The sequence below is a fragment of the Acomys minous genome, assembly GCF_964271855.1.
Source record: "Acomys minous genome assembly, chromosome: 6".
Lineage (NCBI taxonomy): Eukaryota > Metazoa > Chordata > Mammalia > Rodentia > Muridae > Acomys > Acomys minous.
Window position 1 is genome coordinate 11,175,758 of NC_140487.1, and position 288,358 is coordinate 11,464,115.

At 38.3% G+C, this 288,358-nt stretch overlaps 2 protein-coding genes and 1 long non-coding RNA gene across 6 annotated transcripts in view; all 3 read left to right on the forward strand.

Annotated features, from left to right (window-relative positions):
* LOC311599778 (uncharacterized protein) overlaps nucleotides 1–15,356 on the forward strand; it is a gene marked incomplete at its 5' end in the record, with an annotated part of 40,106 nt that extends 24,750 nt beyond the window's left edge. The window contains 3 exons of the mRNA XM_084785769.1: nucleotides 13,631–13,709; nucleotides 13,952–14,095; nucleotides 15,250–15,356. Coding sequence (XP_084641895.1) covers nucleotides 13,631–13,709; nucleotides 13,952–14,024 — 152 coding nt within the window. The 3' untranslated portion in view covers nucleotides 14,025–14,095; nucleotides 15,250–15,356. The remainder of the gene's footprint in view (nucleotides 1–13,630; nucleotides 13,710–13,951; nucleotides 14,096–15,249) is intronic.
* Nucleotides 15,357–17,414: 2,058 nt separating this feature from the next.
* On the forward strand, nucleotides 17,415–18,767 carry LOC311599780. The gene is made up of 3 exons (XR_014780007.1): nucleotides 17,415–17,570; nucleotides 18,275–18,337; nucleotides 18,495–18,767. It is a non-coding gene; the product is annotated as an uncharacterized lncRNA (long non-coding RNA).
* A 45,530-nt stretch (nucleotides 18,768–64,297) lies between these two features.
* On the forward strand, nucleotides 64,298–182,643 carry TFEC (transcription factor EC). 4 transcript variants are annotated; one of them, XM_084785763.1, is made up of 7 exons: nucleotides 64,298–64,510; nucleotides 152,402–152,653; nucleotides 174,828–174,942; nucleotides 176,093–176,149; nucleotides 177,084–177,159; nucleotides 180,053–180,200; nucleotides 181,089–182,643. In XM_084785763.1, exons 1-7 carry the CDS (start codon nucleotides 64,313–64,315, stop codon nucleotides 181,464–181,466), a joined length of 1,224 nt encoding a protein of 407 aa, XP_084641889.1. In that variant the 5' UTR covers nucleotides 64,298–64,312; the 3' UTR covers nucleotides 181,467–182,643. The 4 variants fall into 4 exon arrangements, with proteins under 4 accessions (XP_084641889.1, XP_084641891.1, XP_084641890.1 ...); XM_084785765.1 differs by lacking the exon at nucleotides 64,298–64,510 and adding an exon at nucleotides 120,021–120,142; XM_084785764.1 differs by lacking the exon at nucleotides 64,298–64,510 and adding an exon at nucleotides 120,757–121,278.
* Nucleotides 182,644–288,358: the final 105,715 nt, after the last annotated feature.

Consider the following 288,358-nt stretch of genomic DNA (forward strand, 5'->3'; position numbering starts at 1 on the left):
CTTGTCGTCTTCCCTCTCTTCATCCAGTCCTGCTGTCTATTCTGTTACCCTCCTGAGTGAGACTCAAGCATCTACCTTGTGTGCTCCTTATTACTTAGCTTCTTGAGGTCTGTGAACTGGGCGCTACCGCCTTCTTGGAGTAATTTGTATTCACTGCTACCTACTTTATACGTCTCATGTTTTGTCAGCAACTGGGATTTTTTTTAATTACTTATTTTTATTTTTTATGTACATTGGTGTTTTGCCTGCATGTTTGTATGAGGGTGTCAGATCCCCTGGAACATGAGTTACAGACAGTTGTGAACTGCCAGGTAGGTGCTGGAAATGGAACTTGGTCCTCTGGAAGAGCAGCCAGTGCTCTTAACCACTGAGCCATCTCTCCAGCCTCAGCAGCTGAGGATTTTAATGAAAGGATGTGACAGCTTACAAATCTGATTCTCCTTCACCAAAGGTACCTGTTGTTAGCTTAGTGAGTTCTCTGATTTAGTCCTATAAACTTGATATTTTTTTTTTTGAGACAGGGTTTCTCTGTGTAGCCTTGGCTATCCTGGACGCACTTTGTAGACCAGGCTGGCCTCAAACTCACAGCAATCTGCCTGTCTCTGCCTCCTGAGTGCTGGGATTAAAGGCATGCACCACCATACCTGGCTAAACTTGATATTCTTTCTAAGGCATGAGCATTACATCTTCTATGTCAGTGGTTTTCTTTCTTCTTCTTGTTGTTGTTTTTCCAAGACAGGGACTCCATGAGTTTGACCAGGCTGGCCTCGAACTCACAGAGATTCTCCTGTCTCTGCCTTCCGAGTGCTGGGATTATAGGCATGTGGCATGAGGCCCCCAGCTCTCAGTGGCTTTCAATCTTCTTAGTGCTAACACCTGAAGCAGCCAAGACCCACAGGTTGAGAACTGCTGCTCTACATGCTTATCTTGGAAGTCAGAGAGTCACCAGAGATCTGCTTATGTTCTTGAAGTTAATTCGTCCACTGGTCATTGCTGAGGATCTCTACTTGTGACACGCCCTGCTCTACTACTCTGCTCAACTCTGCTGTATTCATCCTCCCTCTTGTACACCGAGCTTCAAGGTTAGCCAGTATTGAAAATTTAAAGCCCTCTCCAGTTAACTCCGAACATATGCATAGCATTGTGTGTGTGTGTGTGTGTGTGTGTGTGTGTGTGTGTGTGTGTATGTGTGTGACCTTTGGGAGTCTCAACAACACAGCAGTTTTGCATAGCCAACTGTGGATATGTTCTCAAGTCTTTTTCTTTTAAGATGTTTGGTTAGCTTATTTTTCCCAACTGTTACTCTAAGTGTGGTCAACCATACCTCTGATTATTATCAGCAAATGTATCAAGGGAAGTAGAAATGCCACCACCCTTCACAGTGGCTGTGAGATATTGCAAATAGACAGCATTGTGAGTGAATCTTTCAGGAACCCACTGGGTAGCTCAAATCGTACAGTTTTCTGAAATGGAGGAGTTTGGATGAGCATCTAATGTTTTTTCTTCCTCCAGTGACTTCCAGGCTACAGATTTTCCTTGTAATTATGGTGCAATAATAGTAACTTTCATTCACCAGATGTAATTGTTGTCTTGGAAGCTTACTGCCTCCATCTGCTATCTTAGGCCTAGTCCTGGAAGCTTCTAGCTTAAGTACAATCTTATTTAGGCCTAGAAAGTTTTCAGCCTCTGAGACTTACTGCTGAATAAGCTCACCCTTTCTATTTCTTTCTGAATTCTTGCTGGCTGGTTCGACTCCACTGTTTGGCTCAAAACTCCTTTCCAAGCTGACTGATTTGAACTGGCTTCTTTTCGCTTGGACTAAATTGCCTTGCTTGGCCTCATAGTGCCTTTGGAAATATGTTATTATGGCTCTTTCTCGTTCTCTGGCTCACTCTGTCTTCGCCTGTGCTGTGGTTAATTTATCAGTATGTCTTGGTAATGTTTATTATTAGCCCTATAATTTTTATTATGGTGGTATTTTCTAACTGCTAACAATCAATCAAGACACAAACACCTGTTAAATTTTAAAATAGCCTTAGTTAATTTGGGGCAGGGGAGATATTAATCTGCTAAACTACTTCCCATATTGAGGCAGGTATCGCATACCCTGCCTCAATCCCATACCATCTGCTTCTGATGATTTCTATGGAGCCACCTCCCACCCATAGTCCCAAATACTTGCCAATGCTCTTCATCTGAGCTGAACCCTCCGTGCACGCAGGCCATGTGCTTCTCCTCCACTTAACCCATGGTGTTGGCCTCTCCTTCCTGTTCCTCTCCTCCCATCTCTCCTCACTCCCAGGATTCTCTCTGTCTCCCAAAGCCCAGGAACCTATCCACAGCTATTTCATTTGCCCTGCCCAGGTGTGATGACCTTTTATTGGTCAAACAGGTTAGGCTCTTAGGCAAGGTACAGTTTGGGGCACAGAGACAGCAAGCAGTAATTAGCACCAAAATATATCAGACCAACCTCCAACATACTTGTGTCTGGCTTATTCTCTTTCTTCAACCTGTCTCTGTATAACTCTTCTGGGAAAATGGCCTCCTCCTTTTCCCCTTCTGAGCTGCTTTCCTAACTTCCTGCATTTTCTGGTCTCATATCTCTGGCTCATTCTATCAAATCTTTCATTGGTTTGTCACTTTGTTTGCTCCTCAGTTAGACATCACTTTTAAAGTGGTGCCTTCTCCTACAAGCTAACTTTACCTTCATTCTTTGGGATTAAAGGTATGCACTAAGGGCATGTGTGTATTCCAGCCAGAGGGATTAAATGTGTGTGGACTGTTTTGATTCCAGCTGGATCACATAGACCTGGGTCTTCAGATGTGATCTCTTGCCATATCAGCCATGTTTCTGGACTACAATTCCTCTACATTATGGGTGATTGGTTTGCAAGGCTAAATATTAAAATGCTTCAAAGCATATCACTCCCATCAAGATCCAGTGGCTTTTTAGTGATAATTTTCTCATAGAGTGCTGCAAGTGGGTACTTACATGGGTACTTTTTACCTCCAAAAATTTGGTTGTGATAATTTTGCCAAAGTTTTATTGGTTTTGAAGGAAAAAAATCAACCTCTTTAAGTCTATCGTTTATTGATATAAACATTATATTCCTAAATAATAAAAAGGGAGTAGTCAGAATGAATACTCACAAACAAGATGGCCACGGTTGGGGGAAAAAGAATGCCAATAAAATAGAGATTGAATATTACTAAGCAAGTACCACATTTCTACAATGCAATAAACTTGCACAGTTTTGGAAGAATTATGCTGAAAACTTTGACAAGAAAACTAGCCATGACATTTTCTGTAATAGGTTTTCAGCAACATTTGCCTACCCTTTGTTTCCTGGAAATAAAATAAGGGGTGGAAAGAAGAAAAATGAGGCTGATGATGCTTCTAAAACTGTCTCTACTATGCGGACCATTTTATGAACAGGTGATGCTTGTTGAGAATGGAAATATCTTTTAAATAACAACGATTTCTCTGGTTCCTTTCTTTCTTTTGAGACCTAAGCTTAATAGAGAAGGCACAGAGTACTTAAAAATCCAGAGAAATCATATTCTATGATGTCAAAATTAGAAGAAATAATTCCATAATGTAACATAGTTACTAATATGATATAATATTGTTTAAATTCCAACATGAAAGACCCATTCTCTTCTAAATCTCAGCTGTATTATATGAGGAACCCTTGGCTTAGAATATGAGCCATGTTCTAACATGTTCACATGTTCACATACATAGACGAACACAAACATCCCTTGATAAATAACTCATTCAAGTAGCATCCTAGGTTTCCTGTTGTTGGTAGAACGAATAACTCTAGGTCTGATGGTTTAAATAAGTACACATGCATTGTATTACAGTCCTGTAAGTCAGAAGTCCTACAGGGCTTGCACTGCCTAAGAATCTGTGTGCTAGCAGGCTGCATTCCTTTCTGGAGGATACAGGAGAGAGTAGATGTCCTTGATTTATCGGCTTCTATAGATGCTTGGGTTCTTTGGCTCATATATGCCTTACTCCATTGTCAAAGGCAGCAACTTAAAATCTCTCTGACTCAGCTTCCACCAAAATAGCTCTTTCTCTAATCACATCTGGGAAGAATTGTTATCATTTGGAAATTACATGTTGTGCAACAGATGTGGTACAAGGAAGTTTATTATTGTAAGAAAGGCAAGGGAGAGAGGGAGAAAAGATAATAGTCTGAGTGAGCCATGGGAGTGACAGAGAACCAGAGGGACAGGCAGAGAGAGAAGGGGGGTACCCTTTAGAAAGTGTGCAAGAGAGGAGTGCAAGAGTAAGAGAGAGGGCCCTCAGTGGTGGGTCGATCCTTTTATAGTCTGGCACCCATGTGGTGGCAGGTGATGATGTCATAGGTTGCTAGGCAGCCTAGAGCCAGAGCAGATTGTCTAGCAGGCTAGCAGATCAGCCTATGAGCTAACAAGAATTTTGGTGCTTCTCTGGGAAAGTTGATAATATTGGACCAATCTGGATTGTTGAGGATAACTAACATCCATTTCAAGTCATTAATCTTAATTATACCTAACTTCTGTTTTTCATGTAGAATAACGTATTCACAGGGGCTGGAAGCTAGAACCTGGAGGGAGTTATTCTGTCAATCATAGTAGAATGAAAATTTAAGCTATTGAGTGGTAGTGTAAGGACTAGACAAACTCCATTTTGAAAAATAAATTCCATTTTATGTTAAACCTGGCCAAAAGCTGAACCTAGATTCCAGGAAAAACCACAAAGTAGTCTAAACAGAAAAATTCCCCTAGCAACACAATCAGCTCACCTTGGGAAAGCACTCAGAGTCAAAATATATACTCTTTGCTAGTTAAGCTGACCAATAGATGGTCTGGCACATAGCAACAGCCAATTAGAAGAAGCCAGGTCAAAGTTCTTAACACTGCCCTCCCATACATTCTTAGCCATTTGAGGTCTGGCGTGACTGCTTCAACCAATCTTTTCTAAAGGTCAACTTGCCCCTACAACTTTTAGCCAACCAAGAAATGCCAAGGCTTATAACTCCTTGCTTGCAGTTTTTCTGTCCAATCATGTACTGAAAAACCCATTTATTTGTCTAAAACCTATAAAAACCCCTCTCAATTAAGACTTGGGGCTACTTCCCTGCAACTGCTGTGTCAGTGCATAGGAGGTGTGCTCTGAGCTTGAGCTTGTAATAAAGACTTCCTTGTGATTGCATTCCTAGTCTGTTCTGAGGTCTATCACAATGTGGGCAGAACAGTAGCAACCTGTAAACACACAACCAGTCCAAATTCCTGAGACCAAAGCTTGCCTGTCATTGTTGTGTTAAGGATGGGAGGTGAGGATCAGTGCTGGAGGGCTCACTTAACATGCAAAAGACCTTGGGTTTTATTTCCAGTATTTCAGGAAATAACCAGACTAATGGATAGTCAAAGAAGAAGAAGAAGAAGAGGAAGCAGAAGAAGAAGAAGAAGAAGAAGAAGAAGAAGAAGAAGAAGAAGAAGAAGAAGAAGGAGGAGGAGGAGGAGGAGGAGGAGGAGGAGGAGGAGGAGGAAGAGGAGGAGGAGGAGGAGGCAGCATTCATTCTTGTGCTAGTGTTTCTAGTGTTGAACACTACCTGGGGTGGGATGGGGTCAAGAAAAGAAAACTAAATGAGTCACTTGAAGTCACTCATCTAAATTTAACTTAGTCTCAATCAACAGATGCTGACATGCAGCACTTGGTTTCTCCATGCACAATAGATGTCATAGCTGGAAAAGGGTGCTGCCTGATGGTTGGTGGTTGAAGACCCCTGGTGGCGATGTAAAGTTAGATCATCACGTAACTCCATAGCACTGATACAAATGGAGGTCATCCTCTCCATCTTCCACTTACTATCCTGTTTTTTGTTTTTGTTTTTTCCCCCCTGTTTTGTCTTTCTGATGAGGACAGGAGATAGAAACTGTAGGGGCAGCTAGTATAGGGACCCTGATCTCAATGGTTTCAAGAATGTCTTAGTTCTCAAGCCCAGAGTTTCAGAAGCTCTGGTTTCTTTCCACCTCCTAAGTGAACACTCCTGCCTGGTGGCAGAATATGGGGGTGAGCTGAAACCCCAGTCCAGTCACCAGCTCCTGGTGTGGACCTTTGTAACAGGATCTCTGGGTTTCACTACAGAAATGGATTATGTTCACTCTCCATTTTTTATCCCATCTCCTTAGAAATGTTATAGCTACCCCTTCAAAGGGGGAATGAATGTTTTACTACACATGATCAGGGCTTTGCTGTACCACAATTCTATTTTCTCCTGGTCACAAAGATGGAATTTACCGCTGGCCTTCTTTGGAGACCAAACATTCCAGATGGCTCAAACCATTAGTATTAATCCAGTGAGGCTTGTTATTCACTTGGCCAAAGGACCACCCCTCATAAAAGCTGTTTTTTCTATAGCCAGGCTAACAAGATGGGAGAAGTAATCATCCCTTCATAAGATAATGTGCATTTCCCCCTAGAATCCCAGCTCTCTATCAGTCTCTACAGAACTGCCCGGAGACCTGTGTCTGCCCTCCTAACTTTTTCTTTTTCTTTTTCTTTTCTTTTTTTTCTCTTTCTTTTGGATGCTAGGCAGAATCTAAGCATGATTTCCTTAGTACTTTGGAGATTTTCATTCTTTATCCAAAGCTTCATCCTTTTGGCCTTGTAGCTGATTGCCAAACCTATATCTAACTCAAAGCTATGATTTTTTTTTCTCTTCATTTTCCCTATCTCCCTCCTTCTGGCAACTACCAAGATTTACAGCTAATACAAATTTCCTCAGGCTGGGCGTGGGGGCATGTACCTTTAATCCCAACACTTGGGAGGCAGGGGCAGGTGGATCATTGTGAGTTCGAGACAAGCCTGGTCTACAAACTGAGTCTAGGACAGCCAAGGCTATACACAGAGAAACCCTGTCTTGAAACAAACAAACAAACAAAATTTCCTCTAGCTTTCTTTTGATATTAACAGGAGCCCTGAGAAGGGACCCCAAATCCTCCAGTCACATTTCCTTAAAGGTTATTCTCTTGTCTTCACAGAAAACACTCTTATTATAGACACTTTCTACATCTTTATACCAGTTCACCAAGCCAAATTTTCACCATGTTTTTTTTTCTAGTAAGTCTCATATGTATATTTCCAATTCCTTGCATTTGAACTCAGCATACTTGAATGAAAACTCAGTGTGGAAAAACTTGAAAATCCTGCCCCACCACACAGACAAAACACAAAATAGCCAGGCTACACTTTAACACAACCTCAAGTGTCCTGGGCTGGGAATCCAGAAGGGAAGAAAAGAAGGGCCTGCCACGAGGGAAAGAAGCAAGCCAAGTCAGGAACCCCAGGCTGTGCTATAACAGATGAATCTACAACCTATTTGAAAGGCTCTGAGGAAGGTTATCTAGTCCAGACTGAGAGGAAGACTCAAGACAACAGATTCCTGGAGACAATACTATTCAGCAGTAAGGATCTCCGGCCATGTGATTTGTGTTGTGCCCATTCCATGATCCCTAAGATTTGATGTCCCATGATCTGGAATGGACTGTATTTTAACAGTCTTTAAAATGGTAATCAAGCCTAAAATGTGTCTTTAAGGTGGGTCTTAATTCCATGTCATTGGTGTCCTTGAAACAGGAGAGATTTAGGGCTTGGAGGATGGCGAGGACCCATGTTTGGCTCCCATAACCCAAATCATGTGGCTCACAATCACCTGTAATCCCAGTTTCAGGGAATCAGCCAAAAGAGGATGCTGGATCCATTGGAACTGGAATTACAGACCATTGTGATGAGAACTAAGCCATCTGAAAGAACAAATGCTCCTACTTGCTGAGCCATCATTCTAGCCTTCCCTCTTAAAAAATAACCTACTAAATCCCAATCTGTATTGGACATAAACTCATGGATATGGGCCATTTGCTGAACCATACATAGCTCACATACTAGGGACCATATCCTTAAAGAAAACTGAGAAGAAACACATTTTTAAAAAAGAAACTCCTTGTCTGTTACAAGGTATATATCCTTTGAGAATCTAAGTGTTCCTTTACTTAATTTGATGTCCATTCTTTTCAGTCCACTCTCTATTATAAACTTTAGTGGTACCTTCTTTCCTGTGCTTATACTTCAAGATGATCTGACATTTATCCTAGCAAGTCTTCTTGGTTGGACCTTCTATACAACAGGTTTAACTAGAATATCATTATATGTTAAAGTCAACATCTCTATTTCTCAAGTATTAATATTTATTTTGGTTCTTTAAAAATATCTGTATTTTATGTGTATGAGTGTTTCACCTGTATTTGTGCCTTTGGACCATGTGTGTATAGTACTTGCAAAGGCCAGAAGAGATCAATAGATTCCCCTGGGATGGGAGTTACAATGGTTATAAGCCTCCATGTCAGTGCTGGGAGCCAGGCTCGGGTCTTTAGCAAGAGCATCAAGTGCTTTTAGCCACTGAACCATCTTTCCAGTCTATTCTAGTACTTTTTTAATGACTGATAACTTTTTTCATACCCAAGGCAGGCCTGATTCATCTTTTTCACTTTCTATCGTCTATATTTTAATCTTTGATTCTCCCATGAACAAAGTAGCATTAATTCATATGCTGCAATAAGTTACAAATCCCTGGAAAGCAGCAGTTGTACCTGATTAATTTACTGGTGTGTTTCCAGGACCTCATTTGTTAGCTGGCATAGCTGTCTATCAACATACTAGTGAGGCAACTATTCTTCTGAATCCTATATGGAACTTTCTTAACACATACACTCAAGCTGGTACTACTTCTCCCTCGCTATTCTGGAGTTGGAGCCTGGGGAGGAAGGAGGGATGTAGGCATAAGTATGGCGAGAAGATTACTTACATGATTTTAATACCCTATACTATCTGATGAGGGCAGAAGTCGTTAGTTCTTTTATTTCAAATTCCTCCTCACCTCAGCCAAAGGATGAATGAATACCAGCAGCCAGTGAGAGAAGTGCTTGAGGGAAGGTGAGGCTTTTGTATTCCTAGGACTGATCTCTACTGAGATTTCCTTGTCTTGCCATGTGCTTTTCTCTAAGTGAGGAGTCCAGGAAGGGTGGGAGGACCAATAACTTAAAAAGTAAATGTCCAGGTTTTTAGTTTCAGCTTTTACGCTTTACGCTTGCTAGGAATGAGAGCTAAAGTAACAGATCTTTTTAGCTTCTGTCTCCTCACCTTTAAAATGTGAATAAGGATGTGAATTTGAAAACATAAGTAAATATGAATATTCAAGAAACGAACTGGTATGAAGGACTTTTGTGCTTGAAGAATGTAAACTATGCGTTCTGTACTTTAAGGTGACAGACCAGAGTAACTCCATTTTGCTTAAAACTCCCATTTCTATATTTGGGTGACCTACTCCTGAACTCTGGATCTAGAAAAACCCACAAAAGATACACTTGGCACAGAAATGTAGAATAACCAATCAGCTGGAAAACAGCAAAGTACTGAAAGTCCACCTGTTCCCCCAGATCTCCCCAAAAGTTATTCCTTAGAAGTTAATGGTCTGTAGTTTGTCACTGGGCTCAAACTGGACTAGTACCAATTAGCTTAAAAGACAATATTCCCCAACCAACGTCATCCAATCATATACTGTAAAATTCATTTCTTTGTCTAAATCATTTTTAAAAAACCACACACTTTCTAAGTTTTGGGTTCCCATTCCCAGTCTAGTGTGTTGGTGAGGAAGGGAGTCCCTGCCTGGGATTGAATAAATAGCCCTCAAGCACTTGCATCAAAAGTGGTTCCTAAGTGGTCTTTGGGGACCTTGAGATCTGGGCATAACAAAGGCATGTTTTACATACAGTAGGGCTACTTGTAGAAGAAAGAGAGTGATGTTTCTAGTAATGGGCTTTCATGATCAGCTGTTCTTTTCTTTCTTTTTTTAAAAGATAGAATATAGATTTATTTTAATTTTTATTGTTTCTTTGTGAATTTCATGTATATAAATCAATCCTGTTCATCTCCTCTTCCCTTCATATCTTCCCTCTGCCCTTGTAACATCCCTCCCAAAAGAAAAGCAGCAACAACAAAACAAACAAACAACAAATAAAAATCTTACTGTGGAAGCTGCAGTGTGTCATGACGTTTCTTACAGTATACTCTTTTAGCCACATATCTTTACTTGGTAATGTTCGTTGCAATGAGTCATTGGTCTTTTCGAGGCCTCTGGCTTCTGTTACACCATCAGTCCTGGATCCTGACGTGGACTCCTCTCAGATATTCAGTTGTTGTCTTGTGTCATGGTGATCTTACAGCTTTGGATCTGCAGGACCAACCTCTTCACACTCTTCAGCAGTCCATAGATGAGACAGATGTTGGGGTTGGTCACCTCCAAGCCCAGGATCTGAGCCTGGCTGGTAGCTGACTTGCTCAGTTCCCCAGCTCTCCCACACCCACATCACCAGGGCCAGCTCTTCAGCACTGTTCCAGCCAGCTTACCTAAGTGCCACAGCTAGAAAGGAGCAAGGCCAGCTTTCCCCCTGCTCATGCCCTTGAGGGCAGCTCACAGTAACCCCCCCCCAATCCCCTCACCAAGACCAGCTCTATTGTGCTGCCCAGGTGAGGTGCAAGGATAGCAAGGGGTGGGGCCTGCTCTCCATCTCTTTGTGACCTCAGGGCCAGCTCCCCCACCTACTTCAGGAAAGGGTGTGAGGTGGTAGGGGGGTGGTATCTCCGCTGTTTCCATGCCACTCCATGGCAGATGAGGGGTAGGGACCACTATCCTGAGTGCTGCAGCTAGAGAGGGGTGGGGCAAGCTCTTCACAGCCCTTGGACATCAACATGGCCCTAGGCAACAATCCACACCAGGGATGTCTACATGGCCATTGGTGGTGAAGTGGGTCATGGGCATCAGCACACCCATGCTGCTTCATGGCCATGGACCCAGACATGGTCCTCAGCAGCAGCATGGCTGGGATACCACTAGGTGGAAGCACAGGCTACCCACATCAGGCTGTTCCTCACTGCCAGGTGGAAGCACAGGCTACCCCACATCAGTTTATTTTTCACCACTGTCACCACTCCAGTTCCACCTCTCTTCATAGTGCTCAAACCCTTCAGATGCTCTTTCTCTCCCTTGGGGCAATGGAAGGGTCTCTGGATCCAGGTTCCTACTACGTATGTGGGGTACTCCCAACATTCTAAAGCCCCGACTTGAGAAAAATAAAGTTCCTTGCATTCATCTATGGCATTGCCTGGAAAGGGTAAGAACACAGCCACTTCCCTTGAATGTCACAGTGGGGGTAAATCTCAAAGAGATCTCTCAGAGAATGAGTGGACTCCCATGATTTGCCAAATAGATTCCAACTCGGGGCTCAATTGGCAGATTGGAGGTAGATATGTTCTATGCCTTGATTAGGACAGTGTTTGCATTAACGCATGCATCTGCCAAAGCTTACTGTACTATAACTGTGGAACTGGAGTGTTTTATTGCATGAAACTTATGTTTCATTTAGTTTGATAAAATAACAAAGTAAGCATAGAATTTACTGCTATGACAATGGTTATCAGGAATAAAAAAAAAGCATAGAATGTCTAAAACTTAATGATATGTGTGGGAAAGAGTGTAAGCTTTGTCACAGGTGAAAGCAGTCTTGTCGGGCTTTGCCCATGGACACACCATGGATACTCCCTGAGATTAACCTTGAGATAGACTGGGTGGAGCCACCCTGGGCCTGGAATTCAGGAAGGGGACCTGGGGACTCCACCTGGACTATTATGTTTTTAATCGACCCTCAATGGGAGTCGGAGACCGCCCCTTACACATGAGAGACAGGTAGGCGGAGAGGAGAGTGGGGCATCAGGTTGAGACTGGATCAGGGACAAGGATCAGTGACCGGCTGGACCGGCATGCAGACCAGAGACACCTAGGGACCCATCCCGTGGAACGGATACTGGAAGGTTCACTCTTTTTTCCCTTTAATCTTTTTTCCCTCTTGTGTAAGCTAGTTGGGTTGTATAATAAAGTTTAATTGTTAAGAAACAGAGCCACCAGATACATGTAAGAGGAAACAAGAAAATACTGGTGTGGGAAACCAATATATTAATCCTGTTGTTTATTATGCGAAATATCAGTGTTTTCCTCTATTTAAAAATTGAGAAGGATTTTTGAGGGTGGGAAAGTGTGTGTGTGGTGCCAAGGAGGAAAGGCTTTGAATACAGAATTTAATGGATTTGAAAATACACAAACTTTGAGTTCTCTTGGCCTTAAATAAAGAAGGGGAGACTTTGGAGAAAGCTGCCATCTCAGAGCCTGGAGACATGTTGGCGTAGGACTTCGCTGTAGTGCCACAGGATGGGGAAGATGACTCTGTGTTTCCTCCACAGAGTCCTTAGGGGAAGAGGTTCTCATGCTACAAGTCTTTCAGGAGTTCTCCCATGGGGGACTCTCTCTGCATTTGGACTCCTTTCTGTCACACTTGAGGATACTGATGAAACAGGAACATGTGAATTTTAGGAACCTCTTTACCTTGGAGATAAAGGAAGTTGGGACTCTCACTTGACTTGTGCACTTTTAGACAGTTGAGGTAACTTTGGTGACGTGCTATGACGATTTAGAAGTTTGGATTTCTAGGCAGGAATAAATTCTGCAACCAAGAGGGTGTCTCAGATGACAAGAACTGATGAGGAAGGAGAGAAAGGTAGCCTGCTAGTGTTCTTAAAATTGGATTGAAAAATTAAAATAATTCTGCTTGCTTTAATTTTTTTTTAGGGTAGTCTCCTCTACTAACCTTCAAATTCGATACATCACTAACCTCAGTGTTTGCGGAACCCCTTCCCCCAGAGAAGGAATAACTGAGCAGTTCAATGTGTGAGGTAGAGCTTACTCAGTTTATGAAGATGAAACACAGGTCTGAAAACTTAACAATATGGAAGAACATTGCTGCCACCTAATGGAAAAGAGAAGTAAAGTCATTATTCTGCAGCATGCAATTTCCTTCGCCATGCAAGGACATCCATATATGACTCATAACTATTTATAGTAATACACTTGGATTAAAAATTAACTTATTAATATTACTTTAAATTTATTGATATTCATGTACTTTATATATGTGCTAAATATATATATGGTTGTGGAAATGCTGTGAATATGGCAAAGTATGAAATTAGCTTAATTGTGCTTTTTATGTTTATATATTTAAACAAGATATTCTGTTGTGGCCCAAGTGACATTGAATTTGCAAAATTCTTCATACAGCCTCTAAAATTTTATGATTGGTGATGGGAAACACCCATGACTTTTTTTTTTAAATATATAATTTGTTCTTTTACAACTTTACTGAGGTTGAATTTAAGAAAAGTTTAGTGATCTAGTAGATGACTCATAGATATTGATCTATTTTGTTTGAAGTACTTTATGAAATTCTCATAAATCTATGAGTTAATTGAAGAGAAGCATAATGAAAAGGGACACTTGCTGGGAGAAAACAGTTGAAAAGTTATAAGAAAGTATGACAGGTACAGGATGTCTGTGTGTGCGTGTTCATGTATGTGTGGCGGTGCATTTGCCACAAAGATAATAAGCTATTCAAGATTTTTTTCTGTTTTTAAATTATAATTATTTACAGCACTGGCAGCATTGATTTCCCACCCACTTTTTCTTCACAGGTGAAGAATACTTGGCAGGTTGTCTAGCTAACCAATGCTTTTGGATCAAACGAATTTGTGACCTCATAAACTCTAGAAGGTAAAGGAAAGGGGATGGAGGGGCGGTTTGGGATACAGGGATAGTTCTGTAATGCAGGGGCAACTCTGGAATACAGAAACAGTTTTGGAATAGGGGGCAGTTCTGGAATGCAGGGCTGACGTTCTGAAATACAGGGACAGTTCTGGAATGGGGGGGGGAGCAGGGGGAGGGAGCAGTTCTGGGATACAGAGGTGGCAGTTTTGGGATTCCTGTCCAGTCAGACCTTGCCTGGTGTAATGCAGTGATAAAGAACACCCCTACTCCAAGTGGAAGAGCGGTGCAGCATCAGGAACCCCAAGACGAATGAGAGGATAGCTGGAAAATGCAGAGAAACAGAAGGATAACTCAGCAAAAGAAGTGAGCAGTGCACGGCTCTGGGAGCGCGAGTAAAGTAAGCTTGGTTGCCCTGGTGCAGATGGTCAGCTGCTCCACCTGGAATGCATACCCACAGCTCTCTCCAGGCTGTATGCCCCTGGGGATTCTGGGAAGACAGAGATTTCTTTGGCAATGGAGATGAGGGGCATTTTGTCACTCCCAGGACTTGGAGTGCTGCAGGTAAGCACCACTCGGAAAAGAAGCTATTGTTTAAGACCAAGTTGACCCTGAGGCCTGAGAGAAAGGAACAATCACAATTGAGGTCAACCTGTCATAGCCTCAGAGAAAGTGACAATTCTAGGTCTTTGTTTTGCTTTTTTATGACAAGGTCTCCCGTAGCCCAGGCTGGCTGCAATGTTGCTCATGGTGACATTCCTTGAAGTCTTAAGCCATCTGTCTCCACCTCTGGAGTGCTGAGACTACACATGGGCAACCGCATACTCAGCTTAAAACTTGGATTTGGTTTTTAAGGGCGTGCTCAGTTTCATTTTCCTTTCTACACTTCTGATTTGGCTTGTGTATTTCTTCATTATTGGTCAATCTGTTTCATCATCTCTTGTTTGTTCTTACTATATTTCTTTGCTCTTTGGTGATTATGTCATTTCCCCCTTTCCATTCTACCCTCCAATGCCTCCCATGTACCTGTCACTCTCTTTCAAATTTGTAGCCTCTTTTCATTGGTGTGTGTGTGTGTGTGTGTGTGTCTGTGTGTGTGTGTGTGTGTGTGTGTGTGTGTATGTGTGTGTGTCTGTGTGTATCTGTGTATTCCTAAATATATAAATACAATCTGCTCTGTCCATATAATGCTACTTGTATGTAAGTGCTCTCGGGGATGAACTTCTGGTGTTGAGTAAGCACTTGGTGTGTTTTTCTTTATAGCTGTTCTTCTTCTTGTTTTTTGTTTAACCTTGCTGCTTCTTTATTTGTCCTACTTCTCTGTCTCCATCATTTTCCTCATTTATTTGCTATTTCTGTATTTGCCTTAAATAAATTTTAATTTCATAGTACAAACATTAGGTTTGACATTTTCTCTTTCGTGGTCATTTTGTGGTGTAGTTAGAAGCTTGGATGAATAATTGATTATAAGTGTGAACTTAAATATATCTTATTTGTTTTTTGTTTTGGTGTTGTTACTGTTAGAGCAGATATTTTTTCTCCTCTATAGGCATACTGGAGATTGGGTCTTTGAGACCAGAAAAAAACCCATGTAAAAGATGAAGAGATATCCAAAGGACACACACCAGTGCAATGACGATAAACAAGGCATCATGGCTCTTCCCAAAGATCACAGATCACACGTCCTCAGCTGCCAGAGGTACTGGGGGGGGGCGGGTAAAGTGGCAGATGAAAATTCAAAAGCTCACTTGTAAAGGCTATCAGTGTCTTCATAGGTGATTAAAAACAAGCAGGTGGGTGGAAAAAAAAGGACCTGGAAAAGACAACCACATGAACATAAAAGCAAAGATATATTTGAAAAATAATAAAATGAGTGAAGACTCTGTAAATCAAGTAAAATAGGTAGTAGAACGTATCATTCTAGAAAAGTTATAGAAAAAAAATCTCTCAAGGATGGAGGAGAAGATAAAGCATGTTCTGCATTCAGGCACCAGTTAAGGATAATTAAGATAAATGAAGGAGTATGGCTTCTGTTTCTAAGAACTCTGGGATGTGAGAAAGAGATCAGTGCTAGGCAATGGAATGGAAGAAGGGCCAGCAACCTGTTTATTGACACTATAGCAGAAAATCCCCCAAATCCAGGAAAGGAAACGAGCACCCATTCAAAGGAGGTACTTAGAGCTCCAAATAGACACGGCCATAGAACAACTTCCCTATGTCACATTGTAACTAAGATGAAAGAAGTATAAAACTAAGACAAAAAAAAAAAAAAAGAAAGAAACATTATTGAAAGTGTGAAGAGGAAGATCCCAGGCCACTCACAAAGGCAAACACCCAGAATAACATCAAATCTCCCAAGAGAAATGACAAAGGCCAGGAATTATATATTTCAGGCCTTGAAAAAAAAAAACCATTGTCCAACTAAGATGGACAAGCACACTCTCAGACTGAGAATAAAAGCACTGGAGTCCAGTTACCATGCAAAGGAAATGCTCAAGTAAGCCAGCATAGATGTTTTAACATCTGATGGAGTAGAGATATTTGAGGTGATCTGAATAAGAATGGCCCACGTAGGTTCACATACCTGTTTGTTTGGTCCCAGTTGGTAGACTATTTTAGAAGAAGTAGGAGGTGTGGCTTTGTAGGAGGTGTGCCACTGCGAGTGGGTTTGGTGGCCCAGTCTCTGTGTCTCTCTCTCTCTTTGCTGCTTGACAACCAGGATGTAAGCTCTCAGCTCCTGCCCTAGCACCATGCCTGCTGGCCGGCCTCCACACTCCTCACTGTGGTGATTATGGACTCACCTTCTGTACTGTAAGCAAGCCCCCGATTAAATACTTCCTTTTATAAATTGCCTTGGCCATGGGGTCTCTTCACAGCAATAGAACAGTAGCTAAGGCAAACAGTTCAAACCAAAGGACCAAGAGAGCCAAAGAAAATGACTGTATATGAGGGAAGTGAAAATTCTACCAAGAAGATATAACAATTGAAAATAAGAGTGGCAAATGTGGGGCACTTTGCAAACACGAATGGACATAAAAGGACAAATAGATCCTGCTACAGTAACAAAGAGGCACTTCAATTCTCATTCTTGTCTTTGTGACAAAGTGACACGGCAAGGGTGATGGTACAGTCAGTAAAGCACGTGTCTTGTAAGTGCAAGGAGGACCTGTATTTGGTAATTAGAACTTACTTAAAAATACTAGGTATGGTGGCATGCACTTGTAATCCCTACACTTGTGACACAGAGATAGGAGAATTTCTGGGACACACTGAATGACCAGATTAGCCTAATCAATGATCTCCAGGCCAATAAGAAACCCTGTGTCAGGAAAGAAGGTGGACAGCATTGATGAGGGTGATACCTGAGATTGTCCTGACCTGCATGTGTGTGTACAGGTATATTCACCAACCAACTGATAAATACACACATGTGTACACACACACACACACACACACACACACACACACACACACACACACACACACATGGACATACCCACATAATCAATAAAGCAGAACAACAATAAAACAAAAGCAAAAACACGTGTAAAAGGAAGGAGGTGCCTATTTTGGCTCCCAGCTTGAGGTCTCAGTCCATCATGGTCAGAAAGGTTATGCACAGCCGGTCCATACATCCAGAGTCAGGATGAAGAGAGCTGTAAGTGCTGGCACTAATCTTTGTCTCCTTTCTCCTTTTCCTTCTGTTGAGGACCTCAGCCTAATGGGGTGATTGAGGGTGGGTCTTCCCACCTCAGTTAACCTACTCTAGCAAGTCTCTCTCAGAGGATTGTTGACATCATGATTCTAAATCCTGTCACAACAAGAAGATTAACCATCATGAAGTGTAGCCTGAGAAGTGGCTCCAGCTTGGTGAGGATGCCTTATGCTGTGCTGTCCACGATGCAGTCTGCACACAGTGTTTCCTCTCACTGCATTTAGGCCAATGTCTAGTGATGATATTGGTGTTGGTGCTGGCCTACTCACATTATTCCTTAGCATTTAAGATGCAGTGGTGCACTTGCAGCTTGCCCTACTGTCTCCTCACATGGATTATAACAAGGTGCTCCCTCACCAATCCACAATTTAAGCCTGATACACACACACACACACACACACACACACACACACACACACACACACACACACACACACACGCTGTGGAAAGTCCGTTTCAACCACAGTCCATTTAGTTCTACATCTGTTGCATTCTTGTGACTGTGTCACATGATCTATTTTCTTCTAAGACCCCCAAATTTTAGGACTCCACACGGCAGTCATATGAGAGTAAGTCAGCACTCTCTGTCACCCAGGGGCTTTCTAACAAGAACTAAGACTAGTGCTTGTTTTTAATATTACTCAGTGCTAATAAAGAGGAACTACATTAACAAGAATAGAGAAATGAAAAAACACCGATGGTCCTGAACGGCAATGTGTGTGTGTGTGTGGGGGGGGTGTTGGGGGGCGGTGAGGAGCACACTCCTCTGTGAATCTAATGTAATTAATGTAGATCTATGTCTTGAGGAAAGTTTTGTTTTCAGGATATTTTCTTAATTTATTCTGTCTCTATACATTAGATGAAATTCCCCATGCGGCAACAGAGTCAATTCCAAGTAGAAATTACACTGAACACGAAAAAAGTAAGAGTTTTTGTAATCCATTAGTCAAAGTATTCATTTGATGGTAACATTGTCCAAAAGGAAATGTTGAATTCTATAATGAACATGGCCTCTCTCTCTCTCTCTCTCTCTCTCTCTCTCTCTCTCTCTCTCTCTTTCTCTCTCTCCCTTCCCCCAGGACCTAAAATACGAAAGGAAACTGACTGGTAATGGCTTGAAAGCTAAGGACCACTCAGGAGAAGGGGCTGTGAAATGGGAGTTGTGGTGTTTCAAGTACAGGCACTTTGCAGCCGCTCACCAGCAGAAGCTCTTAGTCCCCAGAGTCCTACAGGAACTGACTTCGCAGCACTGCCTGACAAGGAGCTCACTTTTATGCAGCCCCTGCAAGCCCCTGCTGGGAAAGCTCTTCCCTGTGGTTCCTGCTCTCTAGCTTGTCACCTGGGTGACCTGGGGCAAAGTACTTAGCGTCTTTAAACTTTTATCTTCTAAGTTTTAAAATAGGCATGAAGTATTGTCAGACAGAGAGGTACTGTGTATAAGATACCTACATGGTGGGCGTGGTGGCATATATCTGTTTGCTATCAGTCCTCAGGCAGCCATAGGAAGATCCTGAGTTTAAAACCAGCCTTGACCACTCGGCAAGACCTTTTTTGTTCTGTTTGTTTTTGTTGTTGTTTCTTTGTTTTTTGTTCTTTTAATAAAAGCCCATTGCCATGGCAATTATAATAATGGTGTTGTATTTCTAACATTCTAATGTTTATCACATTAGATAAGAAATCCTTATGTTTTCTTTAAAATACATATGATTTTACGTGGAACTTGAGGCTTAAGAACAATCCCTAGCTCAGGAATTATTTGCAGTTATTTGTGAAAGAGAATGATGGCTTCAGTGAAAACAGCAGCGTGCGTGTTTCTCAATCTTTCCCCAAAGGATTTTTCTCTGAGAATATGGCCTGCAACTGTTTATTACAACATGATTCTTTATTAATGATAGAAATGAAGGATCCAGGAGGGGCTAAGGTCCATGTGGCTTAGTTTTGTTTTTAAGGTTTTAGTGTTTAAACTCTGGAGCACTGGTATTTTTAATAGTAATATGTGGATGAATTAAAATTGTAACAAGCAATACTTTTCGTGGAGTCAAACAATATAAATACATATAGGAAAGAAGTTAATTAGATAAATGGCTTTTTATAGTGAATGATAGCTAGGAAATTAATGTTCTGAGCTGATTAATAAATGCTATAGAACCTGTTTTACTTTTCTTATCATAAAAATGGGTGCATAGTGGGACCACTCATAATTTTATTCCTGTGAGTACTGGTGGTAGTAGTTTAGATGTCTACAAACTCCTGTCTAGATTGTTTTCACCCCATGAGGGAGTGATTTTGAACTGTCCCTTGGGCAATGATTTTGCAGTTTTGGGACTAGCCTTAATATACATACGTATGTGTATATATATATATTGTTTGTTTGTTTGTTTTGTTTTTTCATTTTTTGGTTTTTTGAGACAGGATTTCTCTGTGTGGCCTTGGCTGTCCTGGATTCACTTTGTAGACCAGGTTGCCCTCAAATTTATAGCAATCTGCCTGCCTCTGCTTCCTGAGTGCTGGGATTAAAGATCTGTGCCACCAAACCTGGCTATAAATACTATATATATATTTTTTTTAAAGATTTATTTATTTATTATGAATACAGTGTTCTGCCTGCCCACCTGCACACCAGATCTCATTATAGATGGTTGAGAGCCACCATTTGGTTGCTGGGAATTGAACTCAGGGCCTTTGGAAGAACAGCCAGTGCTCTTAACCTCTGAGCCATCTCTCCAGCCCCAAATACTATATTTTAAAGAGGTCACTTTTCTATTTGGTCAACTTTAACTAAAATTTGGGGAAATTACTTTATAAATTATGTGGTGTGTAAGCCCAGATGTTCTTAATCTTGCTGACCTTATGTAACAATGGGAAATTGTGTTGCAACATTACAAACCAATAACTAATGAGCATTTTGCAAAACAGTATGTTCCAAACTGCACATCTTAGGAAAGATCTGACTGATAGATTTGTAGACCAAGGTTGTATGGACTTCATGAGCCTGCATCAGTACCTGCCAGCTATCTCCTTTTCTGCAGACAACACTTCCAAAGTCTCCATAGTTCTCATAAATAAGGCAGGCTTGGCAGTGTGTATTACCAACGCTGGGCCCATAAGGCCAGGTGGATTCATGGACCTATTCCAGCAAGCCTATCCAAATTGACTGGTTCCAGGTTCAGGAAGAGACCATGTCTCCAAAAATTAAGGTGGAGAGTGATCAAGAAAAGACACGTAGTGGCACACGCCTTTAATCCCAGCACTTGGGAGGCAAAGGAGGCAGATCGCTATGAGTTCGAGGCCAGCCTGGTCTAAAGAGTGAGTCCAGGACAGCCAAGGCTACACAGAGAAACCCTGTCTTGAAAAACCAAAAAAGAAAGAAAGAAAGAAAAGACAGAAGACACCATCCTTTCCCCTCCTTGATACTCATGTATACACGCACACTGACAATCACACACATATGTGCATAAACCCACATGAATAAACATTACATACCCCATACAACACACACACACACACACACACACACACACACACACACACACACACGAAGAGAAAACATATTTAAAATCATGTTTGTCCTTTGTTTAAAACCTTCTATTTCTTTCTACCTTATAATACAGTTTATGGTCCACACAGGACGTGGCTCATCCCTAATAGCCCCATGTCTTGAAATACAAGAACACTCACGCCTCCTGCCCTTGCCCACACTGCGCCCATGAAGCTTGGACAGCTGTTCCAAGTAGCTTCATGGTTTTCACCTCTTGTTTTAACTTTCAAATTCATCCTTCTCCCCACCTCCTTCCACATAAGCCTTTGCTGACCACTGCTCTGTCCACCATAGAAGAGCTGACCACTGCTCTGTCCATCATAGCAGAGCTGACCACTGCTCTGTCCACCATAGCAGAGCTGACCACTGCTCTGTCCATCATAGCAGAGCTGACCACTGCTCTGTCCACCATAGCAGAGCTGACCACTGCTCTGTCCACCATAGAAGAGCTGACCAGTGCTCTGTCCATCATAGCAGAGCTGACCAGTGCTCTGTCCATCATAGCAGAGCTGACCAGTGCTCTGTCCACCATAGCAGAGCTGACTACTGCTCTGTCCACCATAGCAGAGCTGACCAGTGCTCTGTCCACCATAGCAGAGCTGACCACTGCTCTGTCCATCATAGCCGAGCTGACCAGTGCTCTGTCCATCATAGCAGAGCTGACCAGTGCTGTGTCCACCATAGAAGAGCTGACCACTGCTCTGTCCATCATAGCCGCCTGACCAGTGCTCTGTCCATCATAGCCGAGCTGACCAGTGCTCTGTCCATCATAACAGAGCTGACCACTGCTCTGTCCACCATAGATGAGCTGACCAGTGCTCTGTCCACCATAGCAGAGCTGACCACTGCTCTGTCCATCATAGCAGAGCTGACCAATGCTCTGTCCATCATAGCAGAGCTGACCACTGCTCTGCCCATCATAGCAGAGCTGACCACTGCTCTGCCCATCATAGCAGAGCTGACCACTGCTCTGCCCATCATAGCAGAGCTGACCACTGCTCTGCCCATCATAGCAGAGCATGCGCCTGTTCTGTTCACAGACTTCTTCTCCAGTGCCTAGATGATAGAAGGGGACTAAATACATTACAAAGAGTAGCGTGGTGGAGCACGCCTTTAATCCCAGCACTCGGGAGGCAGAGGCAGGCAGATCGTTGTGAGTTCGAGGCCAGCCTGGACTACAAAGTGAGTCCAGGACAGTCAAGGCTACACAGAGAAACCCTGCCTCAGAAAACCAAACCAAACCAAACCTAATCAAACAAAACAAAAACAAAGAGTATAACACTTTGAGAGAAATGTACTTAACAATGACGCTTCTCAGCGTTTCTGTGAAGCAGAGCTAGAGGTAGGGAGCTAACAGAGGTGTTGTCATAGGCTTTGGCATTGTCAACCACCTATTACTAAGATGGTTGTTACTCATTGTAATCTCAGACCTTTTACTAAGAGATTAGGAATTAGAGAATAGAATGTTTCCATCCTTGAATAATGGTGACACAAATTTATTTGCTACTCAACTTTGTTATGTAGTTCAGAGAAAATTTTTTTTTTTTTTGCACATGAGGAAGTAAGTTTAGCCTGCTTCAATGACTTGTTCATTGGGATTCAGAAATGGTCAATGACAGGTCTTATTTCTGCCAATAACTACTTGGTATTTCTTTGGATAAGTAAACCCCCGACTGTGTCTGTTTTGTGTTCTCTAATGTTGCTGTTTCCCACTGCAGAGAGAAGACAGTCACGCACCACAGAGAGCAAACAACAGCGAATGCTATTATCTTATCAGATGGCACACTACTTTTGAGAAGGGAACAAATATAATCCTATCCCTTGAGTGAGTCAGGATTGGCACTAACTCTAGATCTTAGTAGTTTTGAGCAAATAGGTTTTTTGTTCTTGTTGTTATTTTGATTTTTGTTTTTTTGAGACAGGGTTTCTCTGTGTAATCTTGGCTGTCCTGGACTCGCTTTGTAGACCAGGCTAGTCTCGAACTCACAGAGATCCTCCTGCCTCTGCCTCCTGAGTGCTAGGATTAAAGCTGGCTTGAGCAAATGTTTTATTATTATTTTAAAAATTGATGTTAAGTCCAACACAGCTTGTCAGGGGTGGGTTTTTCATCAGAGTCACCTGGTACCTTGGTTGATGACAGCTCCTGGTATCAGCACTGGTGATCACTAAGAGTTCAGGACAGGAAGTCTGTGACGCCTGGGGCTGTGAAGGAAATGCTTCAAACCCTTCTTCTGTTTTGACCAGAACCAGTCCCATGATTACTTGAATTTCAGGTAAATTAGAAATGGAGTATAATTGACTATCAGTGAAAATGGTAGTATTCATAATGATCAATATGTCCACACGTTGACAAACATAAAAGAGTGAAAATGGTAGTATTTGTAATGATCAATATGTCTACACGTTGACAAACATAAAAGAGTGAAAATGGTAGTATTCGTAATGATCAATATGTCCACACGTTGACAAACATAAAAGAGTGAAAATGGTAGTATTTGTAATGATCAATATGTCCACTCGTTGGCAAACATAAAAGTAGTCAGTGATAGGTTTAATTCTGCTGCTAACTAGTTAGACTTTCTCTGATCTGCCTCCCTTTTTCCCTCCCTTCTCCTCTCCTTTGTTTCCTTCTTCTTCTCCTTTTCACCTCTTTTTTCTTGCCCCTCCTCCTCTTCCCTCTTCTTCTTCCCTTTATCTCTCGTATTTCCGCCCCCTTTCTCCTCCCTTTCAGAAGACAGTCCACCTGTCCTACATGACCACTTGTGGTGAAACATGTATTCTTCACTGGGTTTCCCTGGCTGACTTCTGCATAAGGGGTCGGTCAGATCTGGGAGACTCAGACCCAAGTTGCGATGCCTGCTGGCTGTCACCCAATGGTGCCAATGTTGTCCTCTCATGACACAGTGAAATGGGTGCTTGCCACTCTAACTTCTATTTGTATATTTATGATGTTAATAAAACAATAGTTTATGAAAGAAGAAAGAAAGAAGTGCTCTTGCTTTTGCAATGTCCAGCTACTCAAACCATGATTTGTTAAATGCTACTCATTCTTTGTAGGGTAGCCGCGAATATGAGAAACGAATGCAATACCAAAAAGAGGAACTAAATTGTGGCTTATATAGCTTGGCTTTATTTAGAAGTGCAAGTAAACAGAATGAGTGTGCAAAGAGCAGGCGGAGAGCTTGACTATTACAGATAATAGATCTAAGTCATCATCAAAGGTAATTTTCCTTTTGAATTGCTAGAACTATAAAGTATAGGATTACTCATATTCATAAACTAATGTCTACCTTACCTTTAAATATTTATGTGCTATTAACTTGTAACTTATGCTTGTTCTATAAGTTAAGGACCTACTGATCATGTTTTCAGTGGCCTTGTATGTTCATTACTGACAACGTTTTATTGTAGTACCGCAGTGATGGCTTTGATATAGAAAAGGGAAAGGGTAAACTGAGCAACTGAAACTTCTAAGCATATTTTTGCACATGCAGAGATGTGGCAAATTTTGTAGAGAATTGGAATAAATGTATCTCTCTGTATGTAGAATTATTCTTTGTGATTAATTAATTAAAGTCATGGCACCATTTGGGTAATATAGGGTTTATTTGAAAGGCAGGAATAATCTTGACTGCAACAGGTGGCAGTGAAGAAGTCTTGAAGACGGCAAAGAGGAGCAGACAAAGTCAGCAGCCACAGAAAGGCCTTTATTATGGGCGAGGCAACACATAAGTACCGGGGGGTGCCCTGGAAGAAAGGCCCTCAGCAGAGCAGAGGGCAGGCTGGGGAGGCTAAATCCAAAGTTCTCCTTGAGGGCTGGGGTTTGGTACCATCCTCTAAGAGTTCCCTCCCCTATCCTTGATGGCTGATTGGCCCATAGCTATTGTCTAACATGTCCTGACGCCACCTTAAACTTGTTATTGAGTCTGTGCAGCAGAAGGCGCCCTGCTGGCAGGAGAAAAGGCTATAAGTCTTTAAGTGCTAGGCTTTGTCTCAGGCTGGTGAGGAAGAAGCCAACCATGCTCTTAGTTTCCCATCTTCATTACCGAGTTCTGGTCTCTCTCCCTGTCTACCAATCATGGAACTACCTACCTGCTAGACCTTTAGCAGCATCTCGTGCTATGTTCTGTATGAGTCGAGTACTATGCTTTCAAAAGAAAGGACGACACTAACATTTTAACTTATTAATTTTTTAAGTGGGGGAAGCACATCAAAAATTAATCAAGTAGTTTTGTATCTCAGAACTTAAAACTTTTCTCATTTGCATATCACTAAACTTTCCATGAACACACTTTTCAGCTTTTTAGGTATTGGATCAAAGTTTATTAAAAAGTGGAAAGTGAATTTTATGAGCATAGTTAGAATGTGAGCTTATTAAAGTTGTCAAGAGGTATATTTACTTGCTTCAATTATGTGACTCCAACAGGAAAAGGAATTTATATCTCATGTTTTTGGACAGCTATGCAATTTGTCTTGTACAGTTTAGATATTTCTTTTGCATAAAGTACACAGTTTCAGCTGATATTTCTTGCTAGCATTGAGGAAAAGTTACAGAAACAGCCATAAAAATACTCCATTGGTTATAAAATCGAACAGAAATATTTTTGTTGCAACACACCAAAGATGTGCAGGTGATGTATGTAAGATTGAATTTTAGATTTTTTTATGTTGATTTCCTTATAACCTTTACCACATCATAGCTTTTTTTAAAAATATTCGTAGTTAAATTTGTGCCATTTAGGTGCATTTGCTGATATTATTTCTTAGAAGAATGTTATGAGTCATACACAGAAAGGTGAAATGTGAATGCGAGCCACACAGTATACTAGACAAACTCAAATGTGGAAAAGAGAGAAATGTCCACATTGCAAAGTAAGTTTAATTTTGATACACTGATATGGAATTTGATGAGCATCACAGAATGTCCTTATGGAGATGACTTCAAATGTGGCAAATAAGCCACTGGGGAAAATGTCCTCCTTTTGACCACTGACAGAATTCTGCCTTAAAAGGATAATCTTGGGTGCAGGGACAGGGAAAGCAAGTCCTCAATAGTTCCTGCCTCGCAAATATGTCTGTCAGATATATTGGGCCAGAAGCAGAAGATGATGCTCCAATGTGTTAACTCTCTGGGCAGCAAACTGTCTCTGTCATTTTTTTTTTTTTAAATTTGGAAGCCCCAAACCTGCACTCCTTGTTTACTCAGGTAATTAATTTTATTCTTTCTCAAGTCTCTGATGGGGTTGAAGACCAAATAGTTTAGTTTCACAATTAAGCTTAGTTGTCTAGGGGTTAAGATGTTTTTAGGTCTAGATAGATGTTTTAAGGATAGAGACGAGATATGATAGATATTGACAGAAAGGAAACCTTTTCATTGCTTGCCTCCATTGCTTCCTTTTGTCAGTGACTTTCATTGCTCTATTTGTCCTTGAAACTATGAAGTGGTGATGGTTAGATTCCCTTCTTCCCGTTCTGGAGTTTGTTTGTTTGTTTGTTTTTTAAGTCAAGTTGGTTATTTGACAATTTCATGTGTATTTAGTGCATTCTGATTTTATTCTCCCACATTCTCTTATCACTCTCTAACCTTCATTACATCTTCACTTCTCCCTACATGGGTGGTTCCCGCTCTTCCAGATGTTGTGACCCTTTAATACAATTCTTCCTGTTGTAGTGACCCCCAGGCATACAATTATTTTCGTTGCTACTTCATAGCTGTAATTTTGATACTGTTATATCTGTGTGTAATACAGTGTAAATATATGTATTTCCTGATGATCTCAGGCAACCCCTGTGAAAGAGTCATTTGACTTCGTAAAGGGACTGTGACTCACAGGGTGAGAGCCACTGCCCTATGTGGTCCTTTCTCAGATTCATGATTTTTTTTTTTTTCGAGACTGGGTTTCTCTATGTAGCCTTGGCTGTCCTGGACTCGCTTTGTAGACCAGGCTGGCCTAGAACTCACAGCCTGCCTCTGCCTCCCGAGTGCTGGGATTAAAGGCGTGCGCCACCACGCCCGGCTAGATTCATGATTTTTGATTTTGTTTTGTTACTTGTTTAGATTAATCAGAGTCGTGTGTATCTTTTGGAGCCTGCAGGGGTCACCAATAGGTACACACACACAGCGAAAGACAAGGATGCCACCTTTCCTTGAACCTATTCAGAGAAAATAGCTCAGCAGTGGGAAGCAGGGCTCCTTGGGACCCTTCTCCATCTTTGCCTGGCTGTTGAGGGGCCCACTCTTGTGCATTCCCAGTGCAATCATCCCTAATTTAGAATTTGTGATTGAAATGCCAGTGCATTGCTCATAAGGTGACATTTTCCAGCCCTTATCAGCCCCCTACTCCTGCAATATTCTGTGAGCCACAGAGATGATATAAATGCCATGTTTAAGGCTGAGCATTCAGCCATCACTTACTGTGAATACACCGTGCAGTCATAATGTCTCATGGCAGTTCACTAGAGAGAAGTCTTTGACTGATTGAGGGTAATTGTTCATGATTATAGATATGCATATTTACAAAGTGATTGGCTCTGTCAACTTAGCTAAACAATAGAATTAAGTTTCCTCTAAAGTCCTATGGCCTTCCCTGCCATGGGATTTGTTTGATAGGTTTGCAGTAACATGTGTGGATTCCCTCCTGTGGAATGGGCCCTAAGTGAAGTAAAATGGTATTTGTTTACTGCAGCAACAAGTGGGCCTATCTTGCCTGGTTGGTTGGTACTTCAGTTGATAGCTTCACATCTAGGTAAGACCATTGGTGCCTTCTCTCTTCCTAATTCCATGTAGCACCTTGAAACTTCCCAGTAGAGAAGAAGTTTCCAGTTCAAATCCAGCTTGGCTTCTATATATGATGCAAGCCAGATGCACAGTGCCTTCAAGAAAAAGAGTCATAGCTCTGTGGGCAAGCAGCAGCAGTGACAAAAGCCTCTAGAGTAGCGTGAAAGATAGCCTCCTTGACCAATGACTTGTAAGGAGTTGCCCCAAATCCAGCATTGGCATTTTTGTTTAATAACCGATAGCATAAGGTAGAGGCTTTTTCCCACAGGACATGCAGGACATTTCCTTTCCAATGAAAGTTTTTTAGTTTGATTATAAGATTGTAGATTTCCATATGGTCTATACATAGCTGCTTTGTTTTGGTTGAACTTCCCTTTGTCTCCCCTAGCTGCTCACTTCCTCTATTCTTAAGCCTTTCAATGCCCTGTAGTCTCTACCCCCTGCCCCACCCCCCTGCATATCACCTACACTATACTACCTGCCCTCTGTCAGTGCACCTCACTGCCAGTGGCCTATTTCTATACTGTTGGCCTCTAAGGACCTCTAACTTAGGCACATAAAGTTAGAGATTCAAACGAGGATCCACATAGGAGAGAGCGAGCATCCAGCATGCTTTTCTGTGCTTAGGCTTTCTTACTCGGTATACTTTTTTTTTCTAGTTTCATCTATATAAGAATCTTGAAGTCTTGTGTTACTTGTTTTCATACAGGTTATGACAGTTTCAGCTTTAAGCAACGTGAGAAGTTTCGCCAGTGTACAGTTGCCTTATGTGTCTTATGGGGGATGGGAATTCCATTCCACTGAGGTGTGGGTTTGATTCATTCTGGCACTCGGATTTACCTCAATCCCAAATCACTTCTTTCTTGAGAGTATTTCTGCCACTGAAACTATTTCGGACTTGCTTAGATCTCCTAGGCTTCCTAACAAATAAAACATTTCTTTTGAGCTCTAGGGTCTGTCTTTGTGGGTAGAAATACCCTGGCTTTAAAATATTGCCTGTAATTCACTGAGTTCAAGGTGTTCGCTGCAGGTGTGTCCGTCTAACAGTTGTAACCCTGTGTAAGTGTGCAAAAAGGAAAGTGCTCCTGGGCTGTGATCTGAAGGCTCCTGGAAGCTGTGCTCCAGAGAGGACTGTTTTGAGGGCACAAGTAGGGGCAGTGTTTATATACAGCTTCTTGCAGAGGTGGAATATAAACATTTCATCCTGTTTTCTTGGAAGTATTTTGTTATTACACAGTGACCATCATTTGGGAAGGGAATTTAAAAAAAGAAAAGAAAAGAAAAGGCCAGGTCACCTAGACTTTTAGGAAGAAAAGAGAAACCAGTGTGAAAGTACTGGGTTTGTTACTTACACATATTATTATTTATTTATTATTTTTCATATGAAAACAATAGCATCATGAATTCTTCTAAAGGTTGAGGAAGACAAGGAACAGTGGTTATTATTTAAGATATAGTTTTACTTGTATTTTGTTATACTTAGCCATGTGTGAATTTTCATCGATGACATATATACATATATGTAATTATGTATATATACATATATATCTATCTACCTTCACACACAAAACATATACATACATATTTATGTAGATAAAGATACCTGGTGATAAAATATATGTATTGAGATACCTATAGAGAAATAGAAAAACACACACACATTCACACAGTGAGGGTGAGAGAGATTTTAAGAAACTAACTGGCACGACACTGGTGAGCTGTAAGGCTGGAAATTGAGTAAGAGATAGAGTTGCAGTCTGGAATTGCATATCTGTTCTGCTAGCCAAAGCAGCATAACAAAAGTAGGCTTTCTGTGCTGTTGTCCTGAGGCAGATTTACTTGTGCTTTGGAGAACCTTAGTAAATTTTCTCTTACGGTTTCAATTGATTGAATGTGGTCCAGGTTCATCTACAGTCTAATGTTTTTTGTTTTAATTTTAATCACAATTAAAATATTTCTACATTGAAAGCCCTAGGTCAGTCATTGATCAAATAAACTGGGAACCATCGCCTACCCAATAGAGTAATATAACTTCAGCCCTGAAAAACCCCAGCAGCAATAAAATCCTCACTCCTATAAACCAATGTTATAGAATCAAAGTCCATTTTATTCATAATTTAATTTGCAGTAGATAGAACATAACTTTTAAGTAACTATATGAATAAGCAGCTATATTGCATCCTTTAATGCATGTCTATGGTTAATAATCCAGCGATATCTGGAGAGACTTTGTACCAACTCTCTTCTTTTGTCCACTGCCAGAGCAGCTGCGAACCCATAAACACTTATCAAATACCAGGGCTAAGGAAGCTCATCTGAAGGCCCCTTACTTCTCGCCTCTGCTGGCACTTCTTCCCTTCCTGCCCAGCCCTGTGCTTAGCGTAATTTGGGCCACTGTGCTCTGTTTGCAGAACTATACACAGCAAAATGCTGGCAGAACCTGACGGTGGTTTCCCCACTTCTCTCCCTCCTCCCATTCCCATTCCAAGTGCCAGGATCCCGCAGCTCCCTAATAGAAGCATCAATCATGTACACAGCAAGTGGTGATGTGCAGAATTGAATTTGGCAAGACATCTATTCAGTTTCTTGATTTAGACTTCAGAAATTTCAGTTCACTAAACATGTTTTCTCTATCTGCTTCCAGCTGGGAGACCCGGGATGGGTACTTGTCTCTTTCATGTTGCACTTCATTCAGCTTTTCATCCCGCAATGAGAATTATTACTCACACATCTCCTCTGCTCGGCTAGCTCTGCGTGGGTTCTGAAGGTCTGTTATGACAACCTCTCAGTATTGATTAGGGAGAGTCTCAGACATAACTGGGTAAAAAAAACTGTGACGCGACCCTGTGCAAACCTCAAAAGTGACCAAAATATTGTCCTTTCTTGGTTAGCATAAGTTGACTGTCCCTTGTCACTCTTGGCTTGGGATTTACCATCTAGACGTGTATTATGGCTCAAACAGAAGCTTAGTTTGCTCTTATGTTGCTAATGTAAAGTCAGGCAGTGGCCTTAGATCATGAGAGTGTCTTTTATCCTTAGGTCACTATTATACTTGTTGGTTGCATTGGCTTTGTCAAGTCACTACTCCAGACACTGCCATCTTCCTGTATGTGAGTAATCGAAAGAGGGAAACTTAGAGCTTGGTGCCTATCTCCAGGAGATAATCTTAAAGTTTGAATGCATTGTTTTCTGTCACATACTGTTAGACTGAACCTAGTCATGTGGCCAAACGTAGCTGCAGAGGGGTCTGGGTGTAGAGCGACCAGCTAGAACTTAGAGGAGTCTCCAAAAGAAAACCCAAGACTGTGGGGAAAACTAAACACTGAACAATAGCTATGAGGTCTGTGATACATTTGTATCAGACATTATTTTTTGATAATGAAGTATTTATTTTTATAAATTACAGAACTAGAGCTAGAGCTTAAGCAAACGTAGAAAATACGAAGAAATCGGTTAGAACACAGCTAGTACTCAGAAAGGGATTAGAAACAGGAACCGAAAAATCCACTGTCTCCATCTCTGACTCTCTTACCTTTCTCAATCATTTACTGTCTGCTGTGTAGTTTCTGTAAACTCTCACACACACAGACACACACAGACACACACACAGACACACACACAGACACAGACACACACACACACACACACACACACAGACACACACACACACAAACACACACACACAATCTTAAGAGTTCCTGAATTGACCTTTGGCAAACCCAGCACTATGCAGGGTTCATTTGGGTTCTGGTAATCTCACTTCCAAATTTCTGAATGGAGTTGCCTCACTGAGTCAGTTAGGGTCATGCTTCTACTTTAGGTAAACGGAATAAGGACAATAGTATGGAATTATTATTGGTAGGGGCTCAAAGATGTGTTGGGGACTATTCTAGAAAAATGAGATCTTCTTTAAAGTACACCTACCGCCTCCAGTGTGGTTAATATTTGTCATTGCTCATCCGGTTGTCTGGGGCACATCTGCCCTACTGCATTTCCTGATGCCAGGCTGCTGGTGGGAAAGGAACATGCAGCCTGGTCCAGGTGCTGTTTGCTTCCAGACTTCCTGACAGGAACAGAGGAAAGCCCAGCATAAAAGGGGAGGTGGAAATGAGTTTTCCATTGGATGTTACAGTTAGCTCTTTTAAAATGAGACTGATGGTGCCAGATAGCAATGGAGACCCAGGCGCTCCGACAGCCCTTTGGTTAACCACGGCATTAACCACAGGGGTGCAGGTGAAAGCCCAAAACTGACCAGAAGGCAGGTCCAGTGAGATGCAGTTCTCATGCGATACAGGTCAATGGCTGCCGAGGCAGTTCTCCATGCCGGTGAACAGCAGAAGTTTGCAGCCAAGCTCAGGGCATTCGGTGAAGATTCTTTAGGGAGCCCTTCTTTCTCCAGAATAAATGACGAATCTCAGAAAGTCTTGGTAGAAGAATCGAGTAAGAGTGCAAGCAAACCTTTGTGAATCGGGGACATTATAGCCCTTTGGGCAGTAGGAGGGGTTTCAAGGGTAAATGCGTTTGATTCGCTGGGCCTAGGCTTGCCAGGAATACTTGATCTATATGTAACAGAATGGCTCTATCATAAGAGGGGGAAGCAGTTCTTAATGGGTGGGGCAAGAACTCTAGGTACAGTTAAAGGTCATTGGTTGGAAGCCAAGACACCAAAACATCTTATTAGCATAGGGTGGGTATCTCCAGGAATCCCCAGATATGCTGAATGACTTCTTACCAGGAAAGGGTTGGGTAATCTCCTTGAGGGTTATGTGACACTGCTTAGAGGCTTTGGGGTTCCCCAGATCAGGTGGAGAGGGAGCCCTGCTGAGAAAGGGAGTGTGTTGTCTTATGCTGAGCTCCGAGGCTATCTGGAAATGCCAGACTTGGAACTTAATAGCAGTATCCCACAAATATTCTCAGAAATTCATCACTTTGGTATGGCCCTTGTCTGTTTCTTGAGCTCCGATTCATTAGTGTATGTATTCACAGACATAAGAGAAACACAACAAAGCTTGGCTTCTGAAGACTCAGTTCCCAGTCATCACTGCACACAGCATCTATGTTTTCTTCACAGATTGTAATTGGGAGAGAAAATGAGCAGTTCCGGCCCTTAGGATGCAGTCATCTGGTAGAATGGCTTGACATCAAGGCTGAGCCCCAGGGTTCGCCTGCTTAACCTAACCGGCACCAACACCTGATAAGGTCACACTCTGTGACTCCAATAAGAGGAGATAAACTGAGATCGTTTTGTGACAATATTTGAAAATATTTACAAACCTCAGAATTGAACAGACAAATGTCTGCACCAGGCTACTGCCAGTTATCAGTTATATCTTTAGGCTCACATTTGTTGCTTCAAAGAGAAGTGTTAATACTTAAATTTTGAATCACCAACAATTTTTATTTTTGTTTGAAACTTCATACATGTATATGATGTATTTTAGTCAAGTCCATGCCACATTCCCTCACCTTCAGCTTCCCTCCCAATTTCAAGCGCTCTCTCTGTCTTTCTGTCTCTGTCTCTCTGTCTCTGTGTCTCTGTCTCTGTCTCTGTCTCTGTCTCTGTCTCTCTCTCTCTCTCTCTCTCTCTCTCTCTCTCTCTTCTCTCCTCTCCTCTCCTCTCCTCTCCCTCTCTCTCTTTCTCCTTGTCTCTGTCAGCCCCTCTCTCTCTCTCTCCTTTCATCTCTGTCTCTGTCTGTCTGTCTGTCTGTCTGTCTCTCTCTCTCTTTCTCTTTCTCTTTCTAAGCTCTGGTAGTGTTTTCTGTATATACCTGGGTACAAAATATTCTACGGAAGAATGAGTAGCCTCAGTAGGCCGAATTCCTCAAGAATACTTATATACTGCTGCTCCGCCAGCAGCCAATTGTTAGTTAGCCCCTCCTTAGCTAGGGCGGGGCTTTGTTAACCCTCTCCTGTCCACACTGGAATTTTGTCTGGCTTGATTTTTGCTCTGGTCTTGGGCATGTCCTGGGTCTTGTGCATGTAGTGAGTTCATGTGTGCAACTGTTGTCTCCAGAAAATATTGTTAAACTGTAGCTGTCTACTGCTTCTGGCTCTTAAATTTTTTCTGCCCCATTTCACTTGATAATCCCAAAGCCTTGGGAGGAGGGGGTTGATATAGCTGTCCCATTCAGGGCTGAGCATTCACTTTCACTAATTCTCACAGTTATAAGTCTCTGCATCAAGCAATACCCACTGCATGAAGAAGCCCCCCTGCCTCAGTTGTACTAAGTGTGGCCTAGACTAAAGCTCTGATTTGTATAAACTGTAATTAAACAAACTCATTATAGTTGGAAGAACTTCATAGTTCATTGCAAAAGAATGTTGTTACAGATATTGCCCCCCCAAACCACCCCAAAACCTTAGTTCTTAAAAATTATTTAATATTTGGAATCAACTCTTACATAAAGTTCTTTCTTATTTTCTGCATTGACACAATAAGGAAAAAATAGTAGTTAAAGTATTACAACTCTTTCCATCATTTTGGATATTGAAAAGTGGTCAGGCATTTTAAGTTGGGAAATGGTATTTTAATTTTTTTTACTTTTATTGGCTACATCCTGCCTTACTGATCTGTGCCTTCTGTGAACTCCTGGGTCAGCTTCCACAGCAATAACTTCCCAAGCATGCATTATTCATTAGCTATATGCATCTGTTTGTATGCCTCTGCAATTTACCTGGACTTAAAGGACTGTAAATGGGTGTGAATCATGTAAGAGATTTTTTTCCCCCTAAGTCTCCTACAGGGGTTGATACTCTATACAACATAATTGTTTTTAGAATGAATGGCTGACCTCTGGACAGGGGAAATTTGGTGACAGCCCAGAAAGGACACTGGATTGCTGGTTTACATCTCCTGTCACTGTGGTAGCACATGGGGGGGGGGGCACCCTATAAGTACTTCTTGAATAATGAAAAGACTGCAGTGCCATGGCCTCCAGAAGGCAGAACACTTGCAGAAGGCTCTTAATGGGAAGAGAAATGGAGAATAGTTTTCATCTGCCTTATCATGTGAGCTTTGAGTCCCACCTGTGGGCTGTTATGCTTGTCACTGGGAGGCCTGTCTAGTGCTAGCCTGCTGGGTTGTTGCTTTTCTTTATACAACATATGCCGTTTTTCATTATTAATTTTAAGGATGTAATGCTTTGAAATGACGACGTAGACTTTGTTCGCAGCGGGAATCTGGGACCTGACAAAGGATCTGCTACCTATGTGGGTTTGTTCTAGGCTTTTCCAGGGATGCAGAACTAGGCTTCTGGGATGGAGTTACTATAGAGACAAGCTGATCGAAATGAGCTATTGATTCTGTAGAATACAACAACATATACATAAATGGTCTCTCCTCTCTTGCAAAGAATGTTCAGTTATAGCATCTCATCCAGCGGCAGTGAGCTTCTTTCCCTGACTGAACCGTGACTTTGGCCTGTTCCCTTTTACACCATGCTTCCCTTAGTAAACTTGCTTCTTTTCCTGTGGCTCCTGATTCTTTGTCTCAGTCGTTATTATCAGACATGGTTTTCTGACATTCTTTTACCTCTTATGGCAGGATTAGCACTTCCTTTTCCGGAGTCATCTGCTTCACCTAAATTGCTATGCTAATATTTCTAGAATATTCCTTCCGTTGCTTCAAGTCTTAAGGATACTCCTAAGGATTCTTTTTGGGTCCTTACCCTTTGGAACTGTGCCACCCAGCCTACTGGATGTCTCAGCCATTTTGTCCTGTGCTTCTGGGTGCCTTGCCCAATACTTCCGGCTTCTTCCTTAGCCCTAGGGGTGCTCACTTGCATATCTGCATCTTCTCACCTGGAGAGTTTCCAGTTGCCTCTCTTTTGCCTCTCATTTGCCTCTATTCACCTGCCTAGTTCTTGAATGTTTTTTTTTATTTGCTTTTTTCACTAGCTTTATATACTGTATAAAACCTTCCTAAAGGGGTATAAGTAATCACATTGTATGAATCAATTGATATTCCATAATTTATCATTAAATTGTTTTCTAGTGGTTCCTTAAGATAGTATTGGCTGTTCTAGCCCGGATTATAAACTAAAGAAATGTAAGATCCGGCGATTTAAACTTTATTTTAAAATTAGCTTTATTCTTGACATAATAAATAAAAAAAAAAAATAAGACACTAGTGGGATAAAAGGTGCTCTTTAATCAAAGGACGCTGAAAGGGAAGAGGCTTTCCACTAAGGAGGCTTGTTGAAAGGCCAGGACCGGTTGCGGCGGTGAGAGCAGCCTATTGTTCCTGCATGGGGCGTGGAGTGCCGGGCGGTGAATGGAGGCTTCAACTCTGGCTAGATGTGGCCATTGTTCCTGAAACCCGCATTAACTCGGAGCAAGAGAGAATTCATCAGAAGGCTCTTGTGTTTTCTTTCCTCTCTTGCTCTGGGGCAGAAACTGTTCTACTTCACAGGGTGAACTTGTTACCTCTTGCCCCTAGAGGCAGAGACGCACTCGCCTGAGCGCTTCCATTTTGAGACACCTTGTAGGGATCCTTCGATTTCTTTAGAGGAGGAAGCTCTCAGCAGTCAGTCTGGTGCACCACTGCCACAGAAGCCCGAGGATGCTGTTTCAGGCAGAGGTGGAAGTCTCCCACAGTATGGACCCAAAAGGAGTTTGAGGGAGGGAAAAAGACAGCACTTGGCAAGCACAGCTCTCGTCGAACATCCTGTGTAGCAATTATTATTGTATTTCAGTCTCGTAGCCTTTGCTTTTTCTGTGAATTAGGAAAGAAAACCTTAGGTGACCATTTAAGCCTTTGCTTGAAAAAAAAAGAAAAACTTTAATTTATTAAAGTTCAAATTAAACAAATCTCCTGCTGTTACTAAAGTTTTCTGAACTATTTTGTGTAAATGTTATTCATCCTTTGAAACCAGTACAATTAAAAGTTGTGTTAAGAGTAATCCCTTTCAAGGTTATGAACTTTTTCTCTAAGGATTTTTACCTCGTTTCAGCTCTTTGATTTTTTTTTTAAACGTGTCTTAGAAAAGACGATATACATATTCTTTAATTGCTTCTTAAACCTGCAAAGTTATACTCTTGTCTCCCAGACGACACCTCCCCCCCACCCCAACCCGCCCCCCCGCCCCCAATCTTTAAATGATTCAATTTCTCCATAGATTAGTAGTTTGCTAATTTGGAGGTTGAAAGGAACTCAGGAATAAAAATCATTTGACAAGGGATCCCAGGATTCACTTCAAAAAACGACGCAGCGGCTTAACAAGGCCCAGTCTGAGATGAGCTCTTCTCTGTGACGTACTGGGGACATCTAGTGGACGGACGTCGGAATGGACCCGAGAAGGGTACAAACAGAGCTGTGCTTTTTTTAAATAGATGCATAAAAACCAGTTCCCTTGTTGAGAAGCTCATAGATGCTCAAATATGAGTAATTTTTCAGTTTGTTATGTAGAACCTGTTGCGATTTGTATTTTATTAAGTAAGTGAGCTCAGTACAGTTTACAGCAGTGTTAGCTTTTAGTTTAATATAAGATGTCCTATGCAGAATAGGAGATCTTGCCTTATCAATTTTGTTGAGGCAGATTTACATATCATGAAGAATGATGTATTTAGCTAGTTATTTGAAGCTGATGAATATATTTCTCAATCTTCCTATTTAACACAAAAAGTTCAAGGGTATAAACATGACAGTTCTTCAGGTTTGGCAACCTAGATTTGTGTTTGAAGATAGCATGATCACTTTCTATAGTAACTTATACTATTTAAGAATTTTTCACAGATATCATGTAAAGTAATTCTCAATAAAGTAGGACTTAGGATTTAGTTCAAATATGAATTGGCAGGAAGGTAAGATCACTTGTGAAATGAAGGGGCCTAGATTTCTTGATATTTGACAGAATGCTACCCAGCATCTAGCACCACCATCTTCTTTACCTACAGCCTTTCTAATCATTAAGTAACCTCACAGGATACATCACTAAACTCAGTGTATACCTGCAAACAGTAAGACTCAAAGGTATGGATTTGCTTGCTCAGACTTAGAGAGGCTCCGACAGATGAGCCTTTGTTCGCATCCTGGTCAATCTGAATTCATCTCACAAAGATGAAATGCGTGAATTGAATATGCCAGGAACCCCAGGAAGATGATGCTGTGTGTTTATTTTCTTTGAGGCCCAGAAGCCCATTGGGAAGGGTTCTCTGACTACAAGACAAAAAAAAAAAAAAAAAGACACAAAACCATAAATACGACTCAGAGTTGAATATCTCAAAATTAATATATACACTTAAAGAGATGTATTAGAATAACTGAGCAAATTCTTCAAGTTTGGGGTAAAGGTCATCAAGAAGTTTTCTGATAATTGCTAGTCACTCTTAGGTCTGTGTTTATGAAAAATGTTTAGGAGACAGTAGAGGCACAATAGGACATACAGTTAATCATTTTAAAGATTAAATTAGCTAAAGACAACTTTATGGAAGAAACAATTCTAAACAGGAAAACTGATTAAACTTTGAAGGCTATGACATGAACTTAAAATTTTTTACTAATTCTAATTTGCCACAGGAGTGGATGATTCAATGAAAAAGATTACTCATGAAGTGATCTGAAATTGAGAGGTGGATCAAGGAATTATACGCAGTGATTTGAAAACTTCCACTTAGCTTATCTTGTTTATAGTGATGGCTTTTACTTGGAAAATTTTAAATTGAATTTGCAACAATTGAGCATTCATGATGTCATCAGACACACTAGCTTTAGCTATTTCATTTAAGCCACTGTTTAGTTTCATAAATAAGATGAAAAGCTGCTTGAATGAACTGCGAGTTTATGCTCAAGAATCAACTGATTTCTGAAAAGTGGAAAGCTTAGAGTAAAGATTTTAAACAATGTAACACTATCCTGAAATTTCTATTGAGAGCAAACACATATCAAGATTATTTATTGGTAAAATGTTTCCATTAGCATCTTCAATATATTTAAAATAAGTCCAATATGTAGTACATTCTATGAGAATAAGTCATGGTGAAGTAAGAAACCACTTAACTGGTATTTGATTGCAGATATTTCCTTAAGTAGACATTTAGGTGGTAGCTGTTATCCAATTTATAGCTGTCCATTGGCTTCATGAAATAACTGTATTTTATTCTGTCGGCATATTTTCATGTTTGATTTTCTGCAACTCCAATTACACATCCATTTAAGACAGTACTTTTGAATCATTAAATTGCTTGTGCTTGATTTCATTTTTGAGGTTTATAGCAAGTCATGCACATTACCAATGCCATTTTATTATAGTTTCCTTCCTTTTTCTCTTACTAAATTAGATACATGCCTCTCAATAAGGGCAAATTCCTACACATTGCCTGAAATCTTCTCCACATAGCTTAGTGATACAGAGACTCCTATACAAAAGGCTGATGTTCTGTGCCAAAAAGAATGTAACAGCCTCGAAAACAAGCCAGGGAGCTGGATAGTTACAAATGAGGTTTAAGCAAAATCTTCTAAACTTCACTGCAGGAAACTTTAAAAAACTAATTTTTCTAAGCAATATAAATATTTTTGCACTAGTTTTAGTGGTCATACCTATTACAGAAAGGTAGTAGCTAAAAACATTATTTTAGCTTAATGGGATTAAAAATTAGAAATGCAAATTGGCCTCTAACTCTATCTATAAACCCTCATCTCTGTTTTTATGGAAATACCCTTTTTAGTGGTTTAAGTCTATGAAGAAAAAACACTGAAGATTTTTAACTAGCCGCTTTTCAAGGGACAGAAAGGAGCAAAGAAGATTTAGCCGTGAAAAGAGCAAATAAATAGGTGCTCCAAGATTAAAAAGGGGGTGGAAGTGCATGCTGAGCTGTTGAAAGGACTCTCTGTGTTTAAAGGAAAATATTGTTTGGTGCTTTCACCAGCGCATGATCAAAATAAGAGGTACAAATTAGTTCATGGCTGCCGAAGCCACAAAACATCATGCAGAGCGCTATCTTTGGGAACGTTTTAATGAGGAGAGGAGGTCATCAGAGTGTGACATTGCTTTTCAGAATTCTTCAAGAACAACACAGACTTCCTGTTCCAAATGTGGGAGAGAATAAAACAACCTTAGTAGTAATCGTACAACTTTTGAACCGTGTTCCTTGGAAATGTTGGAGCGCGCTCATTTTTGTAGCTTTAGTTAGCGATCTCAAAGGAAACGCTTCCATATTTTTCCATGTGCCCCTATTTCAAACGTGCAGTGAAACGGCAGAGCTTTAACATGGATTATATTTATAAAATAAAGTTTTATTCAGGCTTCTAAAGAGATTTTAATGTTTTCATTGCTCCAGGTGAAACGGTACACCGTGCCTCTGCTCATTAACATTTCATATCAGTGTAAAGAAAAAAAAAATGAGGATCGCCACAGACAGCATAAAAGGAGGGACAGGCTGACTTTGAAATTAAATTCACCACGATCTTAGTTTTGGTGCATTTCAAAACGTGATTTTAAAATGTATAAGTTGGTAATGACATCGTAGGTCAAATATTCACAAACCAGTATTACGTCCTACAGAGACCACCGTTATTTAAATGTGCAACATATCTATCTGAACCGGAGTTGAAGAGGTTTTCCTGATATTTAATAAATAAAACATTTATTTTTTGTTTCAGATGTCAATATTACAGCATAATTAGTACGTTTTATTGCCACTCCACTGCAAACCAATGGCATACCGTCTGCTTTTCATTAATATAACTGCATTAGGAGAAAATAATTATGTATATATATACATATATATATCAAGTATTTTTAAAAATCTATAGGACTTCTCATTTTTCTCATAGCAATACTTTACAGTCTTCAAGTTTACTTGCATTTTTTTCACTCCCAAATAAGTGGTTCACAAATAACGCACTTACCCTTGATACGTGAAATTAATTGTCAAAGGCATGAAAATAACTCCAGAGTACTACAGATAGAATTTGAGCTGGGATTGGGATGGAATGGTGTCACATTTATAATGATTCTGTTTAACATGTAAGGAAAAGGTGATTCAATTTGTGTACACTTAATTAGCATAGGGGCATCCCATACCTAGTATATTTCTTTCCTTTTCCTCTTAAAAAAATTTTTTTTTGCTATTTTTTTTATTTCTGCTGTGAGAACAGTCAAGCACAGACTCCCTGCCTTACAGATGACAAAGGATAAAAGCTCTCTCTCTAGTTTTAGGGCTTTTCAACTATTTAATCAAAAAAGTTCTGAACTTACCATAGATCATTTACTTAACTCATACCTTTATACTAATTTTATTTTTTCTAATGTATGCAGGCTTTGTTCTTAAATATTCTTATTCAGACACATTTAACTTGCCAGCTTTAAGATGTAGAATTTTTCTACAGAGACCTAGCAAGGTAGTTATTTTTAGCTTAGCTTTTAGTGTGGTTTGGTTTGCTACCTTTTGGGTTGGATTGCAGTCCTCTGTGAATGGTTACATATTAGTATGTTGAATAGATTTGTTTTAGCTTTTTTTTTTTATATATATGATTGCTGTTTATGACCTCTCTTCCTTTTCAGCTGTTCTGTGACTCTCACTGTATTCTAGTTCATAAAAATGACCCTGAAATCCCTATGATGCCTTAGGCATCTAAAAGCAGCATTCAGGCTTAAGTTTTACCATAGCACCAAAAGGTAAGTCCCAGAAACAGAACAAAAGGGTCAGAAATATCCATTTTTTCTTTCTATTATTTTAAAATACATCAAGGTTGAGAAAAAAAGAATACATTGTTTGACAGAGTATCAAAAAATATCATGGACAGTTCTAATTTAAGTATGAAAATGCTGTTTTTCAGCAAATATTTATTGACAAGTACTTTTTTAAAAAATTATAGAATTATTTTTTTGTTTGTTTGTTTGATCACTAACTAATGTTAGTAGTTTTTGTTGTCAAGGGTCTAAAAATGAGTCATTGTGATTCTATGAAAAAATTAAACCCCTCCTTATATAAGTTGTTAAAAGCTTTAAAATTATAATTGCCTAAAATTTTTGTAAAGATCTTTTTTCAAATCGATTTTCCTTTAGATACTACAATAATGGACTTAATGTCTCCCAGTATAAGTTGAAATTTTTTAAAGAAACATTTTAAAAGAAAGTTGGTAAGTGGATAAGTCATTAACATTAATATTATACCAGAAAGATAGTAAATAAGATGAAAGACAAAAATTAAATTTTTTAATAATAGCCCATATTTGATTAATTTTATATGAACGTCCATTAAATATTTACTGTAAATATAGAAGAATTTAATATTGTTTGCCATTTTAAGTAAGAATTCTCATTTTTTTCCATACTAGTATTCTGTATCTTATTTAAATGCTGACTTGATGCTATGGTCTCCAAAACCACTTCAGCAGTTCTTTACCTCAAGACTGTAATGTTAATTAAAGCCATTTTTAGTCGTTTTCACAGTTTTAATATTTGCACTGATTGTACTAAAGGGATAATGAGTAAACTGCTAATTGTATTTACGAATCAAGGCAGTGGCACCAAATTGGCAGTAGTCACTGTATCCCTCACTACTCTGCACACTCAAAGATGTAGGGCGTGCCCAGGAGGGCAGTAAGTCTTACTTGTCTTACATCCTGGCACTCGGGGGCTTGAATGTGTTAGCTGGAGTTGCAGCTGTGGTCTTTTCCTACATTGTAGTTTTCACTCAGTGAAGATGAGAATGAGCAACTACTTCATCTGAAGCCCATGTCAAAACAACGAAAAGTCTCTCAAATCCTTAAAACACAGAGATATGTAGTAATTTTGGACGATGTTTTATCAATAACACACTAAGGAGTGTGGCTTATGGGTGATTTAAGTAATGAGTGATTTTGATTATGTGTAATTATTTGATTGATGCACGAATGTTATTATTAACTTAAAATGATAGTTTTGGCCTCTTTGCAATGCGTCCTTGTCACCTGCTTGGCATGTTTTCCTGATCTATAGCAAATGATGCCACGCTTTAAAAAATTTTTTTCATTTTGGTTCTCTCTCTCTCTCTCTGGTTCTCCCTCCCTCCCTCCCTCCCTCTCTCTCTCTCTCTCTCTCTCTCTCTCTCTCTCTCTGTGTGTGTGTGTGTGTGTGTACTCATGGAGGCCAGAAGAGGGTGTTGGATCCCATCCATCTATAATTAGAGGTAGCTATGAGCTGACCCAGAATAGGCGAAGGGAACGGAATTTACATAGTCTGCAAGAGCAATGCATGCTCCAAGTACTCCATGGCCCTAACAATATTGTTTATTTAAAATTATAATGTCAAAATAAAAATTATTAAAAATTAATTTTCCTACTTTGGGGGGACTTTTTCAATTAGGAAGTATTTGTATGCGATTAGTTAAAATGGGATTAAATACACATACAGTTGTGATATATCTGAAAGGTATATGTGTACTACACACATGCACATATACATATATGAATGACGCATACATGTATTAGCTTAGGAAAGAGCAAGCCTGTTGTAGAGTTTCTTTTCATGACATGTTTGTGACCAAGGTAATAATTTTTTTTCAGGATAGTGGGATTTTTCAGTGAATCTTAACTGATTAAAAGCAAAATCTCAAGAAATGGGTCCAAGTTACTGATACTAGATTGAAGTCTGCAGAGGAGTTCCCTCATGCATTGCTCTTATTCGTCCTCTGCTTGCATGAGACCATGAATGAGGCTGATGACATATTGACTCAACTTGCAAGCACAGCCATATCGGTTTGCACTCTATTGTATATTGAAGAGTTTTTAAAAACAAGTCAACTTGATTTAAAACCTTTTTCAGATCATGGCCGTTAATATCCTATGTACAATTTTGTGTTTGGATTTATTCATGGAAGCTGTAAAAATACATAAAGCAAAAGAAAAATCCATTCCTATAATGATATACAAATAAATTTGTGAGAAGCACCATCTAATTTCCAGATGTAAAATCTGAGATGCTTCAAAAACAAAACTAGTTTTGAGCACTGATGTGAAGTGGGACATTCCACATATGACTTCATGCCAAATGCAGGCATTTGTGAAATACCAATTAACATTGTATTCAAACTTTTGTTTTACCTCTGAAATATATTTGTATGTATGTGTGAATATTCCAAAACTTAGTACATTGAAATCCTAAACACCGTTGGTTCCAAGCACTTAAGAAATTGGACGCTGTGCCTCAACTACAGTTTGAGAAGTTGTGCTCTAGGCAAAAGGTTTGCAATAGGAGTGAAAATGAAGGAGCATGTGTGAGGATAGCGTGTTAAGTGAGAACAGTAGGACTACGGCAGCCCAGTTTTACAGTTGCTAGAATGTTAACCCTAGTACCTGCATTATACAGATGGAGTTAGCCACCATTTAGTTGGAAATATGGCTTCAGAGAGTCAGTTACAGCCAGACTGAAAGTATTTTGCCTTATCTCCCATATATCATTGTGCGATATTAGCCCTTTGGTTAAGTTCTCATTCTTATGTTATAAGTCTATTTTTTTCATTTATGTGACAAGTGTTTATTAAGTGTCCATCTATGATAAATCAGTTTTAGGGGAAGGAGAGGAGGAAAAAGAGAGAAGGAGGGACAAGAAGAGATAGAAAGAGAAAGGGAGTGTGAAAAGGAGGAAGGAAGAGTAGCATGAAAGAAAGGGGACATTAGGCTGGAGAGACGGCTCAGGGGTTAAGAGCATTGACTATTCTTCCAAAGGTCCTGAGTTCAATTCCCAGGAACCACATAGTGCCTCACAACCCTCTATAATGAGATATGGTGCCCTCTTCTGGCTTCCAGGCATGCATGCAGGCAGAGCACTGATATGTAATAAATAAATAAATAAATAAATCTTTTTTTTAAAAGAGAGGAGATATTAATAATTTTCATATTGATCATGTGATATATAAAATTAGAGATAGCCTGAAACGGTGATGCACATATGTTAATATCAGCACTTGGGAGGCACAGAGAGTTTTCTGTGAGTTGAAAGCCAGGTTGGTCTACGAAGCAAGTGAATTCCAGGCCAGCCAGAGCTACCCAGTGAGGCACTGTCTTAAATCTACAGCGGCAATGGCAGAGATGGGCTGCATAGCTACTATAATAAAACAGGCTCTTGTATGTTGAACTAGGATACTAAATTTTGAGCAGTACAATGATTTGTATGAAGTGGAACTTCTAGAAAAGATACCATAATGAACACAAAGAGCTAAAGCCACAGGAAGAATGGGTTGACCTTTACATGGAGAAACGTAGACGGAAGAAAGCCTTGGTGAGTGTTTGTGTGAATTGCTGAAGGATCATGAAACACGAGACTTGGTTGGTCTGAGAGCTATGTGAATATGGACATGGTTCAAATATACATTGTTATTGGTTACCACACTATACAATAGGTCTTTTGCTGTTCACCTAATTGAATTGTTTGTGCTTTCTCCATCATCCTTTTCCTGCTTCTATAAAACTGTCTCTTTTTAACTCTATGTGAGTTATATGGCCTGTTTCTTTCAGCATTTTAATCAAGTATTGTAATTGTGTGTGTGTGTGTGTGTGTGTGTGTGTGTGTGTGTGTGTTTAAATCTAGCTTATTGTGGCTTGTATATGTGTGTTCATGTTTGTACATGCGCACATGTACTCTCACACATGGAGGCCACAGAACAAACTCAGGGCACGTTTATCAGGCATCATGAAACTGTTTCCGAGACAGTGGCTTTCTCTAGCCTGCAGCTGGCCATCAGGTCCCAGGGACCCTCCTGTTTCTTCCTCCACAGAGCTGAAATTACATGCTTGTGCCATACTTGTTTTTTATTTTTATTTTTATTTTTTTGAGTTGAACAAAAGTCCTTGTGTTTTCTGACTATGTATCCTGGCTCTTATTATTGCTTTTTTACTCACTTCTTCCTGTGGAAATAAATATAAATAAAATGTATGGTAATTTGAGACTGTTTCCTGGAAAGTCAAACATTTTAAGCTTGGTATTCTAACCTCTGTTCCCTTACACACTTCTTTACACAGCTTTCAGGAAGGCTTCTCTGTGTAGTGTTAATTTTCTTGCAGTTTACCATTTTCAGTTCCTTTTCTCTGATTTCGATCCAATTCTTTCCCTTCACTTCCACATTTTCTTACACACTCTTATGCTGTCTTAGAAAGTTGTCTAGGGCATCAAGGAAAAAGAGTCAGGCCTTCTGGAATGCACAGACTAGCCAGCATGTGGGTAAGAAAAGGGACTGCTAGCAACCCATGTTAAGTGTGGCATCAACGAAGTGACAGGGAACACACACACATACACACACATACGTGCAAATGCACACGTACTGTGCTACAGTTGGCAAGGAAGGCAGGGAAAAGTGAGTCTGGAAAGAACTGCACTGGGAGAGGGGAGGAGCTGAGCTGGCAGTGGAGGAAGGAGCACATCAGCCGAGGTCAGGGGGAAGGAGGGGGAGGGGAGTGGCCTGCCCTTTCAATTTAGCTAAGAACTTGCCTCAGAAATTAAGAAATGTAGTAAAATTAGGAACCATAATGCAGCGAGAAACAAACCATTCCAGGAGCTTGTCTTCAAGGCCTTTCTTGTTCCTTTACCACTCTATTGATGAGTTCTGAAAATAAATTTTGTTTTCTTAATCTTTGCATGTCTTCGTGTCTGTATGTGCACGTGTGCATGTATGACCATGGGCATACACGTGTCATGGTAGACATGAGGAGATTAGAAACAACCTTGGCTGTCAGTCTTCACCTTCCTTCTTGTTTGAGACAAGGTCTCTTGGTGTTCACCACTCCACATCCGAGCTAGCTTTCCAGGAGCTTCCCTCATCCCTACCTCCTGTCTTGGTGCAGGGTGCTGGGAGTAAGGGTTCATGCTATTACACGTCTGTTGGTTCTGGGGATCTGAAATGGGGTCTTCATGATTGAGTACATGCTTTACTCAGCCTAATTATCTTTAATATACAAATTACACTTAGTGTTCTCTGTTCCGCTGGGGGGGGGGGCTGGAATAGGGTTATATGCCCATATAAAGGCAACTGACCCCCCAAAATAAAAATATGAGCTGGGCTTGCTCCACTTCTGTCTCTCAGGGGTATCTATCTCTGAACAGTCGAGATTTATACAACCTTTCTAAATAAGATCAAAGCCAGCCAGAACCACACTAAAATCATTACATTGCCTACTGAAAACGGAGTAACTCAGAGGACATAGCTTCTCCTAAGCACAAACTACACGTGCGCTGGTGTAATATACAAAATCGTCAATACAACTGAAGCTGACGCTATCTCATTTGTAGTCACAGTCCACCAACCGAGGAAGTCAACCCATGTTAAATCCATACCCCGCAGCACATCGTATATGCAGCAAAATATTGAGAGCTAGTAGAGAGGAAATAGTGATGAGAGTTAAAGGGCTGAACCTGTGAAAAGCCGAAGGCCATCTCATGCGACAAGGCGAGATGCAGCAGTCCAAGGGAAATAATTATTACCCCCAAATCTTAGACTTACCTAAACAATCAGGTGAGGCAAAGTACATTCATTTTAAACTTATAAAATGACTCATTTCTTATAACTGAATGCTAAGGACTAAAATTCCAGATGAGCGCCATCCAAACAGCTGAGCTCTCTGCCTGTTTGAACTTCTTGTTATGGGCACACAGTCAGTGGAAACCCTCCTAGATAGACACTGGACTTGGCCTCAGCGCTACAGACTGGGGAAGAACAAAGTTGCATTGGTGCTAGTTTGGGAGGTGCTTTTCTGTGTGCTAACAGAAGCCTAGACGGAGGGGAGGGAGGGTGAGTGAGTAGTTGGATGTGCTGTAGTCTTAAGTACGAGATGGGAAGACAAGAATAATGCGAGCTACCAGAGATCTGGGAACAATGTTCCAGAGAAACGCGTTTGTTAAACCCAGAAAACGGAAGTAGGATACTTAAGCTTCTAATTCAGAGGTCGGGAAATGTTGTAGCTTAGGAAACAATAGTACCTGGCAGAATGTTGAAAAGATGGGAAAAAATATAAAAATAGCAGAGGAAAGGCGTAGGGAACGCAGGGGAGACAGCAGGCAGAAGCGCAAAGTTCCCAATACCATCATGTCATCTGAGCCAAGCGACAGCCAATCTTTGGGAGTCTTGTTTCCGTGTGGGCTGGTGCTCAGATGTCCCTGTTGTTGGAATGCCCCTGTCGAGAGTCTTGGCTTTTTGCTTGCTGACATCACAATTTTTATGTTTTGAATCCCAACACACCTCTTTTTAAAAAGTTTATCCCCACAGTTAACTGAGTACACTGTGAAGTAGTGGGTCAGAGGGATATGCTAGGGAAATAAAATTTCTAACTCTTGCCTGCTTTCTTTTTTTCTTCCTTTTTCTAATGCTCTTTTTACCTCATAATCTGATAAGAAAGAATCTTAGGCCAAAAACAATGTCTCAGTTGTTCCATTGTGTTCCAGTCTCCTGGGTTGGAAGCTATTGTCACCTTTTTTTTTTCTTCTTCTTTTTAAAGACACAGTCTTTTGATATAGTCCAGACTAGCCTTATGCTTGGTTTCCTGTTGTTGGAATTACTGGTGGGCAGAATCACACCTAGTCCACTGGAGTTCAGACCTGGGCTCCTTTTCAACAAAATATTTAATAATATGCCCTTTGATATCTACTGGACTAGGTGCTTGGTAGGCTTTCAATGTGGAAACTAATACTTGAGTTCTAGAAAAGTTTACCTATGATTTCTGTGATCGTCTCTTCATTTTCTTTCCAGATTCCTAATTTGCTTAATTGTCATCCCACAAATGAACATCGTTCATGTTTTCCTCCTTCTTTGTCTGCACTCTGGTTTTACTTTCGCACTTTGAAGTCGCCCTCACGTTCTCATCCTTGCTCTTTTCCTGTTTCCGTGTACCCGGCATGGTGGTCTCTTCAATCAGCCTTTTTTCTGAAGCAGCCAACTCGAAGCTTTATTTGAGAAAACATTTTCCTCTAATATTTTTTTCCCTTGTGTCTTTCCTACATGGATATTTTTCTCCTTTCTGAATGCATTTCTGCAGTGTATGCACCCCTCTTGTGAGGAGGAGGTGTAAATGCAAGGTGGGAAGGAGGTGTGGCTTCAGTGTTCTGCCCCTGAGGTGGCTTCAGTGTTGGGCTCCTGCGGCTGAGCAGTGCTTTCCTTGACCCACAGCAGGCCTGGGCGTCCATTTTCCCTCAGTTTATTTATGCTCACTCCTGACGGTGTTCAAAGCCACAGCCTCAGGTTTGATGGTAATTGCTCTATGTTGTTAATGTCCAACTGACTATTTAGTTCTAAAAAGCATCAATAACATCACCAGTTCCCTAAAGAGGCTTCTTCTGTCATTGGTTTCTCCAGTTAGAATCAAATCTCAGCCATTTCTCTCCTCCAGTCACTCTCAAGACTATGTCAAGCAGTTTCACCCGAGTAATTGTCACAAAATACTACTTGGCCACTCAAAAAAAAAAAAAATCAGCTTCTTTCTTTCCTTTTTTTTTCCCCACTGAATTAAAGACAAATTCTCCAGTTTGCTGCTGGGTTCTAGTCTAGCTTTCTAGTATCCTTCCCAATGGTTTCATGTCATATTTTTGTATGTTCCCTGGAAAAGAATTTTCTTATTTATTTTTGCTTAAATAGTTCTATATAAAAATTTTACCTTTTCTGTCAAGGAACTTTGGGCTGCTATTTAATCCACCTTTCATACATTTTTTTGCACTTACTGCTCTTTTTATTTTTTAAATTTTGGGCACACATCTGTGTAGGCCCATGCGCACACAGTGAAAGTGGTTACCTTTGGAGACCAGTATCTGACATTTCATCTTCTGCAGCTGGAGTTTCTTTCTTTCTTTCTTTCTTTCTTTCTTTCTTTCTTCTTCTTCTTCTTCTTCTTCTTCTTCTTCTTCTTCTTCTTCTTCTTCTTCTTCTTCTTTGTCTTCTTCTTCTTCTTCTTTTTTTTTTTTTTTCCGAGACAGAATTTCTCTGTGTATCCTTGGCTGTCCTAGACTCACATTGTAGACCAGGCTGGCCTCGAACTCACAGAGATCCACCTGCCTCTGCCTCCCGAATGCTGGATTAAAGGCGTGTGCCACCACCGCCCGGCTTGCAGCTGGAGTTTCAAGCACTTATAAGTCACAGGCAGTTGTGAACTGAATGGTGTGGGTGTTGGGAACCAAATGAGGGCAGTACGCAGCAGCAGGATGAACTCTTAGCCACTGAGCCACTTCTCTAGCCGTAAGGCTTGCTGCTCTTTAGGGCAGCTAAGTAACTGACTCACCTGTATCCCAACCTGTCTGAAATAACATCTTTGTCATTGTGAGCCTTCAATGTTCCTAAAGGTGTGACACTACAGATGATCTGCAGAAGACACAGTATACATGCTTAGGAATGACCACAAGGTCCTTTCTTATTTGTTGTGTGCATTGCTGTCTACGTTCCTGTGTACAAGAGGTAGTGGTTAAGATCTGATATATCCATTCTTCGTTTTCCTCCACAACGGGTTACACAATGCCTTGCATCGATCCTATTCTTTTGTTGTGAAATAGTAATATATGCACATACATATCATATAAATAAGTAATTGTTCTCCTATGATTCCTTTGAAAATGTCAGAAAAGTTGGGGGAAATTTTTCCATTGGTAATAGGTCTTTTCTCTCTTCAAGACAGAATCAGTTGCTCCCCTTAACATAGTCTAATTATTTTACTGGAATCATACTTATAGAGCTACTTGCACTTGCACTAGAAATAGAATCCTGGCGTCACTTAATGAGATTTCCCCCCCCAAATTCACATTACTTATTCTGCAGACTTTTTCATTTAAGTAGATTATTTAATATTTTATTTGTTTTATTATTCACATTTTTTGGGGTAAAATATTTCCATTCATATTCAACGCTGGTTGAATTATATGCCAGAGTTGGAGTGTGCAGATGTTCTCACAGTGCTGTTGCTTCTAAGTGTGCAGCTGCCTGGTTTGTCTGTAATTTCCACCTCCATAGCACATTCTCTCTTGCTTCCCAGGAAGGCAAGTTAACAACTCACCAGTTGTTTAATGACAAACCCCCAACCCCCGGCCAGCTTTCCCCTCTTCCTGCTTCTGCACCTAAAGCAAAGGTACCCCTTGTAAGCTTTGTAATCATGTTCTATGATACATTTTGAAATTCATTTAATTGTATCTTAGCACTTGGGGATGCTTTTCTATTTAATCTGTCAACATCCTTTTGCATAGTACTGTACATAAAAATTTCTGTCCTTTTCTTCTTTCCTTGTCGCTCACTGATGGGTCACTACTTTCAACCAGGTTACAATGACTGCTCTCCAGCTCTTTCTGAGTTAGTTGTTTAGGTAATGGGCTCTCATGGTATGTGTAATGCCATGTTTGTGGGTCACAGAGACATGTGAACTGTGGAATTCCTCCCCCAGACTCACTTTTATGAGTTAGAAAACAATTCAGTAGTAAAGTGTAAAGAGTTAGAGAAGACTTGACCTCGGCAATAGTCGAGAAAGGGCAAAGGCAGAGTTTGGGTTTGAAGAGGGTATCTGAGCTGGGTAAGGACAGTGGTTATACTCAGGAGTAGTGAGACATGAATGAAAAAGCTAGTGCTAGACCATGAAGTGTGGGGTTATATCAGTTAACACCAGGCTTGAGGCAGTGATGCAGCCTCTCCACTGAAGCCTTCAGACTTTCAAAGGGAGGTGACATAATGAAAAAGATGCTTAAAAACACTTATTTCAGGCAAGACACATAAGGGCAATTGTAAAAGACAAACAAGCAAACAAACAAAAACCCTCAGGATGGAAGAGCAGACAGCTAACTGAGAGGATTAAAATATAAGTACAAATAGGATGCATTTGTGAAAAAATTAAAATATGAAGTAGGAGACATTAAGATTAAAGGTAGAAGAAAAGAGAACTTGAATCCAAAGGATAGAAAGAGAAGCTTCACAGTTACCTTCCAGTTTTTGGAACAAGCCCCAAGTCTAAATGTCAGTACGTGTTCCAGTGCAGTTCCCCTGCTGAGGCCACTAGGTGGGGATCTTTGTCAGTCATTAATGTGGATTTTTCAACGATAAATTCAGCAATAGTAAAGGGGGAAAACACTTCAAGTTTTTGTTTCATACAATCCTGGTCATTTAATGTTCAGGGCTATGGATATTATCTGTAAATATTTCATCATATCTTTTATTCCTTTGGATAGGGCTCATAGGTAAGACAGGAGATGGAGGCACACACCCAGATATTCACATGTTGTTTGGCTCATTGGCATTTCCAAGCCCGGTTAGGGCTGGCTTTAATAGATATTGACTAGAAATTTCCTATACTTAGTCCAGTGTTGATCATGGTGAGGTGAATAAGAGAGAGGGGCAGGCAGCTTGGCTGAAGGACCAGTCACATGCCATCACCTCCAATGACTGATCTCACATGGTTCCCTGTGTCGTAGAACTGCATCTTCTACTTTGCAGTGTGCTGAGCACAAAGTAAAACCCTCAGTCACTTCCTTTACAGTGAACTAACCAACCTGGCAGGCGAGAAGAAAAAAATCTGTGAAAGGACCTGCTTACAAATATTTGAAGAAATGACTGGTGAATAAACGAGTGTCCCAGCATATTGAATTATTGTTTCCTTAGAGACGTTTTAAAAACATGTGCCAGGTATGCTGGCTCACGTGGTTCCTTGGGCCCCATTGGCAAAAAGAACTCAAGCTCCGTGGGTAAGGCTGTTCTGTAGAGAAATGCTTTCTGAGTTCCAAACATTTAACTTACCAGTGAACTTTTGTTAACCTATGATTTTCAGAAAAGTTCTTTGAAAATGAACTAATAGCAAGTTCATAGAAGTCACCTTTGAGGTGCCGAGTCACACAACATGTAATTAACAGCAGAGGCTTGCAGCACAAACTGGGTTCTAAGTTATCCAAATAGTTTTAATGCTAAGTTCTTTAATGATCTTTAATAAACCCTGCAATTGTGACAACGATTACAACTTCAGTGGCTTCAGCAAGGCTGGGAGTTCCTCCTTAATTTATATCCAGCATTTCCCTTTAGAGAAGACATTGTGAGTACCTTGATACAGCTACACATGTGTTACCTGTTCTGAAAATTAGATTGTCAATTCTCTCTTTTGTGGAAGAAAGGGAGGTTATTTCCTTTCCTCCCAATAGCTACATTTTAATGAATTTTTTACTTTACTGATTTATTCTTAACTGTCTTTTTCTTTCCATTTGACCTTTTGGGCCAATCAGGGCTTTTAGCCAAGGATCAAAGAAATCTGAGTCCTGGCTTAGGCAAATCCCAGACTCATCTCTTTTACCTGATTTCCCTGCCTTATCTCTGCCTGACAAAGATAATCATCACATAATATTAATCATTTGGAACCCTGACATCTGGAATAGTTTGTAAAGCACAATTTCTCAACAGCAAGTCAACACATTTTAATGCTGAATGCTGCTCCCTCCTAAAACAGCAACGGGCTTTTATTTATTTTCTTAAAGTGAAATCCACATAACATGAAAGTCACAATCTTAGCCATCCTAAATTGTGTAACTCAGTCACTTCCAGCACATTCACGTGGAAGTACAACTATGAAATATGGCATCTATCTATCTATCTATCTATCTATCTATCTATCTATCTATCTATCTATCTATCTCTATATGTATATATACATAATATATGTATGTATTGATTATGGCTGAGTTCTGAGAAGTGTATCCTTTGGCAATCTTGTTATTGTGTGAACCTAACAGAGTGTGTTCATCCAAAATAAGGCTTCTATATCGCCTTCGCACTGGACTGCTATCGTTTAAGTGAACCTCCACTAATGGAGACATCAGTGTGCAATGCACATTGTAATTGTAGAACAATTCATCACCAGAAAAGGAACCTTAGCAGACACCGCCCCCCCCATCTCTCCCTTCTTCTTGCTCCTGACAATTACTAACCTGCTCTTTTCCTCTGTGTTTTCATATTTTCATTATTTCATAATATGTTTTTTTTTCCCAATATGAGGCCACAGATGGATTCTGTGTCTGGCTTCTTTCACTTTATATGATCTCTTCAATGTTGTACCAGTTATGGTACAACATATGTCCTTACTTTATTCTTTCTTATGGTTAATAATAGTCATTACAAGTAAACACTATATTTGCTTGCCTGTCCATCTATTGGCGAGCTTCTGGGGTTATTCCAACTTTTGGCCATTATGAATATTGTTGCTATGAACATTTGCATCTGGGTTCTTGTTTTAATACTTAGTGCCATTTATATTTGTTATACACCTAAAAGGAGAATTTTTGAGTCATATGGTAATTCTCTGATTTTTTAAAAAACATATTTTTAACATGCTAATATTGAAAAATGGCATCATCATTAAGCTTATTTAGTAGGTAAGAGCTAACTACGTAACCATCATATTTGTATGAAGTACATTGGAGTGATATAGTAATCTACTATTTTATTTTTCCTTTCACCAGAATTTTCTGATCCTAAAGAAGTTACTTAGACAATGCAGGTAACATCAATAATATTTCTTTTATCAAATTTATCAAAGCATGCCTCCCTATTCTATGCTTACATTTAAAAGTATTCTTTGGGCTCTAACAGTGCATCAAGATTTATTTTAGAGCTTTGAAATACAGAGAAAAAAACAAAAAGGATTTTGCCTGAATGCAATTGCTTTTAGGAAAGGAAATTATTTTACATATGGACAAAGCTGTGACAAAAGACACAGAGTTGGTGAAACATTTTATCCTAGGCTACAAGAGAACCCTCAAATTCTAATGTGCGTGAGATCCACAGTGTTAAAATGCAGATGGGGATGAAAGTGCATGAGATTCACAAACACAAACGCTCATGAACATGAGAGTCCATCTCCTCAGATGAATGCAATGCAGTGGGTGAGACTACACAAGGTAGGGGCTCCTTAGCAGGGAGAGGGAGGGCTCACAGAGAGAAGACAGGAGTCTGCGGGAGACGAAGATTCGATGTGGGAAGACATTGAGTAGGAACTTGGCTTCTCTGACATTCAAGGTCCTGTGAATACAGCAGCAGGCAGAATTCCTTTGACTTCCCACCCATACCGAAGAGGGTTCAAGCCTTTCGCAGAAACACCTTTCCCCATAAACAGATAAATGAACGCCATTTTGTTTTAGAGCTCCGTTTTCTCTTTCACCTTTAGCTTCTTTTGCTTGTGTGCCTAACTGATTTCACTTAACATTTTGAACATATCTTATGGATTTAACTACATTAAAAGACAGAATAAAATATCAAATTGTATTTAGAAATTTTTGGATTTGTATAATGTCTACTGTTTGAATTACTTGGTGGGAGCTTTTATAAAAAAGCCATTGATGGAGATTATTATTTGTACATCTAATATCACATCCTCCTAAAAACAAAATTTAAAATCTAATGACATGGCTTTGGATGACCAAGGTTTAATTATCCTCTGGAGGCATAAAATTGTATTTTAATTTGTGTTCATACAACCAGGAATTAGCTCATATTTTTATCCACTTTTTTTCTTGTATCAAGTGATAGTGCAATCATCAGTATTATTGGTTTTTAATTTTTAATAAAGTACAATTTAAATACCACATAGTTCATTTGTAAAATGGACAATTCAATGCCCTAAAAATAAAACCAAAAGTGACATACTTTTAAGTCTTTTAAGTTTTTTTATAATTAAACTTTTAAAATTTTTTCTTACTTTCAATTGTTTATCAGATTTTCTTATATAATTGTTTGAATACTTTACAATCAGTATTTGTACCCTTTTTAATTTTTGTCTCCATTTTAAATTCATTTTAATTGCTACTATTTTTCTTATCTATAGTATTGTCTAGATTCACATTTTTAAAATATTTGCTAAATACTAATTTGCTATATTACTTAGAGATTAGGAACACGTGTTTTGAGGTCACGCTACTCTGGATTTACTATTTCACTATCTAAATGCACATCAAGGAATAAATTAACTACTATTATTGATTTTTAGCTTCTTCACTTCATAGCAATGAGATGCAGTAATAAATAGGATTTTTGAAGAAGATAATAGATGAAGTGCTCGGCAAAGTATTCTGTGTGTGGCGAATGTTGATTCTCTTTCCACCACTTTCTGAAGCTCTGTGCTCTTCAGAAAATAAGAACGATCTTCTCTGATGGGAAACAGAGGACTAGTGGTCCTGGGGAGTGGGGATACAGGGGCAACTGGGATGGGTGTAGGTAGAAACTGGGATGAGGTCGAGAGTGGCCATTCTCCTGGAGACAGTGCAGGTGAATCCGTGTGTGTGTGTGTGTGTGTGTGTGTGTGTGTGTGTGTGTGTGTGTGTGTTCTTGGGCAGAGAGAATACAGCCTCTCACGTCTCTCTGCAGGAAGGTGGCCCTGTTGAGTCTCTCAAGAAGTGTGGGAAGCTGAGGCTTGGGAAATGCAAAAGCAGCCAGAATCACAAGATGTCCCAAAACAAGGAACTAAACTTTAACGTGCATTCTAAGTCCCATGCATTCGGTATAGCAGGGGTATCAAAAGCTGCAAGAATAAAAGGGAACAAAAAGCAGAGCGGGAAAGAACAGGGGACCTGAAGCTCAAGAGGAAAGGGCCAGAAAAGTGGCCTGAAGAGGCCAAAAAGGCTCAAAAGACAACCAGAAAGGTGACCCCCCTACTCAAGAGCAGAAGCTAAGAGCTTTTCTTTCTGATTTGCAGTGAGCAGGAGAGAAAGACACTGGATCTGCCCTGAGCTTTTGAAACCTCAAAGTCCAGCCCCATTGAAACCTGTCTCAAACAAGGCCACGCCTCCTAATCCTCCCCAAACAGTTCCATTAACTGGGGGCCAAGTTTTCAAATAGATGAGCTTATAGGCATCATTATCATGCAAACTACCACATCTTTGCTAGAGACAATAAAAAGCATAGGTGCCCCATAAATTGCCACATACTCCAGATTATGAGAAGGGTCCTAGTCTCTTTCCCTCTTGCATGAAAAGATGCCAGTTGTATCTAGCTACATAGTCCAGAAGGAAACAAATTTTCACCATTGTGGTATACAATTCTCTTCTCAAGAAAACAATTGTCTATGTGAATATATTAGTGGACGGAGGGTTTTCTCCTGAGACACAGAATTTCACTGGCTGAAAAATCTCTCTGTGATGAATGACAAATCTTTGGAAAAAACAAAAGCTTATTGCCATCTGTACTGACCAAGCCAAAGAGCCTGGAGGGTGAGGAGACCCTCCCAGTGAGATTCAGCCTGAAAGTCTGTACATTGGGAGATGTGTTCTTATTGGCTCATCCATAGGACAATAGGTTCTATTACCTCAGAGCTTTAAGGAACCTTGCTGACTACACAGAAAACAGTGTTCACTGAAGAAATGCACGGAGGACCTCTAACACTCCTCTCACTGGTGACATCCTCTCTCTCCTGTGTGCACTTCAGTCACTGGGGCCGAGCTTGACCACTCCAACTTACCAAAAGCATGCAGTCTATGTCAGCGGCTACCATTGGTGGATCACTCTAAGTGTTAGATCTTCTTCTCTTTTCTCCTGTCAGAATTTTATCACCATGTAATTTTCACTCTTAGGTTTTAGTTTGATTTTATAGGGAGACGTTAAAATAAATCTACTTCCTCTTCATATGAATGCTCATTATATATTTCAAGATAGCTGTCATGTCTCCCATCCAATTCTTCTGTTTGGATTTTTTTTTTTTTAGTGATAGTGTTCTTAGTCTGATCAGCTCAATTCTCCTTTCCTGTTTGTTTGGCCACATCTCTAGCATGTTTATTTTACAGTCTGTAATATAGTGAGTAAAGTCTGAACCAAGAACTTAAATATTTTGGACACAGTATTTTATTTAAACCCTAATGCTGACCTTGAGACATACCTTTTCCCCCTAACTAAAATATGGTATCAAGACTATGTAAGAGGCAGTCATAATTTATGTTCATTATGACTTTAAATAATTGGGAATCCATGTTTGAGTCACCCACACTTTCAACATTTCAGTTTTCCCAGTAAAATTGAGTATTATAATTTGCCCTGCCATTTAGGACTGTTGTCACTATTGAATGAATTAATGTATGTAAAGCCTTTGGCAAAACACGTGCCTAAGAGAGAGCACGGTGAGTGTGCATGGAGCGAGCAAGGCTGCTTATGCTTCACTGTACACTACACTCCCTCCTGGTGAGTGTGCATGGAGCGAGCAAGGCTGTTTATGTTCTCACTGTACACTACACTCCCTCCTGGTGAGTGTGCATGGAGCGAGCAAGGCTGCTTATGCTCCACTGTACACTACACTCCCTCCTGGTGAGTGTGCATGGAGCGAGCAAGGCTGCTTATGTTCTCACTGTACACTACACTCCCTCCTGGTGAGTGTGCATGGAGCGAGCAAGGTTGCTTATGTTCTCACTGTACACTACACTCCCTCCTGGTGAGTGTGCATGGAGCGAGCAAGGTTGCTTATGTTCTCACTGTACACTACACTCCCTCCTGGTGAGTGTGCATGGAGTGAGCAAGGCTGCTATGTTCTCACTGTACACTACACTCCCTCCTGGTGAGTGTGCATGGAGTGAGCAAGGTTGCTTATGTTCTCACTGTACACTACACTCCCTCCTGGTGAGTGTGCATGGAGCGAGCAAGGCTGCTATGTTCTCACTGTACACTACACTCCCTCCTGGTGAGTGTGCATGGAGTGAGCAAGGTTGCTTATGTTCTCACTGTACACTACACTCCCTCCTGGTGAGTGTGCATGGAGCGAGCAAGGTTGCTTATGTTCTCACTGTACACTACACTCCCTCCTGGTGAGTGTGCATGGAGTGAGCAAGGCTGCTTATGCTCCACTGTATACACTACACTCCCTCCTGGTGAGTGTGCATGGAGCGAGCAAGGTTGCTTATGTTCTCACTGTACACTACACTCCCTCCTGGTGAGTGTGCATGGAGTGAGCAAGGCTGCTTATGCTCCACTGTATACACTACACTCCCTCCTGGTGAGTGTGCATGGAGCGAGCAAGGTTGCTTATGTTCTCACTGTACACTACACTCCCTCCTGGTGAGTGTGCATGGAGTGAGCAAGGCTGCTTATGCTTCACTGTACACTACACTCGCTCCTGGTGAGTGTGCATGGAGCGAGCAAGGCCGCTTATGTTCTCACTGTACACTACACTCCCTCCTGGTGAGTGTGCATGGAGTAAGCAAGGCTGCTTATGTTCTCACTGTACACTACACTCCCTCCTGGTGAGTGTGCATGGAGTGAGCAAGGCTGCTTATGTTCTCACTGTACACTACACTCCCTCCTGGTGAGTGTGCATGGAGCGAGCAAGGCTGCTTATGTTCTCACTGTACACTATACTCCCTCCTGGTGAGTGTGCATGGAGCGAGCAAGGCTGCTTATGTTCTCACTGTACACTACACTCCCTCCTGGTGAGTGTGCATGGAGCGAGCAAGGCTGCTTATGTTCTCACTGTACACTACACTCCCTCCTGGTGAGTGTGCATGGAGCGAGCAAGGCTGCTTATGCTCCACTGTACACTACACTCCCTCCTGGTGAGTGTGCATGGAGCGAGCAAGGCTGCTTATGCTCCACTGTACACTACACTCCCTCCTGGTGAGTGTGCATGGAGTGAGCAAGGCTGCTATGTTCTCACTGTACACTACACTCCCTCCTGGTGAGTGTGCATGGAGCGAGCAAGGCTGCTTATGTTCTCACTGTACACTACACTCCCTCCTGGTGAGTGTGCATGGAGCGAGCAAGGTTGCTTATGTTCTCACTGTACACTACACTCCCTCCTGGTGAGTGTGCATGGAGTGAGCAAGGCTGCTTATGTTCTCACTGTACACTACACTCCCTCCTGGTGAGTGTGCATGGAGTGAGCAAGGCTGCTTATGCTTCACTGTACACTACACTCCCTCCTGGTGAGTGTGCATGGAGCGAGCAAGGCCGCTTATGTTCTCACTGTACACTACACTCCCTCCTGGTGAGTGTGCATGGAGTAAGCAAGGCTGCTTATGTTCTCACTGTACACTACACTCCCTCCTGGTGAGTGTGCATGGAGTGAGCAAGGCTGCTTATGTTCTCACTGTACACTACACTCCCTCCTGGTGAGTGTGCGTGGAGCGAGCAAGGCTGCTTATGCTTCACTGTACACTACACTCCCTCCTGGTGAGTGTGCATGGAGTAAGCAAGGCTGCTTATGTTCTCACTGTACACTACACTCCCTCCTGGTGAGTGTGCATGGAGCGAGCAAGGTTGCTTATGTTCTCACTGTACACTACACTCCCTCCTGGTGAGTGTGCATGGAGTGAGCAAGGCTGCTTATGTTCTCACTGTACACTACACTCCCTCCTGGTGAGTGTGCATGGAGTGAGCAAGGCTGCTTATGCTTCACTGTACACTACACTCCCTCCTGGTGAGTGTGCATGGAGTGAGCAAGGCTGCTTATGTTCTCACTGTACACTACACTCCCTCCTGGTGAGTGTGCATGGAGTGAGCAAGGCTGCTTATGTTCTCACTGTACACTACACTCCCTCCTGGTGAGTGTGCATGGAGTGAGCAAGGCTGCTTATGCTTCACTGTACACTACACTCCCTCCTGGTGAGTGTGCATGGAGCGAGCAAGGCCGCTTATGTTCTCACTGTACACTACACTCCCTCCTGGTGAGTGTGCATGGAGTAAGCAAGGCTGCTTATGTTCTCACTGTACACTACACTCCCTCCTGGTGAGTGTGCATGGAGTGAGCAAGGCTGCTTATGTTCTCACTGTACACTACACTCCCTCCTGGTGAGTGTGCGTGGAGCGAGCAAGGCTGCTTATGCTTCACTGTACACTACACTCCCTCCTGGTGAGTGTGCATGGAGTAAGCAAGGCTGCTTATGTTCTCACTGTACACTACACTCCCTCCTGGTGAGTGTGCATGGAGCGAGCAAGGCTGCTTATGTTCTCACTGTACACTACACTCCCTCCTGGTGAGTGTGCATGGAGCGAGCAAGGCCGCTTATGTTCTCACTGTACACTACACTCCCTCCTGGTGAGTGTGCATGGAGTAAGCAAGGCTGCTTATGTTCTCACTGTACACTACACTCCCTCCTGGTGAGTGTGCATGGAGTGAGCAAGGCTGCTTATGTTCTCACTGTACACTACACTCCCTCCTGGTGAGTGTGCGTGGAGCGAGCAAGGCTGCTTATGTTCTCACTGTACACTACACTCCCTCCTGGTGAGTGTGCATGGAGCGAGCAAGGCTGCTTATGTTCTCACTGTACACTACACTCCCTCCTGGTGAGTGTGCATGGGTGAGCAAGGCTGCTTATGTTCTCACTGTACACTACACTCCCTCCTGGTGAGTGTGCATGGAGTGAGCAAGGCTGCTTATGCTCCACTGTACACTACACCCCCTCCTGGTGAGTGTGCATGGAGCGAGCAAGGCTGCTTATGTTCTCACTGTACACTACACTCCCTCCTGGTGAGTGTGCATGGAGTGAGCAAGGCTGCATATGTTTTCTGATACCTTTGCCTTCATCCCATGTCAAATATCCTTTCCTTCATTACATTTAGGTCCTCCTGAGGAACTTTGAAAGTGAAGGCTTTAGTGTCTTCAACTCGCCATTATTTCCCCGTTATTTTGCCTATCACATAATTAACAGCAACTTAGTGAGCATCTACTAGGTATCAAATGTAATGATGAGATTAGAATATTCAATTGCTTTAAGACAATGAGAGCCATACTATGCTGTTAGGATAATTGTTATTAAAATAATAAGAATCCTATATTTACATGTGTAAATTTTATTTTTCTAACTTTGCTTTACCTGGTACTTAATTGGATAGCATTGTAAAAATATACTCCTCAGAGACCTTTAAATATCTTGGACAGCCAATGGTTGTTGAGACTTTGTGCCACACTTGGCAGGTACTAGCTTCTTAAAGTCAATTTCCCAAGTTGGTGTACTTCAGACAATCTTAAAAGACAAAAGATTTGCCAGGCCTGGTGGAGCACGCCTTTAATCCCAGCACTGGGGAGGCAGAGGCAGGTGGATCTCTGTGATTCTGAGTCTATAGAGGGAGTCCCGGACAGCCATGGTTACATAGAGAAACCCTATCCCAAAAAAACAAAAAGAAAGAAAGAAAAAAAAAACCCCAAAAGGTTTGAGGCCTGAGAATTACTTTCTTTTTCATTTGTTTTTGTTTTGTTATTTAGACAAGGATTTTCTGTATAGCCTTGGCTGTCCTGGACTTGCTTTGTTGACCAGGCTGGCCTCAAATTCACAGAGATCTGCCTGCCCCTGCCTCCTGGAGTTCTGGGATTATAGGAATGTGCCACCACCCCTGGCTGATAATTACTTTCTATATATTAGTAAGTGAACTTTGAGAAAGATTATTTATGCTGAACTCTTAATCTATATTTTGTGAGAATAATTTGTTTTAGGAACTTTGAGTCTATTAGTTAATTTCACAAAGATTTGTTAGTCAAACCATTGCAAGAATTTTTAAGAACTGTTTTTCAGTTTAGTATTCCTGAAGATCATATGAGGAAAATACACGACACACTCCATTTTGTAAAATGATGATCTGGGATGTTCTAAACAACTATCACAAACTAGGTATCTTAAAACAACAAAAATACATTCTTTCTAGTTCTAGAGCTCAGAAATAAAAATAAAATTACCTAGGGTTTTGAGAGAGAAATGCAGACTTCTTTCCTAAAATAACTAATTTCTGACCACAGGTGTCTTGTTCCGTGTCTGTGCTCTCTCTCCTCTCTTCCAGCAACAGAGGCTAAATACTTTACAATATTTTGACACAACAACACCTGAACCTGTGTAAATAGTACACTGAATGGTTCTATTTCAAAGAAGGTAGCATTTATAGGCATCAGGGGATAGGCCTTCAACATTTTATTGGGTGTGGGCCACACTGTCCACTCCATTCACTCTTTATTTTAGTGAATTCTCATTTGTTTTCATCCAGTCTTTTTTTTTTCCCCCCAGACATAATCTCACAATACAGCTCTTGCTAGTCTGGAACTCAGTGTATAAACCAAGTTGGTCTGGAACTCACAGAGGTCTTCTGGAATTAAAGGAATACAGCACCATTGCCTGACTTGAATTCATTTCTTTTTACATCTATCTATCTATCTATCTATCTATCTATCTATCTATCTATCTATTTATCTATCATCTATCTGTATGTATGCACAGATGCCAGGGTACATGTGTACAGGTCAAAGGGCAATGTGTGGGAGTAAGTCCTCTTTTCCATCATGTGGGTCTGGGGAATTGAAGGCACTGTGACCAGCACAGGCCCAGACATATAAACACACACATGCACACAAATAAGTGTAATAAAAAATAAGTCTGCTTTCTTTTAGCATTCTGCTTGGAGGTTGGGCAGGGGCAAAAGAGTAATGAGATCAGTGAACTACTGTGTGCTTTTGCTAGGAGAATAACTTAGCAAAGGCGTTGCTAATATTCAGCTTTGAAATATTCACTAGTGCCTCATTGGCAATTAGGTATACTTTCCATTTGTTGCTCTCCTACTATTTTACTCCCAGTTGTTTACTTTTTGAGGAAAACGTTTCACTGTATAGATTGTGCTGAGTTTAGGTACGACCCCTGTCACATTGAGCATCTAATACAGTCTAGCCTTTTAATGATGCATCATGAATTGAACAACAATAACCTTTTCTTTTTGTCTTTGCAGAGTCCTAACAGGGAAGTGAATTTCTAGAGAAAAATTAGAAGAAGTGGAAAGGTGGGTATGACATAGTATGACTACTCAGAGCAAAGTCTAAATGCGAAGGGTTATTTAAAAATGGAACCTACAGAAGTCTACATTCCCTAGGGTGTTGGATTAATCTGGTCACTTCACACTGTTACAATGTCTTACACAGAATAGGTCTGTAAAGACCAGAAGGAAAAGGATGCTTTTCTAGATGCACAGAACCGAGATTGAATGGCGTTCACTAAGCACAGTCCTCCAGCAGATCCACATTTCACTTTCATTGCCGTTTAAGAGGTTACCCCCGAGGACAGCACACCTCAGTCTGGGGGAGATGCTGTGTCCATTGTGGGCTGTTGTTCCTATTTTGTGTTTGTTTCTTCTTTAATGAGGACACAACTTTCATCCAGGGAGCTGTGCGGGTCACTTGTTAGTGTGCTGAAATGCGCCAAGGCACTCCAGCAGCTGGAGACTGTGACCGGTAGTTGAATTATTTTTTTGCACAGCGAATGGTTTTCCTTTTGACATATTTTAATATACTTGCACACAGAGAGCAAGGGTGGGGTGAACAGAAAACAGACTGTTTTATTAACCCAGCAGTCACCTTTGAGGCTCGTGCATGTCCACTTTTTTTCCCCTTGCCTTTGTACATAATCCCAAGAGACTGGTACCCTGGCTTTGCTCAGAATAACAAAGTCAGGCACAAATCTCCAAACACAATTGTTAGCTGAATGCCAACTGTTCCTTCTCATCTTTTTTTTTTTTTAACCTGAGCATTAAGAATTGTGTCTTCGTGGGCAAACTATAACCACTAACGAACGAATCTGTTATTTCAGATGCTTCCTGCTATTTGTGGCACCTATTTTCCATCATGTAGCATGAGGTGCTAAAAGATAATTTCTTTGCACATGTTTTGCAGAGCACTCCTCTCCATCCCCCACTGCCCAGTGCCCAAATCTACGAACAGTAAGAAGAAAAATATGCTGGAAGCTTTAACTGGACTGCAATTTCAGCCGAAAACACAATTAAGAGAAAGTGAGCTGCGACTTCAGCTTGGTCTGGAATCCGGGGCCCAGCAGATTAAATTTTACATGCAGTTTTCATACCAATCCATGTTTCACAGACTTTTTCCAGAAAGGCCTAAAGTTTCTTCAGGTCAATTAACTTCATTTTCCAAGGTATATATTTATGTGCTTCTAGAGTTATACTTTCTAAACAAGTATAGTAGGTAAGTACTTCTAAAACCCATGCATTTAAAATGTATTCAAGCTCTGAGTCAAACTAGGAATAAAAATCCAGGGCCTCCTCTTGGTTCCCTGCAGCTGATGGCAGTCCACACTAAGTAGCTCGCTGGGTAACATGGAGGTAGGAGAGCATCCGTAGAGTGCTGTTTTCTCTCTCCCGTTCTCACCATGTTCTCCATCCTCACTGTGGAAACAGGATGAGATGCTCCCACTTGGCATTCTGAAGCTTCCTATATTTTACTAATGAGTTCCATGTCATCTTGTTTAATTCTCCAAACCAATCAGATGGTGTGTCGTACAGGTGGGAAGAACTTTTAAAAACGCCCTCCACGATGAAATAAGTGGCATTTAGAAGGGATATGTTCTTTAGAATTCCTGATCTGTGTATACTGGTTTTGTGATACTGGGCCATATCAAGAGCTTTGTTGTTGTTGTTGTTGCTGTTGAGGTATTTAAGGTGAAAGATAGTTATGCTGAAGAACAATTAAGTTTGGTGGTTATTGTTTGTACTCTCTGTCTCCGCAGGCAGCAAACATATTGGAAATGGGATGCTTTGACTGGGGTGAGTGTTCAGAGTGGTTAGCTTGGGAGTGAGCCCAGGGTTAGTAACCTGGGTCGATCATCTACCCGATGGCAGAAGCTAGTTTGCTGCTCATCTCTTCTGCTCTTCTCGAATTTCTAGAATTTAGATTAATTCACCTACCACTTTGGGCATAAACTTCCGACCAAATTCTTGACCTATAATTCAGGTAAGAGTATGAAAAGAGACCTTGCAATGTGCAGGGAAATACATAATTAGAGAGAAGGGATCGTAATGTGTGATGGCTGCAGTGCTGCGTACCGCCTGCGCCTTGCATGGTATCAGAGAAGGCTTAACAGACCCATTTTCAGCAAATACCCAACTCATTTGTCTTTGACTTAGTTTTCATGTTATTTTATATCTAGTCTTAAAATTACTCTATACCAGTAACTCTTAACACATTTTTGAATGAAATTTATTTATTTTAATCAAACATCCAAAAGTCATTGATTGGAAGGTAACATATATGTTGGGTTCACAGGTACTGTTGATCTTCTTCAGATTTTTGCCTAGTCCTTGTGATTTCTTTCCAAAGATGTATTTGAATTAGGCAAAGTTCTAATGGAAAAAAAAACGCACACAGTCCTTAAATTTATAATACCAGTCTCCTTAGGAATTTATTATTATCTTCACACCCTTGCTATGAAAAGAATCCTTTTAAAGCACTGATTTAGCAAGTACTATGAAATGGCGTTATGTAAGCACTTTACACCCTTTATTAAAATAGTTAGGTATCCCAGCAAAGTAACAGGCCCCATTTTATGGATAATAAACTGAGGCTCAGAGATATTGAGAATTGCATGACTAGGAAAAAAAAACCCATCACTGTTCTATGCCGATAGCAATAATGACTGTGCATAGTAACTCTACCTTGCTTTGCCTTACTCCTTCTTCACTGGCTTTATTAGTGAAGTTTGCAATGATTTATACGATGGGTAGCCTAATCTGAAGTAGATTAAGACAAAGTTATAGTTTATTGGCTCCTATTACCAGGAAGAAAAGCTGAAAGCAAGCCACGAGGGGAGCCAGAACTTCAAGCATCTTGACGGTCTTCTCCTCCATGCTTCCTCTTTCGGTACACGGCCTATGTTCTGAGGCCAGTTCCTCTTTGCAGCCTCCGGTTCCTCGAGGTTTACTTTCTCACAGCTTGCTGCAAACGGAATGGAGGCTGTAGTTGGTTCAGCTCCATTCTGGAAAGTCCTAACCAGGACTTTTTGGGGTCACTTGTCTAGCCCTTGACCTGGTCGGTGTGACCAAGGTGGTAAGTGCTACGCTCAGCTCAACTCTGGCTGGTCAGGCATTCAGTACTGTGGCTATAAGCAGAGTTGTGAGGAACAGTCAGATGACCAGGAAATCACTAAGATACCTATTTTTGTTAGTTATTCTATTAGATCTCAGTGGGGGAGAGGAGACCTACCACTGCAGGATGGAAGGATTTGGGCTATTTTTGTGCATTAAGCTAAACTTTGTAAAGTTTGTTATGAATATTTGACGTTGATTTGATCCAGACATAGTCTCCATGTGTGACATTGTGTGATTTATCCAAGATGGGAAATTCTGACTCAGGTACAGAGCAGGATCCGTTTTTAAAACAGGCAGAATTAAAGTTAGCATTGAGCCTACAGGTTGTACACTGTAGATAGACCTGCTATGTCGACAGACACCATAGGTGTGTTTGGTGTTTGGTTAACGCTCTTTTGTTACCATATGCCAGTATCTCGAGAGCCCTACCTGAAAACATGCGACACGATGAGACTTGCATTGCTGTATTTAAAAAGGTTCTTCTTCTGCAGTGACTGTACAAAGGTGTCTCCCACTATGAAGCTGTGTTTGAAGTCATCAACCCGTTTAATACTGTTGGTTTTTCAACCTTCAGTCACATAGCTGTAGAGACTAATCCTTAGAGACTTGTACTATCACAGCTAATTAAAAGGAAATTGTGAAAGTTTCAGTTAAGTGAATAGAACTGAAAAAAATTGTACTGCATGGAAAAAAAAAAGCACAGCCCCTCCACCCCAGAAGCATAGGAACTCTTTAATCAACAAAATAGTATTTCTTTCTAAGTCTATATTATAAGCCAGCCCAGTGCTGAGTGTGAGTGGAGGTACCAACATGGTGAAGTCTTCCTAAAGTTCTAAAGAGTCTGCTTTAATTTTGTTGATTATGTATAGATGAGTAAAACTTAGAAGAAAAAAATGTAATAAGTTTCTTTTCTACAATAATTTCAGTTTTCACGAATGTTCCACTATGCTCCCAGCACTTGTAAGTGTCAGTGGGAGTAGCAAGCAGTAAGAGGCCAGGAGCGGTTGGCTACCTGGAAAGAGGAAAATGAACTAAACATTTCAATGTACAGTTAACAGTGACACAGTCCATCTTTCTAGGCAAACACTCAGAGAGGTTGGTGGCCATGCAGTAAAACATCCGTGTCCCGGGTAGCATCTCTAAAAAGTTCCTTTCTCTGCTATTTGGCTGTCTTTCTTCTGGCCTAAGCTCTGTGGAGAGTAGGGCTCAGAGCTTTCACATTTTTAAAAAATTTATTAGCATATGCGCATGTCATTTTTGAAGCAACATTTATTTTTGTTGCTTTTCTCCCACCTGTTCATTCACATTCTCCTTTTTCCTCCTTGTGCACCCTCCCTGGCATTCCCCCTTTTTTCTCCTTGTGCACCCTCCCTGGCATTCCCCTTCCCTCCTTGTGCACCCTCCCTGGTTCCTCTCTTGTGGGCTTTGGTCTAGTCGCACAAGCTATACTCACTAGAATAAAACAACGAGGCCTCGTAGCTTGTTTTAAGAGCAATGGCAGTGCCAGCATTTCTTAAGGAACCTACAGAGGCTGAAGAGAGTCTTCTTGCCTACAGAGGGCCGCAAGATTATTTGTAAACCAGTGCTTCTCCTATTCCGATGCACTCAGTACTGGCAGAGTTCTAATGGGTCAGAGACAAAAGCCCCTCTTGCTTATGTCCTTTTATTGGCATTTCCAGACTTCTGCACATTGTCTGCTACATCCAGGTTATGTAATCGATGGCTTGTCTCAGAATAGGGAATCAGCTTGTGTGTTCCGTTTTGCCTGTGCCTTCATTTTCTCCTGCCTGTATATCTTTCTGCCTATTTATCGTGTGTGCTTTTTATTCTGAGGAGACATTTTACTCCTGCTTGGCCTGCTAGGAACTTCTTCACGTTCCTTTTATTATTTTTTTATTTTTTTATTTTTTTCAGCATTGGCATTTGTCTTGCTTTCCTTGGTGCCCTGGGTTAAGATGAGCTGCTGGGGACAGAGTTGGATGCAGAAAAAGAAAGACAGTTAAAACTTGAAAACAAGAGCAGACAGTGGGAACTGGAACCACCAGATTAGCTGCTAAGTCCTCCGTGCTTAGATCCCATTTTTCATTTGTCCTTTGAGGGTTCTAAAGTTGTTAAATAGCCTGTAAGATCTGGTTATCTCCTTGGATATGAATCTCATTTAAATTTATGCTGGACACCCTTTAGAAGTTACCTATTTCAAAGAATTCTTGAAGCCACACTTTTAAAGTAAAGCTCAGGCAAAGAGAGGGAGGGAGGGAGGCTGGGAGGGAGGGAGGGAGAGAGAGAGAGAGAGGGAGAGAGATTATGTCAAGTTGGCATGCATATTATACCTTAAACTTCCCATGCTTGAAAAGTCTTTCAGCCTTTAGTATTGGTAAAAGAAATAGAAATGACAAAATTACAGAAGATAAAATCCAGAATGCAGAATGACAAGTATACATTGTCTGTAGTTTATCATAACAGACATACGTATTTTCCATATGTTTCTTGGCTGCGAGGGTCTGGAATACACTGTTCAGACTCAAGGCAGTGTAGCTCCTGAGACCTGACAGTGAGCACTAGATGAACTGAAGAGGGCATCTGCTTACATTACATTTGATTTAATTGCAACATCACATTCAAGAAGTCTGGAAAGCTCTCTGGTTTTCATGGTATTGTCTAAGTAAAACAGATTACACATCCACGACCTTGTGAAAACAATAGAGCCCAAGTGTGGGGAGTAGAAGAAGCTGGATGAATTTAAGTCCTGAGTGAATGTGCGTCGTTAACATGGGCACGGCCATGTCTTAGGCACGAAGGTGACTCTCACCAGGTGGCTGAGGTGGGCCATGGATGAGAAGGTACCTAACAGATATGGCGCTAGACCCTGTAGACTGAGGAGATAATATAGCCAAAAGGGAAAATCTTGGCAGCCTAAAATGCTAGAGTTTGGGTCTGGTAAATGTATCCCTTTGCATTCATTCATGCAGGGGAGAATAGGGGAGAAGCCTACTTGGCTTGAGCCTTTTCATCCACTGGCTTGGTCATATCCTTCGGTACCTGTTTAAACTAACAAGTCTCTCCATTTCGTGGAGGGGGGGGGGAGTTACTGCTCTAACCACCTGATTCCATTGATCTCAGTTCAACTATTTGACATGGGTTACAGTTCTGTAATTTAGATAGGAGACTTGAGACCTAATTGAAAATCCAATTAAGATCTAGAGTGTTTCAGGCCACAATAATGGTAGTGTGGATGTGGCCTAATCATGTCAGTGCATTCTAGAAAAGATTGGATTGGCTTTGCCTGCTGATATTGCAAAAGGCAATCCATAATGCGCTTCAAGTCTGAATCCCTTTCGCTTGCTAAATCCTTCCTTCTGCTTTTCTTGGGCAAGCAACTGTTAGGATCTTCCCCTTTCTCATCCTTACAGTTGAGCATTGCTCTGAGCTGCCCCTGGACTAAGCCTCGCAATCCATTCTGAATGTGTAAGCAATAAGAAAGGTGGAGATGTGGGGAGCAGAGGAAGCCCTGGGTGAATGCATACTGTTGACATAGGCTTGGGCACATAAAGACGCCCAATACTTCATCCCCATGGGAGTGCCAAAGCCTGATCCATGCACAGATTCTGAAAGGATGTGCACAAAATGTCCACCACACCTTTCTCTCCCTTGGATATTTATGGCCTAAAGACTGTTCTCCTACAGAGCCTGCTTTACTGAGGTTAGCTAAGACTGTCTCCCACATATAAGAAACCCTGCCTCCTTATTTATCTGCCTCTGGCTCCAGATATAAGCAATAATTCTGCCTTGGTGTTCTGTATGACTATATGCTCTGACCCTATCTCCCTGTTCAACTATACACAATAAACACACTGTGCACCCTGGGTGACGTGCTTTCTCCATCAGACAGTGTAGTCCACTGATGTCACCTTTGTTGTGTGTATGTGTGTTGTCTTTTCTTTATACTCTCCCCACCCACCATCAGATCTGTCCATGGGGGGCTGTACTGCACATGACACCCAAAAGCTTACTAATAGATCTGTGACTAGCTAGTGAGGGAGTCACCTGTTCGCTTAGAGTCCTCTGGTATAGACAAACAATAGTGATGGCTACTAATCAATGCCAACATCTAGGACTTTAGCCAATTTTAGGTAATGAGGCAGAGAGAAGTACACAGGTCTTCAGGTCATGTGTTACAGCAGCCAGAGAGCTTTGAATATCCTTTCCCTACTAGTGGCCTGCAATTTTCACCTAATTTTCTTTTACTGACTTTGAACTATGGGAGATTTTTACAACTTTACCTTTATGATCACTTCTATAAAAGTAATGATTGCAGCCCATTTTCAGCGTTTCCTTCACTGAGCACTTGCTTTAGCTGTTGGTTTACTATGATGAACACTCGTCTATTCAAGATGTTCTAGAAAATGCATCATGGGTTCAATAAGAAATGTTTTGTTAGAGTATATGACAATGCACAGGGAACATAAAACGGATTTGTCTATTTTCAGTTGTGAAACAGCTCTCCTCACTTCTAAGTACTTTATCCATATGTATTACTTAAGTTTATTTTATTTTTTATGTCAACGTATCTGGATATTTGCTCCATCTTTGATTGACATGCGTTGTTGGCTGCATTGATTCTTTACTGACAAATAAACCAAAGCAAAGCAAAACAAAACAAAAACCAAGGACCATCTGAATCTTAATTGTTTCTGCTTTATAAAAATAATCCCTGTAAAAGATCCTTGACCCAGAGAGTCAAGTTTCAAGCAAAGATAATTGAGAAAAAGGGGAATAGTATTATTTTCATTCCAAATACATTGTTGCTATTAGCTTACAACAACATGCAAGTGGCAGGCAACTAACATATATGTTGGTTGGGTGTTAACATTTTTAATTACTAGATTTTAAGAGTTCCCTTGTGGGAGCTGGAGAGATGGTCAGAGGTTAAGGGCACTGACTGCTCTTCCAGAGGTCCTGAGTTCAATTCCCAGCAACCATTTGGTGGCTCACAACCATCTATAATGTGATCGAATGCCCTCTTCTGGCCTGCAAGTATACATGCAGGCAGAGCACTGTATACGCAATATAAATATATCTTTGTATAAATATGTATAAATAAATCTTTTAATTAAAAAAAAAAAGAGTTCCTACTTCTTCAGCTATGCTTTAAATTTTCTAGAGTTTAGATCTGAAGTGTTGACCTCTGCAAATTTTTGAGATGTCCACTTCTATCCTCTATGTCAGCAGCAACTTTGGCAGAATCTACCGTTTTCCATCTTTTCATTGCCTCTCCTTTGTGGGTCATGGGGAGACTCTCTCACTTTCTGTTCTGCTCCCACTAAGCTCTGTTTTCCTTCCACTTTGCACACCTGTTGAACCTCTCGTGTTTTCCAGGGATTCATCCTTATGTCATACAGTCTGCTTTCTGTGTAGTTTTTCAAAATACCAGGGACTACCTAACCTATCCTACTGGAGATCCTGCTGTTGTCTGCAGTTTCCTAGCTAAAAGCAATAAATCCATTTTGCCATACTCACTGAAAGTGGAAGCTGAATGAGAAAAGACCTTGTCTGCCTCTTTTGTAGGTGTGGCCTTGGTGAAACGAAGCCAATGAGAGTCAGTTAAATAAGATATTTAACTAACAAATGGTTTTCCTGGCCATTTTATTCTTGAGACTCTCCAGTTTTCGCTTTTCACATTATTCCAGACAGGTTTATGCCTTATTATGGCTTCAGTGAAAATGGTCCCAACTTATACATAATTTCGATTTAGGTTCAAAATCAGTGGAGTTCAAGGTAGCAGCATGGTCTGTCTCCAGTGATTTGCTTTCCTCAACTTACACCTACCGTTCTTCTCTGTGTTGTACATCAGAACTCCATTCTCAGCCATGTATTGGCTCAAACCTTGAAACTGGCATCCTTTTCTTCTTCTTTTTCTCTCCTCTATCCCTGTTGGTGTTCCATATCCTTTGAAAATTGTTTTCCCTTCTGTCCATCTTTCCCTAGGGGCGCTGCCGTCTGCCCAGGCCAGGTCACCATCGTTTCTGTCTATCTTTCTTTAGGGGCGCTGCCGTCTGCCCAGGCCAGGTCACCATCGTTTCTGTCCATCTTTCCCTAGGGGCGCTGCCGTCTGCCCAGGCCAGGTCACCATCGTTTCTGTCCATCTTTCCCTAGGGGCGCTGCCGTCTGCCCAGGCTTGGTCACCATCGTTTCTCACCTGCATGACCACAGCGCTTCACATTAATGCCCTTCTTTCCAGTTCTGTTCCTTTTCAGTCTGGCTCTGTCACATAAGCCCAGAGACAAATCACCAAGCAAATGTGACATGACTATGGTACCTTTCTCCCCAGTGAAGAAAGACAGCAGCAGGAGTTCTCCAGTGTCCCCTCTTTGCCATGTCCTTACGTTGACTGGAGAAGGGTCGTGGATCCTTAATCTCCTACATTTCTTAATATGAGTATTGGGAAGAGTGAGTAAATTATAAGACTCCTCCTTAGGCAATTTCTTCTGCTTCATATTTTTCTCAGCTGGATAATAGCTGTGATCCAGATAGGAACATTTGAGATAGTCTCCGCAAGTATGCTGTATGCTGTTTTTCCGTATTAAAAATTAAGCATGGACTCTGAACATTTTCTTAAACAGAGGAAAATGGGGTAAGATTAATATGCTAAAAATGCAAGAACTGGCTTTTTCGGTGTCCCTTAAGATTAAAAGTCCACACCAATGGGTAGCAGGCAGCCAAGCCTAGAGTTTCCTTAAAGAGTCATCGCTGGCTGCGCTCCAGAGCCTGAACAGTGCTCCCTGGAACCACACTTCTCAGACGTTACCGAATGCTACAATTATTTTTGTCTAGAAAACGTTCAAAGCAGTTATGGCATATATCTTCTTATGGTCAAAGACACGCATCAGTAATATCCTTGAGCTTTTTCTAAGTCCTTCTGAGAGAGGACTTAACTCTTTTCAAAAAGTGGTGTAAAATATGTTCACTATTGTCTCTCCCCAGGCTCCTGTGTGCAGAACTATTTTAGAAAGGAACACCACTCCACTCCCTACCCCCGGATGATTGTTGTGATCAGAAACACCTTCCATCTTTTTCCAACTAACTACTTATTGGTAGCATAACGGGATAGCTAGTGATAAGAGCCAGTTAGGCCAGTAACAAACAGTGAGCAAACAGTTAAAACATTAAGGAAACAAAAAAAACATAATCTAGGAAATGAATAAATAGTGACAGTAAAATAAATGTTAAACTTATTAAAAATTGTTACTTTCTGATTCGACCCTTATCTTTTTTTTTTTCTTCCCTTGCTGTGGGAGCGCGTTGCCTTCTCTTTCTTCACTGTTATTAACTTTTCCCCTTTTAACAGAAAAGGATCTTACCTTCTTTGATTCTCTTATTGATATTTTAAAAGGACATTTTCTCCTGTCTTGCTGTCTATCTCAGGCAAGTCCCCTCTCAATTGTCCTTTGTCATTCACTGCCAGTCTTTGTGCCCATCCTCTTATCCCAACCTAGGTTCTTTTTCTTTTTTTCTTCTTCTTTCATTTCTCCTTTTTTACTAGGGTGGTGGTGGTTGTGGTTTGTGGGAAGGGAAGGCATTGGCGTTGAGAGTTTCAGGTCAGTTTTAGTCATTAAGTAAAATGCAATCATGTTCAAGGAGGAATTGTTGCACGCATCGAAGAGACGAGGTTTCTTTGTTTCAGTAAATTGAACCCTCAGACTCATTTAAATAACTGTTCGCTCAGAACTTCTTAATAGCTGATAACAGGAGCCTCCTGACTGGGGCTTCACTGCCGGAAGCTGAGGACAGACATCTGCTTCAGTACTCCCGCCTGGCTGTCACACATGTGCTGCTGCAGCTCCTTGTGCTTGCCTTCTCATTTTTTCTGTGCCCATCTGCTTGTATGGGGTGCTCTCACCACAACACTTTTTCAGACCCTTGCCATAGGGCAGAAGTGCCAAGCAATTATTTGTTGAGATGGATAGCCCACATAATACTGTAAGTGACATCTGTTCATAGGAAATCCTTCCCTAGTGGCAGGAGTGTCATCCTGGCAGCTCATAGGAATATCAAAATTGACACACAAGGACAATTGCCTGTTTCATCTTACCCTGAATTCTCACTCCAAAAGCATCCAATACCAGATGCTTCAGAGGGCCATGTAACCCCCTGACTCACTCTCCTGCTCTCTCTATACCTATAGTAATTGGCAATACGGCACTATTGGGAAAATTTCTCCCTGACCCCAGCTGGTAACCAAATTACGCCCTAAAGCATGAACATTGACATACTTTATATTAAATTAGAGTTAAGATGGTAAAAAAAAAATGTTTTTCATGATGTATGCTTACTAGATCATTTGACCTAAATAATAGTTCAAATAGTAAATTCTACAAATTATGCATAATAACTCACTGTTTGGTAAAATTATAATAGTCACATATCTTATTCCTTTTAGAGTTATGATCCTTGTGTCCGGTAATTTTTTTCTTTTAAAGTATCATAAATAGATGGGAAGACAAATAGTCCATAGCCTATAATGACCTAAGGATTAGTGAAATATATTAAATAGTTCTCAGAAAAAAATGAATTTGTTAATTTTAGATGGTAAGGTATGAAGAATTTGGGGCCATAATCTTTATAGATGAATGGAAATTCCAATATATCTGTACATCTTATATTAAGTTTACAGTTAGTTCAATTTTCATACCAGCTACAAAGACTATGGAATCTCTCCAATGGTTCTACCAGAACACTGTATAAAATAAAGATTTCAAAAGAAGTTAGAACACTACAATTATGAAAGCCTTATAACATTAAGGACAAGCTATGAAGTACAAGTAAGCTGTATATCTCATTTGATAGAGTGTCTGCCTAGCATGTATAAAGCCCTGGATTTACACTACAGACCATATAAACCAGGCTTAGTGGCCCCATGCTTCTAGTCCCAGTATAGGGGAGGTAAAGGTAAGAGGATCAAAAGTTCAAGATCATTTTCAGCTACCTAGAAAGTTTCAGAATAGCCTGAGGTAGACAAGACCCCATATCAAAATACATATATCATACATGCATACATATATACATAGATAAAATAAAATTAAGTGAAAGATTAAAATGAAACAAATCAACTATCTAACCACATCCCTCTGCTTGGTTTATAGTTGGGCAAACTTTGAACATTTGGTAACCTCAATGAAAATCAGGATCCTGTCAGCTGCAGAACTCTTGCCTCTTATGATTCTGTGGGCTCACAGTGTGGATCTTTTGCTGTCCACTCTATATCTCCTTGGGTGATTGTCGTATGGACTGATAGTTTCTGTTTCATTTGAAATATGGTTGGTAGTGTTGGCAAGCCTAGGTATCTCTAGAAGATATCTTATTCTTGTCATATGTAGCATGGACATTAAAGCGAGAAATAAATGGGTCAGGTTTAATACAGACATTACTGTAAATTTACACTTAAAAATATTATTCCATAGTCCAAGTAAACATGGCTTTACACAGAGTTAATGTAGATATAGCAAGGTGTTATCTATCTATCTATTTATCTATCTATCTATCTATCTATCTATCTATTTATTTATTTATTCATTTGGGACTGTGGTGGTTTGAATGAGAATGGTCCCTAAGGGTTCATATGTTTGAATGCTTGGCCCTCAGTTAGTGGAGATTTTTGGTGAGAAGAATTAGGATGTGTGGCTTTGTTGGAGTTGCTGTGGTCTTGTTGGAGAAGATGTGTCATTGTGTTTAGGCTTTGAGGTTTTAAAAGCCCATTCCCAGTTTTGTCTCATCTTGTCTCTTCTCTTCTCTTCTCTTCCCTTCCCTTTGCATCTCTTCTCCTCTCCTTTCTCTCATTTTCTCCTCTCTTCCCTCCCTCTCCTGCTCCTCCTCTTTCTGTCTGATGCCTGCAGATCATGATATAAAGCTCTAAGTTACTGCTCCAGCACAGAAGTTAGTACCAGGGACTAGGGCATTGCTTGTCATGAGTCTGACCATGTTGTTATTAAAAGGAATATGGAAGACTTTAGATAGGGAAGCAGTTGAATCACGTAACCAGGCAGAAGGGCTGAGAAAAGTTGACTATGGAGGCCCAGCTCTAGTGGTTTAAGAAGACAGGGATATTAGGGACCATTCTTGTGATATTTTGGAAAAGAACAAGGTTGCTTTATTCCTTTGGCCTTAAAATTTGTCAAATGCTAAATTAAAGAGTTTTTTACTAATATCATTGGCAGAGGAGATTTCAAGACAGCTTAGGATTGACTGTGTCCTGTGGTTATTATTGATCACACTTATGCAGATCTACAGTGAAGAGCAAGTTGGGCAAAGAGGAATACAAAATGTACAATTTGAGGAGAAAAGGATCACTAGGAAATGTAATACTGGAGACAAGTCTTGAAGAGAGTTTAAGGAAAGTTTAAAGGAAAGCCTGATGCTAAACGGAATAAAGGAAGTGGTCACCTCAGGATGAGACCCTTAGGCCCAGCTAATCCTGAATGTAAAAGGAAAAGGCTTAAGGGATTTCCTAGGCATAAACAATAACAGAAAGTTTATGCACGTATAATTCAAGGAAGGTGAAGGTTTTAGCCTCAGGGAAAAGAAGAACATTTAGTAGATTTACATTTTGAATTTGTAAACATCAGAGATTACAGAAGCCAATACTTTATTATTCTCTTTCTTTCTATTTTATGTAAAAGTATTTTATGAATTGTATGATTTGCAAATATGTCCCCACTCTCGGTTTTTACTATTTAAACAAGTACTTTTGGGTGAATTTAAATAAAAACATCTCATTAAAAAGAGCTAGAAAGGGGCTGGAGAAATGGCTCAGTGCTTAAGAGCACTGCCTGCTCTTCCAGAGGTCCTGAGTTTAATTCCCAGAAACCACATGGTGACTCATAGCCATTTATAATATGATCTGATGCCCTCTTTTGGCCTGCAGTTGTACATACAGGCAGAACACAACAAACAAACAAACAAACAAACAAACAAATCTAAAGAAAGGAGCTGAGAAGTATCATTCCCGTTCTATTTCATATATATATATATTGTTACCAATTTTTATTACTTTATAGATTTCTCTGTGTGAACCATATAGGCCTAGAGATGTCGATGTATTTTGAATTACAGCTACATTTGCTTTAACAGCCTTCCAGTATTGAAATCCCAATAACTACTTTTTCTTTTAGCTCTCTAACTTCTTGTATAAATTTTGGTGACATGCATTTGTGTGCATGTACATGTAAAATTATAGTTCCCTTCATGGATTAATACTTTGGCTACTATGTAAGCCCATTTTAATTTTGTTAAGTTTTTTAAAAAGTTTATTTGGTGTAAATATATCTACTTAGAAAAATAATAACTGAAAGGGAAAAATTTTAATTAGCATTAAAGCAACCAGAACAGCAGAGCTCTCTAACTCATAAGTGCAGGTCAACAGGTATGCTAGCCCAAGGTCCCAGATGATAAGTCACAAAGAATGCGGAGCTAGGAGACAAAGGCCTATTGAGTGTTCCAGGGACCGGCTGGCCATAAAAGATAGGGAGAATACACAAGGATAAATTCCTGAGAGAAACAGGTACCGGACATGGTCGAGTGAGTAATGAGCCAAGACCCCTCATCCAATCTTATGGTGTCTGCTTAATCCCCCCCTTGAGGCCCGCACACAATGTTCCAGGTTTGAGTTTAACCAGATGTGTCGTTAGCTCAGATAAACATCTACCCTCGGGTTCCAAGAAAAACAGGAACCAAGGTCTGTTCCCATGTGATTAAGTCTGAGCTTACCCCAGATCTGCGTACGAAATTTGCTGATGTTCAAATGTTTGAAACAACCAATCGTGTGTGGCCGCGCCAAAACTTCCCACTCCCCCCCACTCCCCCCCACCCCCCCGACCCTTGCCCATATAAACCCCTAACCCCTGGGCTTCTGGGTCGACCCCTCTGTCTCCTGCGTGAGATACATGTCGACCCGGAGCTCCGCCAATAAACTGCCTCATGTGTTTACAGCAAGACGGTCGTTTGTGTGTCTTTGGGTGTGCGCCATCCTGAGGCTTGAGTGAGGGTCTCCCTTCGGGGGTCTTTCATAACAAATTCTCAATAACATGGTTGACTGAATAAGACCAGCATATAAACAATTACCAGTTGACATACTAATGCAGACAAGAGAAATGTCACATGATCCAAGCCTTAAATGAAGAGCTACAACTAACTGATTAATGTCTGTTGTTAGAGGGAGAATTGGTCAGCTCTAGACAAGATACTTATAGGAGCAAAGCTAAATGGACTTAATAGGTTACATATATAAACACACATAATATATATATATATACATACCCATATATAGATTCACACATATAAATAATAATTAAAGAAAAGATCATCAATTTCGAAGTGGTGGCATAAAAAGACTTGAAGTGAGGATAGAGAGGTGTCAGAGTGTTGTGGATGTAGCGCTTATGTACGAAATTCCCAAAAAGCTATTATAAAATGATTGCATATATTTAATTTGCCTTTATTATTATGTTCAAGTTACAGTTCTTGTGGACAGAACACTTTGGTAATATTTTGTCCACTTAATCTCTGTGTTGTAACTAGTATATTTAGAACAACTACAACCCATGTTACATACGGTATTTTAGAGTCAGCTTAAGTCAGCTACACTATATTTTGTCGTATGTTTGTTCATAACTCTCATTCTTCAGTGTTTTTCTTTTGGTGAATTACTAGAATTTTATTTTGATTTATTTATAGTATTTTCTGGATATATATATATATATCCAGATATTTTTAAATGTTGTTTTACATGTTACAATACACATGCATCTTATTGTTATGGACTATGTAGTCTTTAACTGAATTGTATCAGTTGGAGTCGATACTACATGATCTCTTGTTCTCTGCACTCCGATGTATCATAGTTTTCTGTAAATGTCTCAGTCTTTTGCAGGGTGCAGTTTCTTTGATGAAGTGTGAGGACTACATTTATCTATTGGATATAAGAATAAATTTTTAAAGTATATTTTTACATTGGCTTAGTAGAGAAGTGATTGTAGGTTTTCTTCCAAGATCCTTGGCATCACTAGCCCTAAGTACTTGGTCGTATGGTTTTCTTCTTGTTGAGTGGACCGTAAGTTCAATCAGTAAGCTGTTGCTTATCGCCAAGGTGTGAGTGCCACTTTGGTACCCTTAACAGTAACCATGCCATGATGGGCGTTGCTGTGGACACCATAGCAAGTTGCTGTGGACACCATAGGAAGTACGAGCATTAGTTGCTTCCCTCTCTTGGATGCTCCCATGGTACCTTCTGTACCACGAAGGCTTAGTCCTCAGGAAGAAGATGTTCAGGATAGAACTGGTACTGGGGGTTCTTATGTCCGAAGCTCATGGTGTCTTCATGAATAGTAGCTTACCTTCCAACTCTGGGAGACACCCAAGAGCCAAAGCAATATCCTATATGGTTTTCTCATGCCTGGTGTTTGGGGTTTTGTTAGATAATCTATGGCTTTAGGACAGTATTGTCAGCCCACATGGGAAAACTTCACTTAAATTATATTTGCATACACATACTTATATGGATTATGGGTAATTTTAGGTAGATATAATAATATACTTAATGTTGCTTTTCGACATCTTTACTGTTATTTCAGAAAGATTATTGGCTTATGAAAGTTGATTCTCTATCCAACCATATCTAGTTTTCTGTTAGAATTTTAAGGTCTTATATATAGTACAATGCCATTTGCAATAGCTATAATTTAACTTCTTCCCTCCCCCCCCCATTTTTCATTTTCTTTAATTTTGTTTTCTTGCTTTGTTGCTCCAGCTAGTGTTTTGAGCCCAGTAGTGAAAAGGCAGTCATCTATGACTATAACATAATATCATTAAGAGTCATTTTATTGCTAGGTTTTTGTTGTTGTTTTGTTGTTTTATTTTTGTTTGTCTTTTGACCAGTAGTATTTAGTTTTACCCTAGGTGCCTGGATGATCTACTTTGTTTCTTGGTTACCCAAGCAGTGTCAAATTAAATTCTTTCTCGCTGAATGGGCCTTAAGTAAAATTAATCATTGCTTGCTTACTCTCACAAGCTTTCCTCCAACATATTTTTTTTTTCACTTTTCCTTCATCTGAGACCACTTTATATTTCCCCCTTTATACTGGAAAGTTATTTTTATCAGATACAATTTCAAGTTGTCAGTCCCTACCTTTCAGAATTTGGAACTGTTATTTGTTTTTTGGTTTCATGGTATGCAATAACAACTCCCAGCTGTGTGAGGAGGTGGTTCCCCATAGGTACTGCACTGACTTTCACTAGTTTTATTTCTTGACAGTTTCTATTTACTGTTGTTATTTGAAGGTTTAATTGCAATGTTTACCTGGACCTGTTTCTCAGGCTTTTTCTAATAGCTAAGACTCTCAAATATCTTTAAGCAGCTTCCCCCTATAGATCCACATGGTTTATTCGAAAGTTCTGACACAGAAGTTAGCTGTGTTGTTATTATTCTATTGATATTAATTCTATTGATCTGTCCATAAGTCTATTGCTTGTTATTTTCTGCTATCTCATGCTCTTTAATTTACTATTGTGATTATTCAGTACAGTTAAAAAATAGTTTATTGTATTTTTCAATTCCACATTTTCTACTTGGTCCTTTTAAATATCTATTTTTAAATTTTTCTTTAGTTTTAAGGGAAGTTGGGACTGCTAGTTAAGTATCCTATGGTTCTGCTTTAAGTTTTTGTCAAGTAACATCAGTGATGGAATTTATTGACTGCCTTTTCTCACTAAATTTATTTATTTTTTCTTGATTCAATATATAATGAGTAATTTTAAATTGTATTTGCAGCATTTCGGATTTTAGATTAGGAAACTCTGGATCTTATTTAAACATTTTATTTTACATAGTTTTAGTATTTAGGTTTAGTATAATGTAATAGTGCAAATAAATAAGGGAACATTGAGAGACTTTATGAAGAAGCAGTATATGTGACTGTTTATGGAACTAGGAGTCATGCAAGGGGGTTGCATCGACTGTTCTTAGCTGTCAACTTGTCTCCATCTGGAATGCACTACAATACAGAAAAGGAAGACACACCTTAGGGTTTCATGTATGTTTTCCTGTACATGTATATGTTCACATGTGTACTCTTTAGCCATAAGTCATCTTTCTGTCCATGTCTGTTTTAACTTCCAAACACCTTTGGTTTTATAGTTGATATAGTTGCCTTCATAAAAAATATGTTTTCATTCTCTGGAAAACAGAGAAACATGCAGTGAAAAATAGGCATTAAGATGAGTTTAGGCACAAGGCTTTGAAAATTCACTGGTTTTATGGCCAAATAGGAGAGTACATATTCAAAAGGTCAGATTCTGAAAGGGATATTAAGTAACCAATGCTGTGTTATAATTTCTATAAATCTTGGATACCATTTTAATGATACCTTTTGCAAGTGAATGTTACACCTGTTAATTAGAGTTGAAAAAATAACCAACATCCTTATTATTTGTATCTATAAGTAGCAATTCACCTGCTGGATATCCCAGGCATATATTTTTAAAACACAATGTACTACATGAAATCAGTGATCCTACATTTAATTACCCTCTGATGGGAGTTAGCAATTTAACTTCAATTTATAGAGTAAAGGTTAGGTATGGGGAGCTTATTCTCCTAGGCTCGTGCTATTATAATAATGAACATGAAATTGACCACTGAATAAAAAATAATAGTTGAGGAAATCTATCCACAAGCTGGGTACTTTGTAAGGCTACTACATCCCAAAGAAAACGTATACTTATTTTAAACTTTTGAATACATTTGTCATGATATGGTAACGCTTATGGGAAATGAACACCTGAATTCTAGTCTAGACCTAAAAATAAAAAAATCATGTTAACAGCAGTTGGTCTTATCCACATGACTTCTAGCCAGTTGTGACACTTAGAAAGCTGTTCGTGTTAGCAGCTGCTGGAGGCAAGTTCTCTGTAGTGTTTATGGTCTCACACTCAAGAACCGAGATTATTTATGTTCATTCTACCTCCTATAAGTGCTTACTGCTACCCCATAACTTATTTCCTTGCTGTACAGCCTGTGTGGTTTCTGTTTCTCTTAAAGAGCTGTCTGATAGCGTTTGTTTTTGTGAACTCACCCAACCTGCTTTTAAAATAAACTTTGTCAAATTTGGATAGCCTGGGGACAAATATAAATGAAACCACCAGAAACAGAATAAGTGTTTTGCAAATCACACTCTTTGGAAGGTGAGACAAGTAAATATAAACAAAAATATTTATTGATTTCAATGGGATGGTTGAGTTATACCTTTGCCACCTTTAGTGCTCCCATTTCATATAAGAAATATTTATCAATATATATTCTAACAAATATTTTCTTCCCCTAACAGAGCTTTGGGAGTCTATTTTAGTTTTTTAAAAAATATGTAGACAGCTGGAGAGATGGCTCAGTGGATAAGAGCACCCGCCTGCTTTTCCAGAGGTCCTGAGTTCAATTCCCAGCAACCACATGGTGGCTAACAACCATCTATGATATGATCTGATGCCCTCTTCTGGCATGCAGGGTACATGCAGATAGAGCAATGTATACCTAACAATAAATAAAATCTTTAAAAATATGTAGAGATTTTTCTATGAAAACGAGAAATTATTTTAGGAAAAATAATTGTATGTGAAAAATATGGAATCTAAGTTAGAAAAAGAAAATGCACTTGATAAGAATATGGTTAAAAATTGATGGGTTGCCAGGCACAGTGGTGCATGCCAGTAATCCCAGGACTCAGGAGGCAGAGGTAGGTGGATTGCTGTGAGTTTGAGGCCAGTCTAGTCTACAAAGTGAGTCCAGGACAGCCAAGGCTATACAGAGAAACCTTGTCTAGGAAAAAAAAAAGTAATGAGTTAAACAAAGAAAAGTTAACAGAGTAAACTCACTCTAGAGTTAGTTACCAGAGACAATCAATCATATATGAAGCTCTTGAATGGTTAGTAAACCCTACAGGATTCAAAGTTTCAAATCCTGCAATTAAAAAAAAAAACCTTTTATATACAGTAACCATTCTTGCTCGTTTTATTGACCTAGAACTTTGTGTCCCCTTTTTTCTCATGTGTTCCCTGGGAGGGCTTGTTCAAAGGTGGAGGTACATGGGAAAGGTTGATGGAAGAAAGGAAATATGATTGCAATTATATTTTAGTTTCAAAAGAATTTAAAAAGATAAAATACTGCAGAAGTACAAAGCCTAACATTAAAATACTATTATTGGAGGGAAAAAAATGAAAGGCTTTACCATGAACTGGCCCCCATAGATTTTTTTTTTAACCTGGAGTCTTTCCCCCAAGCATACATATTCTATAGATTACACCACAGAGTCCATATGTTAACTTACTGTGGTTTTCTGAATGTCATGTCTTGCCTCTTACAAGAAAAGTTTCCCTTGACGACAAAGCTACGACATTTGCTGAGACTCCAAAGAACTGTCTCACTAGGAGTTCACTCAGTAGGTCCTTATCACACTGTAGCTGGTTGAATACATATGTCAATAAAAAGATGCAATTCTCTCACCTTTTTAAAGGATGAACTAATTGATTATTTCTTAGGACTGCTTTAAATGATCACCAGGGCATGTATTAGGGGCTCTAGTTAGCTTTATATGCATCTTGTTGTCAAACCTATGGAAAGTAGGCTTTCCCCCCAGTGATCACACTCGTTTTTGAAGCATACTTTTGCATATACTATTTTTGAAGTCTAACTTGGCTAGTGGTCATTTACTCAATGACTACTGAGGTGACCTAGGTTTTTTTATAGTTTATAGAATATAGATAAAGGTAATGACTTTTATCAAAATCTGCCTTGTAAACTTGGTGGGATTCTCCAATGCACAAAAGCTCATTAATTATACTAACGTGGTAAGCGTCTTTGACATTAAGTCATTTTGGAAGACTGATATTGGAGAATATAATGAATTTTAAGCCATATACCTACATATCAATTCTTCTTTTCAAACTTTGGATTAAACTTAATCTTACTGGGAAAAATACTTTAAAAGCAATATACGAAGATATTCAATTGTGCTTGTCTTGAATTAGGTAATATATTTATTTTAGAGTTAATACATGATACATGAAAGACATATTTGCCAAGATTTTTTTTCTATTTAAGTCTGCAGTTCCAAAGCAATGATTTAATCCTATTAAAGGTAATTGAGTGGATCATCTACAGGCTTTGTCAGGTGGAGTTCACATTCTAACTAGTATTAAAAGAATAGAAACCCATCAGTAACATGTAACTCATGTCATCTGTTCTTTGCAGTTGAACCTTAATGCACCATGAAAGGAGGGCTTTCTGAGTTCACAGGGCAAGTCACTGGAGAGAATGGCATGGATGTTGGTCTCTGAAGGAAAAATTGATAAGATTCTTAAAAGAGACTTGTTTGTTTACAAGTGAATTCCTTTATGGGTGATAGTAGGTTTACTATGCAAACACAGACCTGGCATGTTTGTATTAAATCACTACTTTCCAGGGAAAATCACTATACAAATTTGGTTTGGCTTAAAAGTGGTACCAAGGCACGATAGTAGGGTGACTATTTTGTTTTGCAGACTTAGTTTGGTCTTAGCTTAATGGATTTTTGTTTAATCAAATAGCTAAAGGGGATTAGGAATTATAATAAATAAAGCATATTATATATATAGAATTATAATGTATATGTATATATACATATATGACACTTTTGGTGTTATTACACTGCTACTTTTGGGTAGCGTTTTTCATTAGATATTTCTCTATATGTTTAAGTAAAAACAAAGTTATAAGGAAAGGATTTTGGACAACAGACCTTTTCATTTCTAATTGAGTTAATGCATTGATTAATATTTCTTTCTTTCTTTTCTTTTCTTTCTTTCTTTCTTTCTTTTTTTTTTTTTTTTTTTTTTTTTCAAGGCAGGGTTTCTCTGTGTAGACTTGGCTGTCCTGGACTCGCTTTGTGACCAAGCTGGCGCGTACTCACAGTGATCCACCTACCTTTGCCTCCTGAGTGCTGTGATTAAAAGCGTGTGCCACCATGCCCAGCAAATATTTCTTTTTTTAAAATAAGCATTCATGTTGGAGATGTTTAGTAAGGGTACAACTTACTCATTTTTTTGTTTTGTTTTGTTTTGTTTGCCATAAGGAAGCCAGATGTCTTGGTTCATATGGGATATTATGTATCTGTTTTCTTCTCCCTGTTATCTTTTATCATGTGACAAATTACATTTCTAAAGTAGATCTTCAATTATGTCATCCTTTCTCTAAAACCTTCTATTGCCTGCCCTTTAAAACAACCATGCTCTTTTTCCTTTAATTCAGGGCCTTAACTAATCTGGTTCCTTCTTAGTCTCAAGTATTACTTCTTTACTACTATTTAAAATCACATTTTCAATAGAAAATAAAATAGTATCAACCCCCCTCAGACACATCTACACATTGTTTCTCAGTAGCCTGGACTTTGTTTTGAAATGTTACCAGGACCCAGAAATTATGTATATTCTTTTATTTACTGACACTGGGGATTTCTTTAAAGTGAAATAATTTTCTTTGGTATATAAGATGCTATAGCAAAATATCACATATTTTACATAGACTGTTTTGAGTAACTATAAGTACAGTTTCATTGGGGTATAATCCTGGGTTAGAGGGTGTGATTTGCTGGCATCTACAGTGAATGTGAAGTTATTTTGAGGCAGGGTTGCTTGGTATCCAGGCTGGCTTAGAACTTGTGATATCTGACACCTTCCCCCATGTGCTGCTTTTCTAGGTGTGCAACACACCTACTTAACTGAAAGTTTTGAACAATGGCTGAGGAATCTTCACTGACTTTAAACTGATGTGGTTCATTTATCAAATAGGTTTGCTTGGCATTTGCAGGCATGGTTCAAATAATTAAAGATTAATTCAGAAAGTCACTAACTCTTACAAATAGAGATGGCTTAATTATAAGTGCTGTTGCAATAGACTGTGTGTTGGTTAGTTTTGGCACAAAGCTGGCTTGACATAAGTTAGAGCTATCGTGGAAAAGGGAGCCTCAGTTGAAGAATTTCCTCCATCACATGGGCCTATGCACTTTCTTGTCTGCAGAGCACTTTCTTCATTAATGTTTGGTGTGGGAGGGCCTAACTAGTTGAGTGGTGTCACCCACGGGCAGGTGGTCCTAGGTTGGGTAAGAAAAGCAGCTGAACGTGAGACTGGAAAGTAGCCAGGAAGTAGTGTTCCTTTGTGGTCTCTGCTTCAGTTCCTGCCTCCAGACTCCTGCCTGGTGCTCTTGCCTTCCCTTCCCTCAATGATATCATGCAAAATTTAAGATGAAATTAATGCTTTCCCCCCTCAAATTAGTTTGGGCTAGTGTTCATTCAAATCAAAAGAGAGGTGAACTAGAGCAATGCACTGCCTCATTTCTATTTTGTTTTTAATCTTAAAACTATTTCACCTATAGATCTAAGAAGGGATGTGTTGAAGGGATAAACTTTTGAAATTTGTAAATCTCTTAGCTACATAATTTCCATCCAGTTTTGATGAAACAGTTTATTGAGAGATTAGTTATAGTAGAAGAGGGGTTAATGTCATGGTCGAGCAGAACTTTCTGGACTTGCCATTCTTACAGCATCCCCAGAATCCATCCTGACTCTCGCCTGATATCCACACTGTCTCTTTGCATCCCCAGAATCCATCCTGACTCTCGCCTGATATCCACACTGTCTCTTTGCATCCCCAGAATCCATCCTGACTCTCGCCTGATATCCACACTGTCCCTTTGCGTTTGTTAACTGGGGAGAAAATTATGCATCTGCGAACAGCACTTTAGAAAATAGCTGAAAGTGTATTATAAGAAACACCCACTGTCAAGAAACTGCAGACACGGTCATTTGAAGTTGAGCTTTGTCAAATTTCCTGGTCTGAGATGTGGGGCCGATATTTTAGGGAAATGTCCATTGTGTGACTAACCAGAAATAGAGGAATATGAATATTTAGTGTGACAAACTGTCCATGGATAGAGGGAGTGGGAGAAAACGTATTGTTAGGAGCTGAAAATCAGCCTAGAACATCTCTTTTTATTTCATGTATTTCTGGGTCTATAGTTAGGAAGGAAAGGAAAATCTTCAGAGTAAAAATACCTTTAAAAACTATCATTTACCTTTGACTTTCATTTGGAAAAGTAGCTTAATATCTTAATAAATCATGTTTGAAAGAAGTTAATTTTAAAAGAGAATAATTGTCATTCTAAAAATGAGAACCAGGCAAGCCACAGGCTCTGAAAGATGTATTTTTCAGTGGTTACATAAGAGTCAATTAATTCAGAGAACTATTTTTGCCATCCTAATGTTAAGAGCATCTTATGAGAGAAGTTAAAAGGATATATTTAATAACTTTGGAATCATAGCTGGTTATTTTATCATAGTGGGTTAGCTTTATCAAAAGGTCAATCTGAAAAGTTGTCATTGATAATATTGTGAGTGTACTAGACACACACACACACACACACAATTCCTTCTGAAGGTGAAACCTATGTAACTTTGAATGAATGATTCGTCTGATCTCAGTGGATCTAATAATTTCATTTTAGCTTCATCTTGTACTTATTTCATCCTTGTGACATTTAGTGAAATCTACAAACAAACTTTAAAATAATCTTATTAAACAATTTTATTCGTGAGCTTTTAAGTATATTTCCATATGACCATGATATTATTACTAGTGGGAACCTGCTCTCTCCTGGCAAAGATGCTTGGTGGAGGGTGGGATTTGGTCATCTGCTTAGCAGCAATTAGCAAATGCAATCATCTGGTCAAAATACTTCCATAAATTAGAATCTGAAGAGAACTTTTATAGATTGTGCAAAGATCTCTCTCTATTACAAGGGGAGAAATTGTAAGATTTATGGGATTTCTATTTAAAAACTCATCCTGTACTTTATTTCTTTCTTGCTCTTAAAACTCTGATGTATTCTCGTCAGCTGCACAGAAATCAATCACACTACATCCATTGTTCCTTAAATAAAATATAATTCTTTTTCCTAGTCTAAAACACCCTACATGATTTGGTTCCTCTCTGTCTTCTTAATCTAGTCCCAAGACATTCTTTCCTTTTCCTCTGTGTGCAAACTGGCCCCAGTTCCCCACTGCAAGCCTAGCACACTGAGTTCTCATAGGGCTTTTCATATGCTGTCATGCTGCCCGGCTCCGCACATGGCTGCTTCCTCTTTGTCTTTGAGGACGGTAGTTGGCTTTCTCTTCTGCTGGTTAGGGCTCTATGTATATTAACTTATACTCATGTTTATTTGACAGTCTTCTGATTAATCTGAACTTAACTAGCTCAGTCTCTATACCTAGTACCTGCTTGATTGGGAGAAGCTGGTCAACAAATACCGATGGATACAATGTGTCAAATGAATACCTTGATTAAGGCTTGCACCGCCCTGAAATAACTGCCTTTTAAAAAACTCACTAGAAGCTTAGTGAAATTAAAAACACAGTAGAAAGTGGAGTTTTGAACATTTGGAAACTGTAAAGAAATATAAGGCGTGGTATAAAACATCCAACGAAACTTGTGTACTTTTTTTGAACTCTATTTTGGAATTGTTATAAACAAAATATTGGTGAATTTTCAGAAGCTATGCCGATTTATAACTGATTCCTTTCAATAAACTGATAATTTGGAGGTCAGTAAGTATAGTGTGGAAGTCCGACCAGTATGTCACATAAAAAAAAAAAAAAAAAAAGAATCTCCTCTATTTGGAGCTCAGCTGGTAAATGTGGAAAAGGAATTTTTGTTAGACGGGAGAGCAAGTCAGTGTAGGTGGGTAAAGGAAATAATTTGATATTGTTAGAAATACTAAGTTATCAAAGTATACTTATTTATTATGACAACATGCCTGTGACACCAGCGTAGAGCAGATTTCATGTTACTATTCGAGTTAGCAAAGATTGCATCACAATAGAAGCGCAAATCAAAACTTAAATTGGTTTGGCTTAGTCTCTAGGCAACCCGGAGTAAATATTTTAGGCAAAGCTTGAAAAAAATGCTGCAAGGCTAAGCAAACATTTCAAGAATTAGGTAATTGGCACAATGCAAGGTGGCTGGGCACAGTTGGGGAAGGTGTCAGAGACGGAGAATCCCTACCAAGAAGGACGGTTCCTGCAATTAGCTCTCTGAACTTTAACCTTTCCAGAATAATTAATGAGTAACAGTGGGATCAAGACAAAGACACAAAGTGATATGGTGGATGCTGGCAAGTAATACATCAAAGAATTCTCGTAATTGGCCCTGTGGCTTTCATTCTTTGCCCTATTTCTTTCAATTCATTGACTCAAAATAATGGGTTCAGGTTCATTATCAACAGGTCTTAGCTGTAAGAGCACAACTGCAACAAAGCTTGGGCTGTGGCAGGGTTCAGGCTAAGTAAGAAGTTGCGGTTAATAACCAGTTTGAAGAAGAAAAATCCTAGAGTCCTTCTAAATGAATCAACAGCCATTGCGCTCATATTTTCCATCTTGAAAACTTTATTTTTCTCCAACTCTACAATGCTGGAATATGGTTGGTGTGGGCAGGTATGTATATTTCCAATTCAATGATATTTGAGGTCATTGTGAGGGTCTTTATAACACTGTTACTTTAAATGAAGTTGAGTTACTGACGTACCATATGTAAAAATATCAAGTGTTTGGTCCCTCCAAGCATACAGCTCTGTGTTCCTCTTAGGTTTTTGAATAACATAGTTCATAGGAATTTTGATTCACTTTGATTACTCATTTTTAAGATTAGAATAGGAGACCAGTGGGAAGTTTCTTAAGAAACTTCTAAAGCAAATGTTCTGGATTTTAATTAAGATAAATTTGTTTCCTATATAGTTCATATTTTAGTGACAACTTACATTCTGTTAAAAAGCAATTTATTTCAATATTTATGCTCTAGTATTTCACTTTATGTGTTAATTATGAAAGACAATATCAATTTTAATTATTACTTGGAAAATATTTTTAGAAATAACATGTCTTCAGAAATTAACTTTATATTCATTAATTTTTATATGATTATATATTTTCAATTTTAGATACTTGGATACTGTTATGAAATTCCAAAGATCAGTTTAAAAATAATTAATGCAGATTTTTATCATTAAAAATTTTAAATATTACCTTTTTCTAAATATATACATACAAACATTTTATTAAATACACCTATGTTTTCATAATTGTATTATCCCTCAAAATTATACAATATATCATTAAAATATAATTTTTATCGATATTTTATTAAAAGTTTGTAGAAACTTGAAGACAAATTTGAATAAATTACCAAAGAAGAGACTGAGTTAGAGTTTAGTTGTGTAATTCCTGGTACATAGAGCATCTATAAGATTCCTGGAAGATGATTGAGACAGATGAGACAGTGAAATAGACTCACGTTGTAGGGAGATACATTTGAATATTTATATAATAATGACATTTGTATGAATTGTATAAAATATATCTGCTAAGCATTTGATATTTGCTAACCAGTATTCTGTGTCGTCATTCTGGTTCTTATACACATATTGATAGAAAATAGTTGACTGAAACTTTTTTAAGTATGCTGTGAGCGAATGGCTTAGTTTTTGCTTTTCTTAGTGCACAGTTTAGCATGGCCTAGTCCCTTTGTTGTGGGTGAGCGTCTGCATCAGATTTAAAATGAAGAAGTTATTTCTTAAGCTAATACATGGTTAGGGGTCAGATGAAAAACATTCCTGCTACAAGATTGTTTCCAAAGCTGCTGAAGCCTGAAGCTTTGAAAAGAGTTTTTGTTTTGTCTTGGTTTGGTTTGTTTTCGAGACAGGGTTCCTCTGTGTAGCCTTGGCTGTCCTGGACTCGCTTTGTAGACCAGGCTGGCCTTGAACTCACAGCGATCTGCCTGCCTCTGCCTCCCGAGTGCTGGGATTAAAGGCGTGTGCCCAACACCCAACCTATGAATTTTAAAAATGCTTTAAGATGACAGATGTGTAGACTGTGCGTAGGTGGAGTGGAAAGATTATAGTCTAGTGGCAACAGCAAAAACTACAGGGAAGCTATTATACATTTGTTTTTTCAACAATGAACCAAGTTTAATGGAGTTTTATGTCTTGTGTATGCATGTGTATGTTCTTTTACCTTCTTAGTTGATCTGCCCAGGATTAGAAAAAAATAGATACATACATACAGATCCATTTCTCTGTGAGACTTGCATAGTGTTGGTGCTTACGTTTGGGTCTGTTACCCATGTGATGTCATTATATACGCTGGTGTGAGGGCTACAGTTCATCTTTTTGCATGGGACCATCCATCCACTTGTATTAGTCTCATTTGTTGAAGACACGATTTTCTCCTACGTTATTGTCTGAACATTCTTGTTGAAAAATCAATTGATTGTAAATGCAAGGTTTATTTCTGGACTTTCAAGTCTATTGAATCAATCCACATTTTTCTTGACTATTTCTACCTAGTTTTGATTGTTATCTATTTATTGGAGTTATTTTTAAATTTTGGCTATTTGAGAATTCTGTACATGCATATACTTCATTTTGATCAAACCCATCCTAACCTTTTCTTGCAACTCTTCCCCTATATACCCCAACAATTTTCCATCCCTACTTTACGTAGGCTTTTTTTTTTTAGAGTTTTTTTTCCTCCTTTATTAATTTATTCTTGTTACATCTCAATGGTTATCCCATCCCTTGTATCCTCCCAATCTTCCCTCCCTCCCAATTTCCCCTTATTCCCCTCCCCTATGACTGTTCCTGAGGGGGATTACCTCTCCCTCTATATGATCATAGGGTATCAAGTCTCTTCTTGGTAACCTGCTGTCCTTCCTCTGATTGCCACCAGGTCTCCCCATCCAGGGGACATGGTCAAAGGTGAGCACCAGAGTATGTGAGAAAGTAATATCCCACTCTCCACTCTACTGTGGAGAGTGTTCTGTCCATTGGCTAGATCTGGGTAGGGGCTTAAGGTTTACCGCCTGTATTGTCCTTGGCTGGTGCCTTAGTTTGAGCGGGACCCCTGTTACTTTACGTAGTTTTATTTAAAAACTGCTGAGTCCATTTGGTGCTGCGTGTATGCAGATGGGTATAGGACCATGGATAGTGTCACAGAGGTCACATCCTTGAAGAAAACTGACTCTTCCACTCCTAGCAAACATTGATTGCCAATACCTCTTCAGCCATGAATGTGACTTCATGACTCCCTTCCACACCCATCCTGGCATTTTGTCTGGCTTTATCTTGCACGTGTCTTATGCATGTATGCATAGCCACTGTCACCAGTCATATCTGGTAAGCACTGTTTGCTGAAGATGTCCTCTATAATTTTTCTCCTCTTATGTGATGATCTTGAGCCTTAAGGGGAATATATGTTCTGATCTATCTATCTATCTATCTATCTATCTATCTATCCATCCATCCATCTATATCTATTATTACATATAGATATTATTACATCTATTTACCAGATTAACAGAACCAGGGTCTCCCCTATGATGCAGCCAGCTGTGGGTTTTTGGCCCAGTTAATGATACCAGGAGTACATTCCATATGTACAATGGGGTTTAAATGTTCAAAACCAAAAGTGCTTCGTTACTCCTCTAACGTTCATGGCATTAATTGTGTTGGTATATATATATGACATTATTATTGTAGCTCATTGGTTTTGTAAGACTGTTTGTTTTATTTCTCATCTGGAAGTGTGCATAGTTGGTAACAGCTTGACTTCCCCATGTCTATTAGCCAATTACGTCATGTCTCAGCAGTATATGATTATCATCAAGTTGTGGAAAATAACCAGGACCAACAGTCTGTAAGGTTTGGGAGCATTTATGAGACTCTACTGGCTAATAACGCAAAAAGCTGATGCTGATTCTAGAAAAAAAATTGAAATCAAACTACTATAAAATATTCCATTCATTTATTAAAAATGTATTAAGGGAGCTTTGCTTTTTTATATTTTTATACATTTAGAATAAATGTATCAGTTTCTAGGGAAAAAGTGCCAAAGTTTTAGTTGTCATTGTGTGACAAATTGTGAGAATTGGTATAAAAATGGAAACCTTAACTTAAAAAATTTATGTATCCACCCATTTTGACACCTTTTAATTTCCTTCACCAGATTTTTTTATATTTGTAAAATTATGTAAAACACTATGCTCTAGAAAGAAAACAAAAACAAAAAGCAAAAACAAAACTACAAAAACCAAACAAACATAAAAAGGAAATCCATGCCTAGTGCTGGGCTTTTCATCTGATAGCCAGAGTTGTCATGGAGAGCCATTGCCCCCACGCTACTCTAGGCTGACTCCATTACTCTCTTAGTATGTTATGTGCATGTACATGATGGGTGGATTTTAGGAAGCTTCTCTAGTAGTCGGCTTCCATACAGCATTTTCACAAGTCTGTAGGCTTCGTTATCCCCTTACTTTCTCCTCTACCAAACCCCCCATCCCCTACCCTTCCTACTTTATCATCCCCCTTTCATCATTTTATTACTGGTCTTCTATCCCACCTCTCTTAAAATGCATTTATTGGCTCCTTATTTGTACCTTCTACCCTAGTTCTTTGTCATTTCATCTTTATCAATGCGTCCTTTTATGTTCCATCTTCTAACCTACGATTTTGTATATATATATATATATAATTTATTCATATTACATCTTGTTTTCCCATCCCTTGTATCCTCCCATTCCTCCCTCCCTCCCATTTCCCCCTTACTCCCCTCCCCTATGACTGTGACTGAGGGGGACCTCTTCCTCCTGTATATGCTCATAGGGTATCAAGTCTCTTCCTTGTAGCCTGCTATCCTTCCTCTGAGTGCCACCAGGTCTCCCCATCCAGGGGACGTGGTCAAATATGGGGCACCAGAGTTCAAGTGAAAGTCACACCCCACTCTCCACTCAACTGTGGAGAAAGTTCTGTCCATTGGCTAGATCTGAGCCAGGGTTTGACATTTGTTGCACGTATTGTGCCTAGCTGGTGCCATAGACTGAGCAGGACCCCCAGGCGCAGATCCGCCCATCACAATGTTCTTCTTGTAGGTTTCTAGTTCCCTCTGGATCTTTTTAACACTTCCTGGCTTAAGACTTCCATGACCATTGTCTTTCCAGGTTCAACATGCCAAGTTCTATAAAATAAAGGAGTTGAGACTTTAATAGAGGTTTCATTGAACCTATAGGTCAATTCAATTGAGAGAATATTGTAATCTCACAGAAAAATATCTTTCATTTCATAACTATGGACTATCTTATCATTATTTAGACCTTTTAGAATTTTAAGATATACTTTTTACATTTTTTCACCCTAAAAATATTATTTGATGTATGGCAAATAATTTTTTTCTTAATGTAAATTTTGGATTGCTTGTTCATAGAAATATTTCCTTGTTTATTAATTTTATATCTTGCAGCCTTTCTGAATGTATTTATTATTTTATTTAATGGTTGCTCAGTGCATTCATTGGGATTTTCTTTGGGCAAAATCATGCAGATGTAAAACATAGACTGTTTTAGTTTTTCTTTTATAATATTTGAATATTTTAAAAATTATTATTGTCCAATTGGCCTTGATTGACTTTCATATAAATGTTGAACAGAATGGCAAAATGGACATCCATGTCTTCTTCCTTAGAGGAAGTAGTCATTTATCACTAAGTGTAATGTTAGACATGTTTTTCATAATTAACCTTAATCAGGTTGATTACTTCTATTCTTGGCTAGTTGTGTTTTTTTAAAATATTAAAAAATATGTTAGATTTCTCTGATGTTTTCTTTGCCTTTTGGGATATAGCAATATAGTTTGTATAAGATACAATGTAAATAATTTTGAATTTACTAGTCCCTAGATAAATGACTACAAAATTTAATGGTTATTTTGACATTCCTATAAAGACACCCTTGATTTTGACAATGTATTTGTAAGAAAACTTGGCCCAAATTTAAGAATATAATCTGTATTCCAACATACTCAGTCTTTTATGCCAACTGTATCACTTTATAAAATATAAAGAGATTTTTATTCATAAACAAATATGTACTTACAAAGTACAATTGTTATATCTTTTCAGTAAAGACAAATTAGCCTTTATTCTGGGGAAATAAATGTCCACTTTTGTCTCATAGATATTTCTGGTAGATGTAACAGACTTTTCCTAGTTTAAATAATATTATATGTTCACAAAAGTATGACATATACCACATAACTGCAAATGAGTTTCTGCTTTGTTATTTAAGCTTGGGAGAAGGCTTGGGTCTATCCTTACAGATATGGAGGCATTATGGTGACAGCCAATGTTAGATCTAGAAAGACATTAACATTCATAAGAGAATGATTAAGAAAGAGTGCATTTGTGCTCTATGTGGTAATTTCTGAATTTCTTGAACTGTATGCTTTATATAAGCTTTGCTATGATTATAAATGGCTGAAGAAGTGTCTTTAAATCTAGTCAAGCATACATTTTTGAAGAAAAATAGGGATCATTTTTAAATTTGGTATTCTTAAAATAATAAATCATCTCTTTAAAATATCTTTGTTTATACAGAATATTAAAATGTCAGTCAGGATAAATATTCTGTACTGCTATGTACCTGAGTTGCCCTTTAAATACCTAATACCTTGATCCATATTCAGTTTTTTTTTAAGCTTTAGTCTGCCTGCTGTGATGAAAGAGTCATCTCATCTTGTATTAATTTCATTTGATATATAGAATATCATTATAGGGTAGCTATTGGGGTATGCTTGAATTCAGAGAATCTCTAAGTTTCAAAAGTCATACTTAAAAAAAACTTTCTTTACATCAGAGATATTTTTATTTTCATTTAGGGGGTCTACTTTCCATTGAATACAGATAGTAAAAGTATTGCCTATTCTATTACAAAGTATTATTATGATATAGACTTCATTTAAAAATCACCTTTCTTAATAAAATCAAATAAAGTAGATTAAAATGTTATATGAATATATTTTGTCACTGACACTTTGCCTTTCTTTCATTTAATCATTCTGCAAAGAGGACACAGACTATACAATGTTGATAAATTAGTGCCACATTTTGAGCAAATTTTGTTGTTCATTACTTGAATGTTGATCATTACTGTGAACATTACTTCGGAGTATTTTCCCCTCTATGTTGCACTCCTATGAGGCTACTTTCAGATATATTTAGAAGAGATTTCTTTTTCACACTTTTCTTATAAATGTGAAGCACCCAGTAACACTACTAAATGTGTTGTGGGTATCCATTATTTCCATCCTTGGCCACTAAAGAGCCATATTGCTTTAACATTGTATTTGACACGGAAACTTTAATGTATTCCTTTGTCAGCGTGACACATGCTAGAGTTATCCTGGAAGAGGGAGCCTCTACTGAGGAATACCCTCCATCAAACTGGCCTGTGGGCCAGTTGGGGCATTTTCTTGACTAATGATTGATGTAGGAAGGCACAGCCCACTGGGCAGGAGACTCTGGGTTGTAAGAAAAAGAAACTGAGCAAGCCATAGAAACCAAGACAAGAAGCAAAATTCCTCCGTGGCTTTCACTTCAGATCCTGCTTTTAAGTTTCTGCTTGAACTCTTTCCCTGAGTTATTGTGGGAGCTTTCATGGGTCCCCTTTGAAGCTTAATTAAAACAAAACCTGTGTAGTCTAAGGCTGGGGCAGTCCCCCAGATAACTCCTCTAGCTCTATGGGACTTTCCTGCCCTACCCCTGTTCTGCTTCAGTCCCTCCCCTCCAGCTCCAGCCCCTAGCTCTGTATTTATCAAAAGCCACATTCCTTTCTCCTACAAAAAAGCTATTAACATAGTGGGAGAGGTTCCATAGTTTACTCATTCCGAGCCACTCAGCAGCAGGGCTGTGCCAAGACCATATCTTGGTGTTTCCTTTTGGCCAGATTGAGGAGACATGACCTTCTGTGACCTCCCCCATGGCAGCTTGCTTTTTAACATGGTAATCTCAGAGAATTTTCTTTTTAGGCAGGTCAGGAAGTGACAAACATTTACATATCATGCCAGCAATCAACAGTTGGGACTAGAGGAACATACTTCATAGCCAGTTGATACAATATGTGTGGGGGTAGGTTACCCCAATAGTGAGGCCTCTCAGTGATGGATTGTGATAGTAATGTAAGCCAAATAAGTCCTTTTCTCCCTAGGTTGGTTTGGTCTGTGTTTATCACAACAGAAAGCCAACTAGGACACTCTGCCATTACTTCACTTTTATTATTTATATTACCTTTGGGTTTTTGAGACAGGGTTTCCCTATGTAGCCTTGGTTATTCTGAACTTGTTTTGTAGACTAGGCTGGCCTCGAACTCACAGAGACCTGCCTGCCTCTGCCTCCTTGAGTGCTGGGATTACAGGTATGTGTTCTGTTCTAGTTCTAGTTTTCTTAAGGAACTGCTACGTTGATGTCCACCATGGTTACGTAAGTTTGCGCTTCCCTCACCATGGCTGGAGGCCCCATTTCCTGCATCCTCAGTAGCAGTTGTGCTTTGTTTTCTCAATGTCAGTTACTTTGTGTACAAGCAGAGGAAATATCTTAGTAGTTTTGATTTGCATATCCTTGGTGGCTAAGAATGGTAAGCACTTTAAAAAAATAATTCTTGGTTGTTTCTGTTTCTTTGGAGAGCTCTCTGTTCAGTTCAGTTCCACAGCCCACTTTTTAGTTAGGCTGTTTGGTTTTCTGGTGTCTCATTTACTGACTTCTTTGTATATACTAAACATAAATCCTCTATAAACATGAATAGAAGTATAGCTGCCATTTTTTCCCCAGTCTGTAGGTGGCTTTGCCAGTTGATCAACAGTCTCCTTTGCAGTAGAGACCATTATGATTTTATGAAGCCTCAGCTTATGATCACTGGTTCTATTTCTTGGGTGACTGGAGGTTTATTTAGAAAGTTCTTACCTGAGACTATATTCTAAAACGGCGCCTCTATTCTTTCTTCTATAAGCTTCAAGTTTCAGGTCAGACACCAAGTTCTTTCATCTACTTGGAACTGATTTGTGTCCAGGAAGTGAAAGATCATGTTTCATTCTTGTTCATGTAGATACTGTTTTTGCAACATCTTTAGCTAATGACACTGTTTCTTCTTTAATGTGTATTTTTGGCATCTGTGTCAAAGCTCAGGGGGCTGAATGTTTAGATTAGCTTTACCTTTTGTTTTTTGTGAGCCCAAAGAAGAAATGAATGAACATGTTTCAAATTTTTATACAAGAAAAGGTATTAAGTTTTACTGAGAATAAGATTGGATTTTGAAATGTTTGTATAGTTACTTCTATATAAATATTCATATATTTATATTGCTCTAAATTATATTCTTTATTACCATATAGTGATGTATTTATATATAAAATAATTGTGTGTATAGATTTGTGCCATTTTTAAATGTTAGAAATGAGTTTATCCCGTTGTATAAATCAGTAGTTCTCAATCTTGATGCCCTCTGGGGGTAGAGTGACTCATTCACATGGGTGACCTAAGACCATCAGAAAACATGGATATTTACTTTATGCTTCATAACAGTAGCAAAATTACAGTTATGAAGTAGCAACCTAAGCAATTTTACAGTTGGAGGTCATCACAACATGAGGAACATGTTAAAGGGAACACATTAAAGGGTCACAGTGTTAGGAAGGTTGAGAACTATTAGTATTTATGAATATATTTGTATACATTTATGTGTTTAGACTTTTAAAAAAGAAGTAGATATGAAAGAATCATCATAAATTACTATATGCTAAAAGTGGTCAAATATCTTTATATATTAAAGTTATTATACTACAGCACCATTTTGTGGTGAATGTCTGAAATTGTTTTAAAACCTAATTTGTAGAAAGATGGTTGGCAAAAGAGAATTTAAGTTTTTTTTTAATGGCTTCAGCCAAGAACTCAAAAGCCTAACAGCTGTGGCAGGGATGGTGAGAGAAGGAAAAGAGAAAGATTATTTTAAAGTATTAACACATTTAAAGTATCAACCTGGTGGTGAAGATAACTAAAATTGTTAAGTCATACCGACCTAGTATTATAGTTTACATTCTGGTAGAAGAGTTTTAAATTTCCAGTAGTCTTCTGCCAAACCACAGGTAAGGTTCTTTGGGCATTCCAGAAGATGGAGTCTTTTTTTTTTAATTAACTTATTTATTTTTAAATTTTTTTAATTAATTTATTCTTGTTACATCTCAATGGTTATCCCATCCCTTGTATCCTCCCATTCTTCCCTCCCTCCCATTTTCCCCTTATTCCCCTTCCCTATGACAGAACATTCTCCACAGTTGAGTGGAAAGTGGGATATGACTTTCTCACATACTCTGGTGCCTCACCTTTGACCATGTCCCCTGGAGGGGGAGACCTGGTGGCACTCAGAGGAAGGACAGCAGGTTACCAAGAAGAGATTTGATACCCTATGAGCATATACAGGGGGAGGTAATCCGCCTCAGGAAGATAGAGTCTTTAACATCTTCCTTTTCCATGTCTTTATCACCAATGTGAAAAAGAATGCATACCAAGTGCACTGCCCTTCTCGAGCTCTTCACACACTACTGAGTCGAGGAGACAACTTTCAGAGTGTGTAAGTGCTGTGTTCATTACATAACCTTATGGGCACTGCTTTAGCATTTTAGTGTCTTCCTTATTGTTAGATAGCCTCCTAATTCATCATACTGTTTATTGGGTGTTCTGCCTTTTAGTCAAATTTCCCAAATGACTATGTGTGCACACACATGAGTGCTTGCACACATGTGTGTTGGAGATTGAAACGAGGGCCTCAGAAAGAATTCTGCCTAAAAAAAAAAAATGGGCAAGCTTGGATGCAGGCAGAGTCGGCGGCCAAACTCTGCCAAGACAGGGTAAGCAAGTCCTCAATAGTTCCTGCCTCACAAATATGTCTGTCAGATATATTGGGCCAGAAGGCTGAAGAAGATGCTCCAATGTTACAGAGAGTGTTGGGTGACTATTCAGGTAGAAAACTGTCTATGTCATCTTCTCACTTGGAAAGCTACTAACCTGCACTCCTGGCATACTCAGGTAATTAAATTTATTCCTTCTCAAGTTTCTGATGGGGCTGAAGACCAGATAGTTTAGTTTTACAATTAAGTTTAGTTGTTCAGGGTTTAAGATGTTTTTAGGTCTAGAAAGATGTTTTAAGTTGCTAATGCTGAGATATGATAGATATTGACTTACATTCAGAATTTTAGACTCACCAACACAAGAAAGATGTTTTCTTCAAGGCTGCGAAGTACAAATAACAAAATACACTACGAATATAACATTTATATAATTCCTGATTGTTTCATGGTTCTTCTTGATGTAGGTACTTTAATGTATATATGTGCAATAATATAAATATATGTGTAAAAAAGAATTTAATAATAAAAAAATTATGTAGACACCAAAATAAAATAAAATAAAAAGAAACCAGGGCCTCACACATGCTAGGCAGACACTTTTGTACTGAACTATAACCTCAACTGTCTTTTTCCTCTTTATACCTTTTCTTTTTACTTTTCTTAATTTGGGAGATAATGATTGTCTGCATGTGAGAGCTCAGGATGTAAACTAAAAAATCGAAGCACGAAGACATTGAAACATAAACATCAATTAGGAAACTTTAAAAATTATATTCACATATTTTCCCTATTTTCTTAATATTGCCATTGCATTTCTATTAGTTTGTTATATCCATAATTTACATACATTCATATATACGCATATACACCATCTATTTTCTTTTTACTGTGTTCAGATTAAATATATTTTGTTCCTGCAAAAGATAAAACGTTCATATGAAAATCAGTCTGTTTTTACAGTAGTGAAGTGGCTGTATCCGATGAGATTGTGCACGCTTAAGTTGGTACGCCTACACAAGAGCTAAGCCTATCTGCTAGGTTGCCAACAATTTCCTTCTCACTTTGCTGTGTGTTCTTTGCTGTTTACTTTAAAGTTTATTATTTATGATTAAGACTTAGGAGGACGAAGCATTTTAGTAGTATTGTTAAAATAACCATTCAATTTTTATTTCACAGATAATTTGCTTATATGTAAATTAACCTTCTTCTCACCCATACTTTTAAAAATTCCAGTTAAGTCAATAAAAGAGTACTAAAATACATTGCACGTAACTTGGTTTTTAGACACACATACACACATAGCTGCTCCAAATTTTTACCTTCTCATTTATTTGCACACCCACCCGGTTCACATACAATATGCTTTCATATTACCTCAGGCTTTTCAAGCCAGATTCTCTGAATAGTTATTTTCTGTTGCACTTAATGTGTAAATTAATCAAAGGATATAGTAACAGGTTTATTAACAGTGATATTACCTGTCTAAGATGTTGTGAGATCAGGGCTAGACTTCAAGCAAAAAAGAACAATTTCCCATTTACTCAATATACCGGAAACAAGTTGTCCCCACTCTCCCCATGCATTTTCAAAGAACAGACCAAAAAAAAAAAAAAAAAAAGCTTCAGTCTTGTTTGAAATCCTCATTTCATTTTGTGACAATTCACAAAATTAGGCATTCATCTGAGATACAGATACTAGCCTCCTTCAAAGCAAACAAGAAAAAAGGCCCCATGGTGCACATCTGAACGGATGTCTTCCTTTTTAAGTCTCTCTGGTTCGTTGCACAGGTAGAGTAGGGCTTCTGAAGGTGAAGACGGTGAGAAAACAGGGTCAAGATTATGAGTGAAGCATTGGCACAGGTGACATGTGGCACCTTAGAAATGAAATTACCATATCTTCCTTTCCCTGTATCATCAGGACATTGAATGTATCAAAGAGCAAATTGCAAGCTGAATGCTGTGTCCTAAGGGGCAAACGCTGTTAGTCAACTGAAGAGTAATTGAGGACTTAGTTTCATTTAGACTAAAGTAGATTAGGTAAAAGTGAGCTTGGCAACATTTGCAATTACTACATAGTAGATTTTGAAAGAACTGACAAGTTAACAAATGGATGCGTGCTTATGGAGAGCAGACGCGTGTGTCAACATCCAAAGCAGTTTTAACAAGGCAAGGCACAACTGATCAATCTATAGGATAGAGAATTACCCCGTGAACTTGGTCTCAGCAACACAAAGTAAAATCCGCTGAGTAAACACGCTCGCAGTTATGGATAACCCAGAAATCCTGGCTGAGTAACTGTAGCTGGTTTTATAATGTCTTCTTGTATTCATTTCCAGTTCGTCTTCTGTTTTACACACCCGATTATGATAGAGTGCACTGAGGTGGGGACCACTGTGCTGTGCTAAACTAAGAATCCGTGCCTTGGTAGAGTGTCTTGCATCACCCGCCGGATCCTTCCTGGTTCAGACCCAGAAACAGCCAGGGACATTAGGTCGTCTCTGACGGAAAAAGGAACAAGAGAATCCTGAGCAACTTACGCTGTGAAAGACAAGTTGCTCTACCCTCGTCCCAACTCTGATGGCCTTGTGCTTCTCGCCTAGCAGGCTGTCCCTGGGGTTTTTCTAATTGTCCTTTGTAAGATTCCAGATGCAGGAGTGAAGATCTAAGAAATGATAGTAAATTAAAAAAAAAAAAAAGAGTTTACATGTTCGTTGAAATCCATTTCCACACTATAACATTTTTGACATTATTAATATGTGGGTACACATAATGTGTGGGTGAATGAGGGATTGCAGGCCCCTCAGAGTGCATGTGGGGCGCAGAGGGTAACATGTAGGAGTTGGTTGTCTCCCGCCACCCTGGGTTCCAGACAACAAACTTTTGTCATTAGGCCTGTACAACATGTGCCTTTACCTGCTCAATTATCTTTCTGGCTGCGTTTTGACCACTCATAAAATTTTATCTGGTAACATATTCAATTTTTCCTCCTTAATTACAAATAGTTTGTACACGAGAGACCAAGCCGACTTTAAATGTTTCACTTGTAATAAATACCTGTCTAAGATATGTTTTGGGTATTATATAACTTTATTTTTACTTACTGAATTATATATTGTTTGTGTTTAAACTATCACTAGAGAAATAACCCAATCCTCTTGCAGTTGCTTTATCCTTTCAAAACTGCCAGGGTACCCTTTCATCACTGAGGTATCTGTGTTCACATAGATACAAGCCATGCTCTACATTGAAGTCTAGGGTTAAAGAAATTAAAGTTGTAAATGCATCAAAAATTGCACAAAACAATTAAAATTTGGTTAAATTGCTTCATTCAAACTAGTTTACACTTCCCCAGTGAAGTTCAAAGCTCTAAAGCATTTTACAGTTTTCCCCAGGCCTATTACAACTTGGAGAAAGAAAATTTTTATTCCCAGATGTACTTTGACATTTAAAAATTAGAAGAAATATTGCTCTCTAGATTTATCTCCTGTGTGTGTGTATTCCCTGACAGTTTTGAAAACACAATATACTCTGTTTCATCTCCACTAACCCATAATTGCAAACTAAAAAAAAAAAAAATTCTAACATATTAAATGTTGATTAATCTCTCAGGGACAGGCTAACATTAACCTAGATCAAAAGAAACATGTAAATTATATTAATTTCCAGTGAGAAATTTAGCAATCATAGGTACTACCCAAGGAGCACATTTGATCTTTATAGATCAGCTTTGTGATGGGCCTAGGGTGAGAGTGAAGGGGCGCTGGCTAAGTACTTCAAAAGGTCATTGTACTTGGGTGAATCCTGTCTTCAAGAGCAGTAGGGATGCCCCAGGATCATAGGGTTTTATGAATTAGAGGCTTGTTTCTCGGCCAAATGTAGAGCAGACATTAACAACACAATTGATACTTTACTTTTTTGTGCTCATGTAGGCGCTCTTTCTTTAGTTTCTTTTTTCCTCACTAAGGTTGTGTTTCATGTTTTTATTTTTATGTTAAATTATCTTATTTGTTTATTTTAGTGTGTTTTTTTTAACTGAAATAGTTACATAACTTTTGTTTCTTCCTCTCCTCCTTCCAGCCCTCCTGACTTCCCATCCTTCTAACTATACCAATATCTCCTTCTGCTTTGAAGTTGAAGTTGGTAGCCTCTTTTTCTTCAATTATTAGTGTTACATATATGTATTATGTATGTATGTATGTATTGTGTGTATGTACATATATATGTTGAAAATATATTTGTTAAATACATAAAAATATATTTGTTGACTATATATATTCAACAGTGGAATTTGTTTTTTTTGTGTGTGTGACAAGTGATTTTTTTTTTCTCTTTTAATGGATGCTGGGCCTCGTGTAACTTGTTGTGTCGCTATCTTACTGCAGGGGGCAGTATGAGTCTCCTTAGGCGCATTAGGGCATCATGGATCTTGCCCATTCTTCACAGTAGATCCATACACAAATGTGCACACACTCACAGACACCTTACATTACCCTTTTATAAACAATAGCTGATGAAGACCAGGGCACCTCCAACTGATGATGAATTCTTTATGAGTTACCTGATAATTCACACCTTTCTGTGTGAGTATGCTATCTTTAAATATTGGCAATAGAGATAAATCTTTTTGCTGGTTGCCATTTTCATAAAAGCTACGTGTTTAAATAGTTCACTAAGATGTTAGGAAAACCAATAGTCTACTTCCCTGAGTCTTCTCCATCCCCAGGTGTTTCAGCCTCAGAGCAATTTTATTCATGTAACGTTGGCTGATTTGATACAAATAAAGTCTGTAGATCCTATGGAGAACTTTTCAGTTTGTCAGTTTTAGTGATTATCAGTTAATTTCCAAGTCTAAAGAAGTGAGGGTTAACTCTTTCCTTTACTCACTCCCATAACCCAGTTTCTCCAGTATAATTATGTCGTTATTTGGTTAGGTCACTGTCACGCATTCACTTTCTTATATTATATAAGCTACGGGAAGGTGAGCCATGATTAATTTTCCCTGTTGCTCAAGGCCTGTGTCTCCTGGCGTTACAAGTTATTCCTCTTGTCTAGGACACACTCAACTCTCATGAGAAGAGAGTGGAAAGAGAAGCTGCTTAAGAGGAAGTTGTTCAGAGAGAGAAATAGTTTTGACCAGGACAGTAATAGAGACATGAGATGGGGAGAGAGAGAGAGAGAGAGAGAGAGAGAGAGAGAGAGAGAGAGAGAGAGAGAGAGAGAGAGAGAGAGAGAGAGGAGAATTCTGGTGAAGAACAAGGAAAAATGAGAGGAAGCCAGAAGGTTAGAGTAGGTGGCTGAGTTAGTTTGAGGCCAAGCAGAGCAATTCTAGCCTGAGGAAGAAGCCAGATTAAATAAGTCAGCAGGGAGAGGAGTTTGGGCCAGAACAGCTGAGTTGAACCAGCCAGCCCAGGCTCAGTAAGAACAACTAAGGGTGAGCTTGTTCAGCAGCACATCTCAGAGGCTGAAAACAGTCTAGGCCTAGATTAGATTCTATGGAGCCTAGAAGCTTCCAGGACCAGGCCTAGGTCAGCAGAAGGAGGCAGTAAGCCTCCCAGACAACAACTCAGCCAGGAGAATAAAAATTACTTTTACAGTGCATCAATACTGTCCTGTCTGGAAGATGCTGCTTCACAGGGGTCCACCCCAACCTGTGGCCCTTACAGTCTCCTTCAATGTTCCCCGAGCCACATGGATGGGGAGAGTATGTGCTATGTGTGTCCTGTTTAGTGCTGAGCGCTTCATGGCTACTCCTTTTCGGAGGACTTTGAGTCTCTGTATTAACCATCACCCTCCACACAATGGAAACTTCTCTGAGGAAGGCTGACAAAGACCATTTGGTGTCTTTCACTGCTGTTAATTATAATTTCAATAAAGGCAAGTGACAGTATGCTATAGTATATATGGAACTAAGCTTATTGTCTGAGCACTTAAATCGTTGCACTAAAAAGTTTATAGAAGAGTGTTTGGTACTGAAATCTCCCATGAATTAGCAGGAGACTTTTGAGGTTCTCTGTTCATGCTTAATTTTATTATTTACCAAATAATGATAATAATATCAATATTCATATAATTGCGACAGTCTCTTGCTACAATAGTTTTCATTTTGCTTTGAAGAAAGTCAACATTTCATATAATTAGACAATTTTTTAAAAAAATTTAGCTTTATAAAATGTTTTTATAAGTGTTTTTACAGTACGTATTTCAAGAATATTTACTATATTACTTACATCATTCACAGGAAATGCCCCAACTGAAAATACTAAGAGTTCCAACAGATTACTATGCAACTAATATTAGAAAATATTTGTATTAATTTACACCTGAAATTACCTACATTTCTATTAATGCATATATATTCTCATCTTTAGTGACTTTTCTACATAATTCAATAAGGTTTAAATTAAAAATGAAATAGCATAAAACAGCATTAGCAAAAGAGCCCTTTGTTTTAATGACAGACATTTTTACAGCATTGATTCCAAACTGTGGGCCCACTGCTTTTAAAAGCATAACTTCAAACACAATACTAGATTTATTTTAAATGTAACTATGGGATTGCCGAGAAGAATCTTTTTCCCATTTACATCAAAGATGAAAGCTGATATGTGATAATGCTCAGGCCATTTTCCTGTCATCATAATTGAACTGTTCACCAAACTGAATTAATGACAGAGGGATGTGTAGGGCGACTGCACGTTAATACCTTCCTACATATCTACCCAGTGGTAAAAATGTTAGATTACAGTTGATGCCATCAAAATACTTCTGCTTTTGTAAAATGCCATATGCATTTATATTTTCGAGAGAATATATTATTGTAAGATTATGGAATGCATTGCCTCTAATTTAGCAAATAGGAGTAGAATTTTGACTTGGTAAGATTTGCTCACCGTTTTATTTGTTTAAATTCATGCTAGTGCTGAAGATCTGTCATACCCAGTATTGGAATTTGGTGTGTGAGTGTGACAAATCTAATCTGTGGTGCGGGTGTCATTAGTAGGGCTTCCAGATAAAATAAAAGATGCTTAGCTACATTTAAAATTCAGATGAACAATAAATAATTTTTGACATATATATGTTCCAAGCAACATTTGAAAGATACTTACACTAAAATATTCATTTTCAAAAATCTGAAATTCAAATGTATTTCTGTTCGTTAGTACTGGCAATGCTGTTATTCATCAGTCACCGGCTAAGTGTCAACTCCCTTTCCAGGAGCCATTGTAGACCCAGATTTAAATTATTTCCCCAAATGGAATCTATCTTTACAATGCCAATACCTTTTCAAATAACTGTTTCTACGTTTTTCTGTGTCTTCCTTATTGTTTTTTGTCTTTTTATCTTTAAAGTGTTGTTGTTATGTAGGTAGGTGTGTGTGTGTGTGTGTGTGTGTGTGTGTGTGTGTGTGTGTGTGTGTGTGTATGCCTCATGTGTGCAGGTGCATGCAGTCTCATGGAGCTGGAATAATAGGCATTTATAAGTCACCTGACATGTGCTGGGAACTGAATCCAGGGCAGCACACTCCTAACTACTGAGCAATCTCCCTTGATTCCCATTGCACCAGCTACATTTTCATATGATTATCACCCGGGCCCTAACGTGTTTCTGTAGTATACAGTCCCTAACTCTAACTATCCCATTCACTCACCGACCATTTCTGCTTTTTCAATGTATCTCTTAGGATAACTCTAACATTTGACTTTTACTTTTAAAACAAACGATTGCCTCACCATTCAATGCACATCATAGTCCTTTGTTGTACAGAGTTCGATTACATGGGACAGATAATCTTGACTTACAGAGCTTTTTTTTTTTCTGCTGTCACAACTTACTAGCTGTAATCTTTATCAAATTACTTTGTATTTCAGTTGCAGATCTCTGTAAAACAAAAAAAAAATGGTAATGAAACATGCCACATAAAGTAATTGTTATGGTTAAACATTGTATGTAAAATACACAGACAATTTCTTTCCTGGCCCATGATATATGCATTATAACATTAGCTTTTGTCATTATCATCGTCACCACCACCACCATTATAGCCATCGACAAGGCCTAAACCCCCTTATACTTTCAAACATCTCTCCATCAGACCTCTTCATATTCTATGTACGTTGTGCATGCATATTAAAAAACAAAGGTTTGCTTTTGGCAGATGACTATGAACCTCCACTCGGCCTTCTGTACAGCCCAGAACCTGGCTTGTGTGCCGGAGACTCATTTCACTTCCCTTTCATGGTTTCTCTTCTCTCACCAGCTATAGTCATCTCTTTTTGCTTTTTGGATATGCTTTGCTGAATACATGTGGGTAGATGGGAGAAAGCTTCCATAAACATAATACCTCATTTCCCTGCTCAGAGTCAGTCAGCTGCCACTGGCTTTCATCTGTTAGTTCCGAGCCTACTTTCATCTGTCCCCAACCTGACCGATTTTTGCATCTGCATCATGTCTCCCCCTTCTTGTATGCTGAACACCTAAGAGACATGACAAACTGTCACATCCAAATGGTGTTTTCCTGCTCTCTTCAGAGGATCACCTACATCCCACGTCCCAGCGTCACCCTCACAATTCCTTAGCACAAAACCTTTGGCTCCTACTTTGTTCTCACAAAGCTGATCTTCTGCACTTCGCTCCCACATTACCCTCCCACATTAAAAAAAAAAAAAAGTTAATTTAGCCAATCTTTTGGTCTTCTAGTTTGGAAAACTTAAATGATAGAAAGAAATGTTTACCAAAATTCAGGGAAGAATTAAATCAATAATTCATGAAAAGCACTGATAATCAGGTTTTATGCAAACAGTAACAAATAATTACAGCTACTTTTAATCTATCAATACATCTTTGCTCCTTCAAAACTGGATTCAGAATGTGCCAGTATAGACAAACACACATAAATGTAAAATATCACAGGCTTAATAGTCATCAGATGCATACCAATATAAAACAAAGCATACTATTCGTCCTACGCGTGTAGAAAAACTGCTCTTTTTTGAACTGCTCATGTAATCCCCCTTTGAAAGAGACCCAGAATAAAGAAAGGATGCTATTTAGCTGCACTGAAAGTGTGAGGCGTTTATGACATGTCTTCCACATTCAATCATTCAGTAATGAGTGAGTTATTATCATCATGTCTCACCTAGTGTAGGTCATAATCGTGAGTCTGCTACAGTGCTTTTACGTAAAGAGTAAGAGAAACATCGCAAAACATCGCACGTAAACGGCTGCAAGTGCAACCTCTTCTTTTCTTTGGATAATCCCTTTTGGATTGTTATAACAAACACTATGTTTCCCTTTTAATACTACAGGGTGTCAGCACTTAGGAATCGCTGAAAAAGAAACACCAATTCATTCGATTAAGTTAGTCTTTTAATTCATGTTTCCTCACACAGTTTCTTTCCTAACTGGTCAAATCTAATTTGGTCTCATTTCCATGGAAGTAGACAGTACTTCTCAGTGCAAATAAATCTGAAAAAAACAAAAAACAAACCCTCTTTTCCCTAGTTGAAGATTTCACATTTGGCAGATGGAAATCACAGGTGAGGCTGCAGACGATGGCCAGCACAGGTGTGTTGAGTCAGCATGTGTAGGTGTGCATTCAGAATGTTATTCATGCTCACAGTATGGCTTTATACCACAAACAGGTAGCTTACGTCATGACTTAGCCTTGAACATGCTTCCCAAATAAGAGTGAGGAAAGAAGGAACCAAGGAAATAGAGGATAATTTTGCTGATAGAGCAGCCTGAGGAAATAAGTAAATAAATTCTGATAAATACTCTATAGTAAATAAATTGTAAGTTAATTATGTCCAGTCTTGTGCCTATTAACAGTGACAGAAAAATATTTCAAATGATTGAAATTTCATGTTCAAGGCATGTAATAAATGTATTATATTACTGTAGAAGAAATAAATGTATTTGAATATAACTCAGTATATTGGCATTATTATTGTCTAAAATAATTTTCTCAAGTCTGTCTTCTAGAGTCTTTGTAATATTAGAAATAGGTAATCATTCTTTGTCTCACTGGTAGCCTATATCATTAGCTCTGGGCACAGTGAAAAAATATGAAAAAACTTATTAGAAATCTTTGGGATATTTAATGATTTCATTTCTTGACTTCTTTGAGGGAAAATCATTCTAATATTTACTATTCAGAGGTCAAAGTCTGTAACTGCAGACTAAAACTTTACAGCTTTCAGCTTGGAAGATCCTAACTTCACCCTGAAATCAGATGGTATGCTTTTAGAGATTGTAGGCAATCTCTCTGATTAGAAGGAAACAGTTGTATTACAGGGTAGCTGGAGGGCCCCAGCAATCATATGCAATGGCTACAGAAACAACTTGACAACGCTTGTTATGGACTTGCTCCCTACAGACACTACGCCTATACTCACTCACATCCTTAATCCAAAAGCTCAATAAGACTTGGTTTGTTTGATTTCTTTGAGTATAAAAGACATGTACCAGTGTTTTCTTTCAGAATAAGAAATAATTTATTTTTGTCCATTTTGATAGTTAGAAATAGATAACTCAAAGTTAATCATCATTTGCTTAGTAAAATTTGCATGAAAAATCCATTATTTTCACTTATATCCTATGTATTATTGACAAATTTAACAGTTTCATGTTTTCACACACTATTGCCTTATTTATATACTTATTGTCACTCATAATAAACTGAACTTACAGTGCCTATACTTTAAAAAATCTTTAGCCTTTTGTTTGGAGTGGGAAGCATCTATTATTAATGAAATATTGGTGTTTTTCCCCTTGAATTATCTTGAAAGAATAGTGTTCTCTTACTTGGAAAAAAAAAGGTCCTTTGGACAGGCGTATTCTTACAGAAAAATCATTATATCCACATATGTTCATAAGGTGCACTATTAAACTTAGCAGTCCCATCACGTGAGCTCCAGATATTGTTGCTTTAATGCATTCCCTCACTACTTTGATAAAAGGCTTACGATGTTACCAGTAGTTCTTTGATGATTTCCTCTGATGTTACAGTACCTCTCTTTTTTTCTTTAAGAAAAAAAAAATCTGTTTTGCATAAACATGAGAAGTCAAGGCAGTTTGAATTAACGAGTAAAGATATTCAAGTTTTAGCAACAAGAACACATCTATTTATAATCAATTCTCTCCCACATTGCAGCCATCACTTTCTCAACGTAAGGAAATTTTATTTTATAGTTCTAGAAAATATGAACAATTAGCTTTTTAAACAAGTCCAAATATGTCATTCAAGTTTATGATTTGGAGGGTTGTTCAGCAGTGTACCCCTGCATTAATGAGAATCTTAATGGAATTTAGAAGGAGGAGAGTCATATTGACCTAGATAGCAAGTGACTTCTGATTCTCTTCTCTGTCACCCCATCTCCCAAACGAGCTCCACATTCTGCTTGATGCCTGCGACTGCTTTAAAAAGAAAGTTTAGTTGGTAGCTTCCAGGTACTCTCTGGAGATTATGTGTAATAACAAGCCACTGTAGATTATTTATTATATCCAAAGCTAAATTTAACATTCCTATGGGGGTAAACTGTTAGCAAATTCCCCCATGAACCCACGTTTGTCTAATTTAACCCTGAAATTGGCCTTCTATTAGACACGTCCTGTTGAGAATTGAACGCTGCTAGCCAAAGACCCCCTAATTCATCACCGAAGCTGAAGGCGGCCTATTTCACACTGCTTTTCTTTGTTTCCGCGTTGGTCCTAGTCAGGTAGGCTGTATCTTCCTGAGCCAACATAACCTATTTAGTTGCTTCCTCGTCATGTATAATGCAGGTCTTCCAATGCCTATGCTGTATTATATATTTTTAAAGCTACGGATGTTCTTGCACAGCTCTATTCTAGGAAAGAACGCCATCCTGCCAACTCTCTGTGGTACCTGTGGGATTACACTTTTCCCATTGTGCTAAAACGTCGTTTTCACTTTTCTTCCTGTACTATGTGAATTGCTGATTTAGACATCTAAACTCTGACTGTGTCTGATATATTCACCCTGTTTTCCCCCCTTGAAAGGAAAAGTTCCTAGGTTTTACTTCTACCTTTGTCCCTCCTCGGTGCCACCTGTTGTCGGTCTCTCCTCCCAGACTCGTAGCTTTGTGTCTGTGGCAGAAGTGGGACATGGGGAGGCCAGCACATTGGGAGCCAGAGGGATGGCTCTTCTTTACTTTGGGAACTGCCTTATCTAGCACTGTCCTGGAGGGGTTAGAGTCACCAACAGCCAATCTGATTGTGTGCACATGTGCGTGGGTGCGTGTGTCTTTGTTTCAGAGATTGCATCCAAAATACAGAAGCATAAAAGTAAAACCTGTACTTTCAAAAGCATTTATACTCTTTCAAGCTCCATCTGCTTTGTGTTATAACTGGACAATGAAATACAATTTTCTATGTGTTTAGCAAGATCTAGACACAGAATCAAATGTGTGTGTGTGTGTGTGTGTGTGTGTGTGTGTGTGTGTGTGTGTGTGTGTGTGTGTTTTGAGCACACCATTGCTTGTTAGGGGTTTCATCTACTCTTACCAAAGTCAGTTTTCTCCTGTTCAAAATGGAAGCTTTTCGAGAGGTCTAACTTTCCAATATTCTAATTTTATAACTTCTAAAGTTTGTTGCCTGACTTCAGTTTGCTTTGTTTCCTTGTTTGTTTTTTGGTTTTTCGAGACAGAGTTTCTCTGTGTAGCCTTGGCTGCCCTAGATTCGCTTTGTAGACCAGGCTGGCCTCAAAGACACAGTGATCCTCCTGCCTCTGCCTCCAGAGTGCTGGGAATAAAGGTGTGCACCACCACACCTGGCAGTTTGCTTTGTTTCTTAAACCACTGCATTTTATAGCACACGTAAGGGAAAGGTTTTGGCATTCAATTCACAGGTGCTACTTGCTTGAACTAATATCCTGATAAAGGCATGGTTCTGTCCTAAAACACTTCATATTCTTTCTCTCACCTTTTGAATATCTTTTTTTTGTTCTGTTTTGCCCTCTTGGCATCATTAGTTGTGCCCTACTTCCTTGTTAGTTGTCATTAGCAAAGTGAAAGGATAAATTGCAGATTGCAGTACACATGTATTGTATTAAAAGGTTAGGTCACTCACATATCAACCAATGCAATTAATATATTCAACAATACTAGCGTAGGCACACCCGTTTATTTGTACATTGGAAAATATTTCATTTTGCAGATTTAATGGATCCTATTGGTCTCTGTGTTGGGATAGAAGACAGAAGCTTGGGACCAATGAATTGTATAAGGGACAACTAAGGATTAGCTTTCCTCTGATCAAAACTTCTACCAAATACAAATGGAATCCCCTTACATTTTTTTCAGCTATAGAACTGTGAATCCTTTTTTTCCATTTTAACTCTGTTCACATAAAATGAAATACAGTAGTAATTCTTTGCCATGCAGTGTAAGAGTGTCGACACTCTCCAAGTTCCATGGCACACAGAGAGTGTGAAGATCTGTTGTTAAACTGCAGAGCCCAGTCCTAAGTGCCGTGGGGATAGCTGGGGAAGTGATGGGGAGAGAGTCAGACCCTGTTCAACAGTCAGGATGATTGGGCAGTGTGGGTTGTGACTACAGATTTGCATTTCTCAGGTTCTGTGTGTTTGATCCAGGGACTCAAAGAAGACATCGCAGCCTTTGTAATGTTGTCTATAATACTCTTTACGATTGGTTTAATTTTAACAGTATGGATGCCATTGAAATCGTATTCATGCCCACCCCGCCCCATTTCTCTTTCTCATTGGTTATTCCTACTGACACTCTTATTCTTCTCAACGAGCCCCTTTCCTGCTTCCATGTTTCTTTTTGGTGAAGATTTTGTACAAGTGGTCATTAACAGATTTTTATTCCGAGAGGGGAATATATCTTAAAAATGAGCATAAGCCAGCCACAGTGGTGCATGCCTATAATCCCAGCACTCAAGAAGGCAGAGACACGTGGATCTCTGTGAGTTCGAGGCCAGCCTGGTCTACAAAGTGAGTCCAGAACAGCCAAGGCTACACAGAGAAACCCTGTCTTCAAAAATGAAAAACACAAAACAAAACAAAAAAAAAGAGCTTATAAAATTCAGCCGTTGCTCTTAACCACTGAGTAGTGTATGTCTAGAGTTCCCAACTGTAGTTTGAGCTCCAGTAGATGCCACTATCACTTTCAATTGTTTGCCTCTCTTCTTTCTATAACTCTTCTCTGATCTCTTCCTCTTATCTCTTACTTTCAGTTACTATAAAGGATGAAGAAAAAAATTTAATCTTATTTGATGGACTAAGTTTGTTCATTATATGACATTATAGAAGAGCCCTGTTTTGCTAAATCTGGGGACAAGTCAGATTGTCATAGCCACTGTTCTAATAAAATAAATCAAGTTTTTTCTTCTTAGCTTCTGTTATGGTTGCATGTTCTTTTTTTTTTTTTTAGAAGCAAGTAGAGGCATTGAGGGCTTTGAACAATAAGTGATGGACAGAAATGATGACTATCATGTCTACATAACCTTCACAAGCTGCCTATTATTCTCTACACGCTATGTCCTACCCCAATGTGCTGATATTGTTTGGAGATGAGTGTCTGTCATCCTAGGTCCTTAAGTGACCCCATGGGACAAAGCTTCTCCACCATCTCTCTCTCTCTCTCTCTCTCTCTCTCTCTCTCTCTCTCTCTCTCTCTCTCTCTCTCTCACACACACACACACACACACACACACACACATACACACACACACTTAGAGCAAGTTTCCAAGTTGTTTCTTATGACAGCATATTGCATCCTATTCTGTCTGACAGGGAACAATTCAGTTGCAATAGACTGTAGAAGACTTGTCAGCTTTCTCATCTCTAGGGATCTGCAGTGTCAATCAAGAAAGATGCCATCTTATTTGGAACACCTTAACATTGCAAAGGAATACTATGTGCTTTTATTTATTTTATAGATAACATGTTGTCAAGTCTTCGTATGCTATGCTCAAAGTAGATGGAAGACTGCATGAGATTTTTTTTTTTTATTTGAAGACTTTTGTATATAACACTTCTTTCCTGATATTAAGCTTATCTTCTCTTTATGAAGGTCATATTAGCTTCAAAATATAAATGCCTTTGGGAGGGAGCATATTTTAATTCTTATCAGTCATTTACTCCTCAGTGAATAAGGTATGTAATGAATTAGAGTATTTTTTAAAAAATGGTTTTAGATAATGGGAAAATGGAGAGATAATAAGGGACCATGGCACCTGTCTGGAAAGAGGGGGGAAAACACAGAGATTGACTGCTGAAGACTAATTTTGTCTACTTCAAAAGCTTTAGTTGGACTTCTCCTTGTTTAATACTCTAGTGCATGTTACAATTAAATATAAGCTCTAGAGAAATCTTAACATCCTTAGTATTATAGAAAATTAATTTATGTTTATGCCATAAGGGTTTCTAGACAATCCGGTTCTTCAAAACTAAGTTGTTGGTGACAGCAAACTTTGGAAAGTCATTTGCTTATTTTGAATGGCTTTTTTTTTTTTTTTTACCGCTATTAGTAGAAGAATGGTGAGTATAGGCACCTTTAATGAAACTGATGAGAAATCAGTGGATTGATCTTTCAAATTTCATTGACAGGGACAAAAATCGTTTAGAAGTGAAAGCATCCTACTTCTGAAATTCTGTAGAAATGTACATGCATGGAACATGAAGATCTGCAGACAATATTTCTGGTTAAGAACATCATCATTTTGGCAAAGAAAGTTGTAGTCTAATTTCAAAGATATTTTAAAGGTTTCTAAGTGTTTTACTTGCTAATACCCATAGTTTATTCATACTGGACCTAAGGTCAGATTTGTCATTTACTGTTTGTCTTCTTCAGGCAGCATTTGGTCTTAACACATATGAAAAAGAGATTTTAAATTTACAACTTCCACCCTTCTCCATGTTTTTCTTTTTGCCAGTGCTCTTATGTATAATATTAACCTCTCTAGATATAGATTCTATCAACTAGTAACATAAAACAGACATTTCTGATTTTTTTCTTTGTTGTCTTCTGTGGTCAAAATGATTTTAGATCTTGTGTTATGTGGTTTATATTTCCCTTTTGTTTAACGTTTAAAGGAATTTAAAAACTTTTTGGTGCTTTATATTGTAGTTTTTCAATAAAATAACTAGTAGATATGTATAACTAACACATACAGAGATATACACACAAGCACACACACACACACAAGAATGGGTTCTTATGGACATAACTGTATTCCATCAGCAAAATCAATTGTCATTTTAATGGAATTTTTTCAATGACCTTTTTACTTTTCAGAGTTCAGTGAAGGCCTTCTGAAGTAGCAGGAAATATATGGTTTTTTTTCTATTTTTCAAAGACCTTACATAAGACTTTCTTTTAGTAAAAATACTTTCAGAATCTTTTTACAAAATTTCACTTGCTGTCACAGGACAACCAGAAACTTTTCTAGGTAATTTATTAATATGTTTAACTTAAACATGATCTTTTATTGCCCTTTGCCTTCAAGGCTACTGCAAACCACACACTCTTCCTTTTCTTTTCATTTCTTACTTCAATGCTTTCTTTTCACAGGCCAGTTGTAAAAAAGAAACAAAAATAAAAACAAAACAAAAAAACTCATACTAGCATCAGTGTTATTTGCTATTTCACATATTTTCTTGCTGAATCATTGTTTTATTGCCATGAACTAATTTAAACCACACATTATTTATTGTTAAAAAAATCACCTGGCTTGGAGCTGTTGGAAAGTAGAAACAGTTGGCCTTTATACATGTAGTGCCTGATATATGGCCAGCTAGGATGGATTATCATGAATAAAATACAATATTATTTTGTATTACTTTTTAATGATAGAATTATGTCTAAAATATGTGCATCCTTTTATTTCAATAAGAGGTATACTAACAACCCAATTAAAATGTGTGCAAAGCATTAGAACAGATATGTTACTAAGCTAAACCTACAGGTGACAAATACATATGTGCAGTGACATTTGACAACACTTTCTAGTAGGTAGTTACAAAATAAAACAAGTAGATATCATTAGATGCATATGTTAATGGAAAAAAATTTTAAAAAAACCTAACAAGCCACTTTGATAGTTTTTATTAAGTTTATATAGTTAAAATATATAGTTCAACAAATTACCACTTAAGTACAAACTTATTTCTAATCAAGTTACCATAGACAAAAATTGATAACAGCTATATTAATAAGTGTGCCAAACTGGAAACATCAAATTATCCCTTCACAGGTGATTAAATTGTTTTAAAGTGTCTTATGTCCATACGTTAGATCATTGTACAACAATAAAGGCATCATCAGGCAAACTACTAAGCCACAGCAGACACTGGAATGTATACTTTTCCCTTTTTTCCCTATTTGCTTATTTATTTAATCACTTTATAGCCTGATCCCAGTCCCCTCCCTCTTCTCCTCCCAGTCTCGTCCTCACTTCCCCCTCCTCCCATTCACCCCTCTCTTTCTCAGAGAAGGGGAGGTCCTCAAGGGGTACCAACCACCCCTGACACCTCAGGTAGCAGCAGGGCTAAGCACATCCTCTCCCACTGGGCCTGATAAGGCAGCCCAGCTAGGAGAAAGGGATGCAGAGGCAGACAACAGAGTAGGAGACAGCCCTACTCCCATTGTAGGGGATCCACACGACGGCCAAGCTGCACATTTGCTACATGTGTGTAGGGGGTCTAGGCCTAGTCCAAGCATACTCTTTGGTTGGTGGTTCAGTCTCTGTGAGCCCCCATGGGCTCATGTTAATGGACTCTGTAGGTAGGTCTTCTTGTGATATATCCTTGACGCCTCTGCCTCCCTCTATTCTTCCTCCGACTCACTTTTCCAGAGCACTCCCTGAGCTCTGCCTATTTAGCTATGGGTCTCTGCATCTGTTTCCATATATTTCCCTTTTTAGTTTAAATTTTCTTTTGAAAATTTCACACATGGGGAATTGAAATTCATATCATCTCTTGCCCACCTCTCTGTTTTCCACTGTCCTCCACACTGCTCCCTTCAAATGCATGACTTCTTTAATTATTTTTACATATGATTATATAAATAAAGCCGGTTGAATCCTTTTAGTGTTGTTTATATGTGAATTTATTTAGGGCTGACTGGGATCGGAATACCTTATTAGGAGGCTCATTCCTAAAGATGATTCTTTCCTACATGCTATCAATTGCCTGCATTTCTTCATCTTAGGAGGAGGGCCTTGTGAGATTTCTCCCACCCACATTGGTATTGCATTCATGTCATCTAGTGTTGTCATTGTGCAGGTGTTGTTTAGGCAACCATATTTTTTGAAATTTCATGAGTAAAGCTTCCTTATGATATTCAGAAGACAATATAATAAATTAAACGAATAAATTAATAAGTATACTTCTTGTGCTGTGGATGCTAATGTAAAGAAAACAATGAATGTTTATTTTTTATTAAACTTTTACTTATGTATTTTTAAAAAAATGTAAGTGTGCTCCGTCTGCACGATAGCTGTTAGAGGGTCATGAACCACCATGTGGGTGCTGGGAATTGAACTCAAGACCTCTGGGAAAATAGCTAGCATTCTTTTTTTTTTTTTTTTTTCTTCCCCCGAGACAGGGTTTCTCTGGATAGCCTTGGCTGTCCTGGACTCGCTTTGTAGATCAGGCTGTCCTTGAACTCACAGCGATCTGCCTGCCTCTACCTCCTGAGTGCTAGAATTAAAGGCGTGTGCTACCACGCCTGGCCAGCCAGCATTCTTAACAGCTGAGTCATCTCATACTGTCTTTTACATGACAAGACTTATTCTAAATAGTCACAGCTGCTGGGGTTGATTGTTCTCTAGTTCCAAAAAAATGTTACCTTTCTGTGTTTGAAACAAACAGACGATGAACGTTGTGTTATAAGGGGGAAAATGTATATATTTGGGATCACATTTCTACGAAGTTTCAGTTCGCAATTGAACTTACCGCTCTGGGGCTTGTAAGGAGACTGGTGGGAGGAACGGCTCCCAGAAGGCTTTTGCTTACTTCATGGCCCTAGTGAAAACTCCTAAGGACTCCAAAATCATGTCCCCGGTACCTAAAGGCCTTCAGTAGGTCCTGCTTCCTCAAGTTTCCATTATTTCTCAATACCGCTGATCTGAGACCAAGCTTTTAGCCCATGAGCCCTTGGAGAACACGTGAGACCTGAACCACATCAATACCCTTGTGCCTTAGTGAATGTCAGCTAGCTTTCCAGCAGGCAGAGGCTTTGTTGGAGCCAAGGTCAGGGTGCGGCTGCAGTAAGGACGAAGACCTGAGGGTACTTCAATGTAAGCAATCAGAGAAAAGAGGAGGAAGTGGAAGAGGACACCTGAACGCCTGATTAGATAAAAAGGAGGCCTGAGTGTAAGACCCTGAAGCCTCGTGAAGACAGAGGAAGTGAGTCTATACAGTTGATGTTCACTCATACAAATGGAAGCAGACTAAATACTTTTTTAAAAAATTTTAACTTTTTTAAAATTAATTTATTCTTGTACATCTCAAAGGTTATCCCATCCCTTGAATCCTCCCAATCTTCCCTCCTTCCCATTTTCTACTAAATACTTATTAAGCATATGCTGTTGATGGGGAAAATAAGTCGGGACTGAAAAATTACTTCCACTCGTAACACTGAGAGGTCTGCCTGCCTCCGCCTTCCCAGTGTTGGGATTAAAGGTGGGAGCCACCACTCCCTGGCTGTGGTCGGAAGTTTTTAAGAGCTAAACTAGGCTAGCTCTAAGAAAGAACAGAAAGAATGGAATCGCTGGCAGCAAGCACAGACTTTTCTGGAGCTTTCAAACGGAGACGAAGAACTCCAGGCGCTACTGTGGTCATCCATTTGTGGATCGTGTAAGTGTGCCCGCACAATAACAGACCTTTGAAGCCGGGAATGCTATGTACCCCCAAAGTACCAAATGTTTATTATCAAGTTCTTTACAGGAAAAAAGGCATCAAATTCTGTTTCAGAAAACATTTGTGTTTTGTGTTGAAAATTAGACTACTCTACTTGCTCATGACTTGGAGTCTTATTAGAATCATTTATGATTCTGTGTAAAACTCATATTAGCCTCTTACATTAATAAAGTCCGATTAAGTAGAAAGAAAGAAGAAATTCAGGTGACAACTGATTGGAGACGCAGCTTTGTGGATCAGGAAGATAGGTGCTTGTTTGTCTTTTGTTTCATTTCCTTTTTAGTGAAGAAACACTCTTCTCTCTCTCTCTCTGTCTTTCTGTGTCTCTGTCTCTGTCTCTGTCTCTCTCTGTCTCTGTCTCTCTCTCTCTCTGTCTCTCTCTCTCTTTCTCTCTCTCTCTCTTCCCCTAATCTTCTTGGGAAGATCACTTAAACCTGGTCAAGGTTTAAATTATCATGAAGTCTTTTAAAGCAAATTGAGATGTAAGAAAACCTGTGTTATGTGAAAGTTGGGCAATAGTCTTAAAGCAAAACTCAATCTTAATATGCTCAAAGTGCAATTCTTAACTGAAAAGTGGGCAAGGTCAGGGTTCTGAAGAGACTTGCTTGTAAAGCAGAATTGTGTCGCAATAACTGTGGGGTCTTAGTCCACAGAGCTAGCAACATGGATGTGTGGATACTGCTGCCGTAGGTTCTGGGGAAAAGTGTCCATCCTGGGGCCATGGTGGCATCGGTGAGAGGGTGTTTACTGCAGCCACACCACTGCCGAGGAGCTGTGCTGGAATGCTGTTTCTCAAATTAGTAGCATTTTTCTGATAAAGAAAGGAAGTCGCCTTAACTTGAAACTGCTGTGTCATTTCTTCTTCCTTAACTGAAATTCCAACCAGAGTTCAGGAAATGCCCTCATGAGTGACTTCTCCTTTTCTCCTTCCTCAACTAAGTGGATCCCAAGCAGTTCTAACAGTTCATCTGGTGAGCAGATCCCTGACTTTTGCGCTTATGTTATGGGACAAGGGACTGTAATTTGGAGCTGTTTGGAGCTGTGGGAACACTGCTAGAGTCCAAACACTGCTGGTAGGTAACTGATCTGGAAGGTTACTTTTATGTCCTTTAAACAAATATGAAGACAATCAATACCTGCTTTACCATGATATGTACAGCTCGCTTGTAATTACGGGTTCATCTTGTGATAACCAGGCACCAGGATGGTAGAGCAGGCAACCTATGATTTGCTATAACGTGGATGGAGTATAAGTGGAATGTTATTAATGTCTTGTTTTAATCAAGATGTAGAAATCACTGTTTTAGTTTTTGATAACCAAGAGAATTTCTTCTTCAGTTTAATATTCTCAGTTATTTACTAAATTGGAATATAATTTAACATTTTATTGCATCATATGCTGTGTTATGAGTAAATGTTAATGTCTATTTACATTGTAGCAATGTCTGTTTTATTGGTTTTTAAAGGTAAGAATATATAAGCTTTTTATAGCAGAAATAACACCAGACAGGATTTTATCATGTGCTCTTTTCCCAAGGTTAAGCTATGCTATTCTTTTGTGTGTGTGTGTGTGTGTGTGTGTGTGTGTGTGTGTGTGTGTGTATAATTATTTTGTTTAGGAGATTTCAAGTATACTAAACCAGTAATTTTTAAAGTAATAATTTTAAATGGGAACAAATAAGAGTTACTATTGTGTCTTTACATTTAGGGCCAAAATTATTTTTCTTTATTGTACAAACATTAATATAGAAGTGTTACATACGGACATGCACATGTATTTGTTTTTGTGATTATTCCATATTATTAGTGCTGTGCCAGGTATTTCATTATCAATAGGCATTTAGAGAGCAATAATGAACCTGAGGTAATATTTAATTCTGCCTGAGTAGTTCATTGGTAGTTTATTTACGAGACACTTCATTCAGTGGTACAGAGTTTCCAGTGTCCTTGACCATTTTCCCATGTTCAGAGGCTATGTCAGCAAAGTGAGCTGAGGCAGGAGTGGAGAGTTCAGCAAGATCATGAGCGAGGGCTGCTTCACTGGATCGCACAGGAAGCCGATTGTGGCTAGACACTTTCAAGTAGCTTTTGAATTAAGTTTTCCCCATGTTTGGTGGAAGCAGCCTTAAGTAGGTCAAACTTGAGGTTTACACTGGTGTGTTTAAAGGAACCTTTAAAGCTATGAACTCAGGGAAATGCACATATTCTTTATTGTCTCTTCTGTGGGTTTCGATGGCTACTTTCTCATCTTTGGTTTCTTTGTGCAGTGGATGAGAACATTTTGCTGAACTGAAACTTGGAATTGATGTCAAAAGCAAAACATGTCTGATAGAAATTAACTCTACTTAATGTCTTAGACTTGAGTATCTAAATTCTAACTAGTCAAGATACCTGCAAGATGTTTGTGTATAGTGCCAAATTATCACAAGTACACTTTTCAGGAACTGTAGTGACTTGCATAGTGGAAGTAGAAAATGATAAAACAAACAAATAAACAAACACAAAACCAGTGGCGCATATAGTCAGAAAGGCAAAAGGAAAGCAGAAACTGAAAGAGCAGTGTCCTTACACAATCGTTTGTCTACACTGATGAAAGCTGATTCAAATGGAGGCCTGTGGATAGTGGTGGGGCACCTGTGCAAAGCCTGTAAACTCATCATCTGTCCATCGCAGTATAGCTAAAACTATCTCAAGTCAGCTCAACATTGCAGATTTCTCAGGGGGATCAACTCTTACACTTACAAACATTCACGATAGCACCAGATTAAGAAATGTAGTGTTGGGCTGGAGAGATGGCTCAGGGGTTAAGAGCACCCACTGCTCTTGCAGAGGTCCTGAGTTCAATTCCCAACAACCACATGGTGGCTCACAACTATCTATAATATGATCTGATGTGCAGTATACATAATAAATAAACAAATCTTAAAAAAAAAAAGAAATATAGTGTTGGCGGGTCCAGAAAAGGACAAAGCTTACAAACAAATTGCTATTTGTCACCTTGGTATTGACAAATGCCACCTTGGTATGAGTAACAAGCAGAGCAATTGTAGAGAGTAAAGTACGTCTTTACTCAGGTTTCATGTGTAGTATCTGTTATGACTTAGCAGAGGAATTCAAGACAGAAAGAAGTAAGAATGACAGAAGCACAAAAGCAACAAACACAGGGTCATTGATTTGTAGGAGAGGAAGGAAAGAGTGAGAGAGTGAACAAGAAATGAATCTACACAACTTCCTTTTGCACAGTTATAACTTACAATCTAGGACTCAGTGAAGGTGCGTTCCAGGGGTTTGGAGACATCTTGGCATTGGCTGACCTCCCTTCTTTCAGCCTGTGAGAGTAGTTGATAGCCGGTCTTGTGATTCTGTGAAATTGAATTCTTTAGGGACATAGAAAGTCCTGGCCATTTCAAAGTAAAACAAGAGAAGTACAAGAACAGGGGCATTTATATAATAAACTGAAAAATAGGGAAAGGCAAGTATTGGAAAGGTGAAAAGGTTTTGCGGGCTGGAGAGATGGCTCAGACGTTAAGAGCATTGTCTGTTCTTCCAGAGGTCCTGAGTTCAATTCCCAGCAACCACATGCTGGCTCACAACCATCTATAATGTGATATGATGCTCTCTTCTGGCCTGCAGATGTACATGCAGGCAGAATACTGTATATATAACAAACAAACAAACAAATCTCTAAAAAAGAAAGAGAGAAAGAGAAAGAAAGAAACAAACAAACAAAGAAAGAAAGGGTTATGCAATTTCCTTTAGAGATCAGTGTTAAAAATAGATTTGTCACTTGGTGTGGTGGTGAAATGCTTATGATTCCTGCACATGGGTGGCAGAGTTGGGAATATCATGAGTTCAGATTCCAGGTCAACATGGGAGAATAGTGAATGCCTGTCCACTGGGGGGTAGGGGAAAGGGGGGATCTTGAAGAGAAAGCCTTTATTACTGATTTTGTTGTTGTTGTTTTGCGTTTTCAAGGCCAGGTTTTTCTGTTTAGCCTTGGCTGTCCTAGACTCACTTTGTAGCCCAGGCTGGCCTCGAAGTCAAAGTGATCTGCCTGCCTCTGCCTCCAGAGTGCTGGGATTAAAGGTGTGCGCCACCACGCCCTGCACAGATTTTTAAAATTGCTCCAAGAGAAAACAGATTGAGCCCTGTAACCCCAAAGACCCATTGAGTCGCACCTTTTTTTCTTTTATCTTTCAGGCTTTAAAAAAAAGAAAAAAGGAGGTGAGAATTTGATGTAAAAGTTTCAGCTGATGTACATTTTAGAGACTCTAAGTAAGCAATAAAAGGCATTCAAGGAGCTAGAGGTGGACTTCTGATAGGACTCTTGTGCTCTCACGTCCATTTCTGAGTTACCTAGAAGAGTTTAGATTATCTGTCGTGTTTATTGAAACATTCTTTAGGCTGCCTAACAAAGGCATTGTTGTTCATGTTCTACTTGCTGCCCCTAGACCAGATACTTCTACCCTGCCCTTGACTTCCTCTTATATATTTTCTTCTTATACAACCATGCTTCCAGTGCTCAGAAGACTGTGGACATGTGGATAAATGTTTGTTGTTCTTAATACTTACACCCAAAATAACAACATGAGCCAGGACTTTCTACAGAATTAGACATTGGCTTTCCTGTCTGCTGCTGCTTGCCAGTAGTTATTCCATTTAGCATCTGTATGCAACATTCTTGCTCAGGACCTGGAATACCTGAGACGTCTGTGGGCAGCTGCTGGGATTCACCTCTTCTCTTCCTCAGAGGCTCTGCAGATGCAAACGCATTTGAACCCACTGGATTATGTCTTGCCAACAGCTGGTAGGGCAGCATTTTAACTACTAGATTTTAAACTTTAAATCTAGATTTCTCATTAATAAATTTTAGTGAACAGGCATCTGACCCTTTGACCATCCTCTCAGATGTTTCTCTCTATAACTTGAAAAGTCGTTTCTTTTCTCTTCTACAATTATAATTTGCAGGTAATTTTCCGGAAAAGGACTAGTTGTCCTTTCTATCAAAATTGCACCTACCATTATAGATATTTTTATTTTTTTTCCTACAAAGCTCATACAAACCTTTTAAATTTTTATCAGCATTCTCAATTTTTAAAGCATTGGTCTCTTTTCTTTCTTTCTACTTTTTAACTGAAAATAACCATCACTTAGGAGCTTTTGAAAATTTCTTGTGAAAAGTTTCTGATAAAATGTTTGGAAAGTCTTGAACATATCTATTCTCTCTTCTTCTTTTTTCTTTTTTGTTTTGTTTTTGTTTTTTGTTGTTTTTTTTTACCCATGGCAGAGTTTCTCTCTGTAGTCTTGGCTGTCCTGGAACTCTCAGAGATCCACCTGCCTCGGCCTCTCAAGTCCTGGCATTAAAGGTGAGCATCACCGTGCCTGGCTAATATATATTTACTCTTATGCTGAGTAGAAAAAAAAACTAGTAGAAGAGCCTGTACAGTGTGTTAAGCAATGACACCATCCTCTGAAGAAGTTGGGTACCATGCCATTTAAGCTAAGTTAATATCTATCAGTATAGATAGGGATAAAAGGCGTGCTCCACCATGCCCAGCCTGGCAGAGGCAGGTGGATTGCTGTAAGTTCAAGGCCAGCCTGGTCTACAAAGTGAGTCCAGGACAACCAAGGCTAACACTGAGAGACCCTGTCACACACATATGTATATATATATATATATGTGTGTGTGTGTGTATGTATATATATGTATATATATACATATATGTGCGTGTATGTATATATACATATATATATGTATGTGTATATATATACACATATATATGTATGTATATATATATATATATATCTCAATGTAGGTAAGTTGAAGGTTTAGATCTAGAGAAATGTACCTGCTACCATACATGCTAGAGTGTAGAATGATGGTTGTATCTGCCAATGATCAATTCAGGTATTCCCATAATTATATAGAGAGACAGGTGCTATAGTAAAAGTGTAGATAAAGTCCCTGTCAGTATGGAGTTGTGGGAAGGTCATAGAAATATGAAGGATGAGATATATCTTGAAAAATAATTGCCTATTTTCTAGGTAGACAAATAATGGAAGAAATGTTTTTTGTTTTTGTTTTTGTTTTTTTTTTCTTTTTGTTTTTTTGAGACAGGGTTTTTCTGTGTAGCCTTGGCTGTCCTGGACTCTGTAGACCAGGCTGGACTAGAACTCACAGAGATCCACCTGCCTGCCTCTGCCTCCCGAGTGCTGGGATTAAAGGCGTGTGCCACCTCCCTGGCTGGAAGAAAAGTTTTAAACTAGAAATTTAGCATATGCAAAACATGGCACATAGTTTCCTTTAGGGCTTGGGGTCATTGTGAGGAATAACATGAAGAGAGTGCAAAGAGATAAGGTGGAGACAGACCTTGGGAAGCTCTGTTTATTTATTTTAAGCTTGGAAGCTTTTGATTAGAGAAGTAGCTTAATTTGATCATGCACCAGCATCAGTATCTGCATGGCCTCTACTGCTCTAGGCATCAGTATCTGCATGACCTCTACGGCTCTAGGCATCATTATCTGCATGACCTCTACTGCTCTAGGCATCAGAGTCTGCATGACCTCTACGGCTCTAGGCACCAGTATCTGCATGGCCTCTATGGCTCTAGGCATCAAGAGAGGTTAGAAGCTGAAGGACTGGAATGGTTAGCTGGGGATCTTGTGTATAGAATGCTCCCATGCTTTAACCCATTTTGGGTCCCAGCACTGGGAACAGAAAGTGGACATGATCTCCCATCTCTACCCAAGAAGGTCTTTCTAGTTCATATCTGCTTGCAATGGAAAACCTAGTTCTTTCCGACTCTAACTGGGCGTATTAACCACTTAAGTGTAGGCTCTATGCCCAAGCAGTATATGGTCAACACAAAATGAACTCAATGGTATTTTTGTAGATGTTTTGTCTCATATTGCTTTGTTTGGGTAGTTTTTTTTGTATTTGTATTTGTTTATTTGTTGATTTTTCTCTTACTGGTGATTTTCTCATATATTATAGCTTCTGATTTTGCATTTTTATGGTGTGTATGTGTGTGTGTGCACTGTGATTATGTGCATGTGTTTCTTATATTTTTCTTTTTTTATTCTGTAGTTTTTCCATGTTAGTTTGTTTTCTAAAGAGAAAGAGAAAGAAAGGGCATGGAGTTGGAGAAGTGGGTATATGGAAGGGTGCGTAGGATCTGGGAGGAGTTAAGGGAAGGAAAAACATAAATTAGAATATACTAAGTGAAAAAATTTCAAAAGAAAATAAAAAACAGCTACGATGAGTGGTATCTCTGGGCCATATTTTGCAAAAGATGTGTATTGCTGGCCATAGAGAACACATTGCTGAGACTATGAGAGACCCCAGTTCAGGAAATGATTGAAAGTGATGTGCAGTGACATTTCCCAGTGAAGAAAGAGTCACTTATGATGGGAATGATTAGCTCTCGAGCAAGCAAATTGTTCGAGTGAACCCATGACTCATGGATTCTCTGTGGTTGCCTGGTGTGGAGTTCGTGGAACACACAGTGAAATAGGAAGTCAGATCATCAGCATTTTTAGTCTTCTACTCATTTCTCATGTGACTTTGAACAAGTCTCTCTATGTTTATGTAAGCTATAAGAATTATTGTGTAGCGTGGAGAGTGAAGGTCCCAGCCCCATATGAGGGTAAAGGGTGAAGAATCAGGTGGGGCTTACAGTCCACTCTGGTACCTGAGGATATCTATGAATTTCTTAGGAGGCCAAACTTGGACATAGGAGCTCTGAGACTGGAAATGTATCTATCTCCGAGCATCACCGAAGGCCCTTTCCCTGCCTCCTTATGTATTCCACGTTTCTGACAGGTTCTCACAGCATACAACTTAACAATGAGCTACTCCCTCACATCTGACCTCCATGTATTGTCTCTTATCAGAGCAGTTGTCCTCTTAGAGAGCTCTGCTTTGGCATAGACTTTCCAGCGCACAGTGAAGCAGAGGAGAACAAGGTAGCTATTCAAAACTGGGGGAGTAACTGTCCATTTGCTTTTTCTCCATAAGCCAATACACTTTCACCTTTTCTCCGAATGTATTGCCAGTTCATTTACTGATGGCAAATGAACAGATTCTGGTTCTACTAACAAACCTCCATCCCACAGAACTCAGCCAAGGAGATGCATGACGCTTGTAGATTTGCATAAAGATGAAGCAAATCACCCCAGCAACACAAGTCATACTCACAATTACCCGCAATTTTCTAAGAGCAGGAAATTTCTTGTGAAATAAGTAGCTAGGCTGATGATAACTCCTTTAGTGGGAAACCAAAGAGAAATCCTGAGTTCTAAGCACTCCTGCCTGAGTACCAGTTCTGTCTGACGAATTTTTAACATATTTCTAAATCAGTTCTACTTGGGGAAATCTTTCCTATTCCTTGCCTCCCCCCCACCTCCATTTTCCCTCCTTCTCCTACCTCTCTCTTCTCTGTTACCTCTCCCCCCTCCGCCCCCTCATTTCTTCTCATAGCTGCTTTCTTCTTAGGTGATAATAGGAAACATTGATTATGTACTTTTTGTATATTAAACGCCTTTCATGAGCTGTCATATTTGAGTGTGACAATACTCTTGAGGCAAGTGGTGCTACCACTACTTCTCAAAAGAAAAGAATGATGATTTTGAAGACTACTTGACTTTTCCATGATGGCCAGTAGGTGAGCAATGGACCGGGACAGGAATGGATCTGGTCTGCTTGGAACTTAAACTGTTCATTTGTTGTAGACATGCCCTGATCTTTATAGCAGAAAGAGGGGAACAGTCCAAGTGGGCATGGGAAGACCCATCAGAATCCATACTGTACTAATAGTGTTTCCTAGGCTCATACAAGGATAACGAGGCCTCTAACTGTATTCAATTTGCAAAAATAGCAGATGCGGAGGTAACAAGGGACCAGAAAAGATGTCTGCATTCCATGAAAGGAAGGGACAAAGTGAAGAGACTCATTAATGTCGAAGCCGTAGATGGACAGCCAGTGACAAATATCAAGTAGATTTGCTTCAGTTTGGGCAGAGAAAGGTCATTGATTATTTTTGGTTAAACTGGTTCACAGAGGCCAGGTCTCCACTAAAAAAGGGAATTAATTGCTTCCATTTCCCACTAATTGCCTCAACATTTCCCTTTGCTTTGTCATCGGAGATTTGGTCAGAGAGGAGAAAAGTCAAAAGTCAGAGTTTGATGGAATCTACATAAAAAGGGAATCTGAGGAGACCAAATTATGGCATTTGGTGTAATAATGATAATGATATTTAGCATTTTCCCTGGGAGTGCTGTGGATTTTTAGAGCCCTTTTCAATCTTTAATCAGACCATAGGGCACATTTAAAAGAGTTCACTGTTTTTATTTCCATCTAGAGGATAAGGCATCACAGAGAGATGGATTGACCTGGGGCAAGTCTCCTGAGATGTTAATCCTGTACATGAGATCATACCCTCCAAGGTTGAGTTTTTGCAGGGAGCTCAGCTCTTCTTCCTGGTAGTGTAGTTCATTCCTGCTCCTTCAGTCTTTAGGAGTTTTGCACACCGCTGTGGCCGGGGGAGAGTGCTGTCTCTAGTAAGGACTGGAAAAGCACCCATGAGAGCAGCATGGAATTATTTTGATACTGTAAACATTTCTTAGTTTTCTGCCTGTTCATGTTGGAGCTGTATCACCATGGAACAAGGCGTTGTGCCTCATGTTTGCTTCATAAGTTGGTCTTTAAAATCCTTTACAGCAACAAGTCCTTTGTGAGTTTTGTCTGGCAAGCACTTACTGTTTGGGAGCCTAATGTGGGAATTTAGAAAGCAGGATAACGGTGTTCTGCACATGCTGGGTGGGTGTTCAACCATTCTGGCTTCTGTGGTTTACTGACAGTTCCTTCTGAGTGACATGTGTCTCTTGAGGAAGTTGCAAATCTGCAATAGCAACCTCCTTCTTTGCTGGATAAGTAGAAATGCAAGCTATTGTCAAGTTTATTATACATTCTTAGAAACCTATATCATAATCACCACAGGCTTTAAAGCAAGATGATTAGATTTCCAAACTGTTGCTGTCATAATCAGCTGTTTGATTCCAGGCAGGTTATGGGGCTTCTTCATCTGTAAACCTGAGCTACCTACTAGGACTTTTGTAGATGTTAAAGGAGAAGCAAAGGACAATGCTTATTAATTAATGTCTTCACAGAATAGCAATCTGTGCCATTGTGCTTATTAGTGCTATTATTGGGTATTGGAAATGTATTGAGTGATTAACTATTGATGGGGCTACACTTAAGCAGCATATGCTGTATAGTCCATTACTTAATAAAAATAGTTGTCTGGATGGGAGACTTTCAATATTATGCTGACTTGAGCTGGACCATCTTCCTGTGGTCCACAAGCTTTCACCCAATATTGAAAATGATTTTCCAAAGCTAAGTAATTTTGATCGGAAAAATCCTGGCAACTACGTTGTTGTACTACATTCTTTGTGTAATTACGTGTACATGCATCCTGATTAGACATATCTGGTCCAAGTCCACAAGGCTTGTCATTCAGTGTGGAGGAAGGTGGTTGGACTGAGTCTAAAACTTGTCCTCTATGGCGGCTTTGCAAGCACTAGAATACATTTCCACATGGCACTTGTCAGTGCGGAGTTGATTCACTTTTACCTCCATTTTCACACGTAGTAAGGTCATATGCTTATGGTTCTCTCTCTCTCTTTTGAAAAGATACTACTCATATTGAAAATGAAAAAAGAAAGCTAGGTGTAGTGGTGCATGCCTGTAGTCCCAGCACTCTGGGAGGCAGAGGCAGGCAGATCATGTGAGTTCGAGGCCAGCCTGGTCTACAACGTGAGTTCAGGATAGCCAAGGCTACACAGAGAAACTGTGTCCTGAAAAAAAAAGAAAAGAAAATGAAAAAGAACTGTGGATAATGGCATCACTTTCCCCACAACCCCCATGAGATTCTCCTTGGTATTCTGTTTTATCTGATAAAGTATGGTGAGCATGTGCCTTTGTTTGGACGCATGTATTAACCGCCGAGCTAAGAAGCCTAGTTGTCTGGGCACCTGTGTGGTCCCAAATCCTCTTCTCTAGTGCCTACATCTTCTTACTGTAGCTCTCAGATGGGCTGAGAGTCTTTTCTCCCCTTTGGGGAGGTTGTTGACTCACTCCAATGTGATCCTTGATTGTCAAACTGGCAGCTCACACCTCTTTAGACTTGCTATTCCTAAACAACGCAGTGTAATAAAACTCTCCTCAAATATACAAACAGGACACCCGTTGGAAACAGCAAACCCTGAGATTGTATAGATGGGAAACCTGGTTTGACTGTTGTGATGAACGTGACTGCTCAAGTCAGTCAAAATGTAGTCACCAGTGAAGGCAATGGTTTTGACAGATTTTTTTTGGCCTGCTGATTGCTGATTTGGTTGACTTGCCTGTCAGGTTGAAGTGGTCAGATTGACTGGAGACATTCTAACAGATAAATTTGACTCAGGAGGACGTGGGTGGCTGTATACCAGAATCTTCTTTAAATAACTTCATTTGAAATCTGCAGCTATTTCCCTGAGACCAGGGAGAGAAGTTTGAAAGTGACATGCTACAGCATTTGACTTTCTAGACTGAGATGTCTCAGCGATAGTTAGAGCTGGCGATGTATTTATAGGCTGCAACACAATCACCTTTTCCTCATGCACACACAGTTCAATAAGACAGAAACTTTATTCCAACTTTGGAGCATCCTAAGAAAGTCTCATTTTCGCTGACTTTTCTGAAGGGTTGATGCTAGACATATGACAATAAATTACTTCTCAGATTTAGTGTAACCCATTTAATTAGCAGTGGTTTATTGTAAACAGAGTTGACCTTGCCAGTAGTGGCAGTAGTCCTTCTAGAGAGAATTTATGAAAGGAAACAAAAACAAAACACTGAATAGAAGTTTTTCTAAGAGGCAAGAAAATTTGGCTGAACTTACTATTTGAGCTAGTTTTAAAGGGAGCCATTTTAGGTATCAATTATAATGTCCCTTCGGAAACTTGATTTTGTAATGAACTTCCAAACTTGGGCAAGACAAAAATAACACTGTAAAACTGGAAAGAATGATTTATGCTTATATTATACTCTTGGTTTTTATGGAGAAGACATAACGAGTCTATTGTCTGCTGTAAGCATATTTTTATAAAGTCTGGCTTATGTTGGTTGAGTAGTCTAATGTATTTACATTGAGAGTCTGAACTATCCTGTTATTGTTAGAAAGAATTATTTATGTGCTGTTCCCTAACTCCCCCAAGATTCTTACTTTTCATGTGAAAATGTTTTGTAAATGTTCAGGATTTAGATGTTATCTCATGTACCTAAAAAAATAAATTCAGTGCTAAGTTTAGATAGAAGTTAGAGGCAGAATGTTTGCAATGACTTTAACATAATGACACATTTCTTCGGGTAGCCTAACACTCATATTTTCTCTGTCTTAGAGTCACTTAATCTATCATGCTATTTTTTAAAAGTTGTGATTGATCAAGGGTAAGAAAGTTTACTTTGGCTCTGCCTTCAAGATTATGTTTTCTAGCCATATTATGAATAATTGTTCTTAGCAATAAAGATTTTTAACTATTGTGAAAGAGATAGCTATATAAATTTTCTTACTATTAAAAATGCTATCAGGGGGTATTTGGCTATATATTTAAATATCACATGTCCTTAACAAAGTGTAGTGCTATTATTCATACTGTTTCAGTGATCATCTTGGTAGTTCACATCACTTACTCACTTAAGAGTATTTTAACCCCCTCCCCTCTTTCCTTCTCCCTCCATGCGCTCATTTAATAAACTCTGTAAAACATAAAAAAAGAGTATGTTAGTAGGCTCTGGAAATGTATTGCACAAATTTACTTTACAGAAAATAACTCAGGGGCATGAATTTTGAAATATTCCCTGCTCAGAATTAGAGATTTTCATGAAGATATTTGTTAACATGAGCAGCAAAGCTGCCAATGATAGCTACTAATTGGGAGCAAGGAGTTGGTTTTGGATGCTTGTGGGTGCTTGCTTTGTTCTACAGGATACTTCCACGTGTTAACCTGCCGTGCAGGGCAGAGTGGGAAGGGTTCTCAACTCACTGGCTGGGTGTGATGGTCAGATGAATAAAGGTTGACAGGACAACAAGAAATGTATTTTCAAAGCAAACTATGTGTACTTACTGAGTTATAGTATTATCATTAACACCATGAATGTAATTTTTAACTTAGAAGTGAGCACCAGGAAAGTGGTAAGTAGACTTGGTTTGCTTTTTAGTCTGTTATCTTTATTTCTCTGAATCTTAGCTAATTAATTGAAATACAAATAAACAATGGTAGTTACAGGTGATTAAGTCAGATATTATAAAAAGAATTATTCAATGGCTATAAAATTCTCTACAGATAAATAATATTGCATAAGATTCAACTTCAATGCTATTTGGTTGCTTATTCAGTAATTCTGTAGCCGTACATTAAACCATTCAGTTTGTATGTTGAAGAACACTCATATATATATTGAGCCTCTGATGGAGAGTGAAGCTATCAATGGTGGAAACACTGAGACAGCAAATTGTCTGTACTCTAGATCACTATTTTTGCTGTGCTCATGGGAAGAAGTAATATGTAATGTTACTAAGATGCCTACCACTTTGTCATTCTAAAGTACTGTTCAAGTCAGAAGAAGTCAGAACCATTTTTGTCGCGGAAACTTTGAAGAAGCATCATTGATAGACAAGCTTACTTCTGGCACCTTTTATGGCAGAGCATTTACTGTGATGAACAAAATGATGGGATGACGATTGAGAATTTGCTGTTGGCTGAGCATCTCCTTAAACAGTGGGCAATTGCAGGGAAAGGTGAAAGTGTGTGGCAAGTCTTTGAGCATAGATCCTGCAGGTTTGGATAGTGCTTGGAAGGGCTCCAATAACCTAGGCTAGACCTCCTAGCTCAGCCTGCAATTCTTTTGCTCTCTTCCTTTCTGTGTATTCTCTTTGGTCTACAGGAGTACTTGGCCTGGTCTTTACTCTATTTCCCACCGAGCCTTTCCTGCATGTTTCTGAGAGTTACATGCCTCGCCTCTTGCTTCTTCTATTGTGCTAGTTCACGCATGGCCACTGCAGTGCCCACGCCGCTGCATTTGAAGACAGTCCTATCGCAAGATGTAATTACTGCTCTACATCTTCCGTTGCAGCTGGGCCTTCAATTCCACCTGGCAGCACTCCGCCCCACCTTCCATGTCACTGGGATGATTTCTTATATTTAGCTTCTCTCATCCCGCTTTGGACTCTCTTAGACCTCTCTCCATTAGGAGGAGATGAATTTGCAAATAACCTTATTGACATAATCTAACGACAAAAGAGTCTCAGCCCCTTCTCAGAAATCTAAATGTTAGATTCTTTTTCCCAGAAAGAGAATATTTCTGATAAAGCTTGGGTCTTTGCTTTGGTCGAACACATGTTTTCAGCCAGCTTCCTAATCAACCACCCCTTTCCCTTGGGTCTCCTCCCTGTGTTTAATAACCAATTACCTTCTGCATATGAGCACTGTAATGTTTCTGTCGACAGGTACAGTTCCAACATGTATGTACACAAACCCCTCTTCACCCTAGACCCACTGCAGTGACTGAAATCTGCAAAATTTATCATCTTCTTTATGATTAGGTATCCCCCAGCCCCCAACACACACATGAGCCTAAGGAAAAAAAAAAAGAGAACCTTAGACCATGAGCAGAACCTTTGAAGTTCCCCTTTGAGGCCACTGGATGGCATCGCCTATGCAAAGAAGGAGAGCTGGGGTTGAGTGCCATCTACTTCCCAAATCATGGCATTCTTGATGCGATCTCACACAGAGATGTGGTACAGAGAAATAAGGTTGGAAGGCATTCGCTTGCAGCTGGCCTTTGGAACTACATTATCAGATGAGCTCCTCCATGGAGCTCCTAGACAGAGAGAGAGAGAGAGAAGTCAGCGCTCTATCTAAACCATGAGATCTCCTTTATTAAACTTCACTGACCCAGCAGGCTGCTTTCCACTCTCTGTCCCATACCTGGAAAGTGTTCTCCTGAGAATCTCCAGCAGCCCACTTACTTCCAGGTCTGCTAACAGCACCTTGCACTCATTTCCTGCGGCATTTGACTTTGTTAAACCCTTTTTTTCCTCAAACTCTGCCCTTGTGATCTTACACTGTCCTCATTTCTTGGTACATTTGTGAGAGTCTTTGTCTCTCCCAGCCCTTGTTGCTCCTCAGAATTCTGAACACTCTGTCCTTCTGATGTTTGTTCTTCTGGATGAACTCACAGAAAAAAAAAAAAAAAAGATTCAGTGAGTTGTCAATCCTTCTGCCCAGTTCTGTACTTCAGCTGTGCACAGCCTCCTTCTGAGATGTTCCTCACACTCCAGTTTCTTTAAGCCAATGTGGAATTTATTGTCTTTTCTTCAAAATATACTTTGTTTGGTAATTCACCCCTACACCTTTTCTCATGTCATATCACAGAATCGTATGCAACTGTTCTTCTTCATCGCCTGTGTAAGTTCACCAGAGCTACATATACTGTTAATGACTACTTTGTCTATATTATGAGTAACACTTGGCTTATATTTCACCTCTCTGAGAACTACTGCCTTTGCTTGGACCCTCTATTCTACTCTCCCAAATTACTAAGTAAATTGCTATTTGGTTTTGGTCCTAGGATGCTCTTTTAATAGCTTATTCTCCATGTCATTGCCGGAAGGATATTTCTGAATTGATAAATGAATTGTAACTCTGTTTTCCCCCAGCCCCCTATTAGTTTAGTGAGACCTCAAGAATAAAGCTTAAATTATCATCTCTTTATCAGTTGTCTCACTTTTTTTTTAATGTATATTTTGTTGATGTCATCGTGAGAATAAGAGTGGCTGGGAAGGAGGGGGGAGAGAGAAAGGGGGAGAGAGAGAGAGAAAGAGAGAGAGAGAGAGAGGGAGAGAGAGAGAGAGAGAGAGGAGAGAGAGAGAGAGAGAGAGAGAGAGAGAGAGAGAGAGAGAGAGAGAGAGAATTTGATGAGCATAATTTCTACTATAGGAACATTTTGGTAGCATCAAGAGGTTAATTGATCACACTGTATTTGGGGAACTGTTTTTTGTTTTGTTTTGGCCAGCATTTTTTTCAAATAAGACTATGATTGGGAACTCCCATATTCTCAGCATTTCTAGGCTGACTGTTCCTTAGATGCCCTTGGCAAAATCCATAACATCACTAGAATGAGAAAATAAGACACAGAACTAACAAAAACATACCTTAGTTCCTTTCCCATTGCTGTTGTAACAATTTTGCTTAAAAAACCTTAGTAGTTTAAAATCAGGGCAGAAATGTATTGTCTTGGAATCTGGTAGGGAGAGCCCTTGCAAGGCTGCCCTGGGCTACACTCAGGGCATAAGAAAGGCTTAGTCTCCAGGGAGGCACTCAGAGGAAGGGCAGCAGGTTACCAAGAAGAGACTTGATACCCTATGAACATATACAGGGGGAGGTAATCGACCTCAGGAACAGTCATAGGGGAGGGGAATAGGGGAAAATGTGAGGGAGGGAAGAATGGGAGGATACAAGGGATGGGATAACCATTGAGATATAACAAGAATAAATTAATAAAAAAATGTTAGTTACTCTTAAAAAAAAAAAGAAAGGCTTAGTCCCTTTCTAGGGTCTCTAGAGAGTTTCTGTTGACCACCTTTCCCAGCTTTTTTGATTTAGTTTCCACCTCACACTGACTTTAGCTCTCATTGCCACAACTTCCTCTGGCTGGCTATCCTGTCTCCTTCTTCTTCTTCTTTTTTTCTTTTTCTTTTTTTTTTTTTTTTTGGTTTTTTGAGACGGGGTTTCTCTGTGTAGCCTTGGCTGTCCTGGACTCACTTTGTAGGCCAGGCTGGCCTCGAACTCACAGCAATCCGCCTGCCTCTGCTTCCCAAGTGCTGGGACTAAAGGCGTGTGCCATCGCGCCCAGCTCCCTGTCTCCTTCTTGTTAGACTCTAAGGGCTACACTGGACCTGGACAGCGAATCCAAGGTTATATCTCCACTGTAGAACCTTTGTTACACCTTCTGGTATCTATCGGGTTTCTGCGGATTAAGGTATTGGCATCTTTGATAGGGGAGGTACTATTTTTATACTACAACGTCACAGAAATTACTAGAAAGAGTTAAAAATGTTAAAATACCTTTCAAATACAGTTTGTTCTCTTCTTTTTGTCCTCAGTGCAAAGATGTTTTTCTCTATTTTTTTAGTTGGTTTCTTTTCTCACAAAAAGTGTGGAAAAGGGATCCTGATTCTGAAATTCTACTAGAAAATTCCCTGTACATTCTAAATTACAGCATCAGTTGGAATTTGGCTTTTATTTTGTTTCTCTACATTAAATGATAGAGAAGAAAGATTTAGTAGACATATATACACATATATATATGTATATATATTTAATTAGGAAAGAGAGAGAGAGAGAGAGAGAGAGAGAGAGAGAGAGAGAGAGAGAGAGAGAGAGAGAGAGAGAGAGAGAGAGAGAGAGAGAGAGAGAGAGAGAACAGGAGGGAAAAATTTGTGGAGTTGTGCAGTAAGCTTTTTGCTATAGCATTATAGGCAAGCCTCCTTACCTGCCTGCAGCTGAGACCTCTCCTGAGGGACGTATGGACACAGTCACTTGAACGACTGGTATGATTTAGCTTGTGACACATTGTTTTATTTTTGCGTTCCAGGCTTTCAACTAGCATGCCAGGTACTTTGATTTTTTTCCAGAAACTGATGTTTCTTGGATATATACTTTTTGTATCCATAAGAATTCAAAACAGATATGTTTCCTTGATTCTAAAGAAACAATGTTCTTTAGTACAAGGGAAGTGAGCATATGATATTTGTACAATTCAAGTTTATTCCTAAGGTGGCACAATACTTGGAATATTTGATATTATAGATATTTTAAAAACAGGTGCATGTGAAACATAGAAACCAAAACCTATCATATATGATACCTGAGTAAAACAAAGACAATTTCAGTTTTACCCTTTTCTCATTAATGCTAGCAATCTCTACAAAAGTTGAGTGATAGAAATGTACTTATGAACAGAGCCAGTGTCTGCAGATTGTCAATCAAAATGAATAATCTCAAAGTCTCATTTTCAATTAGGTTATTTTAATATTTAACTACCTAAAATGCCCCAATCACATTCTTTAGAAAATTGTTAGACTTGAATACTCCGGTTCTAATGATGACATTTTATTATGATAGAAATGACTTCATTAATTGATGATCATATATCAACCCTTAAAGTAGATAAGAGATGTAAAAATTAGCAGTGAAAGGGAGTTTAGAGTAATTTTAGTTGTTTAGGATTTTTTTTCCTCAAGAGTAAACTTTTATTTGATGCTTTTGGTCTTACAAAAATGTAAAATTTCATATATATGAATATCTATATTCATATATACATTAATTTCAATTAAATTAAACAGCCTGTGGATTTCTTTTATAAGATTCAAATAAATTGACATTACATTGGTATCATCCCAAATGCAAACACTAAGATATAAAAAATTATAAATATAGTACATGTGGAACAGAATGATGCAAGGCATTACAAAAATAGTGAGTTTTGGATTTATATTGCAAACATTCTCTTTTGTGACTTCAGATCTATTTTAAAACATGGGAAAAAATTTAAAAAGTGCATTGGTAACTTTCCAAAAATATTTGAAACATGACCTTTTAAAGAAGCCAATACTGTTTCCCATTTATTCTCTGTACCATTGAAAGAACATTTGCTACTTCATAATGAAAATAATATCCAAAGGTCACTGGGGATGAAAAATAGTACAGTCAAGAATTACAGGAGAGTTTTGCTTTAACTGATGAGTGAATAAGAAATACAGTGTATTATTTAAACGTGTTTGTTGACTACTCTTAACAAATATTAGTATTTTAGCTCTTGTGAAATCAGATAAACCCTCTCTACTATCCTCTTGTTTCCTGGTTTCCACAGATATTTGATGTTAAACACACAAAACAAAAATGACAAAAGGATCAAATTAGGAGTCACATAAGAGACAGAACATGTGGCTTTGTCCTGATGGGGTTGGGTTACCTTACTGAATATAGGTTTATTTGTTTTCTTAACATACCATCTACTTCTGAAATTTTCATAATTTACTATTTCCCTACAGAGGAATTATATTCCATTGTGTATACCACATTTTCATTATCCATGTATTTATTCTTTAGTGGACATGTGGGCTGTTTCAATCTTCTCATTACTGTGATTAGAACAATGGTAGACATAAATATGCAAACACACACATCATAGGGTACAGTGTCCTTTGTCCAGGAGCATATATCTGGGCCATGGAGTAGTTATCTTTTTATTATTTTCCTTAGAATCATCTAAGATGTGCTAATTTATAGCATGTGCTAGTTTCCTTTCCCCACATCTACACCAGCATTAGTTCTTACTGGTAATTCTTCATGAGTGCCATTCTGATGGGCTGACATGGATCTGATGGGCTGACATGGAATCTGCTTTCTTTCTTTCTTTCTTTCTTTCTTTCTTTCTTTCTTTCTTTCTTTCTTTCTTTTTATTTTGAGACAGGGTTTCTCTATGATATCTTGCCTGTCCTGGACTCGTTTTGTAGACCAGGCTGGCCTCGAACTCACAGTAATCCACCTGCCTCTGCCTCCCGAGTGCTAGGATTAAAGGCATGCGCCTCCACTCCTGGCTTTATAATGGTTTCTTAATGGATAGGAATGTCAAACACACTTTTAAATCTTCCAGTACCATCTGTATTTCTTCTTTTGAGAACCTGTCATTTAGTTGTGTAGCCAGTTTTTCCTTTTTCTTTATTGTTTGAAAATTTCATACCTGCATGTGATGTATTTTGTTCAAGTTCATCCCCTTTTCCTCCCTTTCAATTTGTCCCCTATCCACTTACTGATTTTCTGCTCCCAACTTGATGGATTACTTTGTTTTTCTAATCAACCACATCCACTTTGTGCTTCCAGTATGTATGTCCATAGGTGTATGACGGCGACCTGAAGAGTAAGTACCCTCCCAGGCCCTATCCCAGAGGAAGAACACCCCCTGCCAGCAGCCATTGGTCACCTGTAGCTGATGATCTGAAACTCCATGTGGCCCACTTGAGTCTGCACTGGGATTTTGTCTAACTTGTTATTATACAGATCTTGGGCGTTCAGGCCAGGCACTGGGATTTCATGTGTGCAGCTCTTTCTGTTGACCAAAATTTATTTACTCCCTGGAAAATCATGGACTAAACTTCTACCACTTACTTCTTGGGGTAAAGAAAATAAACCATTAAATACCTAAAGGATTGAAAGAGCAAGTTCCATCAGCCTCTCATGCTCCAGTTAATGGTATATCTGCTCTGGTCCAGTTTCTCCTTTTGTTCCATGGTCCTTACACATAGTGCTCCACATTGCTGCAATGTTCAGCTACCAGGTCTACACCTCAGCCTCTTTAAAGCAATATCTCTTTCCACATACTCATGGTCATGTTCATATTTTCTTTCTATTACCCAGGTACATAATCATTGTCATAATTGCTTGATTAAAATATTCACAAGAAAAGAAATATTCACAAGAAGAGGGACCATATTAAACTTTCTATTCTAAACATCCATAACATCTACTGGATGGGTCTGCATGCGTTTGCTAAAATGGCAGAAACAACTTTTCACTTGATTGACTTGTTCACACTTTATCTAGGACTTCATGCTTGGTTTTTTTTTTTAATGGCATCTTTTTGTTTCATAGAACTTGTCACAGTTAAGTATAATATGTTTAAATATTGATCTTTCTGACTGTTACCTCTTCAAAGAATGCATTGTGTCTTACATGTATTAGACACACATAAATATTTGTAGAATTGAGCTGAAGGTTGTATTTCCGTGATAGGACCATTATTTAGTTTTCATTTAGTATGTTCTGGCTTCAATCTCTAGCATTGGAATAAAGAAAAATGAATTAATGAATATTAAACTTGTAAATATATTAAATATATTTAGTATTATGCTTTTAAAGTATTCTGAATGCTTTATAGTTATGCATATGGCTTGCTGAGTACAGTGTGTGTATGTGTGTGTGTATGTGGGTTTGTTAATGTATGTGTGTTATACTGCTTTGAAACCAGGTGAAGTAGTTAATTTATGATATTATTTGAGGACTCATGAATGTTCATTTCAACATAATTTTAAGAGTAGGTCAAACTAAACACCCATATGCTGGTATTGCCTTGTATCTTTTATATGTATTAAATGATAATTTTATTGAAGAATTCATGTAAACACAACCAATAAGCACATATACAAGTGGAGATGGATGGAGTTATAAGGACGGCTAGATTTTATAGAATCTCATTGAATGCAAACATTTTATTGCAAAATTCTACTTGATAATATTCATGTCTTGCTAAAGTGTCTTAAGTGTAGATTTTTTTCCTTAAAGACAATTCACTAGAATTATCCAAATTCAAATGATTGAGACTGAAGGAATGTGTTACAATCACGTTTTACATCATTATCCATTAAATGACTCTGGATTATATTATACTCAACTGAAATATGCTGACAGTTATTCAGAAACCCAAGTAAAACTTTTGATGAACTGAGTCCTACTTTAGTTCAGTAGTTACATCTCAATCAGATGGGCTCTGCTGTATAATTTTAGGTTTAGTCAAGATGAGATTTATGGGTGTATCATATTCATAGACTGCTATGAGAAAGTAAGATTTGAAGAAATGAGTTATTAATCTTCACTGCAGAACATTAAGAAATGTCATGTGGCTATTATGAGCTGGTACCTAGGAGGTAGTGGATTCATAAGCCCCCAAAATAGATTTCCTTTTATATACCTCTGATATCTGAGACATAACTAATAGTTACCTATTATTCATTTGTGAAGTCCAAATGTTTTACTTCATTTATTATGTTCAAATGTAGAATAAAATTAACACGATTTCTTAAGGACTGTCATGTTGCAGTGAACATGGCTGTCTATTTTCTTTCTTAATGTTAGTTTGCATGTTCATGTATATGTCAATGAACTTGGATAACTATCACCAAGTAATATATATTTAATGTATTAATATATCTTATTTTTTGTTTCACTGATGATCTTATTAGGTGTGGGCCTGAGTTTGATTTGCTAGTCAAAATAATGGTGACAAAGTGCCTTGTTACTGAGATGACTCTAATTCGTGATGTTAGCTGTCACTCTTTTGCTTTGTCTCTGTAGAGAAGCTGTACCCAGAGGCAATGCGTCTCCTCACATGGTCTTTGTTTCTGCTTGGATAAGTGGTCTCCAGGTGGATGGTGACACGTGGGTCATAGCTGTGGTTTCTGGAGAGGAATGACTTTCTCTTGGGACTTTTTTTTTTTTTAAAGGAAACACATAAATGTTTGCTGAGTGGGTGTTGATTAGCTGAGAACTTCCACTGGCTGTTTCTGCTTTCTGTCTATAAAAAGATAACTTTTAAGAGCAGCTAAAATAACTATAATCCTACTTAAATCAAAATTATATTTAAAATAATTTGTATTATTCATAGAAAGATTTAAAGTGGTATGATACAAGTAGACAGTATCATATAATAATAAAAAAAAATAACTGGGTCTGCATCATGTAGGATACTCCAGAGTTAGCTTTTGACATAAATACCTGCTTGTTCCTTAAATTTCCTTGCAGGAAAATAAAACAGAACAAAAAACTTAAACTATAATCTACTTAATGCATTCTAAAATCCATGGAAAAGTTATGTCAAAAGCCTATGTTATTACACGGTGAAGAACAAGTTGAATGACTAATTTGAAAATTGCTGTTTTCGTGTGAAAATGCATGTTATCTCCGGGTGGGGACATAGCGAGCCCTGCTGTGAGCCATAGCTGGCTGTCTTACCCCATTTTCCAGTAGCTCTTCTGGTCTTTATAGGATTTTAAACTCAAATGCAATCATCACTTAAGAGCATTCATTCAATTTTACTTTATTTTTAGTAAATCTTTGATGACCTGTAGTCTTGAACCCTTTAAAGATTGATCCAAATGATAAGATTTAAAATCAGGCGTCACAAATATGTCTGTCAAATATATTGGGCCAGAAGGCTGAAGATGATGCTCCAATGTTATAGAGAGTGTTGGGTGACTATTCAGGTAGAAAACTGTCTCTGTCATTTTTTTATCACTTTGGAAGCTGCTAACTTGTATTTCCTGCCTACTCAGATAATTGCTTTTATTCTTTCTCAAGTCTCTGATGGGGTTGAAGACCAGACAGTTTAGTTTTACAATTAAGCTTAGTTGTTTCAGGCTTAAGATGTTTTGAGGTCTAGATATATGTTTTAAGTTGATAATGACAAGATATGATAGATATTGATTTACATTCAGAATTTTAGACACACCAAGATAGGAAAGATGTTTTCTTCAAGGCTGCCAAATACAAGTAGCCAAAACACTAAGAATGTAACATTTATACAATTCCTGATTGTTTCATGGTTCTTCTTGCTGTAGGCAGTTTATTGAATATGTATATAATAATAAAAATGTATACATAAAAAAATTAAAATAAAAATCAGATGTCACATAGGCTAAAACTTTTTTCTTTTTTTAAATTAATTTTTAAAATTAATTTATTCTTGTTACATCTCAATGGTTATCCCATCCCTTGTATCCTCCCATTCTTCCCTCCCTCCCATTTTCCCCTTATTCCCCTCCCCTATGACTGTTCCTGAGGAGGGTTACCTCCCCCTGTATATGCTCATAGGGTATCAAGTCTCTTCTTGGTAACCTGCTGTCCTTCCTCTGAGTGCCACCAGGTCTCCCCCTCCAGGGGACGTGGTCAAAGGTGAGGCACCAGAGTACGTGAGAAAGTCATATCCCACTCTCCACTCAACTGTGGAGACTGATCTGACCATTGGCTAGATCTGAGTAGGGGTTTAAAGTTTACCGCCTGTGCTAAAACTGTTTTTCACTGCTGTTTCAACTTCTATTATTAGGTAATATATAATAGAGTTTAATATAATATGTAATACAATACATTGAATAAACTGTATTCCCATGTATCTCCATCAGTGGTCCTGGGAATAAGAATCCATGCATTAATTTTGTTCTAAAACAGGTAGAAAAAGGAAAACACATCTAGTCCCAGATTCTTTGTAGTAGTGATTTGATCCACAGCTCTAGCAGTGGATTAGTTTCCTCTGCCATTTCCATCTGCTTCTGCCTCAGGATTTTGGCGTTCTGTTGTTGCATACATAGTTAAGTACTTTACTATCATCTTGGAGAACTAATCATTTATCATTGTGAAATATCCTCCTTTCTTTACTTTTTTCTTTCTTTGCTTTTTTTCCCCCTTCTTTGTTTCTCTTCTTTCTTGTATGTGTGCATGTGTATTGCAGTCTATTCACGGGGGAGAACATGTAGACCAGAGGAAGACACCAGGTGTCCTTCCTGTCCGATCACTCCATGCTTTAGTTGCTCAAGACAGTGTTTCTTACTGAATCTGGAATTAGTCTAGCAGCTACTGAACCCTAGCAATCCTCCTAGCTCTACTTTCCACATCAATAGAGCTACACAGATACGGGAGCCAGCTCTACTTCTTAGGTGGTGCTGGCATTTGATAGCAGGAACTTATGCTTGACAACCTAGAACTCTTACCCAGTGAGCCATTCTGTAATTCCTGGATCTCAATATTACTGAGAGCTTTCTTATCTGAGCTTTGCTGTATCTGAAATTATAATAGATATTCCTGTATTAGGAGAGACTAGTCTCTCTTTGTCTCTGTCTCTGTCTCTGTCTTTGTCTCTGTCTCTCTGTCTCTCTGTCTCTCTGTCTCTCTCTGTCTCTCTGTCTCTGTCTCTGTCTCTCTGTCTCTCTGTCTCTCTGTCTCTCTGTCTCTCTGTCTCTCTCTCTCTCTCTCTCTCTCTCTCTTCTCTCTCTCTCTCTCCCCTCTCTCTCTTTCTGCCTCTCTCCTCTCCTCTCTCACCTCTCCCACCCTCTCTGTTTCCACATGTGAGGTAATTATATGCGTATATGTGTGTGTTTTCCTAACTATATAAGGACAACCTTGTTCAGTCTGTGCAATATAATTTGTAGTTATGTTTTCAAGGCTGACCACTTGATATTGAATAGACAATTGGTGCAGTCTTTCCATTGAGAAAACTACTTTACCTGCTGTCAGCATCTCTTAGTTGCCTATAGTTCTGTCTTTGGTTAAGGTCTCCCTAGCTTTTTCTTTCTGCTTTAGCATGTCTACTGATGTCCCTGTTCAGGTCATGCTTAGTCAGCCATGTTGGTAAGACTTCATGAGTGAAGCTTCTCCAACAGTCTTAGAAGACAAGCTCACAGCAAACTTCATGTTCTTCTGGGTTTTAAAGTCTTTCCATCTCCTCTTCCATGATGATCTGTGATCCTTAGGTGCAGGAGTTGTATTATAGGATCTGTTAGGACTGGGCTCTACAACTCTGCATTTTGACTGGTTCTTGTTTTCCTAATGGCCTTTATCTGTTGCAAAGAGAAGTCTCCCTGATGAAGGCTGAGTACAACACTCATCCATCTGGACCTTGGACAAGGATGTGCAGTGTCTGGCTGGTTGGAGAGGTTGGATATGGTTTGAGGGGATCTGAATGTTGGTGGCGAGGCAGGCAGCTCCTGGTGGAAGGCTATAACTTGGTAGAGACTCAGAGAGGCTGGCTAGAAGAAGCTGGATGTGGGCTGTGTTGAATAGAGGTCCAGATAGACCCTGCAAAAGGATATCCCATATCTGCCTGGATAAAGTGCTTGCTCTTGATATTTTATATAGTCATTTATACAATTGACTTATTTTTTTCCCCTCAAGGTAGAGTTTCTCTGTGTATCCTTGGCTGTCCTGGACTTGCCTCTGCCTCTTGAGTGCTGGGATTAAAGGCATGTGCCACCATGCCTGGCTTACAATTGATTTCTTTTCTTTTCTTTTTTAAAGATATTTATTTATTGTATATGAGTGTTTTACTTGCAGAAGAGGGCATTAGATCACATCATAGGTGGTTGTGAGCCACCATGTAGTTGCTGGGATTGAACTCAGGACCTCTGGAAGAACAGGCAGTGCTCTTAACCACTGAGCCATCTCTCCAGCCCTACAATTGATTTCTTAATAGTTAAATGTATTCTTGAATCAATTCTTACTATGTTTGCAACCCTTTTATCTAGTGGCTGTACTTTGTTTTTTGTGTTTGTTGTTGTTGTTATTATTATTATTATTATTATTATTATTATTATTATTATTATTATTACTATTATTATTACATTTCAATCTCTGGGGACTTTAATTGAACACTTTAAAATTTTGTTTCTATTTTATGTGTGTGCATGCTTATAGTGCATGTGTATGCAATGCCTGTGGTGGCCAGAAAAGGATATCAGGTCCATCCCCATGAACTGATGTAAGCTGAAATGCGAGTGTGGTGAGGTAACCCTCAGTGTTTAGGGAAATCACTCCTCTTAACTGCTGGTCCATTCTTGCAGCCCCTTGGGCACTGTATAATAATGCTACCCTCTCCTTGCCTTTGCTTATAGGTTATGCTTTTTAATGGATACCGTGTGCTTCTCAAAACACATTTACAAAGAGTCCGGGTGTACTTTTCAAATGATATCTTGAAGTAAAATTTGAGTGATGCGTATTCCTTAGAGTAACCAAGCCACACTTGTTCCTGCCTCCTGCTACCTGTGTCCTGTCACTGTTGTCACTCACTAATTCATAAACATGGATGAACACATTGCACTTTAAAGGGCATGTAAAACACACACAAACAGCAGCTCATTATTAGTATTTTGAAAAAAGTATTATGGGTTAAGTTAGTTCAAAGTAAGAGGCAACTTACATATTCACTGAACATTCACCTGTGGCTTTCTACTACTTTCTTTTGGGTCTGAGGCTTTTACCAACATCGCATAATGTCCCGAGGAAGGACCTGCTAACTCCTCTCTGAAGCCTACTGGTGGGAATTTTTTTCTGAATTTGCATTTCTTTGAAAATTGTCTTGTTGCTCTATCACTTCATGGGGCAGTTTCATGTGGTACTCATCTCTAGCCTGGACTTTTCTCCTCCACTTGTTGAATGCTTCCCTTCATTTTCTCATTGTCTGCATGGTTGCCGAGGAGAAGGCAGATACTATAGTCCTTTCTTATCTATGGGCAAACTATTCTTCACGGTCTTCCTTTGGGACATTTTTTTCTATATGAGATTTGAGTATTAGATGCCAAGGCCATCTTGTGTGGTCCAACAAGCCTCTCTGTGCCCCACAGCGCTCATGTACATGGCAATCTCATGACCCATTCCTTGCTTTACTCATGACACACGTACTCTTTCAGGTACCTGCCCTGTGTCTTCTCTGGGCTGTGACAGGAGGCATGGTAACAGAGTAACCAGCAAGAAGAACTTGGTTTTTGCCTGTAGAGGGTTCCCTCCTTCCTGGCTATACTGAGACTAGACTAAGCCATTTGAACTCAAGACACAAATGACACTCTCACTTGATCTTCAATATATAGCTCAGTGCTTACATGCTGGACTCTTAAAAGCAAACACAGAATATATGGATAAATGAACAGCAACCTATAACTAAAATTATTGAATATCACAAAATATTGGAACATTCACTAGAATGCTTTGTGGGTTTTTGGGTTTTTTTGTTTTTATTTTTTTAATTTTTCTTTTTTTTACATAAACATTTATATTATTACACACATATACAATAAACTACAGCAAGAAGAACCATGAAACAATCAGGAATAATATAAATGTTACGTTCTTAGTGTTTTGGCTATTTGTATTTGGCAACCTGGAAGAAAACATCTTTCCTATCTTGGTGAGTCTAAAATTCTGAATGTAAATCAATATCTATTGTATTTCATCTCTATCAACTTAACACATCTACCTAGACCTAAAAATATCTTGACCCCCCTAAACAAGTAAGCTTAATTGTAAAACTAAACTATCTGGTCTTCAACCCCATTAGAGACTTGAGAAGGAGTAAAATTAATTACATGAGTATACAGGGGGTGCAGGTTAAGTGAGAAGATGACAGAGACAGTTTGCTGGCTGAAGAGTCACCCATAAGTCTATCATGTTGGAGCATCTTCTTCAGCTTTCTGGACCAATATATCTGACAGACATATTTGTGAGGCAGGAACTATTGAGGACTTGCTTACCCTGTCTTGGCAGAATTTGGCTGTCAACTCTGCCTGTGTTCATACTTGCCCCCTTTTTAGGCAGAATTCTGTCTGTGGTAAAAATGAGGACATTTTTGCCCAGTGGCTTGTTTGCCACATTTGAAGCTATTTCGATGAGGAGGTTCTTTGATGCTCATCATCCTCTTTGAAATAGGCTGGGTGTTGCCAGGTGTTAGCCTGTCTCATTGTCAATGAATCTTTAAAATATTAAAAACATTTTAAAATGCCATATTCTGTATGTCTCTGAGGATTTTGAAGACCTTATTTATTTTACCTTATCTTTCTATAGAATCATATCTGTCTTTTGCACCTAAGATAGATATTTTTATGATTAAAAATAGACTAGTAATTGATATGACCATGATTTGATCAACTAACAACTAGTTTGTATAACTTATTTATCCTAAACACCCTGCAATAACACTTTCAAAGTATTAGAACTAAGCTGGGTGTGGTGGCACAAGCCTTTAATTCCAGCACCCGGGAGGCAGAGGCTGGTGGATCGCTGTGAGTTCAAGGCCAGCCTGGTCTACAAAGTGAGTCCAGGACATTCAAGACTACACAGAGAAACCCTGTCTTGAAAAAACAACAACAAAACAAAACAAACAAACAAAAACCACCACCACCACCAACAACAAAAAACCCCAACGTACTGGAACTAAACCTGGTATTATAATTGAGTTATATGTGTACAATACTGCATATTAGAGTAGAAATATATATATATATAATGTGTGTGAAGATTAATCTTAAATTTGAATTCTATACCACTGTATCTAAGAGTAAACTTATTTTGCATCTATATACAAAATTCTGTACCAGTGAATTAAAAATACTCTTGTGTGTGACAATTAAGGCATTAAGTTGAGGCACTAATCTACTTTTTGTTCTATCTTCCATGTGGCTTGGCTGGTGTTTCACTCTGAGCTGTTCCATTGTTTTGGTATCAGTCTGTGACTGGAAGTGAGGGATGTAGGGGATGTTGTGTTGTCACAGTTTATTGACTCTTTCAGTGCTCAGGAAACAAAGACTTTCCTTCCTAGTTTGCTGATGTTGTGGAGATAGCGTCCAAGACAATCTCCACCTTTGCCTGCTGAGCCCTTGTAATTCCCTGTGGCCAACCACTCAGACCGTCGGTCTGATTGAGACTCTCTTATCTCTATACAGGGCATCTGTGCAGCTACTTGAATGGCAAGGACTTGTGGCATTGTTCCCACTTCTTATTTCATCCTATTTTTATCTGACGCTCCTTTTCATTTTCATTCTGTGTAGGGATGTTTTGCCTTCCAGCACCTAACTTATAACCACATTTTCTTCTGGATACTCATAAAAAGCACTGCTTTTTTTGTGTGTGTGTGTCCTTTAAAATTCATCCCATGATCAGAGTTACTTTAGTTAAGAACCTTAATTTTATTTTCTAAATTATTTGCTTAAGTTAATTATGAAACATAGCCAACATACCAGGTAATAAGCGAAATTTATTCTAACACTGTTTGAGGTTTATAGTATTTGCTGTAAATGAAAAAGGATTCTTTTAAAGTTTGATCACTCTTCAATGGTGCTTACTTTCTTAACTACTATTTATTCACCTTGTCCTAAACTGTCTTTGGGAAACTAAAAGAGAACTGAAAAAACGAGTAGTTAGCAACAAATTACATCCAATGCCATTATGCATTTTGGGATTATAAACTGACTTTGTATTTTCTTAAAAACCTGAACAGAAAAAAAAATATTCATCACATATGCTACTGGCTACTGAGCCTTTCTGTTGTACTCTGCTAATCTGAATCATTTACTCTAAAGCCAATGCCACTGTGCCTAGGGGGCAAGTTGTGTATTCTAATTCTCTCCCCTGCTAGCTGAGGGTCGCAGGCATGGTAGTGGACATTCCTAATCTCAGGGTTTTATATAAAGATTGAATAAAGCAACAGCAGCAAAACTACCACATGTAAACTGCCAGTCCTAGTGTCCAGTGCCTGTTTCTTTGCTTGCTGTTTTGGTTGCTACAGTTGCTGTAGTTCTAGGTAATAGATTATGAACTCTAAGAACTCTGGGATCACATAGAAAACATCTGTATTCGTGATATCGCATGAAAGTATGAAGTGCAATAAATATGCTTAGCGTCAATGTGTGAAAGGTGAAAAACGAATTAGCTAATGAACTAAATTTTAATTCCAGATGCTTTACTTATATAAAGGAGATATGGTCTATTTGTTAGTATAATGGTCCACCATTACACACAGTCCATCCCATCGCATAGTAGGAAGTGTTGTTCAGATCTGTGTAACTGAAAATGTTCTTCATAAAGTCTATGTCTTAACTGTATACAGACTAAGAGAGATTCATTTCAGGTTAGGATGATCTAAGCATCTACTCTTAAAAAATTACTATTGGCATTTTAATGAAATGTTTTTTTTTTACAGCTTTAAAGCTCATAGCAATATAATTAGTAATATGTGTAATCTTTATTACCAGTCTTAATCTTTTTTATATGACTGAAAAATTATTTTATGGTAGTACAATTAAAATACTGCTAAAAATGTCAGCATAACAGAATTAGACTAAAGTAACTACTACAATATTGTACCTCAAACCAGCTAATTTAAATGCAAAATGCTTTCTATAGGCTATTTATCTGAACTAATACATGGTGAGGGATTTAAGGAGTAGTTTGTGTAATGAAATAAAAAGAAAAATAAGCACTGTACAGCAATCTTTGCTATTGTTCAACATGAGGGAAAATTAAATAGGTTTATATATAGGCCACTTGAGGAAAATGTATTAAAAGCCACACCACAGCACAGTAAATATAAAGGCAACTGGCAGGCAATACTCCATTTTATAGGCTTTTATAAATACGCCATTTGTAGCTTTTTAAAGGGAAGCCTGAGGTGCTTAAAGCTGTTCTTTTTTTTTTTTTAATTTTTAAAAAAAATGATGAAGTGATATTAACTACGACAACCAAACTGAGTATGTCCAGAATTCTTTTGTTAAATTTGTCCTTTCCCCTTTTCCTTCCTGTATGCATTGGGCTCTGCTTCTCTTCCCACTCCTCCTCTCCTTCTGCCCCATCGGCACTTCCCCTCTCTATGCAACCCTTTCCAGTTTTATGTGCTTTTGTTTTGTTTTGTGACCCAAAGCGTGTAACCAGGGCCATCTGTGTGAGCGTGGGTGCCCAGAATTGTAATGATATATTTTGTAAAGGGATTTCAAAAGGCAGTTGCTTAGTTGGCACACAAGAATAGACATTTTTCACAATGTTTTTTTAACCTGTTGATTCGTGATAATGCATATCACTTTGTTTTCATTATTAATTAGAACATAGAAAAAAATTAAAAATTTTATGTTCAGAATAGAAATGCTGGAAAATATGGAAAAATAGGAAAAAATTGCCCAGAATATTTTCCTCTTATTATACTACAGCACTTTAACAGTATGTCAACTTCTAATTTCTGCTTCCTTATGGACACTTTTTAGATTTTCTTAATAAAACCTTTTATTGTACATAAGTTCTGAATATATAATATATAAGACCACGTATTGTTGAATATCCTTTACTTCCTTGTGAAGTTTAAGACTTCTTTTTTTAGATATTCATATAATATCAATGTTTTTATATTTATTTCTAATTTTTATAGATATTCACTTCTCAAGCCTGGCTGATACTACTATTTTTTTTTCTTTTTCTTTTTCTTTTTTTTTTTAATTTTTATTTTTCAAGACAGAGTTTCTCTCTGTGACCTTGGCTGTCCTGGACTCACTTTGTAGACCAGGCTGGCCTCGAACTCATAGTGATCCAACATTACATTTTTTTAAAAATCAAATTTTAACTCATTTCTTAAAAAGAGTCAGGTCATTCAATTCCTGTCACCTTAGGTCAGAACATCAGTATGTTCTTGAGGAATTTGGATTATAGCATGCTTAATGCTCTGATTCCTTTGCTGTAAGAACTGGTTTACTACATGATGTTCCATGTTTCATTGATTTGTTTTTGAATCTGTAGGTCCAGTCACACTTAGAAACCCCTGCAAGGCCTCATCTACCAAAGGTACCAAGACAACAAGTAACACCTTTCATGACCCTTGACCATCAGATATTCAACCAGACTCTCAAGAAAGCACAACCTCCAGTGCCAAGCTGTATGCCTCTGGCAGAGCATGGACCTATGAGCCCGGACAGTGATGCTGGCCATACAGGGAATCCACTCACAACTCTGCTGGCTCTTGGGAAAGAAGATGGCGGTGCGGAATGGCACGTATGTTCAATGGATGGTTATAAAGTCTATCATTAGTGCTAGGAATTGAACTTAACACATTTGCAGTAAATATTTCTAATGGAAGTGTGACAAAAGAAATATGTTTTTAACTAATTGGTCTATAATTATTAATTGTACACAAATTAATCATGTATAATAAATTATAACTGCTCATTTTAATACTACATTAGCTAGTTCATTTTAATATTCAATTAGTTATCAATGAGCCACTAATAATCCTATGTTTTAGAAGGTTTAATTCTAGTTGTAAAGGTTTAGATTTTCTGATTAACTTTAGTTGAATTCATCAATATTTTATATAGCCATAGATGGAAACTGGTAGAAGTTAAAGAATACAAATCTTGTGCTCTAAAAATGCTAACTACAATGAAATGATCCTTTTTAATTTTAATTTTATTTTTAATCAATTTTTATTATTATTTTTCAATACATTTGTATTATTATACATTTATACAATAAACTACCCACAGCAAGAAGAACTACAAAAGTGAGGAATTATATATGTATTATATTCATGTTTTGGCTATTTGTATTTGGCAGCCTTAAGAAAACATCTTTCCCATCAGGGTGAGTCTAAGATTCTGAATGTAAATCAATATCTATCATATCTCATCATTATTAACTTAAAATATTTCACAAACAAAATGAATTATCTTATTAAATTAATATTTAATAGATTTATTTATAGATGTTTTACCTTAAATATTTTTTTATTTAAATAAATTCTTCCCTACCTCTTACTAAATAATGTGCATGGAGTGATGCTGAGGCAAGAATAGCTAGCTTCATGGCACATGATTTGCTCTTTATGAATTTTCAAAAATTCTGAAAAAAAATGATGCAAAGTAGGAAATCACTAGCATTTGGAAAAACTTTAGTACTGCTTTGTAGAACACTTATGTTGATGACAGAGCTTTCTTTTCTTTTTCCTTAACTGGTTTGCTAGAACTTTATCCTGACTTATTTTCTCCCAATCTAAACTACCCTGGAGCACTCCCAGCTTCCGGTTGATATTTTAATTTTCGGCCTCAAATTACAAAGGCCGAGTATTCAGGGTCTCATTATTTGAATCCAAAGAGGAAAGAAAAATTTAAAAACAAAATTTCCATTAACTTGGAAAGTAGGAAAGAATAAAGACCCAACAGATTACTCAATGAAAAACAAAGATATTACACTCTAGGGTTCTCTGAAATCCAAAATTGAATGCTGGTCTCTATATGTGCATTTACTACTTAAACATTTTAGTAGAGGGTGCATGTACATATACACATGGGAGTTTCAAAAGTGTATAAGTATATATATGGAACTTCCAAAAGTGATATACAAAGCTAGCTTTTCTGGTCATTTCACGAAGAACATAAATTATATTAGGATGAGAGCTGCTGTAAACACTAGAATCACACCCAGTACAATTTATCTCTCAACTACCACTTACAAAGTTTATTTTCTGTAAGGATTATTGATTTTTCAAGAAAAACAAATCTCAATGGTAATGAATGTACTAATTAATTATAAGTAAAATCTTGAAAGTAGTTCTTTGTCTTATGTAGACACCATATAGCATTCTTCTGGGCTAGGAGAGAACCTTTTTATGCCTTAGACTCACACATTTCCTTTGCCACAATATATATATCAGAAGTAGATAGATAGATAGATAGATAGATAGATAGATAGATAGATATTAAATGTGTGACCTGCCTGGTCTTTTAGGCAGCCTCGGTGAAAAGGGGATGCATGGTTTGAAAGGGGTGCTTTTCTCAAGAGGTTTACCTGCCTGCGGGCAATATGAAAACTGGCTGCAGATATTTACTGTTTTTAACTACTACGGTAGAAACTAACTATAGGAAATTGTTCAAAACCATCCTGAATGTCAATTTTATCAGATTTTTATTTAGCATGTAAGAGTTTTAAATATGCTCTCTTACCTGGATTTGTCACATCTGCATTTGACACATGCTGCCATCACTCACACACAGTTTATCCCCAATAGCTTGAACATTGCTCTTATAAGTACAAATGCCAATTTCATCCTGGAAAAAAATATACTGTGAAGTGCTTCTCTTAATTATTATCAATTTCCTACTCTCCTCTAATTCTAATCCTTACTTCTGAATGTAAGGACATTCACGGACCCACCAAGTGATACTGTGATTATGCTATACAATTTCCCTGTATCTGCTGATTGTTTCTAGGTGTGTCGTCCATGTCTCAAAGAGGCTATAAGGCATGTGGTCTCTTAAACGAAGATTGATTGGTCACTCACATTCTTCTATGTTGAAGGTTTTGTTTATTTGTGGTTTTGTGCTTATTTTTGTTGTTTGGCATAGAATCTCACTATGTGGATTACACTGGCCTTGAACTCCACATCCTCCTTCCTCAGCCTTTCCAGGGCTGGAATTACATTAGTGTGCCAACAAGCCTAGAAGAAGAGTCAGTCCGATTTTTCTATTTAAAAACTTCCAAATACAATGGTATGGCCAGAGCTCAGGAGATGGTGGCTATTGACATCTCTCTGGGTTTGTTCCTCCTTTTCTTCTAGCCTTCTCCTGCACTGATACAGGGAACATTTCACTGATCCAAACGATTACCACTGTATCATTTGAGAGGTCTGTGAGCGGGTCCTTACATTCCAATGTGATGGTTGGAAGTAGAGATAAGAAATTGGAAGTCCCCTGGGGGTGTGGTGACACACGCTTTTAATCCCAGCACCCTGGAGGCAGAGGCAGGTGGATCTCTGAGTTCAAGGCCAGCCTGGAAAGTCTCTGGGACAGAGATAGGTCATAATTAAGAGAAGCACTTTACAACATATGCTTTTCTGGGATGAAATTGACACCTGTACTTACAAGAATGACAGGAGACGTGCTTCTAGCTGATGCTTTTCGTTTAGTACCCCTGTACTGATCTGTCGTTCACTATATGGGCCCACACAGGGCTCTCTAGAGCTCAGGTCTTGCTTACATCTTTTCTTTCTTTCTTTCCCTTTTTCTTTTTACCTTCTCCCATTCAACTTTTGCCATTTTTCTGAATGATTTCTAACTGTCTCTGAAGCACAAACTTGATATTTCCTCCCTAAGGTCTCTCTGGAGTGATTCTCCATACAGATTTGGTACTTCAATGATTGCACTCGTTATGGAGTTTTCATACACACAATACATTTTAAATATTCATTAACATTCTTCATTCTTTTAGACTGCTGCTTCTTTGATGAAAATGTCAGACCTTTCTCATAGGCAAACTTCTGTCCAATGACAATTAGTGGACACCGCTGGCGGGTTAGGCAGTGAGGGAAGAGTGAGTACCATCATCCCCCATCCCATTGTTTACTGTTTGCTTCTTCAATGGTGTTAGGACTGCATAGGGCAAGAACTTCACACTGCTAGCTGTTGCAGAAATACTTTCAGTCCTTGAAAGGTCTGACAATAAATATTTCTTGATAAGTCTTTGAAAACTGCAATTTGAATAGTTTTGTGGATTTACTGACATCATATCTGGGAATTGAGTCTCTTGCTTAGAGTCCAAGAGTAATGGGATTACACTGCAGTCTAATACATTTAAAACCGGTTATTTCTTACTACGCCATGGAAAGCTCATAGCTCTACCATTTATGTCAACCCAGCATCCACACTTTCAGTTTACATATATTACGGTTCCATTAAAGACAGCACAATGGAAAGAAGAGAAGTAGATCTTCAGTAGTTTCTAGCTTCGTTTCTGTTGCTGTGATGATATTCCCTGGCCAAAGGAAACCTAGGGCATAAATGGTTTGTTTTAGCTCACAGTTCAAGGTTACAATTCAGTACTGTGAGGAAGGTCAGATGGTTGAACTGTGAACTAGCTAGTCATGTCATATCCATAGGCAAGAGGAGAGAGAGAAAAGGCATCACGCCAGTGATCAGCTCACAATCTTCCTTCTTGTACAGCCCAGGGTCCAGCCTATGAAGTGGGACCCACATATAGGGTGGGTCTTACTACCCAACTAATGCAATGAAAACAAACCCCTTTAGAAGCATGTCCATAGCCCAGTCTGGTCTAGGCAGTCCTTCACTGAGACGTGATTTTTTTGTGTCAAGTTGACAATCAAAACTATTACAAGTGTATAGGAAAAAAACAGGAACAGAAAGAGCAAAGAAGAAACATAGTCTTTTAAAAATTAGTGTAAGTCTTAAAAAACCCCCCAAACTTTCCTCATTTTCTCATTATTTCTTAAGCCTTCTTCCCTGTAAAGAAAGGGAAGCTTTTGGTGGGAAGGAAATGAAAAGGCAAATAAAGGTTAGATTGAGGATAGGATTATAGATTCAGTTGAGGAGTCCAAAGCTGCCTCTGCCACTCACTAACAAGGTAATCTGGGACAGGATGGCTGAGTTCTTTTCCTTTTGATTTTCTCCCATGTGTGATGAGAAGAAGTATTGAATTCATTCTCTAGCTGCTGTGAAGCTCAGATGATTGGGGTATGCCGAACACTGGAGACAGTGCCGAGCACATCTTCCACACTATGCAAGTGTGTGGTACTGTTGCTGTTTAAGGCGTTTGTGTGTGCTGTTGTTAATAGTATCACTAGTTACAGAGGTGAAGAGAATGAATGGTTATGTTTTCATATATTCTACATTCATGTAGATTCTTCAGCTAAAATTTCACCACTGAACTTTGGACATCTACATCTCTCTCTCTCTCTCTCCTTTAAAAGAAAAAAGATGATATAGAAGTCCTCTGTCAGCATGTTAAGACTGTGGACTTTGGTTTGAAGCACTTCATGAGATACAGTCTGTTGATAGAGGTGCTGATTTCAAATACTGTGCCCCAGGGGCCCTTGCATTGTAGTCAGCAGGGAGCCCAGGGAGAGAAAAGCCTATCAGAGCCTCATATCCAGTTCTAAGATAATGTGGGTTTGATAAGCACAACTGAGTGTTTTAAAACTTAAATACACAAAGTAAACTTTTAGTTTTCATTAAAGTTCTTTGTGATTTCAGTCAATCACTTTAATCCTTATTTACAGTATTCTGAGTGCATTGTATTCTGTTAGGTGGACATTGCTGGGGATACAATTGGTGTGGAATTAAGTTTTAAGAGGAATAGGGGTTTAAGGTTTGCCGCCTGTATTGTCCTTGGCTGGTGCCTTAGTTTGAGTGGGACCCCTGGGCCCAAATCTGCCTATCATAATGTTCTACTTGTAGGTTTCTAGGACCCTCTGGATCCTTCTACTTTGCCAGATCTAGCCAATGGACAGAACATTCTCCACAGTAGAATGGAGAGTGGGATATGACTTTCTCACATACTCTGGTGCCTCACCTTTGACCATGTCCCCTGGAGGGGGAGACCTGGTGGCACTCAGAGGAAGGACAGCAGGCTACCAAGAAGAGACTTGATACCCTATGAGCATATACAGGGGGAGGTAATCCCCCTCAGGAACAGTCATAGGGGAGGGGAATAAGGGGAAAATGGGAGGGAGGGAAGAATGGGAGGATACAAGGGATGGGATAACCATTGAGATGTAACAAGAATAAATTAATAAAGGAAAAAAAAAAGAAAAAAAGTTTTAAGAGGAAAATGTGACTCTCCTCCACTAATTCAAAGAACAGAAAGTATTTCCAGACCCTAAAAGGTTAAAAGAACTCATTTAATTGTCACTTTAGCTTATAAAACAAAGCAATGTCATTTGACTAAAAAATGCTACGTCCTTCTGCACTTTAGAAATAGAAGGCAATAAATGATTATTGCAAAATGCTTAGTACAAACAAAAGATCATATAATATTGAGAAAGATTGTAGGGCCCACTGTTCCTTCTTAGTGTGTTTCTGTATATATGTGTATGATTATGCATATATATGTATGTATGTTTATATGTATATATGTATGTATGTATGACATATCTATCATCTATCAATCATCTAATTATATCTATCTAATACTTATATTAAATCATCAAATTCTGCATCTAATCTGCTGTAGATTATCCAGGAATGGTTTAATTTTGACATTTCCTAGTTGAAGCCTTGCTTGTAATCAAGTTCCTTTATGAGGACCTGCCTCAGTTGGGACTCTTTCACTATGGTTAGTAGGTTGAGATGCATAGAATTTAGTCCTTTGTTGAAGATAGAAAAATTACTATGATAAAATATGAATCATTTCTGAGCCAATATTCAGAGGTGAAAAAAAGGAGAGAGGCCTCATCACCTTAATGTAGAAAGAATTCCGTGTCAGTATTAATTCCTGGAATCATATTCCAAGAAGGGATGTTATCTTATCTTTTATTTGATTACTTTACTCACTGTCCAATTATTAGTCTCGGAAATGTTATCTGTGAAGTTTGTACATACTCTTTCCATATTATCTTGAGGAGTTGGCTGTTTAGTTTGTGAGTTAAGATCCTTTAGAAGTCACAAGAAGAGGGAATGTAGAAGGTTTTACTGAAATTGCTACATCTTGTAGACTGAAGTCAATCATTGATCAGTGAGTCATTTAGTTAGGCAGTGTTCAAATAAATGCGTGAAACTCAGGGCCTAATAAACAGTCTGTGAAAGCATCCATTTCTTCTTCACTGTTTCTAAATATACTTTCTATCAAGAACTATCTCTTCCTCCTTTTCTCTAGCATGCTAGACTTCAGACATCACGGTTGACTGAGAATCATACACAGCTGGTCTTTCTTTTTTATTTTCTAGTTTCTTTTTTGGTTATAAAACACAGGGTTTCTCTTTGTAGCCTTGGCTGTCCTCACTTTGTAGACCAGGCCTCTAACTCACAGAGAGCCACCTGCCTCTGCCTCCCAAGTGCTGGGATTAAAGGCATGCGCCACCACAACCTAGCATAAAGTTTCTAATTAATTTAATTTAACTGAATTTTCAGGGAAGGAGTTTGGGGATTTGCATTTTAGCCTAACAATAACTACATAGTGACTAGACCATGAAATGGCATTGGCCTGCCCATTTCTCTGTGTTCTGGATAGGTGGTCTCCTCTACAAGGAATTAGTTCCTATGCAACATCCGTATAAACTAGAACAGGGGCCCAGAGCACAAGGAGTGACAAGGCTCATCCCAGTCAGTCTTGTTTCATCAACCTTGACCTTTTAGGTTCTCCACTTCCTAGGCATCCATGCTTTTCTTTTTTTTTCTCCTTTCCATTTTAACCATCCCTCAGAAGGTTATATATGAGCTCTTACTTTTGTCAATTTCTCCATAATTCTACTATTTTTTCATACGTTTATTATCACATTCTATTTTTTGAATTGTATTTCTTCTAGCTTTCTTAGTTTACTCTTGTTAAGGCTCACTGAGATGTCACACCAATTGGATCAATGTGACTATTTTCAATGGCTATTATTTTACATTCACAATATTTAAGAATTCTTCATTAATCTGTCTAGTGTCCAAAATATAACCTATTTTTCTATACATGCACCATTAACTTCTTGTTTTCCTATTATGGCTAAATTTCAGTACTGGATAAACTCATTTATTTTGCCACATCTTTACTGATCAGATAAAGGAGAAGCACTCACCACAATGTGCATATCAGCAAATTTCACAAAGTGCTTACAAGTGTGAGACAAACCTACAGCTATTCCTCTGTAAGATTACCAGTAATGGAGACTATGTAATATCATCTTTTCTCACACTTTCAACTTAACCCATATCCACTATCCACTTTTCAGAAACTTCCTATAATGCTTTGGAGAAAAAGTATGTGCAGTTAGATTAGAATTTGCTCAAAAGATTTAGCAGTTCTCTTCAACCTCCACATTTGTGTCACTTTTCTGTCACCCTATTAGAGTAGAAAAGTTTCTAGGTCACTGGTAAAGTCCCAAGAAGTTTTCCTTCTGAGCATCTCCTCCTGGACCATCAGTCTATGCTGATCTACAGGATGGTTCATATCAGTGTTGTTCTAGTCTTCCATAATCTCCTCAAATCACATGAACTCAAATAGATCTCTTTGGCTACATTTGCTTTCTGACCATCGTGTTATTTCATCACACTCATACACACACACACACACACACACACACACACACACACACACACACACACACCCCTCAAAACAAAACTCACTGGCTCCATTTTCTTCCTTCCAACACCATCTGATGATCCCCTTTCCTCCTCTCCAATTAAGCTTTTCTCTTCATGATTTTAAAAGGACTTTTAACATCAATCAATTTAAAATATTGTCTTAAGATTATAATATAATGACATAATTTTCCCATTTCCCTTTCTCCCTCTAAAACCTCAAAATTCAAAAACTAATACATCAATTTAATATTTGGCATCAATGTCTCTATTCTTATTTGACTTTGCTTACAAGTCCCATTTGGCATGGTTAACCACGCCCCAAGGCAATTTCTGATATACATCTTAGAATGTCAGATTTTTTTCATCCATTTTGCTGACTCTTTCTCTTCTTCTATAGGGCAAAGTGCTGTGTCTCTAGGCCCAGTCTTTAGTCAGCTCTTCTCACGCATCTGTACACACTTTATTGGTGATGTCATGACATTTTCAACCTAGTTCTTTCTTTTCCATGTTCAACTTATATACCCTACTGCTTGTTTTTCTGGTGTCTTACAACAGATGTCTCAAGCTTACACTAGCTGAATGTACTTTATGCTACCAAATCAATTTTAGTTGATCAGGAATAATAATAATAATAATAATAATAATAATAATAATAATAATAATGACAGAACCTCCAAGAACCATGTTGTTCTGTCTCTGCTTTACTCTCTCCTCCCTCTATAGCCTGTCCCAATTAAATTCAAGATCTCTATAATCTTCATGATTCTCAACACTTCTTCTCAAACAGCATTCTGTTCAGTAGTTCATCATTAGCAGCTAGCACAGTGCCTCGCACAACATGGGTGTTGGCAGATAAATACGGAATAAGGTGCTATAAATTCTGGTACAGCACTATAATTAGTTGTTCCCATTATAATTCCTATTTATGAGAACTTTCAATGCATAGAGGGGCAGGCATATTGAGGATGGGTAACAATGAAATATAGCCACTTTGCAGTGACTACATGATAATGATTTTGTAGTAGAATTTTCGTGAAAAGCTGTGTATGATTTTCAGAAAACACTTCTGTGATGGAGACTGGATATATTTTTATAATTTTATATGCATTTTGTGCAGCAGAAAGATGATGAGGGATGCTCAGTAATGTGGTCCAACTCCTTCTTTAAATGAATAGAAGAGTCAGAGCTTGGTTTTATCCCTGTAGGAAACTGTGCAACAGTTGCCTCATGCATTAGCCAATGAAAGAAGGTAGCTGGATCACAGAACTGATGGGCCTGGGACCAGTCTGTCTCCCGGCTACACTGAAGCTGGGTGACTAGTTAACTTCTCAGTTTAGATATCATCCCGGCATTTCTACCTACTGGGTGTAGTTCATTCTTCTCTTTTAGAGATTTCTTTGTAGCTAGTAATTCATTTATGTTAACACTCTCAGGTATTTTTCAGGCAGGCATTTGTCAATTCTGGTGGCATTTGGCAATCTAAGTAAACGGCTATAGTTCAAGACCATTCCAGAGACAAGGGCTGAGTAAATATTAACGAGCCCCCATGCTTGCTTGGAACTTGAAAGGGCTGCATGACATCAGTAAGCAAGCTTTTGTCAGTCACAGTCTAGGCCAGATTAGTCTTAAAGTCCAAGGAAGAAGCAAAGTTCACCTTAGTGCAGAAGTTTCTGTATGCCTCTCCTGGCAATTGTTTGCAAGCTTAAGAAAAAGAAAATGATGAAGGAGAAAGAGAAAACCATTGCTATTGTGAAGGTTTTAGACCCATCCAAGTTGAAACTGGTAAGAACACTGTGAAATTATTTCACTGTTTGACGATGAAACTCGATTAAGTACCAAATTTAGAATGTATAGACATATAGGCACTAAATGAAGGTCTGTAGACATTAACGTTAAAATGTTTTGACTGTGTGTTTTGAAGAGCTTAAAATCTATTAACTGTGTGTTTTGAGAGCTTCTTTACTTACAAACAGCTTTTGGAGTGTTGTGGGCAATGCTAAGAAATTATAAGTTTATTTAGTAAAAAACAAACCCAAAATCTGCTAAAATTAATGTTTCATTGTGACCTTTATATAAAAATGTGAAGATTCAATGAATTGTTTATTTTGTGTGCACACTAACAACCGTGTTATTAATTTAGTGCTAAAACAATAAATGAAATATAGTCTATGTCGTGTGAAACTGCGTGACTAGCCAGTTCTGTATTTTTCCTATTTGGGTTAAAGCTAGCTTGCCGGGGGCTCCGGCTCCAGCCCCAGTCATTATTTTTATTCACTTATAATGGAACAAAAATAATAGTCACAAAATAACACAGCAGGATTTCGTGGCTCAGGGTTTGTCATTTAAGCCTCGGAATGATGTTTTAACAAATAAAATACGGTTCTAGGCAATTGGTGGTGTTTGTCCTAACACTTGAAAAATAGGGCTCAGTGCATCTAAATGAATCAACACCCACAAGGAAGTAAAATAATCTTTCGAAAGCCAGTGTTTCATGTGCGCATACGTTCGGCAGCCTGCGCTGCCCTGTGGCGTGCCTCTTTATAACAGGAGTTTATCTTCTTTCATGTCCTGTTTCTCTATCAAATAGTCTCCTGCCCAGTTTTACCACTTTAGATTCACAGTGAATATCTTCATAGAAAAGCAAAAGGCGAGGATCTAAACAAACACATCTGTCAGTCAGTATCCTTTGAAAACTCACACTAAGTATGTGATATCTCACATGTGCGCACACACACACACACACACACACACACACACACACACACACACACACACATACACACACACACACCCTAATTAGGGCTTCTTTTACCTTTTGTTACTTCACTAAAAATTTACTTGAAAATGTAACTTGTAACCTTTCATAAGTTTTGTTCACTTTTGTCTATTTAAAATGAAATTACCTAGCAGATACACACGCATTTTCAGAAAAATGTCAGTTTTGGGGACTAGATTTATTTTTAGGAAGTGTATAGTGTGGAGTCTTCTGTCACTAAGTGAATGTAAATGTAAAGCAATAAGTACAAGCTCCATTTAATGTTTTATTTATGTTTATTAGTCCTTTAGTACCTTGGTGAAGAGAAGAGAAGCCAGGTTCCCTCCAGGGAGCCTGTGAATGGGGTTTGGCCCCTATGTTAAGCCCTGGAGAGGAAGTGTTTGGTTGATGAGGTAGAGTTCAGAGGAGATCAGAGGGGAAGAAAAAAGACAGACGAATATGCATGGAAGACAAGAATGCAGCGGGGTAGATGGTAGAGACAGCAGCCTTGAGTCATACACACGTGAATCGAGGCTACTATTTCAATGCCTTTTTTGAGGTGTGTGTCTCACTGGCTGGGAGCTCACAGTATAGGCAAGACTAGGTGCCTGTTAGTCCCAGGCATCCATTTCCTCCTCCCTGGTGCTGGTATTACTAGCAAACACCACCACTCTTGGCTTTTTCTTTTTTCCCCACACAGGTTTTGGAGATCAAATTTGTGTCTTTGCATTTACAAGACACTGAGCTTTCTCCCTTGCAATGTCTATTACTTTTATATGTGTATTATTTTTATACCATTATTCCATTTTTGAACTGTAATTGCTTTATTTTGGAATGATAATTATACACGATAAAGTTGTTATAAGGATGACTTAAGATTTTTTAGTTATTATGTTATACTTGACATGTAATAAATTATTGACTATTGTATAACATGTTTTTATGTTCTGTTTTAGTGTCCTCTGAAACATTCCTCACCTATGAATACACACATTCATTGTAATCAACTCTCACTCACAGTGGCACGGGAAAACTCTAGAATGTGTATACTTGATAATGACAAGGCTTTACACATTTAGGGGCAATGGAAAACAATACTGAATTGGTTAGAAAGAAGCTATAATGACATTTTAAATTCTTGACACAAGAGTTTGGGATTCATATATGAGTTAAATTTCAGGGACTTTAGGCCCCAGAATCTTGAGGCCAGATAGATCTTAAGGTGTTGTAAACATTGTTGGTTTGAGAAGGAAGGGGGAATTTATTAGGAGGACTTGAGATGCACTAGAGAGGAATGCTTACTTTAGGTGTAGAGACCCGAAGAGTTTGGTGAATGAGAGCAAAAATGAAGTTCCAAAGTGGATGTCATTATTTTAAAACGTCATGTCAACGGTCAGATTGCCTCTAGTTCATGAAGAGTAAGAATAATATAATAGCCAAAACACTAAGAATGTAACATTTATATAATTCCTGACTGTGTGATGGTTCTTCTTGCTATAGGTAGTTTACTGCATATATGCATAGTAATTTAAATGTATATGTAAAAAATAAAAAAATGTTTAATTAAAAAAAAAAGAAATAGAAAACCATAAACATGAAAGAGGTTTGTCACATTTAACTGATTATACTGTCTATCTTCCAACAGAAAAATCATGAGGCATGTAAAAAAAAATGAGAAAATATGGCTCAGAAAGCAGTTAATATAAACTGTGTTATAGATGTTTGATGTTCTAAGAAGGTATTTTAAACCAGCTATTATAATTATATTCAAAGAAAATACATCTCAAGAATTAGAGAAAATGATGATAATGTCCTTAAATAAAGAATGACAAGAAAGTGATCTATCTGAACTAAAAACAAAACAAAACAAAACAAAAGCAAAAAGAAAAAAAAGAAAAGAAAAAAAAGAATAAATTTAAAGTGGAATTTATGTCATAATTCTGAGGGTCCCTGGTAATGGGTATATGCACAATTTATAGGTGTGTAGATGCTTCTGCAACAAATTTGGTTGTAGATTTTGCTTTCTTATCTGGACAGAACCAATTATAAACAAAGACAAAGCTATTTATCTCTGGTGTCACTGAAAGTTACAGTTTGGCAGACCGGTTTTCCGCTGATTCCACCGTTATCAAGAGCTTTGCATTTTCTCTCCAGAGTCTTATTGTTGTCTGACTTGTGTTTAGTTCTTTAACCCACTGTGAGTTAATTTTTAAGTGTGTGGAAGATAAGACCCTTTTCCTGTAGATAGCCATTGAAACCAATGTCATTCATTGAAAAGACTGCCATCTGCCACTGGGTGGTTTTAGCAGCCTTGTTAAAACTGCTGGACTATATTAGAAAGTTTCTCTCTGACTTTATTACTATGCCCTACAGGCCTTTATAATTGCCTTGGTGTCATAATGGTACCCTTTTGTGGGAGCCTAGGATGGTCATCAGCGTGGGTATCCAGAAATATTAATTCTCCATTTTGCACTTTTCTAAGACTGTGTTTAGTTTATTAGTGTTCCTAGATAATCCATGTGAATTTTAACATATGATTTTCAATTTCTTCAAAAATACACTTGGCTTTTGGCTTTTGATGGTGGTAACATTGGATATATGGTTGTTTTTGTAGTGCATTTTGACAATATTATCTTACTAGAAATATAGATATTACCTATTTTTATGTCTTATTTAATTTTATCTGTATTTTTAGCTGTCAGCCCATACATCTTTTGTTTATGGGAGTTAAGTTTAGTCCCAAGTCTTTCCTTTTGAAGTTATTTTAAAAGGAATTATTTAATTTCTTTTTCAGATTGCTCATCACTTATGTGTATAAATACAACTGGTTTTCATATGGTGGTTTTACATTATACAATTGGGCTAGCCAGCTTCATTTGTTACTTCAAATAGGAGTGAGGGCTTTGTTTTTTGTTTGTTTTGTTTGTTTTGTGTATGTTTTGTTTTTATAGAATCTCTGGATTTTCCAAATATAAGATTATGAATCATACCATCTGTGAGCAGAGACCATTTTATTTTGGGTATTTCTTGATAATTTGTGAGCTTTTTTTTTTTTTTTTTTTCCTTGACTAATTTTTCTGGGTGGACTATTGAATGAAAGAGGTGAACGCAGACATCCTTATCTTGGTACAGATACTAAAGAAAAGCTCATTATCTTTTGTTTAATTAAAAATTCTTTCATTGGAGACTGAGCTTCTTGCCTCACACTTCATCCCAGCACTTGGGAGTCGACGAGGTGGATCTCTGTCAGATCAGAACTAGCCTGGTCTATAGAGAGACAGCCAGAGCTACCTAGACTCTGCCTCGTGTGATGCGCTTTCCCCAATTCTTCCCAGTTCCTCCCTATCCCCCTTCCTATTCAACTTCCTGTTTCCTCTATCTCAAAAATGGAAACCCTTCAAAAGGGAGAGAGAATTGAAAGACACAGATTAAAACAAAAAAAGAAAAAGAAAGTCAATAAAGCAAAAATTAAATATCTCCAACAAACAAACAAACAAACAAACAAATAAACAACAACAAAAAACCCAAACAACTCCACCACCAGCAATAAGAAACAAAAACAACAACAGCTAAAAACCAAAACCAACTACACGAAAAGCCATGGATTGGTTCTGTGTTGGCCAACTACTCCTGGGCCTGGGGCCTGTGGGAGTCTGGTTGATATACCCAGTGACACCCCATCAGAGAAATTGGATTTTTCCCTTTCCCAAGTATCAATTCCAAAGAGGTTCTTGGTTAGGGATAGGGATTTGTGTCCACTTTCCCTACCCAATGTAGGGATTTCGTGTGGTCTGAACCTCTGAAGGTCTTGGGAACGCCATCACAGTCTCTGGATTCCTAGGTGTCAGTCCCTCCATGTCTATAAGGTGCTACTTCCTTGGAGTCATCTGCTGCTTCTGGCTCTTAAATCTTCCTGTCTCATCTTCTTCATAGATACTTGAACCTTGAAGGTAGGAGTTTGGTAATGACATTCCCTTTAGGATTGAGAGCTCCAAATTCTCTCACTCTCCGATGTGGATCTCATTTTTGAAAGCATATCCTGCAAGAGGAGGCTTCTCTGATGAGGGCTGAGTGATAACTGAGTAGCACCATGCTGTTTAGAGTCATTTCATGGCTGTGCTGCTTTACTCAACAATAGTAGTAGGTTTTCCTCTCGATCCATGACTACTTTACCAGTGTCATGTATGGGTTCCAGCTTATAGCATGGGCCTTAAATTAAAGCAAAGAGTGGCTGGTTAGTCCCATATTATTTAGGTCACCAATTAAACCTACTCTCTAATTATATACTCTGTTTATTTGACTGTTTATCTTCTTTCTTATTTTGATCAGTCTTATAGGAATAGGTTAGTATTGTTACCTTCAAATGGCTTGTGCTTTGTGAATTTACTCTTTTTTCTCTTTTTTATTATAATTTAGCCACATTACATCCAAATTGTAATCTCTTCACTCTTATCTTTCTGTTCTTACCCTCCCTCCCACTGCTGCCCTGTTCCTATCCCCTAGACCTCTGACCATAGGATCTTTCTCCCCCACAGTCTGACCACAGCCTATCAGGTCTCTTTTGGATAGCTTGCATCCCCTTCTTCTGTGTTCCCACAAGGCCTATCTGCCAAGAGGCAGTGATCAAATAGTGGACACCAGAGTTCATGTCAGAGACAGTCCCCAGCTATACCCTCCTTCCCCATGTGGAGAATGAGCTGTCCATCAGGTACATCTTAACAGGGGGTCTAGGTTCTCTGCTTGCAATGTCCTTGGTGCATCAGTTTGTGTAGGCCCCCTGGGTCCAGATTTGCCAGCCTTGATAGTCTCCTTGTGGAGTTCCTGACAACCTACCCCGCACCTCCATCCTTCCATCCCCCAACTCTTCCATACAGCTCATAGTGCTTTACCCAGAGTCTCTCTGGGAGTCCCTGTCCCTATACCCCATTGGGTGAAGTCTCTCCGAGGACATCTATGTTGGGCTAGTATCCACTTATAAGTGAGTACATACCACACATGTCTTTCTGGGTCTGGGTTACCTCACTCAGGATGAGCTTTTCTTTTTGCAACCATTTGTCTGCAAATTTCAAGATTTCCTTGTTTTTGATAGCTGAATAGTATTCCATTGTGTAAAATGTACCACAGTTTCTTTATCCATTTTTCAGTTGAGGGACATCTAGGTTGCTTCCAGGCTATTATGAATAAGGCTGCTATGAACATAGTTGAGCAAATGTCCTTGTATGGTGGAGCATCTTTCGGGTATATGCCCAGGAGTGGTATAGCTGAGTCTTAAGGTTGTACTATTCCCAATTTCCTGAGAAAGAGCTAGTTTAATTTCCAAAGTGGTTGTACAAGTTTTCACTCCCACAGCAATGGAGGCCTGTTCCCCTATCTCCACAGCCTCTCCAGCATGTCCTGTCACTTGTGTTTTTGATCTTAGCCATTCATATATGTGTAAGATGAAATCTCAGAATTGTTTTGATTTGCATTTCCCTGATGATGAAGGGCACTGAGCATTTCTTCAAGTGTTTCTCAGGCATTTGATATCCCCCCCCCCTTGAGAATTCTCTGTTTATCTCTTTGCCCCAATTTTTAAATTGGGTTCATTGGTTTGGTTATGTTTAATTTCTTGAGTTCTTTGTATATTTTGGGTATTAGCCCTTTGTCAGATGTATGGTTGGTGAAGATCTTTTCCCTTTCAGTAGGCTGTCCTTTTGTTCTGTTGAGTGTCCTTTGCCTTACAGAAGCTTTTCAATTTCATGAGGTCCCACTTAATTAATTGTTGACTTAGAACCTGAGCTATTGGTGTTCTGTTCAGGAAGTTGTCTCCTGTGCCAATGAGTTGAAGGTTCTTCCCCACTTTTTCTTTTCTTTTTTTTTAAACTGTGATTTCCATATTTTTATTAAAATTCTAGAATTACAACTGATGTCATTATTTTTTAAGGAAGAGAATTATCTGCTAGAGTTCTACAGTGGTAATTAATGCAACAGAGATTAAAGCACACATTTTATAGGATATTTCATGTGGTGACTTTATACCAACTTTAAACGCTAAAACCCTACAATGTTCCAAATTCAATTTTAAACTCAGTAGTACTATTCGATTAATTCTGCTCCCTTTTTCATCTAGCAGATTTAGTGTGTCTGGTTTTATGTTGAGGTCTTTAATCCACTTCGACATTAGCTTTGCTCAGGGAGATAAGTATGGATCTATTTGCATTTTTCTACATATAGACCTCCAACTAGACCAGCACCATTTGTTGAAAATGCTATCTTTTTTCCATTGTGTGGCTTTGGCGTCTTTGTTGAAAATCAAATATCCATAGGTGTGCATCTTGGATTCAATTCCATTGATCAAGAAGCCTATTTCTATGCTAGTACCATGCTGTTTTAATTACTGTTGCTCTGTAGTACAGCTTTAGATAAAGGATGGAGATTCTTTTGGAAGATCTGTTATTGTACAGGATTGTTTTAGCTATTCTGGGTTTTTTGTTTTTCCATTTAAAGTGGAGAATTGATTTTGCAAGGTCTGTAAAGAACTGTATATCTTGATAAGAATTGCATTGAATCTGTGGATTGCTTTTGGTAAGATGGCCATTTTTATTATGTTGATTCTACAGATCCATGAGCATGGGAGATCATTCCATCTTCTTATATCTTCTTCAATTTCTTTCTTCAGAGACTTGAAGTTTTTTTCACACAAGTCTTTCACTTGCTTGGTTAGAGTTACACCAAGACACTTTATATTATTTGTGCCCATTGTGAAGGATGTGGTTTCCAAATTTCTTTCTTAGCTCATTTGTTATTTGTTTACAGGAGGGCTACTGACTTTTTCGAGTTGATTTTGTATACAGCCATTTTGCTGAAGGTGTATACGAGTGGTAGGGTAGAATTTTTGGGGTGTGAATTTACTTTTTAATGCTTTGTTTTTGTTTTATTTGATTATTTTTTTCCTGGCCTCTTGAAAACAATAATTTATCTAGTTTCAACCTTCATCTATTTTTCTTGGCTTATTATTTAAACCTGAATTTTTTTTAAAAGTTGTTTTTCAAAATGCTATAAATTACTTTATGTGTGTTTTTGTTATTTTTCATTTGTTAAATTTCAGCATGATTTAATCATTACTCTTGAGTTGCCCAATACATTAAAAATTTTTTTAAAAAAGCAAGTGCTGTATGAATTTTCTGTTGAGATTTTTCTTTTGTCTGAGTATATAGTCAATGTTTGAATGTTTAATGATATTTGAGAGACTCATGTGTTCTCTGTTTTTGCAAGAACTGTAAACATGTATTTATGCACACTACTACTTTTGTTCAAATCTTTCATAACATTCCTCATTGTTTTGTCTGCTTGACTTTTCAAAAATGAAACATTCAAAAGTGAATGTGTAGAAATCTTCCACTCTGATGGTAGACTACCCATTTCTGTAGATTTCATAATTCTTCATACATTTGGGGTGGATTTCATTGGGAATATAGATGCTTATAACTAGCCTTCTTTTAAAATTCGCTTTTTTATAGGTAGCTCAGAAGAGACAGTTAGTAAAATGTTGAATGAAAAAAAAATTGATGTCAGATATGCCAGCAGATTAGAAGCGTAAGGGAGGTAACAGAGCTATATGATGTCAGAGAAAGGCGGCTTTCAAATTGGAAATGCCATCAGTGATTATGATAGTTAACATAGATGGCCACCTTGGCAGGACCTTCAGTCATCCAGGAGGTGATCCTCTGGACATTTCTGTGTGAAAGATCTTTGGAGAGTGTGTTAGCTGGGGTGGGAAAACCTTTGTGAATGTGGGTGGCACCAACTATCTAGTTCACAGGTTTGTTAATCAGTTTGCATTTCAGATGAGGCAAGTGACAGACATTGAATAGTATTATCATTTACGTAAATGATGGCCATTCTTTGTTGCCAACTTGAGTACATTGGGATTAGCTAAAACCAGGGGCTAGGTGCACCTGTGAGGGACTTTTTTTCTTAATAAAATCATGTGAAGTGGGAAGACCCACTTTTAATCTGTGGAAGCCCATTTAGAAAACATGGGGGAAAGAAGCTCTGGTTTTTTGCGTGCTTGCCCTCACTCTCTACCAAGTCCACTTCATTACTGGATAAGAGCCTACTTCTTTGGGATTATGAACCACCTGAGACATCCAACCTCATGGACTGAACAACTAACGGATTCATGGACCTTCTGTTGTAGAACAGCCATGGTTGGATCAGCTAGCGTGCTGGCAGCTCATCCATGGGTCTCAGATTCAATACCCATCACCCATGTGGTGTTCTCAGCTGTCTGAAATCCCAGTCCCAGGAAATCTGATACACCGTTCTGGCCTTTGCATCCACCAGGAGCACACATGGTGCCAGATATACACGCAGGCAAAGGATCCATGCTTCTTGATTTGATTGATCTTAGTTCAGATTTATCCATATGAGCATAAGTATTTGGAAGGTAATGAACCTGAAAATTCTGCAAAATAACAATAACAGGTGCTATCCAAAGCCCAATGATTCTCCTGATTTTTGATCAGAATTATAGTACCAGTCATAAAATTCCCTCCTGCGGGTTCATTGTTATTACGTTTACTTATTTTCTATAGTATTTTATTATAAACATGTCCACTAATTTATTTTAGGATGAATTAATTAATAAACTTGGTTTCATGTCTGTTTCTTTTCTTTTTATATCATTTCTAATGAGTGTTTTTTTCTTTTTGAAAATAGTCACATTTCTTAGATGTTTTATTCCTACCTGGCTGCTTCCAGGAAAGATGGTCTACTTAAGATGGCCAGATCCAGGTTATATCTGTTCCTGAGACCTTGGGAGTGGAGCGGTGAATAAAATCTAGATACCACAAGATCACTGTCAGTCACAGCTCTTCACGGAGTGGCTTCTTGCAGATGTTATTCTCGCGCTACCAGAGAGAGGCCTCCTCTTGTATAGATGTATTCTTGACCCTTTTAAGTGAATTTTAAGATAAATTATTTATTTTTATTTGATTTGGTAAACAGTATATTCATCCTCTGTCATGTCAATTGTATTAACTTACTGAGAAATAAATCTGTTTTTTTCTTAACAAGAAAAAACACATCTTCACCAAGCATCTATCCAATTGGTTACTGATCTACAAAGATGTAGGCCTAGGCCTTGTTGCTGAATTAATTAATAACTTTGACAAAGGAAGATATGAGTTTGCTTCGTAAGCTCCCTCAGATGGCTATGTGAGCATTCAATGTCCACAAATGTTGCAGGCTCGTAACTTTTCATGGAGAGAAGCCTCTTTAGATGACATGAAGTGTTTTACATGCCTTCAAACTTAACCATCTAATGATATTCAAAAAGTGATTAACCATTTACATAAAATAGAACAGTACCTACAGCATAAAATCAAATAGGAGATTAATCATTGTACTTTAGGGCATAAATTAGACTGTAACTGAGGTCAAGAGATGATGTAATCTAGCTACTGTTAAGCAGGATTAGATTCATTGTCAGAATCCTGCCTGTTTCTAAGGAATAATTCAGAGTACTGTCTGAGCAGGTACTGTAGACCCTGCGGTTAGGAGCCACTCACTCCATTGTTACAGTACATGGGCTAGGGCTCCTTTTCTTCTTTAACATTTCTGCAGTTTGCCAGCCTACATTGAAATCTGTCTGAATTCCAGCTCTTCAGAGGAAAAGTACCCTTTACCTAGTTCCTTCCCCTTCACTCCCTCTCTTTTTGTTCAGCATGTCCATTCTATTTCTCAAAGGCACAGTGGAAATGCACAACTCAGGTGGGGATGCCTCTCAGCTCATAACCAACAAGCTATTAAAAAACGACCATGGAAAAATGTGTATGTTTAAAGTCTGCTTAAATGATGCACCTCTTAGGGAATGGTCTGTGTTGCAGAGTGCTTCCTATTGGATTAGTCACAGACTCACATACATCATCTTTTTGACATAAGCAACTTTGTTTTTAAAATGAGTAAGTTGAAATGGATTAGGTATTTAAGTATTTCTCATCTAAAATCTGTAAAGTAAAAACACATTTTAATATAATGAGTTTGTAGGGCCAAGGGCTCATGATAAAGTGCGCTCACAGCACATGTCAGGCCCTGGGTTGATCTTTAGTGCTACAGAAATCAATGTAAAGGAATGTTAGTAAATATAGGCTGTATAAATTAAAGGCAAGACTTTCTAATAAAGTTAATGATAAAGATATCAGCATACTAAAATACATGCCAAAGTGCCAAAAGCAGGCTAGAATGTATTTCCTTACATGAACATACATTTATGTACTAGATGATTTAAATGTCATTTCATAGTTGATTTTTCTTAGAAATATACATTTATTTCATACACTATAGTAATTTATTTTCCTGATAATTAATTTTAGTCTTAATAAGTACTTTGCCTATGTTGATTGCCAAAAATTCTAAATCTTGAAATATTCTCTTGGGTTGAATTGGAATTTTGCAATAAATATGAATATATATATATATCACACATACACACACACTTTACCCAGACCTTAAGAAAAAGAAAAAAGTTGATTTTTATTCAGCTTTGTGTTAACTTTCCAGAAATAGAAGACACATGAAATAAAAAGTTTTATAATTTTAAAACTTATGTTGAAAATGCAAATGCAACTTTAAAAAAAATGGGTATTTACTTGAAATAAGAATGCTGTTTAAATCAAATCTTCCTGGATGATCAATAAACATTGTTTGAGAAATGAATCAGTGCAATTTGAACTGTATATAAAGCACCTTAGGCTTCTCAAAGATTTTTCTGAAGAAGCATATCAAGAATTGGAGTGTCTAATACTGGACAGAGCCTGTGTTCACTAGAGGCAAAGCAGTCTTAGTGCACTCTTGGCTACCCGCTGGGGTATTTATAATAATCTAGAACATTGGTATACAATGGGAAAAAGGAGCCCTTCTCAGTACCTTGGCTTCCCACTCACTAACAACATACAATTCTTCTCGCTGGCCACATTCTGATAGTACTGACATTCTGAAGCTCCAAGTGTTTGACCATTGTACTTAACTTGTGGTCTGCCAAGAGCTTCTAGATTTGTTAAGATGTATATTTATTCTTCTAGAAAGATAGTTTAATAGTACTAATTTATAACCATGTTATAATCTGGGTCAAATAGATGTATGAATATTCATCAGAATTTTCCTTTATGCATGAACAGATATCTCTTTTTGTTGAGATGCAAAAACTATTTTCAGCATATATTATCACCAAGCATTTTATAATGTAGTTAAAAACAGTCAATATACAAAATTTGTTTAAAATTTACATGTTATCTATTGTCATGATCATTAGCCTAATGACAAATTTAAAGTGAGGGACATAAGGTACACTACTAAGTATGTATGTGTGTGCAACAATGGTGTTAATTAGTTGGTCTTTTCTCTCTTTTTCTTTAAGTTATCTGGTAGCATTTTGGATGTGTACAGTGGTGAGCAAGACATTTCTCCAGTTAATACTGGTCTTACGAGTGCTTCTTGCCCAAATATTCTACCCATGAAAAAGGAAATTGCAGGTAATGTTGATTTTTTAAAAAAAGATTTTACCTTTTAATATTTTTGTCAGTTTCATAAGATATGAATGACATCCTCTCATGATGAATATGTTTTTGAAGTATGATTACAATAACTAAAAGGGAGAAGTGTTGAGAGTAAGTCTATCATTTCTTAATATCACTAGACATTAGGTCATTATCATTTACGTTTTAACTGAATGGATTCAGTATTTTAGTAGCTGCTCATATGCTTCTCTCAAACATTTACAATGTGATTACATCTTCTTGGGCCAGGGATCCAGGAGACCTTTAAGGCAATTGTTATGGCTAAGAGTCTCTTATGAGGCTGCGCTCTGGAACTCATCCAAGTACAGACTGTGACCTGGGGCTGGGGCTGGACAACACACTTCAAAGCTGGTACATACACAGGTTGTGAAGATGCTGTATGTTGACAAGTAGTCTTGTTTTGTACCTGCATGGACCTCTCCAGAAGGTTCTAACGATGACACAATATGAGTAGCTTTTAAGAGCAGACTTGGACAGTTCCTTGACCATATGTTGGTATCAGAACCCCAGCTAATGCTGAAAGAGTTACCAGGTTATGGAGAGCTGGAAATACGAATCACTGCGGACTCTCTTGAACGTTGGCCAGCACCTAGCCCGCAGATAACTGCTGTTTTCTGAGTGGTAGAATGGATTTGACAGGAACTACATAAACTAGCTCCAGTTCCTTTGATGTAGCAATCATAGTGGTTTTTGAAGAGTTTGAGTTAATTTTTGTATCTCAAAATTATGGGAATAATAGTAGAAGGCGGGGAAGAGCTTAGCATTTTCTGCGCAATGTGCCTGTACGTATTATCTTCCTATTTATTATCAGGCAGCTATTGTGCTATCTTCATTTTACAAAGGCAGAGACTGAGGCACCAAGTTTGGTAGTTGATCCCATGACTGTTTAATGGAAAGCTAGAAAGCAGATCAGGCTTCTGCTACTCCAGGCCCTAAAGATGTTGCCATGTCCTTCTATTAAAATTCCTTCTTCTTTGCACCAGGCAAGTTATTACACCACTCTAGAACAAGCGATATTCTACCTCTCCCTAGTGTTTCTGACCATTGCACAGAAAGGCTTCAAGGTAGAGCTGAGCCCGCTTTTAATTATTTCTCTTTTGTTCAGAAACCGACAGTAGAGCTTTGGCGAAAGAGAGACAGAAAAAGGACAATCACAACCTCAGTGAGTATGTTTTCCCTTTTCCTCTAACAACACTAACACAAGAGGACATGTGTGGGGGATGACATAGAGAGTCTTTCGCTGTCGTTCCGTTACCACTTGAAATTGGATTACTGAAATTAACTGTGCGTGCTTAGCAACTCGACCCGGTTTTGGAAATGCAAACCTTGAGATTATCTGAAAGAGTTTTGCATTTTTATAAAATGAGATAACCTGACCTCTCTTTGGAACCTGCATTCGTGAGGAGGGAGTGCTTGGCTAGGGTGAGGGAGTGCATTTGGTTCCCCCTGAGCAGTGTTGTGATTCACCAGCTCACAGATTTAAAGAAACGAACTGGCTATGAAGCATAACCTCATAGTGTCAGCAGCAAGAGCACATTCTCACTTTTCAGCATCACCTCTTCCTCCCTTTCCAATGACTTGTTATCGGAGTGGCTTCACTTATGCTGTAATGCTGATTTCTGTGTGCCTTTGTTAGATCCTTTTGACTCTGATAACCAGATATGTGAGGTGGAGAGATGCCATTCTCCATGCTTTACCCTTCTGTACACTGTCCTCAATGGCCTTGAAAGGTCTAATAGACTGGTAGATTGTGTACGTGTGAGTTATCAACCAAACAGGATAATCATGTAAATAAGTGTGTGTGTGTGTGTGTGTGTGTGTGTGTGTGTGTGTGTGTGTGTGTAAATCCAAAGAATAAAAGTGTTTGGTGGCAAAACATTTTATCAATTTATAAAGTATATATTCACAATTTTACCATTAATATATTAATTTTATCTGATTTTAAAAAAAGCTTTCTTTAAAAAAAAAAAGAAAAAAGCTTTCTTTTGACTAACTGGGAATTTTTTTTTCTATTTAAAAAAGATTATTAAATTTACAGATAATCAACACTGAACTGTGTTTTAATGAGAATAATCAATAACTTTTTTTCTTAATAGTTGAAAGAAGAAGAAGGTATAATATTAATTACCGAATCAAGGAGCTTGGCACTCTTATTCCAAAGTCTAATGATCCGTGAGTTCAAAATCATTTGTACAATAACGTCTTAGTTCTCCGCCCTACAAATGGGTGGGTGGGAAAAGGGAGGGCACATCCAATGACCAGGAAATGAAGCATCTTACAGCAAAAATAAGTCTACTTCTGGTCTCCCTTTGGAGTATCTATTCCAGTATGGTAAGTTATTAGGCATCAAGGCATTTCTGATACTCATCCTTCTGATCATAGCAATAAGTATATGAATTCCTCTCAGATCGTAGTGGCTCTCAGCATATGAGCAGTATTGGAAATTTAGTGATAGTATCAAAGGCTGCTCATGATACTGACTGGGCAACTCAATTTGTGATAATAGCATTTCTTCCAACTTAAGATTTATATGAATATTAACATTGAATTGCCACAATTTTAAATATGTTCAAATCAGGAGATACACATGTAAAAAATGGAATTGCAAAATACTGTTGATTGATGCCAACAAGGTTTTGGTGGCAAACACAAAGACAAATGTGTTGGAGATTGAAAATATCAAGAAATAATTTATTAAAATTTCAAGTTAGAAAGTGGAGTTTTCATACAAAAAGCAAAGCCATGATCTGCAGGTTGAATTATGATGTAAAATTAGTCTCTTCAAATATCAGAAGTTACCCACAATACAGAAAAGTAGGGGTTTTGACAAAGAGATACTTTTGAGAGTTAAAAAACCTTCTTTCCTTAAACCTAGTAAGTAGCAGCAATTTAAAAATTCATTTTAGAAAAAATGTAAATTTTTTCTTATGAGCACATTGGACAGCCCAGGCATCAAGGTGAACATGGCAGAAGGCACCAATCCAACATAGAGCTCAGACCATCTAAGAACTCAGGCCTAATTTGGGCTATATATATTCAAATCTGCTAAATTCACTATGTTTAGGGTTTGTTTTGTTATTCAAAGTGAACAACTAAATCTGCAGAGATGAACCAATAGTTAAAAATCCTTGCTGCTCTTCCTGGTTTACGTAAAGAACCTTATCTCAAAAGGACAAGAGGAGATATATACTATGAGAAAAATATAAATCAGACATGTCTTTTTTTGTTGTTGTTATAAAATGCTAACTCTTTGAAGTGGCTGTCGTATCCAAGGTGACAGCTGATATATATATTTCTGCAGCTTTACCTGAAGAGACTCCTAACCCAGTTTATACCTTAGTGCTTATTGTTTTGACTTTATTTTCAACCTTTTAGTTCTTCTAAAAGTATTAAATTCTTTAAAAATAATTGCTGTATGGACAATGCCCTTAGCTTCTTGCTTTCCCTCCTTCGTCCCCCCCCCCCCCCCACCGCCAAATAAAGACCCAGAGGGCTCCTGGTACTGCTTTAGAGTTCCGACTCAGGAGGCCACAGTGCTTCTCAGTCACAGTTCATAATTACTCCACCGTAAGAGAAAGCCCTGTGAATAGGATTGGTCCTAACAGCCATGTTGGCCCTAGAAAAGTGACACATAATTGGAGCAAGCATTGAGTTGGCTTGGTGCATTTCTGCAGATGAGTGGCCACTCAAAAGCCTTTAAATACATCTGCTGATGGGTGAAAATGTGTCTTCCATTAAGTAGTTGCTGCTAATGATGCAGACGTCTGAGCTGAGCTTCCATGAGTAATATTCCAATAGATGTTTAATAGACTTGATGTTCCTACATTTGACCTACAATAAACAAATGATTAACTTTATTATAATTTGTAAAGATTTATACAAACCAGAAATATTTCAAAATAGCTTTTCGACAATGTAAAGCAAAAATAGCTGTAGGAAAATGTTAAATTTTCCTATATGTTTATTTTTTGCTGTATGTAAATAATCTTTTGGAGTGAGGGAGATGGCTCAGTGGGCCATACTTGCTGCTCAAGCATGAAGACCTGAGTCCAGCCTCCAGCCCCACATAAACATCCAGCTTGTATGTGCTTGCCTATCATCCCACTGCTAGAAGCTGGGCACAGGAGGACCCTGGAGCTTGCTTGGCCAGCCTATCTAGTGGATGAAGTGAGCTTCAGGTGCCATCGCCAACATTTTCTAACCACTTCAGTTAATGCTTTGTAATTAGTTCATTCTTCATCCTAATGCATATTAATAATCCTCATGCAGCATTGCATCCATGATGTTTTCAGGTATTAAAGTCATTATTTAAAGTCCTTCTATGTTAAAAGCATTTTAGTATTATTCTTCTATGCTAAAACTTAAAATAGTTTCCAGAAACATTTAATTCTATTAAGTTATCGTAAATGTTTAAAAATAGTAAACCATTTAAAGATAGGTTTTTGAATTCAACTTTAAAAATAGCAATGTTATAGTTTGTGCAGAAAAAAAAATTGATTAAAAGATTCCAGGAAGCTTGCTTTATTGCATAAAGAAATGTTACCCAACTCTGCTGTTGGGCAACCACTCAGGATCACCATTCAAGGAAGAATGTATTTTTTTCTTTCTTAGAAACAAAAGCAACCATATTAGGAAATAGGTTAAAAGATTGGTACATTTGAAATGATCTTTAAAAATTTAGGCTTAAGTCATCAGTAATGTACATTTCCTAGTTCATTAATGCAGAAATACCGCACATAGATTTTAATCTTAGAGTTAATAATAAAAGCAATTTTCACTAAAAATATAAAAACTCTAATGGTAGAATCATGATATTGCATTTAGCTCTCCCACAAAAAGTCACTTTATTACTTTCTTTTGACACTTATTTTCATTCTGGGATTAATTTTACTATATAAGGGCTTCTTAACTATTCTATTAAAATTTCTATTCAGAAGCAATAATATCTAAGAGTGAATAATAGTCATGTAAATCATTATTTCATATTAATGTAGAAGATTTTGTAAGTTCTTATGAATTCTGCTGACATGCACAATTGTGAAAAGGTTATCTCTCCCTTCTGCAGTGATATGCGCTGGAACAAAGGGACCATTCTAAAAGCATCCGTGGAGTACATCAAGTGGCTACAGAAAGAACAACAGAGAGCCCGGGAGCTAGAACACAGGCAGAAGAAATTAGAGCACGCTAACCGGCAGCTTATGCTTCGCATTCAGGTAGCTATGGGGTGGCTGCCTTGAGCTGCCAATGCACATATGACGATCCTTTCACTGATCTTATTTATTGGTTTCATTTAAAGATTCTTCTTATTAACAACGACTTTTTCAATGGAAAAAAGAACTTTACTGCCTCTTAGAAGCTTTCGGATTGAGCTGTTTCAATTAGGTTTTCAGTAGAGGTCTAAGACCAAAACGACTTAAATGGACACAGATCGAATGAGAACCAATGACCAATTGCAGGAAATAATGTTCATTTAACCCACCTATGGCATTATCTCAACACGCGCTGCCCCCTGAAAAAACCCAAACCAAACAACAAAGTGCAGCATAGGCTTTAAGATGATTTTGGACAATAAATTTCTCCCACCTCTTTCATTTCTTTAGTAACATTGCTATGGATTTCTTTGCCTCAAGGTATATTTTGGAAGTTTACATTGTTGTTTCTCATCTGTTCAAGTGTCACAAAACTTTAAAATATGGGCTTTACAACTCTTTATAATCTCTTTTTAATGCAAACATGCATATGGTCAAGTAATGCACATACCCTATTTCAATGGGACACTCTTGAATCACGGCAGGTGATTAACCAGAAGGAATAAATGGAAGACTTGCTGCAATTTACATGTGGCACTATTTGGTCCAAAGCACTATGCAGCCATCATGTGCCATGAAGTTTACAGACACTGAGAGGACTTTAAAAATTATAAGTAATGTTTAGGAATTGTAAGCACACCAACTTTCTTTATTTGTTAAGAAAAAAAAGTTGTAGTTTGCTCTCCTCTTCATTTTGAACACTAGTGAATATTTTGTTTTACTTCCAATGTGCTTAATAATTACATCAAACTTTCCAATGCATTCTTTAATAATTCTTATTGGAAATTGCAGGAACTGGAAATACAAGCGCGTGCTCATGGCCTGCCCATGCTGGCTTCACTTGGCACGGCTGACTTCGATACCCACGTCTCCAGACAGCAGACCCATCCTGAGAAGAACCCAGGGGGCTATTGCCAACATCTGACTCCATCCCAGGGGACAAGCCCGGAGTTCTGTGAACAAGCCGTGGCCTTCTCTGATCCTTTGTCTCACTTCACAGATTTATCATTTAGTGCCGCTTTGAAAGAGGAGCAGAGACTGGACGGCATGCTACTAAGCGATACAATATGCCCCTTTGGAAGAGACCCACTACTCTCTGCCACATCCCCTGCTATTTCCAAAGAGAGCAGTCGGAGCAGCCTTAGCTCAGAGGATGGCGAAGAATTATAAGCCACAAACAGGTTCAAGTTATCAACCAGGAAGCAACTTCACGCTGGTGCTATGCAACCATGATCTGTGTCTCATACGTTGTTATCACGCAATTCTTTGGAAGGAATTACATTGGCCGTGGGGGAAAAAAAATGATTAGAAGCAATGGAAGAATTCATGGGAAGCAGAAACAGGATTGTTAAAGGATTTCTGAAGATCACAGAATTGTTTCCAGATTTTCTTACATTTACTATTTCTGAAAGGAGTTGCAACTTAGTAGCAGTTCTAATGTGATACCTTCAGATCAGTAACATGATAAGATATTATTGGAACTACAGTCCTTAAAAAGATTGCAACATCCTACTCTCCTCTTACTCACTTCCACATTCTCTGTCACCTTCTACAACACTATTTTTTTTTTTTAAAGAATTAAAAGTAGCAAAATTTGGTGATAATTTCTTTTCCTTCGTCTGGCAGACATACTATGTATTGTTGAACCCTTGTCAGGAAAAAAAAAGTATAAAATATATATTTTTGTCACTTAAACTTGAAACTCCGTCTGGAATAAACACGAGAACTTTTCAAAATCAAACAAAGAACATTTCTAAAAATGTTGTTTTTCCAAAATTAAGTCCTGATCCCTTTAATCAGTTCAATGAGACTGGTTCTAAACATCTTCCTATAGATTTATGTGTCTGCGTTTTCCTCAGAAAAAGAAACACACTGAGGACTCTCCTTCAAGACATGGTCCCGACATTTAGCTATTTTACACAAATACACTTCGAACACCACAATGTAGGTAGGATAGATTGTTTTATTTTGGTTTATTTCTCTGATTATCTGATCAACATCATCAACTATATTCCAATTATTTTTTGTTCTTTGAAAGATGTTGTAGAATTGATTTTAGTAACTAAGATATAAAATGTCCCTCTTCTAGGAAAATTCATCTGGTATTTAACATTTGTATTCATGTCTGTTGTTAGATTAGATTTCTTCCTGATGTAGGTTATCTCAAATATTGACAATACATTCATTGACTATTAGATTGCCAACTGATAATCTATAAGCTAGAACTACGTTTTATTTTATTCAGATGTGAGTGGAAGATGAAGTCTTTTTCTTTGAAGTTTAGAATGCCCTGTGGTCTGGATTTTTGTTACCATTTAGTACAATATAAGTATTTCTATATACGGAACTTCATTTGTGTTTTTACTTGAACTTTTCTAAACTTCGGGAACTTTATCAGTACACGTATTGCTCTGTCTGGCAGTATGGCTGGACGGAAATGAATGATCATGAATCAATCAATATCAATGAGGGATTGCACAAAAGTGCCCTGAACTCTGTGGAAATGGTGAACACATGAGAAATATATGATCTTATTCTTGAGGAGGCATTTAACAAGACAACATGAAGAACAAAACCAAGGGGTTGAGGATGCGCAGAATTAAATCTAAACACAAGCAGTAAAATGGAAGAGAAGCGCAAAAGACGGGGATGGCAAAGTTGAGGGGGAAAGGCAACATGTGCAGTGCACAGGCTAGAAACAAGGGCGGTTAGTAGAGGGGACGAATGTTATCCAAGTGATCAAAGAAATAAGTGGAGCAAAGTCTCTCCTGGGACATTTGATTGGCAGTTCTGTGCACCCTTCTTCAAGGACTGCAGAGACTAATGACTATAGGTTGCCATAATATACTAGAGATGAAGTTTGTTATTAGAATAGAAACAAATTATAAAATGTGTAATTCTTGGTGAAGTTGCGATCTCGGAAGTATTCAAGCAGGTTTAGTATTTTGTCCACAATAAACACGTCATCAAAAACTTTTAGGTTCTTATGCTAGTGAAAAGTGGTGAAACAAACTCCTGAATGTCGACCACCCCTTGCTTAACCGTATGTCAGCTCTGATTTTGGAATGCTAGTATAATTCAATGGTTAGAGATGTAACAATCATTCACAACTTCTAAGAGTGACCTTTAAAGTTAGATGTGTTGGTTCGACCTAAAATGTGTGATTTGAAAACAGATTTTTCTCAATATTTTTCAAGAGGACTTTTAACACTTTTAATGATGATGACAAACGTTTTCCTCCAGGGTGATAATTGGATTTAACTTTGCAAATCACAGGGAAATAAATGTTTTGTGGCCCAGGGAGAGCATGCTATTGTAGGTGAATAGTGTGCCTTTTGTGTTTCTGCTGACGTCTTCCGTCTTCCGCATAGTGTACAGTTTGCACAGCGGATGCTGCGGTTCTGCCACCATTTTTCATTCTCTTGAGGTAATACTCCTTGCTCATGGGACTGTGGTCTCATGGTATTGGGTAAAATAAGGGCATGGCACAGACTGCCTAAACATTAGGTTCTGGAGAAGAGACTAAAATAAACTTCATGCTCCATTTAGAATGTCTGATTCTAGGGGCTTACAAAGTGTATAAAGACACTTTTAAGACTGTGTACAATGGTGCTGCCCCTGTTGGCCAAAACAATTAAAAATTTTAGATAGTAATTATAACTTTTCATGGCATAGGTGCCTTGAGAGCTTAGTGACATCTATTTGTTCTTTTCCTAGAAAAATGGAGAACTATGTATGGACAGTAATTTGCACGCATCATAATGTTCCAAGCCCCCCAGAATGTCTCCATGGATACCAAGTAAAAAGTTTCTGTACCACATTCATAACACATACACACACTTACTTAAGTATGTATCTATTAAAACACAAGTAGAGTAGCTAATACCTTTTCAGGGGAGTTGACTACTGAACACCAACAATATTCCAGTTCTAATAACATTGAGGTTGCATAGGCAAGTAAAGTATATCGAACAGAAAATTATTTGTTAGAAAGCTGTCTGTCCACAAAGTAGTCTACACTCAAGCAACACCCCTTATTCAACAACTTATGGTACTTGTGTTTTATATATTTAAATTTTTGTTTTCTGTGGACATTAGATTATTGTATACACCTTAGAATAAAGTTTGGCACAAGACATATAAATTTCATGTTAAAATAATATAAACTGAAAAAAATGTTATTTGAGCACCTAGGAGTGTTAGGAAGAACCTTAAGAAAACTGATGAATAAAAGAATATTGTTGCAGACTTTATCTAAGAGAGAAAGGAAAATCATTTGTCAAAGAATTCTAGTACAAAAGACTGATTATCAAGTCACCATTACTAAACAGTTTGCTAGTCATGCAAAGAAGTAATACATAATTTCAATGATAACTTTATTTTAGTAAATTTTCAAGATAATGTTCAAGCCAATCTCTTTCCCCACTTATTGTGAATGTTGGATTTCTTCTTGTGGATTTGCATTAATGAGCCTTTTCCATGTCCCAATTACCTGACAATAATGAAGACCCCCCAATGATTAGATGTAACCGTGTAGTTTTCATTTCCTCTAATGCTTGTTCTTTGAAACATTTCCTGAATCAATTGGAGACTGCAGACCCAAGACCTGGCTCCCCAGTTTAGGGTCTTATCAGTGAGGTTTTCTCTGTAAAGGTAAAAATAATTCCTCTAAAAATTAAATTGTCTGATGAGCTGGAGAAACCCAGAAATAGCCTTCATCTTCAGCCAGCCTCATTTGTTCATTCTCATATGTAACTGTACATAAATTGCTTCATGAGGTTTTCCTTAAAAAAAAATACACATAATGTATTCTTTGATTTAGTGTGCCCATTTACCACAAGCTTAGAAAAAATTTAGTTTCATAAAATAAAAGGCATTTATTTTTCATTTCAGTTAATACTATAAGTAATATTGGGATTTTCTTATATTTCGTGGTATTATGAAAACATCCCCTTTCTTCTACTGTTACCAAGGGCCTTAACATTAAAAAAAAAAAATGAATGTCATTGCTGAATACTCCAATTTTTAAGTGGACATGTATTATTGATAACAAGGACAATGTACAATGCATTATAAGCCTCAAAAAGAAATTGAACTCATTGAACTTTTCAACAATATCTTTATGCCTATATTTTCCTTCCTCATCACATCTAAGACGTGCGTGAAAACCGAAATCCATTAATCATATTGCTGTTTTATTGCATTAGATAAACCTGGGTTTGGTGAAAACAAATGAGGCCTGAATTTGCTTCAGCGTTTCTGGAAGTGTGTGTAGACACTGAAGAGGCACATCATTTGGCCTAGCCCAGGTTTTGTGTGCATAAATCAGATAGCAACCTCAGATCATGAGAACTACATTAGTACAGAGATTTCATCCTTTTGCCTACTAAGTGCTGATGCGATGGTAAACTTCTCATCATTATTAGTTGTTGGGTATTTTATTATTTGTATGGTTTTAAAATTGAAAATAAAAATATTCTTAAACAGAGAGGAAAACCCCACAAAATCCACCCTTCAGCTGGATCTAGTGGAATACCTTTGTAACAGAGTGCTTGGGGGACTCTACCAAGTGGAACATCAGTGCAAAAACCAAGAAGGCTATTGGGTAGTTTCAAGGCTAGCCACCATAGTGAGCTCCTTGTGTGTGTGTGTGTGTGTGTGTGTGTGTTTAACCTGCTTCATGGTCTCCATGCCACATGCTCTTCTTTTCCTGTGAGTTTCATGGAAACTATGAGTCTATGAGAAATCATCAGAAAACAGTGATTTTTATATAAAAACAATCTCTCCCAGAATTCCTCTAATTTGAGACTAGAATACCCTTGTGTGCATTTTATACATAAAGGGGAACGTTTTATCCTAGTTGAAGGGTTTGCTATGTGTATTTCTTAACAATCAAATGATTTCTATTGTTTTTGCTGATAAAAGTCCTCAGAAAAATTCCAGCTTTTACAGCTTAGAAGGCTTAAAGAAGAAAAATTATAACTCTGTTGTTTGCAAAATTACCTTTTCAATTCCTTTGCTACTGTTAAAGTAAAACATTATATAGTTTTCTACAAAAACAAATTTTATATTTTATTTAAATCTTATTTTTGTGACAAATAAAATATTCAAAAGAAAGGGGAGGCCATTCTTTTCCCAAAAGAATTATATAACCCATAAGCTAGATTTTACTTTTAAAAACCGTCAATATGAATGTTTAAACAAACTAAGTTCCAGAATCTTTTTTTTTTTTTTTCCTTTTCAGCTTGCCTCAGGTTTATTCGTAAAAACAGCATAAGACACTGGTCATCTGTAAATAGTGTGTAGGTAGGTGTGTCACACTGGTCCTTCTGTCTTCACATAGTCAGAAGCCATCTCTATGGGGCCTTCACAAGGGCTGGGCACCTTTGGGAGCCTGACATGGGGCAGAAGCCTGGGCCCTAGTTGGAGCTGCGGCCTCTGCCTTGGTTTGAACCTTGGAGTTTGGTTGGCAGAGCCTACGACCCTTGGCCATGAGCTTCTCATCCTCTTCCCAGGCTTGGGCTGAGCGATGTAAGCAAGCCGGCTGATTTTGAGGCTGGGGCCCTTTAGCATCTCGGGCTTAACAGCCTTAGGCTTCACAAAGGCCTTGATGGCCTCTGCACGGTAACCCGCGGCTCCCACAGCGCCTGGGACCGGAAGAGCAAATTCCAGAATCTTATCTAGCAGCATAGCCATTGCTTATGGCATGCCAAGCTAAAAATTAATTCAACTATTTAATCTTAATAATAACAATGTAGTTAAAATCTTTGACTTTAATAGCACTACATATATATATAAATAGCTGAAGTAACATTCCTATAATTTTAGTCTTACATCAGTTATATCAAGAAAACATTGTTAATATAATAAGACTGTAGAATTTGTAATTATTGCTATTTTTCATTTTAATAACAAAGCAATGTGTCTTATTTTCTATGAAAATGAAAAACATTGGTGTACTTTAATGCATATATGAATTTTTGTACAAGTACTTTTTAAATGTACCAATATTTTCTTTGCTCATACTAAATGAAAGACCATAACCATTAAATGTTTTAATATAGTTCTCTTTATTCTGCCCTTGTATATAGACTGCAGTGGGAAATGCCATATGGGTTAATCATCTGACAGGATACTTACCAGCAGCAAGACTTCCCAACTGACAACTGCTTGCTACATAGGCCAGGCTGATGACAATGATCCAATACTTTTCCATTATGGGAAGTAATTGTTACATTCTCTAATATGGGTCTCCTGCCATCTGCTTCTGCATGCTGTTATGGGTTTGATTTATGGAAAATATTTATCAGAATGTTTCAAAATTGCTAACAGGCATAGTGGTAGCAGTGGAGTCACCACAAAATTACAAAGCCTTTTAATATACTAGATACTCCCCAGACAATCTAGGATAAATACAATATTGTTTTCTAATATTTAAAGCATCTTAAAGCTGCTAATTGCTATTGGCTATATCCATCCCTCGGTAATGAAATTAACAAGGAATATCAAAAGTATTGAATTTCTAATATTTAATACCACACTTATAGATTTTGTTCTTATATACTTAATATGTGAAAATGATAAAAATAGGCCCACTTTAAGTTAATTATAAAGTGATAATCTGATTTAAGTATAAGCTCATTACTTTTTATGGTTAAGTACCAGAAAATAGATGCTGCAAAACACTATGAATTCTCAAACTACATATCAATAGATAATTCCTATGTAGAAAGAATAGCCAATCTAAGACACATAAAAATGAGTCAAAGCTTTTAAAAACTCTAATAGACTCAAAAAATTAATAGTGGGATGGATTTTATTTTTGGCTTTTAAATGTATATGTATATAGATGGTATGTTTGTTTATGCTATCTTTATCTTAGAAAGGTTTTTGTAAAAATGAGTGTCCTAATTTTTAACATTTATGATATCAGATATAGAAGAGACATTTGAAGCCACCTTTAAACCTTTCACGGGAAACACATGCACAGAAACACAGACACACATATGCACACACACTTTCAGTCCAGGCAAAAAGTTGAGAAGAAAAGCTTTAACACTTTAATATTTCTCATTAAAATGGTTGATGTTTACAATTTTAAAACATAAAAATGTAATATAAACAGTGACTTTGTTAACCACAGGAAAGAAGCCTAAAGCCCATCAGTAAAGTTGCTAAAAATTAATCACCCTCAAAGTTCTGAGTATGTACTGGCTAAAGAGTAGAATATGATGTGACCTATTTGTTACATAACTTACCTATCAGGTTAAATAGGTATCAGTTTCATTAACTGGCAACCACAGGACAGATTACAGCCTTCTAGATGGTGAGAATTTTGATAGAATCCACCACATTGTGGTTAAGTATATGATTCACATAATAAGAAAAAGTTGCCTCCAGGCTATTGTTCCTAGCATGGAGTAAAATTTACATATTGCTTCTCCTTATGTCAAAACATCTGGTGCCTGCAAATGCTAATGTTTCCTTTAAAAGTTTCACAAGCCAGGAAAAGTGGATTGGAAACATTGCGTGCGAGTCATTTAAGCATTATAATAGAATAAGAGCTATGCATGGAAAAAAATTAAATCCCTGCAAACAATACTATACTCAAGAGTATAATTTATTTGCTTGTACGTGTAAAGTAATGTGTGTATATGTAGAAAAAATGGTGTTTGAGTTTTGTGTTAAATCTCTTTAAAATACCTATTTTGTATAATTACATGGAACAGGTAGAGTTTTAAGATCTACAAGCTTTGCAGTCACTCGAACAGTGCTAGAAGCAGTCTACAGTCACATAAATCCAATTCTTACACATCTAGGACAGTCAAGACGTTCAGCCTAGAATTATATTTCTATTTGTTCATGGGTAAACAGAAGAAATGCGATGCAAATGCAGATTGACCTTTCCCAGGTAGGTCCTCAACTCAATGACTGCCCTTCTCTGATTATGTTCTTTATCCAACAAGGCCATCTAAGATTTTTGCATTTGTAAGGCTCCTTACCACTGTAGTCAATGGTTGTCATCTTCACCATAACTCCTGGACATATCAGCCGGTTGGCCTTCAATGTCTACCCTGGATTGCTGTCTAATGCACACATCATCAACATGATGGTCACGGCAGAGGCATATTCCTCAGCTATCGCTGTCTTCTACACTGTTGAACACTGTGTTTTCTCTAACCCTAGCTAATGATTAAGTGATTTTTTTTTAAACTTCCTGATAAGGGATCACCTGTGTGTCAGAATTTTCAGATAACAAAATAGTGCTTCCTCAGGACTGTGACCACCCACGTCAGTCATCACTTCTCCATCGCTCCTACAGATCCTTCAAATGCATCAAGTTTCTAGAAATAAAACTAATATTATCTTATAAATATGAGGAATAAAAGAAGTTGTTTCTAAAGTTTGAGACCTATGTCTTCCTTTAATAAGTATAACTAAAATGATGTTCTTGCTGTTGAAGACAGTATAAAGGGACAGTAACCATTTTATTTTATTTTATTTTTGTAAAGTGTGGAAGTAGGATATTGGGAGAATCATAGGTATTCCTCAAGCAAATGTCAGGGCATCTCGGGATTTCCCTCAGATAAACTGAGAACTAAAGACAAATAAAAGCTCTTTGGTATACTTTCTATTTTATGTATCTCACCACTGGAGAATTTAAGAATGAAAGCCCTGGAAGAGTCAGTTTCCCATATGGCCCTGCTTTCTGGCACTTTCACTTCTTTCTTTTTCTTGTGCTCTCACATGGCAAGACAGCTGAACAAGTTATCTTTTATTTAAAAAAAAAAACACACTTATTCCATTCATAAATGCCCTGCTCTTTTGTATAACTGTACAAAGGTTCAATCTCCTAGGAAGAACAGCTTCTATGTTTAAAATTTAAGGGCACACAAACAATCCATCTATAGCATATTCGAGACATCCCAAAATGGAATTTTTATTTGCCCCTGGCAGTAGGTGAGATCTTGGAAGTGTAAAACAGAAAAACCATAAAGAAGCCAAGTATTAAAAAGAGCTAAAAGAAGGAAGAGTAGTAGAAAGAAGGAAATCAAAAAGAGAAAGGAAGGAACAAGTAGGAGTGGGGCTGGAGGGGGGGAGGGTGAAGGAAGATACACGAAAGGAAGCATCACTAATAAACAGGGCCTTCTGAGTTTTCTTAGTTATTCCTGAGGAGGAAGGTTGAGGTTCTAAACGACTCTTTCCACCTCACAACATAACCGCTCTACTCTAGATTCTTTAAAACAACAGTTCTGAGCAATTTGCTAATTTAGAGTGTTTTCTAAAACAGATCACATTTGCTTCACAAGAACAGCCAGTCCAGGGCGTCCTGTGATGAGCTGGTTCCCAGGGACTTTTCGCAGTGACTGTGAGGCACTGTGAATGCAGGAGAGCTCACAGGCTCTCAGTCGGTCAAGCTTGATTCAAGTTCCTTCCGTCCTGTTGGTGCTATGTGGCCCTGGGATTGGGTTGCATTGCTCAGTGCATGCCTCACGTATAAAGCAAGTTTAATAATCCCAGTTGTGGCTCCAGCTTGGTTTAAGCAAAGTAGGTACATAAAAGATGTAGCCTACATCTGTATAGATGGTACAGCATCAAGTTAAAAAAGAAACTGGGAAGATGAGGGCTTCTTTCTATTGCTGTTTCTGGATACATCTTAATTCATTTCTTATAGGAAATCCTCAGTGATGCTCCATTTCCATAGCTTCTGTTGTCATGCCAGGTCTTCTTTCCACCTGCCAATGGATCCACCCACCTGCTACACATCCACTGGGCAGGATCCTTATAGTGGAAAGAAATTGATGTCCACAAAACCTTATAATGTTTAAGGTGTTTATTCATTCTTTGACTCCTTATACATCATACATATCCAACATCTCAGCACAGACATGATGAATGTCCCACTCATCTTCTACACTGTAATTCAGAGCACAGCTTCCTGCTTATTTGTATGCTTAAATACAAACATAACTTAAAATATGTTATCTGTACTCTGTTAGATATCATTACATATACAGCATATAGTGATAAGTAACAATAATTTATTTAGTTTATTTTGTTTTATTTATATAAATTATTTATTGCTCCATTTAGTTTACACTGGAATTAGTGGTATTGGCCAGTCATAATAAAAAGTAAAAGCTCATCAAAATTTTATGGAGTTCTATAAATACCATGAAAAACACAAAGAAAAACAAATTGAAAGACATGGCTGACAGCGGAGATAACAGTTTTGACCATGATCGGTGAGGGCTTCCCATGTTCACTGACACTGACTGGACTTGAGATCACCAAGTGGTGAATATGAAACCCATGTAAAGGATCAGGATAGAAAAAAAAATAAGTTTTAAAGGGACTCAAACTGCATACAAATGAGCTAACCTCAAGAATAATCAGAAGCCAGTGTGTGTGCATATATATGTACACACACACACACACACACACACACACACACACACACACACACACACGGGAACTTTACTTTATCCACTCACCACCATGCTTTGTTGGCATCTTGCTATAGTTTAAACCCTCTATGACCAAATGGCTGACAGGTGAAACTTCTACATCTGTGAGCCAATTGTATGGGTTTTTTTCTTTTTTACTAATTAAAATTGTTCTCTGACAATTACATATCTGTATATAAAACATTCTGATCACTCTCTCCTTCCTCACTTATCTCCTTACTGCACCTGACAATCCCGTCTTCCTTTTATACAATTCTTTCTCACATTCATGTGTTTTGCTTTGTTTTATGACCCACTAAGTTTAAGCAAGGCTGTCTGTGTGACCCTGGCATCCAATTATCCACTGGAGCCTGGAGAGCTCACCAACGGACACCCAGCTGATGATAACAAATGCCTTCCCAGTTTCTAAGTAGTCAGTAGTTCTATAGCGAGAGGTGGAGCTCAATGAACCCCTTTCTCATCTGTCAACTTAGGGCTGCTAGAATCCATCTTATGCACGCCCAGTGCAGAGGACCACAGAGGCTGAGAGTTCATGGTGACAACATATGAAAGATGTCATTTCACAGTTTCTCTCAATATTCTTTCTATATCCCCAAGTTTTAGAAGAAATAGTAAATACTGTTGTGTCGAGGGCTGAGGGTTTATCTGTTACTTATTTTCATCACTCTAGTAGCCGTGAGTCTGCATTTACTGCCATCGAAAGGCTTTCTGATTAAAGCTGATAGGTGTTTCTGTGGATATAAAAAGACATTTAGAAGATAATTTGATTCTGTGCCCATTTAGCTAAGCAACAGTTGCAAGTTCTTTCAGGCTCTATGATTTCTTCAACTATACGTTTTTTAGTCTCTGTAAAGTACCAAACATGGTTTCCTGTGGAGCAGACCTTGAATCCAGTTCAGAAAGCCATTGGTTACTCTCATAACAACCATACCACTGTTGCCCAGATGGTCTCATCTTGCCTATTGCATTGGTACTCTGGTTCCTAGGACTAACAGCTACTGATGCTCTTATAAGTTGTTCTAATGTTAAGCTTATAGAAGCATACTCCTCAAAATATTTTCTTATAAGCAGAAGCAATTAAGGGCATCGTCAACAGTGAAAACATAACATCAGCCCTAAGTCATGATATGTCTTCTTTAATGAGCAACATTGGCGGGAATGATTTCATATGACTTTCAAGTACGGCTTCTAACCATATATCTGGGTATCTCGGGTTTAAGCATCTCAGACATAAAATAGTTAATGATATTTTCTTAGAATATACATGGTTTCGAGGCGGCTAATTTCTCAGAAACTTCAGAAATTGTAATGGTGTTGTAAAGTTAGTTGCTTGCTATCTACTCATATTTGTGAATGAGGCAGATGAAGGACCCATGCGCTGTCAGCCATCTTCTCACCCGGACAAAAGTACACCTCAGGGCAAGGCTGGCAGATTTGAGGAGAAAGGAGATTAGAGAATTTCAAAGGAATTGGATTGGAACTCTAATTGAATCCTATCAGCATCCTGTTCTAGCATGTATCGTTTAAAGTTCTGTACATGGGGGGAAAAATGTCTTTTAAAGTGTTTCAAATAGTTTGAGTGGGGATTTCTACTGTGAAATGAAAATATGCTAATAGATGCCCTCAAACCAAGGAGACTCTCCTGCTCTTCTGATAGACTTGCTGTATGTGAGAGACACAGTCCCCTGCAGAGCAATCAAGAATGATTCTCATGTGCTCATGTTGAGGAGACAGGCAGGAGTTCCAGGGTGTCCCCCCAACCCTGAGTTGCTCCCAGACAACAGCTTTCATTCATATCCCAGGTCTCATGTCTTAGGACTCTGCATCCAATAGGTCAGGTTCCTTTGACTTGAGAGCTGTTGCTTTAGGAGACTTAGATGTCAGACAAATCTCTCTCCTTTTCAAACAGTGCAGAAAATGCTCATAATTACTTTTTAAATAGATTTTTAAAACTGTCTCTGTCATTATTTTTTCATTTTGGAAGCTGCTAACCTCCTGCGCTTCCTGTTTACTCAGGTAATTAATTTTATTCCTTCTCAAGTCTCTGATGGGGCTGAAGACCAGATAGTTTAGTTTTACAATTAAGCTTACCTGTTTAGGGGTTAAGATGTTTTTAGGTCTAGGTAGATATGTTAAGTTGATAGAGTTCAGATACGATAGATATTGATTTACATTCAGAATTTTAGACTCACCAAGGTAGGAAAGATTTTTTTCAAGCTTGCCCAATAAAAATAGCCAAAACACTATGACTATAACATTAATATAATTCCTAAATGTTTTGTAGTTCTTCTTGCTGTATGCAGTTTATTATATATATGTGATAATATAAATGCATATGTAAAAAAGTAAAACAAATTAAAACATGATTAAATTCTCTTAATAGTGAGAATAACCTTCATAAAATCTAAAAAGCTACACATTGATAATCACAGACTGCGGGCTATTTTGTAAAAAGAATGCAGAAATCAGTGTAAATACATGGCTTCTTTCAGATACCCTGTAATCCACTTTAATAAAGGTGTGTCCAACAATGGACACACAGGGAGGTGATTTTATTTTATTCTCATCTTTAAGAAGTTTGTTGTTGGGGGAAGTAGATAAACATGTTCACTATTGAGAATATACCCACCCAGGAAGCTTAGGTAACATACCAAATGAAGAGAAAATGTTGAGTGTTTTCTGTGCTGAGTTGTGCTACATGCTGTTTTAAATGTGTTCTTAAAGTTTTAGGCAGAAGAAGTTCATTTATTTTTAGTAATTTTTGAGATTATCATATAGTTAATTGGACTATTTTCCCTTTCATCTTCTCTTTATAATACTTCCATATACTTCCTTTCTTTCAAATTCATAGTTTATATTTAGGTAATTGCTGTGTGTGTGTGTGTGTGTGTGTGTGTGTGTGTGTGTGTGTGTGTCTGTGTGTGTGTGTGTGTCTGTGTGTGTGTGTGTGTGTGTGTGTGTGTGTGTGTGAGAGAGAGAGAGAGAGAGAGAGAGAGAGAGAGAGAGAGAGAGAGAGACAGAGACAGAGACAGAGACAGAGACAGAGACAGAGACAGAGACAGAGACAGAGACAGAGACACAGAGAGAGATTTCTTAAATATATTCTTAATATCATGTTTTTTATATTCTTAAGTATATAAATAGATCCAGTTCAATCTGGTTAATGCTACCTGTGTATATGTTTTCTGGGATGGTTATTCAGTGTTGGATAACCAACTGCTATATTTTTGCTGAGAAAGAAAGACTATTCCTCTAGAGCAGACATATTCTGTTGCCTATAGTTCTTTGTCTATGGTTGAGACCTCCTGGACTTTCTCTTGTCTACCGTTACTGCTCTTGCTCAGCTTGTTTTGGCAGTCATGTTGGTGAGACATTATGGGTGTAGCTTCTGATGTTTCTAGGAGACAGAATATTACAGCAAACTCCCTATTCCTCTGGATCTTACAATCTTAACCACCATCTCTTCCAGAATGATCCCTGAGCCTTATGTTCAGGTGTCACATATTATATATCACAGCTGGGACTAGGCCCTACGACTCTTCATTCTGCTTTGTTATGACCTTCTATGATGGTCATTGTATGTTACAAAGTAAAATTTCCTTCCTGAGGGGTGAGAAGTGAACTCAACTGCAGGCATAAAGAAAAAGATTCTAAATATAGTAGGGATTATGCTGTTTTAGTAAAGAGGTAGTTTTAGTTCTTTTTCAAGTTCCATGATTTCACTAGCTGTGGTAATTGGCTAAGTTTTTAGTATCTGGCATGATTTCCCTTTTGTTAAGCAGGTCTTAAGCCTAATTAGAGAGCTGTTGGTTACCACCAAGTTATGCATGCCACTACAGCATCTTTAGTATTGTCAGATGATGCTGGTTGTTGCTGTGATTCATAGATGTTATATCTGGGCAGGACTATTAGTTGTTTCTCTCTTTGAGAAGGTTGCATGTCACTTTCTGGTCCTGGGAAAGTCCAGATTTCAAGATATATTGCAGAGATATACTAACAAGAACATTTTGGTAGAACAGTGAAACAATTAAAGAGCCAAACATGAATACACATAATTTTTGCTATTTAAAACTTGGCTTGCCAGGCACAGTGGCACATGCCTGTAATCCTAAAAGTCAGAGGTGCAGAGACAGGGGATATCTCTGTGAATTCAAGGACAGGCTGGTCTACAAAGCAAGTACGGGTTGGCCAAGGCTACACAGAGAAACCCTGTCTCAAAAAAAAAACTTGACAAAGATGCAAAAAACATATACTGATAAGAAAAATCATCTTTAAAAACTGATGAATGAAAAACTGGGAATCCAAATGCAGAAGAATAAAAATTATAGCTGTGTTTATCATTATGCACTCACACTAACTCCATTGGATCAAAGACCTAGATTTGAAACCTGAAACACTAAAACTGTTTGCCTAAAAAACATAGATCATAACCTATATGACACTGGTATAGGGCACATCTTTCTGAATAAGAGTTGATTAGCTCAAGAATTAAGATAAAAAAAATCAACAAATTGGGATTTATACAACTAAAAAGCTTCTGTACAGACACTTAAAATCAATAATAAATCAATAAAGTGAAGCCCATAGAATGGATGAGAATCTTTTCCTGCTATACATTTGACAAATAATTAATATTAGAAACATATAAAGAACTAAAAAAGCATATACTTCAAACAAACAACATACAAACGAAACCAAACAATCCAAATAAATGGTCCTGGAATCTGAATAGCTATTTCTCAAAAGAAAAGAAAAATAATAACTGGCTAATGCCGAGGTTCTCAACTTGTGAGTTGTGCATCCTTTGAGAGTCAACAACCCTTTCACAGGGGTCTCATATCAAGTATATTGCATATCAGATACTTATAGTTCATAACAGTAGCAAAATTATAGGTATGAAGTACCAATGAAATAATTTTATGGTTGGGAGTCACCAGAACAGGAGGAACTGTATTGAAGAATCTCAGCATTAAGAGGTTGAGAAATACTAGGCTAAAGAATATTTTTAAAGTATTCATTGTTCTTATAAATTAGGCAAATGCAAATCAGAACAACTTTGAAATTTCATCTTACTCTATTAATGTCAAAGGTCAATAACAGAATAACCATCAACTGGAGAGGATGTGGGGAAAAGAAACTGCCACTCACTCTTAGTGAGATTGCAAACTGAACCAGGTGTCCTGGAAATCAGAGAAAGAATCCTAAAAAAGCTAAAAATAAAATGATCAGTTATTTCTGAGACAAAGTGCTGTTACATTTCAGAAGTACTTAGTAGGTAACTGAGGTTTACAAAATAAGTTTTGTGCCTCAAAAGATAAAGTAAGAAATTCTAAAAAAATTGAACAAACTTCTAAAATAATTTGCAAATTTGGCCTAGTCCAGACATCTAATAAATTTTCATCAGATAAAATATTTACATTTCATGAGACACATTTTTCAACAGTTCATGAAACATTCTTTAAAATATTGTATATGTTAGGTCACAAAGCAATTGTTTTTTAATTTTTAAAAATTGAAATATTTCAGACTGAAGAAGATGCTCCAACATAATAGAGAGTTTTGGGTGACTATTCAGGTAGAAAACTGTCTCTGTCATCTTCTCATTTGGAAAGCTACTAACCTGCACTCATGGCATACTCAGGTAATCAAGTTTATTCTTTCTCAAGTCTCTGATGGGGTTGAAGACCAGGTACTTAGTTCTACAATGAAGCTTAATTGTTTGGGGGTTAAGATGTTTTTAGGTCTAGATAGGTGTTCTAAGTTGATAATGACAATATGCAATGGAGATTGATTTACATTCAGAAATTTAGAGGCACCAAGATAAGAAAGTTTTCTTCGAGGCTGTTGAATACAAATAACCAAAACACTAAGAATGCAACATTTATATAATTCCTGATTGTGTCATGGTTCTTCTTGCTATAGGTAGTTTATTGTATATATGTGTAATAATATAAAGGTATATGTAAAAATAAAATAAAATGTTTAATTAATAAAAAATAAATTAAAAAAGATTTATATTCCATGATGTAGAAAGGTATCACTTTGACTAGCTTTTTGTTACCCAATTATTTTACAATTTTGAAAGGGTAAATACAAACTTGCAATTAATTATTGGTAATATACAACTATTCTTGTACCAAAGCAAAGATACAGTGCAAAATAATTTTGTCTGCTAGTCCTACAACTGACTCCAGTCCATGACTGTTACATGCCTGTAACTGTGTTGTGCTAACATTTGTGTGCCGATTATCTGGAAACACACTTGCAATCCTGGCACTAAGAAGCCAGAGGCAGGAACATCTGCAGAATAAGACCCTCTTCCCTGCCCCCCCCACACACAAACACACATGTGCGCGCACACATGCAAATGTTCACATACACAGTAAATGGAATGAAAGCAGGCAGCAACCTTGAGAAGTATCTAATCATCCATTCTATGTTTGCTGGAGTTGTTACATAAATGTGTTTATTGAGTTAAGGAAATATGCTTATTGCTTTATTATCTATCGTTGTGCCCAAACTCAATGTCTTACAGTAACAGCACTAGGTACCCTCGAGTTTCAGTGGGTCAGCATTGGGACAGGATTTATCCTTGGTCTTGCAAATCTGTAGTCATGTCAAGGCTTAGCAAGAAATGCTCCATTTTTAGTGCACTCACATGACATATCCTGGAAGATAGCTGAGTTACTTAGAAAATTCTGGTTTATTTTTTCTTGATTTATAGACTTTTGGGAGCACCTGAAGAAATGTTCAAATGTTCAATGGCATAATTACTCTAAATAACCTCAGTGAAGATTGTGTTACTTTTTTTGTTGTGATGTGCTTGGTGAAAATAGGCACACTTTCTAGCCCTGTGCCTGTGGTGTGTGTTTTTCAGTTCCACACTCTGTGGTTTTTTCCCCTAGGCTAGCAGCCTCCTCAAGCACATACACTGACCAATGCTCTGCTGAATACCCAAGGAAAATAAATGATATCCAACTCTGGGCATCTCTCCCTGACTAGATTTCTATTGGTAGTACTCTGCAATCCATACCTTACTTTTTAATCTTTATAATCTTAGTTTTTACAAGCAGAGCAATTCAGCCAGAAGCCAAGAGGAGAAATATTCAATCAGTCAACTTGGAGAGGAGTTTTGAGGCAGAATAGCTGTGCTGAACCAGCCAGAGTTCAGAAAGAGCTAGAAAGGATGAGTTTATTCAGCATTAAGTCTCAGAGGCCTTGCTTAGCAGAGAGAGCTTGAAAGGTCTGGGCTTGCAGAAGATTAGATTGTACAGAGAGTAGAAACTTCCAGGCCTAGGTTAGGGACATTTAGACAGAAAAGCTCTGGGCTCAACCCAAGTCATGTACTAGAAAGGCTTGGGTAGGGCTCTCATCTCATCCCCTCATAAGGGAAAATTAAAACAACATTTACAAGCAGGGAAGAAACTTTGAAAATCCCACAAAATAAAGCAGAATAAATATAAACAAAAAAGGGTATCTGCATTAGAAATGTGAGATTGATTTCTAGTTGCAAGTTCATACTTTTATGTTAATATATAAATCTTTGTCCATATTTTGGAATGCTTTTTTAAGATAAATTTTTTAAAATGCACAATTTATGAGTAAATAGAGTCACAGATAGAGAGAAAGGGGAGATAACAGAGACAAAATGAAATCTGAAGAAATGAAGGACAATATTTTCTTTTTCTTTTTCTTTTTTTAAAAAAAATTTTCAAGACGGGGTTTCTCTATGTAGCATTGGCTGTCCTGGACTCACTTTGTAGACCAGGCTGGCCTCAAACTCACAGCATCCCCCTGCCTCTGTTTCCACTCCCAGTTTGATTTTTAAAATTTGTATAAAATACAATCCCTCCAAGAAGCAAGGTGAACTCTAGGCAGGCAAACAGTGAAAGAAAGTTTTCCATGTGCAATGTACTCTGAGGTTGAAACTTGACTGTTCCTATCTTATGAATCTTTATTACCTGAAAGGAGGTCTAGGTTTACTGCATGCATTGTCCTTGGTTGGTGCAACAGTTTGTGCAGGGCCCCCTGAGTCCAGATCCGATGGCTTTGATGGTCTGGTTGTGGGGCTCCTGAGCCCTCTGGGTTCTTCCATCCCACCATTCTCCACACCACTCTCAGTGCTCCACCAGGAGTTCAGCAGCGAGTCCCAGCATCTGTCCCAATCCCCTGCTCAGTGGAGTCTCTCAGAGGACATCTATGTTGGGCTAATATCCATTTATAAGTGAGTATATACCATGCATGTCTTTCTGGGTTACCTGACTCAGGATGATCTTTTCTAGTTCCATCCATTTGCCTGCAAATTTCAAGATTTCCATCTTTAATAGCTGAATAGTATTCCATTGAGTAAATGTACCAGTTTCTTTATCTATTTTTTGGTTGAGAGACATCTAGGTTTCTTCCTGATTCTGGTTATTACAAATAAAGCTGCTATGAACATAGTTGAACATATGTCCTTGTTGTATAGTGGAATATCCTTTGGGTATATGCCCAGGAGTGGTATGGCTGGGTCTTAAGGGGAAGATACAAGTGAGAGGATGACAATTGGGATGTAATCTGAATAACTTATAATAATATTAAATACTTAAAATACATAAAAAGAATATTTTACAATGTAAGTATATTGTAAAATATAAATAAAAATAATAAAGCATAACTTTCTAAGTTTTTTTTTGTTTTAAAAGTAAGTAAAAAAAAATCTCTTAAAAAAAAAACACTTTCCCAGCAGGTGGATTGCTGGCCTTCTAGACCTGGAAGAAGAATGTAAGGAGACAACAAATAGGAGCATCAACTAATAAGGATAACGGATATCTTTTCCTTGCCCAAGCTGAAAATTTAAACACTAACAAGTGATGGTAGCATATACTAGATAACCTTCTTTTTTATTTTTGTTTTTGTTTTTTGGGAGGAGGGTGTTGTTTTTGTTTTTATTTTTGAGACAGGGTTTCTCTGTGTAACCTTGGCTGTCCTAGGTTTGCTTTGTAGACCAGGCTGGCCTGGAACTCACAGTGATCCTCCAGTCTCTCCCTCCCTGTATGGTGGGATTACAGGTATGTGCCACTGGGCCTGGCAAATAGCTTTGTTTATCACTCAGAGGAGAGTAGTATAAGTTTTGTTTATTTCAGTAGCATATTATACAACAGAAATATTTAAATAGTTAATGCATTTGATGTTAATTTCTCAGAATATATTTTAGGAAAACACTTCCAAATGTAAACAAAGATTCATATTAAAGTACAAAATTATTTCTATGTAAAGAGAAATCAGTCTTATTAACAATGACTAAATATAAACAAAACCATCAATTTCTCATTAAGTTGAAAGGAAACTAAGAAATGGCAGCTTAAAATACTGATGATGTTGCATTAATCATACTTATAAAACCACATACCCCTTTTGGACATTTAGTTTTCTAATGCTGAAGGAGATAAAACAAAAAAAATAAAATTATATAATTTTATACATAAAAATAATGTGAGTTTGAGTCGAGACTGGTCTACAAAGCAAGTCCAAGACAGCCAATACTACACAGAGAAATCCTTTCTTGAGAAGCCTATATATATATAAAATACAGGTAGCTGGAGAGGTGGCTCAGAGGTTAAAAGTACTTGTTCTTGTAGAGGACTCTGCTTTGATTCCCACCTCCCACATGGAACCTCACAACTGTCCATAATCACAGCTCTGTGATCCGATGCCCTCATCTGGACTTGGAATGCACTAGGCATGCATGTGATGAACGTAATTATAACAAAAATATTTTAAGTATAAGTATAAATTATATGTACAATAATACCAGTCGTTTGGTGAAATTTTATGCATACAATAGCCTGAAATATAAAAAATATTAACTGTCATTAGCTCCCAAACTGTGATAAAAGTGTGTTAATTTCCATGTGTTTCTGTATTGTACAGCCTCACGGTGAAAAAGGGACCTAGACTCTCTTTACACACCAGACTTTCCCACTTTTCTGCTCTTAAGCCCTGTTAATCAAAGCCCCTCTAGGATGATTGTGCTTATCTCTCTGTGCTGATTAACCTCCATAATTCTGTCAAAATTTCACTTCTTCACAGATGTATTCCACAGAGCCTCTAACAGGAGGTCAGCTTTATCATGTTGGTAGTGTCAGAGTTCGTTATTTCTGCCCTTTAAATCCTTGGATTATTCCAATCTGTGTTACTCCTGGTAAGCCGTTTCATGAGAATCCACACAGCATTGCGACGCTTGGCTTAGCAAATGAGTGGAGACAGTTTATTAGGCAGTGAGTCATTGTGTTTGTTTTTAAGCAATGCTACTTGGGTTAATTTCTTTATTTGGAAAGAGAATTATGGTAACAAAAGCACAAAAATGGTAGCATGTGGCTCAGATGAGAGATGACCCAGATAAAAATTCTGCAGTGATCTATTTTATTATTAGGGAGCTGGTGGGCATGTTGGGCAATGCTCATCATAGCCTGGGAAATACAGGGAGGGCATTCTCAAATCTAGGCCTCTTCAGACTTAAAGCAGTATTAGCTTCTTTTAGAGAAATTAATACGAAATCCCTAAGACACACCTAAAAATTACAAAATAATGTCAGAACGCTACTGTGTGTCATTTACTTTAGTTTCTTACAAGGTAAGGCCAAGTATGTGACAAACCTTTCTTGGCATTAAATCAGGGTTTCTTGCTTAGCTCCACAGATGCATCCACAGGACAATTTACTCACAACAGACGTGTACAGCTGACAGAGATTGGACACTGAAATTCCTCTTCATTATCAAAGAGATGCAGAGAATAGGGGAGAAAATCCTGCCATTGCCGTTTTATCTTCCTCAAAAAGAAAAATTAAAATCCTGATTATTTTAGAACTTCAGAGTTTCTATGCATACAGTTAAGTGTAGGAAATTCAGTTAGCACACTGCAAGGCCCACAGGAAGAGTGGTTTTTCTCTCTTATTGACCTATACTGGGTTGGCTAGCCATTCTCCTGTAAAAAAAGACTTTAACATTTTTACAAAGCATCATCCTGCCACATGCAGTGTGTGTCTGATTTAACTGAGTACCAACAAATCTCACTAAGTTTGCTGTTAGCACACAGCCAATGGTCTTTGGTGCTTCTAACTCTTAGGTTACAGTCAACTTGACTACTATGGTCGACTTCCAGCATACATAAATCTTTCCTTTAGGATGGCAGCTCTACAACCCTGAATTTCCTATTGGTGTTCCAAAATACACCTTCTTTTTATAAAAGAAGCTTACAAATACTAAGAAAAGTGTATCTCCGTCTTCATGTTTTACTTTGTTCTTAATTACAGATAGCAGTGCCTACATGTGGTTCATAATTCTAATGATACAATGCATTCTTGGCATTTTACTGCCATTCATAAAGTGCTTCAGCATATCTACTTGTGATTTATGGAATCAATAGAACTCTTTAAATTACATCCTATATTATGTTGTAGGGCATGTATTGCCCTGTGTGTTCACATGCAATGTGAGAGCAAGAAGTGAACTGTGATTCATTGTAAATCAGAGCTTACGTGTTGTTTATGAGCACTGGGGCTTTAACAGAAGATAACATTTCACTTTCTTTTTTCTGGAGAGCAGCTTACCTGATGGAGGACAAAACTTAACTGAATGAAAAATCACTTACAGTTTAATGTCTTTAATATTAATACTAAATAATAGTAAATAAAACTGAGTATTAGGCATATACTTTATTTTCTAACAAATCTTTTGTCATTTGCTTTAAATACTAATGAAAAATTTATTGTATAAACAAAGCCACCAATGATGTATATGTATACATTTTGAATATACTAAAACTAAAATAGTTTTAATAATAATGATTCAGAACTAAGCTTTTTATCTATTAATATTTAGTGTATAAAGCCACATGATCGAAATTGTACTTAAGAAGCTATATATATAGTTACCAATAAGCTAAAAACACTAATTTGGATTACATGGGTTGATTAAAATAAGTCATAGACCCTCAAACAAAACCAAATAGCTTTAGAGAAGACACCAAATTCCTTGTGTGCTCCAATATTTAAGGGCTAATGTCATCTTTAGCAATGTATTTCAGAGTCATGGCCACAACTATCATTTTTCAAAGCATTTCAGGGAGGGATGGTGGGCTGTTTTGAAGAATAACAATATCTTCTGACCCCAGACACCTCCAACCATGCACCTAGCATCTTCTAACCACAGACACCTCCAACCATGTATGTAGCATCTTCTGATGCCAGATACCTCCAACCATGCACCTAGCATTTTCTGACCCCAGACACCTCTAACCATGCACCTAGCAATGATCCTAAGGAGTTACAGATCAGAACAATCAGTTGAGATTCAGATTCAGACATGTCATTTGAGCATCACTACATGATGTACTTGGGCTGAAACTGAGACACAGACAATGTACATAAAAAGTGCATAGGAAACTCAAATATCTGAGTTTTTAATCACAGCTAGCTCTTAGAACCTACTTAGAATAGCATTCCTGCTTCTCCATGAACAGTATATTGATTTCCCATTTGTGAAATCTGTGAGGACATTTGATGTCACCTGTCCAGAATCAGACCACATTACTGTAGCAGCTGTAATGTTTCTAACAAAATATATTTCTGTCTGTGTGCTTGTTTGTCAGTCTTTCTTTATAGATACATAACAGATATATAACACAGTTTAAAGTTAGTTTCATAGGCCTATTTGAATTCAAGTAATCACCAAAAGCCTACTGAAAAAAACAAAGAAATGGTTATTTCTATATTTTATGTGTCTATATTTACCTGCAGGCATATATGGAATAATTTTTAAATGACTGGAGCTACTTAAAATTTACAGATCTGAACCTATGCACAGACAGTTGATCTTAAACTGACACAAACCAGATCGTCTCCTAATGTTACTCTGAGGAGTTTCAACTGACTCTGTTAAAGCTGAGGTTATTTGCCTTGGGGATGCCTAATGGAAGGGTTATTATAACACTGTCCACAAATAGGGGCCTTGAGAGAATAAGTCTACCACACTCCATTGACAGCTAATAGATTGGGCCATTGCCGTGTCACACTGATCTCCAAGGCCAAAGGTCATATCTCTTCCTTAATATTTAAATAAAGACACTTGACAAGAGCAAAAGATACCCCATTGCCAGTGGTGGCTGAGTCTCAATTTATAAGAACCTTTAGAAAGTCATGCTAATTCCTATCCTTCTTAGAATGCATAGTAACCTTTCATAAATCCATCTTTCCCAGATGTCCTTGGAAATGACAGTTATAAACTATAAATGATTTGTAATGCAAAACGGGACTGACAGACTTGAAGATAGGATGCCATGTACTAAAACGAGCAAGATTATAGCTAACCAAAGGCATAAAATGCATCGATAAGTAGCTGCTGAAGTAACTCAAGATTTTATCAGAGAGCCAAGGCAAATGCTAGAACAAAAACAAGGAGAGAAATGGAGGATGCAGTATCATAAGTAGAAATTTACTTTATGAACGTGAGCGCAAAGAATTGCTCTGTGTCAGGCAGCTGGATGAAGGAGAGCAAACTGTTATGCTTACTACAAGCAGTGAATGTTTTTATCATGTCATTTTAAATATGTAAACATACAGATTTCTTTTTCTTATTTCTTCTTCACAATTTTGAGAAATACCAGACCCATCGAACTTGATCATATGTTCTTTGCTTTGTTAACTTTCAGAAAATAATCAAGGATGCTCCTTATTTTAATGAAATGTTTGGGATGAAATGGGCATTAAAAGTGTTAAAACACATTTCTATTGCCAGCATTTATTTTAAGCATGGTTTATGTAGCCCCAGGATATGCTGGGGCTGTGAGCTTAAGCAATACATGTGCTAACTGTTTTAAATGCCAGCTTTTAGGGAATTTGAATGTGAGTGAGTAATTTGAACAAAAGAGAAGGAAGAAAGATTGTAGGAGTCAGAGGAGATGAAGGACACCAGGAGAAGATGGCCTATCTAATCAATTAGGCAGGGCGCATATGGACTCACAGAGACTGAAGTGACAGGCATGGGGTCTACATGGATCTGCACTCGGTCCTTCGTATATATCTTATTGCTTTAGCTTGGTGTTTTTGTGGGACTCCTAATGGTGAGAGCAGGTGGATCTCTGCCTCTTTTGCTTGGTCTTAAGACTCTTTTCTTCCTACTGGGTTGCCTTTTCCAGCATCGAGAAACTGGCTTTTGCCTGGTCTTATTGTATCTTGTTTTGTTCAGTTTGACTGTTTCTCTGAGGCCTGTTCTTTTCTGCAAAAGAAAGGGAGGGGGAGTGGATCTCGGGAAGAGGGGAGGTGGGGGCGGAAGGTGGAAAGAATGGGGTGAGCAGAATCTGTAGTTGGGATGTGTTGAATGAGAGAAAAATCCATTTTCAGTAAAAATTAAAAAATTAAAGTATGCTTCAGATTGAATCTACTTTAGAAATTAACAGAAAACACACACACACACACACACACACACACACACACACACACACACACACATTTGAGTAACCTATATGGTAGGCCCCCTGCACTGTATCATGTTAAAGCATCAGGTACCCGCCCGGTCTCTGAATCCACTTGGCATCCTAGGACTGCGAAGCCCAGAGAAGGCCCAACCAAAACATGTTCACTTTGTAGGGTATCTCCCCTTGCTTCAGTCTGTGCCCTTCACTGAACTTAGCTCCCTATATTTTGTTTTCATGTTTTCAATTTCTAATGTCTGTTTTAAAAGATGAGAATGAACTCATAGCTGTAATTACTAGGTTGGGGCACAGCAAAACCCGACAATCCTTCAAATCAGTGAAAACCTTCAGATCTATGTACTTTCTTTTCATTTTGGGAGCTCGCAAGTGAGTCATAAACTTATCAATAGCAGTGACCCAGGACAAGGTTAGAGTAAAATCTTCCTTACAGAGAAGAGAATACACAGTTAAAACAGAACATAATATGTTTTCAAGTAATCAGTGAGGTTCCTGTGAATAGTTGCATTTATTAGATAAAAGTAGGAAGATTCTTTCTACATATTTCTGAAAGTCATTCTCAAGCTAAATATAGGTGACTGTAAAGTAGATTCAACCAAAACATGGAAGAAAGATATTTTTCCTTTTCTTGCTTATTTCTTCAGTGTCATAAAAATGTATGATCATGTTTAGAGTATGCCAAAGTGTTGTCAGATGCACAACATTAAAGAAGATGACATTTTTAGTTGTGGATTTAAAATACCTCAAAGCACATGAGCCGCATAAAACCCAGATGCCATTTGGAGAGAGAGGACCACACTGTGCAGGGAAACTGTGGAAACCAGGGCATGTCTTCTCCGTCATATGGTCCATTTGCTTTTTCTTTCTCACTCAATCTATCCTCTGAAATGACTAGGTACCTGGGTAAGAAAAACTGCCTTTTGTGAGCTTGTGATATTTAGGCTCCTGACACAACTAAACTGGTTTTTCTAGACAGTTTGAACATCAGACCTAAGATTAGTCACATACCAACCTATTACCTAACTTTGACTAATTAAATGAGTCTGAGAAGAATAGTCATTTCACATCTCTTGAAAATGTGATCTGTAAAGTTCATCCATTTATCTACCCATTCACTCTTTCATTCACTCATTCTGTAGTACCACCAATTCTTCTAGGCACTGTGTAGATTACCAAGATGAGTAACTCAGGATATTTGCTTTGCACTCCACCCTCACTTGATGGTGTAACAACCTTCGTTGTAGACTGTCATCTCTTTTATTACCTCTGTTCCCATTGAAAGAAACTATTGCATTAGCCTTTCAATTTACAAGCTGCAAATTCCAGTAGAGGAAAAAATATTCCTCAGCATTCTTATACTTCCAAGACAAATGTTGAACAAAAATTGTTGAATTAACAAAGTAATAACTGAATGACTAAACTAATAAGTGGGACACTTAGCTGTAGAATTACATTTGGGCTTAATCTCCTGATAGCTCTCAACCCAACATACTCTGACAACCAATGACACAGAATTTCAAATAATCTTGAACACGATTCCCTTCCCAAACTTTGGTATGGAAAAACATGAAAGCAAAAGAAGCTTATGACTTAAACATGGCCAACAGATGTCTTTGCTCTCAATGTAGCTATGTCATCTGGGAATAAAACATATTCAAAGTCAGGATGAGACTCTCTGAACATTCTACATGTGCTACCAAACAAGATCTGCTATGTTGCCTTTGGAAAACTAAAGGCTTTGCCTAAGCAGCTCTTCAGCTGATAATCCTCCAGCAGCTGTCATAGGGCTTGATTTGTTGTTGATGCTAATCAGCATGGTTATCCTGCAGTCTGATGCTCTTAAGTGTCTCTTTATGATATATATTTTTTGAGGTCACACTACACATCACTACTGTCCGGTCTCCCTTCTTGCCTTATTTTCTTCTTATAACACAGAGGCCTTTTGAGTAATGTACTATTCTTTTTTCTCTTTTTAATATAAATCCATCTTGGCAGGCCCAGTGTGATGTGTAGACTGGATTGAATCAAAACAGTGCTTTCCTTCCTTCTGTGAGCATAGGAAATGATACTAACAAGAATCAGATTTTCCTGAACCTGTAACAGAAGAAACAACTTCTGGCATCATAATTCTTTGAACTGGAACCACAAGGGCAAGTAGTACTGTCTCCTTTCTATCATGTGCTTGGGAAGCAGAGTTCCTTTTCCCCCCTGACTGTTGAAATGGACTGACTCAAATTTGCGGTACTAAATGTTTGAAATTAGGTGGATATTTTGATTTATTTTGAAAGCTTCCATGTTCACAATTCATCTGGTCCTATCAGGAGTTCCAACGTTGATGGCATGTAATTTACTTCTGGAATAGATTTACGAAGGAGGAATGGGAAGATATCTTATGAATATAGTCAGAACTTTTGTTAAGAATAAAAAGACACAAGACAGATAATTCAACAGTGCTAATACCCAGTAATGCAAAGTTGTATTAGCGGAAATCCGTATCAGTTACCCACAGAATCCAGAGAGAAGGTTGGAGCCCAGGATCTACCTGTGGAACTCACCTCCTTCATCTGTAAAGGTGATGATAGTTAAAGTTCACAGAGGAAAGATGTTTTTCTATTGGTCTATTTGCTCAAATGATCTCAAATTATTTTATGTCCATCAGACCATGAGATCTACCAGTACTGGAATCATATTGGATCATCTTTTTACAGAACTATGCAACACTATGCCAGCACATGGTACATGCTCAATAAATGTTGAGTAAATGTATAAATGGATAAATTCAGGATACTAGAGCTTCCAAGATTGCTGCAGTTCCTGCTCTTAGCAAACCCATATTCAAGGGAGGTGATGGATACAGGTGCAGGTACATTTTTTTCTGTTTATCTTCTAAACTCAGAAAGAAAGGAGGAATTAAGGATGTGGGGAGAATATTGTGATCAGAATATATGTATGAGATTTTTTCCAATAAAAACTAACAAACAGAATAAAATATCTGTGAAATTTGCCACATAAACAAATAATAATAAAGCTAGAGGGTTTCTTTTTTCTTTATTTTAGAGAATAAATGTAAAGTTAAGATAGAATACTTAGAAGATGTCTGTGATGGGTATGTGGCTGGTTAGGTTTTTTTGTTTTTGTTTTTTTTGTTTGTTTGTTTTTGTTTTTTTGTTTTTGCCAACTTAAATAACTAGTGTCAGCTAAATAGAAAGCCTTAACTGTAGAATTGTCCTGACCTGATTGCTGCCAGAGGATGACTCATCCATCTGGATGCTAAGCCATCCTTGGGCTGCTTCTATTGTGGATGGGCAAAGTAGCTAAACAAGTCAGTAAGCAGTCTTCTCTGCTTTAGTCCTTGCCTCCTGATTCCTGCCTTGAGTGTGTAGCCATCTTTCTTCAGTTATGGGCTATTGTTGATCAGGAAATACAAGCGAAATAATCCCTTTTCTCCCCCAAGTTCCTCTCAGTCACGGTGTTCATCAATGCAGTAGAAAGGCAAGCTAGGACAGGAAATTAAGTCTGTACTGTATATGTGTTCTGATGACCCATTTGTATTACTTATTTCCCTCTATCAGATGCAGAAATAGTGACAAGGTGATGGTGTTAGGATTCTGCTTCAGTCTGCCTATCTATGATGTCATTGCCTACCTGCCACAGGGGGCGTGACCCTGCCCAGGGCTATATAAAAGGACAGTTCTACCTCACCCCCCTCTCTCTACCCTCTCTTCTGCTTCCCCTCTATCACCTCTCTTCCTTTCTCTCTCTTTCTCTATCCCTCTCTCTCTCTACTCTCTTACTTTCTACCCCCTCTTACTCTTCCCTTCTTTCATCTCTTTTCCTTTGTCTCTCTTTCTCTTTGGGTACCCTTATCACATTTCCTCCTTTTCTCATGGTCATTTAATAAATTTCTCTATATCTAATATCTTATTGTCTTATATCTTATATATTAAACACAAAAGATGGTCTTTTGAATATCTCATGAGAAATGTAATGTCATTTTTATTTCCTTAGATGCGGGGATTAGATCTGTCTCTAAGCCTTTCTAGCTCTTCCTGAACTCATGCTGGCTGGTTCACTTCAGCTGTTCCTGCTTAAACTCCTCTTCAAGATGATGGATTCAAACTGGCTTCCTTTGGCTTCTGACTGAATTGCTCTGCCTGGTCTCAAACTAATTCTGGAAACATGTTTTAATCTTCTGGCTTCTTGTTCTCTGGGTCATTTTGTCTCTACCTGTGTTTAACTTGTTCTCTCTGCCTCCTGTCTCTGTAAAACTCTCCCAGTAATCAACTCTCTGTTCAAACCTTTTTTTTTCTTCTTGTGCTGCTCTTAAGTAGCCTCTTTTTCTTGTCCTGTTCACGTAAGAATTGGGCATATCCTATCTCTGACTCATTCTGTCACATCTTTCTCTGATTTGTTACTTTGTCTGCCCCTCAATTAGACATCACGTTCAAACATGGGTGCTTCCTTCTATAAACTGACCTCATTTTCATTGTTTGGGATTACAGGTGTGTACTAAGGGTGTGTCTGTATTTCAGCCAGATCATACTGTAATCCATAGCATGTATGCTGTTTGGTTGGCATCTCCAGTTGCTCTCCCCCTCTCCTACATGGTCTGGTTAATCCCACTTCTCTCTCCAACCCCCGACCCATTGGAGGAAAGCTTTCATATTCCTAGCATTCCTTAGAACTGGCCCTACGCCCTCATCTGGAGTCACCAGCTCTCTAAGTCTAGCAGGTGGCAGACAATTCATTTTCCTTCTGCCTATAATCCTTACAAAACACTACCCACCAGAGTTGGGGTGTGACTTCCTCTGGCTTCATCCCCTGAGGCTGCTGAACTTCCCCAGCCTCAGTTCCCAAAGAAACCTGCCCTTTTATACTTTAATTTGGCTTGGATTGCTTATTTAGTTTGCATTCCAGATCATATAGACCTAGACAGACTTTGGATGCAATCTCTTACAAGAGCAACCCTGTTGCTGCGATAAAATCTCTCTAACTTTTTTTTTTTGCTTATTTTTTTTTTTACTTTATTTCTTTTTATCATTTAATTAATTCATTCAGGTTACATCTCAATTGTTATCCCATCCCTTGTATCCTCCTATTCCTCCCTCCCTCCTGCTTTTACCCTATTGCCCTCCCCTATGTCTGTGACCAAGGGGGACCTCTTCCCCCACTATGTGATCATAGGCTATCAAGTCTCATCTTGGTAGCCTGCTTATCCTTCCTCTGAGTGCTGCCAGGCCTCCCCACCAAGGGGATGTGGTCAGATATGGGGCACCAAAGTTCATGTCAGAGTCAGTCCCTGCTCTCCACTCAGCTGTGGAGAATGTCCTGTCTATTGGCTAGATCTGAGTAGGGGTTTGATGTTTACTGTATGTATTGTCCTTGGTTGGTACCATAGTTTGAGCAGAATCCCTGGGCCTAGATCTGCCTGTCATGATGTTCTTGTAGGTTTCTAGGACCCTTTGGATCCTTCTATTTCCCCATTCTCCCATACTTCTCTCACCTAGAGTCCCAATAGGATGTCCTCACATCTATCACAATCTCCTGGTAAGTGAAGTCTCATGGGACATGCCCCTTGGGCTAGTGTCCAATTATAAGTGAGTATATACCATATGAATTTTTCTGCTTCTGGGTTAACTCACTCATTGTGATAATTTCTAGTTCTATCCATTTGTCCACAAATTTTGGGATGTACCACAATTTCTTTATCCATTCTTCTACTGAGGGACACTTAGGTTGTTTCCAGGTTCTGGCTATTATGAATAAGGCTGCTATGAACATGGTTGAGCATATGTCCTTGTTGTGTGCTGGAGCATCTTCTGGGTATATTCCAAGGAGTGGAATAGCTGGGTCATGAAGAAGCCCTGTTCCCAGTTTTCTGAGATAGCACCAGATAGATTTCTAAAGTAGTTGTACAAGCTCTAACTTAATGTTTAACTACAGTGAAAAAATTCTTTCCTTGGTTAAGAAGCAGTTAGAATAATTGTATCTTAAGCAATATGCCAGCACTCTGGAGGTAGATGCAGGTGGATTGCTGTGAGTTCAAGGCCAGCCTGGTCTACAAAACAAGTCTAGGACAGTCAAGGCTATGCAGAGAAACCCTATCTTGAAAATCCAGAAAAAAAAAAAAAAAGAAAGGCTTTTTTTCCCAGACGTGTTTGTGCTCTGCTTGCTTAGTAGGTGCTTTACTAACTTTTCTTTTTCTGAACGGACTATATTATCTTCTGGGTTCGAGATTCTTTGAGAATGAAACACTCTGAGATACTGGAAATCAGACCCTCCATTCATCCTAGGTACAAATGCAACTGGGACATAAAAACCCCTCACTCTTGTACAGTGATGTTGAGCACTAGTGGTCCACAGAGTCTCTGGAAGAAGAAACATGGTCAGGCCAGCTGAAATTCTGTTAATTCTCAGTCATGATTCTGTGCAGTCATTCAAATGACTATAGTAAGGGTTGTGTACCAAAACAGTGGGCACAAGATCTAACTAGTGATTTAGAGCTTCCACCATCAGTTCTCCAGGCAAGCGGTGGACTTTCTTGTCTGCTGCCTCCACTTCAAGACACAATATTAGTTAGTGTTTCCCCAAATACATTATCTTTTCATCAGTATTGGATAGGGGAAATATTTACAGATTTATGGTCTGGGTGGAAACAATTATTCAGCCCTGTAATTTTATTTTATTTTTAAGTAAAACTGTGTGTGTGTGTGTGTGTGTGTGTGTGTGTGTGTGTGTGTGTATGAGTATTTGCTTGTGTGTGCACATGTATATGTATATCTGTGTACTAGCCAAAGATCAAAACTTGATGTCTTCTTCAATCTCATCCTACACTGGTTTTTGAGAACAGACTGCACCTGGGTTACGAGTTTCACTAGCCTGGCTGGCCGGACAACTTTTGGGAGCCTCCAGTCCCCATTTTCCCAGAGCTAGGTCACAGGTGTGCACCACTAATCTCTGCTCATTTTCATTTGGGATCTGAACTTGGGTCCTTGTGTTTGTGTGACAGGAACCCTAACAACTGAGCCAAAGCCACAGAACTTCTGTTAGAATTTGCCTGTCCGTGAGTATATTCTAAATCTTGGGCTCATTTCCTGACTCTTGGCTGTTAAAATACCAGTAAGGCTATGTAAGAATGCCATCGAGCGATGTGGAAGTGCACATTTTGAGCTGATGTGTTGCAAGCCATAAGAGTAAAATGCAAAAATAAATTTTTTCATATGGCAAAGAAATGATAAAAAAAATAATGCACATGTTTATCGTGAAAAATACCCTCAGATTCTCATATGATTTTCTTTCTGGATTTCTCACTGTCGCTTGCTTTGGGAACTAAACAAATGTCATCAATAGGCATGGATACTAAGAAACGAGAGTCAGGCATTCGCTGAGTTCTCTCCACTTTTGTCTGTGTGGTGGGATGGGGTCCTCAAGTCTCAAGCATCACTGTAGTGTAACTGGAAGGTTAGTGTTTCAGCCTCTCAAGAAAGAGACCTCTGACTTCTGCGAGGATTCTAGCAAACTCTGATGCTTTGTTTCTGCCTTCATTGTTTCTTAATATAAGAAGATGTGAGATTCAGGGTTTTGTTTTGTTTTTCATGGAAAAAGAAGGGCGAGAGCTGGCCAGACAGGGAGGAAGCCAGGAGAGAATTCAGGAGACAGCGGGCGGTGGAGACGGTGTTTATAGGCGCTGTAAGGGAAGGGAGCTGCTGTGAACGGAAGTGCTCAGGACAACGCAGCAGCCCGTGAATGGGATTCAGTTGTGAAAGCTGATAACGGGCAGGAGAGCAGGCAAACACGCTGCAGTATGCTTTTAGCCCTTGAGAATAGTTTTCAGCCAGCAGGTAGGTTTTAGATAGAAACAAACAAATCCCATCCGCAGCTTCCAAATTTTATATTTTTCTTTTTGTAGTTGTTTAATCTCTCTCTCTCTCTCTCTCTCTCTCTCTCTCTCTCTCTCTCTCTCTCTCTCTCTCTCTCTCTCTCTCTCTCTCTCTCTCTCACACACACACACACACACACACCCCTTGATTCTAAACTGGGACCATACTTGAAGAAATAAAATATGGAACATTCATTAGCTTTCCTTTTCCCTCTTTCCTCTCACTTCCGGGGTTCCCAGCAGTCAGCTCAAATCTGACTATTCACGGAGTATACTTCTTCTGAATGGGCATGCCCTGTTTCAAGGGCTTCTTCAACTCTGGTAACAGGAAGGGCATGCTCCCCCAAGTTGGTGGAGATGTTTTAGTGTGGGGGACAAAAGGCCTGGGAATGAGCTCCCTGGCAAGCAGGCGCTACATTTCACCGTCCTGAAATTCACTTTCAGATAGAGTTCTTTATTTAAAACAAAAGGCAGAATTAAAAACAGAAAGCAATGAGAAACTCGGATACTGACAGGGAAATTAGTTTTGTCCTAAATGTGCCTGCACGACACAGTAGAATAGCTGGGACGCTTCACTGGAACGCATGGCTGAAGGTGTTGGCTGCATCTGCCATCATCATAGGATCAACTCTAAGGAGTTGTTTCAGAACGCGAATAGCCCTTTCAGTGAGAGTTTCTCTTAGGAGCAGCGACCAGATCCAGAGCCACCTTCACACTGAAGCTCTGGATCCCTCGCCTCTTTTTCCATTTCCCTTAGTCTGGAACGCTTTCTTAAACCACGTGTTTCTGAATCACGTTGTTCCCCTAAGCTAATGCTCATTTAAGTTAGGAGTTATAACACTCTCTGCAGATTAGTGCTGGGTTTCTAGCCAGACCACATATCACAATTTTCATATTTACCATTAATGTTGTTTAAAGGAGTTTAAAAGGCAACTAAAATTAAACTACATGTATCTGAGGATGGCCTGAAAGCAGCCACAGGGAAGACAAAGGAGAAATAATCTCGGAAATGCATTAGTCAAATGAACTACTCTGTATTACCTAGGCAAGGCTTTCTTTACTAACCCGTACTCGGGTACCTCTTCAGTCTAGCACCAGGGACTTTTTGAAATGGTCTTCTTAAAAGTGACTTTGGCTGGGTGGCTACAGTATTCTACTATTGAGTGTATTATTTTTAAAAGCTAGAAAACCGTCCTAATCCTCCCCTCACCATTAGCTAAGTACTTTGATGTTATTCTATGTAAAACAACTACTTGTGATCAAAATCTAACTTCGACGCAGGGGAAAAAAAACACCTCTGGTTTCTAAACAACTTAGTTCCTTCAGTGTCTGGGTACCCCCTTTGAAAGCATCTTAGACATCTGTGATTTGTTTTTCAAAATCGGATGTCTGAGAAGTTGAGCATCTTTAAAGCACTGTTCCAGCTTCACTCCGAAAAGCATCAGTGGCTTGAACACAATTACATGTGCTAAACATTCAGGAGGCGTTTGGCTAGCTGCCTTATGGACACTACCTTAAATAACATGTGCCAAGTTCTGTTCCTCAGATGAAGCACAAACAATAAAAACGAGAGCCCAAGACACTTGCGTGTTTTCCCACTAGAGGTCTCTCTCGTAACGGCTTTCCTTCCGTTGGACTCATTAATTATTTTACTCAAAGGAACGATTCCACCTTTTAGACTAGAATGCTGCACTTAACATGTTATGCCAGAGAAAGCTCGAACGCCGTCTTCGCCTCTCCTCCTCCTCCTTGATGAGTAGATATTAAGGTGACTGAATGAATCATCGTGGGTATTTTATAACACAATGGCTACACTTTAGGAATGAAGTTTGAACTTTCACCCGTGTTTGCAAAAGTTTCACAATTTGACCGGATAAAACAGTTTGCCAAAATAAATGTTCCTTATGAAAGAGCAGTAAGTGGCCGGGCTTTGCATTCTCCTAATAATACCCAAGAAATGGTGTCAACTTAGATCACGTAATTGCAAGGCTGAACTATCTAATGTTCATTTCTTTCACTTTTAGGGGTGAAAAAGAGAACGTTCTTCCATTTGTATAGGGATATTCAGGGTTCTTTCTGTTTCTGATCTATTCCTTGCACAGACAATAAACTATTAACTTCAAGACAATCCGTATATTATTATGGAACTATTTCGGTTTTTATATATGCCATTTGAAGGAAGTACTAATTAGAAACTTTGCTTTTGAACAGAAAAAAATAATGCTGTAACATCAACTCACTCACAGAGACCAGTTTGTTTCCATCAATTTAAAAAAGAAAGAATTTAAAATGAAAATAAACAAGCAAATTGCACAGAGCATCTTAGTACAGAATAAAGCCCATTGACATCTGTCGCAAAGCTATTCAAATGTTCAGAAAACCCAAACACTGTTCAGATTTCTGAGGACAGAGGCAGAAGGACAGGACCATGTCCTTGAAGGAGAGAGTCAGTGGGAAGATGTGAAATGTAAGGAAGTGAAGGAATGCCTGGCAAACCAACTGTGGTGGTAGACTGGAGGCAGAGTGTGTCTGGAAAAACCAAAGCACTGGCTAAGCAGGGAGCAACGTGTATAACAGAAGAGGCTGAGAGTCAGCAAGGAAATTTGACAAGCTGCAGAATGTACTACAGCCTGGCCAGGAGAGCGCAAGCCTGTCAGACAACCATTTTGAGAATCGAAAATGATGCTATAGAGGGCCCAGAAAATTCACAGTGTATTACTTACATCGCTCAAGTTTTATTTGGCCACCCCCAAGGGTTCACCCGGTATCTCTTCGAAAGCACTAAATTATTCAGAAATTAAGTACATATTTCTATCAATACCACTTTAGAATACCAGTTAGTCATGAAAGTTAAATCTGCAAAGACAATCATTTCAACTATTTGAAATTAAGTTGGTGACAAAATATCCTTAATGATATCAGTGTGGTACTTGTTGAATATTCATAAATTTATGAGATTAAAAAGCATACATATTTTGCCTTCCAAAGTTTTATTTTCTCCTGTGTTCTTGACAACCAGTGGTAGGCCAGACAAAGGAGGTAATATTTCTGAGCATTTCAGTGGATAGAAGAATCTTGAGAGATCACAGACTCATGGAAGTTTAGTTCAGGAAAATACTGGTTTGCTTATTTTAGTTTAAAAGAAAGGAGTCAATACAGTAAAATTACTCTTGTAGGATTCCTCAATAAATGAACTATTCTACTTGTTGGGAGAAAGAACACAACTACTTAAACATGAACCAAAGAAGCACACAAAAAGGCATTAACTTGGCAGAGTCATAGCATATTAAACATTACAGAAATATACAATGCCTAAAGCTGAGGCTTAAGGCATTGCTAGTGGCATTTTATGATAGAATACTTATTTATTGATTGATTTTTTAAAGAGAAAATTAGCTCATTTTTTGTGAAATACAAAATAAATGTGGTCTTTATGAATGATGGGTATTCAGGTTAGGGATTATATGCTGGAGGGTTTTTAATCCCTCAGCAGCCATATTACCCTTAAATAGAAATACTTCTTTCATGTTTCCTTGAACAACTTATGAGATGGTATGCATGCCGTCAAGCAGTTATTGTTATTTTTGCTTAGTGAAGAATACTCTGGTTCAGAAAAGGAGTGGCTAATCTGATGGATAATCCTAACTGGACTGACAGCAAAACCCACCAAACCACAGCAAGAAGAGCATGGGTACCCTGCTTGCTTCCTTGATAAAGCAGCTGTTGCTGAGGCTAGCCCAGAGCCAAACACGGATATCTCAAAGTTGGCTTTTGAAAGAGGGAAGGCAAAATAATATTGTCATTAAAACAAGCAAATTGAAAGCTTCCAAAAGAAACATAAGAGCGAAGGAATTAACCTTTCTTTTTCTCTGAAGGAATCCAGAGCAGTGTCTTCCTGGGGGCTTTCCTTGCATAGACCCACAAGCAGGACAGCTGATAGCAACATTATGTGTTTACCCACTTACTTCTGTTTAGACAAAAATTTGACACTCTTATGTTGGACAAAGCTCTTTGGGGAAAAAGAAGTACAAACACCATTTAGACATTTAAAAGATGCATTGCATCTTTTGTCTCAACAATTATTTAGTACCAGTTTGTACTTACTTGTGTCCAGAGAATTATAAAGGAATGCAACTATTTTGAGGTAGATGAATCCTGGCTTTTCCATAGCCTTACTAATCACCATTTTTCTTTTTAGTGTGTTTCTGAGTGAGGTAAGACAATTTGGAAAGTAAATAAGGTTTTTCTCATTTCCTTATCCCTGATTATTTTCCCCTCCATCATTTAATCCTTCTTTTAATTCCCATTTCCTTCATTATCCTGTGACATTTTAGAAAGTTATTTGCTTAACTTTTGTTCACATGTTCCATTTTAAATACCGGATGAGTTTCCTGAGGTCAGTGAAACTTCTTACAAGACAATGTAAATACATTTTAGTGATTTTTTTTTAAAAAAAAGTATGTGGTTCTAAATTCATATCTTTAACTTTTTCTAGTCTATAGTAGAAATAGAATTGTTTAGATATTCCTTTTCTCACTATTAAATTATAGATAATAGAAATAACTGATCAGAGATGAAAATGTCACGAATATGCATCAGCGATGTGTTTCCTCCAATGAAAAGCTTTACTTGGTTGTCAAGTGATCAGATGCTCTTCATTCTGTGCCACCATTGAGGTGCCTGTGCAGATCCCACAACAGACTGAGCAGTGGCTCCTTGTTTTCCTTTCAGTAAATTTCAATGTTTTTCTCTGAACATCAAGCTTCTAACAAGCGTTTCTCTTGATGGAGTAATTTACAGCTGTTCGTGAGAGTGAAAAGGTGCTTGTTATCCTGCCTGGGCTGTGAATGCTCACTGGGTAGATCACAGTGAAGTTGGTGAGGGAAGAGCAACAGGCGCTCGGGCACTGACTGACTCCGACTTGAGTGAACTTAAAAGAAAAATGTGGCTCTTTGTTCTTTAAAGGAATTTTTCCTTAATGGACAAAGATTACTCTTCTGAAGCAAATGTTTGAACCATCTTGTTGACAGTTTGGAGGGAACTAAAATGGCACAGAAAACATATAGAAGGGTGTCATTGCTTGATTCTGCTTTCAAAGAGAGCTAATTCATTTTCTTAAAGCTTTGACATATTTATGTGGCTTTTTCCCTTTAAAGTATATATGAACAGCCACAAAAGCCCTGCCAGTAGCCACCTGATATATCATTTATATAGCTAAATTCTAGTGTAAATAAATATGAATATTAAATCGGTACAAATGCCTTGAGCATTCAGTGCTGTAAATCACACATCAGCTGTCATCATGAGCTGAAATGTGTCTAGGTATTGAGGACCATGTTTGCTGTGTCTAATCAGAACAACTGTAATCTGTTAGTGTGCATGTGGTCCTGCCAAGCCCATTATTTACAAACCACATTTTGTGTCCTGAAAAGTTTCATAATGGAGAGTGTTACATCTAATAAAAATAAGTATACTGGTTTTACACACTAACGAAACATTGAAACCAAAGCAAAAACATACACAATGTATTTGATAAGTACTATCAAAAATAGGGAACTTAATAGTTCAGTTTTTATTACAATAGTTTTTCATTAAAAATTTTTTTATATATCATTATTTTTGCTGATCTTATTTTGTTAGGTTCTTGGAGATCTAGAGTCAGAAAAGGCCATTTGTTTCTTCTTCTGTTTTCCAAAGCTCAACTCAAATATGCACAATCATGAGAAATGGGCAACTTAACCCTGAGAGAATGCTTGGGATGGTGTCTGCTTCATGTACATGTGATCAACCAAGCATGCCAAAGTGTATAGGCATGTGTGAAATGCCATTGTCCTGCCAGCAGAGCATAGATGCATTCTTGAAAGAGATACACAGCAGTCATGCCTAGATTGACCCTGGCAAACACACAGTTTATTTTCAGTGGCCTTGAATTTCTCATGGAAATCTTTTCTACTTCAGATCTAAGGTTCTTGCGTTTGGGCTAGTTACAGCATTACAGCACAACACTCACCTTTCTGCCTTGTGTTTGGACAATCTCACTGTCATTAAAATCTTAAGTAAAATAGAGCAAAGATACACCATTGACATTGTACCTGTGCCCTAGTGTTGTACTTTCCAGAAAATAATCTGAGAGACTGCTGTATCTGAAATGTGCTTATAGTATTGACAAAATGAATAATTAAAGTTCAAGATATTAAACAGTACATAAATTTAAATTTTGGTATGTTTTTAATTTTAACTACATGGTTACTTTTATTTGTATATTGAATATACTATTTAGATCAGTTTCAGTAAAAATGATGGTATGTTCAAGCAGTTTCTATGATTTCTTTCCACGGAAAGGGACAAAGTTTAACTTTTTATGATTGACAATGACAATTCTTTTTGTTTGTTTTTAATTTTTAAAAATGTATTATTTTTTAACTATTTCACTTTATATCCCGATTGTAGCTCCTTCCCTTGTCTCCTTGTGATCCCACCTTCCCACCTTCCCTCCATCTTCCCCCTCCACCCCTAGTGCTCAGAAATGGGGAGCCCTCCTCCTCTACCACCTGACTCCAGCCTATCAAGTTTCATCAGGACTGCCTGCATCCTCTTTCTCTATGGTCTGGCAAGGCTGCCCCACCAGGAGGAAGTGATCAAGAAGAGGGCAACAGACTTCATGTCAAAGACAGAACCTGCTTCTGATATTAGGGGTCCAACATGGAGTCAGACCTGCCTATCGGCTACAACTGAGCATGGGCATAGGTCATTTCCATGCATGGTCCTCGATTGGTGCATCAATATCTGCAGGCCTCCCTGGGCACAAAGTGGTTGGCTCTGTTGGTCTCCTTGTGGAGCTCCTGTCCTCTCCAGGTCCTTTTGTCCCCCAACTCTACCATAATATGCCCGGTGCTCTGCCCAAAGTTAGGCTGTGAGTCTCAGCATCTATTTCTATCCTTGGTGGAGTCTTTCAGAGGACCTCTATGGTAGGCTCTGGTCCTGTTCCCTCTCTTCAATGGCTTCTGGCTCTATTTTATTTGCTCTTCTGAATGAGAATTAATCATCCTCCCTAGGGTCTTCTTTGTTATTTAGCTTCTTTAGTTTTTTGGATTGTAGTATCATTATTGTATATTAAAAGACTAATGTCCACTTATAAGTGAGTATGTACCATGAGTGTCTTTTTGGGTCTGGGTTACCTCACTCAGAATGATCTTTTCTAGTTTCATCCATTTGTCTGCAAATTTCATGATTTCTTGGTTTTTAATAGCTGAATAATATTCCATTGTGTAAATGTACTAAAGTTTCTTTATCCATTCTTCAGCTGAGGGACATAGTTGAACAAATCTCCTTGTGGTATGGTAGAGCATCTTTTGGGTATATGCCCAGGAGAGGTATAGCTGAGTCTTGAGGTAGTGCTATTCCCAATATTTAGAGAAAGAAACAGGTTGATTTCCAAAGTGGTGGTACAAGTTTGCACTCCTACAGCAATAAAGGAGTGCTTCCATTTCTCCATATCCTTGTCATCATGTTCTGTCCCTTGAGTTTTTGATCTTAGCCATTCTAATGGGTGTAAGATGGAATCTCAGAGTTCGTTGGATTTGCATTTCCCTCATGACTAAGAATATTAAGCATTTCTTTAAGTGCTTCTTTGCTATTAGAGATTCCTTTGTATAGAATTCCCAGTTTTAGCTCTGTACCCCATTTTCTAATTGCATTGTGTGATTTGTTGATGTTTAATTTCTTGAGTTCTTTATATATTTTGGATATTAGCCCTCTTTCAGATGTAGGGTTAGTGAAGATCTTTTCTGAGTATGTAGACTATTATTTTGTTCTATTGACAGTGTCCTTTGCCTTACAGAAGCTTTTCAGTTTCAAGAGGTCCCATTTATTAATTGTTGATCTTAGAGCATCACCTGTTGGTGTTCTGTTCAGGAAGTTGTCTCCTGTGCCAATGAGTTCAAGGCTCTTTCCCAATTTCACTTCTAATAGATCTTGTGTTCCTGGTTTTATGTTGAAGTCTTTGATTCACATAGACTTGAGTTTTGTTCAGGGTGATAAATATGGATCTATTTGTACTTTTCTACATGTAGACCTCCATTTAGACAAGCACCATTTGTTGATGATGATGTCTTTTTTCCATTACATGGTGTTGGCTTCTTTGTCAAAAATCAAGTGTCCACAGCTGCATGTGTTTATTTATTGGTCTTTTATTTGATTCCACTGATCTACCAGTCTGCCTCTATGGCAGTACCACATAGTTTTTATTACTGTTGCTCTATAGTACAGCTTGAGAGCAGGTATGGAGATACGGTCAGAAGATTTTGTATTATACAGGATTGTTTAAACTACTCTGTGTTTTTTTGTTTCTCCATATAAAGTTGAGAATTGTTCTTTTAACATCTATAAAGATGTTAAAATACCAATTTTGATGGGAATTGCATTGAATCTGTAGATTGCTTTTGGTAAGATGGCCATTTTTACTATGTTAATCTTACCGATCCTTGAGCATGGGAGATCTTTCTATCTTCTGATATCTTCTTCAATTTATTTCCTCAGAGACTTGAAGTTTTTTTCATACAAGTCTTTCACTTGCTTAGTTAGAGATACTTTATGGGTTTTTTTTGTATGTGTGTGTGTATGTGTGTGTATGTGTGTGTCTGTGTCTGTGTGTGTGTGTGTGTCTATTATAGAGGATGTTGTTTTCCTAATTTTGTCATTTGTATAGAGAAGTTAAAGTTAATTTTGTATCCATCCACTTTGCTGAAGGTGTTTATCAGCTCTGGGAGTTTTTATGTAGAGTTTTTGGTGTCATCTATTTATCATATCATCCACAGACAGTGATACTTTGACTTCTTCCTTTCAAATTTTTATTCCTTTGATCTCCTTTAGTTGTTCTATTGCTCTATCTAGGACTTTAAGTTCTTTATTGAAGAGATACAGAGAGTAGACAGCCTTGTTTTGTCCTCAATTTCAATAGAATTGATTTAAGTTTCTCTCCTTTTAGTTTGATGTTGGATATAGGATTGCTGTATATTTTAAAAAAATATATTTAGATATGTTCTTATATCCCTTTTATCTCTAAGACTTTTAGTGTGAATGGGTTTTGGATTTTCTCAAATGCTTTTTCAGGATCCAAAGTGATGATCATGTGTGGTTTTTATTCTTTCAGTTTGTTTATACAGTGAATTACATTGATAGAATTCCATATATTGAACCACCCCTGCATGCCTGGGATGAAGCCTACTTGGCCATGGTGGATGATATTTTTGATGTGTTTTTGGTGTTGGTTTGCAAGTATTTTACTGAATATTTTTGGGTCAATGCTCATAAGGGAAAATTGTCTGAAATTCTCTTTGTGGGGCCTTTTTGAGGTTTAGGTATCAAGGTGACTGTGGCCTCAGAGAATGAGTTTGGTAATGTTACTTCTGTTTCTACTTTATAAAACAATTTGAACAGTATTGGTATTAGCTCTTCTTTCAAGGTCTGGTAGAATTATGCACTGAAACCATCTAGCCATGGGCTTTTTTTTTTCTTCTTTTTTTTTGGTTGGGAGTTTTGATGACTGATTCTATTTCTTTAGACGATATAGGACTATTTAATTTGTTTACCTGACCTTGAGTCAACTTTGGTAAGTGGAATCTATCAGGAGAATTGTCCATTTCATTTAGATTTTCAAATTTTGGCTTTTGGAGTAAGACCTAATGATTCTTTGGATCTCCTTGGTATTTATCATTATGTTCCCCGTTTCATTTCTGATTTTGTTGTTTGAATAGTGTCTTTCTGCCTTTAAGTTAGTTTGGCTAAGGGTTTGTCTATCTTGATTTTTTTTAAAAAGGATCAGCTCTTGGTTTCATTGATTCTTTAAACTGTTCTCCTTGTTTCTAATTTACTGACTTCAGCCCTGAGTTTGATTATTTCCAGCTGTCTGCTCCTCTTGGATGTGTTTGCTTCTGTTTTTTCTAAAGATTTCATGTGTGCAGTTAAGTTGCTTTTATGAGATGTCTCCAATTTCTTTATGAAAGCACTTAGTACTATGAACTTCCTCTTTTCACTGGTTTCATCGAGTTCTATAAGTTTGGGTATATTGTGCCTTCATTTTCAATTAATTCTAGAAAGTCCTTAATTTCTTTCTTTATTTCTTCCCTGATCCATTTGTTGTTGAGTAGAGAGTTGTTCTAGTTTCCATGTGTTTGTAGGAATTTTGTTATTTCGTCGTTATTGAGGTCCAGGATTAGTCCATGGTGGTCTGATAGGATACACGTGATTATTTCAATTTTTTTATCTGTTGAGGCTTGCTTTGTGACTGACTATATGCTTAACTTTTGGAGAAGGTTCCATGAGGTGCTGAGAAGAAGATGTATTCTTTTGGGTTTGAGTGAAAAGTTCTGTAGATGTCTGTTAGTTCCATTTGATTCATGACATCTGTTCATGTCATTATTTCTCTGTTTAGTTTGTTTTGTTGACGTGTCTTTAGGTGAGAGTGAGGTGTTGAAGTCTCATGCTATATTAATGTGTGGGGATTGATGTGTGATTTCAGCTTTATTAATGTTTCTTTTGCAAATATGGGTGCCCTTGTACTTGGGGCATAGATGTTCAGAATTGAGATGTCATCCTAGCGTATTTTCCTTTGATGACTATGAAGTATACTTCCTCATCTCTTGGAATACTTTTGGTTGAAAGTCCATTTTATTAGACATTAGAATGGCTACTCCAGCTTGCTTCTTAGATCCATTTGCTTGAAAACCTTTTTATTTATTTATTTTTTTTAGCCCTTTATTCTCAGGTAATGTGCCTGAGATATGTTTCATGTATGGAGCAGAATGATGGGCCCTATTTAAACATTTTTTCTGTTAGTCTGTGTCTTTTTATTGGAGAATGGAGTCCATTGTCATTGAGAGCTATTAATGACCAGTGACTATTCCTTTTATTTTGATGTTGGTTTGGTAGTATGTTTCTATGCTTGTCTACTTTCAGTTTTGCTGTAGTGATGTTATCTATATCCTTTGATTTTTGAGAGTGTAGTTAGCCTCCTCAGGTGGGAGTTTTCCTTCTAATTATCTTCTGTAGGGCTGAGTTTGTGCATAGCTATTGCTTAAATTTGGCTCTGCTGTGGAATATCTTGTTTTTTCCAATCATGGCCATTGAAAGTTTTGCTGGGTATAGTAATCTGGACTGGCATCTGTGGTCTCTTAGAGTTTGCAAGACAACCACCCAGGACCTTCTGGCTTTTATGGTCTTTGCTGAGAAATCAGTTGTGATTCTGATAAGTTCACCACTATATGTTACTTGGTCTTTTTCCTTTGTAGTTTTAAATATTTTTCTTTGTTCTGTATGTTTAGTGTTTTGATTATTATGTGGTAAGAAGATTTTCTTTTTTGGTCTAATCTATTTGGTGTTCTGTAGGCCTCTTGTATAGTTATAGGCATCTCTTTCTTAAGATTGGGAATATTTTTTTCTATAATTTTGTTGAAAATATTTTCTGGTCCTTGGAGGCAGGAATCTTATCTTTCTTCTATTCTTATTATTTTTAGGTTTTGTCTCTTCATGGCATTCTTTATTTCTTCAATGTTTTGTGTCAGGAATTTTTTAGATTTAACATTTTTCTGATGGATGCATCAATTTCTTCCATTGTGTTTTCTACACCTGAGATTCTTTTCTCCATCTCTTATATTCTGTTGGAAATGCTTATCTCTGTAGTTCCTGTTTTCTTTCCAAAGTTCTCTCTCTGCAGGGTTTCCTCAGTTTGTGCTTTCTTAATTTTTTTCTACTTCCATCTTCAGATCTTGAACCTCTTTACTGATTTCCTTCACCCATTTGCTTGTAATTTCTTTAAATGATTTGTTCAATTCTTTTACCTTTGTTTTTATTTTCCTATAATTCTTTCAGTGGGTGATTCATTTCCTTTCTAAATGCCTCAAACTACCTGTTCCTTCCTGCATTTCTTTAAGGATTCATGTTTTTTTTTCTGTTATCATTTTCATAGGCATAGATTTAATGTCATTTTTTGTGTTTCAGTTGGGTTAGGGGATACCAGGATGGCTTGCCATAGGATTACTGGGTTGTGAAGATGCCATATTGCTCTGGCTTTGTGTTTTTATGCTGGCCTTTGGCCATCTGGTAGTCTATGGTATTGACTGGTAGATCCTGTTGCCCACTCGAGTTCTCAGGAGTGTAGGAAGAGTCCTGGGCAGGAAGCTGGATGTTCCTTCAGAAGCCCTCCTCAGATTGGTGGAAAAGATCTTGGATTGGGGGTAGTTCTCAGGGACTTGCCCGGGGCTCTCCTCAGATGTATGACCCTTGGGACTAAGTGGAGTCCTTAAGATCCTGGGGACCCTCATCTTGCTAAAGGAAGTCCTGGAGTCTGCTGCCCTGCTTCTGGCTTTCCTGCTTCAAGATTAATGAGCCCCTGCTGCCTATCACTATACTCAGACACTGTGCTTTCTGGATGCTTCCATTTTGGAGATTCTGTCAGCTCAGAGGACTTGCCACCTTCAGGATGTGGGTTGAGATTTGGAGCAGTGAATGGATTTTTTTCCATGTGTCCTGAGAGTCAGGAGGCCTGAGTTTGGAACTGCATGCTCAGGATGGTGAGAGTGGGTGCCTGAGTTTGGAGCCTCGAGTACTTCCCCTTCCCAAAAGGTGTCCCTTCCACCTGAAGCTTCAAGATTAGAGTTATAAGCTACTGGTACTTGGAACGAATCCACAGGGTGGTGAGAGTGGGTTTCCAAGGTCAAAATCTCGCAACCCTGTACCCAGAAGGTATCCACAGACAGTGGGAGCAAATGTGTGGCCTGAAGCTGAGTCATGGCCATTGGGAGCCAAAGACTTTTTCCTGGGATAATCCAATTAACCTGAGATTGGACCTGTGTGTTTCCCTTACCTTGGGCTCTCCTCTCATCTGGGAAACACACATCTTGGGGCTTTTTGGTCCACAGCACAGCCTGGTGGTCACTCTGCTCTCACTCCTGTTCTGGCATTCAGGTACTGTGCACAATTGGTACTGCCATCTTGGGTCCTCCCTATCCCCCATCAAGATGGATAATGACAGTTCTTAATGGTACTAGTTAAAGTGACACATTTCATGTTTTATGATTGAATGCATTCAGGTAAAAAGGAAAATCAATTTTATGATGTCTTGTTCTTAAATATTCTCAGTAACTCACAGTTTGCTTACAATAAAAGCTAACCCTTGAAAAAAATAAAGGAAATTAATTCTAAAAATAAAATATTCAACTTCTTGATGTAAAATATCAGTAAATCTAGAAATACTGTAACATTTATCTATCTATCTATCTATCTATCTATCTATCATCTATCTTTCTATCTATGTACCTCAAAAAGAAAACCAACTCTATTCTCCCGATTAAAATTAATACAGGTAAATGGAAAAAAAAAAGCAACTTGAGATTAGCATTGTAGGAATCATCAGATAAGCAAGTTCTTGTCAGTGTCTATTCTACAGGTGATTTCAATGGTCACTGAGAGAGTGAATTGGTCAATCTGAGTATTCTTTTCTACTAAAACTCTTGGGCTTTCCAAGTACTCATTCAAATTTGAACAATGAAAGTCAAGGTTATTTTACATGCTGTGTAAAAAAAAAAGTTTTCAAAGTATTTTTGTGACTGCCCCTTTGTCTCTTGAAATAAGCATGCTAAATTGCTATTTTTATGATATAAGTACTATGTGTGTATATCTGTGCACATATGTCTAGGGTAGGGATCACATGTGTGGAGGGCACTCATCCTTGAGTGTGTGAGGAGGTTACTGGTGGATGACAGGTACTCTTGCCCTACCATTCTTCACCTCATGCTTTGAAATAACACCTCTCACTGAACCTGGAGCTCAACATTATAAGAGGGCCAGTGGTTCTCAACCTTCCTAATGATGCAACCCTTTAATACAGTTCTCCATGATGTGGTGACCCCAACCATAAAATTATTGCATTGCTGCTTCATAACTGTAATTTTCTACTGTTATGAATCACAACGTAAATATCTAATATGCAGAATATCTGATCTGCGACCCTCCCTCATGAAAGGATCATTTGACCTCCCCAAGATGGTTGCAAGCCCCTGGTGGAGAACAGCTGACTTAGAGTGCTGGCCTGGAGGTGTCCTGAGGATCTGTGTTTTTCCTTCACCACCACAGCACTGTTACACTGACATTTCCATGGTGCTTGAAATCTGAACTCAGATCCTCATGCTAATGTGGAAGGCATTTACCACTAAGCAAACCTTCTCAGTCCTCAGCTGTATTACTTATCATTCTATTTGTATGCAAAGTATCTACATTCAAATAAAAATTTAAAATAGTTCTTAGTTGAAGCGCTCACATGTAATAGAAAAAGATCTACACCCTCACGTAAGAAGTTAGGAAATTCACAAATGCTCATTGACCTTGGCACAGAAGTGTAGCATCATTCTAGGGACTCTGACATAGAAGCTTCATTTCATGAACCTGGAAGTTGGTTCTCAGAGAGAAGAATGGCGTTTCCAAAGCCAAATAGCAATTTAACAAAAAGTGACTAGAATTCAAGATTTAGATAATTTGGACTAGTGCTGTATTCTCTCATCACCATAGCTTCATATGCATGAAGGTATATATTTGAACTTTGTAGCAGTCCCTTCATTTAAATATACACATTGGCATTACATAATTTAACTCCACCTAAAATGTCTTATTATTATTATGTGTGAATATATACTAATGTGTAACTAGATACCTCTACAGGGCAGAAGAGAACATTGGATTCCCCAAGAGTGAGAAGCACAGGTGATCCCTGTTTGGATCCCTGTGTGGATACTGGAAACAGAACTTAGGTCTTCTTAAGGAGTGAGTCCTCTGTGCAGCCAGTAGGAAAAGAAGAACAAGAAACAATTGGTTCCTTGCATGAGGTGGCCACAGCTAAGGGATGCAGGGGACACAACTCCAATAGAAACGTCAAGAAGAGACTTGCAAAAATCTCTGCCTGGAATGACTGCCTGACTTTCAGATAGAGCCTCAGAACCCAGAATTCATTCATAGGAAGAAAAACAAAAACGAAATGAATGAAACAGAAAACAAAATGGAGAAATCAAAATCAGAACCCAGCAGTGGCTGCTCTTCCAGACCACCTGCCTGTTTAATACCCAGCACCTACATGACAGCTAATAACCAACCATAACTCCAGTTCCAGGCCAGACAGATAATACCCTCTTTTGCCCTCTGGGAGCACCACACACATATAGTGTACAAGTACACATGCAGATAAGACACCCATACTCATAAAAACAAGTTAAAAACAACCCGGAAGTCATGTCTGCCTAAATTTCTCTCTAACAGGCTGCTTCACTCTGAAATGACAATTCCTTGATTTCTTCAGAGTCATCCTGTTTAAAGTTTCCAAACCGGAGTTAGCAGTGCAGCCACGAGGGAGTTGCATCTCTGTGTTTTTAGAAACACTTGTTACAACCTTGAGGGCCAAGGAGACAACTGAGCAGGAAGAGGCTTTTACTAAGGAACCAGACATCGGATTCTTCTTCTTCTTCTTCTTCTTCTTCTTCTTCTTCTTCTTCTTCTTCTTCTTCTTCTTCTTCTTCTTCTTCTTCTTCTGAGACAAGGTCTCTCTGTGTTAGCCTTGGCCATCCCAGATTCTCTTTATAGACTAAGCTGGCATCGAACTCACAGTGATCTGCCTGCCTCTGCCTCCTAAGTACTGGGATTAAACCGTGCGCCACCATGCCTGGTTCAGATCAGACATTGGATTCTTGGGACCTAGACAGTGGAAATAAAGAACCAACTTCCACAAGCTATCCTCTGATGGTGCACATGCACACACATTTACTTAAAATGAAATTTAAAAGGTAATAGAACTGTTTAAAACCACCCAAATTAAAAAAATAAAATAAAATAAAAGACTTAGAGAAAACTGTTTTTCATGAAATTAAACAAACAAACAAACAAATAAAAACAACAACAAAAAAAAACAGTGCTAAGGATCTACGAATATTGAATCTTCAGAACACAAAACATGCCCGTTCCCTAACAGTGGTTTATTCTTCCACACGTGTCTCCAAAAATCCCAGAGTTTCTCTTATACCGTATATGTGTATATAAGGTCTTGGTTTCCATATTTGCAGGAGAAAGGAGACCTGCCTAGAGAGGGAACAAAGACCACTTGGCAACATGCAGGCGCATAAGGGCAGATGTGTGGCCTTCCTGTAGAGTCTGCCCCACCTACCTGGACAAGTCTGGGCATGTCCAGAGACTGTCCAGAGTGGTGAAGTTAAGATGCGAACCAAGGAGGAGGAACCACAGCAGTAGCTCAACATTTGGGGGCCAATGGGACACTGGGAAAGGGGTACAAAGAGATGCCCTATTTCAGCAATTAGTGAAGCTGCTTTTCCCATTGCCTGACTCCCAGAGTCTCTGTCATTGACTCGGCTCATCCCTGCTCCCAAGGGTCCTGGCCATGGGTTCCAGCAACACATGGTGACACAAATATTTGTTCTTCATACCTATTTATCCCAGAGATGCTAGAAACCGACCCATTTGTTTCAAAGGATACTACTGTAGCTCAGTGTTTGAAGTTAAAACTGACTTACTTTCAACGTGGGAGTTTTAAGCAGATCCCTCTGTCACTGAAACGTGAGGCTTTGTGCGTAGTTCATTTCATATGTGACTTCTGAAACGTGCCTCTGGTACCCAAGAGCCAGAGAAGGCTTCACTTCTTTTTCCCTTCAGTCAACACCACAGGGATTCCCAGCTGGGCTTTACCAATGTCTCAGCAAATGCACACAGCATAAGGCAAAAACCCCTTCAGTTTCATTAATACACTGTTCTGATGAAGAATCTGCATGCCTTGTCTTCTCCAGAAGTCAGAGTGTGATGAAGCTATTGCACATTCTGACATTAATATTTTGAGAAGTGAAACGCTTAACTCTCATCCCATTTACTGTCTCTGAAAAGTTACTTACTTTTCCTTGAAGTTTGAAGAGGCTGTTTTTCTTCCAAATTCCTTTTTCTTGAAACTAAATTCTTTTACTAACTACATATTTTTTATCATTAAAATTCTTGCTGTGCCAAGTCTAGCTTCTAATTAATGGTGTTCTCATTATGTGGTCTAAGTATCAAGGTTAGCTTATTATTTAACTCATTTTTTCCCCATGTTAGAAGCATCCAAATGAGAAGAAATGCAGTTTTGGTAGTTTAGAGTTTTTAACCTGACTTTGTTGAAAGGTAGCCATCTTACTTAAGAAATGACTGAAAGTGTGGTTCATCCATAAATCAAGCCTGTTTAAAAACATTTAGAAAACAGCAAAAAACAATACAGATATAAATGTACTGAAATTGCCAACATAAGAAGAAGTGTTATTCAGAAAAATAGATATGGTGCGGTGTAGGTCGGATGCCTCTGTCCCCTCTTAGAATAAGATGTTTGTTTGCATTTTTTATTACTCTTCTAAGGAGAAATATGTGGGCATCTTTGGTTAACTTTTGAAGTGGATTTGATAAGTTTTCCTAGAGTGACAGGAATTCTGCCTTGGTTTTACCTAAAACAACTTCTGAAAAGTCCCATATCCGTTTTTATTTACATAATAAAGCTTGCCAAGGGGAGGCAGAGGCAGGTGGATCTCTGAGTGCAAAGTCAGCCTTATTTATAGAGTGAGTTCCTGGATAGTTAGGCTACCCAGAGAAACCTTGTCTTGAAAAACAGAAAAAAAAAAAAAAAAAAAAGCAAACAAACAAGCAAATAATAAAGCCCTAAAGAAGACAAACTTACTGGTCCTTTCTGGATGAAGAATCAGCTACAATTAAGAAAAGAGTAGCATCACTGATGAAATCTCCTAGGACTGTTTCTTCAGGGTCCTCCTATAAGTGCAGAGGAAGCCAAGACTGCTGGCAGTTGAACTTGGTAGTGTAAGAGTTTCTCAAGTATAACTGGCTTTGGAGGCATGAACAAGTCATGGAGAGCAGCTTCAGTATGGTGAATAAGATTCCAGTAGCAGTGAAAACCCTGGAATTAAAGCTGTCTTAAAGAGTGGGTGAGGCTTGGCACCAGGGTACAGGGTCAAAGTCACAGAGCAGTGGACAGGAGAGGCTGTTGGTGAAAGTACAGCCTTTTTGCAGTAGAGATTCCATCATTTTGGAGTTGTCCATGAGAAGATTATCAATGACAGCAAGACATGTGAAGGAGAGCAGACCTGAGCCTAGGAAACAAGCTAGTGTGCTGTAGATGGCTGTGCAAGCTCTTTGGAGGATTCCAGAAAATCATGAGACAGTCCCAGGAATCTGAAACCCAGTTTTAAACTGTTGTACTTTGGTTTCATTTTAATTTTATCATGTCCAGACCTTGGCTCTACTTTCTTGGAATAAGAAAGTATGTAGTTCACTTTTTATTTTACAGAAGCCCACAGTTGAGAGACTTTGGAAAAATTAAAGAAACTATGGCTATTTTAGAAACTTTTGATATTTCAGAGAGGCTTTGAACATTAAAATCAACTTTGGATATTTTAAAGAAACTGAACTTTAACAATGGTAGGGCTTTAAAAAAAGTTATGCCTTATAATGTGCTATCAATACTAATGGTATCTTGAGGACAACAAGAAAGGGAAGGTTATTGTTCAACATGTGTCTCAAATTACAGTAGGTCAATTATGTTGGTTGGTTTTGTCAATTTGACACAAACATAGACACTTGTAAGAAGAGGAAATGTTAACAACAACAACAACAACAACAACAACAACAACAACAGCAAAACACCTCCATAAGACTGACCTAGTCTATGGGGCATTGTCTTGATCAGTGACTGATATAGGAGGGCAGTGTTGCTCTAGGGCTGGTTTTGCAGAGTGCTGTAAGATAACAAGTCGAGCAGCCATGAGATGCAAAGTAGTAAGTTGAACTCTTCCAGTTCATAAATGTTTCAGTTCCTGCCTCTGTATTGCTGCCTTGAGTTTCTGTCCTGCCTTCCCTTAGTGACAGAATATTACTTGGAAGTATAAAATAAAATAAGCTCTTTCCTTCTCAAGGTGCTTCTGGTCATGATGTCTTATTACAATAATATAAACCGTTAATTTAGTAAGATACCAGCATAAGCTAAGATTGATGTTAAATCAGGCCAGTGCCTTATGGATACACCAGGAAGTCTTATGAAACAGAACATAACTGAGATTTCAATAATAATGCTCTTCAAAATTGTATATAACCTGATGGCCAACAGAAACATTTTCTCTAGGATGAGAAAACTGTCTTTCTACATGAATCACAACCGTGGAGTCCATAATCCTGTTTTTACTACTACAATTCTGAAACCATTCTAATCAAAATCCGGAGATAACCCTGATCATGATGCCAGTTCCAAATCAATATTATATATGTTGCAATCTGTTTATTAAAATAGATAACCAATATCCTACCTATGGTTAGCACTAAAAATAGAAAAAAAAATGTCTTCTGCACTTCCATCTCTCTAAAAATAGCTGCTACACCAGAGCATTCCTGAACAACAGACAATACTCATATTCAGAATCTTAGTGGAGTCTGGAAATTGTGTTTTGTTGTTTTTTGTTTTTGTTTTTTTCTAGCAGCTTTAATGCTAGCAGCTTTCTATATAATTTTACACAGAAGTTATTTATTTGAATCTACTCATCCCTATGAGAACTTGGTGTGCAACCTTCTTCACAGTCTTAAACCCTTAGATGATAAGCAATAAAGCAGCAAAATGCCTCAGACCATGAAATGCCATCAATTACTGATGAAACTCTCAAACCAAATCTTCTCTTGAAAAAAAAAAGTCTTGGGCTGACAAGAAAACACAATCACTGAAGGCTAGGTTCACAACCAAGGGGGAAAACGTGTAGAATGTCATAGCCTCTGTCACATATACAAATTCTTAATGCTTATATCTTATTTTTCTTTGTCATTTTGTTGCCTTGCTATGATAACCTTTAACTTAAGAAGAAAAGTTACAAAGTAAACACACACACACACACACACACACACACACATGCTCATGCACACATTTTTAAAGTAACAGGAATAAAAAGGAGGAAAGAAAAAATTTAATAAACAGATTAGGAGTTCAAAAATAAGATTATGAATCTATTTTAGTCATTATTTCTGCACTTGATTATAGGCTCATAATTATTATTTGCAATTTTTTAAATCCATCATAAACCTTTCTTTATTCTATTTCTTGAATCCAAGATACTGAATTGGCAAGAAACATAATAATGTAGGAGAATGGCACAACCTTGTCCGAGCCTCCGTTGTTCTTGCCTGCAATTCAATGGCATTCTGCAATTAGTGCTGGAAGAGCCAAGTAGTGCTCCATATGGTGAGTTGTAGATGTGTTTCTCCCAATGCAATGTGCTAGAAGGAAGTCTGTTTCCCATTAATAACCTACATAAATTCTTCAATAACCAACCCTCCCCTCTGTGTGTGATTCAGAGTCATGAGTAGCCTAGTGCTGAAGGAGAAGAATCTCAGATTCAGTTCAGAGAATCCTTGGAGTGTTCTTGGTGGAAGCATCTCTCTCTAAGTTTACTATGACCTCTAAATTTGCAGAGGGACAGTGACAGAAATTACAAGCAAAAATAGCACACCACAATAGAGTCATCACACATTTGGGTGCTTAAACCACATATCGTCCAGTAGGGACCACGTCAGCTAATTTTCATTGTCTAGTCTCTCTTTACAAAAGACCTGTTTCTAAGTACATTTTAAGAATAGTAAACTCCTTATACGGAAGTCCACTTTCTCACCTTTCCCTTGTATAAAATAAATTTTATAACCAGTCAGGAGTTGTAGGGTGTAGTGATACCATGACTAAAAATAAACATTGTATTGAATCAATAAATATTGCTTTACATAGTGGGAAGTCAAAGAAAATTAACCCATCAAATATTCATTGTAGAGAATACAATCCCTTCTTGCATGGCACAAAGGGGCCAGTAGAATCAACCTCCTTTAAGCTGTTTGTAGGTAACCTTACAATGTTGCTGTCAGTTCTGGGTACCCAAAACACCAAGGGAACTTCATACTTTTCCTTGATAATAGTGATGCTGCAAGCAATTGCTTGTCATGATAGATCTAAATTCTAATGCTAACATCACTGCTGACTTCAAATTCAGCCAGTTCGACAATTCAGCCATTTACTTCTGAAATTCTTTTGTTGTTTTCTATACCATCAAAGTGTACCCATTGCAACACATAATAGAGACTGGCCTAGCAATCCAACCAATCCAATCCAGCTACACTTTAAAGGATATTGACTAATGGTACTTCCATGAAAATAAACATTTCTTCTCTGGCATGCCTACAGCAGATGTCAGACAAATGCTACCACATCTCTTAGTCTCCCTTGAAGCAGCCATACATTTTGAAGCCTAAGTAATCTTTGAAGTGCAAGGTGCAGAAATTTAGAAAATGGTTCCCCCCCTCCCCAAGATTTCTATCTGCATACAGAGTAAGGAGGCACAGTAGAGAAGGCAGGATACAGTGGCAGACTCCTATCCACAGGCTTTTCCCTCACTCACAGACAGGCATCGTCTTCCCTTCAGCTGATCTGTCTATTCACTCCACAGCACTTGCCAGCTTCTGGTTCTCTTTCTTCATTTGACGCTGAAAGAAGAAACATGGTAGGCTGGAAGTCTGTGCAGAAGCACAACATCTTGTTTTAGGTCCCCACATTACTTCCTCAGTTGGTTTTAATTTTTGATTTGAGATGGTCAGCTGCCAGCAAATGGCAGCTTACACTAAGCACAGGGAAGCCTACCTTTCCCAGAGAAGCAAAGGGCTGGCAGAGTAAATCATTCATTGACAGGTGCTTATGGTACTGGAAAAACTTTGGGAGCGAGATAGAGTCCTCAGGACTCTGCCCCATTCATGCAGTGGAGACGGTATTAATTTTTTCTGCCATGCCTACTTGTCATTAAAGACCCTGTCTAGGGGGGGGGGGGCAGGTGAAGTACTGAAGAATAGATTAAATTTTAATTTCAAATTAATGACAAATACATTTTAAGCCCACATGTTTAAAAATATGCAACAGTGATAGTGAAGCAAAATTTTTATTATTTATTTCAAAGATAAATGCGTGGTATCCTGTATTCACTGAGAAATGTGGCAAGCAAGGCGGCTCCCCAGAACGTGGTGGGTCCTTTGTGCAAAGTCAATAATCCAGTGTAGAAGACGACATTGCTGAGTTTATCCAGTAATTTATCTTCCAAATCTGGAGCTACATTAGTCCTGACAATCCACTAGAAGCATTTAGAAAAGGGTTAGTACATAACAGACTTCTGTCAGTATTAGCTATTAGTCAGTAGTTGTGCTAAGAAGGGGAATGCTGCCTCCTGCCACACAGCACTGACTAGGAGCACTCTTTATCTGAACAGTGAAAGTTAGTATTATAGGGAGGCAGTTCTTGGGTTGGAAAAAGCAAACGGGAGAAATGTTCTAGTTGTATTATAATCTCAGTAAATAAAATTGTATTTTCAAATACTATAGATCACAAAAAAGAAACCAGTAATGCTAAACTTCAATTCACCATTTTCCCCAAGCTGATTCTTGTTTATCTATCCTTATTATTAATGCTCAATTTAAAAAGGCATGCATGGTCTGTCTGCCGGTCCATCTTGTGATCACACTAGAGTCTAAACCACTGTGTCCAGAGGAGAATGTTGAACTTGTCACTTCATCTGCTCTAAATCTAGCAGAAATCTTCAGCTATTTCTGACAGTGGAAACGATAACCCTTTTCTGGTCTTTTAACTGATGCAGATTAGTATCTATTTTTATATTCCTTTGGTCATTTCAGGAGGTATGAAACAGGATGGAAATGAGACCCCTGGACCCAAATGATCACCTTTCTCATTGTTGTGAGCCTATGGAGAGCCTTCCTTTCATTATAACCACTTGACTGTATTGACAGCTAATAGCTGGCATGCCACTTAAAATTCAGAGGGACACCAGTGGAGACAAGATCACTCAGCAGGAACCTCAATGGCATGCTCACATCTGTGTTGTTGATAAACGCAAGTTCAAACTTCCTCCTCTTTCCATGTTAATGTATGAAATTCCCTTTCTATGGCTAATGTGATACAGATCTAATCCGTATGCAATGATTCTAGCCGAGGACTCCTTCCAGGCCTCTGGAGTTATTTATATGCAATTTTCAAACAGAGGTGATCTTTGCTATATGCACTAATAATATTTACATTTTTAAATGGAACACAGACTGAAAGTTGAGGTGGAGGGTTACGAGGTCAAAGAAACACAGAGATTAGATCTTTAACCAAAACAGACTTACATATTGAAAATATCGATATCATACTGTTGAAACGTTCATGCTCCCATTGGAGACCCAGCTGCCTAGTAGAAGTAAAATTTCTTTTTCAAAGAACAACAGTGTTTGTCAACAGCTATTAAGTAGACAATGTGAAAAGCAGTGGCTACTAGGACAAAACTAATCTGGACACCTTCTAACAATGAAGTCTAAAATATCGGATAAAGGGGAATGCGGATATCATGTAATTATATTTAGGCCATCAGCTACAGAATAGCAAATGCAAAATTAGAGCTAATGCAACTGCTATTGCAAGGTGGAAATTCAGTATTTGCAGTGAAGCTGAATAAACAATAAAAGATGATGAAGATGATGTTAATGGCATTGCACAAGACTCTTGATAAATTAAAAATTTTAACGAACATCATGGGAACAATATAGATGCAAGCTCTGCGAGCAAACTGCAGGATAACAGAGGAGAGCCCTCTCGTTTCTAGTGCCGAGGAGTCTTCTCTCCAGTGAAGGATGGAGGAAGCAGGATAAACCTGCCAGCTTGTTTGGGGCTTACTGCTGTGTCACATGAGGATAAGCCTTGTATGGTTTTTTGAAATCGCTGATTCTTTGTGCTCACCACCCGGTCTTTCATAGAGGCAATGACTGGCCCCACCTGCGTCTATAGTAGAACGTTTGCTACAGCATGCATCAAATGGGGTCTTGAGCTAAGCCTTTTGAGATAGGGTTTTCTGTTTGTTGTACCTGTTGACTCTTCTTGCCAAGTCTAGTGTCTGCTTCTCTGAAAATCCTTTCCCCGCCTACTCTCATGTACACACACACACACACACACACACACACACACACACACACACACACTCAGGGGGAGAAGAACTACAATTACAGGTTGTGGCAGCATTCTATCTTAGAAATGTTAACTGTCATGTTCAATTTCTAAATCTTGAGATTATTGCTTATGTACGTATGTGTGTATGTATGTATATGCATGTGTGTATGTGTGTTTGCATGTGTATGTGTGTTCGTGTGTGTGTGTGTGTGTATGTGTAATAAATATCTCTTATTAGAGGCTGGTCAGACTTTTGCTTGAAATACTGAATGAGATAATATTTTAAGAAGAGCTACACAGTCTCCATTGCAATTCTGCAATGCTGCCAGTTAGGTGACTACACCTTATACAGTATAGAAATGAGTTAACACGGCTGACTTCCAATCAACCTTCATTGTGGGACTTTGTTAGCCCATACTTGATATATAATTTTAAATAAAGCATATTTTTACATGTTTAAGATAACTGTAAAAATAAATAAATAAACGTAAATTACAGAATATATTTATTGCACACATATGAATAAGCTTTAAATTATCTTCACATTTCTATAAATAAAAAAATCAAAATTTGAAGTAATAGTCTGTAAATACATGTTTTTGAACATTCTAATTTTTATATTAAAGGGTCCCTCTTTGTATTTCTTTCATTTTTATTGAATTCACGTGAATAAAGAAAATAAATTAATCTATAATCATGTTTTTAACTTTAGAAAGAATGGCTTAAAATAAACACAGCACACACTCAGAAGTCAGCCCTGATGTGAAAAAAGGTCAGAGGCTTGGCACTAAATTATTAACACCATATACTCTCCAATGCAACTTATGCAACACATTGACTAAAAAGGATTCAGAAATGTAGGCAAAAGAGTAATGAAGATTTGAAGAACATGTAACTTTTCAAAATGAAAACAATCTAATCCCATGCATCTGACATATGAATAAATTCCATTTGAAATTCTCAATAGAAGCGCAGTGGGTTAAAGAACAAAGGAAGCAGCTTCAGGCTGTTTTTCATAATTTTTCTAATTCTTTGTTTTAATGGAACAGAAGAGTTTTGTGGGGCTGAAAGAAAAAAAGAAGAAGCCATCTCTGGTGCCTTCTGCATTTGCAAATAGTTCCTGCCACCTGAATAAAGTCGGGTGCTTTGAATGATGGTAAGATTGTCAGTGATGTATTTTAAATCAATGTAGCTCTAAAGAAGGCAAGATCTTTTCTTCATTTCACATTAATGTATTTACCATTCTTTTCTGGGCTTTTCCTAGGTCATAAATAATAGAAGAACTGATATTAGCAAAGAAAGGCAGAGAATTCTAAACCCTAGTTACTGTATTAGTACCTGCAACAACTATTTAAGAAGAACTCGGAGTTCTTTGGTGAAGATTGCGAACTATTCTGTCATACATCCGTTGGAAATTGCAGTAATTCATGAAGGGAAGAACAAGAGCAGGATTGCGTGAAGCTCCCTGTGTCTTATAAATGTAAAACTACAGAATTCAAAAGGAGCTTCCCCATATTCAAGAAATGCATAGCCCTTAATCTGGGAAAACACATTCTACCAGATCATTTTTGCCATGCGGTACAGAGCTGAATCCCATGAAGAAAAGAAGAAGTTAGACGCGCCACCCAGAGGCTCTTTTCTATCGACTCTTGTCAGACGATATTAGATAAAGACAGGGAACACACCTTGTCTGAGGGGAACGGTATGTCAGATGTCTTCTAAGCCACGTGGCCACAGAGAGGCTGCATCACAGGAGAACCCCACTGAAGCAAACACAGCCCTTCTGTGTCAGGCAGGGTTCGCTAACAAGAGCTGGGAAAAAGAGTGGGCTCGAACATGTGATGAGCTGAGGGAATGTCTTTTTTTCCCCACCGCAGCGAGTCCTCACCTTAGACCCCAGTGCCTAATCAACTTCATAGTGCCATTGTTAAGCTTGGGCTCTGCGTTCTAATAATTAAAAGAGACTGAGAAGCATTACATCTCCTAGATCCACTCACTTTCTGTTAGGAAAGTAGAGAAATGTGCCTTGTGGGGGAGCTCGGTGTGTTTCTTGATGAACCAGAAACCACAATGGGATTTTGATACTCAATTTTAGCCCTAGGTTAAGACAGGAAGAGCAGTGTCTCAAAATTAGAATAAAATAAAAGAGCTCATTAAAGACATGTTATAACCAGGAGCGTTTAGTCTTAGCTAGATAAGGCTTTGAAAGGAGGTTATAATAAATAACTCTTCCACAATGTCAAGAAATATAGTTGATTGCTGTGTAAGATACCACCACTTAAGTAAACCCGGTGGCCATCCATGTGAAGAAATGAACAGCCATAATTTGCATTATCTTATTTTATTGCCTTCTAGAGTAGAAACTCCATTTCTCGTATAGGAATTCTGTCTTCCCATTACTGGCATCTTCACTATCATTGGCCTTGTAGTTATTAGAGAACCTCTTAGTGACAGATTAGATAAATTTGCAATGTTGACTCTAAATAAGTAGTGAAGAAAAAGTATTATTGCCTTTTAAATTAAAAAGTAAGGAAATACACTACAAAAGATGTAGCCAACAAAAATTGTGCTTAATATATTTAAATATTCTTAAAATGTACTTCATAGATCAAAACATTTGCAGACTATATGAGGTAGCAAAATAAAGCAGTTTAGTTACTGGTGTTACTAAATTTAACCTCAATGCTGAAAACCATTTCTCAAGTTTCTTCTTTCAAAGGTGCTTACGTCCCAGGAAGGTTATGGTATTTCTACCAAGTTTCAAGCAGCCACTGAATAAACACTCAACAATTGACAGATCAAAATAACTCCATTTTTCTTAAATTTCCTTTCTGTATTTGGGTGATTTACTCCTGAACTCAGTATATAGAAAAACCCACAGAAGATAACACTTTGCACAGAGATATTGAATAACCAATCAGCTGGCAAACAAGAAAGTACTAAAAGTCCAGACGTTCCCCCAGATCTCCCAAAAAGTTATTCCTTAGAAGTTAATTGTCTAGGGTTTGGCACAGGACTCGTACCAAACTAGTACCAATCAGTTCAGAGGGTAATGTTTTGCTACAAATGATAACCAGTAAGATGCTGGCCAACCTAGAAACCAGCTTACCTGCTTGCTCCCTTACTACAGTCTCTAAAAAATCTTCCCTACTTGTACTCCGGTCACACTCATGATCCACTGCATCGGTAATAGCAGTACCATGAGCCCGGCTTAAGCTGGGAATAAAAGACCCTTGTGTGTGTTTGCATCCAAATCAACTTCTAGTATTCATTGAGGTTTCATTAAAACCTGGCACAACACAATCTGTATCTTAATCTTATATAAAGTTAAAACAGAAACACAATAAACAGAGTTTTGTTTTGTTTTGTTTTTCCTTGCCGTCATTGCAGTTGCTTCTGTCTGTTTTGCAGATTCAATGAACATGTGCAGAAATGACATTGGAATCAATGTTGTTTTAGTTTCTTAATGACAGAATAGGATGCAATTGTCATAAAGACAGAACTGTGGAGCAGTGAAATAGAGGATCCAGGAGGAAGTATATACAACTGTACTCAGTTCTCTTCAAAGACACAAAAAACATACACTGAAGAAAGGTCAGCTGCTTTAACTCATGTCAAGGGAAAATCTGGATGTCTATATGAAGAAGAGAGAAACTAGAACCCTATTCCTTACCCTACTCAAAATGGATTGAAGATCTTAATGTCAAAACTGAACAATTAAAACCACAACCAGACAGGAGAAACACCTCAGAGTCAGGATAGGTGATTTCCTGAGTAGGTCTCCCATGATACAGGAAAAGCAAGAATTGGTGTATAAAATTGCATAAAATTAATAGGCTCTGCAAGGTGGAAGACACTATCAAGAGACTGCAGAGAGATCCTGCAAAGTGGGAGGAAGCTCGCCAGAAAAATTGAACTGAGACAAATATGCTGAATATATTGAAGAAAAAAAAACACCCTCAAACTCTAGCATGATGTCTGTTAGTACTTTTTCTGTTTCTGTGATAAAATATTGGGACAAAAGCAACCATGAGAGAAAGTGTTTATTTTGCCTTCTATCAAGACAAGGAAGTCACAGTGGCAGTTGCCTGAAGAAGCTGCTGGTCACAATGCATTCTCAGCCAAGAGGCAGAGACAAAGAATGCTGCGTTCTGTTCCCTTTCCTTTTTATTCAGTGTAGGACGCAAACCTAGGGAATGGTGTTACTGACTTCTAGTTTGGGTCTTTAATTAAGCTAATAAAGATAATAGCTCACAGGCTTGGCCAGAGGGTACATAATCCTTCCCAGGTGTGACTCAGAGCTTGTCAAATTGACAGTCAGAACTAACTACCCTACTGGTACGCACTCTAGTCTCATCACCTGTGAGATAAAAGGACAATCAGAAATTTAGGAGCAGCCTCATGGAAATAGCAAGTTTGGAGCTAGCCTGCATTGTGTGAGAACCCTTCTCAAGCAAAATAAAATAACTTCAAAACATTTACCGTCAAAATCAAGTGACCCTATGGGAGAAAATGGACAAGTAATTCTTGACATACTTACCATATTTAGACATCAGGAATATGTAAGTCAAAGCTACATTCTATTGTAGCCCAGTCAGAAAGGTTATTATTAAAAATAAATGGTGGTGAGGCTATAGATTGAAAAGGAAGCTTTCTGTTTGCTGCTGGATGGCCAGTTGGTGTGCATTCCCTGGGAATGCCCAGGTTTCCACTCTCAGCATGCCTTGGCTGCCTGTAGCTTCTCTGTGTAGAGTTGAGGTTTTGTGGGCTTTGTTATCCACATTAGCATGCCCATCCTTGTTGCCCATTGTCAGATTATGCTTAGTCAGGTTAATGAGAGAAGACACAATCTCCCAGCAAAGTCCCTGGCTCTTGGGCTTTTAAATTGTTCTGGTCCCTCTGAGCCTTAAGTGTGGAAGTTGTATTGTAGATTTGGCACTGGGCTCCACAATTCTGCTTTTTGGTTAGTTTCTGTAATGGTCTTTGTCTGTTGCAAGAAAAGTTTCCTTGATGTGGGGCATGGTTGTTGCAGGGGGGGGGGGCTACTCTTATCTGTGTGTATAAGGATAAATATTTAGGATGTAGTTAGGAATTCTGTAGGAATGCACATATTAGCTCACAGATGTATTCAATGATAATTCATGAAAAAGGAAGCCACGGATTTGAAAAAGAGCAAGAGGGGTATATGGGAGAATTTTGAGAGAGGAAAGGAAAGGGGGAGGGAATTATAACCTCAAAAATAAAAGAAAAAAGTAAAAAAGAAAAAGAGGGAAAGTTTATATATTGTTAGTAGGAATGAAAATTACTCTAGTACCACCAACCCAGCCACAAAACTTTCAATCTACCATTTGTCCTGCTTACAAGATGTGCTAGGGTGAAGGTGGTGCAGACATTGTGGGAGTGGCCAACCAGTGCCTGGTCCAGCTTGGCACCCACACCGTGAGAGGGCACCCACCCCTCACCCTGCCCAAAGGGCCAGGAACCAGAGGCTGGATAGCCCAGAGACCCATATGTCACCGTTGTGTAGCTTGATCTTCTTTAGAACTCCTAAAAGTGGGAGTAGGAGGTCTGTTGCCTGCCTTTGCGACTCTTTCCCCCTACTGGGTTGCCTTGTCCAGCCTTACTAGAAGAGGAGATGCCTGGTCTTACTGCAACATGACACGCCATAGCTGGTTGATGGATGCCATAGCTGGTTGATGGATGCCATAGCTGGTTGATGGATGCCATAGCTGGTTGATGGATGCCATAGCTGGTTGATGGATGCCATAGCTGGTTGATGGATGCCATAGTTGGTTGATGGATGCCATAGTTGGTTGATGGATGCCATAGTTGGTTGATGGATGCCATAGCTGGTTGATGGATGCCATAGCTGGTTGATGGATGCCATAGCTGGTTGATGGATGCCATAGCTGGTTGATGGATGCCATAGTTGGTTGATGGATGCCATAGTTGGTTGATGGATGCCATAGCTGGTTGATGGATGCCATAGCTGGTTGATGGATGCCATAGCTGGTTGATGGATGCCATAGCTGGTTGATGGATGCCATAGCTGGTTGATGGATGCCATAGTTGGTTGATGGATGCCATAGCTGGTTGATATCTATCAGGCCTGGTCCTTTTCTGAAGAGAAACAAAGGAGGAAGAGTGGAGGGGGTGGAAAAGGAAGGGAGACTGTGGTTGGAATGTAAAATAAATAAAAAGAAAAAGAAAAAATTAGTTCTGTGCAACAGAAATCATTTTTAAGGATCCTTACACAAAAATAAAAGTAAAGTTAAAAGTTCCATCTATGTCACTTTTTGATACATATCTTAAGGAATCTAATTCATTATACAGGTTCTATATTATCAGTACTTGAACATTCTTATGTGGTATTATTACAAATAGTCAAGATAGGTAATCTTAGAGGGTTTGACAACAGAGTAAAGGGTTATGAAAATATTAAATCTATATGTAATAGAGTTTCATTAAGCCATAAAGAAAAGCAAAATTATATTATTTGATGGAAAGTGAGTAAAACTAGAAACAAAATAAACCAGACATAGAAAATATTGCATGTTTATCTGGTATGTGAACAGTAAAATGAAAAAAAAAAAGAAAACTGACATGAATGTAGTAAGGGATTATTAAGGAAGGGTCAGAAGGTGAGAAGAGGGGAAAAGGAAGATGGGAAAAGAAAGGTGGCATGATATAGACAAAGCATGATGTGTGCACGCGTGGAGAGTCAGAGTGCAATCTACAGCTTATATACTTACATGTATTTATAACAATGATTTTAAAAAGAAGATTTGCAAGTGCTGAAAACTGTTGAGAAGACTACCATCTGTGTTTTTCTCAACAGGTTAGTGACTGGGGACTCTGAAAGAACATGGTATAAGGAAAAACAGAAGCATAATCTAAGGCAGAAAGGTATGTAGGTGGAAATATTCATGATGCTAATGAAAAAGTGGTAGACCATTATTAGGAGAAAAATTGCATGTGCCACTGAAATGGCAAGCATGCTATAAAAAAAAAAGACTCATGGATTTGAGATTTTTAAAAGAATTGTACTAGCCCTTTCTTACACACACCCTAATTTTAACCTTGAAAGTAAGGAATCTGTTGTGACTTCCTTTTGTTAAGTAGGAAGAGCGACTTAGAAACCAGATTTTCAGGTGTTAGGCCTTTTGTTTAGCATCCCCCAGGTTAGAAATAAGTTTTCACTATATCTATTGCCAATTTTTACCTTAATTTGTAATTGGTACAGTGACTCCAGGTCCTTTACTATATCTGTACGTGTTCAGATGGCCAAAGTTTTCTTCTATTGTTAGTGAAGTACACTCTTTGGGGGGGTCAGGATTAGGCAGAAATACAACGTAAATTGCATTATGCTCTAGACAAATCGGAGACAGAGAATGCCTCTCAAATCTTTTTTCCTCAATGACAGAAATTGAGCACAGGACTTCCCACATGTTAGGTAAGCACTCCATCACTGAACAGTCTCCCAAATAGTGCTCTGATGAATGAAGCCTATGAAAAGACAAAAGCAAGACTGTGGAGCTTTTGAAGGTGATGCCAAGCAGCTCTGACAAAACTCTAATCCTTCATCATGGGCAAAATACAGTTTTCACATCATGTAGATTTTCCTTTGCAATATCAATAAAAGTTTTTGATCCAGATCCTAGTTCTTGATCACCACTATTTCCTTCTCTCCTTTCTTGTTCTTCTTCCTCTTCCCTCTCTCCCCTCCTCCTCTTCCTCCCCCTCCTCTTCCTCCTCCTATTCCTCCTTTTCTTCCTCTTCCTCTTCCCCCTCCCCCTCTTCCTCCTCCTCCTCCTCCTCCTCCTCTTCTTCTTCTTCTTCGTTCTCTTCTTGTGATTATTGACAGTACAGGGAATTTAACCAAGGCCTCAGGTGTGTAGAACAATCACGCCACCACTGAGCTATAAATCTAAGCCCTGACTTATTATTTTGCATGTTTGTGTCAAAAATACTTAACGGCTGCACATTTTCTAAATTATCTTTACTCTCTTGCTTAGGAAACAGGTAAGAAGAAAGTGTCTTAGCTTTCTTCGTGATAAAGGATGAAGTTTTCTAATAATGATGCTCACTCTATAGGAATAAGGTGAACACTTAATTTGCTTCATTGGCCTCACAAATGTCATCCCTGAAAATGTGTATGATATAAAGTCTCCAGGGATAGAAGTATATTTATTTAGTTGACAATGAACCAAGCAAGAAGCTGTGCAGAAGCCCATAGGATTACATAAAAGTATGAATAAATTTTTGAGAAGAGTCTTGGCTTAAAGGAACATGAAGAGAGGTATCAATAATACCAATGGCTGTTGCTGCTAACTACATAATGTTTCCATGGAATTCTAACTTGTATCTCATCAAAACTTAGTAGGCCACTGCTGAAAAAACAGGTTATAGCCTCAGTTTTTAAAGATTATTAATGTTCCATCAGTGTTTCAAGAAACAGTCCAATTAAAACTCTTGCAGTTAAGAGTAAAAGAAACATTAGTGGAACATTTTAAACACTGTGAGATTGCATATTACAGATATGGACATATCTGTAGAAAAGCAGGCTCTAGGCATATTTTGAAATAGAAGTGTAAATGGTACCACTAGGACCCAATTTGTCTATAACTGCTTTTCTTGAATGGAGCCCAGTGTAGAGCATATCTCTGAGAGTTGCAGAATGGTGAAGAACTCAAGGCCATTCAATGGCCACCCCTACTCCCACCAAAAAAAAAAAAAAATAATCCAAAGGGAAAATGAAAGGAAAGAAGGAAAAATAAAGGGCAGGAGAAAAGAAGGTGAGAAAAATAAAATTTAAAACATCTAACATTTCACTGGCTATGATTGGGTCCTATGCCCATCCCTGAACCTCTGTCTTGTCCACATAATGACAGTTAATAAATATTCGATGATCTACCCTAGAAGTCCAGAGACTAGGAGAGTTAGTTTCTGGGAAAGATTGCTCAAAATTTCCAAATTAATAATTAGTTGATACATAGTCAAAGGAGTCTGGGGTGTTAGACAGAGAAATATTTCTATGTGAAAGAAGGAAGGAGCGGTCATGGTGAGAGTAAGAACACCAAGTTTTAAAAGCCATGTACTGTGATTGGTAAAGTAAGAACAGAAAGGCATTAGGAGCCCAAAACACCACAGCAGAGAAATAATAAGCTATGAAGAGTAGATACACTATTTCTTATTATTTCAAGAAATTAGAGTAGGTCTTAGACTTTTTAAATGGCTAATATTCTTTATGGAACATCTTCTGTATGTTATTTCCTATGTGAAATGATTTGCCATGTGTGCACCTATGTGGTTAAGTGGGCAGGCTATGGCATGAGACTATTTGTATTTAGTACATTGGCTAGTTTAGGACTTTTGACAGTTGACTACAAATTCTCTGGTGATTTGCCCGCTGTAGTACAAGGTAAGTCCAAATTTCTAGAGTTGCTGTTTAAATAAAGTGTTTGGAATGCTCCTTATTATATAAACAATAGTTTCATGGTTATTTATCATCATGAAGTGTCAATTTCATTAAGCCTTGAAATCCTAGGGTTATTATTATACTGATTTACGACTAAATTAGGGAGAGGATGAGGATTAACTAATCTTTCAAGTCACACAACTAGCAGATTACGAAGTTGGAGTATGGATTCAGATGCATTGTTCTGGAATTCATGGCACCAGTCATAAATTAAAACATTCAACCATGGCATCTTCTGCAACATTGACATCTCCCTGACCAATGTGTAGAGGAGAGGTAGAAAACGTGCATGGCTGAGATTGCCACCTCTTTTCCCTTAGTATCTTTCAAAATGATGGTCTCCTGTGGCAGTAAGATTGCTATATATTAGTAAAATGGTCCCTCTTCATACAAATTCATCTTGGGGAGTCACAAAACCTAATATATCTTCATTTCTAATTCAAATTTTGTCATTACCTGAAAATAAGAGTGACCAGAAATTTCACCAGAAAAGGTAATTGATTAATCAACCATGTAGCCTGAGAACTATACTATTAAAGACTTAATTTACCAGTACCAGAAGCCCACCCTTTTCAGTTAAAAAAAGACTAATGCTTCCCATATCAATATTTAAATTGAATCTATTTTTATTAATTAGAATTTGAAGGTTGTCAGAAACTCAGTACAAATCGTCAATTACCTTGTACCTGAGATGTCCCTTATAAGAATATCACATTACGTGGCTATAAAAAATTCAGAGATGAGGTAGAATGTACAAGAAAATCTTCATTTAATATTGAAAGAATGAAAATTAACCCTTAGTCCTTAAGCGGCCTTATATTTAACTTTGTGTCTTTCTGGAATTTGAAACTACTGAAGAACACTGTAGATGCCAGCTCTTTTCGGTTCTTACAATTCCAATTGAATCTACTTTAAATAGCCATAATTGGTGATTTTCCAGATCAAAGGTCTTCCTCAGATCAATGGGCAGAGCTTGTCTGTATTGATTACCAGCCATGCCTATGAAAATATCATTCGTTACCTCGGGAATGATAGTGGAACGAAGAGGCCAGCACCAAATTGGAAGGAGATCGATGAGTTTCATGTAGATAAAAATAAGCATGTTACCTGAGAAAAGAACATCAATTTTTTATGGACCTTGGACCAAATAGCAGAGCGAAAAATTATTTAGTGGGTCAGTCAGTCCTTTGACTGCTCAAAATAGCTTCTTACTCATAGAGGTGCTTGTAGCCTTGCAGAATTTCATCCAAAAGGAGAGGAAATAAAAAGGATGAAATTTCTTAATTTCTATTAGTGCTACAAAAACATTTGTTTTAATTTTTACATCTGTTCCTTCCTTTCTCCACATATTTATAAAAAGACTATCAAAGTATCTGGTTTCACAGCAGATGCAGATGTTATTTTTCACAATGCTGGTCCAGTCCTGGCAGCTGTGGCTTCTGCTGAATTCGATCAGCTTGGGTGTTGGGAGCCAGCACAGGCTAGGAAATCATTGATATGAATGTTAGTTTTGAGAGATACACAGTAATTTTTGACAGAACTTTACTTGTCCTACAACACGATTATTGCCCTCAGCAGATTAAGTCACCGCCACTCAGATTTGCTGTGAAGGCAATGATAATCAGCCTACAATTCATAGGACCACAAGATTAGGTATAAAGTAAGGGACTAGGGAAGACAGACAGATCGCATTAGGAAAGGGGAAGAGAATAGGTAGCTGTGGATGAATGGGTGGGGTGGGACCTGAAACAGGAAGATCAAGACGGGAGGAGAAGTGGAGAAGAGGATAAGGGAGGGCATATGGAGAGAGAAAGCTAAAGTTCAGGATCCCTGAAAACCTAATACAGTCCAAGTTTCTTAAAATATATGAAGGACATCTAAATGAAATAGTCAAATAATGGAGGAGCCAGAGCCCCAGCTGGCCATGTCTTGTCACCAATGAAGTTTCCAGTACTCAGATTAGGTTACATTAAATTGAGTTGCTAGCCAAAGGAATCCCATGGGAATCCTTAAAAACCACAGGTTATTGCCAAGACTATAAGTTGCTCTCTCCACAAATTGGTCTCATTGCTAAAGACAACATCTATGTAATTCACTGAAGATGGAAAAGCTGAGCTGGTGCCTTCATAGAGCCTTTACCTCTACTTTCTAGAATTTTTGTATGGGGTGGTACTCTGTGTGCTACCAAAAAGACACGTAAACACCAAGGCAATGGTGGCACACATCTTTAAGAGTAACTAACCAATATCTGATTTTGGAGACGGAACTTATACTCAACACTGCTTGGGTAACCAAGAGCTTCAGAGAGTAGATAGTCCAGGAGCCTCTGGTAAAACTAAACACTGCACTCCTTAAATAAAATAAAATAATAAATAAATAAATAAAGTAGCAATAAAATGACTCCTAATGACATTCTGCTATCTTGTAGACCAATGCCTCGCTCAGTCAGCATCAGGGAAGCTTCTTCCTGTAGCAGATGGGAACAAATACAGAGGTCCACTGCCAAACATTATGCAAAGAGAGTGAGAGATCTTGGAATACTAAGGCCCAAATGGAATGTCTGTATCAAATCTCTCCCTCAGAGCTCAGAGAATGGCACAGAAGAGAAGTCAGAGAGGGAATGGATGGCAGCAAGAAAGCAAGGCCCTCTAAATCAACATGAGAAAACTGCACATGAGTTCACAGAAACTGTGGTGGCATGCATAGGGGGCCTGCATGGGTCTGCACCAGGTCCTATGTGTACATATTTCTTGTGGAATTCCTAGGTGTGTACATGAATGGGTCTCTGTCTCTTGTGCCTTCTCTTGGGCTCTTTTCCTTCTATTTGTTTTGTTCAATTCTAATGTGTTAGGTTTTGTTCTATCTCATGTTATTGTCTTTTATAAATTATTATTATTAGATATCTCAAAAGCCTGTTTGCTTTCTAATGAGAGACAGAGGAAGTAGATCCAGAAGGCAGGGAAGTGGGGCCGGAACTGAGAGAATTAGAGGGAGGAGAAACCATAATCAGGATATATTATATAAGAACAAAATATTTTTTCAACAAGATTAAAAAAATTGTTGGGTGGTGGTGGCACCCTTTAATCCCATCACTTGGGAGGCAGAGGTAGGTGGATCCCTGTGATTTTGAGGCTAGCCTGGTCTACAAGGCGAGTCCAGGACAGCCAAGGCTACACAGAGAAACCCTGTCTTGAAAAACAAAACAAAACAAAACAAAATTAGAAAAACAGGCCAATAAACAATGAATAAATAAATAACCCACACACATGGAAGGTAATGTTGTGGAAGCCTCACTGATGTCTCGTATGTCCAGAAATATCTTAACCAAGTTAGAGTGGAGGTGAGACTCTTCCCTGAAGGTCATACATTAAAGTGACCAGGAGCAGAGGGGTTGAACCCACCTGTAATGATAGCACTGGAGAGACTGGGCATAGAATTTCAAGAATTCAAGACCAGTTTGAGTTATATATCAAAATCTTATCTTAAATAACCAAAACAATAATAATAAAGATAATGTCTAGACCCATTCTGTTTTACAGAATAGTGTATTGTCTTGGGAGTCACAACTTTGTACTCCAAAGAAGAGAGTATAGTGCTCACTATTATTTCCATTGTCATGACTACCAAGTTTCTTAGAAGCTTCTATTGAAAAGAAAGTTATCTAAGGTTCTTTGACTATTGACAGGGCACATCCAACTGAAGACTGGGTTGTTCAAGCTACAGTAAAAATTGGTAACAACACATTCATGTCCAAAGCTTTGTTGTCAGATCAAGATTAGTTGGCAGAAAATGAAAATGTGTTTTATATAAGTGAGAAGAAGTCCTAACATTAAATGGTTGTACAGATTACAGGATAATGAAGTCCACCCAGGGTTATAGAAAGACCTCAGAGACAAGCTCCAGAATCAAAACTGAATTAAACTAACCGGGACCCAATGACCCAATGACTCAGCTATAGCCCTGGAAGATGATTGAGAAGGCGCTGGAACCAGGCACAAAGCTAGGAACAGCAGTCACTTTTGGTCCCAGACTGAAAGGAAACATGCAGTGCATGGCGATTTGAATGTCTGAACAGAAATTCGAGTTTGTCTACTAATGAGAAGGAATTGAAAAGACCTGGAAGGTAGCTAAGTGGAATAACTTTAAGATTTCATGTTACAAGCCTTTGTTTTGGAGTGCTCAGGTAGGATTATGAGAGGTGGAAAGGAAGTTGCAATTCTGAAATCACTTTGGAGAGATGGAAAGAGAAGAAAGTCTTTTTCAACTCAGATAAAAGAGAACTCTCAGATGACTTGGAAGTGTATATACTGGTGCCTAGGTGCTTACTACTTTGTGGGTTCTTCTTTTTTCCACACTTCTTCACCCCTTTCAATCTCCATACACCAGATAAGAGAGAAAAAAAGCATAGAGAGAAAAGAGAAGAGATTCCAGAATAAAGTCATGGAATGGGTTGGAAAAGGGACTCATTATCCTTGGACTACTTCCTACTGGTTAGAGGCACTGAGTTCCTTGGGCAAGTTTTCACTTTGCTGTCAGCTTATCACATTTCTTCTTTATTCCATTTTCTCCCCTTGTACTTGACCATTTAACAAATCATGCCAACAAACCAACAAATGACCAACACCTCCTGAACGAACAACAACCACCAACCTCGCCCTCTGAAAAGACCCCAGAACTCCAAACATCACACAATCACAGAAGCTATCAGCAGCTGACAAAACCCCACCTCTGCTGGAGCATGAAGCAAATCACAGTCAACTGCTGTGAAGCCATCCCATATCCCCACACCTGGGATTAGAAAGAAAATATATTATTAAAATATTATGTTTTTTAAAGAAACCAAAATTCCAGAATTCTCACTACATATACTCCTTGGGTTTGAATGGGATTTATACTGTCTTTGTTCTTGTCTAGGAGCTATGCCTGGAAATAAACACAGTGAACACTTATTGTAACAAGAGAAATGCCTGATTTCAATGGAAACATTTAAAAAATGCTATCTCAATAAGGAATGAATAAATAATTTAATTGATTATTAGTTAAACAGAGAAGCATTTATACTACCTTTTAATTTTTTTCATACAGGTTGATTGTCTTGATGAGAGAAATAGCATATGATAAGCACCTTAAAATATTTCAGTAAACAATGGATTGTTACTGTAATTCATCGAATCAAGAAAAATGCATAAGATGGGTTTACAAATATTGTTGTTTGATATAGAAGTAAAGTAAAACAGCAGGAAAAATCAGAAAAAAAGTTGTTTTAAATTTTATTCATAGCTTCCTTGGAAAGAAAACAGAGTAACTGCATGCTTGTTCTATTTCATTAGATTAGGGAGTATTTGGCAAGAGATAAACTGTGGTACAGAACCATAATGTTTATATGTACACATGTCTGAAATGATGCACAAACATTGACATCATTGGCTGCAGTCAGATGAGGCGGCTGACAAGAGAAGCAGGTGGATACATATGCTGGGAATTTCTTTGGACACCACATTTTCAGTACCATTTACATATTGAACTTAACAATATACTACCTAACTGGTAAATAGGTAAATCCTGAAAAGACTTGTCTTGTGAATACTTAAGGAGCCAACGTACTACTTGGATTAACATGTGATTTTTGAGGAAGAATGCACAGTGCATGGTGGGATACAAAAAGGAGATTTCTAATGTTCTAGTTCTCTTTTAATGGGAGGGACCCATTCACAGCACACAATGGTTCCAGTTATAGGTGTTTTCCAAGTACTTTATTTTGAACAAAAATGTGCTCTTCCGGAAGTCACTCCATTCGTGCTAAAAGCAATGCTACCTTTTCATGACTGTAGAGGTTAACTGGTGGGATTTTATAAATAAGAAAAGAAATTTAGCAGAGCTTTATTTGTTGATACATATATGATTTGACTATAAATAACCCATTAATAGTCCCATTACTGGCTTAAAAAGAATACATTTTATGACTTAGAGATCAAAGTAAGACCCCAATGCATCCCATTGTCATTCTCAGAGCTACTTTTCTGCTGTGCTCTACTTTCTAGAGGAAAGCTGATGAAAAGAAAGAATTGGTAAAATTACAAATGATATTCCCTTGGGAAAAGTGCTAAATAATTTTGATGATCAAGAGCCTAGGTCCAAAGATATATAAGAATAGGATTTCTTTCCCTGTGAAATAAGAACGTGTACTAAAAGCTATTCACAAGGATACTTAAATGTATATAGCTCAGTGACGACTTCAAGTCGAAAACTAACTACTACGTCTGTACCTCTGTGGTTTCAGACACTGAAAACAAACTTTGTGTGGATCTTCTCTTGACAAAAGTAAAGATGTCTTATTTTGCAATCACCTTACATTTGCTATGATAGGACATTTTAAAATTTCACCAAAAGATTTTTTTTTAAACATTTTCTAAATCTGAGCCTGAGAATCCTTTTACATTGCACTTTTCTAACTATATATTCTTTTAAATATATTGTTCAGGAAGGCTCCCAGACTCAAACATTTTTCAGACACTGCTATGAAGTAACTCTGAGCTACACAGATGGCATTAAAAACAGGTAAAATTGCCTTTGAATCACATTAGATGCATTACAGACCAAGGAGCATATATAATCCAAAACTAAAATTATTTTTACTAAAAGCTTAGGTCTCTTAGGGATTTTATTTCCCATCGTGTCAGGGAGACTTCAGAATAAAAGCTTTTCTGTTTCATTAGAGTCAGCCACTATATCATCACAGAGTTTGCAAATTATCCACAGCCACTTCAAATAAATACTTCTCCACAGTGCAGTATTCTTAAAATATTTTTGGATAGTTGAAACAAATCAATGAACTCATGCACCCCCGGAGGGGGGAAACCGAACAAAAGTTGAAAACATAAACACTACTGTGGCTTATGGACTTTTTAGTTTAATGTAAACAGGGTGGCTGAAATACTAATCTTTTATTTATTTAAAACAAGGGAGAAGGTCATGAAAATAATTCACCATCCTGATTCTGGCGTGTTAAGGGAAAAATGGAGGCCCGTCTACAAAGAAAGAAATGTTAATAGTAAGTTAGTGCGCTGGATGCAACTCGTGCCGTCGACTAGAGTTTTGATGCAAGGTCACTCTTTTTCTTGAAGGATAGAAAGTGTGGTTGGTGAGCTTTGTTCTAAAACTGATGCCCACCTATTCTAAGCTAAAACCAAAACTCTTCATAAATGTTTTTTTAATAGTGTACATTTTAACCTGTATTCTACAAGACACTCTCAGATAAACAAACTAAAGTTAAATTAAGCCAATTCATTAATTTGATTAGGAGTTCTCAGCATGTATATACTGCCTTGTTTTAGTTCTTGATCTTAAGGTTTCCAAATGGGGGTTGTGTGAGCAACTCTTGTTTTGTCAGGTGGATGGGCTATAGTATACAGAGAGCTGATAAAAACCAGCTGCTATGACCTGATACTGGTTAAGGCTGAAAAACCAGACAGTGCAAACAAATTCTATATCTTGGCTCAAAACTACCCTCCACATCTGCCAACAATTTGTTCTATCTCAGCCCTCGAAAAGGGTGCTGAAAAACAGTATCAGATTTCAGAGCAAGCAAATAAACAAGAGACCCTGCATTATTCTTCAGCAAATGGTTATAGCAGAGTACAGAGACCGAAATCGTTCATCCGCCCTGTAGTTCAGCAGACACTGTGGGCTACAGGTATGTTGCGAGGTGGCAGCATAGCCAGATCACTGACTAAAGAGTTCTGCTTAGCCATTGTTTATTATTTCAGATAGAAGGCACCATTCTGGGATATTAGAGCGCTAACCCTCAGAAAAGATTTTAAAAGCGTTCATATGTCATCTACTGATTTTTTTCAGGTCAAGATTTATGGCGGAGTTCAAGATGGCAATAGATAAGAAAATAGAAAGATTGTTCTTTCCCCTAGATATCTATTTTCTAAGTTCTCTATTTCACTTTCTTTTAAAATGAGTTCCACTTTTGTGTAGATGGTGGGTTTATGCTGAATTTTTTTCTTTTTCTTTATTCTCGCGTACAATACACCCAGACTCCAGGATCCCCTCCCTCCCCTCCTCCAAGTCACCAGCACCACCCTTCTCCCCCAGAGCCACTGATCCTTTGTTTCCTTTCTGAAAGGAGCAGGCCTCTCAGTTATATCAATTGAATATGGCATAACAAGATGCAATAAGACTAGACATAAACCCTTATATCAAGGCTGGATGAGACAACCCAGTAGGAGGAAAAGAGTCCTTGCAAGCAGGTTAAAGAGTGAGAGACAGCCCCACTCCCTCTGTTCGGACTCCAACAAAAACCCTAAGCTAAACAGCTACAGTGTGTGCACAGAGGGGCCTCTTGCAAACTCATGCAGGTGCTGTGATTACTGCTGTAGTCTTTGCGAGCATCTGTGAGCATCCTTAATTAATTTCATGGGCCTTGTTCTCTTGGTGTCCCCCGCCCTCTGGCTTCTCTGATCCTTTCTCCTCCTCTTCTGTAGAGTTCTCTGAGCTTTGCCTAATGTTTGGCTGTGGATCTCTGCATCTGCTCCCATCGGCTGTTGGAAGAAGCCTCTCTGATGATGGTTGGTCTAAGCACCAATCTACAAATAAAGCAGAATATCAATAAATGAATTTCATTTATTATCTTCAGTTGTGATTGGTTATACTGTAGGTCTCTGAGCCATCCAACTTCCATTTTCTGGCCATTGAGGTAGTGTTGGACACGGGTTCTGTCTCACGGCTTGGGCCCCAAGTTACATCAGCCATTGGTTGGCCCCTTCCACACACCCTGAGCCACCGTTGTTCTAGCATGCCTTGCAGACAGGACATCTCACTAGGGTCATCCCCATAGATTCCAGGGAGTTTCCACTGCACTAGGTTTCCATTTCCCTCTCAGAAATGTTCAACATCCTTAGCCATTAGGGAAATGCAAAACAAAACTACTTTGAGATTTCATCTTCTACCTATAAGAATAGCTAAGATCAATAACACAAGTGACAGCTCATTCTGGCTAAGATGGGGAGCAAGGGAAACACTTCTCCATTGCTGGTGGGAGTGTAAACTCATATGGCCACTATGGAAATCAACATGTCAGTCCCTCAGAAAATTGGGAATTGATCTACTTCAAGACCCAGTTATATCACTCTTGGGCATATACTTAAAAGATTCTCTACCATACTACAAGAGCATTTATTCTATGTTTATAGCAGCTTAATCATAATAGCTAGAAAATGGAAACAACCTAAATGTCCCTCAATTGGAGAATGGATAAGGAAAATATGGTGCATTTAGACAATGGACTATTACTCAACTATTAAAATCAGGACATAATGAAAAATTCAAAAAAATAGATGGAACTAGAAGGAAAAAAACCATTCTGAGTGAGGCAGCTAAAACCCAGAAAGACAAATATGATAAGTACTAACTTACAAGTGGACCTTAACTGTAATATACAGGATAATCAAGTTAAAACCCACAGATCTAGAGAGGCTAAGTGACAAGAGACAGATGAATGAATCCCCTTGAGAAAGGGAAATAAAATATATTCTGTGGCCAGCCGGGGGATGGATGGAATTGGTAACAGGATGGATGAGGTTGGGGAGGGACAGGCAGAGGGAGAGAGTATGGGGAGAGCTGACTGGAATATTCTGAGTTTTTAAGTCTTTGGCCCTGACATGTGACTTCTAGATGGATTATTCCTGGGATGATGATTCATCAGAGTAGTTTGAAATCACTTTCTTTTAAAAAATATTTTTTATTAATTTGTTCATATTACATCTCAATGGTTATCCCATCCCTTGTGTCCTCCCATTTCTCCCTCCCTCCCATTTTCCCCTTACTCCCCTCCCCTATGACTGTGACTGAGGGAAACCTCCTCCCCCTGTATATGCTCATAGGGTATCAAGTCTCTTCTTGGTAGCTGCTATCCTTCCTCTGAGTGCCACCAGGCCTCCCCATCCAGGGGATGTGGTCAAATATGGGGCACCACAGTTCATGGGATACACTATGGAATACTACTCAGCTATTAAGAACAAGGAATTCCCAAAATTTGTGGATAAATGTATAGAACTAGAAATGATCATAATGAGTGAGTTAACCCAGAAGCAGAAAGAGTCAAATGGTATATACTCACTTATATCTGGACACTAGCCCAAGGGGCATGCCCCATGAAAGCCTTTGCTTACCAGGAAAGTGGGACAGAGGGGATGACATCCTATTGGGACTCTAGGTGAGAGAAGCATTGGAGAATGGGGAAATAGAAGGATCCAGAGGGTCCTAGAAACCTACAAGAAGAACATTATGATGAGCGGATCTGGGCCCAGGGGTCCTGCTGAAACTTTGGCACCAGCGAAGGACAATACGTGCAGTAAACTTCAAACCCCTACCCAGATCTAGCCAATGGACAGGACGTTCTTCACAGCTGAGTGGAGAGTGGTGTCTGACTTTTCCATGAAATCACTTTCTGATCGCATTTCTCTCCATCTTGTGCATGGTTTGCTGTAGAGCTGGTCCATAGGTATAAACAGATCTGAGCCAGGTGTTATCATTAAAAATAAGTAGAGTGAGGCCACAGGTCTGATATGGAGAGATTTAGTTTTGGAAATGAAAGAGGAGAGGAATTAGGGCCTGAATGGGTCATGAGTAGAGAGAGAGATGGAGGGAGGGAGGGAAGGAGGGAGTGAAGGAGGGAGGGAAGGGAGGAGAGAGAAAGAGATGGGGGCGGGGGGAAGACAGGGGCAAGTCAAGGAAGTGAGAGTGTAAGGGAGAGAGATAAGGTGACAGGTTGCTTCTTTTATAATCTGGCACATACCTACCTGGTGGCAGGTGATGATGTCAGAGGTTGCTAAGCAACATAGAGGCAGGCTGGTGGATCTGCTTATGAACTAACACCAGGAACTCCTGTGTCATCTCCAAGACATACTACATGCCCTGTCAAGTTGGCTCCCAGTGTCTCCGTACTATGCTATGGTGACTGGCAGAATTTTCTTCATTTACAGAGGAAGTCCAGCCAGTATCTCCCTCCCGACCATCCATGGCTGTGCAGTTCACCTTAAAGAGGAAACCTATTGCATGAAAGCTGCTAGACTTCCCTATCCTCGGGGCAAGTCATCCTACTTCAGAAAGCCTTTCCAATAATTTTATTGCTTTAGGTAAATCTTTCTCTCTACCTTTTTCTTCAGAATTTTGGATGTACAATTTTTCATCTGTCAAGTGTTCATCAAATTTATGAAGCCTTCTAAAATGTCATAAATCTACAACTATGTCTCACTTAGCCCTCTCTTTTATAGCTGTGTATCAGAGATATCTAAAAATTGAGGCAAGATAGAGAAATGAATATATGAGTATGTCTTATGTTGTAATACATTATCTGCAGGCTATGGGTAATTCAATTGGGTGGGTAGATAAAAAGATGTATTAAACAAATAACTCTTTTAGACACAGTCAACATTTATTTAAGGCCAATATTTTACCTATCAGTTAGTAATAAAGCAGAAAAGTTTTGCTTTAGAGCCTCCTCAATGTAAAAAGAAGATGGACTTTTCTATTCCTATATTCCACTTGAAAGAATAATTTAATTAAAAGGCAAAGCCGGCAGGAACTTTATAATCTGCATGCAATGCAGGATATTATATAATGACCTTCATTTAAAACTCAAATCATTAAAACTAGTAAGTCTAACTGGTGACAAGGGAGATTTCAACATTAGGCCCAACAGCTTAAAAATATGAATAAAAATCATAGCTTAAATGAATCAGTCCATTGAGAACCCATCACAAAGTAAAAATGAGAGAAGAAAAAAGTTACCTAGGCAGTGAATCTTTCTGTAGCAATATTTTATCTTTTGGCATGTGCTTCCTCCTTCTCTCTGTCTGTCTGTCTGTCTGTCTGCCTGCCTGCCTGCCTGCCTGCCTGTCTCTCTCTCTCTCTCTCTCTCTCTGTCTCTCTCTGTCTCTCTCTTTCTCTCTCTCCAGAGCTATGAGTAAACCCAAGCCTATATATATATATAAATGAATGATATGGGTGCACCAGAGGAAATAACCTTTGAGGTGGCTAAATCACTCCTCTTCTACCCCAGTTTCATTGGTGATTAGTCTCCAGGGAGGATTTGAAATTATTTCTGCAGTTTTCTATGCTACATGAAGCAGTGAGAGATTAGCTGTCAGACAAAGTGTTTGGGTTCTGTTACAGCTCCTCAGCTTTGCCTGGACAGCATCATGTGACAGCTACCCTTTGCCGGATGTGACTAGACTAACAGTTAAACTGACACTGCAGCATTGGGGTGTTATCTAGCTGTTCCTGAAAGTTGGGGAGAAGCAGAGACTATAGTGAGGTTCTTATTACCTTTTATAAGGTTATACTTAGCAGTCACTAAATTGCTCCTCTCCAACTCTCTCCTCCTTCCTTTGTCTGCCCTCCCTTCCCTTCCCATCCCTTCCTGTTGTTTCTCTTACCCTCCCCTCTTTCTTCCCTTTCCCTCATTCTCTCCTGATCTTCCTCTCTCAGTCTTCTCTCCTCTCGTCTCCCATGAAAGGTCTGTGCTTTGTCTGTTTACTGTTTCCCCTCGGTTATTACCCTAGTTCCCCTGTTTCCTCCAGGCTGGAATTCCCAGGATGCAAACACAACCACCTTCTTCACCATGATGATTTCCAGAACGGAACAAAGGAAGTTCAGAAAACAGTCGTTTTGGGAAACATGGTCCAGAGACACAGCAGGGGGATGACACTTATGTGAAGTGGCCTTTCTATGCTACGTGAAGAAATTGCTAAGAGCCTATTTAAAACAAACAACAAACAAAAACCAATGCAGCAACAAACTATGGCTTCATACAGATGTCCTATTCTCCCCAAATCAATTGAACCAGCTATATTTCCTCAAGCAGTAGCTACCATACTTATAACCAAACAGCCCGTTTGACTAATTATTTGATCACCATTTGGTAAGTTGTTGTTAACCAATACTGTCATCAGGTAACTAGTCAAACTTGCTTATGCACAGTTGAGTAAATAAATTGGTTTGTATGTACATACTATGATAGTGGCTAGTAAGTAACTTAGAAAAAAAAAACAGGCTTTTAAGTCTCTAATTAGTGACTATCTTTTTCAAAGGCAATTCTATTGTGGTGGGACATGAGAGTCCAAAGGTTCCTCCAGCTTGTATAATTGCTAAGGCCATTTCTCTTTTAATTAGAATCCAATCTCCTCGCTGGAGAAACCCAGAGAAAACTACCCAACTCTATTCTAGGAACCAAAGTTCAGGATGTGCAGCTTTTTACCTTTTACCTTTTACCTTAGCTTCCTGTTTGTGTGGGGCTGGGGAACCCCCTCCGGCTGGCTAACTGCCTATTTTAGCTGTTAAAACTGTTTTCTTTAAACTACTTACTCCAGGTATGCCTTTAATGCCAGCACTCATTAAGCAGAGGCAGGCAGATCACTTTGAGTTCGAGGCCAGCCTGGTCTACAAAGTGAGTCCAGGACAGCCAAAGCTACACAGAGAAACCCTGTATTGAAAACCAAACAAATATAAAAAATAAAGTAAAATAAAATGAACTACTTACTCTGTGAAGCTCCCCTACCTGCTGACAGAAAGAGATGCCTGAGCAAGATCTCTGCCTTTAAAATAGCCATGCTTTGGACACCAGGAGCCACACCTTGGTCCCTGAACACTTGTGTGTGGTCCCAGATGGTTGAAATAAAGACTTAAAATTGTCTATATACTGTGTAGGAGCTGTCATCTCTGGTGACCTGTCACAGCACAGCTATTCTATTATTGAAAGTAAATAGACTTATATTTTTTAGGAGAAACAATATTTATTAGTTTAGGAGTGTTGAGTCTGAATCCTGGTCTTTGGATCGTTCCCTGTTATAATTACTTTGGACAAAGGACACATGCATACTTATTTTGGTCCTCATTGTCTTTGTCATAAAAGCATTGTATTAACTCTCAGATCTCACGTCTGTTTTTATTCTTACTGTCTGTGGCTAGATGTAATTTTAGGTTTGGAATATATATCCCAAAGGGCAACAAAAATATGAGACTAGATAGGTCCTTAAGTCACTAAATTCCAATGAATATGTATTACCAATTAATGGCATTGCGATTAGCATTTCATAGTGTAGCTAAAAAGGGAATATGTTTATTACTATGTGAAATAAGAAAAGATTATTAAACATATTTGCTGCTATTTAGTAACCTAGTGGAGTTTTCCTTGTTAAAATAATAAGTATAAATAATTGGTTGAGTTTTTCAATGACAAAATTTACAATAAAATAATTAAAAACTAAGTTAACTTTAAGGGAATGACCTTAAGACAGAGACACAAAATGAAAAACAGAAACTGGGTTAGTTGGCATTAAATTAAAACTTTAGTTAAATTAAATTGAATTAATTAATTTTAGTTTATTTTAAAACACAGGAATATGAAATCTTATGTTATTGAAGACATACAAGGAAATATGTTGTTTTTAAATAAACAAGCAAGATTATTTTTGGAAGTGATTTCTACCATATTATGTTAATATGTGTTAATAAAGAAAAATGGATAAAATTAGCTATAATAAACTAAGGCTAAAATGGCTCAAATGTTTAAGGTGTGATATAGTACAGAGTATTCAACTAGTTTATTGTGTGGTCCTTGGCAAAAATTTGCCTGACACCTGGTATTTATATAAGGAATCATTGACTAGTTCATATTTACTGAAGAAACTTGAAGGTTCATGTATTACATGCTCATGGATTTATAGTTTGACACCATAGTTCTACCATTTATAAAATTTACATAATGCTTTCATTGCTTCTCATTTTTCTGTTTTTCTGAATGGTTCTTGACATATATTTATTGTGGGGATTGGGAAGAGCACGTAAATAAAAAAAGGTGGAGATAAGTATTGGTGAAGTGAGTTGTAACTGCCTCTATCTTACTGCAAGGCAGGTTTCCTAGCAGGTGTTCATGGGCATGTGAGTCTTCAGAAAGTGGGTTAGAATCCTTGAGGATGGCTGAGCTAATTTAGAAGCTTATGCATGAGTTAGAGAATGACCATAGACTCAACTGAATGGAATAGCAATAACTCAAAAGCTTCCTGGATGTGGCAGATTAAGCCAGATGGTTTACTCAGGAAGAAATGTCTACAAAGTTTAAAGATAGGTGGGGTCAGATCTCCCCAAGCTCTAAGACGGATGCAGGGGGTAAGTGAGACTAACACAAAATGCATTCTCTTAATGATTGTGTTTATTTGCACAGTATTGTTTAATAATTGTCATATAAAGATAACTGCAGAGCAGATTCAATAGCTCAATGAAAATCAGAAAACTTCCTCAAAGGGTTTCCTAGTTTTCACTGCGCCTCATACATAGCGAGTGAAGTCATGTGGGCAAGGAGGAACTGGATAGAAGAACTGAATGTTCTTGGGTGTTGGCTCTTCAGCAAGGACATCGTGGTTTCTCTCAGACAAGTAGAAACACTGCTGTACCCAGTGGAGCTGGGAATCACAGCGTGAAGAAGGGAATGCTCCTGCCTGTAACTCGGTCTCACTGTGTCAGGATTTGGTATGGGAGTAGCAAGACCAGAAAACATACTACATTTGTGTCTTGCTGGTTCTTCTCTGACATGGGAGCATTTTCAATGGTCTGGATTGTCTGGAATAAGGTAAATTGCTCACCCAGTTTGTCAGGTCAATACAGTGGATGATCTCAGGGCAAAAGTGGGTCAGTGGGTAAGGTGACATGTCTCATAAGCATGAGGAGCTGAGTTTGATAACAAAAGTCAAAGAAAACAGTCAAGTGTGGTGATGCTTGCTTCTTAATTTTGGCACTGTAAACAGACATAGGTGGTGTCTATGCTCTCTGACCAGCCAGCCCAGCCTATTGGGTGAGTTTTAGGTGCGAGATAGCCTGTCTGAAAACAAAACAAACAACAAAAAGCAAACAAAGATGGACAACACCAAAGGAATCCTATTTGAGTTTGTTCTCTAATTTTCACATGCTTGTTCATGTGTATCTTCACATATGTACACATCCATGCAGTCACACATGCACACACAGATGTAGTGATACTAGTCAGCAGGTTAGCTGAAAAGTAAGGAAATGTACAGAACTGGACAGCTAAAATAATTCCCATACAGGACTCACTCAGCAAAGTAGTGCCCTGAAGACATCAAAGTATCAAAAAAATCCAAAGATATGGATTTTTAAAGACAGGATAGAAAGGCATATCTTAACAACAACTCTAACATAAAAATATTCCTGCCTCAAAAATAAAACAGCTCTTTATTTAAAAAACTAGCTTTCCATTGTGTGGCTTGGACTTTAAGCGATTTCCCTTGACAGAGTCTACTTAGACATATATGGAAGTCAACTATGGCTTATGTTTCCAGGCAATGCATATCAATGTTTTCCCTGCAAGAGTAAACATTTCCTAACACATGTAGGCCATTCACAGGTTGTTAAAGGAAGTTCGACTAATTAGTTGTGGGGGAGGGCTAGGAAAGCTTACGGAATTTGAGATCCTATTGTAGTTTCTGCTATTGTGGTAAATTGCATCATTCTTGGATGCAGGATTTCCTTACTCCACACTCAGTGACACACTTTTGGATGCCTAGAGAGAAACATATTTTAATACAGCTGAAATATTAGCTTGACACTTCTCAAAACTTTGTCCTATATGGATAATAGAAAGCTACATTCTGAATATATTAAACATAATAGTGGAAGGAGATTCATAAAATGTTTTTCTCATCTTCTACATGCATGCCAAGTCTATACGCTGGAAGCGCAGAGGTTCAAACTGCTATCATCTTTCCCTGGTACTTAAAATAGTAGAAAAAGCACAGATCAGAACTGAACATTCCCTGCCTCTTGTCACTTGCATACAAATGAATTCGGATGACATAGCACTACTTAGAGTAAATCTGGAGCAGAAATAACTCTGGCTTCTGACTGATTGCAGTTTCACTTGTCCCTGGTTTAGAGATGATAGATTAGTATTAAATGGAAATAAGTCAAGGTCATGGTTTTTTGGTCATAAGTGAAATTCATCAGCCTCAGCCTTTTCCCCCTATATCTCCTCTGACTTGTGCTGAAACTTTTCCTATTCAGATGACTTATGTTGGTGAATTTGAGTAGTATTTCTGTAGTAGGCTTCAATATGATATTCACGGTCCTTAGTAAGAAAATTACACTACCTGTCAAATTGATGTTCAAATGCTACCATGCCTTTATGGGACAGCTCTCCTCTCCTTTGATATTATATGTTTCCAATAGAGCAGACAGATTTGTTTCAAGTTGAGATGAGACATTCATTATTAACCCAAAAGGGTTTCATTGGCTGATCAGTTTGCTCTCCAGTCAAGTTCTGAACACTCACATTTCTTTTAACTATTTTTGATCCACTAATAATTTCTTTTCTAATAGTCTCCATTTTCCATCTCTCCATATCTGGAAAGCGTTTATTATTTCCTTAATTAGGAGACAAAAAAGTAGCACTTTCTGGCCTCCCTCTCCTTTTTGAGTAGAGAAGAAATACAGACCAAGGAATGATGTTTTGTTTTCTAACCTACATGGGTTTTTTTTCTTTTTGTTTTCATTTAAAGAGGCACCATTTGCACAAAAAAAAATGTGAACCTCTAATTACTTTCTGGAGAATAGACAAGATGCCATGCTATTTGATCTGGTAGTTCAAGCATCCTTGAAGTCTGTGGTGGTAGAATAGTAATAATGCAGGGATGACAGAACCACAGCCATTTACATGGGAAAATGTGATAAGTTTTGTATTAGCAAGGCTCCAGTGCAAAGTACTCAGAAGATCACAGTGCTGTGTATGGGTTAGGAGGAGGAGGTTAGAAACTGTGTCCTTGTGGCGTCCATATCTTGACCCCCTGATGACTGATTGGCTTTGTAGATGCTACATGACTCCTGTTTCTTACTTTATGAGGATAAGGGCACATGTATTCTACCTTTATTTAAAGTTCCTATTTTTTATTTTTTCCTTTTCCCTCATTTGTATGTAAAAAGACGAGTCTCAGGACCTCTGTGGGAAGAAAAATACTTTAGCTTCAGGTCAAGAGTACTCAAATGAGATTTATAATAAGGTATAGGTTTTAAACTTTCTTATAGATGTTGAGGGATCTGGTTGTACCTGTTAAGTAAAGGGCCCAGAAACTTGGGTGGACTGGGAAGAAAAATGGAATACTGGTCAATGAAAAAGAGAGAGGCAGAGTGAGGCAGAGAGAGAGAGAGAGAGAGAGAGAGAGAGAGAGAGAGAGAGAGAGAGAGAAAGTGTGTGTGTGAGGGATGACAATACTAGTTCAGAGGAATTTAGTAGTCCCAACAAAGCTTGACAAGGATTTTAGCCCATTTTGTTATCAGTTTTATTTGAAATATATATATATACACATATATATAATATAAATTATGTATATTTATGCATATATATAAACCCTATCAGCTCATAGAACAACAGTCCCATTTTTACTTTTTCAGTGTTTCTATGACTTTATGTAGTTAATTAGCCTCTCTATGCCTCAGTTTCTACATATATAAAATAAAAATCATAGAATCTACTTCATATAAATATTGTAAGAATGAAATGAAATGAGTTATGAAAGGTTGAGACATATGCCAGGGACTTAACTCTTATGGAGAATGTCTTACCAACATCTAAATTATTTGGGGTGATGGAGGGTGGGAAAGTGATAGTCGTCAGATCATGGTACAAGAGAGAATTTTGGCCAGAAAGCTCAGAGGATCTCCGACTATTCCAGGACAGGGTGACCTCAAGTCATTGTGCTATTTCTTTTCTTTTGAAAATAATAGTTATATCATAAAATAAATAAGTGACAAAGATAATTGTTGAATGTAGATAATCACTACTGAGTAGAAACATAATTTGAACAAAATATGCTTATTATTTCATTAGGTAGTCATAGTTTTTCAAGAGGAAAGAAAAGAAGCAATAATAGTGTTCCTGGATTTTATTCAAATTTACAGCTAAAATTAATTAATTACATATGATTATTACAAATGCTTAACGGTACACACTTTAAAGTATACCTCATTTTCTAGGTGGTATCTCCATTTGAGCTCAGTACATTTGAAGTAGCCAATAATCACAAATTATTGACTAATGTATTGGTGAGCATCGAGCTAGCTTAGGAAAGAGAAGCATGCATACTTGCTAACCCTGTTCAGTCAGCAGAACTTTTGGCTCATACATGCATATTTGTGTAAGAAAAAGATTCAAAGGACATGTTAACATATTATTTTTCTCTGTCGTTATGTGACAGAAAAATCTTGAGGTATGCTGCTATGCACTCTGTTTTTCTTCTGGTTACATTTATTTACAACTGAGTTCATGGGAAGAAATGAAGAGATGTGCATATTATGTTTAGGGACAGTTCTGAACACATCTAAACATGCCTTCAGCCGGTCACAGTGGTGATGCTTCAGAATTGAAGTACCATTTCCTAAGCCAGGGACATTCTAAGAAATGAGGAAGATGCAAAATTATCTGCAGAAATTGTACATATGATGGTGAGGACTTTTCACAGATGTCTGTTTAACACTGTAGATACAAAGTAAACACACACACACACACACACACACACACACACACACACACACACACACATACACACGTGTGTGCACATGTGCGCGTGCTCGCGCAAAGGAGTCCAAGTAAGAAAAATATTGTCCAAATGTTTTGTCTTGTCTTGTTTAAGGTTTGGTCTTGCTGAAGCAAGACATTTCACATATTCCTGTTTGTGCTTGAACACGAGTTCTGAATGTTCATCTTTAAATTTACTCAAACGTGAGCAGAATCATCCCTTTGAATTCATTATTCCTTATAAACCTCACTGGAGTGACTACGTAGCCAGATATCAATTACAACCCACAATTTACTCATTCACATGGACAAATTTTAAGAAAAAAATTAAAAGTATCTTATGACATTTTTAGGTTAACTGCTTAGAAGAAACAACATATTGATATTAAAATTAGTTTCCTTAATTTTGAAAACGATTCTTAAATTTGCTCACTGTTCTATGTTGATGTCACGACCACTTTTATTTTCACACTTTGAGACGTATAATCAGTGTAGTTCCTGAGGGCAGGACTTTCCTAGGTAAAGTGTTTTTGTGTCAGTAAAGAACTCCCAAGGAACTGAGTGATGAATCTGAATGATGCTTTTAAATAGTTAAGGCAGAAATTATATTTTAAGCAAACATTGAAATGAAGCATAGGGTATACTATAGAAGATTTGACAGCACCTCAAGAAAGCTAATCAATCAAAATGAAAATTTGGAAGATGCAGTGAGTCGTATCAGCTGAGATCCACAGAAGTCTTTTCAGAACAGGTGACTGAAGTCTGAAGGTTAGGAACTGGATTAAGCTCTAACCATTAGTGTCAGGGTCAAAAGGATGCTGAGTCTCTTCCCAAAGCTGTGCAGGGCTACCTCCACACATTAAAACTAATGTGCATTAATTTGGAGCAAGGCAACAGATTGTCTGGGAAACTGAGGAAAAACAATTGAAAGCCATCTCTAACTCAAAGCTGTGCATTTCTGTTAGTAATGATTATTTCTGTTCTATTCAGTTTCTTGTTAAGTAAGATAATGTGAATACAGTGCTTGGGAAAAGATCTGGCATATACTTCACACTTGATAAACTATAAAAAAATTTTTTTTATCATTATTAGTCATGCACCTGACTTTTGCACGTCCGAGAAGCATGAATGATAGCACTCGTATGCATGGATCTTCGCTCTTGAAGGACAACAGCGTATCTATTTGCGAGAGAATCTGAAGCACTGTAATGGGTGTCATTAAATTGTGCCTACCTGAGGCAGTATAAATCATCCGGGTAAATGAACCAATTAAAAACCAATTACCAACACCGTCTGACAATGGGAGATTGAGGAAGGGAAGGGAAAGCTGATATGGCCTTGGTGAAACTGGTAGGAAGGCTCTACCCCTGAGGTTCCAGGGATGGATTGACAAGATGGTGAGACTGTGGATGTTCTTCTCAGAGGCATTACATCCTTCATTTCCTGTACAATCCAGTGCCTGTTTGCTGGATGCGCAGCTGGACTGTAGAAAGCATAGGATCCTCTTTATGAAAGCTCTTCACGGGACCCTGCCTTCATTTGGTGTGAGTTGCACTTAGAGAAAACAGCCTTCCCTTGAAAACTGTCTAGATTTGGGTCTCTGATATAAGATCTTCTTTCAAGGGAAGAAAATGTGGCTGACGTAAATAAACAGTCGTAAAGGGGAGTTGAAAAATTTTTCACTGAAAAACTTTTTGATACAGTTCGAAGAAAATTGGAAAGATGGTTTGGAGTGGTCACTTAAGCCTTTAACCCATTAATTCACATTGATTTTTTTCATGTAGATTTTTTATGTAGAAAATACTTCAGTTGCATGCAGAAATCATCTTTGTAACTTTATGCACAAAATCTTGGCCAATAGTTCTCCTTGCAAACACTGACCATTGCTAAGCTTTATTATGGGTACACTGTTGCACTGTCTTGTTTACTTTCATATGCGCAGTGCAGCAAAGTACCTGAGATCCTATCATTTATGAACAACAAAGATCTCCTTGCTGTCTTGATTTAGATTCAAGGATTTTTTTTTTTAAATAAGCTATTGACAAGGTAGAAGACTCTGGCAAATTTGGTGTCTTGACTGCTATATCCTACAACCAAAGAAGCACTATTTTCTCAAATAGTTTAAGGAATGAGGAAAAACAGACTCTGTAGTTGTCTCAAGCTCCTCTTTAAACACTATAATCCATTTGTGAGGGAGGATTCCTTATGACTGAATCACTCTGAAAAGCCATAAATCTCTTCACAATATTGAACTGATAGCTAAGTTGCACGTGCTTTCTCCATTTCTGGGTACTGTGCACCAATGAAATCGGGAGGCACTTTTATTTTTCTTTTTTATTACTTTCCTACACTCTAAAGAATGAATAGGCTTCATAACATGATTGTATTATCTCTCTAAGTTATATTTATTGGAGTCTTATTAGTGTCAATTATTTCTCTCAGGAAATGGTTTCCAGTCTTCAACCAATGTTAGGATCATATGCTTTGCTCCTACTTAAAGACACAGCTCTTTTTGCCTCTAACCTTTTCAGAAATTCTGATGTCCTTCTTCTGAAGTGTGGTCCAGGAATATGCACTTTAGCAGTCACTCCAAGTGATTTTGCTACAGATTTCTCGTAACAGTATATTGAACAGGATTCATTCTAAGGAATCTTGCCCTACCTTTCTTTTTCTTAAGTCTGCTGAGTCCCTTCTCCCTACCCATCTCCCTCTCTTTCTCTCTTTCCAGTTTTATCTTTCTCTGATCACACAATACTAAGTGTGTAGAAATAACCAAAACTGCAGCATTGCCTTAGTATTTAGTGAGGCATCCCTTCTCCAGATTTCTGAATGTGATTTATGAACTAAAACTGAATCTGCTCAAACTATGGCACCGGTCAAAGACAATAAGTGCAGTAAATGTCGAACCTCTACCCAGATCTAGCCAATGGAGAGGACATTCTCCACAGTTGAGTGGAGAGTGCCCCATATTTGACCATGTCCCCTGGATGGGAAGGCCTGGTGGCACTCAGAGGAAGGATAGCAGGCTACTGAGAAGAGACTTAATACTCTATGAGCATACACAGGGGAGGAGGTCCCCCTCAGTCACAGTCATAGGGAAAGGGAGTAGGGGGAAAGCGGAAGGGAAGGAGGAATGAGAGGATACAAGGGATGGGATAACAATTGAGATGTAATATGAATAAATTATAAAATATATAAAAATTAAAAAATAAATAAAACTGAATCTGGTGATGCCAAGCCACTGTCTTTATACTGTCCAGCAGAGGTAGGAGAAAGGGGACTGAACAGACAATAACTGAGTTTTCCCATCTGCATTGCAGAGTTTACCTGGGAGACAGCTGTTCCATCTGCAGATAAGGATTTCCAAACATTACTTTTTAATTGCTTTGTTTTCGGCATCGGAGGGTCGTTTAATCCCTGTAAGTGGTTTTGAAGTTGTTGCGCATATCATTATTATTTATTTTAATTCTGTTCCTGCAGGATATACTAATGTAAAAATTATCTACTTCCATTTCTCATCAAACTAATGGTTTATGGGGATAGATGTCAACACTTGGGATATGACTCTTTTTAAAAAAAATATTTATTTATTTATTATTATGTATACAATGTTCTGCCTGCATGTACATCTGCAGGCCAGAAGAGGACACCAGATCACAGTATAGATGGTCATGAGCCACCATGTGGTTGCTGGGGATTGAACTAAGGATCTCTGGAAGAGTAGGCAGTCCTTTTAACCCCTGAGCCATCTCTCTTGTATTTAGTGTTCTGCAACAAAACACTGAAGATAATTGACCCACAAAAGAGAAAATACATACTTTTGCTTTTGATTTCAGAGGTCCTAGGATTTTGTCTAAGTCATTGGCAAGGTTGAAATGTACTCCCTGCCCCCCAAACCCAGTTTCACTTGGCCAGTGTTCTACTAACCCCCCTCTTTGCTTTCCCCTAAATTTCTAATTGGGTGGCTTCCATGGTTATTCTAGGTTCATATAACAAACATATGCTTGAGTTCATATATGAGCAAGAATATCAAATGCTTCTCTTTCTGGATTGTCTTAATGGTGGATCTGCTTTAAAAATCAGTTTGGAGAGGTATTTTATGATCACTTTTTTATATGATGCTCTAGTCTACTTAAGGAAGGACTCAGACAGGAAGATGTCATCACCTGGTGAGGTATCCCTACCTTCAATCAGATTTATAAAGTGAAGAAAGCCTTTGTTTTTTTTGTTTGTTTGTTTGTTACTTACCCAATCTGTATTATTGTGTTATAAGAATGAAAATAAATGAAACACTTCCTACCTATGCTTGCTTTGTGATCTCCAAGACTTGCTATTTCTTAATACAAATAGAAGACTGGCCTGGTAGTGGTGGCATACATCTTTAATCTCAGCACTCAGGAGGCAGAGGCAAGTGGATCTCTGTCAGTTCAAGATTGAGTTCCAGGACAACCAAAGCTACACAGAGAAACCCTGTGTCAAGAAACCAAAAACAAACAATCAAAAAACAGAAGAACAAGAACAACAATGACAACAAAAACAAGAAGAAGAAAAAGAAGAACAAGAAGAACAAGAAGAAGAGCAAGGAGTGAGGCCGACTTACTCTTCTCTTTACAATGAACAGTGCTGAACACAGAGACTTTTTACTGTTACAGGTGCTAAAAATAGGGAACAGTTACATGCTCAGCCCCAGACAGGACCTTTCTATGTCTCCTTCTAAGATTCAAGGAGCATTGTGAGAACACAGGTGGAAAGAATGTAACAACCTGTGAATGAGAACTACAAAATGCTATCTTCGGGCATGACACAGTCCTTGCAACCATGACCTAAAAGCAGTTAGAATAGCCTGCATTGGTCCTGCACAAGACTGGACCTGTTAACCACTAATCACTGAGAGAAGAGATGTTCTTTCATGTGTTCCCACTCTCGCTGAGGTATGGGCCATTGATAGATTCTAAGAGAGGGGGGTCATCAACATCTGATATAGACCTGCTGGTGAGTCAACCACGAGCCACAGAATGGCTCCATATTCCTAGTCACACAATGACCCTTGTTAAACTCAGTGCAACACAGACCAAAAATAAATAAATAAATAAATAAAATTAAATTAAAGAAAACAAAAAGGAACACTGTAAAAGACCTGTAGGGAAAAGGAGAAATTTTCAGGAGTGGTAGAGAGACTAAAGAGAATGGGAAATGAGAATAATCAGAATATAGTATATACATATATATGAAATTTGAGAAGAGAAACAAGAATGGAGAGAGCATAGAATTATGTTTAGTAATTTTCTCTTATGAAGCATAAAGTGGGTGAGGAGTTTGGAGGTTCATATAACACATGACTCAATGGTGAGACCACACAGAAGAACGAAGTCTCTCTATACCATTTTATATAGATAGGCTTCATTTTATATAGCACTTATGCCCCATAGTCTTGGTGGCCATTTCTCACTAGTCCTGGCAGTAGCACACTAATCAACTTCAGTTGTTAGGCAGCAAGTGTTCATTGCTTCCTGGTCTTCCTGGATATACTCATAAAGGGACAGAGTGACCACATTGGAGAATGCTAGTCAAATTCACTCTGTATGAGAACAATAGAGAAAAAGCCTGCTGGGATTCTTTGAAATCACTCTTGAATAATACATATTTCAAAGTACGATTCTTGTGTATTTAAATTTTTGGAAAATTAAATATATTAACTCTGAGGTGGTGCTCATATATCTGACTATATGTTGGCCATAGTGCTTTCCTTATTGGAGTCTCATGCTTTAGATGCTGTGAGTCCCTGTCCGTGGTTTATAATGTATTCCACATTTTCTTTAGCAACATTTTCATTAGCAATTTCCATTGTCTTTCATTAGTTCTTCCTTATTTAAATTTTTCTTCTTCATTCTTTTAAAAAGACATTTTTAAAATGAGCTCAATATATCAGCCTTCTTAGTGTAATAATTAATTCTTTGCTTTCTCTCGTTTATTAGTTACCCTATTTTTCCTTCTGTTACTGTCTTTTCCCTGATGTATCTGCTACACTGTTTTAGATTCTCCATCTTCTCACAATATGTCAAGTCACAGTATTTATTTGCTTATTTCAATTCAACTGGCATATATATATTTTTTCTTTGAAGTGGGATGACAGGAAATATATGGTAAAATTGACAATTATTCTCTTATTTGGTTTAATTTCTTCTATTATTTCCACAGTGTCTAATGTCTCATATAAAAGTACTTCTTCAATTCCTTTTATTCTGTGATTTTTTTTCCTCTCAGAGAAGTCCAAGATGCCCCAGGATATCAATTAACCCTATCTATAACTACAGAAGAGAGACCCATAGAAATATTAGGAAAGGTTGAATATTAATTAAATATGATTCTTTTTTCAAACAAGCCCCTTCACTTTCACCTCAGCATAGAACTTTGCATTTATTCTTTCCTTGGTAGGTCCTTAACTAGCACATAGACAATATGAAAATATTTAAGTACTCAGGGTCCTACAAGTAAATGACAACACAGTATTATACAGTAGCTCATAACAGATCTTCTTTGGATCATTTTAAATAAACTCATGAATTTTTGGTTTGTAAGATTTTAAAGTAGACGTACTTTGTTGATATGAATGAAATCACTAGTTTTTGTAGACTTTGACAAACACCAGGGGATAGTATGGCATAGCAAAAAGAACACTACCTGTAGAGTCAGGAAGCTTGGCTTCTCGTCTTGGCTCTTCCATTGACAAAGGGAAAAGGAAAAATCCTCTAAAAGTTTTGTCTTATGTGGGGTTTATTTTATATTTTATCTTTGAAATGAGTGGTATAAGATATTTGGCATCTATGTCTAACTATCTTGTTATTATAGTTTTTGCAAAGCTAGAAGTCAACTCCAAATACACTGTAATGACATCTAACCTCATGTCTTTATCCTTCATGATGTCTGAGAAAATTAACTAAATATATGAACCTTTTTCTTATGTTCTTACATGGACTACTAGTCCTGTTTTAACTATTTTCATGTACTTTCTAGAAAACAATCCTGTGATGTTGATCTAAGAATGGTAAAACTATATTAGGTGACCTGATTCTAAGTTGATATAAAGTGAAAAAGTTAAGTTGTATGGTGAGGTATATGGCTTTATGTGAGAGAATGAAAATTTGATCAGACAGCAGTTTAAATGCTTCTAAATGGGGCATGTATCATCTCATGGGTCTCTCTCTAAGGCTCAGGAATCACTGGGGAAGAAAAAGTGTGGCAAGAGTATAAGAACCAGAGATAATGTACGTCTCCAAGGCAACACGGACAGCTTGACCATATGAACTCACAGAAGTTGTGATGGACACAGAGGACCTGTGGAAACTTAGGCTAAGCAGAATCCTATCAGAGATTGGAATGGACGGGCACCAAGCACCACCACTAGCTAAGGAGCTTTAGAATTTGAGAACTTCTGGGTGAGAGGGAGTGATTTTGTTCTTTAAGCAATTTACACCTGGTAGGGCAACCACTCTCCAGGTCAGGCCCTACACTCAATGAGGAACACTAACCAGCCTCAATGTAGTGTTACTTTTCTTTTATGAAGGGAGAAAAAAAAGTTGAGTGGGTAGTGGGGGTGTATTGGGAAAGAGTTGGGGGTGAATATAATCAGAATACATTCTCAAAGATTTAATAAAATTAATACCTAAAACTAGATAAAGTGATAAAAAGTGAAACAATTAATAATGTAATATAAAGGGTATGAAAACATATGCATTTAAATAAGACTAAATTTTTCCATTACAAGTATTTAGTAAATCATGTACAATAATAAATATAGTATTTAGAGTGTCACACTGGGCATAAAGATTAGGGGTTACTGGAACTTTGGATGTATAACTATTTAAATTGAGTGACAACTCTTGTTCCTCAATTGAATTTCTAAATATTCTTTTCTGCTCACATTATCCTTTGAATAACCACCCCTTTTCCTCACTAAAACTTTCCGTCACCTGAACTCATCCAACTAGCTTAGAGGTTCTGATAGACTCAAATTTTACCGTCAGTTTTTAATTTATAGGGTTTTTTTTTAGAATTAACAATTTCAACACAAATAAATCATCTGTCCAAATAGTGGGACAAGCTTAAGACAGTGACATGCCATCTCCTATCTGACTGCTGGGGTTCTTTCACAGGGACCATTTGTCAACAGTCTAAGAGGCAAAGCAGGCAGGAGCAGTTTGGTTTTTGATAGAGCCTGGCACAGAGCTAGGAGAGCTGAACTCCCTCCTCCCTCTCCAGTAGATTTAAAAGGAATTTGTCAATTTAATCTAAGAGATCAAGGTGCTATGGAACCTCAATTGTCAGCGATGTCCTGATGACCAGAAATGAACTATGTCTTGAACTGAGTTTTTTTCAGCCTTAGCTTGGTACATCAGAGCTCATACAACTTTGTTTTAGCAATCTTATGTTTTAAATTGAGCTTTGGAATTAAAATACGAGCTAAAGATAACATAATTATGCTTTCAATACCTGTCTCCCTTTTCTGTAAATATTTCTTTTATGTCACATGAACTTTATAGAAAAATAGTATTATGTTAAATAAATTGACTTGAGATGTAATTAAAGATTGGTAGTTTTCTATCTGGAAAAGATATGAAGCATGTCATAAGTAAATGGCCTGGCTTCTCAAATCCTCTCTCCACACTGGTCAGAAAAAAAAAGAGTCTAGATTGGAGTAGTTTGAGAATGGAAAGAGTGATTGGACTATAACTTCACATGTAATCATATTTTAGGTTATCAGTAATTCATGTGATAAAATGTATTAGAATTGAATATGTGGTCCTAAGCTGAGTTTAGCCTAACAAATTATTAATGTTCACCATTGCCATTCGTCAGATTGACTTATCTACTCCTACTCACAAAATATCAATGAAGGACTGGTATATTAAATTTCCTAAAAAAGAATGGCAACTCAATATTATGGGTAGGTTGTGTTATAATCCTTTATATTTGATTTTATAAGTTGTTTCAACTTTTTGTCTATTCTTTATCATGTAAAAGAAGTAATGGTTTTATTGTAGTATATCTATTGCTTTAAAATTCATTTTAAAGATGAAAGATAGGAGAGGCCCGTTGCACTTGGCTCTTCAGGAAGCAGCCTTTGAGATGAGAATTAAAGACTCTGGTTTTAGATATATCTGTGATTGGAAAAGAAGCCATGTGGAATTTATGGCAAGCCCCCAGGAGGATAATGAGCCCTTGATTTCCAGAGCATGATATTGCTAGGATGAAAATTCTATACCACTGGAAGAAATCCCATCTGGAATAATTCGTTTAGGTGCATTGGCATCTGAGCTTCGGACATCAAGTGGCCATACACCCAGAACTGACCCTAAGTCCTCAGATGTTTTAGGCCATCAAAAGCATAATGTCCATCTAACCCAGGAGTCCTTTAAACAGACAAGTATTATAACTGCAGGCAAAGATCAATGTCAGAGGACAGTCTCCTCTCACCTGCCACACGTCCTGGTGTGCGTTGTCCATACCCTCCGTTCATACCTATGGCTACACCACATCGTCTACAACCAGCTCATGGAAGTAGAGAGAGCTTACAGTTTATGAATGTGTTTGCTGAAAATGGATTGCTTCTCAACCGAGTAAGAAGCAAACTGGAAGGACAGTGATGAAACTGGCCTCTCCCACTGGGGGCAGCTTTCAGTGTGATGCACCAGGTTGCCTACTTGTTTGGAAATGAAAATCATCTGGGTGAGAGTGTATGTGACTCATGGTTGGTGGCAATTTTCTTGGATGGTTGCTGATGGCGGTAGAAGCAGAAAGATCGGAACGGTAAGAGCATGGAGAGAAAGTGTGATGTTCACTCTAGTATAGCTCATGAGAGCTTATAGAGCCCATCTTCACTTCCTAGCTTGACTCTCTTGATGTCTTCAGTTGACTTCAACCCACATTTCAAAGCCACCATGTTCACGTCACGGGTGCTTCCACGTGGCAGGATCCAAGTTCTGTTCTCAGTCTTGATCTCCACAGCATTCGTCACTAGTGGTTAGTTCATATTCATAGAACAGGTTTTCACATCATCAAAGTCCCTTGCATTTCCTTCATAACATGGCATTTAGTCAGTTAGTTAGTTTTTTTTACTTTTATCATCCTTTTATTTCCTTTAAATGTTAGATTGTCCCAATGCTAAGCACTCCTTTCTTCTCTGTGCATGTTCTCTCATATAAATATAGTAACTATGACTTCTCAGCTCCCAACTGGTGTGTCATACCCCCTCCAGGCTATCTGCATTATTACTGGGTGAATAACGAGTTTGCCTAATTAATCAGAACTGTGAAGTTTCTTTATCCAAACCTGCTTTTCCATGAAACCCTCCTGAACTCCTCTCACCATTATATCTCACATCTGCCCCATCAGCCTCAGGTATCAAGACAACACACACATTTGATTGCTTCTTCTCTTTTCTTTTCTTTCTTTCTTTCTTTCTTTCTTTCTTTTTTTTTCCCCCTTTTTTCTTTTGCTTTTTTTCCTCTCTCTTGACTAAGCTTCCTCAACCACTCTGGAAGCTAATCAGCTGACACCCAGCACTCAGTTTTGACTCTAGTATAGTCATTTCTTAAATGAGATACCATAGCGATATTTTATTTTTTTTAATAAAAATAAATAAGATATGGCATCATGACATAGCACAATGGTTATTATAACTTCATTCAGAACAGATGGAAGTCCAGGCTCCTTAACTACAGATAGAAATGATCACCTGGTTGCTCCTGCCTCATTGTTTGTTGTTTGTTTATTTCTTTGCCCTTATTTGGTCTGTTCTGCATTCACCAGTCAGCATTTCCCCCACTATCAGAGTCTGTATTAACTCCTACTTCAGGAACTGTGTCTTCACCACTTCCTCCTGTAGGAATATTATTTAGTTTTTCAGTTTTGACTTAGGTGGCTCTTTCCCTGATCCAAGTCTGTGGTCAGATTTTTACCCTCTTAAAAAGTTTCTGACTATTCTACTGTGTTATTTATTTATTTATTTGTTTATTTGTTTATTTATTGACAACTTAAAACAAATATAGACACCCCAGGGAAGAAGGAGCTTCAGTTGAGGAATTGCTTTCATTATACTGGCGTGTGGCCATGTCTGAACCCTTTTCTCGATGGCTGATTTATAACAGAAGGGCCCAGCTCACTGTAGACAGTGCTACCTCTGGGCAGCTGAGCTTGGGCTATATCATAGTGGTGGCTATGCCAGCCAGTGAGAGCACGCTGGTAAGGAACGCTCCTTGATGGTTGTTGCTTCAAGTTCCTGCCTTGAATCTCTACCTAAGCTTCCTTTAATGAGGGATTGTAACTTATGAACCAAATAAATTCTTTCCTCTCCCAAGGTTTTTTTTTTGCTTATGTTGTTTCTCACAGCAACCTAAAAGTAACTAAACATCGGTGCACTTAAAAATATATACCTCTGCATTCCTCTTAGAAACCACAATTTTTCTTCCAAAGAGTTATCAGATATCATATTAAATTCTTTTGGGTTTTGTCTGAGTTACTAGGTAACAGTCAAAATCTGGTGAATGGAAAATCGGGATTGCAATTCACTAGCTCATCAGCTTTGAAAGATAAAGCCATTATTAATCTATTTTGTGGATCAGCAACAGGAATCCTCAATTTTCCTACCTGATAAAACTCACATAGCTGTGTGATTCACTGTCTTATATTACAAACCAAACTTTAGGAATTTTGCTACTGGAGGTAAAAACATATACTTTGAGAATATAATGGAAGAAAGTCATGTTTTGTTTTTTTTGTTGTTTGTTTGTTTGAATTTTATCGTCTATCTTTAACTTGACTTTAGAAAGCTAATTCAAGTTTTGAGATAAGCAATTAGATTTTTGACTGTTGACATCTATGCTTTGTTGAGTTAATGGTGCATTTTCTTCATAGTTGTCTACTAAAGAACTTTAACTTGGCTTCAGGCAAAGCATTTTATTCTGAGGTTAAAGATTCAAACAAATAACATTTCCTTACTTGGTCAAGTTCAGGACAGCATAGCAGAAAAAGAAGAAGCTGTAAGGTAGATATTGGAGTTAAGTAAAAATAGGACAAAGCCAGAAGGGGAGCAAAACACTTTGTAATAGTGTCTGAGAGGCTTCTCAGCTTTATCAGGGAGAGAGGAGCTCAGGGGAAAAGAGACCAAATAATAGATGAGGTTATTCATATTATTAATAATTCTGCTAAAAGGGTTGATATATGGAGCTCATTTTAAAATTCTCTCCTTAACAAGAAAAATGAAGAAAGTAATGTGGGCAATTAGCTACTGACATGACCACTGCATACATAGGTAATGATCAAAAGCATGTGGGTGGCATGACCAGCTGAACCTGGAGGAAGACGCACTGTCTGGCGTGAGTCAGAATCCCAGCCTCAGTAGCTGCTTAAGCACATAGGGAATGTGGGTGGGTTATTAATGTTGACTATTTTAATATTTATTTCACATTAATCATTTGATTATATGGCACATTAATGTTTTAATTAATTAAGTGTAAATGTTTTAAATCTCAGCGATTTACAAAAAACAGTATATATGATCACCAAGGAGAGTCCAGTTTTAGAATTCTTTACCTTAAAGAGCTTATTCTATATAAAATGTGATATGTCTGCTTCCCTGTAGTACAAAATGATATCATGTCATGTTTAATTCCTGATACTATGTTAGGCTTCCTTTGATGTTTGTGTAATAGTCCACTGTGCCACATCAGACCACGTATTTTATCTTACTTATTTCATTATGCATTTTTATTTAGGTGAGCATAGAAGACTAAACTTTCTGAAGCCAAAGGAGGACTATTCCCCCCCCCCCTTTTTCTTCCTCTCTTTCTCAGTATATGTGTGGAGTATAATACATCCTCAATAAGCGTTTACTGATAAGTGAATTTAGTGAACCATGGTTTATGTTTTACATTCTAATGATAGGATTGCCTAATTCTCTACATGAGAGATAAACGTCATACTTTACAAGCTGCAGCATCAAAACTTGTTATCAAGGATGTTTATGTGCTGAACAGACTTAAAAATAGATACTGGATTTGGCTTTGATCAAAATTCATTGAATTCACATATAAAATGCTGAGAGAGAGAGAGAGAGAGAGAGAGAGAGAGAGAGAGAGAGAGAGAGAGAGACTGAGAGACGCAGACAGACACAGAGGGGGAGGATGCCATTCTTTATGTTGTATAAGCATCTGGAATCTTCCGTGGTGTCAAAGAGAAAATTTAATTTTCAACAAGAAATGATGTGAATCCGACATGTAAAAACTACAGGTGAGAGTATGAAAAGCTCCTGGAATTATAATGAAAGGTTTTAGGAAGTAGAATCATTTTAGACAGCATGGGACAAGAAGCAGAAGGTTCACATTGTAACTGTGCGCAGTTTGGTAATTCTAAAGCAAAATTAACCATTCTGAATTGTAGCTCCCAAGCACGTTGATCGGAGCATATGAAGTTGTGGTAAGAAACGGGATTATCTTACTAGACAGAAGGACTTGTGGTCCGAGATGAAGACTGTCAAACACGCAATGTTTACTTGCAAGTAAAGAAATAACGGAGAAGTGGACAGTAGCTTCAGAGCAGAGAGGGGGCGTGAAGGCTCAGAATCATAGAACTCAAGAGAGAACGACACTGGGGAGGAAGATTTCTCAGTGTCAAGTAATAAGGAGCACACAAAGATGCTCCTGGAAATACATTAGATGGACCCGCTCAATCAGTAACATGACATTTCCCATAATTCCACATACAGTGATGTTTTGATTTTTCTAATTATTGTTCTCACAGTGACTTTAAGTCAAGATTCACGTGAAAACTGTGGCAGCAATAGAAGGATCAACCAGGGCAAATTTGGTACATAGTTTGACGTTCCTCTCACAGTTTCCTTAGGAATTCATTGATTACATCTCAAGCATCCACCTCCTCCTAACGACAGATGGAGAGCATCTTTCTGTCTTATGGGTTGAATTTATGTGGCAATATGTTGAAACTACTAGGTGGAAAAACAAATCCTGGCACTCAGCTCTAATGTCCACATTGTCCCTTCGATAAAAAGCTTTCTGTTTGGCCACATTCTATTTTGGTTGGGAAGTCATAATTCTTTGTTTTTAATGTTTTTGTGAAGTCCAATTTTCTCATAAATTTAAAAAATGCTAACAATATATCTGAGTTTTGTAAATGGACTCAGATTCATACCATTTAGTATGTTTGGCCCCTAAGAAATGACAACCAGTAAAGTGTGCAGTGAGGCGGAGCAACGGCGGGTCACCATAACACACACAGTGTTAGACCATGAGGGAGGACGGATCATCTGTAGAGTCTTTGCTAGTGGACGAAAGACTGATAAATTTTGTGTCTTTCATATTGAGGGCCTGTGCATATGAAATTTTGTGTCATAAAACAAGAATAAAATGTCTTCCTAGGAGATTATTGTATGCTTAATTCTAACTTACAATGTGTGGTTAATATTTCTTAATATTTTCACATCTAATTAGACAAGATTTTAGTCATGGAGAAATTTTAGAAGATAGTTAGAATAAATATAGCTCTTTTTGTACCATGGAGAGGGAGGCTCAACTGGCCACCCTTGACTATTTTAACCAATTGTCTTTTCTACTTTTTACTTGGCAAAGATCTTTTCAAGTATTTATAAACACCTTATTCCTTTCTTCCCTAGATAATGTCTTTAGATCTTCCTTTTAACACAGTGGTGAGTTTGTATTATTGTTATTCTTAGCTGCCTTCAATACGCTATATAGAGAGGATGCTTTGAAAGCAGCTGCTGTTCTTATACAACAGCGAACAGGACCCGATATAGAGAATTCAAAGAATCCCTAATGTCTCTCAACAGTAGTCATTTGTTTCAGTAAGAAACATTATTTTAGTAAGCAAAAGGTTAGTTTTCCCAATCACTGTGGACATGTTTTAGTCATGTATTTTTTTTCTCCTGATGACTATGACTTAGTTATCATAATATATTCACTTAAATGACATTGTCATCTGACTTTATTCTTTTTTAATAGAATCCATAATTGAACCACATATTCTCATTTCAGTAGCTCTTAGGAATTATATGGGTTTTAAAAAACGAATGCCTACTTGAGTAGGCTATAAGTGAAACCTACAGCCTCTGCAACATTTTAACAATATAAGTGTCCAATAGTATTTTACAATTCCTGGGAAATAATCTGCCCTATAACAAACAAGTTCAGAACATGTACGAGTTTTTGTATTTCCAAACCCATAAAGTCAAATCTCCCAACCAGAGAAAAATCTTTCAACTATTAAACAGTAAGTCCTATTGAAAGTTTCAAAATATGGTGTAGTGATTTTAATTGGCACAGTCTGCTAAAAGCAGAAATGTGCCAATTTGTAAAAAAAATCACAATATTAATTGGTGGTTCAGTAAAGCACGTTTTTTTTGATAATGTCACTTTATGACATTCTTTTATTTGCAATAACACACATTTTAAATTTCCAACATTCATCAATTAAAGCAGGTGTGGAATGAGAGAGAGAGAGAGAGAGAGAGAGAGAGAGAGAGAGAGAGAGAGAGAGAGAGAGAGAGAGAGATACTGAAAGAAATAACAGAAACCCATAGTAGCTGGCTGGGCAGAGGAGGAAAGGCTTCCTAATGAGCCCTGTGATGCATCTGCAGTCATCCCTTTCCATAGTTCAGACAGCAGGATCTAGCCTACACTAGTGTCAGGGTTTATGTGTAATCTTCAGGTGTCATTGAATATAAATCTCAGTGAAAATCATGGCAATAGTCAAGAAATAAGCCCTTTCTTCAATTCTGAGCAAGACACTGAAAAACATCATAAGAGTTAGAAGAGAAGACAGTTTTTATTCTCTTGTCTGCTAGATGGAGAATTTTTTCCCCCTCCTTCTCTTGCCAATTGACAATGCTATAAAATTTTCAGACTTAAAAGATTTCTCTTTCATTTTCAGCCAGCTTACTTGATCTAGGGGTTAAGAATAGCTTCCTCTAATGGTGTCAATGTGGACGAGGAGACTTTCTTGGAGGAAGTAGCTAGTCAGTTGCTGTTTGGGCAAAGCGGAATGTAAAGAGAGGGGGACCATCCGGAACCCTCCTCCTCTGTCTCCTGCTTCCTCCACCACGTCCAGCTGCTTTTTCCTCAAACTGTGGCTTGAGACCTAGCAAAGAAAGAAACAGATCTGGCAGAAGCATGTGACAAAAGCTCCGCGGAAAAGTACCTTCACTCCAACGTTGGCTCTGTAGCTCACAGCTAATTAATCCCACAATAGGATGTGACTTGGCTAGTTGTATTTTGAATGTCCTCATGTGGCCTCTCTTGACGAGACTTGCTACCAAGGGTTTTAAGCTTTCACCCTATTTAATATTCATGTCTAAAGAAGCAAGGTGCCTTGGGATATTAAGAATTTTTTAAAAATTGGTCCTTTAGGTTTAGATTATAATGGAAAATTCAACAGCTATAGCTGCTGGAGACAAAGGTGAGCCATTCACATTCAGAAAGTAAACTATCAAGTGCATGCCAAATAGGAAAAGACATAATTGTTGGGCAGTGAAAGGGCAGTGTGGCCAGGTAAATGGAGCAACCACACAATGTGCTTCCCAAGAGCGAAATCCCTCACAAGAGAGGAATAGTATTCCAATGAAAGGTGAACTTAGCTTGGTTTGAGGAGCTGGAATTATATTTTAGTGCTTCTTTCATTTTATGATGCTTCTACCTGTGACTCATTTTCTATTATTTATACTCGATGTGTGGAGGGCAGAGTTATAGTCAATGTCTCATAGAGACTTTCCTTGCACCTTGTCATAGGTGTTGCCAGGGCTGACCTATGATGGTGCTGCACTCCCAGCCTGAGAAAAGTTTGCTTCTGGGCAGACAGAGTACTTCCTCTAGCAAACCAAGTACAGGTTCATCAAGGGCAATGCCCTGATGAGGTTTTGGGAGAAACTCTCAGGCAATCTTGAAGGGCACTGTAATGAGAAGTTAGAATAAATATGGATATTGCCCAGCTCGTTAACTCTAGGAAAAATGGTTAGAAACCATTGTTTTTTATTTCTCAGTTGCACTTACTTATATATCAAATCTCTCTTACACACACACACACACACACACACACACACACACATACACACACATACACACACATCTAAATCTTCATTTTATCCTTTCTTTGTTTTAGAAATATCCAGTAATTTATATCCATCAGTTGTATGATAGGCCAAAATATCATATTTGGATATAATATTCGAGTCACATAAGGATAAAGATTGTTCTTTCTTAGGTTTAACTAGTTTTAGAACTAGAAAGAACATGGATTAAAATGTAAAATTCAGTACACACTGATGGGGGCTTGGGATTTGTCGTGTTTCTTATTGTTATTTTTCAAATCTCATAGTCTTTCTATTATAACATATTACCTGATTTTCACTTATAACATCTAGTTAAAATGAGCTCCAACTTTCAGAAGGTTCTGTAAAGTCTTTATTTTAACATGAGTGAACTCTCTACATAAAGGAAGCACCTATGCTTTGTGAGGACCAAACACAATTTTTCTTTGTTTTGTTATGTTAGAAATTTTTGAATTTTTCTTTTATGCTCAGATAGATTGTAACAATAAATTAAGCAACTTATGGCACTTTGGATGTAGAAAGCATATGGCCAGGGTCCACTGTTAAAATAAACTTTCCTCTGAGACTTGCAATACTTAAATTCAATAGCAGGTATTAAAACTTGCAGGTAAAGTAATTTGCCCAGATAGCTTCCCTGCTCCTAGCTCCACAACAGTCAGAATGTAGGCACATTTAGACTTTAGCATTGTAATAGGTAACTGGATGTTGAAAAGCTTTAGTAATGCAATGGGATATTAAAGCAGAATGCAAAAATATGTACTCCTATACAGCATGTTGGCCCTGGGCATTGTAGACAAGGGTTTGACATACTGTATATGAAGAAGTTGTTTTAGGCTGAAGATAAGTAAATTAAAACAATGATGATGAGACTTCAGAAACATAACTGGGGATGTGAAGCCAGGGCAAGTGGTTGTTTGATACAACGAACATTGGATTTGGAAGAACCATTAAGTCATTTCTTCTAATTCCAAGCTTTATAGATGATAAGAAAACTGGATCTCAGTGATATTAAGTGAAGCAAAAAGCAATGTATTTTGCACATGGGGGATGTTTTAATGCACTATTTAGTCCATTTACTTGCAAAGTACCTGGAACATAATACTTGTAGAGAGATGGATAGGTAGATGATAGATACTCAATGGTCAGATATCAGTCACATGCTTTTGTTTGACCGAGTTACTGCGAGAGGTCTAATTTATACATAATTCTGCTTTAATAAGTGGCATGTCTAACTGTGATTTAGAACCATTTTTTTACTATGGCTAAGACAGTTTCAGATTCCAACAAGTTTTAGCAAGTAGAATTTCTTGTTTAGGAGACTAGATCCTTAGTAATAAGATGTAGAGAGGGCAGCATCTAGGAAACTCTTTTCTGTGTACTGATAATAAACACACTGGGAACCACTCTCACAGTACTACATGGATTTCAGTATAGTCATATGCATCACTCAGCAGAGATCTTCTAGAAGGATGACTTACATCACTATTGGCATGTAATCTAAGTCCATTTTATTGCTACATCATTATTTACACTTTTCTACCAAAAGAAAAAGTGCTTAATAACCCCTTCCACTGCTACCACCACCACCACCCCACCACCACCAAATAATCCAGTGATAGTTTATATGGGCAAAGAAAACAAAGAACCACACTGCACAATATCCACACTGCAAGGAGTTCTGACACCTAGAATCTAAAGTGAGTTTCAAAATACTTTCCATTCCAACAAAGCATTTAAATAATTCATAAAAATCATCGCCATTCATATATTTATTTATTTATTTATTTATTTTTTCCCAGTACTAAGCATTGAGGCCAGGGTTTCACATGTCATGCAAGTGATCTAGCACTGCCCACTGCACTACATAGACAGAGGCCTGTATTGTCTAGTTTTTATTTGTTTGTTGTTTGTCTACTTTAAGTTCATTTTACAAATGATCATTTTCCCATAACAATACTGAAAGTGCCAATGAAGATGTGTTAATGTCACATGTTCCTACTGACTGCTGCTTTCCCCTCTTGTAATTGTAATATGCCATCTACCTGGTCTTTCTTTTCTTTTCTTTTCTTTCTTTTTTTTTTTTCATGCATACAGCCTTGTTGAGTGACCACTTTAACTTTCCTGGGATCTTGTAGGGGTTAGTGTAAGTCAGCTTTCCTTGCAGACTGTTTTTAAAAAGGGTTGAACTTTGAGCTCAGTATTCCTCTACTCTTACACAATTCTTTGCTTTGTATAAGCAACATCCACTCAGGTGAGAGATTTGGGAGGCAAGAAAAGCCTACAAACATGATAATGGTAACACAACCTGCTGCACACTGAATACAAATTGTGTTATTCTTCTGTGACCTGTTAATGTGTGGTAGAATATCATCATAGACATTTCATGGTTACTCACAGCAAAATATTCTAATTAATTCCATACTTGATAGAAACTTACATCTTGTAGATAATGTGATATATATATATATATATATATATATATATATATATATATATATATATATATATATATTATACAAGTGTTTGCAGGTAGCAACCTTGATTACATTGATTTTCCTAGGGAGCCCTCAACTTTCAATAGCTCCTCAGAAAAGGGTAGGACTTAGGGTATCTATGCCAATTCTATGCTGGAGTTTTTACTGAGTCGATCGTGTGCAAACCTTGTAGCTAACCACAGCAGCCGTGAGTGGGTTTGTGCATCTATCATGCATGCACAGCAGACATTTCACAGCTCTTCTCCTTCTCCTTTGGCTCTTTCTTCTCACTCAGACTCTTCCCTGGAGCTTGGATGAGGGAAGGTAGTGGCTGATATAGGCAGCATTTCCAGTAGCTGACTCTCAGTACTTTGATTGGTTTTGCATTAGCTACTTCCAAGTGCAACTGGGAGCATCTTTGACCAAGGCTAATAGCAGAACAAATCAAGAAATGAGATCCAAAGAGAGCTGACAGTTTTAGTTTTATTGTTACTATTTCAGGTCTGTTTGTTCTATTTGCATTTTAGTTTGAATGATTTCTACTTACCTACCTTGAATCTTGAGGATTTTATAGAGCCTATCCTAACTTGTGTCAAGCCTGTGAAGTGAAATGAAATACATTCTTTAATTCTGTTACTTTATATTTTATTTCTGGCATATAATTTTGTTTCCTACAGTTAACATTTTTATTGACATTGTCCAAATCGAAGTCATTTTTTTCTGGGGTTTGTTTGTTTGTTTGTTTGTTTCCAGATATGGTTTCTCTGTGTAGTCTTGGAACTGAACTCACGCCTAAGACCAGGTTCCCTCTGCTTCTGGAATGCTGGAATTAAGGGCGTGTGTCACCACAGCTCTTGCTCAAATCATCTTCTTGTCTGTCTTTGTCTGTAGAACTGAAAGACCTCAGCATTGTTTTAAATTCCTTGTCTGAATATTCTCGTATCTGTGTGACATTTGATTTGGTTCATTCCATCCTGCTTTTGATTTGGTTTTTTGTTTTGTTTGCCTTTGGTATGACTTTCAGATTTTTGATCAGAGACAATACTTTGTATAGGGCAGTAGAAAGTGTGGTCCTAAATGTGTAGATTGACATTATTCTGGCCAACGGCTGGTCTATAGTTTGATGTCTCTTGTGACCTTGGACGCTGGAGAGGTCCTCTCACGCCAGCCACCTTGCTTTGCTTTTCTTCTCCCCTCTCGCTTTGAGACTTCCTTTTGGGAGCTTTCAGAGTTCTCCCTTCCACACCTCAGTACTGTTGCTCCTAAAGTCTTGCCTTGCAGGAGAGAAGAAGTTTTTCCAGTAGTCTCGGATTTGCAGAGCACAGAGACCTTGTGCCTTCTGGTTGTGACTTTCTCACGGCCCTCAGACCCCTTCATCAGCGGCATCAGTTGCCCAACAGACTTTTCTATCTTTAAAAACTTCTCCCTTTGTAGACACACGCCTGGTTAAAACGAGACAACTGCCCTAGTGGAGCTAGGATGAGCTCCCC

Excerpts from the sequence above, each read along its gene's own strand:
- TFEC (XM_084785763.1), top strand. The coding sequence starts at position 64,313 with ATGCTGGAAGCTTTAACTGGACTGCAATTTCAGCCGAAAACACAATTA. Across the intron at positions 152,654-174,827 it reads ATGGCGGTGCGGAATGGCAC|TTATCTGGTAGCATTTTGGA; the intron begins GTATGTTCAATG and ends TTTTTCTTTAAG. Across the intron at positions 174,943-176,092 it reads CATGAAAAAGGAAATTGCAG|AAACCGACAGTAGAGCTTTG; the intron begins GTAATGTTGATT and ends TCTTTTGTTCAG.